Raw genomic sequence first — 288,358 nt, 5'->3', positions numbered from 1 at the left:
ATATACCAACAATAGCACTGTGATGAAAAATGAATGGGACTAGTGGTGTTAGTGGGGTGTGTTGTCTCAGGAACTGGTGAGATGATGAAGGCTTATCAGGCATCAAAACAGCAAAGAGCAATTTTAAGAAGACTGTAAGGAATGGTAAATTGGCTGCACTTATATAGTGTCTTTCTAGTCTTCTGACCACTCAACGCACTTTACACTACATGTCAACATTCACCCATTTACACATTCATGTGCTGTTGGCAGAAGCTGCCATCCAAGGTGTCAACCTGCTCTTCAGGATCTAATGTAATGCATATTCACACACTAAATCACACAATGTAGCGCAGTCATCAGGAGCAATATGGGGTTCAGTATCTTGCTCAACACTTCAATATGCGTACTGAAGAAGCCGGGGATCGAATCGCCAATCTTCTGATTAGTGGACAGCCGCCCCCGTGAGGAAGAAATTTAAAACTCTGGAGCATCTGGAAAATTATCACTGTGGTATAATATTATCTTTCATCATGCTAATCGCCAGGTAACAGACAGTGTTCATGTTACAAAAAAACTACCAGAGATGTGCACGTATTTAACTGGCAAACAAAGTCTCTCAGTGAAAGATGCAGCAGCTTAACTCAGGATTCACTTTTGTGCACAACAGCCATTTATTTTTTGTGGTCTCTGTCTGTGTCTGTCTCATTTAAGTAAAAAAGGGAGCTGTGAGTGTATTTTCAGGCAGTGATATTGTCTGCCTTAGTTTGAATGAGATGCCAAAACAGAGACAAAAAGATAAACACTGAAAAAAGACAGACACTGATATGTGAAAACAAATACACACAACTTGTAGTAAACATCAATTACCTCTGTCTCACAGAAAAGAGATATTGACTGAGGTAATTTCGTCAATGCTGGTTAAGCTTTGATCTCTCTCTCACACACACACACATGCACACTCTCTAATTGACTTTACTTTTGTTCCCATGTCTTCACCTGAACTCGCTTGCCTAGTTTCCGATCTCCATATATTTGAGCTCCTTCATTTACAGGGGAGAGAACACACTCGCTCCCAGGGTCATCAGGTGCCGAGCGGAGGATGGGAAGCCCATCATACCTGTCAGCGCTCAGGGAGAGAGATCACCATCTGGCAGAGATCAAACCAGACTGACTGGTTTGGATGTAATCAGAGGAGAGGAAAAACGGGAGGAAAATAGGAGAAGAGAAATGGAGAGACTAGGAGAAGAAGAGAGATGAGAAGAAGGGGAAACATAGAGGGCAGAGAAAGATAAAAGATGGGGAGAAGAAACAAGTGGAGATGAGAGAAAGAGGAAATATTGAAGGAGAAAAACAAGGGGTTGACAAAGAAAGGAAAGGAAATGAGAAAAGAGAAGTTAATGGAAGGAGTGAAAGTATAGCAGGGAATAGGAGAGGATAAGAAAAGAAAGGAAAGAAGAGAGGAGAGGAGAGGAGGAGACAAGAAAGGAAATGAAAAGGCAAGCTAGGATAGAAGGGAAATGAAAGAAATGAGAAAGAAAAGAAGTGTGAGGAAAAAAGAAAAGGAAAGGGGGAAATGAGAAGAGCAGCAGTTAAGAAAGAAAGGAGAAAAGAGGAGAGGATAAGAAAAGAAAGGAAAGAGATGAGAAGAAAGGCACTGACAAAAAAGGCTAATGAGAAAAGGAAAAGTAAGACTCAGAAAGGGAAGAGCAAAAGAGGAGAGGGACATGAGAGACAGGACATGAAAGACAAAGGAAAGACAAGTGTAGAGTTCAAGGAAAAAAGGAAAGTAAATGAAAAGAAAGGAGAAAGGAAATGGAGAAAACAAAAGGTGTTAAGAAATTAAGTAAAATATACCAAAGGAAATGAGAAAATAGGAGGGAACATGAAAGGCAGGGAGGGGGGGTTGACGAGGAGAGGGTAAGAAATGAAAAGAAAGAAAAGGGATGAAAAGGAGAAGGAAAAGAAAAGAAAGGAAGTGACAAGAAAGGCTGATAAGAAAAGGAAAAGAAAAGGACAGGGTAGGAAAGGAAAGGAAAAGAAAAGAAATAAAAGGGGAACAAGAAGAGGGGACATGAAAGACAAAGGTAAGAAAAAGAAGCGAGAGAAAGGAAATGAAAAGGAGTGGACAAAAAAAGAAAAGGAAAGGAAAGAAGTGATGGAGAGGAGGAAGCTGAGACAGATGCACACTTGGCCACTTCCCTGCAGCAATGACAGGTGAACACGTCCCAGTAGAGAGCTGCACAGTTACCATCCTTTTTATACCTCTAATGTGTGTGTGTGTGTGTGTGTGTGTGTGTGTGTGTGTGTGTGTGTGTGTGTGTGTGTGTGTGTGTGTGTGTGTGTGTGTGTGTGTGTGTGTGTGTGTGTGTGTGTGTGTGTGTGTGTGTGTTGACTTAAGTCACGTTAAGGGACACGAACCAGACTCAAGACCACTTAATTGAACGGATTGTTCATTTGGGGACAAAAGCTGTGTCTCCAATTGGTAAAATTCTTCTTCTTTCTATTTTTTTGGTTGGTGGTAAGGTAGTTTAAGGTAAGTCTCCAGAAAATGAATGTTAGCCTATGTAAATACCCCAAAAGTGACTTACGTAAACCAGTGTGTGTGAGTGTGTGTGTGTGTGTAGGGTTAGTGTAGCTGTGAGTCTGCATCGTCTAATCAGCCACGCTTCATTACTTTCTTTGTGTGTGTTTGAATCTGTTTATGCCTGAATTAGCACCGCCAGTGATCCATGTGCGAGACCCCATCTTAGCCCGCAGAGCCGAGCCAGGACTCCATTCATCTTTACCTGTCTGCTGTCACCTCACGCCATCGACCGCTAACCTGATACAACAACATAGTGATAAGAAGGATGAAACAACAACAGCAGGAGAGGGAGAGGGAGAGAGAGAGAGTTAAGAGGGGAAAAAAGCAGCCAGAGGAGACTGTTTAATGGGTCAAGCGAGGCAGGAGAGAAAAAATGAAGAAACAAACTGGAGACTAAAAGGAAACATTGGAGCAGCTGAGTGAGAACAATACTTCAAATCCAACCAGACAGAACGGCAAGCATTTGTGCAAAGCAAGTTTTAGCAGGATTCATCTGAAATCGCTAATCGTCTGCTGCTGTTCCTCTTGTTAAACAACGCTGGGTCGAAGCAGGAAACCGCTGCTATCGATTAATATCCAGCGAGCAGGCGCTTCCCATCATACACAGGGCCGGGGCATTTCTGTTTGTTTACTTATTTATTCATGCTGATTTCATTTCTGATGAGAGACCCATTCGCCATGCTGCGTTTAAATGAAGCCTGATGTATTCATCTATTACAAACACTCACACAGTAAGGGAGTAATTGCAGCGCAGCATTTAATACTCTTTAATTCACCGTAATCACATTATGCACCGCCGGTTTGTCTGTGTCTGTCTGAGGATGCTTCTTCCTGTTTGTCTCGTATAACTTTCTTTCTTTGGTTGCCAGAAAACCGATCTGATAGTAAGGCAAACACTGTTTCATCTAGAAGTAGGTGCAAGTAATAGCTGAGTATTAAAGGATAATTACCGTTTTTTACAACCTGGACCTTTTTTCTAGCATAAAATACGATCATTTACTCACCCAGACAACTTTGGTCTCATTTGGAGTCGTTCGGACGAAATTAGCTCCAGTGGAGCACCGCGGATATCCGTATAATGCGAGCACCGAAGCGCATCCTCTATATAGCATTATCTGCCGCCAAACTAGTTCATTTCACCAATATTTAGTTATGATACGTTAGTGCTATTCCCCTCCGAGCCCGTGGTGGCATGTGAGGCCAGGAGATACGCGTCTAGATGTGTCAATAAACGTCTGTATCACAACACTGGAGGATTTCTGCTCAATGATAAACCGGGTTGTGTTCAGAAATGACATCATCCAGATCAGAGGTTAGTAGCTCAACCTACAGACCCCGGATGTTGATAACATGCCACCACGGGCTCGGAGGGGAATAGCACTAACGTATCATAACTAAATATTGGTGAAATTAACTAGTTTCACGGCAGATAATGTGTTATATAGAGGCTGCGCTTCGGTGCCCTGTGTACTCGCATTATACGGATATACGCAGCGCAACACTGGAGCTAATTTCGTCCGAACGACTCCAAATGAGACCAAAGTTGTCTGGGTGAGTAAATGATCGTATTTTATGCTAGAAATAAGGCCCAGGTTGTAAAAACGGTAATTGTCCTTTAAACCTCAAAACATGTTTGGTGTCTAGGAAGATATGTCATTTTGTTTACTTATTCTTTGAATTTAAGTCATTTAAATTATAATCGTGTCAGTTCAAGAGTGTTTTATATACATTTTTCTGATTATCACCCAACTGTGCCGTTCCCCTCTTCGCTAACATGTTAGCTTCTTTCAGCTAATTGTTTTGGTTTTATGACCCACAACTTTACCATTTTAGTTCACTCTCAGCAATCTCAACCTTGTATTCAGATACAGCAGGCAGCTGTTTTCAGCTCAAAACCTCTCATAAGGAGGAACCAGAAGACTGCAGGCAAAGCAAGGCTTATTTTAGATTTGTGCAGGGAAAAAAAAAAAAAAAGAAAAGCTGGCTGATCAGAGTGAAACAGAATACAGAACAAGAATGAACAAACAGAAAAGATGATCCAACAAAACTGAGCTGAAAACCAGGACTTAAATACAAACTTAACTAATGAAGCAACAAGGAGCAGGTGGCAAAACAGGCAGGCTGGGAGCTGACTGGAAGAGGAAGGGCTAACGAGACTGAATGCAAGACAGGTGTGGAGAGAAAGGAAGGCTGGGGAAAACAAGAAAAAAGACAACAAAAAGGCAGCTGAGGACAAGAGTTAAATAGGAGTCTACAATATAATCATGTACAGTCCTCTAATATATGAACAGTTATTCTAATATATTACTTTTATATTATTATATTTATATTACTTATTATGTTGCCAATTGAGGAACCTTTAATATAAAGACTAAAAACATAAACTGCTATTGACAAATACAATACAATACTCTATCAAGTGAAGATGTCTGCATATTAAAGCTGCATGTAACAACATGTTGCTTAGCTTCAGTTCACTTCCACACTTAGTTTCTATGGGAGTCAATGTAGCAAGCAAAAGTATCTCCTTCCTATATCCTTGAATATAAAATGCAACCTTTTATCTGTCCTTCCCCACTTGGATGGAGGAGGCCAAAACAGAGCAAAAAGGAGAGTAAATATTGGATTTACATTCACCAGAAACACAACTTTAAATTAATGCTAATAATTCACTGTGACTGCTGGATGTGTAAATGTGTAAATATATTCCAAATCAACTTCATAAGGTGATAATATGCCAGTGTTATGTTTTTATCTTAAGTGACTACTTGTACTAATTTCTCATAGGGAGTATCAAAAGTATTTTGGTATCAGTATTTAAATTCTGGAAACATATCATCACCTAGTTCCAGTAGGAAATGAAACCTCTGTATATGACAAATAAAGATGTACCTACAGAGAATTATCAGTGACTCTGCAGCTGCCCTGGACTTCACAGAGCTTTATAGCCATGGTTCACACTCACTGTTCTCATAGCACTGTTTTTGGCCGCAGCAGGCAGATGTTTTGAGAGAAAAAAAACCTGCTTAGCACCAAATGGCAAACAGACACAGTTAGCGACCAGCTGGGGAACATAGTGGAGCATTTAGCAGCTGAACAGCCAAATATTTCCCTCAGGAGTTGCTAGAGAGCTAAAATAGAGCTAAAGGATATTGGACAATTACAATAATCAGGTGGACAGAAACACATCTGCAAATGAATGATAATGTTTTCCCTAACTGCAGGATTGTTTCTTGTTGTGTTCACGGCTGGTTTTCTCAGCCCCCAAGTGGACAAAAAATTAGTTAATGTAGGTGTTAAGGATTAAACTACAAAGCATATACTGTAAAGAGTGAAAAGGTAAAAGGCTGAAGCAGAGTTCAAAATAAACTTCTGGATATTTTCTCATCTTTCTTTGTTAAAAAAACAAGTTAAAAGTTTTAAAGGTCATCCAAAACCTCATCTTATAAGGACCGAGGCCAGTTGATGTACTGTTGCAACAAGTGTGTCATCAAATGCACTTAACTCCTAATGTTTCAACTTAACTCATTAAACATTTTGTGACTGAATCTGTAAAAGTATAACAGGGAGTGAGTGTGCTGCCATGAGTGTGTAGATGGGAGTAAGAGAGGTAATGATTATTTCTGTGAGGTTTGTAAACTGTCTGTGTGACTCCCAAACCCACTAAATGACTTCACGCTCTACATCCCTCCCCATCTCTTGTGCCCTGCAACCTCAGGAACAAAAAAAAATGGGACTGTGAAATAGCTTGAAAATGAAAGTCAAACTAAAGCCTGCCTGTGGGAGGTTTTCTATGATATACCTGGACATTACAGTTTTTCCCTGTGTGTGTTCCTGTGTGTGTCTCTGTGTGTGTGCGTGTGTGTGTGTGTGTGTGTGTGGTTAAGGAGGGCAATTTGACCAGCTGATTGGGGACAGCATGTCTAATTGAGGACAAAATTTGTGTCCTTTTTTTATTTTTACTGCAGCTGCATTGAGAATGACGTAAAGTAGATTCTTTCTTAATTGGTAGGTTAAGGTTAGTAATTGGGGTTGGGGTCAGGTTAAGCCTCCAGGGATAGAAATTAAGTCAATGCCTTAAAAGTATGTTAAACCAGAATGTGTATGTGTGTGTGTGTGGTTTTGTGGTTTTGTGGGCACTCTCATGGGTTCATGATAGATCTCCTTTAGCTGAACGATCTCTTTTCCAATTCTGTGTCCAATAATCTTTTGACCTTCAGGAACCAAAGAGGTTTTGCTTTACAAGGATATTGTAAATTTCTATTACCTGCTCGGTCTTTTTACTGTATCACCCATTATTGAAGTTACAATGAGATGATATTCTAAAGAATGTTAGTCAAGCAAGTGATGGAAAATCATGCATAAAACACAATGGAATTATGGCATTCATTTTTATTTCATTAATTAGGCCGAGGAGTTTTGTTTCTTCAGTGAAAAGTCTGTTTTCATTGCACACTTTGATTGAAATGATGAAATGTGTTATAAAGATAATCTTCCCTTGCCTTTTGCATTGTGAGTGATTTGAATTTACAAGCAGGTTACAGCTCAAAAGGAAATTACTACAGTACATGCAACTAATAGTGAACAAAGTAAAAGGTCACGCTGTTGTGACTAATATATGTATTACAATTAATCCCTTTCTTTGCCCTGCACATATCTGTCATTAGATTAGATAGTTACGTCACAATTGTCTACATCCTGCGTCATTCACATTAGCTTTATTTGTAAAATGACTAATCAGACATTGTAAATTACCCTTTAGTCTCTTTTTATCATGTCTGAGTGGTTTTTAATTCATGCTTTGACGGGATCATGAAAGTTAACAATTCAACAGATCTACTCACTATAAACGGAGATAAACATATCTGCATAATTGCCTCTAAAAATAATAAGCCATTTGAAGCTGTTTGACCCTGACACATCCTGACACATCCTGCTTTAAAAGCACTGTCTCCTCTGCTGACTGACAGAAAGTACCTTCTATATACTGTTTCATGAAATGCAATCCACACTCAGCTAATATCGGAGCATGTGGCCCTTTAAGAGCCACGTGTCAAGCCAATCAGAGGGTTTGACAGTTTTCTCTCGTATAGTCGTCCTTCAAGTAGCCTTTCATCTACCTCACTTGTCTTTGAGTTCAAAATCAGAGATGTGAGAAAAACGCAATTAATTTTTCACCTGCAGGAGATTTAGATCACACTGATGTTAACAGATTCATTTTATTTAAAAAAAAAAAAAAAAAACTAGTTCACACGCTTGCTTGAATACTGTACATGAAGTATGTGTGAATTGTAATGTTCTTGCTGCTTTCTAGTGTTTCTGTCCTCTAGGCAGACCCAGACTAATAGTACTCAGACTCCTCTCATCTGTCCAGCAATGTACAGTGGTCTATTACAGCTTTCTCCCTCTCTTTTCTTCCCCCCTCCAGGGCTCGAATGAACAGAGCAGTAATGGGAACATCACTCGTCCATCTCTCTCTTCCTCCTCTGTTAACCATCTTTCTCTCGCTTCACTGCGAGGGAAACCGAAAAGCAAGGGGTTAACGAGAAGAAAGGAGAGCTGTGTGGCTGTATTGTTCAATCAACTTACACACATGGTCAGATGCACACACTGGAAAAATGTATTCCCCTATACTGAAGATCTTTGAAGGGAAAAACTGGGAATTTATATATAGATGATTCTTCTACCTTCTTGTTTTTTAAACAAAGATTTAAATTAAGATGCTATTGGATAATATATGAAATGTCTTGACTTCATAAAATTCAACTGAAATCACTTTTAATGATTCCTCTTTGCAGTCAAAATAATGTAACCATGTTTTAATGTACTGTTAGTACTGTCAATGTCCTGTCAATTCTTTGAAATACTGTAAGAAATATTAGTTTTTAACTCAGCATGTCAAAGGCTTGTTTTACTGACATTAGCTGGCAGGATACTGGTGTTACACCATACATATAAAAGCAAAGTGTACACATTTCTGTAGCCAAAAGTCATGAACTGACAGTGTATTGCTAACAGAGATTTTTAAGAATGACCAACCTAGCATCTAACCGTGACCTTTCAATGCTGTTTAATGTGCTGCAGCAGCTAATTAGCTATGTAGCTCGCTAACTGACTTGAGCGAGACACTCCTCTGGTTAAGGTTTGTTTGGTGAGTAAACCAAGGTAAGTAAGTAAGGTTAGTAGATAAAAAGGCAATTTTATTTCAGATGGAAATCAGCAACAGAGAGTATTCAATGTATGTTAAATTGTAAGAATGATGAAAAATATGCAAAACTCTTCCTGTTTCTCAGCAAACTTGTTCAAAGATATCAATAAAAATGGTGAAAAGTATGTGAAACTAACTTTATTGTCTTTAGTCCAGAGTGGCTATTGGACTGAGAATTGCACCTGACATGTCCGGTACTGTAGCAACACGAGTTAATGTAGTCCCAATGACGGCCAAGGTTTAACAACATCGGCTGGTAAGTAGTGTTGATTTTCCATCCTGATTGTATAAACACAGGCAATCATTTTGCTAATGATTATGAGTGACAAAGCTGGAGGAAATATAAGCAATCTCTTACAGAATGACTTTAATTAATTGTTGATACACTGTTTGCCTTGTCTGAATAATACAAGTTTAGAGAGTTTGAAATGAGGTGCAGTGATGGAGAGCCTGTCAAGAAAAAAAAAAGATGTAATTATTTGTGTAAATGATAAAGTGAAATGAAGGACGGAAAAGCAAACAAGGGTGTAAATGTGTTAGTCCACTCTCAGCCTCTCACACATTTCTGATCTCTAGGCCGATGTAACCTTGTAACTAATGCTACACGGTCATCGTACAGTTATGTTGTCTGTGGAGCATGTGGAGAATGTGAGAGGTTCATGCATGTGTGTATTGCTGCCATCTGTACACTGGGATGAGAGGATATGACAGGTCAGTGCAGTTCTGTGCAGAGAGGGGAGAATTGACCTTGGTTGTTTTATTGAATTAAAGTTTTTATTACAGAGTGAGACACAAGGGAGAAGAATAGGTCAGGAACATTTTCATGAACTTCCAGCTCCACTTTACACAGTAACTACTCTTATTATTGTTGTTCCAATAGTAGAAGGTTGTAGCAGTTGTATTGAACCTATTTGCAGAACTACTTGTAGTGTTAGTGTTAGTAGTAATAAGTATAGTAATAGTGATAAAGTAGTGATGAAGAACGTGTCACACTATTCAAGATGAGTAAGAATGATCACTCATTGCCATCACCTTATTTATTTTTGGGAGTTTAATTTGCCAATATCCTCACTCCAATTTAATAGCAACATTTGAGCTTTCTGTTCATTATTTAGAGCAAAACACATCACACTTCTAACATTTGACATCTATAATTGAGTGTAAACCTATTGAAAATATATTATTTTTAAGATACATATTTTTAAGACATATTTGCTAAGACTGTCACTATGTAAAGACAGCATTACATGAAACTAGTAATCAGGCTCATTTAGCCCCACCTACTGCTCTGCAAATTGCCAGAATCCACCGCGACCGGACAAAAAGACCCAATCAGAGCCAGGATTGTGTCTGATGGAGTGTCTGACAGCTGTCAATCACTGCTCATGCACACAGGCCCCTCCCCCTTCCTCATCACAGGCCCCTCCCCCTTCCTCCTCAGCTCAGTCAAGCTCATATCTCTGAGTTTCTAGGTAAGGTATAGCCATGTGAAAGTCACTGTAAAGCGTTTTATATCTAGCTGTGTGGAGTGTAGTTCATATATTACCGATCGTGAGCACATCCATGGTCGCATGCACGTCATCGTCCTCTGGGGGAGGGACTTTGGAGGCAGGGCAGGAGTGCAGCGGAGAGGGAGGGGGAGGGATCTTAAAGTTGTACTTCAAATTTGATGCTAAGTCCTCTCTCTCCCCAAAGTTACCAACTGCAGCTTTAAACTCCCTGCCATGCAGCTTGTCTGCCTGTTTCGTAATGATAAAAACATTGAAAGGAGTGATTACAATTTTAAATGTAATTTTTGTGACAAATCATTTCTGCATATTTGAACATAAAATACCTGATAATTTGGCCATTAAAGTATTTTTACATTTTACTTTCAGAAGTTCCTTTAAACATAACAAAACCAAATCAAAAGGTTTAATATATATCAATGTAAAAAAGTCAGTACATTGTACAATTAAAAAAACAATGGATGGTGTTCAAAAACCGTTGAGTCAGGAGCAAACCTAGGCTTAAGCTTTTGTGTTGAGAAGAAAGCAGCAGGAATACAATGAAGGGTGTTTTTTTTAATGCTCGGTCAAACGCATTTGTAATGTGTGGATGAGCTGCCACTGTGCAGGCAGTGAACAGGCATTGGATGTGTTTGCAGGAACAGGAGTTAAGTGAGATCACAGGCTGGCAAGTGGATGTGAGAGTGGATGAGGGACCAATGATGAAATTGAAATAAACTGTGGGCTGAGGGACTAAAGACAAAGAGCGGTAACAGCTTCATATTGTACAATTATTAAATTCTAAAACCTATACAGATACAAAAACATATATATAACCCTAACCCCATCCTTGCCCCCAGTGTCTGTTCCGCATCTCCCCTGAAATACATGATAGTGTACCAGGAAAATAAATTAAAGCTGCAAGCAGTGATGAATGGGCCCTCACACTCCTCGCATGTCGGGCTGTGACGCAGTTGGAGGGCTTACACAGTGGGCATGTAGAGGTCTGTGCACAACGGCTTTCACTGAACATTGTGTGATAGGGTTAAACAACACCATGTGGCGCTACAGAACAAACCAATTATATGTCATATTGTAGTATATGATGTTGAGAACACACCATGTGAATTTCATGTAAACAAGATGTTTGTCATAGAGGCTGACTTCCTGTGTCCAGTAGGTGGCGCTATGAATATGAGTCAATATTGACACATGGACGTGTTCACCAGGTGTAATGGAGGCAAAAGATTTGGATAAGGGTAAGGGTTCATCTTCAAGGTCTGAAGATGACGTAGGTACATTTGTTTACCTGACACGTGTGCAAATTGTCATGAGTTTTCATGCATGTTTAGGTCAAAAATATGTTTGTTTTGGATGAAAAAAACCCAGAGCTTTTCCTACAGACACACTGTGAAGTGCTCAGACCCTAAATACTGATTACAGAAGTGGCCCAGGACAACATTCATATGCTACAAATACACTTAACAAAACACAAATTGTGTAGAAATGGTGCAGATTCACTAGTTCAGATGATATCAAGGTCCAAGTTTTTCCAGCAATTGCAGTGATGTAATCTTGGTAACACAGGCAGCTGAGATGTGGTGGTGTATTGCCAGCTGTCTGGCTTTAATCTTTGGCAGGTCTGCTTTCTTCAGGTCAGTCACAGCCAACACATTTAAAATGCTGCCAAATATCAGAACACTGAAACCTGATCACACACATGCAAACATGCACAAATATGAATGTGTGAATGTGTGTGCAACAACATTACTGTTGCCTTGAGATGACAGAAGTAGGCTTGTTGCCAGTTGTGATGTGTGCACCAGCTGGGTTGTAGGGGGGGGGGGGGATCAAAAGGATACATTTCTCCACCACTGAGAAACCCACTGGGCTGCTGGGTAACAGTAGATGTGCAATGCAGCCTCTAACTGTGACTTTATGCCGCTGTATGATTATGAAGAGGGACAGCGCTGGCGAGCACCAAGCATGTCTTTCAATGCATTAAAAAATTGTTATTACATCCAAAATTATGACCCTTTGTATTACCCCCTTGGAGTTGCCTTACCTTAAAAAAGAAAGGTGAGAGCGCTGCAACCAGAGAAGCAATTGAATAATTAAAATCAAAATTTAGTCTCTTGGGAACATGACTGAGCCATGTCAAGCTGCCTATTCCCTTGTGTGCAAAATTGCGTCTGTATCATTGACAGAAGAAACCTGGACTCGACTGATTCTCCTGAAGTTTGCTCGATGCGAGAGCCTATCAGCAAAACACCCAGGACTGCAGTGAAGCGTTTACCCTCTACCCCCACTCAAGGAATGATTGCTGATTGTAAATCCAAGTCCTATGAGCTCAACAGGAAAACTAAGCTGTCCTAAATTTTAAGGGGGCTCATCATTTGGGAAACATGAATGTGTGTAGAAAATGTAATGGCAATTTGTGCTTAAGCTTTCTTTTATTGTGTTCAAGTTGGAATTTTGCAGTGATGGTCGTTCTTGAGGAAAATTTCATCTTTCCATTTTATTTAAAATATATGTTGCCCTACAGTACCTCCAGTAAAGATGCCTGTGTTTTGTTCCTTGAATCACTAAAATTGCACTAAAATTAAAAGCAGTCTTTCAAAATTCAGACCTAACTCGTGGAACATTATGCAAGAGCCGGTCAGTAGAGCAGGTCTGACACAGCATCTGAGTAACAAAGCAATTCTGCTTTTTCAATAAAGGCTTTATAGATAAAAAGATACCAGTAAGTATTCCATCTCTCTAGAGAAGAAGACCACTCAATCCTATAATATAAAATACAGTGATGTGTATAATAGATATCATTGGTAATAAATCTTGAGGCAAAGTGATACAGTCCAGAAGTTTAACAGTGTGACTCCACCAGGTGCATCTGCAGCTGTGACGCAGCTGCCGAAGCTACTCATGGCAACTTGCACCATGCTGCAGTGCGTTTTAGAGCATCCAAGAAGTAGCTCCCCACTTTGCTCTGTTAAACTTAAGTGTCTAGTCTATATGTGACGCAACTCAACTTGCAGAGTGGATTGAACCAGGCAGGACGTCAGACACAGGAACGACATAGAGCATCTGGTCAATTTTTGAAATAAAACACCCTTTGCAGACTCTCAGTCGTATATCACATCACATCACAACATCAACATTATGCTATATCTGATGGCACACGGCCAGAAGTCAACTGGTCAGAGAATATTCATTACCATGTACGACATGAGGTTCATTTTGGCACCCTGGCTTCCTCCCCAAGTAGAGGGGTGGCTCTCTTGTCTGTTGCATTATCAGATCTAAACACTTCTGAAATGCTCCCATGTACAATGCTGTGTGTAAGTCTTAGGTCTTCCAGAGAAGTCTGCAGAATGTTAAAGGAATGCCAAAGGCTTTCACTGCTAGATGTACAGAATCAGCAATGAAATACAGCGTTGTGTCATCAACGTACAGATGGATATGACAGTTTGCCAAAGATGAAACAATATTGTTGTATATTGATATTAAATCCAATATTATATAGCATCTATAAGAGCAGACAGTGGTCTACAGTAACACATGCTTTGGATAAATCAACAAAAACAGTCACATAGTGTTTTATATTATCTAAAGCTGATACAATGTCATTTAAGAACATCGTAACAGTACTATGTCGTGCTCTAAAACCAGACTAGAATGGACTCAAGGCTAATTATTTACTAAGGATTCAAGGACCTCTGCCAGGAAAGGCAGTTTTGATATTGGTCTATAGTTGTTAACACTGCTCTTATGTAGCAGTATAATTTGAGCCATTTTCCATACTCTGGAAACTATACTGGAGGAAACAGAAAGATTGGTATGTGTTATTTGCTCTGAGATAATTTGTGCCGAGAGCCTTAGATTGTCCTCTCCAGTGCACTTCTGGTACTCTTCAACTGACTCTTCTACTGGCATTGATAGCAAGGAAAGCATTTTTGACTACACTTGAAGAGACAGGATCTAGGGTAAACAGAGCACTGTGAGAAACAGAGAATACACTGTAATTAATTTGAAGAGGGGTCTAATCCCTATCTTCAAAACGATGACCAGGTGTTTCAAAATGTTTATTAAAAGCTAAACCAGTCTCTTAATTATCAGACAACAAGCAATCTTAGACCTTGACCTGAATAGGCATTGAGCTAAAGTTATTTTTATTAGAATTTACAGCCTTCCATAAATTTGTAGGTGATGAGTAAGAGCTAGAGATTAAATCCAGAAAATACTTGGATTTGGCTTTCCTCAGCATGGATGTGCATCTGTTCATAAATTGTCTGAAAGCAGTCCAATGGGAATTATTCCCAGAGTGTCTAGCAAAGGGACAAAGCTTTGTTTCTTTCCATTAACAAGTCTGATAGATCATTGGTAAACTGAGAATTTGAGCTGTTTTTAATATGTTCAGAGGATGCATGCTTGTTTACGACTGAGAGGATGTTCTTGGTTTCACTTAAAAGATGAAGATCACTATAATAGAAATCATTTAAAAAGACCTGTTCATTAACATTGATACTAATTATTAAAATTTGTGATCTCTTTATTAATTATGATGTATGGGAGATTTAGATTCAAGTAAATGTCATAAGTGTGGCAGGCGAGGTATGAATGCCAGTGGTATCTGACTTGTGAGTGAGTCTCATGTGTAAATTATACCATTGAATCTGACAGGGATGTATCAATAATATAGATATGACATAAATATAACAGTATGAGAACTAGAGCAGAGAAATTATTATTCATCTTTTTCAATTTTTGTATGTTTTTTTAAATTATCTTTTAAAAGTCTGACATTTGAGGAGAGGCCTATTTTTTAATGTTGGATTATAACGTATTTGCCTTGGATGTTAACCCTCATACTGACTGTGAACACATTTGCCTCTTAATTGCTGGAAGTTATTTAAAAATAAGAATAAAGTTATTGATGGACAAAAAGACAACTTGCCCTGAAGCAGTTATTGACGTACAGAGAGAAAGACAAAAAACAAACCAAAAATGATTTAAAAAATAATGAAATATGCTTTTTCTTTTAAATAGTAAATCTTTACCCTTGTGAACCCTGTAGGGTGACAGTCGATAACGTTAACCTGCGTTATTCCTCCCTCTGGAATACAAACTGACCAAAGTGACCCAATACAACACAGTCCTGAGGCAGAACTGAGGAGTCACACACACACACACAAACACAGAGTCATACAGAGCACATTGTTTCCAGTCCTTCCCCACCGTGGCTTCATGCGGGGCGATGGAGTGTCACTCCTGTTTGGATGCTGTGAACAGAGAACAGGTGCAGCAGTCGACAGATGAGTTGGACTGTCTCCCCTGCTTCCTGAATAAAACACCATCTATCTCCATCTCAAACTTTGTATGCGCTCACTCTCCCGTTCCCCCGTCATTCTCTAAACAACTGTCATGTCAAAGTCAACAGCTTTATAACAAGGAGTACAAAATCCTCTCTGATTCAAACTCCTTTGAAGAAGATTGTGTCATTTGTGAACTATTAATCCATCTCCCAATTGAAGACTGTAGCTACTTATATTTGATATGCTTTACTTTACTTTAAGGTACAACATGTTAAATAATGATCAGGTAATAATAACATGAAAGTGCAGTAAGAAGAACATGGTATGATCCATTACTTTACATGGGAGACACAGACATTGTAATGTATATCTGCATTATTGATTATTGATCATGTTCCATTTAGAGTACTGCACAAACTAAAAACTCCCCTCACAGAATTTGAGACCCAAACTTGAATTGAAAACCTGAGCTACATTCTTCTCCTTCAAAGACAAAGTTATATGACTATTAAGTAGCAGCGGTGGCTCAGAGGTAGAGCGGGTCGTCCACTCATCGGAAGGGTTAGGGTCAGTGGTTTGATCCCCAGCTCTTTGAGTCTGCGTGTTGCAGTGGGCAAAATACTGAACCCCAAATTTCTCCCAGTGGCTGTGTGAATGTGTGTGTTAATGATTAGTCTCCTCCTGATGGGTAGGCACTTTGCATGTCAGCCTCTGCCATCAGCGTATGAATATGTGTGAATGGGTGAATGTGGCATGTTGTGTAAAAGCACTTTGAGTGGTTGGCAGACTAGATAGTTGCTATGTATATAAATGCAGTCCATTTACCATTTACAAGACTTTCTCACACACAAAATAATTAATTTGACAAAAGCAATAACCAGCACTAAACATAAAATTTAACATCATTGCTTCTACTAGCCAATTAGCCATGTAGGTTGCTGTCAACTTTCAGTATGTAATATTGCAGGATCTCAAAATATAAAGCTGTCTGCCTTTTCAGTTACTAATTTGCATTTTCTGAATATTTGTTAAATATAAAATATAAAATGAGAAGTCCAAACAGTTATTATCCAGAGCAGAGCTTTGTACAGGTGGTTGTGATGCTCTTTAAGAGTTGTGGAGGAAGGTTGAAGGTTTTTATCTGTTGTCACATCTACTATTGCAATTGTTCAACCATACAAAGGACTTCTCTGAAAGTTTAGGGATTTTTTGGAGCTCTCTTTATGCAAGGCTTTGCTTCTTTTCAACCACTACTGACTACTAGCTTGCCAGGCTAACCCTAATGCACTCTATTGCTCTTCACACATCTGAGTGGGCATTATGCATCTACCTGCAACATATGACATACTGTACATTGACTCATATAATTGGCAGAGAAAAAGAGAGAATTTTCTTGTTGAATTACATTTGAAAATTCTCTGACCCAAGACTGAAAGAAAACCCAAACTCAACCCTACACACAACCTGTTATTGCGTCAGGATGTTTGACTCTAGTTCCACTGAGTCAGTCAGGAATGACTCATTAAGAAAGCAATTCACATGTATCTAAAACAAATTAAGCCTGAACATCTAACAGCTTGTTTTCATATACTTTCTCATTATCAGTTATAATCTTTGATATGACCTGTGATTCAGCAATTAATCATTAATTCATTTAATTATAAATTAGCAGTAATATTTGTTACTTGGACCAGATTAAAAAACCCTATTTTTTACAGGCTTGGATTGCAGATTATGTTTACAGATTATGAGACATTAATTCAATTCCATTGTAAAACAGATGGGAACCCATAAGGGGGGTCTTCCAGAAACAGCATCCCCCCACCTGTCCTGATACATGACCTCAAACCTGGAGCCCACCACAGAGCTGGTGACTGATGGAAGCAGATGGAGTTTTAAACGACCATATGGATGATTTTGCATGTTTTAACCCAATAATCATAAATGGCATCTTGTCTTCCTTCATGCCTTCACTAACGTTGTGCATATATATTATAATTATTCAGCACTGAGGCAATTCCTGATTAGGGTTATAAACCCTAAACCCTATAGATTAGGGTTAGAGAAAAACTCAATTTGTTGAACCCAAAAGTACCTAAATTGCTTCTCTTCTCTGAAACTGACAAAAAATTGCAGTATTACATGTAAGAATTTTTACATTTGAGTACTTTGATATTACTTTTGAGCCATGTTACATATTCTACCATAAAGAAATATTCACTGCAAAAAACACAAAACATTCTCTGCAGTCTTACGAGAAGAACATTTTGGCTGGTTATACCATCTCCCACCTGTAATTTATGTAAATTGAACTTTTTCAAGATGAAGCAACAAAATCTTCTGACTCTTTAAATTTGACCTGAACACACCAGAAAACTTGCAGCTTGTAAAGTGTGATCTGACAATGTTACTGCAATGTCACTGCTTTGATGGCTGTTAAAGTTTGAGTGCTTCCCTTTATAAGTCTACAGTAATTGATCAAATTTTAACCTATTGGCATGATGGTGCCAAACGTAGTCTGCAGCCAAACTCGCAGCTCTGAGAGGCTGTACTTATTCACAGCGGTGCTTTGAACTGAATGTTAATGAAAATATGCTCTCAGCTTTTGTCACATTTGTTTTGTGAAGATTTTAATCATTAAAGCACAAGACAAATTTTACAAAGTTAGATGATCACCAAAGTCGTTACAATTTATCCTGAGGGGGGCATGAATGTCTGCACTAAATGTCAACCTCATGGTGCTCTAGAAGAAGAAATTAAAGGATCAACAAAATATTATCTGTGAGCCATGAAGGATTTTGTGCCACTCAGTCAAATAGATGTTGTTAAATTTCAAAAGATAAGATAACAGTTTGATCTGCTTGATGGCATTACAGGAAAAGTCAGAGGATCACCAAAGTCAGTAGAAATCATCCACAGTGGACCATGAATAGTCTAAACCAAAGTGGTGCACTGACCAACAGATGGATATCTCTTGAGCCATGCTGCTGGAAAGGCTGAAAATAATGTAGTTCTTTCTTTTCATCTTACTCTATCAGTACCTCCTTCCAGTTTCATCCCTCACTCCCTCTCTCACATTCTCTGATCTTGCACCATCCACTAACAAGAATCCTACAGTGCCTACTGAGTGTGACTCAAAAGCAATGGGGTCAAAATGGACAGAGTAAGTCTGTCTGACCCTCCCAGTAACCTCAGAGGGATGGGTATAGACAAAGACAGGGATAAAGTCAATCTCTCACTCTCTCCTCTTTGTCCTTTCACATGACACCATAAAGCGATAAATATCAACCTCAAGATCAGACATCAAATCCAACATTCCCAGTGGCAGAACAACACTGATATGCTAACACACACTCACACACACACACACACACACACACACACACACACACACACACACACACACACACACACACACACACACACACACACACACACACACAAAGACAGACAGACAAAAGTAAGGTGAAAATGATCATAAGAACGTTTCATGTGTAGGTCATGCGGCTGAAAAACAGCAGTAGAGACAATGTCAGATCCCACAGGATGAAACCACATCAATAAAACTATAAAATATTGCCTCATTGACCTGGTTTTCCCCCCATGTACAAGTACACAAATCACAAATGACAAATTGCCACACATACCAACTACACACATTCACATATATTTCGGATAAGTTCCCTATAGTGACATGACAAAGTAAGAAAGGCATTTGTCAGCGCCTTCCAAAATGACTGTTCTAAAAACAACTTTAAAAAATATACTTTTTTGAAAATTATTTTAATTTATTGACAATGTCCACATTCTGTATATACAGAACTGTGTACTTTAAATCACATTTAAAAATGTGTGATTCAAAAGAGAAATTAAGTAAATTAACATAAAATGTATGTCAATCAATACAATGAAGCCCAAAAACCATATGGATCAGGAAAGAGAGGAGAGATACACTACATATTCATACACACACACACACACACACACACACACACACACACACACACACACACACACACACACACACACACACACTGTGTAGGCATGCATATCCAAACATATAATCACATTAATACATATCCACCCATATACCTGTATATATTAATTTCATCCATTGCTTCCATGATTTCATTTTATATAGCTAAGTCATTTAGTGCATTCAGTATTTCCTCAGATTTTGAATGTGATTTTCTCCATATTTTAATTTACTCAACCACTTATTTCTATTTATTTACACTTGTTATGACTCTCAAAAAATGTGTTCTCAATATTATAAGTACATATTTGTTGTTTCGTCATCCAGAAAGATCTTTTTCTTGACTGAATATTTAAAAAGTAAAAGAGTGAAAGAATTAGACAGAATATGAACCTCAGTGTAAAGTTGCTGTATAAGAGGGTTATTTGTAAGAGACAGCATCGCGTGGGTGACATGTCTCCACATTTCCTTGTAATATACCACCTGTGCTTTCATGAATTGTTTAATTTCACAAGCCAACGATGTAAGTGAAGCTGAGTGTTGGGTGTCCACAGTGATGTCTGAAATATTGGATTCAGTCCAACAGGGATCTGTGTCACCGGGACTTCAGCCCCTGAAGGGTTTGGGTTTGTGCCCTGATCCGACTCTTAAGCTCAGTGTTATTTTTGAAAGCGGATGCCCAGAGTGTAGACAAAAAAGCTTTCAGACAATTCAGAGAGCAAAGGGGACTTGATGGCGCTGCTGCTTCATTTGTGACCTCTAATTTCATCAGCGATGTTGGGAGTCTATTTGGATCCTTGTTTGTTGCCAGTAGCTGGAGTAAAATAAGTTCCCACTGCAGTTTAAGAGGAGGAGAGAGAAACATTTGCAGTTTACCTGAGGCTGTGCACCTCAGGAGTGGAAAAACAAAAAGTTCTGGAGGAAAACAAAAAAAAGTTTTGAGAGCAGTCATTTACTTCATGTTAAATCAACAGACTTTCAAATTCTTTGCTGTGACTGAATAACATTAAAAAACCCTATTTTCACCTTTGCTTCTGTCTTCTATGGAACGAACAACAATTATTTGTATGACAGAAAGTGGTCAGAAGAAGAATAAATGGGTTGTTTTGAGCGTTGAAGACCAAAGCTGTCACTTTTACACTTTATTAAAACCATATCCATCCACATGGGTATTACTCCCTGCTCTGTATTCTGCACACACAGATTTTGCACCAGTCAGATCAGTTCAACCCCACTGTTAGACAGATGGGTACCCTAAGAGGGGGGTCTTCTAGAAATCATACCCCCTATTCCCCCCCACCTGTCCTCATACATGACCTCCAACGTGGAGCACACCATAGGGCTGATGAGACCGCTGAGAGAGATTGGAGGAGGGGAAGAAGGCGTGGAAGCCATTAGGGGAGATTTAAAGTACCGTACTGGTGGTTTGCATGTTTCAAATCAGGAAACATAGTGTTTTATAATGGCTTTTTTTTTTAGATTGATATACCCTCCTAGCAGACAGAAGTTTCAGAGGCAGCATAGCATGACAGTCAACTTGAAACATGCTTTCGAGGTCAAACATCACAGATATACAGATGCACACAAGAGCTATTTGAAATCTCTTTATTTTTGTATTCATGGAAGCTCAAACATTTATGATGCAAAACCAGATGATAGATATACAGCCACCACCATATCACAGGATTATGAAGTTATTACAGCAAACATGTCATAAAAAACAAGTGCCCACTTACAGATCTGGCAGACACAGAGTAACATAAGCTTTCATTTGGAGTCATGTTTATGGCGACCTCAACAATGTAAATTAACATTTTCCTTCCTTTTAGCTTTGTTTGGCCTCTACCAACTCCTAAAAATATATGTTTCCATAGTTGCAAGATGTCTGGCTATGTTCACCACCTTCTTTGTAACTTTGTCTGGGTGCCGTTTGATGCTGTGCAGGTAGCGTGCAATGGGTTTATCAGAGCTTGTTTGCAGAAAACAGTTGCCTGCTGCTGCTAGAAACTGGGTTGATGAGAGTTTGATGTTGTTTTGATGCTGGAAAGCATTCAGTTCATGAGCTACAATGTGTAGCTGTGGGGAAATGAAACCTGGAGGACAACAAATGAATATAGACATTATTACAAGGGTAATGCACATTTTGTCGCTTCTTCCATTTACAATTATGATCTCCTTATGAGTCTGTTAGAGATTTCCATTGATATTACATTGTAATTAGTTGGCTACAAAACATGGAAAACTACTGGTATGGTGGTTTAAGGAAAATACAGGCAGGAAATAAGCATATAGGGACATTGTGAGAAGGTGTAAGAAATAATGGGAAAGTATAAAGTATGAGGGCCTTGATGAGAATGTGTGGAGGGTAGTGAGAGAATGGGATAGTGGGAGAAAGGTATATTACCTCCTTCTCCCTTCATCATGATGCTTGTCACACTGGCCATCGAGGGGAATAATAACTGACTGCAACTATTCAGAAAGGTAGAGAAGCCCATGGAGAAGAATCCCAAGGGGTTGAATCAAGTAAAAGTGGACTTTTTTTCTTTTTTTTTTCTTTAAACGTTTCACCTCTCATCCAAAAGACTTTGTCAGTGCTGTCATTACAAGTGTTTATATGAGTCTGAAGTGAGTCCAGTTCCCTTTAACTTAGCCATTCTGGATATAGCATGAAATGGATGACTGAGAATATTCATAGAAAAGGTGAAGAACGTAATTTGTGTAAAACTTTTATAAAGTATCAAATATTGAGTGTGTACTCTGATGAGTTCAGGCTGTCACTTCATATTAAAGCTGAGGAGGAAAATAAGTCTGTTCCATCATCTGTTCTGCATCCCTCATTTGTCCAAATTGTAAAAAACCAAAACAGAGCTAAATGAGTCAAATTTCATATTCATCAGCCGCCCAGAAACCAGACTCCAAAAGAACACCAATCTTGAGATGGATGTGTAAGACAGTTGCTTCCTTAATGGTCACAATTACAACTTTATATGGTGACAATACAATATGTCAGTGTTGCACTTGCAGATAGTTTCACTACCGCCAAGAAAAATAAATGAATACTGCTTCAAGAGATGTGAATACTTCTTTTTAAGGGGAGTTTTAAGGGGACCATTTCACAAACTCTGAAATATCAAACAATTATACCAGAGCTGCTGCAGTAAACTAGCTGATGTTCACAAGCTGCCACTGTGGCGACGGTGCATACCCGCCAGTGTTCTGCATATGTCTATTACATCACCTACGGGCATGATACACTTGCATAATACATGCATATTCTACATCCAGCATATGCTTAAGACTGCACACAGGTATCTGGTTTCACTTTGCCATTAATAATGGGCTGTTTTTGGAGATTTGCACCCGCCTCAGATGAGCTCTGTTGTTTTGTGTTGAACTTCTTTAAAAACAGCTTCTTAGTTATTTTCAAGTTATTTTCAAGTTCTAATTTTCTTTGATACATTTTTGAAAATGTTTTATGTACATGGATATTACTCTTTCTTCAGATAAACTCATTAAATATACATTGAAGACAGGAAACAATAAATTATCTCTAAGTTTGGAGATTTGGTATTGTGAATTAGATTTGTTTTTTTAATATACTTCATGAAAACATATATTTGAAGAATGTGTTTATACACAATCTTTGAAATACATGAGGAACATGATGCACCTCAGACAGAAGATAATAATCCAAGTCTTAATGTGTATTATCAAATCTGTCTGTGGCAGTAATCACTACAATATTTTATTATGCACCATAGACTTTGATTTAGAAAAAAAAGTCATTGTATACTAAATCAAAATCCCAACTCTTGAGTGAGGAAATAAATGTTTGAGCCAGTGCAATGCTTCTGTGTTGATATAATGAGCAAGCTGTGGATATGAATCACTTCCGTCATTGCAGGTTTTACAGTTCTGAGCCTTAGGCAGTACGACATGATTGATAACTCAGATGATTACACTTTGCCAATGGGAGAGGGGGGAAGAGCAGGTGGGTTGAGGAGAGGAAGAGAGGGAAGGAAGGGTCATAATGACACTAATGATAATTACAGAATTGCTAATACCTGAATCTCCAACAAAGTAGCTACGACCTTAGTCCTACGCACAGCAAGGCCTCCTTTAATACCCCCATATCGTCAAGTAATTTATCCATTGTATCGTTTCAATCCAAAGGTAATGAGATATCAGTGGATTTCACTGAGGCTGAGGCTGAGGGAGAAACGTTGTTGTAATTCTCCATCTATGATGTTAGTAGCAGTTGAATTACAAAACAAGTTGGTTATTTGGTCACTTTGTCCTTTCACCAAATAACTGAATAACTGTTGGCTGGCAAAAATTCATCTCTGCTTTCTCATACAGTACATCTTTTTTGTTTTGGGGCCTCCAACTATGTTTTTCTCATGATTGTGTGTGGCCTGTGCACTCAGATGTCAGTTTCATGTCAAGCTTCATTAGAGGGACACATTACCATCATATGTAAAGCATGTACACGCAATGTCACGGAAACATATGGTGGTTTATTTATGGATGATGCCATTTTAATGAAGACAGACCTTTCATCACCTATTACTGGACCTGTGTGTGTATGTGTGTGTGTGTGTGTGTGTGTGTGTGTGTAGAGGATAAGGATGTGACAGGATGTAAATATCTTCAAAACAAAGAGAGAGAGACAACACAGTGTTTACATGTTAATAAATTGTTCTGTCAAATGTAGATCTGGCTGATAAATATTGGCTCTTAAAATGTATCAATTGCATAAAGTGTGTATGTGTAGGGTAAATTGAATCCAGTACAGGACTGGCGGACCCTGCCACTAATAATGATAACTACTGCTGTAGAGAAGACCCAAATTTTCCCATAATTTATAAAAAAACTGTCATCAATTATCTTTCAGGTGTCTTCAGGTGTTTTCTAATCTTCTTTAAAATATTCTGCTTGAGATGAGAGCACTTGTGCCCAGTGCTTCTCCCATTCTTGGAAACAATTTCCTGTAGTCATTATTTGCTTCCTGTGTTTCTTCCTGGATTTCTTACAGTGTGGCAAATCTTTTCCCTTCTAGTCCCAGTTGGATTACAAAAAGGCACGTATGAGGAACACAGAACAACATACCACATTATTTTAATCAGAAAGTGTTTCAGTAGTGATTTTTCAGTAGTGGTTTTAACAAGCAACAAAAAATTTTTGCAGAAACTTTGATCTTTAAAATCTGCCACATCATGGTGATTTGAAGAGAAAAATTACAGCAGTTACGTTGAAGAAAAAACATAACTGCAACATAACCATATGCTCTACTCAATACGATGCCATTTGGCAGACTGACGCACCTGGCAGCAAATCTGATACCTACACATAACAACTTTTGGGTTCCCCCTCCTTTTTGCTCAGCACTCACATACACTGAAAGAAAGTTATCATCTGCATTTGACCCCTCCTATATACTAGGAACCTTAGACAGCCTCAGTGCATCACCCAGGGACCAACTCCACTTCTTCAGCGGCAGTGTGAGGAGTGTTAACCTTAACATACATGTTTTTGATGCTTGGAGGAAACTGGAGCATCAGGCGGACACACACACACACACACACAAATATGGGGAGAGTGTGAACTTCACATAAAAAGGAGCTGAGACCTTCTTTCTGTGAGGCAGCACACTGAGCAACAATGCAGCCTATAGAGACAAAATTACAGAATGCACAGAAAATACACTGAATTTGTTTTTGAAGTAAAAGAAACAAAAAAATTGTAATTATAATAAACATTTTCAGGTTTGTAACTTAAAATGTAACCTGTAGTCAAAAATGTCTTGTTTACTGGCCACAGATATTGAAATAATCCCTAATCTGGTTGCCAGTTTGTGCCAATTCTTACCTCACAAACAATTTTTTTCAGGTGCATTGTCATCTTGATGTAAGTTGTAGAATTTGCAGCTGTGTAAATGTGATGCAACAGCTGCTGTATAAAACTTTTAAGGTACGGAGAGAGAATCTGCAGACAGCATCAACACTACGCTTTGAAAAATTTGTTTTGCTTGAATTTTGCAGCATCACATTGGCAGCCCTGTCCCACTCTGCTGCTATAACAGCTTGCTAATTACCGGACAGGGGCCTCACTTTCCCAAACCAGACCTGACAGCCTTCGGTGGCACACTCATAATGTCACAGCAGCTAAATGAAGAAAGTGGAGTTGGTGAAAAGTCCCTGTGGTTTTCCTGGATGGATAGTCCTCCTAAAAGCAACATGGTTTGTCTATCATGTGTACAGTGGCCCCTGTGGCTGCTGTCAACATGTTCTGTAAAGGTTGAACCTGCTCACCCTCACTAAACTAAGCCCGTGGAAAAACATTGACTTTCAGCATGGTTGAACATGGACAGAGCAGAGCGTAAGTAAGTAAGCAATGTGTTTGTGTGTGAAAACAAATGTATGTACATCCTCATTATTTCCTTTCCTTCCCTCAATTTCTCCATGTGTTTTATCTGTTTTCACATGGATGAGCACCTCTGCATGTGTTTGCTGTTACTATGTGTTTGTGTGCTGTTGTGTGAATGACTCATTGCTACCTGATGAGAAAGTCTGCCAGTCACAGTCCAACAGTGATGGGCTGATAATCACCTCCCAATTAGCCAGTGCAGGGCCAGACAAGTCAACAACCACACAACCACACACACACACACACACACACACACACACACACACACACACACACACACACACACACACACACACACACACACACACACACACACACACACACACACACACACACACACACACACACACACACACATGGTAAGGCTACAGCTCATATTTTAGAGAGCCTTTTTCCAACTCTGGTGTCATCCACCTGCATAACCTTTGACCCTTGACTCTTCTTAATTTGTACTCCAGGAGTCAAACCAGCATGGAGGTGGAGGATAAAGAGAAGGCAGTATAAAGCTGCAGGTATAATGTACAGGCATGTGATTGGCAAAGGACAAAAAAAGCAAGAAAATATACAGAGCACAGAGTACACTAACCCCCCATTGTCATTTATTGATAGATTTAGGTTCATAAATTTGCTGCTTCCCTGTTGTGTTAAATCATTATAAATTATATATATTGAGTTTTCTGTCCATCAGACAAAACAAGCAGGATGAAAAAGTCACCTTGGACAGTTTGCTGACATTTTACAGACCAAATGATTAACTGTCAGATTAATCAATGACGATCATCTTTTGTTGCAGCTCAAATCAGATTAGGATTACATTCTCAATTACATTATTAGTTCTTCAGTCTGTACCATGACAGGAATCAGCTAAAATCCATCTCACTTTACTACTGTAGGAGTCCAAAGTGACATGTTTGAATGTCTTGTTATGTCCAATCAACAATGCAAAACCCCAAAATAATACGTTTATGATATAAAACAGAAAAAAGCATCAAATCCTCAAAATGAAGAAACTCAAACTATTCATTTATATTTAAAATAGTTGCCAAACAATTTTAGCTGACTATTTGTTTCAACTCTAACTCACATGTTCTCAAAATCATGTGTTTGTGAAATGTCCTTGTTGACGTAATTTTTGCACAAAATTTCATTTAAACATGATTTTTTCCCCTGCAACTACAAATCATTTCTGCATGTTCACAAACTTTTTGACAGGTTTAAAAGGTGATTTCTGAGCACACACTTGAAACTATGAGACCATAAATAACTAATTTGAGACATCTAGACAAACTATTTGTACCCAGGTTCACTGTAAACTCTCATTTATTGATCTGTTTAGAAGCAGAAAGTAACTTTATTCTATCACAAATTCTTTCTAAATAAAAACATCTGTTATTCTGTAGGTTTAAACTCATGTTGTCTCGCTTGTTAGTGCATGAAAACTAGACTTTCCAAGAAAACTTTGCTGAGTTCAGACTTACAGCAAAGCTAACCCAGCTCACAGATAACCGAGCCTCCTACCTGCCTGTCAAACAAGCAAACGAACTGTACACCTTCTCTAAACAGTCCTGACCTGAGTGGGGTCCAGTGGAAATCAACAGATGTGAAGTGTGGCGGCTACTTCAGCGGTTAACAAACTAACTGCTAACAGCCACCACTGCAACAAAAAACTTCATAAATCCATTCAGCAGCTCCGCCATCATCCATCAGGCTGGTTATTTACTCCTGAATTACAGCTAAGAACTTGCAGTAACATGTAACGCTACTTGGTGTGAGTGCTTTCCAGGCCAGTGTAACATCCTGGTGCAGATTATTTAATGGTGTTAACATTGGCACTACAAGCTCATAACCCTGCACCCCAAAAAAACCCAACAAATATACATATATATATGTCTTAATTTATTCACGTGGGTCACATTTTCAGGTCAGAAAAATCCGGAATTCTTGATTAATCCGGAAAAATCACATTCCTGAATGTAACACTAACAGGTTTGCACAACACCCACTTCACTCCGCCTTCTCAGTGAGATAAATCAATAGGAATACTGTTAATCCACCCATCTGTTTCCGAGAGGGAGTGGGAGGGATAAAGGGAGTAACTGATGGATATAAGGAGGGATTTAATGCAAAGATAAATAACTGGGATCATTTCACAAGTCAAAAATAGATTTCAGTTAGGAGTGTTTTTTATTTTAAACACAGAGTAGACAGGATCATCTGTTTGCAGTGAGAGGACAAGAAAAGCCAGATAACATGCCTCTCTCCAAAGAAGGAGGATGGTAAATGAGAATTGAGGGTGAGGAGGAACAGCAGAGGGGGGGATAAGGGTAGCGAAGGAGAGTTATAGGTGGGTGAATGCAGAGGAGGATGACTGAAAGAAGGAGAGGCTTATTAAAGGGTGGTGGAGAGGTGAGGTGAGCTGTGTTTGTGCCAGTCTTTGCCAAAGTTGCTCCGACCAGTTCCTCTGTTTTGGATGGCAGATGGGGCCTGTCGTGGTGCCGCCTGAAAGATGGCGGGCCATACCGACGCCTTCTCTGGAAACACACACACACACACAGATGTACACACACAGACACACACAAAATGTTCTCTTGCTATTTCACTTCCTTTCTTGCCAGCGTGGCCACAGCGCTGACAGATTGAGAGCAAACAGGCAGGCAGGCAATCAGCTCAGACACCTGAGAGCGCCCTAAGGACCCCTTCTCTTGCTGGCAAGCAGAAGGGACTGCTGGCTATGCTGCAAAACACCAATTAGGTGCTCAAAAAAAGCTCCATTAAGAGACCAATTAAAGAGCCATTACAGAATAATGGAGAGAGTGTTACCTGCTAGGTCTGAACCAACTTGTGCAAATGGAAATACAGCAGACCCAACACCTGAGTGACGTCTTTTTATTGGACGGCCACATGGTCAGACATCATGTTCAGTCGCTGAGGTTGTGCTGACAATGCACACTGACATGTAATGTACACGGCACACAGTATCATATTCATTTATATTTATTTCCTTTTCTTTAAGGTTGACAGGTGAAGACGAAAAATCAATGAAGCAGAACTGTCAGAAAATAATCCTTTACAGAAAGCTTTCCAAATGAGCCATTTTGACATAAAACGGACCACTTTTGCAATGGAGCACATCCAGGGAATGAAGAAGAACTGTTTCCTGCAGAGCAGATGATGAAGTGAGCTGCCAATGAATTCCCTTTTCAGTCGTTAAAACACGGTGGACTTTACAAGGGCAAGGTAAAGAATGGTTCGCAGACTAAAGACTGAAACTGTCGTATAATCACTTAACTATGTGATTACTTTCTATTTCTATCCACTGATGTGGCCTCTCTAGACATATTTCTGCCTCTGAGTGAGTGTGTGTGTGTGTGTGTGTGTGTGTGTGTCTGAGAGAGGAGGCTAAAGACGGACAGAGACAAGTGTCCTTCTGGTTGATATCTCAGCCTCCATCAGGACCAATCAATACAATCCCTCAGAATTACTGTCATAACAGAATGAATTACTCTGCCACGCACAGAATACACACCCTCTCTCTCTCTCTCTTGCTCTCTCTCTTTCCCTCTCTCTCTCTCTCTCTCTGTCTCTCTCTCTCTCTCTCTCTCTCACACACACACACACACACACACACACACACACACACACACACACACACAAAAACGCACACACACACAGTGAAACTCTGTATGCCACTCATTTCCCAATGCGCACACACATTGACATTTATGTTTATTGAAGCAAGCACCGTGTACACTAGGGGCGACGGATTCATTTCAGAAGTGCATTGACGATCATACACTCTTGGGATCCCCAGGAAAGGAAGCCCATCCAGGACCCTCCAACGCCAACCCTCAAACACTCTGCATCTGGTACCTTACTAGGACATTTTGCAGGGTCATCAGATACTGTCCATGTTCCAATTTCCTCTGAGCCCTTGGTGGTGTGGAGCTGCTGCTGCTGGTATTATCGTGTTGAGGTAGATGATCCTCTCACCCCATATAATCATCCCCTATCAGTGACAAAGTTGTACACACACACACACACACACGCACACACACACACTGCTTTGTAGGACCATGTGAGTGAATTTGTGCATACTTGTAGGGGTCTTATTGTATTATTAACAATATAACAAAGGTAATATGTTTATTTGACATCCCAGTAAAGCTCCATTTGTATTTGAGTAGTGCCATTTTCCCCAAGATGACATGGTGACAACATATAAAGTCAGTTTCTTGGATTCACGTATCTCTGACTGACCACATATGAAATATGAAATGGCCTACCTTCTGTAAGAGTGATGGCATGATGGAGTGGCAGCAGGGTGTCACTCTCATCATGTTCATCTGTATTAACTGTATTCTGTCCATCATCATGGACAGCATATTGTAGTTTAATGGAAGTAAAAGGAAAGGAAGGAAATAATAATGGAATAATAATGGAATAAAAACAATACTTATAACTGCAGAAAGAGATATCAGATGGAAAAATTGGAGGGGGGGGGGGGGTTAAGCCTAGGATGCACTGAACTTACAGTCAGTGTCAGCCTCTATCATGTTCAAATCAGTAAGGACACATTCAATGTGGACGCAAGCTAGTTTTCCTCTGATAATATTAAAATTACCAACAACAAATCTGTGTTGAAATCATAGAAATAAACAAAAGAAACCACGCTGACTCCATATTTTGTGTAGCACACACAGCTCTGATTAAATCTTGACAACATATACACGCTGTTCTGTCTAGCTAGAAATCCTCCCACAGCCTCAATCTACAGGAGCTAAGTGCACGTGTGTATTTTTAACACTGTATCAATCCTATTCAGTTTGTAATAGTTGTGGTACTAATCATGTTAGTGACAGGAGCATAACTCTCATATGATGGGTAACACCTCACTTTAGGGGGGAGTAGTTCAGGATGTTTGCATGAATATAGAGTAAAAATGTATCTATGACAAAGAGGCCTGAAAATATGACTTCTCAACCAGCCTTTAGGGGTTGAAGTACAGTCTTCAACTCATCACTCAGTGGGAACAGTGCCTCCTTAACGGCATATTAATGTTGAATTAAAGGTAGTATTAAGATAATTATAGGTAAAACTATCAGGGTTTATTTATGTGACTATGTAGAGGCATGGGTTGTACTGTTTAGAGAGAGGTGACCCTTAAAATGTGTAATCAGGGTCTATTTTATGTATTATTCTTATCACAGTTCAAGGTTTTATGCTCTTTGAAAGCAGATGAAATAAATCTATTTTCCTCACTTTGCAAGGTGAGGTGTGGTGTGATAGATTTACCTCAGAAGAGATTCCACATTATATCTGGGATGGCTTGGATTGTATTTCTGTTAGGTTCGGGGATGATGGTGAAAATGTTAGTTAAGAGCTTTGAGACACTCACTACATTGAAAACCTATCAATGTCACGGCACTGATCACTAATTGATTGATTGTGCAGAGAATATTCAACATTTTTTATTTTGTTTTGATACAGACCCTCTCTTTCTCCCTGTCCTCTCGCTCTACCTCTCTCTCCATTTGAAAGAGGATCCATCCTCGTTACATGGTGGCAGATTGACTTCGCCTGGAAAATAGATATCATGTATCTTTGGGGTTACATTTGTCTTCATAGATACTATGTTGAAACACAGCATGAAAGGTAGAGAGAGAAAAAGTGACAGCAAGATGGTCAATAAGTAATAAACAGAAGACAAGAAGATGGAGAAGGAGAGTGAAGGACACATGAAGACGAAAACAGACGGAGAAATGAGACACAGAAGGACGAGGAAAAGTGAAAAGACATAAAAAATGATCCTCAGATTTTGGCTGGCTGCTGTGGGCATCTGGGATGGGAGGATGAAACGGGTGATAGGTATGGGATGATTGACGTATTGTGTTGGCCCAGTGAAGGCCGACAGCCATTTTTTCTCCCTTCATATTTTTCTTCACCTAGGAAACGCCGTCCCACCCCTCCTCTGGTCTTAAAGACATGAGACCACGAAGAAAACAGCTGGCTTCAATGTCAGCGCAGGGCTCCTGGTCTGGGATCTTTGTGTGGTGGGGGTGAAGCACCGAGACAGATGTTTATGACTAATGGCTGTCGTTGGTGACACCTTCACACACACACACACACACACACACAGACACACACACACACACACACAAATGCAGATAAACACACAAGTAATTCAATTCTTTCAGACACCAGCCAGAATATGTTTAAACCTGAACCAGAATCACTGTGATGTGTAATTTTAAAAGTGGAGTCTCACAAACCTGGAATAGACAGGACTTCTTTTAGATCATTATTATCATAAGAGACTGTGTGTTACAGTTCTACAAACCTGTGGCGTTGCAGGATCAGAGCTGTAATTGTTCTGACTGAACCTGACTGAAATTAGTTTCTCTTATGGAAATATTCTCACAATGTGTGATTATGAGTGCTGCAACTAATGATTCTTTTCATTATATCCTAATCTTTAGAATATTTGGATTAATCAAAAAGTTCTTTAGTCTGTAAAACGTCAGAAAATGGTAAAACAGTTTTGTCCTGACCTACAGTCCATGACCCAAAAATATTCAGTTCAATAAAATAGACGACTAAAGAAACTACAAAATATTGACATTTAATAGCCTGGAATAAGAAAATTTGATTTTTATCTTTCTTGAAAATGATGACAAATTGAATAGTTGGCAATTAATTGATTAATCAATTCATTTTTGTAGTACTGGTTGAGTATATAATGTATCTATTATAGTTTCATATACAGTAGGCTTAATTAAATGGTTGCCTTATTTGCATATGAGTGTAGCAAGTCATATTTATTATGATTTATTTCACTTTCATATAATAAACATTTATGACAGCTACTAAGATGGGTGTAATGCATTTTTACATCTCATTACATCGCTCATCACCCCTCGCAAATCCAGCTCACCCTTACCTTCCTCACACAGGAAACAAACAGAATAAATGTTCTAAAAGGCACACACACACACACACATACACACACACACACACATACACATACACACACACACACACACTCAAACACACAAACATTGTCAACTGTGAACACACAGACAGCGCAAGGTCACTTTGTGCATCTGTGTGAGCAGCAGTGTTTGGACTGGAAACGGCACTCATTGCCACTCCAAACAACGCAGCGCACCGAACAATGCCGTCATCTGTATTTGGTTGGGTTTGTAGTTATTTTTATTCACTTTATCACTTGTCAGAAGAACAGCTTTTATTGGCTGAGGGCAAACTGGAGTGCTGACCAACAGTGCATTGTCTGTGTTTACATGAGGATGGTGGAAACAATGTGCAACGAGAGACACAGACAGGAAAACAATTTAAGAGAAGAAAACACAGGAGGAGCATTTAGGTTAAAACAGAAATGGCTGAGAACACATAAGGATAATAAGGACAGCATAAAGAAGGAGGACATGCAGAAAAATTCATTCACAATCACTCTGATAATACTGCTTCTCTTTGGCACTCTCTATAAAAGTCTTATGTGTTAGTCGATATCTTTGTCATTGCACAACACAGATAGTGATGCAGTGAGATTGCGCTGATTGTTTGCACTCTGTCTCCCTTTTATGACTTGATTTTATCTCTATGTGCCAATTGTACAAACTCAATAATGGAGGTACAAGACAAGAGCAGTTATATACTTAGGTACACTTTTGAAGAATGTTCCTCCAATAATAATAATAATGATAATAATATACTGTATACATACATACAGTTTTTTTTCACCAGTTTTCTGTTTTTTTACCTACCTATATCTGTCCCTCACCTGTACATTGTTATACAAGCTTTCATATTTAGTTTCTTTTAGAAGAGAGTTTGGGTGTAGGGGTCGGTAATCAAACTTTGGGGTGGGGGCAATAAAAGAGTAGTTTATCCGTTTAAAATATGCAGTGTATAATGTTAGTTATTTTATTCATTGACATGGATGCATTTTATATGTAGCTATATTTGCATTGACTTCACCTTTTTTATATATACAATTTCATACCACCATAACTGCTGTCATATCAGTCTGGGGGAAAAAACATTGATATAAATAAAGATTGAAGAATAAATGATGAAATGGACAATTCTGGTACATTTTTGTCTCCTTGAGGTGCAGAATAGCTTGTCACTGGGGTGATACCCTTAAGTACCCTTTCAATTTATAGTACATTGCTGTACTATAGTTTAAAAGGTACTTTCATGTCTTGCAGGGTACACTTAAACTGGTACAATTTGATAAGGTACAAAAATGGACCAGCACTGAAGGCTACACAAATGTCTCCCAAAAGGGTACCTCCTCCAGTGACAAGCATGGTACTCCTTTAGGTACACACTGGTACTTCTATTTATGAGTGTGTAGGCAGAAGCATTAATATATATCTACATACAGTATATATACAGTATACATTGAAGGAGGGAGAGACTGGGAGAAAAGACAATAATGATAAACAAAGCCATATGGTATGTAGGTACAAACGCTTATATACAAACTAACATGAACACACACATACACACACACACATGAACAAGCCCATCGCATCCCTTTAGCTGACCATCAATCATCACTGACACATTATTAACCATGATAGTTCTGGTGGGTATATCTATATCGAGAATGCCTCTGTGTATTCCCACACACACACACACTTATGCTAATATGCTCACACATGCACACTTCTCTCATGCTATTGTGTTTTTCAAGTGTCGTGGAGCTATCTGTCATGCTTTGAGGGAAAATACATTTATAACTTCTCATCTCCATCTGACTGCCTTAGTCTAAATGGAAGTCGCCTCCGAGGGACACACTGCTGGCGTAACCAACAATGTAATTTGGCAGATTCTAACAGCCTATAATCCCCATAGGCACAAACATGAGTGTCATAACCTACAGACTAAAACAAATATGGTTTCTACAGTGAAAGCTGATACAGGCACATTTTAAAGCAAAGTTCAGCTGCTTTATCAAAAATAGAAACTTTTGTAGCTTTGTTTTTTTCTGTTGCTGGTTTAAAAAAACTTTGATTTATACAGTCTACATTACATTTCAGTGGATGTTGTGCTCCCCTTCCAAAGCAGGTAGGGCAGATTGTCCATTAATCACCAGGTGGTGGCGGTTCAATGTCCTGATCCTCCTGTCCACTGTCAAAGTTTCTTTGGACAAGATACTGAACTCTAAAAGTCAGGCCATCGCCTTGCAATGTAGCTCACGGCCATTAGTGTGTGAGTGTGTGTGCGAATGGGTGAATGACTGGCAATTTGTAAAATGTTTTGGAAAAGAAGGCGATATAAATGCAGCCATTAAGCACAATCACCAGTGTCAAAGCCTAGTCAACAGCCCCATTTTCACTTGTCATATCATGTGTCCCATATCTGGATCAAAATCAACATTTACAATCTGTACAGCATAAAACATTCTGTATCCTTTGACCTTCAATTCACATAAGGTAAAATCAACCCAGCACTCCAAAAAAAACAACAACAAAAAAAACCCCCAACCCATTAGAGCAAGAGACTCTTCACGACAGACAATAGATTGTGTGTGTGTGTGTGTGTTTGTGTGCACAATACACTAAGACAGCAGACGGACAATTTACAGATGGATTAATAACATACGTATATGAAGATTATGATCAGGAGGACATCGAGACACATCCAGGTGCTAGCAAGAGCAACACAACATTCCCTCTCACTTCTTTCTCTGAGCTGCAGTAGAGGGATTGAAACATAAAGCCGATCTGTCAAACATACTTAGCTGGCTAAGTGACTTTTAAACATCAGAATAAACTTGGGTTTGGCTCGTCTGATTGTACTTGAAACAACCTCTTGAACTGTACTGTACCTCTTGAAGGGTTTTTCAGAGGCAGCACATCAGAGCTGCTTTGTACCTTCTTACAACTTCAAGGTAAACTGTTTGGAATGTCAAACTTTTACACGGAGCGCAACCTGTTCTGTCACTTTTGCACCAACCTTTCATCTCTAATTCTGTCAGAAAAACTCACTGCTGAAGGGAAATTTCATGTTTCCATAAAGCAACAGGCAATTCTTGTCTCTGCCACTCATTGACATGTGTCTGCACATTGCTGCTGTGTGTCAGTCAGAATTTCCCTATAGAACTTTTCCCCATTATGTGTTCATTTTGTATATGTGTTGTATTAAGTGATTTGAGTGTTGAAACCGAAATTCTCTTTTTGACTCTAATCAGGCAGCTTCAGAGCTAAAAATGCACGTATTTATCATCTGATTTCAATTTTATTTTAATCTGTGAAACTAGCTCATTGCCATTAACTTTCACTGTTGCTATAAGGTTTTATTTTATTACAATTACTCATGTTTACTTTAAATATCATTCTTCATGTGTTTGGCTATCATAGTTCAAGGGGCAGAGCGTGTTATGCCTGATTAAAGCAGGAATACACTCTCAAACTTCAAGGTCAAATCTAATCCTGACTATTAAAATTCACTTTACAACCACTGATGGCAATGATAATGACCACATGGTTAGAGAGGCTCCTTAATCAGTGGAAATATTCTCCTCATGCTTCCCCTGTTTCAGGAGACAAGGGGCCTCTCTTCATTTCCAGTGTGATGGCTGTGTTGCAGGGGGGTGTCCCTGCCGGCTGCAGAGAGGCAGTGGAGTGACTGACGACTCGGAGATAGTCTGTCTGTCAGACAGAGTGATGGCTGGGAGACACTCACTGACAGATCAGGCGAGACAAGAAGAAATAAGAGGAGAGGAGGACGACGACGTCAGCGAGGGACGGGAAGGGAAGCCTGGCAGCTTTTGTCTTTCAATCTTGGAGATATGGGAGGTGGAGACAGCATGGAAAAAACACCCAGAAGTGCTCAAGTGGTGGCTGTGTTTCTCGTAAGGCTCCTACACTTGTTGATTATGTTTTCAAGAGGGATCAAAGACTAAAAATGCACCCCATTAAGCTCCATTAAGCCTGTATCCATCCGGTGTCGCTCAGTGATATCAAAGATCGTCTGCAGCCGGTGTGAAAGCTCTCACCCTGGGCAGACATAATGAACAGCCTAATCAGACAAATCTGTAATCAGCCAATCATCTTAATTAGGCTTGGGAGAGTTGCTGAAGAGCAGCGCTCCACAAGGCCTTAATCAGTCACATTTTGACTAGAAGGGAAAAAATTTGTTGCAAGGTTGTTGTTTTTTAGTCAAATGCTTTAGTCAAACAGCTTTTGGTTGAATTGTCACAAAAATTGGCACAAAAATTAGCTTCAGACATTCCTTGACTTTACCTCTAGTGCCACCATCAGGTCTCAGATAATGAATGGTAAAGACTCTGGTGATCTGCTGACTTTTCTGGTGCCACGATTAGGAAGACATTTGTGATTTTGAGTGAATCTGAACAAATATTAAATGGGTGTCACATCTTGCCTGGGCTTTCTGTTTGTGTTTTAGCTCCTGTTTTATTTTGAAAAGTTTTCAAAGTGTTTGTTTGTGTCAGTATTTCCTGTGATTTCCCACCTTAGTTCATTTCCTTATGTGCTTCACCTGTGTCGTGTTTGTAATCACCCCTTGTGTATTTAAGTCTTGGGTTTCTGTTCTGTTGCTGTTGGATCCTCTGTTTTGGTTCTGTTTAGTTTGCACTGTGATATTGTTTGCTTCTCAGTCAGTTTTTGTCTTGCCTGCTCAGCCTGAATAAAGTACTTTTTTCAGTTTATATCAGCCTGCAGTCTTTGCATTTAGGTCTACTTGCTCTGCACCCCATGAAAATGGGTTGCCTTGAAAATTGGTGCAGGGATTCATTTTCCCCTTTAGGAGGAACCGTTATTACTTTGGTAATCCATTATTATTTCATCCTGCACCATCAAGGCCCAATTTTGATTTTTTTGAAAACTTGGGGTTAAAAATATCTGCAAAGCCAATGACATCCCCATCAGTTGTACTTTTTGTTTTGTGCTAATTAGTAGGCTAACACTCTTAAGGATAGTAAACATTATACCAGCTGAACATCAGCATGTTGGCAGTCAGCACTGTCATTTGAACATTTTAGCATTTAGCTCAAAGAACTATGCTAAGTACTGTATAGCCTCATGGAGCGCAAGCATGGCTGCATACTGTTAGTGTTGTATTAATGCTTGACAGCAGTAGGCTATGTGTAAGTAAGGTGAAGAGACTGAATAGTATTTATGGGCAATGGGTGTCATATTGACCTACTGGTCAAACCTAACTAATAGCTAATTGCCCAATTTGGTTCAGGTTAAATTTGAACCTTGGACTATGAAAAAGAGAAATAGATTTGCATCTCGTTAGCTGCAGAGCAGTCAATCATCCCAGTGTTAGGCAAAGTGCTTTCCAGGGATTTCACGTGGTTTTAAGCCCCAGGATGGCTTCCTCCAGGCCTAACATCTCCAGGACAAGAAGCAGCACTGAGGCACATATTAGCATAAACTCTTTCCTCTCACAGTTTCTCTCTCTGTCTTCGTCTGCTGTTCTCACACATTCACTGACAAGTCCTGTTTCCTCCACTATGAAACTAATTGGCCCGTTTCAGAACCGAGCTGCTGGATCGCCTGATTTTACAGCTCGTTTGAGTTTCTCTTTCCTGTTTGGGCTCAAGGCAGTTTAATCAAGAGTTTGAGTAGCATTTGTATTCAGCACCATTTTACGTGAGAGATCATGCAGTTTAAAGAAATCACAGAGACTTAATTGTGTGTGTTTAAGAGCCTCTGGCTTGGGCTCTTAACTCCTGGTGAGGTACTAGGAAGTCCTGGATACTTCTAAAACAGACATAGCTGATACAAGATAGCATATTTTTCAAACATTGTAAGTGCATGTGTTTGCTGTTTGAACTCTATAAAGCATATAATGATACCTTTTTGAGCAAATTTTGCGGTAAACTCCTGAGGAAACAAAAGTTGTCCAAGATATTTCCTGTCAAAGGAGTTGAAGTCATTTTGAAAGAAAGTGATAGCCACACTTACTAACACTGTCATCACTATTCAGAAGGATGATAGCAACATATAGTGTACTGTAAAACCTGCAGGCTGAGAGAACCAGAGTCGACACTTTTACTGAAACAGGCAGACAAAGCAGAAAAAGGAGATGAGACGTAAAACTGTAAATGGAGAGAAGACAGAGGAAGTTAAAAAGAAAGTTCTAGGACCGTTTTGATATTTTTGTCAAAGTCAGCTCTCTATTTTCATGTCTGTCGAGCTGCTGCTGCTGCTGCTGCTATCTTTTCTTCTTTTCTGTTTGCTTTGCGAGTGACTCATCTCACATTCTGTCTTTACCTTTGTCTTTTAGTCTCAGTCTGTAACTGTCTCTTTTCTTGTTTTTCTCACGTCAGCCTCCCCCACTATCATCACCACACACAGGCATACACGCACGCTCTTTCTCTGTCATTTTATCATTGATTAAAATAACATCCCAGAGGTCTCGGCCATAATAAGCCTTTAAAACTATTCATTATATCTGCAGCTCATTGAACTCACGGCACACATCTCCACAGGTTTGCCTCCGCTGTAGCCTAATGAACACACACACAAGTATGAATCTCCTCTCTCACACACACACACACACACACACACACACACACACACACACACACACACATTGAGGTGGGATGCGCAATCAAAACTTTCACCAGTATTTCTATGTGTCATTTCTGGAAAATGAACAACAAACATTGGAACACATTAAGCACTTTCATAGTCATTTTTGTTTAACTTTTCACCTTTATGATTCAGTTTTTGGAGGTTGTACTCATTATTTTGGCCAAAGATCATTCGTAAGATTTTCATAATAAGTACATGACTGAGTATGAAGAATTTTGATTGGTCCTCCTACCATCTGCGCGTCACTGTCCCCTCCCCTAATTGGCTTCCTGGTGTTTCCTCCCATGGTGATAATCTCCAATCAACCATCTGCCATGTCATCTCTGTGCGCCACCGCTCTGCCCTTCCCTCTGTCCTGTTGCCATGTTCCCACTTTCCCCCGCTGATAATGTCAAGATACAATATTCCCTCAAAACAGCAATTAAGTAAAACATTGTGGAAAGGCAAAGTCTGCGATTAGCCGCATACTGTCCTTTCTGACACCATCTATGTGCCACAAAATCTATGAAATTGAATTTGCGTGTGCATGTATGTGTGTGTGTGTGTGTGTGTTTGTGTGTGTGTGTGTAGAAAGGCCCTCCTGTGATGGACGTAATAGGCCAGGACAGATGGCCTCGCCTCCCACCAACCCACTAGTACGCACACTCATTTACATGCACACACTCACACACACGCGCCTGAAGCACAGCGTCAGTGTTTCGTCGTGGTTGTTGTTGCCTGTTCCAGTACTAGCCTTATTCTGTCGCTCAGAGCAGCAGGAGAGAGTTACATCTGTGCCACGTTTGCTTGTGATGACGGTACAGAAATAGAAGTGAAGAAGTCGGCGTTTGAACCGACCATTCAGCTCTGTGACATCTCTGGGTAAAAATAAGCTGTCTGGGACGTGGTAGGCTCTTTGGTGTTTGGTGTTGAGTTCAACATCTGCTTACCATAACCTAGTACAGTGTCACATTGTGATGGCGCAGCCACAGGTGTGTGATAGCATTCAGCTAAGACTGGGTGAAAGTTAACGTTGGCAGATAATGCAGTAACAAAATTAAATTACTATCTAGCAGCTTAGTCCTTGGTACTCAGTTGTGAGTAAGCTAAGATAAGATATACTTTATTGTCTCCAAGGGGAAATTTGACTTCAAGTGTTGCATAAAGCTGCATATAGAAAAATACAAAGTACATACAATATACAGTCGTATAGTACAGTAGGGCCTGTCCAAAAACTGCACTGGCTCCCCATCTCACACTGTATACTATTCAAAATCCTCCTGCTCAACCACAAATCACTTAACAACCTGGCCCCCACCTACCTCACAGACCTGCTCCACCATTACACCCCCTCCAGTGCCCTCCGATCCTCAGAGGGAAATCTCCTTGCCCTACCCCCTCGGACCAAGCACCGAACTTGGGGGGACAGAGCCTTCTCCGCTGCCGCGCCCACCCTCTGGAATTCACTCCCCAAACCCATCAGAGACTGTACAGACCCCCATACCTTCAAATCACTCTTAAAAACACACCTTTTTAAACTGGCTTTTAACCTGTAAACTGTTCTTTTATCCTCTTTCCATTGTATGTCTTTTTAACCTTTTACATTGTTTACTCCACTTTGTTCTATATTTTTTGTGTCCTCTGTAAAGCGTCTTTGAGCACTTGTAAAAGTGCCTTATAAATAAAATGTATTAATATTATTATTATTATCATTATTAGTAGCAGTAGTAGTAGTAGTAGTAGTAGTATTATATCCATATAAATGCATGGGTGATTACATGTGTCCATCTACTATCAATAAAGGAACCAAGCTTTTTATGCTGTGCTCCACACTTCAATAACTACTACTGTAGCACTGCACAACTCCACTGTAGAAGAGGCAGAAATACCAGTTTTACTGATGACAGCGAAACAGACAAGAATGAGATGCAGTTAACAGAACATTCTTTCTTTCAGGATTTTTGTGTATCCCTTGTTTGTAAAAACTTTTGTTATTGTTTTTGCTTGTTTCACCCAAAGAAAATCCACAGTTCTAGCAAAAATGCTGATTCTCCATAAAAGGTCCAAAATCATCATCAGTCAAAAATCGTATACTGAGGAAGGTGGGATCAACAAAATGAATCCGTCCAACTTCATCTGACAGATTTACATTTAAAGAAAAGTTTCCGAAATAACTTCGTCTTCTGTGTTTTTGTTAAACACTTCCGACCATGGGCTTGCAATATTTGCTGAATAAAGGAAGGTAATTTCATCATGTCGTCATCTTCATCATAGTAGGACGATGTCAGGCTAATACGTTTCTTTAACTTCTTTATTGCAGACATACAGACCATGAAAATACTGAAATTTTACAGCCCCCTAATTAATTTTTGATATAATTATGTTCTTCTTTATTGCCAGTGTTATGCAAATTTCAGGTCCTTGATCAAATAAAGCACTTATTAAAAATCTGTATGAGGCAGCGTAATTGAATGGAATGAGCAATGTTTGTATCAGCCAATCTACCCAGTGCTTGTATTGGTATGTAGATGACATGAAAGACCACAGATTTCTCCTGAAGTGCTTTGCTCATTGGCCATGAAACTGGTGTCACATTCCTCTCTGAGCTTTGAACTCTTCTGAAAAGTGTTCCTTTCAAAGATCAGGTGGGTCAAGCGGATCTGTCCAAAAACTCACTTGTGCTTGACAGTATCATCGATTGGTTAATGCTAATACTGAATCTCTGCTGATGAGAGTTGTCATCGACCTGTCACAGAGGTCTGTAAGTGAGAATTGGGTCAGCTGCAAAGGTGGTGGGGGTGTCACGGAGGCAGAGAATCAGGGGTCCATCATCCTATTTGCCTGACAGTCAAATCTGTCAATTTAAAGACAAGAAACAAACCCCTGTGGAAGAGTCTATCAATGTGAGTACATTTACTGTCCGGATAAATAAAACCCCTCCTGCATGTTATGTTATAGTGTCCATCTACACGTGTGCAGATGTGTTAAATGATGGCATTACATCCTATCTGTGTCTTTATATTTACTGTTATATTTTGTGTTTTGTTGATATTAAAAATGTTCCTGTTGTCATGACTCAACAAGGTGAGTGATGGTTGTTATTGCTGAAGGATGCTACAGGCTAAGAATAACTAAGGCCACAATAGAGAAATGACGAAAGCAGTAATTAGAATCCCAGCACCATGAAATCCTAATGCAATTACATGGAAGTTGTTTCTGCAGAAAACAACAAGAGGATTAAAGTTTAAATGACTCATTTGCAAAGACAAGTAATAAAACAATCTTCAGCCACATTATCTGGGTTCGAGGGCATATGATGCAAAGTTCATCATGAATAATTAATGAGTCTTATATTAAAAGTAATATATTCACACTTCCTGCATCTTCTATTACAGAGGTTTGGAGCTATTGATTAAACACTTCATGTGTCTACACATCCTGTGTTTGAGCAAAGACTGAGGCAACATCTATAAAAAACAACAACAACAAAAAAAAACCCAATATATTGTTTTTGATACCAGTGTAGCAATGATGGGTTTTATCCTGTAATATCTCTACTGTGCTAAATATTAAATAAATACAAGAGACATTGCAGAATACATAATTGTATATAATATGTAAATGAAGCAATAAACTCTGAAATTGTTTTTAAAAATTAAAACTCAACCTATTTTTTAAAGTCCCACTCCACAAAAAAGGGTTTTGAATGTGAAATATGAATGTTTGAGTTTCACATTGCAGAATGATGTATGTGCACTGTCTATCACTAAAAGTCTCTTTAAACATTCATCTACTGAAGTTTCTTTCTGCTCAGGTTAAATCTGAGTTCAAGGTGTGTACCTGTATGCAACTTCCCCAAGTGTGATGTAGAAACTTGAGATGTTTTTTTTTGTGGAGAAACCTTTTTGCATACAAATTATTATTCCAAACACAGTGCTGTACCATCAATTTCAAAATGACCTTTTTCAAAAACCTGCTTTCAATTCATGGTGGCATTTTTCACTTTTGTCATACCACTTTTTTCATTTCCAATTGTCACTTTTCATGGCATTGAAGTTGTCATCTTACCTTTCAGCTAATCACATGCCTCCAGTCTTTCTTTTTGTGTGTTTTAATAATAGATTTTGATTTGAAAGTTAAATGTGCAGAAAGAAGCAAAAAGCATGGGAGCTGAATTGTGGACATATGTGACAATGTGGTAATAATACTGTAGATGTTCACAACCTCCATCAAATCTGAGTTCATATGAGTTATGTATAATATAATATGCTTTGTATGTTGACTATAATGTCTTGTTTACATGTTTATTTTTATATGGTTTAGTAATTTGTACAATTACTGGCCACAACCCTTAAAAAAGTGTATTCTCAGCATCCCAGTGGTGGAAGCACTGCCGCTGACAGCACATAAACTCTTCTCTGACCCTTTTAGCCCTGTTTTAAGAAGTGTGAGCTTCTCACCTGTGGGTACAGCTCCTGTGCCATTACTCACAGGAAGAAACCTCACCAGACCAGATGTCTTTCCCTCCCAGGACTACATTGCCTTCCCCGACAAAAAATGTTTTTCATTTCAAATGTTTCAAAGACTGTTAGGTTAACAGTATTATTAGGCACTGACACACTAATAAGTTCATGTAATGAGAATGTGTCGACGGCTGTTAGTTTGTTTATGAAACCGTTTTGTTATGTACTTTGGATAAATTTGTTTTTGTACACGGTGACCCACCAGAGGACAATCAAGTTAGTCAAGAATAGGTGTGTGCACCTTTTGTCTACCTGTAAATAATTCCAAAGCCTCATCTCTATCACATCAAATATTTAAGTGACTCCTAGAGTAATAAAGTTAGGATTGATTAGAGGACGTGCCCCCTGCGTTTGGAGGCCTGGAGCAAGATGGAACCAATAAGAAAGGTAATTAGAGGAAGAGAAATGGGAGAAAGCTTGAGAGGGGGATACACTTGTGTCTATCTTTGTGCTAGCATTTGTATTTAACAGATTTACAGTCAAAGGGCAAGCGCTCATTTTAACACTAGACACTATCACAATCCGCTTCCATATCAGCAAGGGGAAAGTAAACCAATTAAATCTATGTAAATATCTGAGAACTTCCACTGAGATACGCAGGCAGTCAGGCAGCTTGTCATTATTAGATTCAGTGTGGAGGCACAAGTACAAAGCCACAAACTGCCTTTCTATTTCTGTAATAATACTGTACAAAAGGCTACTATTCCTACAAAGCACATGCATGCCATCTAGTGTTTACTTCTGGTAATAAAGTTGGTTCAGAGAGGCTCCACACTGCTGCTTCAGACCTCTGAAAAGTCTGAAAAAAGTGTGTGAGAGAAATAGAGTTATGTTTGTTACCTGCAGTAGTTGCCTAGGTGTAATTGGCTCATGGACACTTTAGCAGGACTCATTATGGCTATTATAGATCATCACACCTTCAAGTTGTGGGGCTTTCTTTCAAATTATTATGTCACCTTGCCATTCTGTAAGGTGCAGCAAGCCACATGTTGTGAAGTAAATGTGACATTACAGCCATCAGTCAGTGTCCTAGATGAGTAGCTTTTTGCCTGTGTTCTCACGACTTTCACAGTTGCAGTCAAACCCATTTGAATCAATTACTGAGCCCAGAACAGCACTCAGGCATCCACGGTATAAGCAGAACACGAGGTTCAAGTAGACGTAATTTGTTGCTGCTCAGCTTGTTGTTGCAGCGCTCCTGTAGTTTCAAGGCAAAGGTAGGTTAGAGTACTGTAAGTAAACCATAGTGTAGGCAACCCTCAAATCAATCATTTTTTGCATTTAATATGTCAAAGATAACAAAACTTTTTTTTAATACTTGGAAATCAGATATATACCCATAAATCAGAATTATTCATTTGAGAGAACTAACTATTAATTCCTGCAGTTATTTGTGAGCATAATGCTTTAAAAAACAGTTAGTTTGTTAGCCTGCTGTACAGACACATACACACATTGAATGTCAAGGCATTTTATTATTTAAAGTGCGTGCCACAAATTGAATGAACCATAATCAAAAATGATATTAAACTTGCACTTTAGACAATATATAATACATATATCAATATCGCTTTGTATTGATTTCAAGCACTTGTGAAAATAAATATCAGCATTCTTCTTACCCCTGATATAATTATTGCAAAAGCAATTTTATACTAGTACTACTAATAATATACAGCAGTGTGTGGTATGTATGATAGCTGAATCACCTAATGTGAGTTACTACTGACTTTTTTATTGTATTGTAAGCATGTGGTTGATAAACCAACTTTCAAACTAGACAAATAAATGCCAACAAGAAGCACAAAAATACAACATTAATGAAACAAGAATAGACAAAATTGATTTGGGAGTAGTTGTAGTTTGAACATTTTAAAGTGTGTATGTCCAGGTCTATGGCATGTAAACTTTCCTCTGATGTTTTGGTGCATGTTAATAATTGGTGTGAGTGTTAGAGAAGCAACTCCAAACATCCTCATCAAGAATTGTTGCTTTAGGCTTAATCTCCTCAAACATTTGTAGTCCGGTTGTATTAGGCCACCATGCTTGCTGTCAGAGGAAAGTGTGAAACACCCGAGTCTTCAAGCTCTTGGTTCGAGGAACATTCCTTGTAGAGAACTTGATCACTTTGTAAAAATTTGAACAGCTGCCCAAGCTGGAGAACGGGAACCAACGAGCCGCCTGTTTGTTCCCGTGAAGGTTCCAGAAAGAGGAGGTGCAGCGCTGGAAAACTTCAATGTTGACTGTGTACTGACCTGGTGCCCAATGAGAGACACGCACCAGAGTCACAGTGGAGGCAAAACCACAACTGCGAGGAGAGACGCCATGAAACACAGACTCCCCTGGCCTAACGGATGCTCCCCTCTCCCAGATCATCCCTGCCTCTTCTGCCACTCCCATACCACTAAGGTTGCAGAGGGCCTGAAGACACACTTCCTCCAGGGCCTCTTTACCAGGAAAACGGAACAGGATGGCAACTAGACGAGGCACCGCACCTCGGCGTAGTAACAGTTCCTGCTGCTTAGCTGTAAGACATAAGATGGCAGAGCTTAACATAATTAAAGATGTAGCATTTTGAAACATCTATACTTTCAAATGTATTGTTATACCTTGGTAGGATTAGAATTTGTGATATGAACTTCACTGAATTTGAGACCATGGCCATGATGATCACTAGCCTTTGTCTCAAAACAGTGGCATGACTATATTAACCTACATCACATAAAATAGTTGTTGGCTCCTATTACAAAAAAGAAAAAAATAGTACATGTACATCGATGCATAAAAAATGAATCTGGGTATTCCTAAATGACATGAAGGAGAACATCTAGTCAGGAGATATTTGAGTTTCCTGTACTTACAGCTGTCATAAGACATCCGTGAGATGGCCAGTATAGCATAAAAGAGCAGTTCTTGGTCTGGGCTGGTCAGCACAGACAGCAAAGCCATAATCAAGCCGGCATCTCCAAAACCTTTACGAACAACAGCTGACAGGAAAGAGAGAGGCAGAATAACTGAATGTGAAATTACAAAATAATATAAAAAGACTGTGACCTTTCAAAACTGCTTAAAGGCTGCAGAGACTCATTGCTCTTATACACTTCATTCATAAATAAGAAATAATGTATATGTTATGTACTTAATTCATCAACACATATCAGTATATGTAAATAACATACACTCTTTGGCGAGTTCAGCCACCAGTTTTGCAGTCAGCAGGGTGAGAGCCCCTCTTTTCCTCAGAGCCAGAGCCAGAATTGGCAGGATCCCACTGATCACTACCTGCTCAGGAGCGCCTTTGCCTGGACACAAGTGGAATTACACATGAAAACACAACACTGAAAGCATGCCCTCACAAATATATGAGTAACATAATATATTATATTATCACTTTCTAAAAAAAATCCTGAAAGATGAAGGTGTGTGTACTCGGCTGTAGTTTTTTAGCGGATATGAGAACTGAATCTTTTAGTGTTTTTCAGCTTCTCTTTCTACATGATCTCTCTGACCATTCTTTACCTCCACTGCTCTACTGTTGCTCTCTTGCTAGACGACACAAATACAGCTTAACGTCACCAAAGGACTTACAACTGTCATACACCTGATCCCTTCTCAGCCTCTCAACCTCCCAGCTACCCCATCCCTCATGATGAGGTTTTGCTGCAGGTTTTATAATTCAGAAAGGTATCTGCTATGATATAGCTGCCACTAGGGGTGGGACATATGCTGTCTTCAATGGTTTGGAAACATAAACATATGTAAATTACATGTGGCAGCAGGGTTTTCTAGATTTGCAATTCAAATGAAATCAAATGAAAGTCACTCTGAACCTCATTACACCATTTTATGTATATATTCTGTGTTGTCCAGCTACACAGCCTAAAATAAACTCCATCATATCCAAATGTATAAATATGTGGATGAACTCACTCCGCTCCTTAATGTTGGTCAGCACTGTGTTTAAGTGTGGTTTCAGTTCGTCTTCAATCAGCTCCAAACCAAGGACTCTAATGGCACCCAATGCATTGTTCAGATTGTCTGTGGAGACCAGTGGGAAGATGCAGCCACATTAAAGTCACAATCTGGGAGTATGAATAAAAGACCATCAGCTATAGATGCTGTATGGAAGTGTAAAAATAAGGCCCAAAATATAACATGAAAAAATGCAAATGAGAAAAAACTGGCAGTATAAAGAGTGTAGGAGTGTGCAAAGATACACTCTATTATGTCTTACTTGCATCTAACATTTGCCCTTTGTGGTTTTGGCTGAAAGACCAGAGCTCTTTTGAATCTACTTTAAGCCAGTCTTTGTGGGTTTTGTGAGAAAAACTTTCACTCTTGTGTCATGACACTGTCATTAATACTGTATTTGATTCACTCATCCAAGTGTATGATCCAAATTGAACTCCACTGTATTTTACTCTGGCATTCATGCGATTAAATGAATTTGCTGCTCTAGTGCAAATGAATTAAAAAACTGTTTTAAAGCACCTGCATGGAGAGAAGAGAGATGTCTGTGTGCAGCTGCCTGTGACCATTTCAGACTGCTGATGACCTTTGATCATGAACACTTCACCAGCAAATGGCACTTTCCTGTTTTAATTCTCCCAAAATGTAAAAACCCTCCAGTTCAAGCAGAGTATAGTAGAAGTGATATTGGTGACTGTATTCCCAAACTTTACCTCAGCAAGACTGTTATCTGAGGAGTCAAGCATCAGTGGAGGCATGTCAAAGGGGCTTTGAGGGCCATAACAATGTTTTATTGCATATTTTAGCCCCACAGGTCATTTATACATTACCTCAGGGATCAGATAATCATTTTTATTCACTCTTTATATGAAAAGAATTCTGCAACTAATTCATAGTGAACAGAAGAGATCAAACATGCTGAACAATAAACACAGGGTTAAACACAGGAGTTCAAGCCCTGTAAGGATTCATGGAAAGTAAATAACGCTGGTTTGACCCAATTTAATCTTTGTGTAGTCCTCACGGGTCAAATTGACCCCGTCTGTTTTAACTGTTCCTTCTTTCCTTCCCTCCTTCCTTCCTTCTTTCCTTCCTCCCTCCTTCTTTCCTTCCTTCCGTCCTCCCTCCTTCTTTCCTTCCCTCCTTCCTTCCTTCTTTCCTCCCCATTACCTTCCTTCTTCCCTTCCTTTCTACCTCCCTCCTTCATTTCTTCTTTCCTTTCCTTCCTTCCTTCCCTCCTTTCCTTCCTTCTTCCTCCCTTCCTTCCTTGACTTGAGGACAACAGGAGGGTTAACAATGTGTCAGAGAAAATTGTAACTAAGGTTTCTTTGAACAAAATAGTTAACAGTTGTCTAATGAAGCTGCTCAGTGCCCTACAGTATAAGTTTAGTTGCATTAGACAGCTCCTGGGTGTGAACATATGTATTTTTCTATTAGTGCATACAGGTATCACATCTGCTTTAAATGGTGAAGACCTAGAATCTACTGCTGACACTAAACAGTTTAACATCAGTTGTTGTTTTACTCACCGTTTGGTATGTAGGGCTGCAGCCGGCTGGATTTGTGTTTATCCTTTTGGGAACGCGTGTAAGTGTACGTGAGTGGCACATTAGGGTGCCCCATTCTGCTCCGTCTCTATCTCTGGACAGCTGCTGGTGACACTTTCTCAGGTTCTTCATGAAAAATATACAGCAGCACTCATGTTCTCCGTTAGCTTTTCTCCTCCGACCAGATTTCTCTCTTTAACATCTACTCTACGGAGTCATTAGCTGTAAAATGACTTCAACCATTTCTGCATCTAAATTTGATCACTCTGCTGCACTCTATAACATTTTTGCACTATTTGTTTAAATTACTACTCTATTTGTACTAGTCTGTCCCTTGTAACCCATCTACCCTCTCTGTGCCCTCTCAGGGTTAATACAGAGAAAATCCTCCCAAGCTGTTCTCTCTCCTCCCCTCCCGGAGTGTTTGCATGTGTGTGTACAGTTAAGGTATTAGCACAAAAATATCCCACAATGCCTTTCAGCTTCTAGAAAATCCGAGCGACAACAACACAGACAGTTGGACATCTGTTTGTATACACAAGTGTATTATTAGATGACCTTTTCACTCCCAGAATGCAAAATATAAGAACTGGATTGTAATTTTAGTCAGTCTTTAACTTGACTGAATGTATGTAATCTAACCCTCTCTAAAACATCTCAGGAGCTGTAATTTTAAAAATCTATTTCCTTGATGTCTTTCTCTGCACAGCTCTGTAATTTAACAAATGCTACCGTTTAAGAGCCACTTAAATCTATAAATCTCTCTTTTGACTCATTGAGCATCCAATTTAACCAGAGTTTTCTCCATTTATGACATCTATTACAAGGCAAATGAACAAATTTCAATGTAGTTATGAAAATTAAATCTTTATATTTTACTCCACTCTCGAAGTTCCTGTAAAAGCAGACTATAATTTTCATGATCTAATACAGAAAAAAAGATGTTCAACAGGAAATCTAAACAATAAATACAAATGGGACACAAGACTCTTTATACTGAGAGCTACATGACATGTTTTGATCTGACGCACCGGTGCATAGACAGGTTTTCTCAGTGTATACATACAGCTTTTGTTCTTTAAAAACATTGGATGAAAAAAATGATATATGATCTGATTCAGTTAGATCTCACAATACACTTGACACTTGCTACAAAAGAAGATTCACTATAGACGTGACTTTATATGTGATGCTGAGTTCACCACAACTGTGATCTCCTCCACAGGTAAATCGTGGCATCTCAGCTTGTGCAGCCTGTGTCACATCATCATTGAGCTTTTAATGTGTTGGTTCTCTTAAAAAAAACTTTGATTTTCTGGGCCAGTCCTAAGCAGGAACTAACAATCAGAGGTGTCAAACAGTCCCTGTTGCATTGAGACCACTGGAAACAGTCTCATATCCCACAGAAACCAGAGTAAGGACGTTACTCTCCACATCATCTGGCTTGCACTGCTCTGCTTGAGTTTCCACATGACCCACGGCTCCTGTTTCCTGCCGGATCTTCTTCCTGCCTCTTCCTCGCCCCTTGCCTTTTGAAATGACCTTCCCTTGATCTTTGACCCCTCCAGACACCTTGTGAGGTCTCTCGCTGTCAGCAGGGCGAGTCTTGCGATGGCGCCTGCGGATGCGCCGCATCGGTGGACCAGAGTCGGCCGGGTCTGATGCCGCTGCGCCAGACAGGATGCGAATCTGCTGTTCGATTACCATGACGATCATGTCCAGAGCGACGTCCAACATTCCCAGACCGAGGCCATGAGTGACATTGTCAAAGCCACCACTGTTGACCGGGTCTCTGAAACATTTCCTCATGTCCTCGAGGTGGTTCCTGTAGAAAAAGATCAAGAGTATACCTGTGTTATTACTTTATGTTGTTTTACCATAAATAACACAAGCTTTGAGGATATATATCACAGAATACTGTACGTACTTAGTTTCAATAATTTTGGACCAGTGTTGAACTGTATTTGTCTCTGGAATGAGCTGTTTAGCCATGTTGCTGTAGTCGATGTAGTCATGGGCAAAGTCCTTCATGTCATCACACAAAGCTCTGGTGTCGCCTAAAAGCAAACGCACATCAAAACACAGTTGAGTCTTTGTGCTGTCAAATTCAAACATTCATACATACACACACATGCACACACATTGATGTCTCTGTTACCTTCAGTGAGTTTGGAGAACGAGGAGGATACAGAGGTAGTCGTGCTCGGCGTGAGTCCGAGTACATTCAGTGACTCTAGAAGTGTTTTCTTGCTGGCTGGGCCTCTGCTGACCCGAGTGTATGCCGCCAGGGAGCGCAGGGACATCTTCTCTGGGGCCTGCAGACGCCGTTTAATTTCATCATACGAGATGAGATACTTCCCTAAAATAACATCAAGACGGGAGGAAGTGAATTATTAGGCTCAGCAGGTTTGGGAATCAACATTTTTTTCAACTCTTTATTGAATATTATACTTATACTATAATCTGCATCACTTATCATATTTATTACATTTGTGTCATTTTGAGCAACAAGACTGTATTAAATGATTGAAAAACTGTAATTGTACATTGCTTCCTGCTAATAAAAAGAGGATATAAAAGATTTCATCCTGATATATTATCAACTTATGGTGGATCCAAAACCAGTGGTCATCCCTGGTGCTTCTAGATGCTCTCTTTACATTACAAGTCACTTACGAGCCTTCGATCCTTTCATGTTGGGATCCAGGAGCGACGACACTTCTGCAAACGGCATCTGAGTAACCGACTGTGAATTTGTGCTTGAGTTCGGCGGTGGGTCCTGATGCTGAGGCACCTCCTCAGTCTGGACCGGGGCGGATACCTGCATCTGGGGCTGAATCTGAGGCTGCATGGTGTGCATTTCCATCTGGTTCTGGTCTAGCTGAGCCTGGCCTTGTGCTTGAGGGAGGACCAATGTGTTTTCAGGTAAACCCTGCAGCCCCATGCCCCCTTGTGCTACACTGCTGCCCTGCTCTGAAGCCACCTGAAATATGCCCATAACTGGCTTTACCACAGTGAAAACCATGTTCCCCTGGGCATCCAGACCCACCATCCTAGCAGATGGGTCCATCTCTTCACTGAAATTTTACCTTTCTTGCTGAGGTGGAGGGGGGGGGACTCAAAAGGCTTTAATTATCGGATCAGGTTACCCCACAGGCCCATGTAGTGTTACAGTATACGTCTCTGTTCTGAGGTGAATATGGTTAAAACTGAACTGATAAAAGAGGAAGGTAAATTGAGCCTTTCTCTAGTCCAGTTAAAACACTGAAACTGCAACTCTTCACTTTCTTTTTATAGTTTTGTGGAGCTAATTATCTCTCATGGCAACTAAATGGCAGCAATTTGATTCTGAAAGACAAAAAAGAAAGAAAGAAAAAAATATGGTTAGAGCAAAGGTTTAATTTGAGTTTTTAGCTGTTCAAATTAATAAGATACACAAAGTAAACACATAAACACATTTTTTGCAATGATCCCAACATGTGGTGATTGTGATAAAGACAGATGGAGGCCATGATATTTTACAGTTTACAGTAAACTTTATTGTCAAAATTGATCAGTGCACTAAAACAGTAGTCTTCACTGGGAGTTTAATAATTATAAGTAACTATAAATAAAAAATGACAAATGGAACAATACATAAAACTCGAATTATGAAAAAGGATCAAATATATATCATAACATAGTTTTAATTTTTTTTTAAATATATAATGGACAACACATATGCCAATACTGATATATTACCAATATTTCTGTGATAGGCCAATATATCAGCTGGGCCCTAATGAAAGGCTCACAGCCAATTGAGCAGGTTCATTGCAACAGCCAACGTCGTCACCGCTACTAATCTCTACAGACAGCTGACGCACATTAATGTCCTAAATAGCAATGGTCTTTTTTAACATCAACACCATATTTTTTTTATAATTAATACAAATTCATATTTTCATACAATAAACATGAATTGGAATACAAATATTTCTAATAAATTACCTAAATTTTAGATAATACAATCATGGAATAATGATATCAGGATATGATATCATACTGCAGAACACCACTGGAAATCAAGTATTATTATTACTTTAGTATGCTTTTTATTGTGTAATTTTGCATACTTTCATTTTTTGGTAGTTTAAAACTGCAGGAAATAGATGAGCTACAACAAAACTATCTTCAGACAGACATTTTCTCTGTATTTGGTAGTCTGAAGAATGTCAAATATCTATGTTGGCTCAATTGTTGTCTGTCTATTAGATCAAATAGCATAATCCTGATCTCATTGGCAGCCAGGAATAGAGACACATCTAAGCAGGTACACTGAGGAGGTTCAAAGCTTTGACTGAGGGGAAGCCAAAAAGTCTCAGTCTTTGAAAACCTCAGGTGTAATAGAAAATGGAACCTGTGTACTTTTGATAATATTGAAACTAATTTCTAAATACCCTGGTGCACCATAATGCCATCATACTGCAAAAAGCCTATATTGGAATGAAGTCTAATTTCAATTAGTTACAGAAGACACATTTATAGACAAATAGAAAACAAATCTATTATGCTAATATGGTGAGGAATGCTCATATTTTACCAGACACAATAGATCACCATAGTATTTTTGGCTGGTGAATGGAGCACATCTGCCAACCACTTGCATGTGTTATCAGCATTTGGCTTGTGCTAATGTTGTGCCCTGCATACATATTCCTGCTGGACCTGGTAGTGGACCCCAAAACTAACAACCCCCCCCCCCCCCCCCCCCAAAAAAAAACAACCCACTGTCCCCTGTTTGAACCCTAGACTGTATAAAAGAAAGGGTTGAACCCAAGTGCTGTTAGGTTATTACATAAGACACCAAGGTGATGGCAGCAGCAGGGCACACAGTCCACTTTAGTTTAATCGTGTCTGCCCTCCGTCACAGCTCCGGTGAAGAAATTAACTCTCCACATCAGATTAAAACAGCTGTACTGTGTCTGTCAAAGCCTCCACTAAATAATTACACAACTTTTTATTTTTTTTAAAGAGCGTGAACACGTTTAACAACTTTGGAAATTAACACTAACACCGAAAAAAAGAGCTTTTCTCCTCTCCAAAAATGGTCACTATGGAAACATTTCAGCACCACAGTGGCGCAAGGTTATTATTATTATAAATGACAGCATGTAAAGCGGGTTTGTTACTACACAAATATCATCAACACTGGTGTATTTTCTCGTCAATAACAATCATCATGGCTGCCTGGCGTTGTCGGGGTTTATCTGTGCAGCAGGCCCCGAGTCATTACACAAAAAACCAGTCGGTCCACGTTGAGGTTGCGGTTCTGTACGGGACAGACCCAAATTAAACTCTAACCTTGGGGTGCAACTGGTGACGGCTGTCCCCACTCACCGAACTGCCGTGTGATTTTTTTTTCTCCACCTAAAAGGACACTGATCCAGGAACGGTCCGTGTAGAAGACAGCGACATTTTTACTTCTTCTCTGCTGTTGCTTCGGCGGGTTGCAAATCAGCCGAACGGGCACTACCGCTAGAGAACCGTAATCCTTGCGCTCATTGGTCAACTGACACGTCAATCACGCAAGAAGTGGTTTCTCATTGGATGGGAATGCTGTCAGTTGAACCGAGGGGGCGGTATTTCCGACTCATCTAAATGCAGTGGGATGAACTCTGCTTGTCCTTTTTATCCTGTATTAGAGGGTGTCTGACATAGATATTTTAAATAATAGAGTATTTAAATATGTAAATGCAAGATATTAAGCGTTTTCATAATCTTTATAGTATATCCTAACTTGTTTTGGCTGGTAATTTGACAATTTCCATAAGGACTTCAGGGGTCTGCAGGAAGCAGTTACAACCTGAAACCCACTCAAATCTATAAAATAAACTATAAACTTGTTGGTGATACTCAGAAAATGTATAGCCTACCTTTGTGATAACAATGTTTTAGGCAAAGGTGCATGTCCCTGCCTGACACAAGGGCTTCTTATCCTGTATTAGAGGGTGTCTGTCGTAGATTTTTTAAATAATAGAGTATTAAAGTATGTAAGTGCAAGAAGTTAAGCATTTTCATAATGTTTATAGTGTATACTAGCTTGTTTTGGCTGGTAATTTGACAATTTACACAAGGAGTACAGGGGTCTGCAAGAAGCAGTTACAACCTGAAGCCCACTCAAATCTATGAGATAAAGATATAGACTTGATGTTAGGCTGGAATACTCTGTGAATGATACTCCTTTAACAACTTTACTGTATCTCATTTATCCTGATTTGTATTCTCTGATCATACAGATCCTAGTTATTGCAATCTTGACCAAAACAAATCTTGATGCTATACAATATGTGCATGAGAAGTTCCAACTCTACTATAGAAGTCTGTAAATACCATAAATACCATCCTTAGACTAAATTATCACAGCAAAAATTAAGCAATGTTAGACAAAAACATGTCTTGTTGGATAACTAATAAGTAAAAGTTATCCATTAGGTGTTTGGTAAACTGAACAGTTTAACAAACTGTGGCCACAGTACACCATCTAGTGGACATTTTATACAAGACATATTGCATCAGTGGAACGTGTCCGGAAAGCGTCTCTCTCAAATAACACTAAAAAGTTTTTTTAGTCTTAAGTGTGACTCCCAAACTGTTCTTAAAGTCATGTCAGAGTAAGTATTTCATGCAGCCCTTAATATATTGATTCAACAGCAATAAAAGGCAATCAACAGTAGCAACATCTCACTTGTTTCATTTCAATTTATTTGGGTACAAATAAAAAAATGTACAAAATAAAGCATAGAAAGTAGTAATTATTAAAACAACATCAATGACAACAACATAAAAGAAAAGGCAACAGTTAAATAATTCATTAAAAATACAGCCAACTAATCTGGAAAAGCATCCTCTGGACCTATACATCTACACAAACAAGCATGACATTTGACAGTCAAGTTTAGGTAAGAAAAGGCATAGACATGGGGCATATGGGTATACAATGTTAAGTCTGAATCCAGTAGTGCACAACAATCAAGATGATCAAGTTTTTCTGTTAACTCACATATCAAAGTGTCATTAAATTGAAACAACCTCACTACAAGAAACATTGATGCTGAACATTTTTGACAGTAGACCATTGCTCATTATACATATTTTACATTGCTGTTCGTGTGATATCCTTTTAGCTTTTTTATCCTTTGTCAGATAAAGATAATCTTTTCCTCTGAGACTGGGCCCCATGAACACAATGACGTCAAAGAAGAAATCCACCCTTCATAACAAGCACTGAACATTACCAGGTCGTATATACTCATAATGCACAAACAGTAGTACAGTGTTGCATTCATAATGAGCTTGACACCATCTTGACTTGATGATAACACAAGTATTTCAATACGACAGCAAGATAAAGTGGAAACACTTGACAGAACAGAACACACACTGTACTCAATCTTTGGCGTCTGTAGGTCTCAGAGCCCATCAGCGCCATCTCTCAGTGTTGAATAGAAAAAGCACAGAGGAGACCTGTGTGGCGCTACCGTCCGGTACTGTCTCACAGTCTTGCCTAAAGTCACCGACTGAGGGGGTTAAGTGTTCATTTTAATGGGACTGGGGTGCTATCAGCGCTCCACTTAGGAGACAGCTCCCTTTCAGGATCAGCTGGTTTGAGTGTTAGTGCTGGTGTTGAGAGTAAATACGGGTGAGGACTCAGTGTCTGCGTATGCGCTGGCCCCCAGTGCCTGTGGTGGTGATGTAGAGGAGGGGCTGGGGCTGCCGCAGCTGGGGCCCTCGCTTCAGGTTATTCATGTGGGCCGTGGACTCTGCATTTGAACCTGTGGAAAGACAGCGAATAACAAAACAAAGCTCAGTAAAAAAAAAAAAGAAGGTCATAACAGAGAGGAATGGTGCTTCAGAGGCCATGGCAGTGGTTTACCTGTTTGCTGGCTGTTATAGGGTGCCCTGACTTTGGCAAGAGGAGGGACCCCTCTGTACTGAGGGCGAAGCATGGGGGCCTGGGGCTGACCATTGATGTGGAGGTGGGGGTCAGATGTGCTGTCCAGAGGTCGGAACCTCTGAGCTGTGGTGGTCTTGGTTTGAGGCAGCTGCAAGAGAAAGAAAAATGAAATTATAAAGCTTCAGCCTCACTCAACAACTTTTACTTTTCAAAGTGCTGTTTGGTGCTGTTGTTAAATTGCACTATTGATACATATTTTGTGGGTTTTAGCTCACACAGTATTTTTTATCCCTTTTTTCTCAGATCATTACTGGGAAAAAAGGGCTAAACATAAAGATGATATTGTTCGTATATTATGGCAGGTAACCATTAAAACATTGTACATCATACATCAATCATACATCAATGTGTCATGAAGACATAATAAAATTGTACATCTAGAAATAAGAAAATACTTACTGCTTGACCAGTAACCTCAAAAGAGCGTGAACGCCTCTTCTTGCGGCGAGCCTCAAAGTCAACTTCACGGGGGGTTTGGTTCTTGGTGGCGACCTGACGGTTACGTGGTCGTGTCCAAGTCACCTGCAGACTGGGCCCCTCACCAGTGCTGCTGGACAGGTTATCATCTGAGGTGGCGTGTCTGAGCTCAGGGCTAGGCTGCCTCCCACGCCGCATTGGCAAACCTCTAGGAGGTGCCTCACTTAAAGACAGGCTGCTCTTTTGCTTCTTAGGGTCCAAAGGAGAGGGAGGTGGGGGCAACCGCAAGGCATCCAGCTCTAGGGCTTTGGAGCGCCTTCGGGCTGCCTTCACCACAATGCTCTGGACGCCCTTTAGGATCTGCTGTCTCTCTGTAGAGACACAGGGAGAGGTTTGTTATTTTACTGTATACACTTTCTTTACCAACCAGATAGATGGTAGTGAATACACAGACTGTACAGTTCTTTACACTCATGTTGCTTCATCCACTCATACTACTGTCTCCTGGTTTGGACATCTTACCACTTCGTGACAAGGGGATATCAGCCCCTGCCTCGCTGCTCTCAGGTGATGAGTCCAGGTGGCTGCTGACACTGTGGCTGAGATGGCTGTAACTCAGAGAGCTCTCAGGAGCCAGCTGCTGCAGCTGCAGACATGAGATGCAGAATGCCACATTATGATCAAGCATTCACTGCAGTTCCTGTCTTTGAATTGTGGTCAGGTTGACCACTATGTTAATCAATTCTGCTTCTCTCCAAATGTGTAAATGACATTTTAATAAGGCCCTTTGGATTTTACCACTGATAGCTCTGCTTAATACATATTGTCTTTGGGTCATATGTCTGATAGATTTGCATAGAGACAGAATTTGATGGAGGTAATATTATTTTAAGCCCGGAACAAAAAGCTAATTCTGCTGGTTTGCCATTTACCACAGAGAGCTGAGGCAAAATGTCTGTGTGAGTTTTATTCAAATAGGAACCTTTAACGCTTGAAGTGAAAATCAGCACCCAACTGGACTGAATTATTCCACAGTGCGAGATACCTCACATGGAGAGCTATTGAAATAAAAGGGCAAATTGCATTAAAATTGTCCTCACCTCTCTATTGCCCTTTCCGTTGATGTGGATGGGAGGCGGGGTCATTACAGCTGAGTTTTTCATCTGCCTGGCATGAGGGCTGCTCTTAAAAACTCTGTTACTGTCCCTGAAACATGGAGAGAGAAAGAGAGACAGAGAACCCCAAATTAGCTGATGTAAATGCATGAAGGTGGGTATGAACATATGAACAAGATGTCTTCTTACAGCTCAGGCTCAGGCAGAATGGGGGGCAATGTGTGTCTACGGATTTTGGCTTGGCCTCGTCTGTTGTCGGAGCACATGTTGCGTACGCTCTCTTGGTCTGAGTCCATGTCCTGCATGTTGTCACGACCGTGGCCAGGCAGGGTGATCTTGGGTAGAGAGCCCTCCTGGAATTATAAGATGCACAGAATTTAATAGGGAGCATTTGAATTAGCGTTAATCAACGTGACCTTATTAACATTTCAGTGTCTTAATTTACGTTATTTGTCATGTGGGTGTTACCTTGATGGTATGTCTTGTTGTCACCTTATCCAGGGCCATGGCTCTGTCCAGTTTCCTCTCATCGAGCTCCCTCATGTACATATCATAGAGCTCCTGGAGGTGGGGAGGTACTAGCAGACTGTGGTCTGGAACACACACAGTAAATCATAAATCCAATGTGCCTTAAACAAAAGCTAGGTCTCTTCAAAGCACCTACACAGAAGTTACTGAATAACAGATTTTTTATAGAGGGGTCAAAACAAATTCAATGGCCTCACCATCAATGAACTGCCTCTGCTGCTGTATGATCTCGTCACACAGGTGTCTGTACTGCTCGAAACGCTGCACAACAAAGTTTTTCTGTCGGATGACGTTGTCCTTGAGTAGCGCGTGAGACTGCATCTCAGCATTCTCGATCTCCAGCTCATGGACCTTGCAGAGGAGGCCCAGGACCTCGCGCTGCTCCTCTGAGCTCACCCTCCGAGGCAGCAGCTCCTCCAAGCGCCGGGCCCGATCCTGAAGCTCTAGGAACCTACGCTCAAGCGATGCCTTGGGGGTGAGAAAGAGGAAGAGCTGATCAGATGTAAAAGTGTTCAACCATTTTCCTCTTAGTTTTAAAAAGTATGTAAAATATTCTACCTTCTGTTTGTGGATCTTTTTCTGTTCAGTCATGAGTGTAACCAGGTTTTCTCTGGCCATCGCCACCTCCTGGGTCTCAGTGCTGTCAGGGGGAGACTCCGGGGAGTCAGAGTCCTTCTCGCTTTCGTCCTTATTCACACTTTCCTTTCTCCTTTCTGCCCGCCACTTCCTCCTGCGCCTACTCCGCTCCTGTTCCCAGCTAGGAGAGAAAAAAGAACATTTTAACTGCCAGAAATAGTTTAATAAGTTATCTGTTTTTGAATGATTGTGTCCAGTCAGATAATCAACTATTTATTAGGGCTTTTTCACCAATGAGAATTAACCCAATGTAGCACAAAATCGGAGTACAGTTACCTGCTGGTCAATATACCTTGCACATTGATTAAGATTTCAATGGTGGTAGGACTGCAGATATTGAATGGCAATCCTTAATTTGGCTAGGACTAGATTCCTGAATGTTACACAGGAGATTTTTTGCATAATACATGTTTAACTATCATATATGAGGGGGCAGAAAGCCATAAATCCTGAACACTCACTCTGCAATAGTTAGCAGATGTTTGGAGGTGTCGATCTGGATCTCCATGTTGCTGTTTTCCAGCTCCATCAGGCTCTTCCTGATCTCCATCTGTTTCCGGAACGCATCCAGCAGCTGCTCCCTCAAATGGTCCATCTCTGCTCGACTCTGGTGGCTGGAGTGAGCCTGGACCTCGGCTGCGGGTGGGGATAGAATATAAATACAAATATTACAAAAACATCCTAATTTGACAGATATACTACATGTACTGCAGGAGGCAGTGTAGACAAGGTTTTACCCTGGACGTGGCGGATGTCAGCCTTGTCTGAGTTGGGTTGGCGGCTTGCCTGATCTGCAATCTTCTTTTTGAGCCGCTGGATCTCGCAGCGCAGATCTGAGATTATGTTGGTGTACTGAGCAATGTGGTATGACACATTTATCAGGTTCTTTTTTACCTGAAGCACAAAATGATGAAAAAGACTGAGTGAAAAACTGAGCAAATACATAAATATTTACACAGCTCTCTCACACTGAAAGTTGGATTTTATAACTGAGCAGCTGAATTTAGCTCTTGCAATACTATTACTTGGATCTGCTTGTTTGCCTGTAAATGTCTTATGATGAAGTTATCTTCAACAATCTACTCACCCGTGTTCTAATACTTTTGGCACGGTCAGCGTATGCCAGCGTGTTACGGGACTCCTCAAAAGCCACCGAGGCAGGACTAATATGGGCTATCATGACTGTTCGGCTGTTCCCTCCCAGTGAGTCCTATCAATAAGACACATCAGAGGAAAGACACAAACATACAAAAATCAGCAAAAAAGAAAAAAAACAACGACTGAAATGCTAAAAACAATGGAGGACGTTGGTACCATATACATTTGTTGCTGTACCTTCAATAGGCGTGTCAGCTTGCTGTCTCGATAGTTGACATACTTTGTGCCATTTTTGTCACTCAGGGCGTTGATGCAGTTGCCCAAAGCCAGGAGGGAGCGATTGATGTGGGCCCCTTCTTTCAAGCGCTGACCCCTATTCTGAGTCTGACAGACAGAAAGATAGATATGGGTGAGTGAACCAAAGACAGGTGAAAAGGAAATAGAAATTTGGGGGCTACAAAGGTCTCCACTGGACATTAAGTGGTGACACTGCGATTACATGGTCACATGTCTTGCCTGTTACTTTCAGAGTAGTTGTCATGTTTCAACTTTTGCCCAGGAGATGGCATTATCTTCTACTTTAGGTCCTTCAACACTTGGCTGAACTAGGTCAAGTTCAGCTTTTACTAGCCTGCATGCACTCCTGTTTTGAAGTGGCAGAGAAAATGTTCCCTGTAGCCTGAAGTTACAAACAACTCTCTGGTCCGCTCAACTCCTAATGGAGGCCATATGTGCTGTTCATCAATACTATGGTTGTGAACCTTTTTCAAACAGTCTCCATGGTAAATAAGTGCTTTCACTCACTGGTTGTTTGCATGTTACACTTGTGGTGTACAAGAGCATGTCAGTGTTAACCTAGGAAATGACAAGCCACAAGCCATTCAGCTGTCCAACAAAAGCCGTCAAACACTTTGCAACACTCTCACTTGACTGTTCAAGAAGAGAAGGTCAAAGCAGTGATATATCCAAGAAAGTGAACTGTTTCATAGATAGTCTTCTCTACCTGTCTGATAGCACAGCCTTGCATACAAGTATTGATTGTACTGGTTTGATGTCAAGGACAAGACTCTCAACAAAGTGCCTAACAACACTTAACTGGCTCTGCTATAATGAAAAGGATCACTATCTTATATGTTCCATTTGACTAACTTTTTTGTCCTTTTTGTTATATTGGATATAATGTTTTGTTACTACACCCAGCATGTGTGTTTTTCTTTTTTCTTTTACCACACAATGATCACAATACCACTTTGTCACATTGGCTCTTTCATCACCTTTTTCATTCGACAGATCTTATGATCCTTAGTTGCTTGCCACAGTGCTTTGGAGATGCTTAGTGTCTGTACTTATGTGATAAAATAGCCTATTTGCTGAAAGGTTGGTGTATTACTTTAATAAACTGCATACTGGGCCATAATGGCAGATATAAAGAGGCTTTTATTAAAGTCTCCTAAGGTTTATGGGAACCTCAATCCTCTGGCCTGTTGTGAAAAGTCACTGCCAAGCATCCCTAGTGAGCAGACCACAGTTAGAGGCTACTGGAGTGCAGAAATACTCACAAAGCAGGCCCTTGTAGTTTTGAGGCTACATATGTATCGTGTACATACAAGATTAAAGGCTTCAGAATATACTGTATATTGGTACAGTACAGTCTTTAAAACTTGAGTTTGACAGAAAAGTAATTGACAAAAGTAACACAGATAGATAAACACCAATTACAATCTCCTAAATTTTACTTTACTGACTATACAGTATATGCATCCTGACTATATACTCACACATTCACCCACCTGTGCTGCTCGTTCAGAGCCGGCAAGGTCAATCATGAAGAGGCGTGCAAAGCGGACCTCCTGCAGGACATCTCGGCAGCGGCTCTGCTGTTTGACGGCTACTTGGAGCACAGCATGGGAGCGAGAAGATGTCTGATTGGCAGCTGTTGGCTCCTGGGTACGCTGTTTGTTGCCCTTCATTAGCAACTCCATGATCTTACAACACACAGGTAGAATTCTTTGATGTGTCTGCAGTTGCGCTGGGTGACATCTGTATACTTTAATTAAAATAAATGAGAAGTCATGTAGTGCGGCGTGTGGTAGCTTGTCTCACCTCTTGGGCATTGATGGTAGACACCTCAGTAATGCCAGCAACCTGAATCACTCCCTTAGAGTCTTCTCTTAGGTCCAAAAAGCCTGAGGATGGATTCAGCAGGTCACGGATCATCTCATTGTAGATCTAACAGATGTGGATAAAAACACAAAATCAATAACTAAGTTCACCTGCAATCAAGATAAGAAAAATGATGATGAATGAAGTGCTTGGCATATTTTAAGCTTTTTAGGAAAATGTTTATGTTCATGGACAAGGCCCCAGAAAACATCAAGTGCTACACTTTCAAAAACTTGTCATTTAGAAATCTCAACTTGCTTTTTGGCAGGTTGTCATAAAGTGTTAGTGTTCTTCTTTCACAAAAAGAAAATGCAGCTTACTTCTTCAGTCAATACTAAAAGCCCAGTGCAGGAAGTGACATCCTGGAAAATGACCACTAGATGACAAATTGCTGTTGGATAGAAGTGTGAATATAGTTTTTGTTTGTCAAGCAGACCCCAGTCACAAACTCTTAAAAGTGAGATGCTTTTACTGAAACTTTTTCTACACTTTTACTGCATGTGAAGTTTTAAAAAAAGAGTCTTCAGCCTTGCTAGAAGCTCTGTGAGATTGGACTTAGGCACAATGGTGCTTTGAACTACATGCTAACATCAGCATGCTACAGTAACATGCTTACAATGATAATGCTAACATGCTGATGTTTCAGGGGTAATAAAACACAAAGTATAGTTGACGATGATGGGAATTTCCATTAATTTCATTATTATATTGGACAAATTAAACATTTGACCAGATGATAACGCTACATAAGGGGATTTATTGCAGCTCATGCTGAAGTGAACATGAAATTGGGTGGCAATCTATCCAATAGTGATAGAGACGTTTCACTCAAAACCACATGGCGGCGCTAGAGGAACAGTCAGTCGGTGACCAAAGTCAGGAGCAAATGTCATCTGGTAACCGTGAAAGTTTGTTCAATGTTTTGCGTCCATCCATTAAATAGATTTTGAGTTATTTAAATGGATAAGTAAATATTTTGACTTTTGTTGACCTGATTTTTTCAGCTTAGTTCAATGAGGTGGACTGACCGTTCCGACAGGTTGACATTTTCATCCCTAGCACTTCGTTATTAGTGTAGCTAAAAAGGTTTCCTACACGTGAGGAGAGCGAGGCAACAAAACCAGAATAAACACAAGAACAAAGCGGGAGCAATGTGTGCATGAGTGGTAAAGAATGAACCAAGGCCTATATTTGCATCCGCTGTGCATGTTTCTGTGTGTGTGTGTGTGTGTGTGTGTGTGTGTGTGTGTATTTTCGAGATTGCGCACGTTGAAAGAGAGTGTGATTTGAAGAAGAAAGGGAGCAGATGTGTGCACATCGCTCAGTCAGGCTGTAAAATGGCGTTTAACCTCTTTGTGGTGAGGCAGTAGTGGCAACAGATTGCTCCCTGGAAACAGCAAACACACACGTCACACGCAGTCTTGTCAGGATTCATCCAGAGGAGTTCAATACAGGTCAAAGAACATCCAGACTCCATGATTAGCGTTTTAATAGGCACATTTTAACTTCCACCCATACAGAGTGCTACGAAAGAGCTAAACATCAAAAGCAATGTCAATTATGGAATATAATCATAGTGCTTGTCACTGAAAACACAAAATGTAATTTCAATATCTGATACAAATCCTCCACTCAATACAAAAAAAATTGTACCCAATAAGTGCTTATATTGTGCCAATTCATTTTCTGTTGGAGGTTGAATGTTCTTTTCATATTTGTTCTATTTAAAAGAGGTGATATTCATCATCTATACATTTCTTCCTTTCTGTTTTATCCTGTTCTCTTTCTCTCCCTCTTGTCTCTAACAATCATTTCCTTTTTCTGACAGCCTGGACATTTTTGAATAAATCTGACTCATTCTACTTTATATTCATGCTGCCATCTTCTCCAGAATGTCTTTTGTGGAAAGAAACTACGACTGACAATTTGTTCATTTCAAATCATAAAACGTGGCACATCATTTCCGAGGTTCACATGATACAACACATGATGTATTTTAAAAAAACGTTTTGATTAGATACTTGGAAAGAAGAACACATTATGAACCCATTGTGAGGCTATACTATAATCTCAAACTGACCACAGTAAGAAAAGGCAAAAATGACTTCTGTGAACCCATGAGAATACTAAATCACCCCAGTGAGGCTCAGTTACTGCTATCAGAGTCAAATGAACCAACTCCATTGTATCCACTGCTATTAACGGCTTTGTCATTAAACACACAATCTGAGCTGTAGCTGCTTCTCAGTAATGAGGTGTGGAACTACAGCTGGACAGGCACACAGAGAGACCACCATCACGAGCCTGGCTTCTCATGTGTAGTTCATCATCCAATGACAAAGGCAGAGATAATCCCTCAGCCGACTGGTCCACAGATCACTGCGCACCAAAAACTACTGAGGGCTTCTGTGTAACAAAAGCTATCAGTTACTTACTGTGGTGTCTTACAAAGTTCGTCCTTGGTCTTTAAAACTAATTTTAAGTCATGACCTGGTAACATCATTAGAGTTGTCACCTTATAATCTCCAACAAGTCTTGAGTTGCTCATAATAGGCTGCAATTCATTGTTCTTGGAATAAAAAGTGAGACAGCATATTTCAATAAGGGCTGTAAAGTCTTGCATTGTTGCCATTTTAAGCCTGTGAACTCTTGTCTGTTGAAGAAAAGAAAAGAAATGAGAAAAAAAGATGAGAGAGCCCAGATAAAATGGGTGAAATTACTGTTTTACTTTGCTGAACGGCCTTTTAGACAGCTCTCTGTCACAGGCTGCCTCTGCTGAAAATACACCACACCATAGCACCAAAACCTGTTAAGTGGCCATCAATAAGGAGCAGTTAGAGACACTACTATAAAAACTATAGAAACTGCAGGTTGAATGGCTGATTATCACTTTGAATGAGTCCTGTTTTCAAAATGATATTTTTAAAAGGTGGTATTTTTCTATTTCTTTCTGTATTTTTGAAATAACAGAATGTTATGTTTTCACGGTGACATTTGTAAATGTTAAAAGCAGTATGCCTTCGCTGTTTTAACGAGGAGAGGCATGGCAAGTTTATTCGTGTATGACATTTGAGCAACAATGCAATTCAAAGTGGTTTACATTAGACATAAAAGCATTAAAATAAAATATACAGTACTAGTGAAAAATGTAGGACACACTTTCTCAAATGAATAGGAAGGTGTGTCCAAACCTTTGACTGGTGCTGTAGAAGACACATATAACCGTGTGATCTGTATCTGGGTTCCTCTACAGGGCTGTGGATAAGGATGCCAACTCAGCTCCTTTCAGATGTGAAACAAATGCCAGGCTAAAGTAATGCAACACCAGTAGTATCTGCGTGCGATTGGCATCAGCTAACAACCTCAGATGTTATCAGTGTGAACAGATGACTGCATAAGAAAAAGTTTTAATTGCGACGTTGATGGAAACAAAGACGGATATCTGCAGATCAGATGTGAAGAAATCAGATGGAATCTCTAAACACTGAATGAGCAATCAAGTTAATGGCTTTAACATTTTGAGTCCCCCACAACAGGGCAATTAGGAGATGTGTCAGCACTGCTGCATTAACCAGATGATTCGGTGTGTTGTGAGAATGAATGAATGTCTGGAAGTTCTTGAAACTGACCTCCAGATAGGACATCGAGACGCTATAAAGCATGTCGTCACTGGTCTCCTCAATGGCACGGAACAAGTCGTTCAGGGTTCGGACGTAGATGCCTGGCTCCTTGTCTGTCCCCAACATGGTGTATGTCTTCCCACAACCTGAAAACAGCAAAGAAAATCATAAAAAAAACATTAATACATATTCAATTTACTGTATGTCAGATCAGTTTAGAAGGGAGATACATACAGTTGCTCAGAGGTAGCGTGAAACTTAACATATAATGTGAAAGAGAATTATCACTAACTATCCAGCTCCCCTCAGCTATACACATCATTTTAGTCTTTCACCTCATAGTCTTCATTTTATGGTTTTAATGTCTTAATTCATTCTCACTGCTGTCATCAGTGTCCTTTCCAGCTGTAGCCGGCAGCTGTTATCAGCAAAAAAAAGCTTTGATAAACCCACTTTACACCACCTGGCCACATTTAGTTACTAGCTGGTAAACATAGTGGAGCATTTAGCAGCTAAAGAGCCGAATACTTCCCTCAGGAGTTGGTGGAGACCACAGAGCTAAATAAGAAGAGTGACACTAATATTTGCTGGATGGATAGAAATATGACTTCAAGTAAATACTAATTGTGTAGGCAATATAAGCAAATGTTGGCTAACAAGTTCATCAAGTTTCTAAGGTGATGTCAATTAAAGCAAGTTTCTCACTGACTCCAGTGTTAAAAAAAAGTAAACCAAAGTAAATACCAAACCAGCAAACAAAGCTAAGTGTTTACTACGTCCGTGTCTAGGATGTTCAGGATGTGCTGCCTTAATCTGCCCTTGGCTGGCCTGACCACACTGTTACGCACACATGCAGAAAGACACTTAAACACACACAGGCTCGTGCTAAAATCCCTGTGTTTATTTCCTCACAAGAGATAGAGAGACAGATGGACAGACAGAAGGCAGAAGAAGTCAGTGAGACAGAGAGACAGATGGGGAACTTAGATGGAGAAATAGTGCTTGACTACTCTTTGATGGTGTGGTCCTAATCACTGGAAGTGTGGGAGATATATCATGACTCATTTTCTAATCAGACCTGCTGTAATAATAAAACAAAAAGATATCTCACTCCTGAGAGTGTGCTGACCAGCTGACTCAGACTGAAGCTGACCAGAGATTATGAGCAAGACAGGTAACACATGTAATTGGTATATAATACACACCTCCTGTCAGATAAAGGGCCAAGTTATCTATTTGGGTCTTGTGCAACACAAACACACACACACAAACACACACACACACACACACACACACACACACACACACACACACACACACACACACACACACACAGGATTTATCCTCTGGGGACATTAAGACAAACCTGTGGGTCCATAGGCAAACACAGTGGCATTGTAGCCTGATATGAGGCCCTCAATCAGCCCTTTGGTTGTAGCTCGGTACACCTCATCCTGCAGAAGGAGAAGGAAATAAATTTAAAAGGGTTAAAAGGGTGATAAACAAGTGCACATATATATCATTTAAATGCTGTGCCACATTTGTTTGGACTTCATTTAGTTTACTACTTTTTGACTAACCTGACTGGCTGAGAAGTCGAACGCCACGTCAAACATGTAAGTCTTCTCCCTAGAGCGGTTGGCACGCAGGATGTCGTCCGGATCCTCCATGGGGTCCATCAGAACCACCATCTAATAATGAAGAGGAAAGCATAGAGCCATGGGAATGAAAGAATTGATGTCTGAACAGCTAATTAAGTTGAAGATATGTCTCTTGTCAATCACCACGGAAAGTTTAGCTAATGAGCGTATGTGCCTATTCAGTGAGTCAGGATACAGCAGTGGATGTCAGTTTGAAAATGTGGTGAGAGTAAATGAGCAAAAAGGTCTGTTTGAATGTCAGATATGACTTTCACAATCCCACTGGTACTGGATGGCTCCCAGATGGCAAAGTGATAACGTCACAGGTGTACTTCATTGTTTGTTTATATTATGATTATGTGTGTTAAATCATAGTGGAAAAGGGAAAAGGAATAGAAAGTCTGGTATACTGTGCAGCTGTAACATCAGCTGTCAGGGCTGGCAAAAAAAAAAAGTAATGCAGATGGCTGTGCGTCTGTTGCAGATGGCTGCAGATGTCTGTTTCTGCTGAAACATTTAGTGTAGGTTGTAAGCTTCTGGCAGAGTGATGTAGAGTTGAAACTGAGTCTGGTGCACATCGGATTGTGTGTATTCGGATCACACTTACACAGAAAAAAGGAAAATGACTGACAGTTAGATTGGAAAAAAGCAATGTCATATTCAAAAGCAAGGAAATGGAAAAACATGTTCTTTTCTATCCCCGTAAGAAAAAGAAGTTGAGGAATATGTCCAAATGATCAAGGTAAATGTATGAGTACTTTTTCAGCCAGTATTTCTTCTTCTGCTGCTACTGTTTCATAACAAATAATTGTCCTAAAAAAAGAATGGAAACATCAATGGACGATGTCCGCTCCAATGCATGGCAAAAACAGATGTTGCACAAAACAGCATGTATGTATGCAAATGAGCATCCACTCAAGCCATCTGCTCTACTCCGAATCCTGCTTATAGTGTATAATGACTCAACAAGCAGCCCACATGTCAAGGACATTCATGGCATCTGGAGGATGAGAGACCAGCTCAAGTGAATTCAAGAGGAACATGGGGGCAGTTTGATTTAGTTCAAAATTGCTCCAAATTGTTGCATACAAAAAACATGCATGTGACAGTCTGAGTCGTATTAAGATGAATCATGCTGGTGATTGAACTGCCTTATTGTTCCAATTGTGCTGTTAAGATAAAGTCTAACCCTCTATTATGAGTAAATAACAGCTCCCCGAAAGAACATTTCAGGAAACTATTAACAGAAAATGGTGCAGCACAACGTCAGAAGCAAACATTATGATGCTGTTGACAAATCACTGAATTAGAGTGGGTGCATTTGGCTTGACGGGAAAATTATTCTCTTTACAATCCTGTGGGCTTGAATCTCCTGCTATGCAACTGACAGAAAAGTCCATACAAAACAAAACTAGGTCAAACTCTAGTATATGGCTGAAACGCTAATTTAAAATTACAGATACAGGAAGTGATTACAAATGACGACCAAGACCCCAGGAAGTGCGCCAGGAAGACCTACCCTACTCTGCTTCTGATTGGCTAGTACTTGTTGCCCTAATTGATTAATTGATTAGGTTGGTTAAGTTCAGGTATGATGAGATGGTTAGGGTAACTCAATACTCAACTAACACTTTTGTTGTCATAAAAATAACCTCATTGACAGAGAAATGCAGTAAATTATATTATTCAGTCTCTAATACCTGATATCTGTACATCGAGTCCCAGAGGCAGCACTGTTGTTGATACTGCAGCTACATCTGTGAGACCTACATTTCCTAAAGGAATTATATCATATATCAAAATGCTACAGAGACATTAGAACAAGAAGTTCTTTCTCTTTCTCTCTCTCTGTCTCCCTCTCTCTCTCACTCTCTCTCTCTTTTTTTTCAATACTCCATTGCTGTGTGTAGTACAGAGAGGGAAATCAAAACCTAGGGGAGAAAATGTAATATATAAAATAATAATAAGGGAATTAACTGCTAACACCTGCTGTGCACCAGTGGGCTGCTGCCAGAGAACGACTACTCTGCTTCTCAACTGTCTGTGAAAACCAGGCGGTGCAGTCACGACGCCAACCTTCAGCATAATGACTGGCACTCTTCTGCGTCATTTTGAGCTTTTCGAGTTTTTCCCAAAACAAAAATAGAGCTCCCAGTTAAGACAATTCTGTACACAGTGGGCTACTGCAGGGTGACAGTAATTTAATCTTGAATTTGATTTCAACAACTAATTTTGTATTGCAGAGACTCACATTTCATCAGCTTCAGTGATAAAAATTTCTTCCTTTCCCCTTAAATGTAGTTTGTAGGGTTAGGTTCTGATTTGTTAAAATGTAATACTAGCTCCAGATCAATATTAATCCTAATTCAGATGCTTTTTACCATTTAAAGCAGCGTATGCACCACTAGAAGAGTCATGTGTCATCAGCAGCCCCTCACATCACTGAACACATCAGAGAAAATGTTCAAATAGGTCTATTTGGATAAACTGACCACATATTAGGAATCTAAATAGTTACTTTCTCACATTTTAACAGTCCTACAGCAAACATTACAACAGCTTAATCTCTGCCATCTCTGCTGGTTGGTGCAAAATGCATGCTGGGATACTTCAGTCAGAGGCATACAGCTGGACCCTGCTGTTGTAGTCCAGCCAAAAAAACAAGATATGAAAGAAAAAAACCTGAGTTTATCTCACATACAACCATGGGGCAGCTGGGAGTTTGCTGGGATTCAGTTGATCAGCTCTGTTCAGCAGTGGGCCTGGAGGGTCCTGTGAGGCCTGTAAGGCTGAAACACCCGGCCTGTTTGATGACCCCCTCAACCACTGAGCCGCTCACTTTGAAGCCTCTCAATTGAAATTCAAGAGGGGAGATTTCACTTTTAATAAACTGACAACAACAGATGAAGGCGGGGAGCATGGCAAGCTAGCACAGACTGCAATCAGCAAATACGGGGGAAGGAGAAGGGGATGAAGTAATGAAGAGGGCGAGAGAGGAAAGATGGAGAGGCAGGAGAGATGAAGTAGCACTGGTACTTGTTTGTCCTTCAAGTTTACTTCTTTAATTGATTGTTTAGGATGTGTTTTTTCACACTATTTGTTCTTTGCTATGGCATGCACACAGAGGATAACGACTCACTGTGAACCAAGAGAATAGAGCAGCATCCTATTAACTACTACCTGCTTCTTCTCTAACATTTCTGTGAATGCCGTCCAGCTGCAATGACGTACAAGTTCTGATCACATTTCACAGGAAAGATGTGGTGAACAAGGGACTACTTCTCTCAGTATCCAAGGTCAGAGGCACTTAAGCCACTTACTGTACTATCAGCCAATCTGATGACCATGAGTCATCATCGAGTCTGTCAGAAAATGGCAAACAGAGAGAGTGTTAAGCAGATGAATCCAAATCTTTTGAGTTGCATGAGGATGGGAAAGCCGGCACTATCCGTTCTCACTATCCGTTCTCACCCCGAAGTGGATTAATCTAAAAATGTGTCCCCATTCGGATAAGGATTGGCAGTAGGCTGAGGCTGTCATCTACATTGACCGATCATCCTGTACCACATTAAGCTGAGTCTGAATACATCAGATCAGATCATATATTTAGGAAGCTGGTAGTGGGCTGGTTAAGATTCTGCACACTTCATGAGTACATTTTGATTAAATAAATCATTTGTCTTAAAATTGGCAGAGCACCATTGCATTGCACAGCTGGGGGAAACCGATAATTTACTTCTACTTTCTTCTGTACAACAACTAAATGCTCTACTGTCCTTGTTCACACAAAAATATGAGTGGTGTTTTCAACATGTTTCATTCTGTAGACCAAGGGTGGATGATAGGCTGTAACAGACAAAAAGATGAATTTTCAAGTCGAGCCACCTTAATGTGAACGTGGCCTGTTACTGTATACATGGTGTATTCGTGCGTAATTGTGTTCCTTGAGAAGGCCACAATGCCACAATGCTCTTACATAATTGCATGTATAGTAGGTATCAAATAGTGTGTGCGTCCATGCACACTTTTGTCCCTGTGCATGCACTTGGGAAAATCATTAAGGGTGCCAAGGGTGTTGATAACACCTCTAGTCCCATCTGTCATCTGTGTTTCTTGAGTTACAGTACCTTCCACAGCTCCACCCATGAACATCCACACACAGCAGCTGCTGCTTGGGCAGATTCTATACCCCTAATTTTCTTAAGTCTTCTGATAAGACTATAAGATGCTGGCTCTGATGACAGTACACTGTGTGGCAACATAAGACAGGATGTCTGGACTACAGATAACCTCCAAAAGTTTAGACTTTGCCAGCACAGGTGCCTTTCCCAGCAGACTGTCCTCTGAGTTCAATTAAGAGCCTTCTGAGAAAGAAAAATTTGGGTTGAGATGCAGGTCAGTATAAGCTGTTCAGCATTTACTTCCAGTGTACAGAACAGGTTAAGGAGCATAATTGGAAACATGGCACCCATATCCCCCCTTCTCCCTCTCTCTTTCTCTTGCAGTTGCATGGAAACATATACACACATAGCAACTAAGAAAGCAGCAGTTCGTGTCCACTGCAACAAGCAAGTCTGTGCAAGCAGGGTGGCAAGAAGCATGAGTGACCAAAAGAGCAAGTGTATATGAGTATGTAGGAGGAGAGGATGCGTGATCAGTTGTTTTGGGTTTTTTACACTGAAAACATTGAGGCATATACAGTACTGTATGTGTCTAGACTGACAATAGCAAAAATCCCACAGAGCAAGTTTAAAGGTTAAAAAAATTGTAGATTCAAGAATTAATGTAGGTTTTCACACCTTAAGAATTAAATAACAGAAAAGCTGATTCATCGCTCTCATTTACTGTACATGAATAATGAATCCAACATGCTTGAAACTGGGCTGTGAGTCGGTGGACAGCTGCACAGCAACCACTCGACAAACAATACTGGCACAATACAGCAAACAAATAGAACCCGATAAGATTAATGCAAATGTCTGACTGGTTCTGGCGCCACTGTTGAGAAAGCAGAAATAAGGTAGTGGGCACAGTGTATCTACAGTATGACGCTGATAATTAATTACTGAGATGTTTGCTGTGACTCTGATATAAAGAGCATTAGAGGACATTTGGCTGCCATTTATGTGTCTTTTTACCAATATGTTAGTTTCTATAACTTTCAATTGACAGTTCTCTAACATTCAGATGTTGAAAGCCAGTCTTGCAAAAAAAAAAAAAAAATGGGTTTAGGAAATGAGCTAATTACTTGGATCAGTGATCACTTGACAATTGAAACTATAGCAAATATGTCAGATAGAAGATAAAATCAGTCCTTTGCATGATTTCCACATAAACTCCAACTAAACTTTGCTACCAAATCTTACTGTCTATCAAGATAGAATTAATTGTTTCAGCTTAATCAGGAAAGACCTTGACTATTGAAAAGTTCAATACATTATGAAATTATGATGTCAAGGTCCAATTTTCCACCAGGGACCGAATTAGCTTCTGCTGCTCTTTCTGCTGGGACCGATCACTCATTTTTTTGGCTGACTGCTGACTAATTCATGGTTGTCACTGACAGAGATATCAATTTTGACACAAGTGAGCCAGAAGCTTGAAGGACTGCATGAAAGGGAAATGGAAAGCAATTTCCTGGTTGACAGCCCCTGTAAACGTGGTGTCATTTTTAGCAGTTTCAATCATGCTGTCTTCCATCACAATGGACATCACATGCTACAGCCAATTTTCATTTGGATACTGGGCTTGACTCAATTGAACTTGACCCCGCGTGCTGACAAAACAAATGGCCAGAGCGTGAATTTACACACTGTGGCTATGAAAAAAACGACTCCTAAAATATTCATACCCTCACAAGGATCAGCCAAAGTCAAAACAACAGCTTGCTTATGCAGCGACATGAAACCAATTAGCATGATGGGATAATCTAAATGCCATAAAAAGCAGTGGGGTGTGATGGGGCACCCTTGCCCAGTGCCTCTCTTGGCTGATAGGTTTTCTAATCAACAGGACCTGCTGTTCTGGTCGTTAAAGCAGCGGGGTTGACTTGGTTGGCCATCTTGCTTATTATAGCACTGCTAGCTCCCACCGCGGATCCATAATTCAAAGCCTGGATGTGGTGCGGTTTCACAAGCCCGTCTACCAAGGTTGGTTCTCCCTGACTTGCTCCACTGTCATGTGCCAAGAGGCAAATGCTGCCAAGACGGGCAACAAAAGTCAGCAGTCGTGTAGACATCAACCCCTTTTATAGGCACTGGTTTCATTACACCTAATTGATGGCTTGGATCTCTAATAAAATGAACAAAGACCAATTGGGAATCTCGATCATATAAACGGCTTACAGTGTGCTAGCCGCCACTCATGCAGTATTAATACACAGAATTTGATTTGCAGTAAATTTAATTGTTTTTCTGCCTTGTATCAGTATTAGTATTTATTTAAGTATTTATTCTTAGAGAAAAATTAAAGAAATACCTAGTAGAACATTTTAATAATAATTGTAATTCATAATAAAATAAATAGCCGATAAAAACAACAACAAGATGTATCCTATTTTTAAACCCCAAATAAAACCAGTTACAGCTGATGGAGACAGAAATGTCCTCAAACAAAAACACACAGACAGGATCTAAATCAGAGCGGCCGGTCCAAAGCTGTCAAACCACCTGTACACACTGATGTCACATTTTATTGCTTACATTTGTGTCTTGTCTTTACTGCTCTGGCTTCAAAGGTCCTGTGGTTACATCCTTTTTTATCAAGGTCACTTTGGTTGACCCTACATGTATTGGAGAGATTAGGAAGCCGCCTTTTGTCCGTGTGTCATGTATCTGTGTGTCATATCTAAAGTGCGTGTCCATCTATGTATCTTGTTTTTCCCCAGAGACACCGTTCTCTTTTCACCCTCATGCCCAAGTGACATTGTGGTTACCATGGAAGCCTGTTTCCAACGCAGTTTCTACTGCTTTGTAAATTTCTGTGAAACTGGGGATAATCACTAAGGCTACTCAAAGGCTGCAGTATTTTGATTAGGAAAAATATTTGGAATTTCAAAATCTCTGCAGGATCTGAATGAAAATACGCCTAATTATTTCTAATAGTGAGATGTTTAGATGTGAAAATAACTAAAATAGAATATGTCCTGTCCTGTCACAGTGTAGAAAATGGTTGATCAAAAAAAAAGGCCTAAATCTTGAACAATCCTTGCATCAAATTTCACCAAAAACTTAACAAGTGATGGCATTTGATCAGTCCTCCATGTTGTTCTAAAGTATCTCAATATTGGATGGATGTTATAAAACTGGGTATGACATTAATGTCCCGAGAGGATAAATCCTGTGTGTATCTGTGTGTGTGTGTGTGTGTGTGCGTGTGTGTATGTGAACTGCTCGGCTCTCCCTGCTTGCATTTCACAGTATCCCCTGCCCTTATCTGTAGGTTGCAGAATGACATAACAGCCGAGTCGTTTGACAATGACATCTATGTGCTACGTCAAGAATCCAAAGAACAAAGGATCAAGATCACAAAAAGAAAGCCATCGGGTCTCAGCCGTGACCTTTACGGGGCAACCTTTCAAGCTGCTCTTTCAGAAACGCAACCAAAGCTTTGGAAAGTCCAACAGCCACAATTGCGGTTGGTTATCTGATAGAAAACCTCAGAGCTGCCCTCTCTGCACCCCAACAATGCTACTGTAGATCCCGTTTCAGGGGCTCTTGATAACTGGAGGTGTGTGTTGGATCACAGTGTACCTGATACAGGGTGCTTGGTAGCAAGGGCTGTTCTTCATTTTGAGGTTACATAAGATGTCTGGCTGTGGCCATTTGTCTCTGTCTCTGTTTCTGGCAAATGAATGTCAGATCAGTATTGTCAGATGGAGGTCGTAATTCCAATTCAGACACCCATTAACAAACAAACACACACCAGTCCTTGAAATAGCGTTCCCAGCACCAAAGGCAAGAAGAGATCAACAAGTGGATTAAAAAAAATCATCTTCCTTCCCTCTCTCCCTTCCAGCAGTCCAATTTTTTTCTGTTGCTTAATGCCCTTGTCATTTCTGTTTCGAGGGTATGGAGCACAGATGTATTATTGGGTAGCTCAGGCACAGATGGCTACAGTGGATATGAGGAACAATACAACTCATTGAACCATGGAGTCTCAATTAAGTGTGAAGATGTAAAAGGTGCAGGGTGCCCTAAGGTTGCCATTAATGTCAGCCTCAATATAAAACCCTCCCAGGCAGAGCGAACCCAATCAACAATGAAGTTAAAACCCAAGTGATTCAAAACTGTATTTTAATGTATCTGGTAGATTGTTTTTTTGGATCTTCATCAAAATACACAGCAATTATCTCAAATGCAGTACCTCAAAAAACTAGTAAAAAAGTCTTTGATTATATTAATATCACACGTTTTTGAGATACGCTGCAAATTAAGAGATAACAAGACCAAAAACAACCTCTGTGGTGAGGTAATTAGGCTGATTACCAGCAAAGCTATTACATTTCCACTTGGTACCACAACAAACAACAAACAAGAAAGCTCAGTAGCTTGATGCCATATGCTGGCACCGGCTACTGGCAAATAAAGGTCAGGGGTAGTCTGGAGGCCAGAGGCTGGAGGTCGGCCATAACACACCAAGTAGGACATCACTAATTACCTTGACAACAACAACACTGACATGGACACATACGCATCTTACAATGAATCAGATTACAGTCCTGTGGTGTTTGTGCATCAACATTTATCCACAGACTGACCATTTGAGTACCAGAGGAGGAACTTAAAGAGTATAGGGGATGCTGCACAGCTGTAACTTTGGCAAAAAAGGATGAAGTCAAAGTAGGAAATAGAGTCAATGAAAATGATAAAGAAGTCTGTGTCCTTGTTTGGAATATGGTACAATCTCTGGTGAATAATTTCCTAATGACGTCAGATATGTAACATTCCTCTTATAAATATGTAGTGTTAAGTAAGATATTGTGATGGTTCTTCCTATTGAGAATAATCTCCTTCTAGACACTTTAGTCATTCATCAGTGTTCATGACAAGTCCCAGGAAGTGAAAGCAATAATGAGGGTTTCAATAAATGAAAATCTGAACCAATATAATTACTTCATTTAAATGAAACACAAAGCAGTAGTTTTCATTCTGATTGACGTTCAAGGTGGTTTAAGTTGTGCTAACACTGCTGCTGATCGACTCACAACACAAAGTGAATGTTGGGTTTTTACCATACACTGATTTTTTTTTTTGTTAAATAACCTTGCATGGTCTTTATAAAACATCAGCAGAACAGTATCTCGCTTCCGTGTATATACTGAAGGTGTATGATGGAAGTGACAATAAACGAAACTGAACTGAACTGATTCGTCACACTTCATAAATTTAGTGTTACTGGTCTCTAAGACTCACAAGAGCAGATATTTAGATCCTCTTCTTCCATATTTTTCACTGTAATGATGATGATCAATCATATGGCTCTCCTCTGGTAGATTAAAGGCAGGAAAAATACAACCCAACCTTTCAGCGTGCACAGTAATGCCCTCTGGAGGGTCTTTTCAGAAGGAGGCCGTAGCCCGCTGTGCAAGGATCCATTTAGTACAGAGTCAAGTTAACTTCACGCCCGTACTCACACATAATGACATTGGTAATAGCAGAATGGTGCTCAATAGCATGCTGTTTTTAGGCATTTTAGTCCATTTTATTTCCATCAGACATGACTGAGTAGGAGATGTCGTCTGTGTGAAACACAAAAGCAGCCATTAGTGTTTCCAAGTAGCTTGAAGTCATTTGTGGCCACAGCACGCGGCATGAACAAAATACACTGATACACTGTACTCTGTTTTTAGGAGATGAAAAGACAGAATTCATACTGTATGCTCGAGTGAGTAAAAAACTAAATTATTTGATGGATGAAAAATAGACACATTTAATGCAAGCATATCAATCTGCTGGGTTTTTTGAATGTGTTGTTGATGGACACTTCTTCCATGCAATTCACATAAATACGGCTAAACAGTAATATGGACATAATTTACTATGCAGATAGTGGTGATACATCTTCTGGAAGGTCCAAGAAATCACCATAAAAATGACGTGAGGGTGGCACCAAAGGAAAGTCTACTCTGGCGTTAACTGAAATCAAAAGGGTTTATATGTATGGTGGCTATTTTAGGACATCTAAGACTCATATTTAGATTTTCATCAGTCCAAGATGTTTACCTCAGCTGAACTCATGTTGCATGTGTATGTTGTAAAAGGTATGCTGTTGTATGTTGTATGTTGTATGCCAGTCAAGTGATGGTTCAAAATACTGTGGGCTGACAACCTTAGACTATATTCATTAAATTTGGGTTTAACCACCAAGAATGATGGACTTTGAGCGATGTGAGTTGTCTTATATGGTACATTTACAAGTATTTCCATATTATTTAGTGCCAAGTCAGATACTTCAGCGCTTTCAGAAAAGTCAGTCATACACGTTTCAGTCCTGTTATGAGTCACCAGGGTGCTGCGGCACATTAGCATGGACATTTTTTAGCATAGATTTTTTTGTGAAATTGTGCTCTTGGATTGGAACTAGCAATAACACTTATTTCATATACATTATCTATTGAAGTTGTTGTCTTGATGTGATCCTCAAAACTTAAAAACAACACATATTATGTACCAAAGTGACACATATCAGCACTTAAACAATGACTCATACTGAAGGTAAAGGTAGTATAACGTCACACTAGAGCTGAGAAAGTGTGTATAAACCTCACACTCATTCCCAGTGCTTTTTTATTCCTGTAAAGCCAGTCTCATGGATGAGCCTTACCAGACAAACATGTTGTTATGAGAGGGGTATTACACAGCCACCTCCCCCTTAGAGACTTGCTCCCACCAGTTCCACAGCCCAAGACATATGGGAGATGTTTTCTCTCTAAACGCATTGCAATGACTTATGTCTCTGTCCTCCTCCTCCCCCTCTTTCACTTTATCTGTCCTCGTTTCCCTTCAACCTCTTTTTGATCACATGTTGCTCTTCTACCTCACCACACTTTTTCTTTCAACTGTGACACTATGCTGTTGATCTGTGCACTTTGGTTGTTGTGAGAAGCTACTTCTGAGCATTACGAGATGTAATAACGGACAGATCCCTGCCCGTCTTTCTAGCCAGGAGGCCAATAAAGACGGTACATGAATGACCCTGCAGCTAGCCTGTACTTCCTGCTTGTGTAAGAGGTATTAGGTGGCCACGGAGGAAGTAGGGGAACATTGTGCTCCTGATTCTGTTACAGAACTGGGCACACACACACAGACAAATGCACATACACATCACTCAGTGTGAACACATGGATGTGATTTTCTCACAATTTGATGCCACGCTTACGCAATCTGTGACATAATTAGTTGACAATGTTAAGGCAGAAGCTAGGGCTGGGCAATTAATCGTAAAAAAATTGAAACCGACATTTAGGGTGAAGATAATCGTTCATTAATCATAATCGAAGTTAAAAGTTCAATTAATCGTGATTTTGATTTTTGCCATAATGGTCCAGCCCTAGCAGAAGCTTTTTGGGTACTTCCTATTATAATCAGACCCCTGCGCTCTGAAGAATGACTTGAGGCCCGAGCACACAACATGGTGCTAACTATTTACACCTGGCATATTATGTACAATATTGTAGCGTACAGTACTATGTATAATACTGTTTTTGATGAGAGGGGTTGAGGTTTATTTACCACAAGCTGTTCAGATGGACCAACAGCAGGGCCACTCCAGCTTCTAGTCTCCTTCAACAGCTACTTGTGGCAAGATGCCACGCCCTGCCCTCTCATTGCGATTAAGACTGGAGGAATAAGGATGGCATGGAGAGGGATCACAAACACTACACACTGACATGCACAAACCCTTGTTGTAAAACGTAAAGACATGAGGGAAGGGAAGGAGATCAGGGGAATCTGTAAGACTGTCACTTGGAAGCGAAAGGGAAGATTATCCACTTTACGGGGTCAGACAGTCTATTTGTGTTGACATATTAACCTAGCTTTGCAAAAAGTAGGACTACTGGTCTGTGCAACCCAAAATAAACTCTTCTGTAGCTCTTGTTCATCTCTGCGGCTCTCTCCTCTGCTCTGTTGCAATTTGAGGTTCAGGTCTCATTACTGGCTCTGCCTGTGTGTGTGGAGGTTAAATCTTCACAGCTGAAAAAGGACATGGCTATTTGTAGTTCCTTTCCCTCTCTTGTTCAGTGGCGAAGCTATTCAAACACTCTGCCTCATAAAAAAGACTGTTTGCCCTTTTTTTCTTGTTTTCCCTGATTTCTAACGACCTTATTATGAGGAGACACTATTCTGGAGAGAACATTTTCAACAGCACAGGCAAGGCAGAGGAACATTAAGAGTGTTTAGAGTCAGTTTATGTGAATCACACCTATTTGGAGAACTCTTTGATAATTTAGCTCTGTGTCTAATGTGTGTCTGGTGGTGGGGAGATGATATCTTTTTGGGGGGAAGTGGAAGGGTGGAGTGGGGTGGGAAGGGGAGGACTGTGCTTTCTGGTCATATACTGCCCCCTATTTGTTTGGAGTAGTTGGTCAAAACATACATACTGCACCTTTAAGGATCTGAAACATAATCATGTTTGCCCACTCTTCTGTACTAAACAGCAGCCGCTGCAACTATCCAAGATTTTGTTTGGAGAACAAAACCTCTCATTACATAGTTGTTTATTTCCCAGAGGGAGCTGTTTTTGCTGAATCAGGGTAACTACAGCGCAGCCTCTAAGGTGAAGGCAATTTGAATGTCCTTTCACTGGTAGTCCTGTGTAGAGGGTGGCGGAAACTCTACACGGAGTACTTGAGGTGAGCTGCTTTGTACTCCACAAAGGCAGAAAATGTGCCAATTCATGGCACACTGTAATCAAGTAGACTAGCGCTTGGACCAGGCTGAATGCTGGTAATTGTTTTAAAGGACTTGATCTTTACAAAGGAACCAAGAGACAAAATGGTACATTTCTGCATTCATGATGGATGACAATTTCTCACTTAGGGACCAGAATGAACCACCTGTCCCTGAGTTTTTTTTCTTTCTTTTTTTCAGGTAAACATATGAATGATTTTAAGTCCTTCATTATCCACAACATAATTCTCACCTGGAAAGATGACAAAAAGATGCCATGATTAGTTGTGGGATATATTTATTGCTACCACACTTACACTCAATGCCAGCTAGCATTGTTCAAGTCTGCGAACAATTGAGCCAAACAAATGTTCCATCAAGGAACGTATTTACAGTGTTACAGCCAATTCATCTGTGGATGTGAAGAAGAAAAAAAACAACCTCCAAAAAAAGCCCCCACTACTGTTGTTTAGGGCCTTCTGCCCCTGCTGTTGTTCCTTATTCTCCTATATGGAGGCCTGCACTAGCAAGGAATAGAAAAAAAACAAAAACAAACAATGGCCCTGACCTTGTCTAGGTGTCTCCATGGAGACGAGGCCTCACTATAAAGCATTCCCCACTGTGTGCTACTGACAGGCCAGCCCTGCCAAAGACATGCTTAACAAGTTTGAAAGCTAAGTTAGACACATCCTGCAGCCTTTAAACACTCAATTCTTCAGTACTAACAAGACATTCACATGTGCAAGTGCACGGATGCATTTAACAACATGCTTAATTATTGTACTGACTTGGTGAGAACTCAAGAACAGATTGTTTTTGAATAACAAATCTACATGTTTAAAAATGGGAAATTTGAAAATGTATCAAAGACAAAACATGCTTTTAGGAATGAAGGGTATTCTGTGGTGTATATTTTATTCAACATGTCTATTGTGCCCTACAGTATACAGCGCTAGGACAGTCACCTATGTGTTGAGTGAAATCAGTAGTGAGTTAAATGGATGTTGGGCCACTGTCTTTATCCCTTTGGGCTAAACAAAGCTTTACTGTTAGCCTCTTAGGGAGGGATGATATCACCTCTCTGGTTATATTTGTCCATTGTAAGATGGGAGAAACTGTCTGACTGACTCATTCTTTACTCATTTTTATCTGATGGCTTTTTTTTAAAGTTGTGGCATGTGGCTGTTGTCACCTTGATTGTTTGGTGTAAGTCAGTCTAATCTATCTTAACTCAGCCTTTTTCTGTCTTTCCATTCTGATAAAATCAAACATATTTAACATTATCGTAAGTCTTTAGTCTCAGGCAAATTGTGATGTTCAGTGATGTATTGTGAACAACCAATAGATGCGCTCTCTCCAGCAAACCAAAACTTACTGTAGCAGCCAAAAAGCCTCCTCGAATACCATCTCACACACACACACACACACACACACACACACACACACACACACACACACACACACACACACACACACACACACACACACACACACACAGTGAATTAACAGTGTAACGTGTCACTGTTTAATTCAGTGTGCATCTGATCCACTAACTGGCATGTATTTTAGTGGGAAATGTAATTGTTGTAACAGTTCACCTCTCATTCCCACAGTCTTCACTCATTAAATACCACTGATAACCAGGAGAGGCCTGAAGGGAATTAGTAGTTTGTGCAGAAATACAGTTCATCTTTCTAGATTATATTGCTGTCGAATTGACAAGAAGACTTTCAACGTGTGACGCCAGCTCATCTTGTATTTCTAGAGTTATGTGTTTTTGCGGATGTGTAAGGAACTGTTTATGTGTCATATTTCTTAAATGGAGTTTGGTTTAATATTTTCCCTGGAGACGCATGGAGCCTCAGTTTAATTAAAAATGTATAATTCTTAATGTTTTGTCACCACTACAGAAACACCAAAAGTTCAAAGAGGTTGTCTGACACAGACTAATAATGTGTGTTTCTATAACTGACGGTGGCTGATTGTACACTTTAGCAGCATGCACTAAATGGTTGCCCTTTGTGTACGTGTTTTTAAGCTACTTTCCTAATTAAACATGATGTACTTAATGGTGTTAGTAATGACTCCCGCTGAAACATGAAGCTCATTGCCCTCAGTTATTTATTATATATTAACATTTTGGAGAATTTAAACCTGTTACCTTCTGTCTTTTTATAATTATCCAGGCTGCTGGTGTTTCTACTGTATTTCATGCAGTTTGCAGTATTTCCAAACAGAAATACTCGAGCAGCTGAATGTGCTGTGTTTACATAGTTACTGGTTAATTCGAACATAGGTTAGAGTCGCCAAAAGAAATCACATTATACTTGCTTTTATATTTGATTACTGCCCATCCTAATTTAATATTTAGGTCATCTGTATTAGAATTATAATTTACAACTTACAATATACTGAACTGTAACTTTAAGTAATATCCATTTCAAAACAGCATCTTGTTTCTCTGTGTTCTTTTGTCCCATGAGAATTTAAGCTGTGAGCGTTTTTTAACTGTAAACAGTGTCCCAGACAACACTGGTTGGGCTGGTTTCTTTATTTCTCCAACTTGCGTCTTTCAGAAGCTCATCAAAACATTCGCCTGCCCTCATGAACTCTGACTTGATACCCAAATCATTATTTACCTTTGCTTCAATACTCGATACTGTTTGTAATAAAATGAACTTCTCCAGGCAGGTAACCCTAGTTACAGTTGACTGACTAAAAAAGTGAAAGCTGAGGTATTTTATATCTCATTCATAAATCCACCTTACCACACCTCTGCCCTGGGCACCACTCACTCAAGGGCAGGAAAAGCCCATTGATGATAACAGACAACAGGTGGCCCATGAAAAGCAGTGGCTGAATCTGCTGAAGCTGTCAGTATGGGAAGAATAAGTCAAGAGGGAGAAAGAGAGCAGGTGGCAGAAGGCTTAACCTGAGCTAAAACCCATCCAATGAGCTCATCTTCTCAGGCTTAACCAGCTTCAAGTTGTCTGTTTTCTGCCAGGACAGCCATATCTGGCTACTCCTACTCAGTCAGCCACAAGCAGACTGCTAATCTGTCTGAGCAATACCTGCAGGCCATATGGTCACCGCGTGGCTGCCTGTTTCATAAACAATCTGTACAGAGTTTTGTACTTCCAAAGGGACAGTGTGTAGAGGGGATTGAGAGTGGTATTTGTATGTACGCATATGCAAATATTTGTATTAAGGATGGGAGGATTTAACATTTATTAAATAAATAATAAATATCTTATATTGGGATAAAAACACGCAAGACAATTTAACTGTGGTGAATTTCCATTATCAGAATAATTGTGAATATCCTCAAGAGTGAATAAAATAAATGTTTCTTAACAAAATGTAAGGTGAAATGAATCCAGTATGTTTTAGTGCTGTTTTACGGGTTTTAATTATATTTTGATGATTATTGGAATATCATTTATCACAATTATTTTGTCTGGGATAATCGTACTACTTTGTATGTGACTTTTTGGTGGCTTAGGCAAGAGTGACAACTTGTTCTTGTGATCTACCTCACACCACCCTCTCCATTCACGCCAGGGCAGCCCAGGTAAGCCCGTCTCACGACGCAAGTAAACATCAGACTCCCACAATCCCACTGTCTCAACGACAAGAGTGGATTGTAAGCTTCATTAATCCTGTGCTGCATGCAAACATGGCTGAGTGAACCTGATAAACCCATACAAACCATGCTAAACTGCAAGCCATTACTCAATGGACAAATGATTAATCACCAACTATTTTGATAACTGATTAATTGTCTTGAGTAATTGTTTAAGAAAAAATGCTAAAAAATTCTCTCTCTTTCAGTTTCCTACATGTGATTTATATTTTAAGGATTTTTTGGTCTTCTGTGATGGTAAATGGAATATCTTTGGGTTGTAGACTACTGAGACTAAACAAGGCACTTTTTGCTTGGTATTTGGGAAACAGTGATTGACATTTGTCACCATTTTCTGACATTTCAAAGACTGGGGCTGCAACTAATCAATTTTCAATTAATCACGTCAGAAAATGATGAAAGAACGCTTTTAGTAAGATCCCATGGTAGTATCTTCAAATGTCTTTGTTTATATCCAAGAGATGGTCCAAAATCCAAAGAAAATCAGTTTCCTCACATTTAAGAAGCTGCAACCAGCAAATAACTAATCAGTTAATTGAGAAAATAATCAACATATTGATCAATAATTAAAATAATTGTTAGTTACAGTCCTAGACCATACAGCACATCTAATTGTTGCACTTGTAATTCTTTCCAAAGACATAATACAGCATGAAGTGTGATTATAAAATTAAATAAATGGTTTTAATGAGTCGGTATCTATGAGTAAGATCAACATTTGGCCATGACTTCGTTGAGCTGGAGACAATAACAAAGCCTTGTTGTGGTGGCTGTGTCAGCACTGCATCTACCTCCCAGCCCGCTATGCTCTAATCCCCTGTGGACAAGCCTATTTTAATGATGTCATGGCAGACAGAAGTGCTGATATTGTCCTTCAGACTTGGTGTAATTGAATTACTTCTACATAAACAAGTCAGATCTCAGAGCTGTGGATTATCTGTTCCTAGAAATGTTCTCTAGCAAACAGCCGCTACAAATCACATCCTTTGCGTGATTATAATGTTTGTCTGTCACAGATACACCGAGGCAAATCTCACTATGAGTCACTATGTCAGCTGTTGCTATGTTGTAACTTTTCTTGTTTCATCTCAGTTGATTATGAAAAGCTGCCCACTACCGCTTCAATCAGCCTGGGAAGACACCTCAGCATGTACCCAGTCACGATGCCCATTATCATTTGCAATACCTTCATCGCCATCACACACTCACCAGTGGTGTGGCTAAATAGTCTACTGGGAAATCACACAACAGCCTCATAACATCCTAAGGTTGTACTCTGAGGAGAGAAGCCTCTGAGGAAAAAATACTCCACTTCATTTTGGTTCTGTATCGCTTGAATGAGTAACTCCAAAATGTAATTTATGTAATTTGTGTAAAATGAACATTCTGCTGTTTTGCATAATTGTGGCTCATGATAGCCAGTGAACACTCAGTTCATTCAGAAACATTCCTCTCATAGTTTACTTTAATGGAAAATGCAATTAGCATAATGGCTCCATTCAAAGCGGTTTCCTTGCCAAATGCCGTCTCATATTGAGTAGGGGGAAAAAAATCAAAACAAAACCCAAGCTGGAATGGAGCCGAAATGCTGTTAGTGTCGCCTGCTGTCAGAAGTCAACACATTAGATGACTTAAATATACAACATGTTCAAATGTCTGGTGTATAAGAGAAATAATAATCTAATTCACGTACAAATCAGTTTAAAGGAAAAGGCCACTCATTTAAACATGAAGATCAGTGGACTATTCATTGAGTACAACTCAGCCTCCGCAACCAGTTTAGGGCTTCAAGTAATTATCATTATCATCATGAATCTTATTTCTTCAATAAATTGATTAATGTGGAAAAAAATGTGAAAAATCCTATAGTATAACTGTATGAGTAAAATAACTCCATTGCTAGGATCATTAATCTATTATTGTTAACATTTGACTCAGACAGACACACAAGAAACTGAACTGAGATCAGCATGAATGTTATATGTTGAAAGTGTTGCACCGCTCTGCAGCCGCTGATATCCAATCTTATCTCCAAGCTTTCAGCTGCCTCCGTATGAAAGAATCTGCAGCTTTCTATCAGTCCTTAGAAAGGTCACTCTCTTTGCAAGAGGTCTGAGTCATCCAGCGTTCATTTTCAAACTGAATCGTGACATTTGAGCTTTACAAATGAGTTGTTTTTTGAGAAGAGCTATCGGCTATACAGAGATACCTTATCTGTGCAGCCCATTGACAGGCATGCAGGAAGAGGATTTCTGAGACAGAGACAACAATCTTCTCACATACAAGCACCCTGACCCAAGAGGTGAACAGGATATTGAAACGTGCACACACACACACAGAGCTGTGTTAATAAAGGACACCCGTCTCACCTGGTCGTCCACTCTATGGGCCACGATCGTCGCTGCCTCCTCCTGCTCAGCATCACTGAGGGGTCGGATTCTCAAGGCAACCTGCAGCACAGAAAGTGAATTTAGTCTTCCTCGAATCCAATTAACACAGAGAAATTCAAGTTACTGAAATTAAAGGGTTGAAAATGAATGGACTCAGCCCTAATGGCAGCTCTTGCTACTACAATAAATAAGAGCTGGATCTGGAGAGTTGTAAATACTTATTAGCGGTACCAGTTTAAAGTTCTCATTCAAACACACGTTCTCATTCAAAGGGATGTGAAGATGTGTCCAAACTTTTGACTGGTACTATAGTGTCTAACTAAAAAACTACCAAGTTGCATTATGGGAACCATAGAATCCAGTGTTAGTAAAGTCTGACCAATACAGGGACTGAAAGTAGAGCTGCTACAATCAGTCGATTAATCAATTATTCAGTCGACAGATAATTATTCAGCAATTATTTTGATAATTGAATAATTGTTTTAGTATTTTGTTAAGAAAATATGACAAACATTTGCTGCTTGCATCTTCTCAAATGTCATGATGTGAAGTTTTTTTGTGTCATACATGATTTTAAACTGACTATTTGTTGGATTTTGGACTGTTTATTGGACAAAATGTGAGATTTAAAGACATCACTGTGGCTTTAAGAAATTATAATGGGCATTTTTTACTATTTTCTGACATTTTTAGATAAAACAATTAATAATGAAAATAATTGGTAGTTGTGGAACCTCTTAATATCTGCTATTTGCATAAATTCTGACCATTTTCTTTTTTTAAGCTGTCTCCTCTGAATCACCCAGAATTCATAGAGAGCTCAGCCAGCAAATGACTAAAACTATTACCTCATTATCAAAAAACTTGCCAATTAATTTAAACTAATCCATTAATCGACTAATTATTGCAGCCCAACACATGTCACTAGTAGTCTGGATGTGATAACTGGGCATAGAAAACAGACGGATGAATAGACGTCATTTTCTCCCACAACTAGAAGAATAAAATTAGACTGATGTAATTTTCCCACCACCACCAATCCCCATTTCTAATTAAATACAGACCCCTGTAGTTTTAAAGAGTAAATTAGCCTTCTCTCGTGAATACTGAGTAGTATTTGGGCGATATGGGGCCACTAAATGACTGAAACGTTGTATTGTTATATTGCAATCCACTCATTCATGGCCACGCTTCAGTTAGCCTCTCTCTCCCTGTATAATTTCCTTCCATGAAAACACCCAGAGATTTTTCATTCAGCAGAGAAGCTTTTAATGGAAGTAAAAATGGGATGAAAAACAGACTATAACAATCACAGCACTCACATCTTATACCCAAAGTCTGTCTTTATGGCCCAAAGCAATTAGTAAAAGCAACTCTGATATACTATTTCACACATTGCAGCATATATTTGTTGCCTCTTTGCTGCTTTAAAGGAGTGTAATTCTACAACTGCAGTTAATAATAGTAATAACAATCCTCCCTGTGATTCCACCAAAGCAGCAGAGGGAATAATAAGGACGTCCATATGTCAGCACCCTGTAGAAAGTGCATTACATGCTGGACAAGAGAGGCCAGGCAACTGAAACAGCCACTTCAATAATTCAGATATGGTTTGGAGAACACAGTGCAGGTAATGTAGGGTAGGCATGTGTAGGTAAACATGTTGTTGGGAATTATTTTTTAAAAAGTAAACAACAACATGGATGTTTCTTTTTAAAAAGTTGAATTAGAAGCAGATTTTTGGAGGGAGTTAAAGGAGCATTTAACTAAATAATAATAACAATTTAAAAAAAGATATTAACAGCTTCAGACAAGCCTGTATAGTTTGCACTCACAGTTAGTTGGTGGTCCTTTGATTCTCCCGTGTCCTTCATGGTCACTTTCGGTAGGAGTGAAGGATATTGAACGTCAACAAAAGACAGGACACTGGACCATCTTCACTGTCGGCACCTGCATGTCACCTCACCCCCGTCTGAAAAACACCTGCAGCCCGCCGCCACTACTCTGCACAAGCCGCTCTCTCTTCGGGATAATAAAAGGAGAGACTACCGAGCGTCGTCCCCCTCTCACTTCACGACCTCACTCTTTTCTCACTACGCTATAGTCTTTCTTCCTCTCTCTCTCTCTCTCTCTCTCTCTCTCTCTCTCTCTCTCTCTCTCTCTCTGTCCTTCAGAGTGCGTCGACGGTGCTCCTCTCCTCCCGTGTGTCTCCCGTCAGCAGGTTAGAAACACGAACAATGTTTCATGTGGCTGTAAAGAGACACGCAGGTAACACCAGCAAGAGCAGCAGCCCACCTGCTACACTCACTTCCCTGTCTCTTCTCTCTCCTCTCCCCCGCTGCCCTGCTGCTGCGGGTTTCCGCTCTCTCTCTCTCTCTCTCTCTCTCTCTCCCTCCCTCTCTCTATCCCTGTGTGTATGTGTGTGTGTGTGTGCTTACACGTTTTTGTTACCTCCTGGGGACCGTAGTCTTCATGGGGACCAAAGTTTCTAAGGTCCTGGTTAAGAGTTAGGCATGAGTGGTAAAGGTTATTTGATAGAAAACACCTGTAGAAAACATACAACTGCTTTTATACAAGTAAGCTAATCTTCATGTGTAAAATTGGATCTTAAAAATTATGACATCAACTATAAATTGCAATGTTACTATCACATTAAAATGTAGAGCTGCAATGATAAATAAATTAATCAATTGAAAAAATTAATTGCCAACTGTTTTTATAGTCAATTAATCATTTTTCCAAAATGTCCTTCTTGGTTAGCGTGATGCTCTTTCCTCCATGCAGACACAGTGTCTTGGAGGATTTGGCAGAGATCAGAGCCCAAGAGCGAGCACGCAACAACACCAAGAGGATGGAGATCCTGGAGAGTAGGGAAAGAGGAGGGAGCAGCTGAGCACATTACTGACATTACTATTACTGACCACACTGTTGTACCACAAAATGCTTCTGAGGCTGAATATAATGTAGAGCAGCTCTTCAGACGTGGACACTACATTAGCCTACTTTACAGAACAAAGAAGACCTTGATATAACAACGATTTTAAATACTACTGGTCCTGCTTTCACCAACATTTAATTCATCTTCACACATCAGTTTACAGTAAATAAGAAGACACAGTGTATGGTTTGTTACAGCACCAAAAACCTCTGTTGAACAAGCAGCCAAACTATGTGTCCTCTAATAAATGTAGCATCAGTGTGTGACATCAGGATGACTTGTGTCTGTTTCTAGAGATGATTATTAATGATTAAATAATCAAAGTGTTAAATGTGAGATCAGCTCATTTACTTACATGTTTTTCCAACAAGGGGCGCTGTTGATCACAATTTAAAGGCCTATATTTGTGTATTAGTAAGTTTTTAGCATACATACTTTGTTAAAACCTCCTAAGCTATAAATCATGTTGCTTTACATTTCCAAATACAAGCTGTGTAGTTATATATATATATATATATATATATATATATGTATATATATATATTAAACAAAGTTATATGAAATGAAATAAAAGACTGAGTTTTAAGAAGTGTCTCTGAAAGCCGATTTCCTCAGACACGTCATTCCAAAGCTGAGGGGCCCTGATGGTGAAAGTGCGGTCACTTTAGGTTTCAGATCAGTAAAATCTTAGATTCTAAAATGAATGGGGAGAAGGTGTAGAGAAGCCAGGATTGGGGTGATGTAATGTCGTCTATTCCAGTAAACCAGTAAGAAGCCTAGCTGCTGCGTTCTGAACTAGGTAGCAAGAGAGAGATTTTTGTGATAAACCAGAAAGGCTTAGATTAACCCCACTGCATCACTGATGATGTCATCAAGAGCATTAAAAGTGAAAAGAAAGAGATCCCCAAGTTTTAATAAATAATGAATGGTTATGACTAAAGATGGCTCAATTTTAATATGTGATCTGAGGCCAAATACTTCCTCTAGATGAAATTACAAAATATACTCATTGTTTTTCCAAAGCTAATATAGCCAGATCAAAGTATTAAAACCCTAAGGCACCAGAATAAAGGAAATGGCATCTTCTCTGTTAAAATTTACTGGGAGGACCCCAGACACCCTCATATAAGATTGTCTCACCCACATTGTAATGCTTCCAATGCCCATGCTGTGCTGTACTGCAGTTTCAGCAGCACTTCCTTCAACACTTTGCTGACATCTGCTGGAAGAATTGAAAATGACCTTTTGGACAAATAGAAAATTGAAAAATATAAAATTATGAAGCTTTATTACACTACCAAGAATAATCAAGCCAAAATTAAACTTGGCCTGAAAAGGTAAAGTCTAAATAAAAGAACAATAAAAACAACAAAATGTTAAATGAAAAATTGTTGACTCAAAATTTTAAAAAATACATAAAATAAAGAATATTTGTAATTAAGTGAAATGTATGACGATAAATGTATGAATACAAATGTATGAATCATACATGATCTATTTTAATACCCATTAAAATACATTTTGTAGATCATGTCATAGTTTTCCCATGGGATGTGAAGTATGGATTTAAGTAACATAAAGTGAAAAAATAAGTAGTAAAGAAGGTGATAAAGAGAAGACACTCATTGCGTAAATGTGTATGTGTTAGTATGAAATAAGCATATCAGTCACATTCGTAGATTGAAGTTGCCTGCATTTGGGATCAAACCCAGGACCTACTTGAGCCTAAACTACCATGATTTAGCATCAGTATGATCAAGTTTCATTTGTAGATTTTAAAATAAGTAAATAGGCTTCAAAATTCATAGATAGCTCTGCAGAGGAATGTCCTAAAGAAAACACCAAAACTCACAAACCATAGGTTGAACTGCTGAAATGTATCACATGTGAACATCAGAAGAATTTTCTGTGTGTGTTTAGTTTGTGTTGATCAAGCTATGTCAAAGGTTAAAGGTTAAAAGGTTAAAATTCTCACATTTGTGCTTGGGCTCAAGAGCCTTAATAAAATTGGAGTCAGTTGAAGGGTTCAGTTGTTGCTTTGAGGTTGAAACAGCAAAAACATCGAGTGCTATTGCTTAAAGTAAGAGTCAGAGCAGTGTAGCCAGGAGCACTGCCCTGAGCTGTGGTTGAACTCACAGCCTTGTAATCTGTCAGGGAAAGCAGACCACGAACGAGGCTTAACCACAGAACCACTGGGAAATCCTTCTCATCACAAAATTCACATTTTGTTGATGAGAAATTGATTTGCTGAAATGAATCTTCTAGCTCAGAGAATCTTCTAGCTGCAGACATTATTAGTGGCAGCCGAACTAGCTGAGTAGGATGATATGTTCACATAATGTTTGAGGAGACAGCGAGCCTGCAGATTGTACTGCGGTCAGTGAGAGTGTGACAGTGCTGTCCCTTTCAATTAAGTCTTATTGGTTATATGCTTACATTGTGATAGTGTGGAGGCATGTGGCAATATTTTAAGGTATAATATGTGCTTAGAGAGTTACAACTGTGGAAGTGAGACACATTTAAAATTTGTTTTTTTCTGGTCCCCTCTAATTTGTGACGTCACATGCTGGTGAGACCTGAATAATGCGGTAAAAAACCTCACTTTATAATTAAATTGCTCCAAAAATGCAAAAGGTATCTCAACACAAAATACAAATTTGAGACTTCAAAGACAAAAGTATGTCAGAGCAGTTGAGTTTCAAATTTACAAAGTTACAATTACAACTGAGTTTCTATTCCATTTCTGCCAAGTCTGTTCCACTAGATGGCATTGAATTCTGCACACTGCAACTTTAACTGTACAGACTCAAGTGTTTTTATTAAATAAAGTAAAAGCTCTAACAACACTTGTAGTATAAAGAACAACTTAATTGTTTGTCCAACGTGATTCAGCTTGCGGGCTTCAGTGGGGTCATCAAATGTGGCTGAAAAGACAGGAAGTAATTAGTGATTAAACATGCAAAAAAACAAAACAATATAGAGTTAAAAATGTAGTACTAGTACTGTTTTATTCCAAAATTATTTTAAAAATACAATTAAACCATTAAAAAGTATCAGTGTACTTCTAATATTTTAAAAGAAGTAAACACATTTATGAAAAGAGTGGGTTGATGCTGGTAAATGTGGTGGAAGGATACACTAAGGTGTGTTTGGGGATGTTACCCTAAACTCACCAAAGCAACTTAAACTCACTGTTTGTTTGACTTTTTATATATCAGGGGTGACAGCCAGGTGTCTCTCCTAGCCTTCAAGATTTTGTTATTCAGGTTTCAATTCTCAGTTTATCTCTAAAATACAGCCAAAACAGCAAAACCAAAGAAAGTCATTTCATTTCCAATACACCATTATATGTTTTCTTTTCACATATTTTTCAATCTAGTTCAATTCCATTGACAAAGAAACAGAACATGAAGTTCAGCTCAAATCATACGGGTAAACAAAAGTTCAGTTCAGTTTGTTTTCATTTGAAATAAAAGACCTTCAAATAAATTGATTTACCCACAGAAGTCAGCCCAGTCGACTTAAACTATGGACCGAGTTCAGGGTTTCTGGAGTTTTGCTTCTGGGTGATGGGTGAGACACTTCCATAAACAAACTGAGAAGAGTGGATTAAATGAATGTTGTTCGATTAGATGATGGCAGTCAGTGTGGATGAACACTCCAGTTTATCTCTAGTAACTTCAGATAAGCTTTTGCCATTTTTAGACATTTTGTGATTAATTGATCAGAACATTGGTAACAAATGTATGAATAATTGAAAATACTGAGAAAGCACTTCAAATTAATATTTTTGACACATTCATTACTGGATGTTTGATTCAGCTAATTTCATCCCAGGAAGCTATGCCTCTTATAAGCTACCATATTAGTGCAACTAAGATCTGGACAAAAGTAATATTTGTATTTTTTAAACTCCCAAAATCAGCAATCATTCATCATTATCAAGTCATCATGTTTTTTGCTTATTTTCAATTTTTAAATATCAATGTGAAGCTCACCAAGCAAATGTGCTGTAACTAATGATAGCCTTTAAAAATACAGATTTATTATTTTGGTGGCAAGAAAGTATGTTTTGAGTTTTGAGTTTGAGGTTTGAGTATAGATTACAGGTTAAGATTTCTGTTTTAACAACTCAGCACAACATCCATGGTCCAAACAGTATGTCTGTTCCAGTGGTGGAAAAGTAATTAAGTACACTTACTGAAGTACTTAAGCACAATTTTAAGGTACTTAATTATTTTCTCAACCCTCTTCATGCCCTGTGGGACATTAAGCCACAATGAGCTCACTCCATCATTCCCTATTTTTGGAAACATGTTGGGCCACCACCTAAATTAAGTTAATCTGAGCTAATGCGTACATCACGGTTCTTCACCGGATCATTTTTGGTCTCCACAGCCCGTTACAGAAGCTACATGGTAGTGTATGGTAAAGTATGTGCCAAACATGTGGGTAAAGGATCTAACTAGTTATAGAACCCATCTGTCTGTGCCTTATCTAGAGAGGGCTGCATTGTCTAAAACCAAAAGACATACCCGCTGACCCAAAAATCAGCCTTTTCCCATTTGAGTACACAGCTTTTGTCTCCAACTGGACAAATTATCCCTAATTAACTGGTCGAACTCTGACATTGTACCCAAAAGTAGCCTATGACAGACTAAAGATGCACACAGTTGTATTCAAAACTGGTTTTATTCAACTCACAATTAGACCCTAAAGTCTGGGGTCACACACAAAATTACGCACCACGCCGAGTGCCTGTACAGTGTAACATGCAGAAACAAACAACATAATCTTTAATCAACAAAACTGCATGTATGTAATAAATCCCTACAGAAAATAATTGTTAGTCAATACAAACATTGGATGGTTTGATCTGATGAAAATAATTACCTGAATATTCTCATTAATCATAGTTAGAGCAGCACAGCTTCCCAATGGTAGAAATGACTTTGTATTAGTTGAATTAGATATGCAGACAACATGAATTAATGGCCCTTTATAAAATACAAAAAAAAAATAGTGATTCTATGTGACAGAGCCACAGAAAACTAGAAAAAATATATAAAATGGCACATAGTTTGAAATAAAATAAAACACATCAGAATGAGACAACAGTCTGTTATTATACAACATATTTACAGAAGCCGTAGTCTCAAGGTAGTCTCGTCTCCGGAGATTTCGAAACATAAAGCTTCACTTGCAGGCGTGTATCTCTGTGTGTGTGTGAACGTAAATAAATTATACCTTAACATCACCTTCTGGTGTGTGCTGCCAGTGCTGGGTTTGTGCTTCACAAATATCACGCATGAAGCATAACATATAGAAAATATGGCATGTTTACATCAGCTTTCATGTTCACATTTTTTTTTCTCTTTGGAGATCTGAAAGTATGTAAGTTGTAACAAGTAATAAACACCTCAGCGTCAAAGCTTTGAAGGGTTGGAGAAGGTAAAGTATCTTTGAACAGGAGAGGCAGATGATTTAGAATATTGTAGTCTTTTGGATTAAGAGAGGTTAACATCGACAGCCTGTGAGATGTTTTCCAACAAATGGCTTGGGGCGGAAGAGTGTCATTAATTATTTATGAGCATACAACACATGTAGAACAGTACAGATACAGTTGCGTTGTCCTGAATCCCAGACTAACGAGATGCTGATGCTTTGTATGAGCCACACACTCTTTTATCAGTTGTGTGTGTACGACGCGGTTTCCCTCCTCGGATAGATAAAGAAGTCTATGCTTGGAAGTCGTTCCCAAAGTGTCTACTCTGTTCCTCCGTCATGGACAGATAGGTGGCCCTCATACTGGGGGAGTACTGTGAAGGAAAGACAAACACACACAGACACATAATGAGCATGTTACAAGGGGACTCTGGAAAATAAAGGTGAGGTTTCATAAGTGGGGATTGAAGCCTAAATATCAGTTATAAAGAAAGGAATTGTCATGAGGGGCTTAAAAGAGCAGTCCACTGAAAATCTATCATTAACATAAAATAAAGGGTGAGGTTTCATAAGTGGGGACTGAAGCCTAATCATCAGTTATAAAGACAGGAACTGCCATGAGGAGCTTAAAGGAACAGTCCCTTGAAAATCTATCTTTTGAATATCAGATTCTCTGCTCTGCAGGATTGAAATGTGGCTCTGTAAAGTCTGAAGGTTATCATTGGACAGCAGCTGTAGATTCACAACATCTATTATGAATTCAAGTTATGGTAGCATATCAAATATCTATCATGATCCACTTATCTGCAGTTGATCTGTATGTTGAGATGTTCCTAAATAGTCGTAGCTTCATCAATAAATCGCTCAACTTGCTATTTGAAAAAAACAAACTGTTGTCTGTGTAGTGGCTATCCAAAGTGTAAGTGTAAGTTTCATTCACCTGATCTCCACACCCATCTGCACACTTTTTCCCTGCCTCATCAGCTACTCAGTATATGTGTCCAAAATCATCCCCATACTCCACACTGTAGATCTCACTGAGCTTCTCTCACACAATAGAACATTTGAAAATATACAACCTGTCCTCATTCATCAGGCACTGTGAATGTGTTATTATATGGTTAAATCCATTTGTGCAGTAAGTAAGTAAGTCTCATTATACTCATATTGTAATAAACAACTAAATTCTCAGACATATTAGGCTCTCACAGTAACAGATACTCAATAATGAGCAGTAAATTGAATAATAGTTTTACCCAATTATTAAAATGTGATGCATTTTATTGTGGGATTGTAAGCAGAAGTAGTGGTCATGTCAAGAAATCCATTGTAGCTGCTGTGAATCCAAGCTGACAACAATTGATTTTTTCACAAATGAGCAAGCTAGAAATCTTTTTCAAGTGTTTGACGTTCAAAAGATAGATAGATTGATTTTCAGCTGACAATTCCTTTAATTCCCACTTTTTATAAATTGTCTCAGGGTATAGATAACAGATGTAACCTACAGTTTGTTCACATAAATGAATCCCTTAATCGTTAGCAATATTTACAGTAACTGTGATACCACTCTAAATTGTTCTGTACCCAGATAAATTAATGTCTAGAGCATTACAGAGGACACCTTGTGGAAATACAAGCTGTAGACTTGGATGATTGGAGCATGCACAGGGAGACTAAAACTGTGAGGAAATCCAGGGACGCAACTACAGTACCACCCTGTGAACGCCAGGGGCAGACAAACCCACGCTACAGACCGTCTGGAATGAGAACAACAGGTTGTGAGTAAGAAAGCCATGCCAAACAGGAAAACTGCACAGGAACCAAACAAAGAGATGTGGGGGTGAAGTGAGGCAGAGGTAAAAGACGGAGATGCAACAGAGGAAAAGTGAAGCATGTAGTCCTGAGGAAGAGTTTAAAAGACTTACTCGGTTTCTATACTGCTGAGAGTATATCTCCAAAAAGTTGATAAAAAAAAGAGGAAATATAGAAATGAAAGATACAAACAAACATACACATGACAAACGAACAAACAAAAAATATATAAAAGAAGCTGTTAGCCGAAAACTACTGCATGGTGCTGCACAGTTGTAGTCATGAGGGAGAATTGAATTAGACATTACTTGCTGGTATTCATTAGGAAAAGAAGTCATAAGGCAAAGTGCATCACATTTCCTGGTTAAGTTGGAACTACACCCTAAAGTTAAATGAGAATGATGACAGAAATGAAAGGAAGAACTTGATATTTTTTCATCATCTACAAACTCCACTAAAACTGTAGTGAGACTAACATGAAAAGTAGAATATATATTCATCTTTTTTTTTTGCGCCCGTCTTGGTGCAAATATCAATGTATGCTATTTGCACCCCAGTACAATTAGGAGTGCATGCTGTGGGACTGAGTGTCGGAGCGGGATAAATATATGTTGCTGTTCTCTTGTGTATATCATATAATAATTTCTGTCCGGTGAGATCTATCATTTCTCAGCATGAAAACATGTCAGGTGTGGCGTGTGAGCGTAAGAGCAGCTTGAAATGCATGTGTCTCAGGGCCAATGCCTGACACTTGAGAGGTCTGAAATGTATTTGGTATCCATGGCAACCATAGACGTGTCTGTCAAGATTTGATTTCCATGATATAACAAACTGAAGGTTGTAAATTCAGATATTTTTTGGTTATATGCATTTACTTAACAAAGTTATGAAAATGCAGAGTTTTACGCTAAAAACATTATCAATATATAACTGCTGCTGCAAAGACTTGAAACCTTGTCTCCTGCCCTAATGACGGATATGCTACCCATTACACCACCACTTTGGTCCTATGTAGTGATGTGACACCCAATATGTTTGCTAATACGGAAGATAGATATTGGCGACAAATAATTTCTAACTGAAAAATTGACGCTTGTATGCATTCACTGAGGAAAGATTATGAAAATATAATACAGCTTTATCGCCAGAAATGTCTTTAGAACAGACATTAGAGATGAAACCTTTCTAAATTTGCCCTTTTCTGCTGCGGTGGAAGATGAATATCCTCTGTGTGGCCGAGGCTATTTGTACCAGGGGTGCAAATAGACACTCCGGTAGTAATTTGCAGGTATTTATCAGACCTTCACAGAATGAGTGGTGCAAATTTGTACAAAACACAGAGAAGAATATTGAAGTGGTTTAGTTAGGAAGAACCCACTCATTAAATTTGGGTTCAGATGTAATTGTTAAAGTCCAAAAACTCTTAATAAATTAGACTCTTGACAATTCCTTAACAGAGAGAAAATACACAGTTTACAGTGTCTACTTTTGTGCGTCAGACTACATATCAGCATCTTAAGTTTCTTCTTAAAATCTTTATAATGAGCACATAGCCTGTATGCTACTAAATTACATAACCGTTTTCAAAGAAATGTTCAATAAATTAACAATTACACAGCAGTTTCTTTTAGGACAATATTGAAAAAACCTAATATGATAATACAGTGTTTGACACACAAAACTACACACTAAAACTAATTACTTTCTCCTTGTTAAAAAATTGTTAAGAGCGTAATTTATTAAGATTCTTTGCACATATGAATCCAAATATAATAAGTGGGTTCTTACCAACAACATACCTGCCTAATGCATTTAACTGCTGTATTTCGTCACACACTTATGCTGCATATTATAAAGAGGCAGCGCCTATAAAAAATTTATCAAAAATGTTTCTATTTCTGTCTCCCTACATGACAGGAGACAGAAGGCCCAGTGGGGGGCCGAATTTATTAAATGAGGAAGAAAACCTTCAGTGTCAACAGTGAGTGAGTTTACGGGTTAAAACCTGTGTCACTTTCTCCTGGGAATATGGCCTGAGAAAGGCTAAATGATGTTCGCCTCATGATTAAATATTAACTACATTACTTCTCCTCTTCTTGCTTTGGTGCTTTAAGTCAGCCTCCTATAAGTTATGCAGAAAAGGCACAGTATGCAGCTTTAGAATATCTCATTAAATACCCTTTAAGAATATTTTAAAGAAATGTTAAATATGGCTTAACATTTCAGTGATGTAAAAGTGATATTTAAAGAGGGAAGTGAGTCACTGAATAAAGAAAATGCATAATCAGTAGTTATAATAAAATAGCTTCCTGTGTTTTAAGAGTGAAATCTGGCTGGTTAGCTCAGAGGGAAGTGACATCATAGGAAGGACTTGGCCTCTGGGACCCAACGCACCGAGGGTGGAGGAGAGCCTCGTCCTATCAGAGGCACATTCTCGTACCGCGGATTTCCCCCGAACAAAGCTGTCTGGTTCCTGAGAAAAGAATAAGAGAAGCCACTCAGAAGCTGAAGAGACTCCGAGCACACTTTCCACCACACATTCTTTCCTTTCACTCACATGTACTCAGACATGGGGGCGTTTGAGACGGCCGGGGCGGGCGGATGGAGGCTATTCTGGCTGCCCATGCTGCTGCTGTAGCTGCAGAAGCTGTGCATGTTGGTGTGGTTGGGGTTCTGGGAGCCTATCCTCCTCACCCGCGGGTTGAACGGGTCCTCCTCGTCGATGTCGTCATAATCTCGTTCCCTGGAGGCAGAGTGAAATATCAGCAAGATCAAGAAGTTTGACCTATGTGAGTTTGAACCATTGTTTTGAATGTTAATCGCCCGTATCTGCTGACCATGTCCACAAGTATGTCGTAAAGGTTTTAGCTTAAGTTCCAACCTTCCAGGAAGCCTTTTGTTACTTCGGTAGTATATGAATATCTAACTTTAAACCTACTATAATTGATTTTTTTTGGCTACTTGCGGACAGCAGAAATAAACTGTGAACACAGAAGTGACATACTATCACTTTTTAAGTTGACATGGCTAACTTGTTGCTTGTTGCCACTGTATTCAACCAGCTGATTCAGTATTTTCATGATGATAATGTAAAAGACAAAGAAATAAAGGTGATACATTGTTCACTGTGATGAATTAACTTCCATCTCTAATCTCTGCAAGGTAATGTTCATAGTGCATGAATTGGGACAAAAAAAAAACTCCTGCGTGGAAGACAGCAAAACAATCTAAAACGTTGCAGTATGCTTTGTTAAATGTGGAGCCGTAATAAGGCATAAAACAGCAGTATGGTCCTTTAAGTGGAAAGCAGTAACTAATGTTTCAGATGAAAGGAGCTCTAACATCCTGTGTGTCTCATTACAGTCACACAATTGAATCTGTATTTGTAGGAAAACATCTAGGCTCTTGTAAGTATTCACACACATGCAGCATTTGGCACATAGAGTGCATGTGGTGCTGCATAGAGATGCTTCCAGGATGAGGAAATGAGGGCATTCAAGCAGGCAGATGAGCAGAGAACGAACTGACCTGCAGGCAATTTGTCTCCATGCCCTGGGAATGGCACACAGCATCACAGTGAAGGCACAGGCTGCCAGGATGGAGAAGAGGCAGAGGTAGAGCACACCTTCCACCCCGTCATAGCAAACCCCCACCATCGCATCCAGGTAGTCCTAAAGAGGTCAAACACCGAAAAAGGCAAATGAATGATTACATAAGCCGGCTCTCGCTGCCATATATGACAAAATGAAGCAAAGATGAAAATGCACTTAGAGTGTTGGTGTGTGTTGTATCCAAGATATATACTTAACTGCAGTCACACTAAACATGCAAGAAATTCACATGTTATTACGGAAGAAAAGCTTAGAGAGGTTGATCTCATTAAATTTCAAAATCTGCTCTGTTGCCAGCTCAGATTCAGATTCATGTAGAAATCCTACGTGGCCACTTACTCTCCTGTTGACCTAGTTGGGTTGCTGTGATGCCAATTAATGTGCAATGAACAAACCTTGTTGAGCCCCCTGCAGTCCAGCAGGGCGGTGAGCTGGTGCAGGCTGACCTCAGAGGAGTTGAGCAAACGCTGGATACCCATTAGATCTCTCTGTGGAGAGTTCATCATATCATTGCAAAATACTCCAGCATTTATTTACATGAGAACGTCCTTTTAATGCTACTCCTACAACCATTTTACTGCCTTTTACGACAGTATAAGAGTTGTAGCTCGGTATGTATGTGTGTGATACCTCAGCTGTAGGGAACAGAGGCACGGCAAACTGCAGCAGACCCTGGATCTGGATCTGCATGGTGGTCAGGGACCTCTGGAAGATGGTCAGAGGCTGTAAACCAGAAAGCAAGTGTAAATACATACAGAGTGAAGAGAATGCAAATGAGGAATAAACATTGATCTTAAGAGAAGCATTTTAATGAGTCCAAGTCGTCACACGGAGTAGAAAATAAAGGCTCCCAAGGCTGTTTAATGTAGCTATCGTCAAATGATAAAAGTGAAAAATGCACGTTGTGTGTCCTTCCACAAACTGAAAGCACATGGATGAAAGCAGCACATTATGAATAATGGATTTTACTTTTATATAACTTCATTTGTTAGTTTATTTAATAGAAATGATGCAGATTGATCAATAAAAATAACAGCACGGGGGCCAGATTTAGCCTTGAAGACAAATACGGTACCCTGAAATAAAATAAAAACATTTAAGTAACATAGCAACAAAACAAAAGTACCACTGTAACACAGGACCACAAAAGTGAATAAATAATGTTGTTTTTTTTTTTGTTTGTTTGTTTTCCATGACTGAATAATTCAACACTCACTGATATAAAATATTCTATCATCACATTACAACATGTAGTTTGAATGTCTCATTGTGGGCTTGTAGTTTTCTGTTCTTACCAACAGGGGGCAAAATAAGCATGAAATAACTGGATAATCACATCCCACCTGAAAGACAGCACTTTCTGCATTGCTTCTTTTTTTTTTTTTTTTTTAATTAACATTCAATCATAATCATAAATGAAACAATATGCCACATTTCAAAGGTAAAATTGTATCTTCACAGTCACCCAACCTTACAAGAGGTGCCTGGAAACCCCCTGGCCTGTGGCACAATGTTAAATTGAAAAAGGATATGGTCAATTACGTCAACCATCCATAAACGTAATTGCTTTCCTCTGATCTGACTTTTGGATCTGCATCAGTGGCATGACTGTCCATAATCAAACTCCTCTCTGCTGCACAATCAGAGTTTTTACTTTAGCTTGGGTGAGCTTGTTCTGAGCCAAATAAAGTAAAAAATAGGACAGAACAAGAAGATAGAGGAGGGCGCAGGGGAAAGCAGAAGAAATGATAATAATAAGAACAGAAAAAAAAGGGCTGTGGCAAGAAGCAGAGTTGACGCAGGAGTGACGGCTAGAGCAAAGAAATACAAGGACACAGAGGGTGGAACTGCAGGGTACTGCTGCTGCTCTGGCTGAGAATATAAGACCCAAAACAGAGAGAAAGAGAGAGCTTGTATGTTTGCCAATCAGTGTGAATTCCTGTATCTGCCAGCTTGCTTGTGAACTTTGCACCTGTTGGGTATATGCGTGGCAGAGAAAAGAGTGCTGACTTTGTTTACCAGTCGAGGTGACGGTTGCTTGCCCTCTATAGCTGTGCTCTTGTTATCCTCGGGGCATGTCTATGAGAGCCAGATAACAAGATCTGAACTCCACTGGGTCAGAGCTCACAGAAATTGACTTTACAGCTGCCTTGATGTCAGTGAAGAAGTCAGTGATGTGACCCAAAATCCCTACCCTGCTTCTCTGAAGAGTAACCTCAGAGAAGCTCAGAGGAGACGGAGGAGCCTTTGTCTTGGCAGCTTTGTATCACTTTGGCATGTTTTGCCTTGTTTGCTTGATACATGCCAAAGACTGAAGAAAAGTAGGCACAGGGAGAGAGAGAGATAGGAAAATAATGCTGAAAGGCCTGGAGATGGTGTAGTGCTGGATGCTTTGCAAATTTGTAACTGTTCTACAAGAGTTGTGAGGCAAAGTTAGGATATAAGTCAAACAGACAGGGGCTGCACTAAGGGCAGACATCTGAACGTCCCATTGAGCACTGATTTAGTAAATTGCAGGTCAAAATATAAGTTTACGTTTAAAAACTTGACTGTCGACTCAACTGCATTTAAATGACTATATTTAAAAAGGCACTGATGACCTAACCCTAACCCTTAATACAGACATATTAATGCAGTGAGAGAATGGTTTTATGTAACCTAGATGCAAGACTGCAGCCGGGATTTTAAAAATACTGAGGTCAAGTCCCTCAAATGCAGCCAAAATGGATTTTTCAGATTTTTTGTTCAGTTAACAATTTCATTTCTAGTTTCAAAATGTCCAACAAACCCTATTAATCATATTATTTCTTCTTCAATGCCAGGTATAAAACTCTGGAGGAAAAATTCTCTTTGATGGGGCTTGGTATTGAAATGTATACTGTGTGTGTGTGTGTGTGTGTGTGTGTGTGTGTGTGTGTGTGTGTGTGTGTGTAGCGTCAAAGTTTGTATTGATTGCTTGGTTGAATTTATGTAATTAGATATTTCTTCATTTAAAACAGGACACTTTCTACCTTAAAACTAACTTAAGTAACTAACTTATGTAGGAAAATGTCTTAAATGTAACACTGATGTATTCAGTGTTTAATATATTATTGATAATTGAAAAAAAGAAGTATTGTATAGGCTCCAATATCTATATTTATTTATTTGGATGCCATAAAAGAAATCAAATTAATGTGTATCCCCCCAAACTGTTAACCCCCCCAATGTCCCAGATGAAATACAGATGAAGTGACCTCAACCAAACTTTCCCCTGCAAATCACCATCTCATTGTTCACTAAGTACCAACGCTGATTCAACAGGAATTTAGGAGCATCCAAAAGTTTGACACATTTCATACCTGCTGGAAGGGGTTGGAGAGAGTCTGGTTGCAGTAAAGGTAGTAGTGAACAATATCTGTGAAAAAGCAAAGAGAAGACGAGGTTAATTAAAAGCACTCGGAGCAATCATTTTTTTAAACTCAACTACAACACAATTCTTGTCATGGCCACAGCTTAATGCTCTAATAATTACAACTCCACTCGAGCAGGATTATTAACGCTGAGGCTTACCAGCACTGATGATACCCTTTGTCTGGCTCATGAGGTACTTGTCAGGGGCAATGCAGAAATCACTTGTGCCCTGAAATACAACAGGAGATGTATGAGAGCGGCGAACAGAAAACAAAGACATAGTTGAAAAGAATGAACGGTTCTCGAACTGCAAATGAAAAAAGAAATCCATTAGGAACAGAGTGTCAAAAAGCAAATACTCTATGTGGCATTAATATTTCATTAACACTTCAGAAACTCTTTTTGACAATGCTGAATAATAATAATGACCGTCATCTCTATCACATTTTGACACAAAAAGGAAAATAAAGAGGACGGGCTGTGTGTTCTAATCCACTTTAACACGTCTAGACAGGAATACTTTTCAATTCTGTCACTCACAACCACTTCTACCCCCCCCCCCCCCCCCCTCACATGGCGCTAACAAGAAACCTGCCTTTGCAAAATAACCACAGTGAGGAGCGGCAGTGTCCTCCAAACGGTGCCGTCTGAATGCTAAATGTCCCCCAGGCTCTGGACAAACACACTGCATGTAGCTTAACCCTCTCCAGGGGCTACGCTAATGAGCCTCACACACACAGACGAGATAAAGTGAACCAAGCCAGTTTATTAAAAAACGTGGGATACCAAGTAGCTCTGCAGTTCAGGGGCAAGTTTAAAGAATTCCTGAAGGGAAAACAGCGATTCTCTGAGACTACCTGCTGCCTGTAATTAAGAGTTCTGTGAAGGGGTGCATTCATTAAGCCTTCATTTATTGTGTACTCACTGATCTAACACACACACACACACACATTTCGAAGATTCCCATGCACACACAAGATCATCTGCAGTCAGTCAAACCCAAATAACATCTGACATACACACTTGTAAGCACAATGATCCCTTAGAAAGCACTACAAATATGCTGTCTGCACTCTCAAAGACCACATTGGCATGCAGATTTGTCGCTCCCCTGGTTGTGGTGAATGTCTGACATCATTATAGCACAGGAGCAAAACTTCATTTTAAATGGGGCGCAGCGCTCTGGCTGCAGTGGCAAATATATTTTCGTGAGTTCACCCTCAGTTAGGGTGAAGGATGTCGGTGACAGGTTGAAGGCAGTGCTATGAGCTCTCTGTTTACATGTGGGTTACCTACTGAACAGGGACCCCACTTCCCTTCAACACTGTCAAACCATCTCAGCAAGTTAAAGAAGAGATTTTATTTGGACCCTGCAAATGATGTTGACCTGTCTGATGACTGCCGCACCTGCAATGGATGAATAGTATTTATATTATACATTGAATTTATACTGAAATAATAGGAAATAAAGTCAAATGATTAAAGAAATTCCAGCTAAAGCTAAATCTTTCAAAAAAAAATCCATTCTTTCTTTCTTTCTTTCTTCCTTCCTTCCTTCCTTCCTTCAGTCCTTTCTTTCTTTCTTTCTTTCTTTCTTTCTTTCTTTCTTACTGTCTCTCTCTGTGTCTGCTTTTCTTCAGTATTTGGCATGTATGAAGCAAACAAGCCAATTCATGCCAAAGTGATACAAAGCTGCCAAGTAAAAAGGCTCCCCCGTCTCCTCTGAGCTTCTCTGAGGTTACTCTTCAGAGGAGCAGGGTTGCAACTGACAATTATTCTCATCATTGATTCATATTTCGATTATTTTCTCAGTTAGTCGATCAGTTGTTTGGTCCATAAGATGTCTGTCATAAGAATGGCAAAAACAAGTCAATCACTGTTTTCCACAGCCTAATTAAACATCCTGAAATGTCTTTTGTCACGACCAGCAGTCCACAAACCAAAGATATTCAGTTTACTATCATTAAAGACTAAAGGAACCAGAAATATTCACATTTGAATGGCTGAAATCAGATCATTTGGATAGTTTTCTGTTAAAATGACTCAAAACGATTAATCAACTATTAAAATATTTGTCGATTAATTTAATAGTTGGCAACTAATCGATTAAGGGCTCATTCACTCATCCATGTAAGATGTGGTAGTAGACTCTAACAAGGGGCCAGTACAACAAACTTATAGCAGAAGCACCTGGTTGAGTACGAGGAGAGCCAAAAATCCCTTCGTCATATCTTCAAGAATATCATTATCATAGAAATACCTTGAAATATTGTGATACTATTTTGGGGGCACATCACCCACCAAGATAAATGATGTCTGTGTAGTTGATTCCCGTAATTGCTTTCTTCACACTTGTAATGTTCCTGCCTGAGCAATTATCAGGCCCTTGTAAGCTGTGGAGAAGAAGATGTTTGCTCTCAGGTAGAGACAAGGCTCATACAGTTCAGTCAGGGTGACCCTCTGCCACACACCACGTAATTGATTAGGTTACGTCGGCCTGTTGCGTACAAATTGGGTTTTGTTCTCTTAAACATGATTAGGGCCTGTTACGTAAGAGGCTGATGTAAATGACACACAGACAAAATGTACAGGACGAAATGTAAGAAGGATTTTAGCTACACTTCATTCATCAAGTAGAGATGCAGAATAAGGAGAGAGTTAAAGAACGACTTTTAAGCTAAACCATAACTAACTCTGCTCCGTTAGTTTGCCATGAAATGTAGTATGGATATTTTTGGTCTCCAGATGATCATTTCCATTAACTGTTGACCCCCTGACCTTTCATCAAGCACCACTTTCAAGTTAAAGTTGCCCTCGACCAATATGACATGACAAGGCATCTACAAAACTCCCATTTCCATTAACTTTGCTTTAAATATTTGATTTTGTGGATCCAACAGCCTTTGCCCAAGTGCCACTTTTGCACACAACAAATATTACACATACTGTCATTGTGCAAAATACCCTGTGACAATCAGGGGGTCTCAGTGCTCTGGGCGATACTTCCAAAACAGAATAGTCAGCTATTACATCTAAGTAGCTCTACTTGGATCTAAGAATAACTAAGAACAAGCCTGGTTGTGTTTTTTCATTGGTCTATTTATTGATTTGTTCTGTGATAAAATGACATTGCTCAAGATATATAAAGGACTTTTGTTTTGTTTTTGAATTAATTCGTATTCACACATTTGTACTGGATGTTTCAAAAATGTAGAGGCAACATGCAAATTGCAGTAAATGTTTTGCTAGCAATATATTTTTAGGCACATTGTTCAGACTGTAGAATTTCATTTTGAGATTTTCAAGGGGTCAGAGCTGTCAATTAATGGGTCCCAGACCATCCAAGACCCTTTTATTTTTCACACTGCGTACTGCTATACAAAGACTGAACTGTCACCTAGCCTGTATCTTGTTCACTCTGTCCAACATCTTTGTATTGTGGATGTTTATCGAACAGCGTCTACACCGGCTGCTTGCACAGTCTTGGTTTTCCTGTCTATCATGGAACTGCTATCAAAGGAATCTACCAGGATTTCAACCATCGATCCACCAAAAATAGACCACAGAGGCCGGAGAAAACTGGTAAATGTAAAGGAAGATGAAACCAGAGACTAATATGTTGTAACTGATCGCACCTCCTGCTGCTTTCTACCCGATGCTCATTATCTCCAGCTCTAATTCACACATGTTAACAATCCTCTATGGCCCCCCCGAGTCAAAACAGGAGATCCGACAACAAACCTGAGAAAAATAGCACACATGCCTGAGGCAGGTGAGTCAAACGCCAGCGCTCATCCATCTAACATGAATTCTTTTTAATGTATCTCTCTATTTTCACATATCACTCCCCTCTAGGTCATTCAAACATTTGTATGGTTTCTTTTGCCGTGGGACCTTAACAGAGAAAAACACTGAAATGATGAACTTCTTCATTCTGATGTTAAAGCTGCAATTGGATTGCACTTGTCATAATCTTTGACTTTGTATAACGATGCCTGCAAGGTGTGGGTTTGGGATTTTGTCTTTTGTCTTTTGTTAGGCTATTTTTAGCGATGGTTTGACGGCAGAGATCAAAAGCTCATGAGCTGACAGGTAGACAAACTATTATGAGGAGAACTTGAGATTGGGCAGTGAGGAGGTGTTAAATCCTTTTCAGATGACACTGCATAGCTTTAAGGACACTTTCTAGCTCAGTCACATTTTACAGAGAATGATTTAAACTTGGGTTCAAATATTATGTTTTGCAAAAAAAGGCTCCATTACCTTGCAATGTTTGCATGCACTATTTATGAAAAGGGTGCGTATTTGTACATAAGATATAGCATGTGTAAAAACCTTTAGCTAATGACAGTTACCCCTCCTCGTTTTGACACTCGTTTTGCAGAATTTTAATTAATGCACAGAAAATGTGGCACTGCATGTACACAGTGCGTTATCATCTCTTCTCCTAAACCCACACACATTAAAAGACTATTTTTCAAGTGCAGTGTATGTGTAGTTTAAGCAATTTATCACAACTGTCAGGTGTGATAAGAATTGATTGCAGACTAGTATGCCAGTGTATATTGGGGCAAGCCGGTCAGTCAGAGGAGAGGAAGTGAAGCAGCTCACCACAGCAGCGGCCAGGTCAGCTCCCAGAGAGGTCCAGCTCAGGATCAGCGTCAGCACTCCGAACACCATCATCCTGCAGGGACACAAAACCACACCAAGGTCACAGAGCAACTCAGTACAAAAAAAGTTTATTTGTTTAAACAAATATAGATTAACTGAAACCTCAACAGCCAGTTTGTTCCCAAGAGGAACAGACACAGCCTGCTGTAGCATTTCACAAAGATGGCTTGGTAAAGCTTGCTATTTATCCAAATTAAGAAAAGCTTGCAGGTTGTCCAATCGAAACACAATGGTGAATGTTTTACAACACTACCACCCGTTTTGTATTGATTGCATCCGGATACTATTCCGTTCTTAAATCACACCATTAGAAAACTGGTAGAGTACCAAGGATTTTTTGTATTCAAACCTGCATACAAATATAACAGACAAGTTAAAATGCAGCACAGCTGCTTATCTATAAATCCAGCAGACATTGAGTAATGTCAGCATTCATTCAAGGTCATGTTTGTGTCCACCTACTACGTGTAAGGCAAATATTCACTCTTATTTTGGCTGTTTTCAGCTGTCAGTTGCTAACTCTGTGTTTTGGTGCTGGGTAGGTAGTGTACAATGCATTTTTTTAAAGCTTTTTTCGCTCAAAAAAGATGCCTGCTGTGGTCAAACAAGATGCTGATAAAGGCAGCAAGAAACTGAACCAAATCTGGAAAGTTGCCGGCCAGAAAACCATAACAGTGAGTAAAAGAAGCTTTAAAGGTCCATAGAGATATGGGGAACTTTTGAATTGGGTGATAACTAGTAATGTGACCCAGTGTTAATATAAAAATAATGATTATATTTGCTTTAAGTTGGTGTGTTCAGAAGACATGAAAAAGAAATGGCTTTTTGTGGGACACATGATGAAATCTATAGAATATACAAATGTATAATGTATAAATGTATAAAATAGACAAATGTGTGGACAAACCAAAAAAAAACCCAAACTAAATTTAGCAAGGTTTATTATGTTATCAGTACCCTACAGAGGGAGTACAGTGACGCAAATGGAACTATTTTCATAAAGGCTTTTGCTATTGAAAGGAAACAGTATGAGCCCCGAGGGGCAGGAGTGGTGATCTCACTGGCCTGTCATCCACAGAAAAAGTCAGAGGTCATGTTTATTTCTGTGGGAATAGAATTTTGTGGCGTCAAAATAATCTACAGCTGCAGTGACGTGGCTTTATGAACAGAGGAGAAAGCATCACGGCATATCCGCTCTGTTGGCCTACATTCAATTAAAGCCCCCTGGGTGGATGGCTGTTCCCCGCACCCATGAGGACTGAAATGTGGTTTTGTTTTACAGAGGGCTCCCTCCCTGATGATCTCATAGTATCAGAACATGACATCAGAGACATGTGACCAAAGGCCGGTACAGATTGAGGTCGGTATTTCTACATGTGGGGGCAATGATGTGCATGTCTGTGTGTATACAATAAAATACAATAAGATCAATGCCCATTAAAAGATGAACATTTGTCCTATTATAGATCAGCTTTCATTAGACGAGATAATCTCCAGAAAATCCAATTAAGCTCCTGTTTTCTTTGACCACTGTGGCACGTTCCCAATATTCCCCTTTCAGCATATCACCAGTGTGTAAATTTCATTTGGGTATGCATGTCAAGGCCTGGTAGCAGTCTGTTCATCTTTCAACAACTCCCCAGCTAATTCAATTTACAATGTGCTGAGAAAATATTGGATGTTGAACTTACAAGCCACCAGTTAAGTCCTTACTCCTTTCCTTTATCTTTTTTTCTATTTCTTACTCTCTCAATTCCCATAGTCCTCTCTCTCCTTTCATATCTCTGCCTTCTGCCTCTTTGCTTTATCAGTTTTTCTCTTGTAGCCTGTCTCCCTCCTTCTCTCTGATACATAGCCCTCACCCAGCCCTGACACTTAACAAGATAGCAAAGAGAGCAAGGCTTCACAGAGTCCTCTTGATTTCCAATCTCTTTACTGTCTTGTCTACAGTAATGTGTAATCAAGGCTCCCCTGTCAATTTATCCTGATTACTGCTTGTCTGCATGTGTCTGTTGCCTGGGTCCATATCTTTGAATCTGTCCACTCACTGAGTTAACCGATTCTAGTCTGGCATGATGACATGAAACAGCAGTTTCTTGGTTGAAAAAGCAATCGATCCAATGAGCGCCACAGGGGAGACTAACAATGAGCCAATCAGCACCACGTTGTCAAGCTGTTGTCAAAAGCTGTGTCCGGAAACCAAGGGACTCGGCCAAAGTAGGCAGTGCTGATCAAATATGAATCAAGATTCTGTTTCTGCATTGCCTCAAATGTTCTCAGCAACATGTTTTAGTGTACTGTTTATCTGTGATATGAGAAAGTTGGAAATGGTCGAGTCAAACCAAGCACCGCCAAACTTGCAGTACGTCAACCACCACATCACCACCAGCCGGAGCGTTTAATGGAGACTGAATCAAATCTCCAGAGTTAGAGTGGAAATGGAAACAGAGTGTAAGTACTTGACAATTCTGTCTGATATCTGGCAAACGTCTGCACACATACATATAGTATTGGTATGGCAGTGGATACCAAGCAGTGTTGCCAGATCCTCAAACCGCCTCAACTGACATAAAAGATGGTTTGTCTTTTCCTTCCGATGTATGAAATAATGATCAATGATGATTTTTAAAGTCTGAAGTGGGACGTGGTGATAATTTGCTAAATAAATAGTGACCTGATATATTTTGTGGCTTAATATGAATGAGAATCCAAAGTAAATTAGTCAGAAAACATCACTAATATGAACAGGTGAAAGCTTTTGTATGGCTATCACAGAGCTATAACCTTAAAACAAAAAAACTTTGAGCCAAGTTGTTATAAATTGAAATGATTTTTGGTTTCATTGGTCATCTGCCCTTTTGTCCGTGTCAATCTCAATACCAACTGGAAGACAAGATGGTCTGATTTTATAGAATGTAAAGAGAAATCATCCCAATGGTACAAAAAGTGTCCCAAATGATCAAAATCATTTTTAACAAGTATAAAAACTAAGCCCAATCTGAGGTATACACATTTCTTTTTTGACATTTTTTTCCTGACATTTCTGAAATGTTTCAAATCACAGCAATTTCGGATTGTGACAAGGCCAAGACCACTGTGTCAGGTCAATCCGAAACCCGTCCGCCTCATAATTAAGTTGTTGTTGTTGCCTTTTTCTTCCTCATTGGTTGAACTGATTGCAATGACTGCCCTAATGCTTTGATGAGCTGGACAATTAGATTTTTCTTTGGTTTAAAGGGTCCCGAGCCAAAAAGGTTGTGAACCATTGGCCTATGTGTCTGCCAACCCATGCCTGTTTGACAGTTTGTTGTTGGGTTTGTGTGATACTACAATCTGTTTGCTTCTTTATACAACTTTGACACTTGTTGATGGGCAAACAAGAATGCCCCCTGATTACCTCCTCAGTGCTGGCAGGTCGCATCCCAATCAAGCAAGCCTGTATTCAGTTATGTGCTCTGGTGAGCAAAGGGGATTCACTGAGCTACACAGAATAGCAGGAAATCAGGCGTAAACCAGACGCAAAGCACATCAAGTTGCAGGGAAGATGATGCTAGTAAATGCATTCACCAGAGATGAGGTCAAGTCACTCTGAATTGAATCATTGTGGGAAATAGATTTTCCTATTAAGTGAACATTGTGATAGTTATAAAATGCTGCATAAACATGTGGTATGGAATTATACAAACTATCATTATGATGTATGTGTCAATTAAAACAGAGAAATGAAAATATGATAATAAAAGTTTAAATGCAGGGAACACACAGAGAGATACCAAGCTCTGCCAATAAACTTGTCATAATAATCACATCGTTCTCTCAAGTTCTAATTTTGGTTTCTGCTTTGTGACCACGATCTAAGAGACCATTAGTGACTAACTGAAAACACACCTCATTATATTGTGTTTATGTGTCAAGAGCAATTTTTTTCATAGGTTGTGACTTTGACATGAAGGATTTCTTAACGGTCAAGATTACATTGGACTTTTGGCCCTGACTGAATTAATGAGTAGTTGGCTCTTGTCCCAGTATGATATTCTATCTTCACGGGAGAAAAAGATTCACAAGGTTAGACAAGACTCAGATGAAGAAAAAATGAAAAAAGAGCATTTTGTTATCCAATGGCCTGCATTTATGTACAGATATATGTGCTCATTTTATTTATGTGTGTCAACATGCTCAAAAAAAAAAGAATCAGAGGAATCTGGAATGAACCAACGCTGTATTTACATTGTGAAATTAAACATGGCTATTTTGCTGAAGGTTATCTTCTTTGCAATCTATCAAAAAGGTCTATCTGTGCTCAGACTGGAGCTGGTGTACCGCCTCTTCATTTTTAAAGGGGTCGGTAAACTGCTTTGGAAGACATCTATTAGTATGTTTTGAATCAGAGTAACATACTTAAGTGCTTTCAGTCACCAGTGAGAGGAGCTCCACTGCTGAAAACAGTGACGACGATTCAGTATAGTCAATTTAGTGTGAAAATACAGTGTTGAAGACTTGATCGTAAGTAACTGTGTAAGTGCTATCTTTTTGAAATGCACAATTTCAGAAGGTGTTTACCTAAAAACATATTTGCTGTTGAAAATCAGCAGTATAGAAAAAAATCATCTTAAGGAGACATGGTTGCCTGGTTGGGATACTAATCTTAATCAGTTCATTTAACACTGCTGTGTGTATATCTAGTTTCACACTCAAGGTACACATACATAAATGCGTTTTTTGAGGAAGCCGATATTTAATCAGCAAGCTTGGCTGCACAGGTGAAGAACTAGTTGCTGAATTCAGTTGGCATTTCCTCAGGCTAATAGAGTCAATTGGTACTTTGGACATTTGAGGTTACCTGAACAGCTCTGGCTTTCCCTGCAAAACAGTTTATGTCTCCCCACAAAGAGCTTCAGTTGTCACTTACTTCCTCCAGGCAGTAAATATATCTTTTTTTTCTTCTCCTTCTTTATAAATGCTCTGATTTTTTTCCGATGTAATTTGAGTGCATCTCAGTGATATACCTTGCAATTCTTCTTGCTTTATGTCATTGGCCCATGATAAACTAGATGATTTCTGTCATCTAGGGACCTGCTTTTCCTCCTTTACTTTGTTCTTCACAATGGGCCACATGACCACTTGTAATCCATTAAATTGAGCTTTTAAATGGGCTTATGCTGTATTTACATCATGAAATTTGAAGGTTCAGTTCACCAGATAGCTTCTGTCATTTTTCCAGTGTTTGAATTTTCTGCCCCCCCCCCCCCCCCATTATAATAGAGGTGGATGAAAATTTGTCTGCACTGCACAAAGTATAAAAAAAGAAATGACATGAAAAACTGAACAGCAACATGACTCCAGTAATAGTAATAGCTCCAGAAAGAAATCCAAATAAAAAACTGCTGACAGTGAGATCTGTGGATGTCTCACATGTGGGCGTATCTTCATGTCTAAGCTGTAACTGTGTGTCATGGTACCACAGAGCCAGCAGCTGGTTATGGGAACCAGGAGGAATCAGTAGGCCCCCAGACTGTAATCTGCTCCCGAATGCCTCCAACTACTTCCACTCTGCTGGAAGAGAGCATCCCTTGGGAAGGCAGACACTCTTGACACTAACTTATCTTGTGTGTGCAAAGGGGTTGGAGGGCGAAGTGGGGGGTGGTCTGTGGTTAGTAGGGCAAGTTTAGCGCAGTTCACACCCCGAGCTGACTGATTGAGAGAGACAGGGTGACGCTCGGCTGAATGAATGGAGGCCCGGATGGATTTCATGCCCTGTGAAAGCTTTTACAGCAGAGAGAAAAAAGTAAAAAAAAAAAAAATTCACATTCCAGTGGAGATGGATACAGTTGAGCTATATATATATACTGTAAGGAGATTAAATGAAAGCAGAGGCTCTGCCTGTGAATATATGCCATACATACAGTATTTGTGTGTATGTATAATCACCTTTGGAATCATCTTTCAGTGTAACATGTATTGTTGTATGTGTGGGAGTATTTATATGTCATAATTCTGTGATTCAAACATCCTTTTTTCATTGAAATTTCTTCCTTCATCCAAAAGAAACATGTTAATTAAATAACTGTTTCCTATCTTGAAAACACTGATGTAATAGAATGATTATCATATTTAAGATCTTTCTTATACTAGGTGAATCTGTTCTTAATTATTTAAGTCTTCTCATGTTTGCTTGTCACTTATAAATGGAAAATTTAATAAACAAAAAAGAAGGGCTAAAAATACAAACATAAATAATTGATGGCATGCCATAAAAGCCTCTGGAAATAGTGTGTTTCAAACACGTCAAGCTGCAATAACAATCTTCGGGAAGTTATATTGTTGATAACAATCAAATGGCTTCACTCCCTCCTCTCCACAGCTTTCCAATCCAATTTGTAGAGCAAAGCCATTGAGACGGAAACACTCTGAGCGAGTTCAGGCTACTGCTGGCAATGCTAAAAGGCAAATGGTGAAATGCAAGAGGCTTGCAGGGCAGTGTTTGCACAAGGACATGATCCAGTAGTTAGTTGCCTCGTTCACAGGCAATGTCTCAAGGGACTGAAGCAACTCCTTGTAGGGAATAAAGCAGGGATGTCTGCACCCTGCTAAGCTCCCAATAAATATTTCTAGAATGTTTCGATCTGTTTCGATCTTGGTGCCACTAATGAAGCAACTCCTGCCTCCAGCTCCTTCCACATGTCTACACAAACTCTTACTGTAGGCTATTAATCACCTCACTTTAATGTAGTATAATTGTCCTTCCTGTTCTGTGTATTTAGATGACTGCCAGGCAGGGTGTGGGTTATTGGGTGCTTTTGAAAAGATAAGATATTCCTTTATGTCCCACAATGGGGACATTTGCAGTAATAAATATCATCATTTGGAGATGAGGATATGATTATGGTATTTAACAGCTGCAGTAGTGGCACTGGTAGAATGCAATTTTAAATTTCTTCTTCTTTTCAATTTTCAGCCTCATAGATGCAGATAGTCCTCTATGTTGTAAGAAAAAAAAATAATGGAATTTTTAGTATCTATTGCAGCACTTAGACTGTTTATCTCCCAGTACACCGCTTCTTTCAAACAAGCTGCCCCTTTCTCTTTACAACCTCCTGTTCCTTCCGGTTGTGCAGGATAGGAAAATCACACACAGAACACATAAAATGGAACAGACTGTCTCTCTTGTAAACCAAAAAAAATAAATAGTTCAGTTTTACGGGATGTAATAGACTCACGTGGTGAGCAGCCAGCGAGACTGCTTGGCCAGCCCCAGACAGGCCAGCAGGCAGATGATCAGGTCCAAGATGAGGAGCAGCAGGTAGGTGAGCCACCTGTAGAGACAAACAGAGACAGAAAATTAAACTGCTGCTGGTGAAGGCCTGTAGGCAGTGGGCAGTGGTAAAGGGAGCTTTGTTGAAGGGGAATCTTGGTTTTAAGCAACTTGGGTATCATTTTTGGCCTTTATTCCCATCAATAATAACAAAATAGAACTCAACTAGTTAATTTAAGGGTTGCTAAATTGCTTAATGAAATAGTGAGTGCAACTAGACATGGCAGGCCTGTCTACCTTTGAATTTCTCTACATGCTGAAATTGTGTGCATACGTAGGTCTGTAGTAAGAGTGTTAGAGTTAGTCTGTCTAGAGTTTGGAGCATCGTGCCTTTTGTTTTTAGCCTAATCAAAACCAAAAACATATAGGCAAAATTGTAAGTAGTGGATGTGTAAATATCTGTCTCAACGTAAGCATGTAAACAGCAAATGTTGGCGTGTCCATTTAACTAGCTTAACTACAGTAGTAATCATTTGTCAAAGTCTACATTGCTATCAAAGTTTAGGCTAACCTTAGCAGCTCTGACATGCTCTCCATCTGGTTTGGGGAGGTTTACGATAGACTAGCCACAGTCATCGTTTCAACTGACAAAATCAAGAGAAGCCGACCATTGTTTACTTTGTGTGAAATCAACTCCCTGGTTCAACAAGAGAGTACAACAGACTATATACCAGTAAAGCTTTGAGCTAAATGCTAACAATGACAACACTACATGCTAATGCTAAGAATAATGTTTACCGTGTTCACCATCTTAGTTCATCAACAATGGCTTAAAAGTCTTGATGGCCATGGCAATCCACCCAGTAGTTGTTTAGATATTTCAGTCTATCATTGCCAACCATGGTCAATTGGGTTTGGGTCAATTACTCTAGTGAGTATAATGGTCTAATATCTGATAGAAATGATGTCCAATACTACAAAAATAAGACTGAAGTTGTGAGAAACGAGGAAAATGATTTGAAGCAAACAGAGGAGGGGAGTGTCCCACTTATTTTCACCTCAGAAAACACAGGCAATAGCTGTCATCTGAGGTGTGTGAGTGTGTGTGTGTGTGTGTGTTCACTCCTGTCCTGTATTGCCCTCCTCAGTGTATCCATCTGTTACGAGACCAGTGGTCAGCTGGTGACCGGATGCGTCGAGCCTGTACAGATGGTTAATAATTAATGGACTTAAATCCATATGGCTGAATGTTTTCTGCTGTGAAAACCTGAGGGGAGGAGCAGTCATGTCACCTCTCCAATGTGATCTCTCAATCTAAATATCTTATCAAAGTGACCTACATTTTTTTCTCGTCTCCTCCAGTTCCTCTCTTCATTTTTTAATCTACATCAGTGTTCATCTACTTCCCCTTTTCCATCATTCTTCCTGCACTCATCACTCCTTCAACATGCTCGCTTTGTGACGCCTTGTCATTATTTAATCTCTTCTTTTATTCTCTATCAATCTATGTTTCTATCAGTCTACAGCATCCTTCCTATGTCTGCCCCATGTCTCCTCTATCTTTCCCTTTTTTCCTCCTCCTCCTCTCTCCCACTCCCCTTTCATCTCTCTTTTCCTCTCAGCCCCTTTTCTCTCCCTTGCCCTTGTCTCCCTTGCCACCACCTCATTTCTATTTCTTCCTCGTTTCATCTTTTCCCCTCTCGGCAGCGTACAGTACAAGAGGCTGGGACATCAACATGCACACGGAGGCTCTCGGGTGTCACCGCCACCGTGTTTGTCTATGTTATCTTAATCCAATTAGAGTCAAACTGAGTACTGCGTAGAGGCAGGTCGGGATGGAGGGTTACATGTAGGTATAATAGAAAACTACATTTCAAAAAAAGGAAGTGAGATGGCTGAGAAAAAGATATATGCGCAAGCTTCAGATTGAAGGTTTATCGTGATAATTAGACACAGTGGTCAGAGATCACTTAAAGGTACAAATTAGCTCGGTGTAAACCTTGGAGGAGGTAATGATGAAATTTAGATAAAATCTCAGACTCAAAGATGAGATAGGTTGAAGGATTCTCTCTTAGGGAAAAAAGGTGAAGGTTCTCACAAGGAAGGGATATGATAAACTTGACCAAATAATTTCTCTTTTTAGGTATGGATACTACCAAAAACTGAAACTTAAAACTTAAGACCAAATTCCAGGTTGGCTGTACAGCTTGGTTTATGCACAGCTTTCATGTGCCTAATAAATTAATCTTCTGGTACTTTCATTCACTTAATCTTTTTATATGTCTAAATCTCTCTCCCAGATGTTATTTTTCATACACTGCCAAAAAATTGAGAGGATTATTAAGAATGAATGTGTTTGTATTGCACCTCTTGGCATAGTTGCATTATTAATATAATTATACAGTGAAAAGTAAAACCAAATAAAACATTTTAAATGGTAATTGATAACATAGTCTACAGGATATAAAATCAAATAAGTAGACATTTCAAAAAGGTGTTTTTTTAGATGACATTCACAGAAAACTAGTTTAAGTACCATAACAGCAAATGCACCCTTAGTAGCACTCTTAGTAGCATGGATATTTACAAGAGCATATATCTAATATATGTGTAACAGTGAGAGAGCGACTTGTCCAAAGCTGAGAGGGCATTAAATAATTAGAGTAAAGAGTGAGTCGGAATAGAGCTTGTTAGCTTTGGGGCACAATTAAATAATTAAATTAAATGTTGGATGACTCCCGGAGTGAATGTTGGTCTGTATCACTGCTCGTACAGTATGAGAAACACTGTGAGTATTCGAGCTTGAAGAGTAAACTAAATATGTCTGGATTTGTATGTTGAGGATAAACAGGCAACACTGAGACAAGAACACATAAACTTTGATAAGTCTAATCAAAGACACACACACACACACGCCTCATAACTCACTAACTATTTGTTGGCGTGAGGCAGTGATAATGAGTCCATTAACAGCTCGAAATGTCTGGCGGGCTGCATACTCTATTAGTGTGGAGCAATGTGAGGTATTGAATTATTGGTGGTGCAGAGGAGTCACGTTACGGATCAATACAAAGAACACCAGCCTGTCTGTTATTGCAGACTTCAAGGAAATACCACCGGGCCCTACACAAGGACTAATAATTGCCCATGGACCTGTTTCTGCTGTAAAATGATAAGAGTTTAAAGTTAATGAGTCATGGTCGTGGATGATAGTTTTTTACATACTTGACCGTAGTTGTTTAGACTGCTGCTTAATCTTTGTATGTTGGATTGGTAATGGTCTCATGTTCTTCTAATAAACCCATGTCTGTAAGGGTCTTTATATTCACATCAGAGGGAGATACACACACATGCAGTATCATTATTTCATCCCATCCTCTAAATATCATGTGATATATTTAGGTCATAATGTGCAGAATGTAACTACCTACACATGAATTATCTATTAAACTTGCATGTTCAGCTGACACATTGCTCAGTGATTTCTGCCACAAAAAAAGACATGGTGTTATAAGTCTAAGTATTTATCATCTCTGCGAAGTAAATATATTTATTATTTACTTTAACTTGTAGTATTTATAAATAATGATCATAAATATGTGATATATCATTTCTGGTTAATCAGCCTCCATCTTTACTTAGTCTCAGAGGTCTTCTATCAAATAAACAGCAGCCACTGATTTGCATTTCAGAGATGCGTGTGAACATTTTTACCTCCAAAAATTTTGTGTGCTTTATTCCCTTTAATATATCCAACTTTCTATAGCTACAGTAAATAAAGTTTTGGAGGAAAATCTACTTCCTGAATTTTATCCATTCAGTCCTGAAAGCACCATTTTTGGCTGGTTTGTCTTTGTATTTCACAAGATACCTGTACAATAGCATCACAAGGATTATGAGTAAACAGATCCCCTGGCCACTCTGTACTGTACAAGCCTGACACGTGTATTACTCTGTTCCTCACCTGTAGTACTCAATGTTTGCTGTTTGATCAGCAATGGATGCCAGATCCACTTTAGCCTCCTCCCAGTCAGGCAAGCCCAGCAGCTGCTTGATCACATTGTCAGCCATCTGCTGCATGAACTGCAGGGTCTGCACATAGTCGCCCCGTGTGGCGAAGATCTCGTCAAGCCTTGCGAGGTGCTGGTGCAGCCCGCTCCTCATGCTGCCCATGGTGCCAGTCACCTGGAGGACACAAGAGAAGAGGATATAAGGTATTCTGTAGCAGTGCTGCAGATGGGAGTGAAAATAAAAAATATATATGCAGCATGATGCCCACTAGGTTGAGATTGGTGAATTTGGACATTTTAAGGTCACCTGGTTAAATCCTGACTGAACAAAAAAGTTTCCTTATTTTCTTTCCAAAACAAATAGTATTTACCTGGAAACTAAAAATCTTAAATGTCCCACTGAATAGGTATCAACTGGGTTGGTGGTCTCTCAATCATCTCCAAGAAATGTCAACAGCAACTGTTCAGTTTCTTGTCATGAACTTTACTATCTTTTCTCCTGGTTCAAATACACAGTTGTGAAAAAGATCTTTAAATATATACCAGCCAGCCGACCGCTGCATGTGTGGATCTGTTCCGTGGCTACTGAGTCCTGAGGAAACAGCTATGTGTTTGTGTCTCTCCAAGCCTCTTTTTACAGGCTGTAGTTGTACAATGTGGTCTTAAGGGAAATTACAGTAACATCCTCCCTGTAAAAATCTGCAGAAAAATCTAACTGGATCTTTAATGTACAGTTTATTGTTGTACACAGTAAGAAGTACATTTCAGCACGTGACATCCCAAAAGTGGTTCAGATGTTAGCATGCTAGCGCTTTAAGCTAAGATGATGAACATGGTAAACATTATACCTACTGCACACACTAATCAGCATGTTAATATTTTCATTGTAAGCATATTAGCATGCTGATGTTAGCATTCAACTCAAACCACTACCGTGCCTCGGGATAACCTCATAGAGCTGCGAGCATGACTGTAGACTCTTGTTAATTGAAAATCTAATTAACATTTTATGAAGCATAATAATTAAGTGACAATTTTTTTGGTGATTGAGGACCATTCTCAACAGTAAGGCAAATGTTTCCCAAAGCTGCCAGCAGTATAACATACCAGTTTGGGGGGGGATGATAATGTTTTTATATCCCCCACCTTTCTACAAGAATAATGATGCACTGACAGACCTTTCTTAGTGCAGAGCGCAGCACAGAATGCTGATCATGTGTGGGGAACCTTTGGTCAACTTTCTTTGCCTGAGAAAGTTTCAAAAATAAGTGGCCAAAGGTGAGAAGAGCTTAAACATGAGGCTGGTCTGCACTGTCAATCAACTGCAGAGGACATGGAGGGAACGGTGGGGGGGGGAGCTGGAGAGTGGACGGTGAAGAGGTCCATTGTGAGTAAACAGTTCAGCTTGGAAAAAAGCCAAAACTAGAAAGCCCAGAGGTGAAATCTTAGGTTTGATGGTGCTGGAGTTTTGTATTCCACGATGCTGTTGTTTGTCAGACTTGTCCCAAATTGATACCTCGCTAGAGGTGATATTCACTCAAGTTGATACTCACCTTACTGAGATCAATATTTTGTTTACCTGTTTAGGCCATGTAATCACACTGCAGCTAATTCATTCCTCTAAGGGAAGGTGTAATCCTGTAAGGCAAACAACAAACAAAAGCAACAAACAAAACTAAAATAGACTTGTTTAACACATCAGACTTTTACCTCTTGGACCAAACAAGCATAAGACCAAGTTATATATGTGGAGCAAGCATCTCCTGTACAAGCGCTATGCATTTCCTTGGGTTTAATTACGCCTCGCTTTGCTTGAAGGGAGAAGTTGTTTACAAGGAAATGGCATTCACAGAGACATCCTGCTATTTGATAATTAAAAAGGGTAATAAATGCTCTCATTCAGCTCTGGGTACTTGGCATTCACTAAGAGAGACAACTCATATTGTTGTTGTGTTTGTCAGGGATGGAGTTTGCTGGAGCGGGAGGTGAGGTTGGGTGGAAGTAATTAGTTGGGTTTATATTCAATGTGTAGCCCACACTAGATAGCCGATGGCAAAACTGAAAGAGGGAAGGAGAACAGATTAAAAAAGAAAGAGGAGAAAAAGAGAGTGTCTGCCACAGTTCCCAAAATACTGTATGAAGTTATTCATTGTAGAACTCAATCTTAAAAGGGTTATTTTTCTTTCAATAAGTGAAAAATATCAAAGTTATTTTCAACTAGAAATTAAGTTTTCACCAAAAAATTGAGTTTTTTTTTTTTGCTTTTAAGGTGAATTAGACACTACACAAAACACTACACACTACAATAGCCTCACACAGCCAGTATTTCAATACAAATTAAAATATAACTTGTATTCAGTATTTTAAAGTGCTTAAATCATTTATATTTCATATTTAAAGCCACTATGTGTGACATTTGAAAGTTCCCTCTGGATGAATTAAAGCAAAGCATCTACACATTTTTATCCCAACAAACAAATTCAGACAGATTTGATGGTTTTCATACAAGTCCTACACATTGTGGCTTTAACATCTGAAGTGAACCGTTACAGAGGCAACCACTGAAAGTTACAGGCACATACACAAGCTTGTGGCACTCTGCAGTTTGTCTGATCACTCATCCTCCTCAGACTGAGCAGATGAAATCACAGATGAAAAATGAAGCATGTATCTGATCCTTGCCTCCTGTGTGAGAATCTTATCTAAAACGCCCGAGGAGACAGCCAATCCAGCTAATCTCTCCTTCGTCTTGGTCTGATCCTCACTGTGTAAGGGATCCGCAACGATCAAGAAGATATTATTTTCAGTCCCAGTCTTCTCGGGTCTTTATCTCAAGTCTTGTGTTTTGAGGGCATGGCAAAGCATTCTCTGCCTCACAACTTTCTAAACTGACAATTTGCTGCAGAGTGCGTTTGGTGAAAAAGCTATTTAACTGTGGGGATCTTCCATTTCTACAAGTCCTAAGCTAAACAAAACAACACAAGGAGCCATGATAAATGACATAACTGTGACAAATGACAAGTGGCTTTGGGCTGAAAAAATGACAATGTGTTGTCAAATATCAAATGTAGGTCCTGCTTGAGGAAAAAGAAAGAAAATATATCAATGAGCATTATGCAAAGGTTCTCGTTTACATGAGCTCGTATTTATTTTGAAGACTCTAGGCGATGTTGGGAGGGGTAGTATGGTCATTTAGTCCAAAATCCTTTTCCTTTGCTCATTGATTGATTTTATCAAATTATAAAAATCTGATCATTCTTATGCAGAAAACCTTGATTTTTTTCATGAATTCTGTCTTTCTCCTGGGTTTAAAATCAATCTCATGCCTACTTGGGGAATGTGTATGCTAATATTAAAAACTAAATACTTGCATGATACATAGAAAACTATTACTACTGTATTATTACTAAGTAGTGATTCATATCAGGCAATTTATTTTCATTTGAGTTTTATAGCAGGATCAGGACTAGAAAGAGACTCCCTGTTGAATTACTTGTGCGTGTCATGCCCTCAAGATTGCAATACTGACTCTCAGGCTCAAAAGAATATGATTCTCACTTTCTTCAAAAGGATTCAATCTCCAAGTTTAAGCCTGTTGGGGCTGGTACCCAGCCCTAGAGAAAGTGATGCTTCTGAGATGACTCTGGGAGCACGAAACAGAGAGCGGCTGCACAGGAGCATTTTTAATTTAAGACACAATCCTCCCAGAGAGTGTCCGCTCAGTTGAAATAGAAAATTGCTTGGCAAAGTTTGTTTTTATGTTGTTTTTTAAAGGTTTAGAGAATGAATCAGATGAAGACTGACAAAGGCTTCTTTCTGCTTCCTGATTTTTATGTTGTGCTGTGTTTCAAGTTCGAGAGAGATTTGTGAGACTGCATGTTGGTTCTAAAATCGGAAATGATCTACCAGTTCTAGTTCTAATTATTCTGTGCTCATTTTAGCTGCTGAGTCGTTTGCACTATATATTCCACACTCTCTGTCATAATTACTTGAGAAACTGAGGCCAATGAGAATGTAAAACAAAGGCTAAGATATGAGATTTTACCATTTTTCTTGCTCTCATTTCACTGTCTTAACTTGATCGTGGAGAGACTTTCTTCAATTAAAATTGAATGTGGCAGCTAGAGCGTGAAATAGAACATAGGTCTGAAGTGCCTCGGCAGCTCGGTCACCCCAAAGATAGAGACCATCCACGGCTGGGTAACGAAGCTCAGCAGAACATCTCTTTAAAAATATAGTCTTTCTATATACTCATTCCTGCCTCCTTTTTCATTCTCAGATTCTTGATGACCACAGAGCTTTGGAGATGCTGTCCTGCAGAGGGAATTACAGGCATTTATGGGCTTGTTGATGAAACACTGACCAGGCATTAAATCATGGCTTTTGGAAATCCGATGGTCCATGCAGCAAAGATTGTTGACCAAAGGAAGGAAGTGGGTTTGCACCATGATATACAACAAGAGGAGAGCAATTCAGCAGAGTCTTCAACTTTCCAAATGTCTGTAGTTTAGTTCTTAGGAGAGCAAGAGTTCACACTGGGGTTGAGTGGAGCGGAAAGTGGTTTGGCCACATAGAGGACCTCTGGCCCAGCATCAGTGCTTTCAGTTCAACTTTACAAGGCTGCCCATCCAGCCATGCTATAGTAAGAAAGTCAGTAAAAGTGTCCATTAGTCATATCTCAAATGGATTGCACCGACCAGCACATTTGCACTCAAGGATGGCAGGTGTTAGTTGGAGTATTCATCCTACAATTTAGGAAAAGATTGTATCTCTTCTACTGAAATTGAACAAATTTTGGCCTTTTAAAAAAGCTAAAGCTAAAACCTAAACTAAAAACAAATTGTGTGGTAGGGGAGAGATGATAGTGTCCTGGCCTGCTCTCTGTATTCAAGTTGCAGTTACTCTTGTGGCATCACATCCATTTATTTTTGCAGTTTTATGTTGCTTATCCTCGTCTGGTTCATTGTAGCAGCAAAGTGGCCCAGATGTCATTTTCCTTCAGCTCTCTCTGGGGGGATCGCAAGGTGTTGCAACACAGTCATCTGCTCCAGTTATAACTTCTTCATTACATTAAAGAAGTAAAATGTTTTGAGGCCAAATTGGCTCCTGTCAGATACAGAAGAATCAATTGCCAAGATAATCCCAGATGATACTGAGTACGTAATCTATTCCCATCTCGTTTTTCTCCCAGTTGCAGGTGCCCAGAACATCTTCATGTCCAGGAGCCATCCTAAACAAATGTCTCATCCACCTCATTGCAAAGGAACAGTAGTTCTGCTTTAGGCTACTTCAGGATGTTCAGGATAGTCCCTATTAGTAATAAACCAAAACATACCGTGAGTTAAATAAGTTTCAGCCATTCATATCGACAATCTCATTCTTTTGGTCACCAAGCTTGTGAGCATGTGTGAGTTGGAACATAAATCATCGAAACTGAGAGCATATGTGTGGGGTTCTTCTCTGGCTTTCCTCCCACCGCAAAGACTAGCAGGAGTATTGGGGATCTTTATACCCACTCTAAATAATTATTGTTCAGCCCCCCCAAGACTGTGACAAAAACCCCCACCGGTTTTTATATTCATAAACCTCTCCCTCATAGTATGAATGGCTTATTATTTTGTATTATTACAAAAAGCGTATAATGAGAATGATGTGGAAATATGCATGTTTGTAATTATGTAGTGGGATAACTTCCAAACTGTGTTTGAGCTCTGGCCAAATGCTCAGTGAAAGACCCAAACATCGACCACGTCCATTGGCTGCCAAAACCTCTCATAACACCCATCTCCAAACAATAGAGTTATTATTAGTGCAGCTAAACACTTCAAATGTCATATCAGTCCCATTACAGCATAGATAAAGCATCCCGGTTATTGGCCGCTCTCCAGATTTGCAGCCCCGTTTTTCTGTTTGTTTTTTTTTTGCATTACTGTTTGAAGAAACGTCTCTAAATTACAGCTCTCAGTCTGCAAGTGCTTTGTTTAATTTAGGTTTTCACATAGAGAAAAGGTGTGTGTTTATGTGTGAATGTGTGTGTGTGTGTGTTCATAGACACACATCATAAGCATAAATTCCAGACCGTAACTAATCAAGGTTTCAACAGTAGCTGAGAAAAAAAGCCTCTACAAATAATGACTCTAACTTCCTTCCTTTTCCCTCTTTAAAAGGAGCTAACTCACTTATAAACTCTCCCAGAGCTGGGCTAAAAGGCATTTGTGTGGGCAAGAGTGCAGTGAGGCCTTCATTGTCAATGAGTTCAATACCGATTTCAATCCCGACTCTGCCAATCAGATGGGCTAGCATTGGTCCTTGTTCTTCCCCATCAAAAGGCTTTGTCTCCTAGGCTCATGGTTGATTAGGTGGGGGGAGACTGGGAACCGTGTGTGGCACACTGGGCTCTTTGTCCTGCTCAAGAATCAGACTCCTTAATAGTCTATAGCTGCATGCAATGAACTCAGTCAGGCACACACGGACAGGCGTGCATGCGAGGAAACTCACACACATAAGATGCTAAAATAAAGGCCACCATGTCCAATTATGTGTTTGCATGAGTTCACAGATCCCAGAGGCGCACACTGACAAACTGCCAGACAAGCTACAGTATATGTTAATGATCTCTCTCCTCTTGCTAATGTGACTTTGAGAAATGAACTTCAAAGTACTCCACGAGATTAATAGGCGAGACAATCAGTGAACAATTCATTCAATCTAGAAATGACAAAGAGATGTATCTGTTCCACTGTAGTAAAAGGGGCATATCATCCTTTTAGTGATTTTGTGTCATCTATATATTGCTATGATGTCGGATGTCTATGTAAAATATGATCAAAGTTCCAAAACTTGAGGTGAACTTGAGGCACGCCCACAAACGGCCATATATTATACAGCCTTTGTTGCTGAGATTGCTGTAAGGGTTCTGCTGGGGTTTTTTTTTGTCCATTCATATTTTGGGTCAGATTTCAGCTAGAGATATATTTGAAAAGTTGAAAAGAGAGTAAAGAGTGAGAAAAGGGTAGTGAATTCCTGCTACGACTCTTTACGTTATGAATATATCATAAGAACTGGTCACAGGACTCAAACATTGGCATTCGGTCATTCCTATGAAAGCTGTTCAGTGGCACATGAAACAAAAAAATTGGCTTCCTGCTGCTACCTTATGGGCCCATAGAGCACATGCACATGCTAACTTGAATGGGGATAAAATCATTTAATCGTGCCGCTTCCAAATACTGTCAGACCAAAAGGATAGAGACGCTCAAAATATATATTATTGGCCATTTTACAACTGTTCCTATTCCTCTGATTTGATATGATAAATATGCTTTTTGGACCAGTGTGCATCACGTGACAGACCCCAAAGTTGTAATATATACAGTTTGGTCACTATGTCAAATTGGCTTCACAGCCCAGTGCACTTCCTGGGGGTTTGGTTTACGTAACTTCCAAAGCTGCAGCCCAAGTCTGCTGAGGGGGAGCTAACCAATTTAGTTTAGTTTATTTGCACAGAGGTTACGATAAAATGTTACACAGTAAAAAAAAAAAAAGTTCTATTAATTGTGCAAAGGAAAGAAACCCAGAAACCCAGAGGGCTTATACAAAGTCTTCCCTTTCATTTCAACAAGTCAAAACAGAGTGGGCTTATTGGGAGGGGGCTTTATAAACAGGAGCTAAAAAGGCCTACTTCAGACAGATGCTAAACTGAGGGGCTGCATAAAGAGCCAGTATAAGATAAATAAGTTTGACATTTTTTCAACTGTAAATCATGCAAGATAATCCACTGGCATCCCAAAATAAAAATATGGCCCTAAAATGTAAATGATTCCTTCCCCTTTTAGGCAATACAAGCATAACATGATATATTGATATTATATATTGATGAAATGCATTAAATCAAAAAGGCTTAGGTTCAGGTTTATGTACGACACATGACAACTTATCCAACTGACAGACTGTGTACAGCAGCGCTACTGATCTTCCAACATCAGTAGTCACAGTAGTTCTTACAGGTTTCCAGTTTAAATTATTTATAAAGCACATCAATCAGAGTCAGACAGCTCTATGAACCACTCTCCATTAAAACCTAAGTCATCACCATCATCAGTATAAACCTTTAAGAAGTCCTCACTTAATGCTGCAGCGGGTGAGAGAGTCTGGTGTGGGCATTACACTCTCTCAGCAAAGTGTTTATTACTAAGGCCATATTGAGTCACCGTGCTGAGTGGCTCAGATACCACTACATTAATATCCATTAACACAGATAAAGAATTAATCCCTACTCTTCGACAGCAGGTCATCCAGGGTCTCTGTCTACACCGACATCACCATAGCATCACGAAGGACTTCTGCTGGCCATGCATCAGGCGACAATGCACAGCTAATGTTCAGCTAATGCTAACATTTGGACATATGTTCTAATTCACTTCAATGAGAAAATGTGTCCAAACTTTTGACTGATGTACATTAAAAATACATATTACTACATAGTTGGGCATAAACTACCAGACTTACTTTCATGTATTAAATGTCTATATTGTTAAAATTGAGTTATTACAATGTACAATGTGCACAAATAAGTTTTTGTATTTTTAATTTCAGGCAGAAAGTAATGTAGATGACAACTGGCTACGACAAACATCTGGAGTAAAAGCAGTCCTGTAAAATGTGACATGAATATTTACAGTATTTATATTTACAGTATTTTTGTGCACCTGCCACAGTTTGTAGAGTTGTGTAGAGACTCTAGATTGTTAGCTGGCTCTGGCTAGTCTATGTCAAAATGAATCAAACACTTAGATAATGAAAAAAAGGTTGTGCACACTCTCTTTGTACTCTTGGTTTGTGTAAACTGATGAGGTGATCGAGGTTTTGTTACGACAGTTGAATCAACAGTGTGTGGATTCAACTCTAGTCCTGGACCTGTCTTCTGCTCAAACACAAACAGCAGGAGCAGATAAATAGTTGCGCTGACTTTTTTTGTGCCATCTATGTTGAAACAGAAGGATCTTGATAGGTTATGGCTGGATAAACTGTATTTTTCATAATATGACAGCCTGAAAAAATATTTTTTCAAAAACAATGCTGGGGGAAAAAAAAGCAACCCAGAGGGAACTTAATGTCCACAGTTTTAACTTCTCAAAGTTTGACTCTCAACTGAGAGCTTGAACACTGCTTTGTCACGAGTACACAATTTGCCACAGAGAGCTACATTTAGGTGTCTGTGTGATCAGTGTCTCTAAGATGGAAAGAAAGTGAGGCAGATAAAAATAGAGAAGGATCACGCACAAGCACTGAGCTAAAGTGAGCACAAGAAAGACACAGGACGATTCTTTGTTTCTGCTGAGGCCACAGCAACTGGGAGAAGGTGGAGCAGGGAGGGTGAGAGTGTGTGTGTGTGGATGTGTGTGTGTTTGTGTGTGTGTATCGTCTGTCTGGGAGGAAAGAGTTTCTGTGTGTAGTGGTAAAAAGCCATAAAAGACTGTAAAAACATTTAAAGGTAAACTAAATTGAGTCCCCTGGGCTTTCTGTCTCTCTTGGGTGTTTGTGTGTGTAGCTGCAGCTGGAGGAGTCTCTCATCTATATACTCCGTTTGTTTTTACAAGCAAAAAACATGATGCCACTTAATTTATACAAGCACATTGTGAGGTATGTGTGTGTTTATGTGTGTGAAACATTTAACAGTCATTTAACAATGTCTCATCATGTGACACTAATGTGAGGAGCTCTGTGTTTTACCTACCAGACTGTCTACACCGCCCAGCGTATGATTGGCATTGTACAGGCAGTAGGTCAACTGGTACACGCCGTCATTGGTCTCGCTGTTGCCATAGAAACCCACACCCACTGCGACGCTGCGGAGAGAGGAGGCATGGAGGGACAGGTAAGGCTTTGATAAATTAATGAGAGGAGCACAGTACAACTGCAGCACTGTTTGGAGTGTAAATCCTGTATGTTTGAGATGATGTCCTTCTCAGTCAGAGGTTTCTCATTGATTAAGTAAAAAAAAAAAAAAAGGGTGAAAAAGTAAAAATAAGGATGTTGGTTCAATTCTGAAATGCTAAACATCCTGTGGTAGAAATACACCTACAAGAAACAACAAAAAACAGTACCTAAACAACATTTTATGAATATTTCATGGCTTCGTTTTCACATATTCATTATACAGGTAATCAATTTCTCCATCAACCCAAGGAAAAACATCACCAAAAACAAGGAAAAATGTACAAATGTACAGTAATGAGGCTCATTGGGACGATCACTGTACGGAGATGAAAATGTTACATCCACTCAAACAGCATGAATGACGTGCATTCATTGGAAAGGCAGGGTTGCTGAGTGTGTCTGGGGGGATATATCTTGGAGACTTCACACACAATTAAGGTTGTGGGAGAGATAATATCAGATTCATTCAGAAGTAATTTTGTTTGAAGTGGTTCCCTGTAAAAGTTTGAGAAGGGCTTTTGTGCTGCACATTTAACCACAAGGTCCAGCACACAGCGTTATGTCCTGACTTGTTTCTTTTACTTACTGTTAATTTGAATTTGTACTGTGTGCAGCAAGCCTAAAAACAAGATGGTTTACTACAGCAGGAAGAAATAACACATATGAGATGCACATATATTTGGATTTTCTGTGTGCATTTATGTAAACAACACTATTTAAACCAGAAATCTGACAATAAAGGGTTTTTGGAGTGTGAATGTATAATTTGGAAAAAATACTTTTCGCATTTTCAGTCATTCAAGGATTTCATTTGTTCAGCAGGAGCATCAGCACGAACACAACATCCAGCAACGTAAATGTATTCGCTTAAGTAGTCTCTCGGAGCGTCGTTTTTTTTTCTCAAAGCGCTGTGGCATTGTGCTGCCAATAATATCGGATTTAAAAGCAGCAACAGAATCTCTCAATATGAACCCCCGCAAGAAGAGCATTATTCCTCACAACATACTCTGAAGACATGTTGACAATAATTCCCCATGTTACATTCAAAACTTGAGGTCAAAGGTCATAGTGTTTTATAGCAGCCTGAAATAAATATCACCTCTGCTTACATCACATGATATTATTGTTCTTTTTTATGAGATGAAAGATTGAAGAGCTACAAAATGATGCAGCAGATACTATCATGTGTGATACGTTTGTTACTTTTGACCATCACATAGTGTTAACCCTCCTGTCGTCCACCCGGGTCAAATTGACCCCATCTCTTTTTAACTGTTCCTTCTTTCCTTCCTTCCTCCCTCTTTCTTTCATTTTTCCTTTGTTCTTCCCCTCCTCCTTCCATACTTCTTTCCTCAATTCCTTCCGTCCATCCTTCCTTGCTTCCTCTCTCCTTTCCTTCCTTCCTTCCTCTCTTCTTTCTCTCCTTACTTTCTTCCTCTTTTCCTACATCCCTACCTCCTTACTCCTTTCCTTCCCTTCCTCCCTCTCTCCTTACTCCATTCATTCCTTCCTTCCTGTTTTCCTCCTTATTCATTTCTGTCCTTCCTTACTCATTTCCTTCCTTCCTGTTTTCCTCCTTACTCATTTTCTTCCTTCCTTCCTTCCTTCCTCCCTCCCTCTCTCCCTGCCTCCCTCCTTTTCTCCCTTCCTTCCTCCTTTCCTCCCTCCCTCCCTCCTCCTTTCCTTCCTTCCTTCCTTCCTCCTTACTCATTTCCTTCCCTTCCTCCTTTCCTCCCTCTCTCCTTACTCCATTAATTCCTTCCGTCCTCTTTTCCTCCTTACTCATGTCCTTCCTTCCTCTTTTCCTTCTTACACATTTCCTTCCTTCCTTCCCTCCTTCCTTCCTTCCTTACTTCTCTCCCTGCCTCCCTCCTTTTCTTCCTTCCTTCCTCCTTTCCTCCCTCCCTCCTTCCTTACTCCTTTCCTTCCTTCCTTCCTTCCTCTTTTCCTCCTTACTCCTTTATTTCCTTCCTTCCTTCCTCATCCCTTCCTCCTGTCCTTCATTGACCTGAGCACAACAGGAGGGTTAACAATTCAGCAGCATCTGTCACACTCTGTCAGTACAATCCAATACAACTGTCTTCAAACTAGTCCTACTGCTATGAAGCCTTTAATGATCCTTTTAATGATCACATTAAGTGAACATCAGTGAAATGCTGTTTCAGCTCAGTGGTTATTTTGGAAGCTGTAGTATGACGTGCTGTTGAATTATATTACACTTTATTGAAAACTGGACCTAATAAAATGGCTCAGTTTTGATTTGCACTGGCACTGACTACATTACCTTCTAACTAAGTCAAGTTTATTTGGAGAGTACAGTTCTTGTGATCAGCTAGAGAGTTCTGCATGATCAGGCACCTGCCTACATTAGAGACTTGCTGCAGCCCTATGTCACCAGCAGATCAGGGTTTGCTGGTTACTCCTTGATGTAGGCTTAAATCTAAAGGAGACTGTGCTTTTGAGGTTGTGGTACCTACATTTTAGAAGTCTCTCCCTTTGGACTAAAGATCTGTGGACACTTTTAAAAATAAAAAGCAGCTCAAGACCCATTTGTTCAGATTTGCCTTTATTCTATTTATTCTATTTAAACCCTTTTATTGTGTTTTATGTTCATGCTTTATTTCTTCAGAATCATACAGAAGCAATTAAAAATGCTTTCTGATAAAAAATTAAAAGAGCACAAATTTAGTTTGGACATAGATACACACACATTATACACACACTCACACACACAGAAAAATGCAAACAGAGCTACTTAAAAGAGAAAAGAACGATAATGTCTTCAGTTATTACAAACTGTAAATCAGCTGGAAGACTGTCTCATACTTTAGGAGCAGAAGCACTAAACGCTCTGCGCCTGGTTTAGAATTAGAAAGCTGTCCTGGGGCCTGAGAGATCTGCCTGCTTGATAAAATGGAAGCTTGTCTGATGTATTGTATATTCAGGGGACAGGCCTTTTAGTACTTTGCAGGGCAAGAAGCAAAAATTTTAAATCAATCTTATAAAGGACAGGCAGACAGTGGAAGCTGTTTAAGAATTGGTGTGACATGGTCAAACTTTTTGGTTCTATACTCGAGATACGGATGGCTGCATTTTGAAGAAGCTGATACCGTTAAATGGATTTACCAGCAAGACCAGTAAAAAGAGCATTACAGTAATCTAGTCTGCTGCTGACAAAAGCACAGACAAGAGTTTCTGACTGAGAGGTGAAGCTATGGATTTTCAAGATAACCAACATCAATTAATATAAAACAGACAAGGAATAATGCTCACTGGGACCAATTTCTCTCTCCAGAGTTGAGCAGATACAGTATATGGCTGATTGGCTTGATTATTTATTACAGATCAATATTTTATGACCTCATTAATTCTACAAGCTTTTATGAGTATGGGTGTCTCTTCTCTTACTTATCTAATAAACCATAAAATATCAATCCAGCTTTCTCTGATCTATTTCTATAATCTCTGTACCCTAGATGATGGCCGGGGGGGGCAGGTAATGTCAGAACCAAGGGGAAGGCAAGGAGAGGTAAACCTGATTGAGACATTGAAAAGTCTCCATAACTTGCTATAGCCTCCCCATGGACTCCTCCCTTAAGCAGAAAATAGACTGTAAATCTCATGCAGGTCTATGATGCAACAATTGAAGCTAGCTGAATGCAGGTGGGGCTGAACAACAGGGGCTATTTCCTAATTAGCAAACAATGGATAGACTAACAGTAATCCACACAGGCATTACATACTGTACACAGACAGAGAGTTTACTATAATTAATGTCATGGGATGGGACAAAGACAACAAATTCCTCCTTACTCATTTCCTTCCTTCCTTACTCATTTCCTTCCTTCCTCTTTTCCTCCTTACTCATTTCCTTCCTTCCTTCCTCCTTTCCTCCCTCCCTTCCTTCCTCCCTCTCTCCCTGCCTCCCTCCTTTTCTTCCTTCCTTCCTTCCTTCCTTCCTTCCTTCCTTCTTTCCTTCCTTCCTCCTTACTCATGTCCTTCATTCCTTCCTTCCTTCCTCTTTTTGTCTTGCTTCATTCACCCACAGTTAAAATAATACACAAATAATGATGCATACACGGTACATGGTACATTTTATTCATTGGATGTGGGTTTTTTCTTTTTTTTTTTTTTTGTTTCCCACAAAAAGACATCACCAAAAGAAAACATGCAACAGGATTTGCTCTTCTTTCATCTCAGTGTGTCTAAACAGATCCTCTAATGCCACAGACGCAGAAAAATGAATTGGGTAAAAGTAGCCGGGAGAAACTTGAACTTCTTTTGAAGCATGAAAATATTTTAAGGGGTAGAATCTAATGAATATAAGAGAACTGGGAGGACAGAGAGGCATGTACAGATAAATAGAAAAAGAAGGAGGAATATATCTTTTTTTTCTATCCCTCTCTCTCTGTCCTTTCGGTCCTTTTAGTGCTGCGCCTTAAAATATCTATGGTCTAATTCAAAGAGAAAGAATATTATAGATTTGAGTAGGCATGCACTGAGCAAACGTCCAAACTGTCATGTTGATAAATGACAAAGTGGATAAAAGACAGTGAAGGGAATTCAGTAAAAGCAAACCAAAGCTTCAGCCTGCAGCAAGGAAAAAAAGGTCTTGGTTACTATGAATAGACGAGTATTTGTGATTTGCACCAAAACTGCAGCAAAGACTCCCTTAAGAGGACAAATATAAATAGATGATTTTATACTTTTCCCCGCCCTCAAGTAAGCCACTCCCCTCCAAAAAATCCCCTTAATATGCAGTAGGCCTGTAATATAAAACACAAATAACTCCTCTCTGAATTTTTCATGTGTCTATTTTCAGAGCTAGAACATTTCTAAAATAGCCAATTTGAGACACAAGATGCAGTAAAAACAAAGTTGTAAATTCAGTTACTGGAAATAGATGACACCAAAAAAGTGAATGAGGGATTTAAAACTACTACTGGTGGCACACTGATAGTTAGGTATTCGGTTACAAGATGCTTGTGTGCCAAAGAAACTCTGTATTGGATCCAAAGGAGCAATACACAGATATAATGTAAACAGACAGTTCATCCCTCTTCCTGCTTCTCAGTTACGCTCTATGATTATCAACCCATACAATAAAAAAAAATTATATTTTTTTAGTCCTAAAAAGGCAATATCTTCTGATGCTCCATTTTTGCCGGACACTCATTCATCTTTACCAATATTAGGTACACTAAAAGGAGATATTTAAAGATGATGGATGTCTGGTATATGGCAATAGAGGTCACTATTAACAACTTACTGTACTCTCTAAAGAAAGAGAAGCATTATCATACACAAAATCCAACTTGGATAAAACAATCAGTGGATTTGTAAGAGTCCAGATGTCCTCAGCATGAGAAGCTCAGTCAGTTACACTACAGTATAATTACACAGCTAATCTGCTACACCACAAGCCGAGCTACAACCACAGCCACTGAGTGACATCTGCTCTGGCTTCAGCAGTGTTAATTAGAATGGACATCATGGCATATCAGCTCCAGCCACTGTCAAACATAATTAGAGTGGAGGAAGGCACGGCTTTAAGCAGAAACAGAAGGAAGAGTGGAGGATGGACAAGGCTGAGCGCAGAGGGAAAGGAAGCAAAAAGAAGACGGGAGTAAAGTGAGGGTGAAAAGAGGTAAAGGAGTTGGACTGAAGAGATTCATATGAAGCCAGTTTTCCTGTTCTCTAGTCCAACATGAAATCTATTGGGCAATCACATCCATCCTTTGGCATATCCAGTAGACTGACATAATCAAAGTTGGGAATCAGATGAAGGGGAGCTGATTTCCCGCAGGATGTTTCCTCCAACTTCATTCATCTCACAATATTAAAGTCTTACAACTTATCGAGTCGCGCCACGTAAGCTCTTTAAATCTACTCCAGACCAAAAACGTGCAGTCTAATGGGATTAACCGTAGAGCACTATTTGAGATAAAAAATAATAATATATGAAGACATTTCATATTTTATAGCAGTGATATTATTTTTTACAGTGTATAACGTTACAAAGCATGGGCTACTTCACAGAAACAGAACATGCTTTAGTTTGGAGGGTAGAAATCTTGCAGAAGAGTTTACATCATCAACAATTTGAAACTTTATTTATTTAAAATCCAAAACAGAAAACTCATCTCTTGAACCAGATTGTACTGGAGAAGGAAAAAAGAGAGAGAACTTTTATTTTGGTGAGACTTGGTGAGTATGCCTTTAGGAGAATCTCCCAAGAAAAAAATGAAACAACACTGGTTTACCTTCAAGTGACAAAGCCCTCTAGTGGCTGTAGGACTTGGGAGGAAGTAGTGTGACATTATTATAAAGGCATAAAGTGTGCAGAGGGAGGAGGTCGGAGGGGGGGACGGATGGCTCAACAAAACGATGGACTTTAACACGGGAATGTCAACAGTGGTTTCTTTCAACCATGACCACAGCTGTTTCCTAACCATTGCCAAGTGGTTATTGTTGTAACCATGACGATGAAAGTCCTCCAACCTTAACAAAGAAGCAAAATCTAACCCAAACCTCAATGTTTTCCTAAACTTCACCAGATAGCTTTTGTGCTTAAACCTATGACTAAACCTTTACCACGGCAGTGTAAGATGAGAAAACTGTGTGTGTCGTTCTGGAGGAGGGGAGGAGGGGAGGAGGGGAGGAGGGGAGAGTACCAACGACATATTTTTGGCATTCAATTTGGAGGACTCCTCTTGCTAGTTGCTGCTTGCATTTTTTACGCTTCTAATTTTGGTTTTGCAACATACATTTTTAAAGTGCGGAAGTCTGCCACTTTTTAAGTCATTCTATGTTTTTAAAAACTGCCCATGAATGATTAAATACCACATAATGAAGACTGCTTGAGTGGATGGGAACAGAAGCCATTTGCAACCCCTGACTGAGGAAATCCACTGAATAAATGTGTGCAGCATCAAGCTGAGTGTCGTATAGTTATTGCTTCAGTGCCTCAAAGGTATTCTGACATACAAAATATTTGTCAACATGCTTTTAGCGACCAGCATTTGGATGTGAATTAGTGTAAAATCAATATTTTTAAGAATTCTTGGATGAGGCATTTTTTGTGAAGAGCATTTATTTTCCATCTTTTTTTCTCTTGCACTTCAGTAAATTACTTCCAGTGGATATGGACAGTGCCTCCAAAATATGACAAAGTGGAAAGGGGATGTAAATCATTAGTGTGATTTGAACCTACAATTGTTCCAGGAGTTTTTTCCACAACCATGAAAACCCAGCGTATTTCTATCTAACAGTGAACTTTGTCTTTTTTTAAAAAAAAGACATACAAAAAATGCTTGAGGCACAACTAATTTAATAATGCCCACTGGCTGCTAAACATGACTGTCACATGGCTGAGAGAGACATCCACTCATCTAGCACAAGATTCAATTAGCGACTTTGTGGGAAGAGCACATCTCATTGAATGACTTAATAGCTACCATTTGGTGATGTAAGTGATGACTGTGCTGTATTACTGCCTATGTTTTTCATGTAACTTTATTACAGATGAATGAACTGACCTTTGCCCCCTATAGTTTGAGAGTTGTAATGGTTAATGTTTACCAGTGGCAGGTGTTGCTTTGTAAGTCTGACACAGCTGCAGAATGAGCTGATTTTAACAGCTTGTTCTAAATAAAAACAATGAAGTGCTCCAGGTTGTGTATGTATTAGCTATAGGCCACAATACTAATGTCATTAATCTTTACTGCAGCTAAACATTATGTCATTTCACATCAGAAAAGTTTTCAGCTCGACATATGATGAGATTCAGCTGCCTCCAGCCAAAACAAAGCAAATTTACTGCGCCGCTCCTCTAATGTAAAATCTTCAGGGAAACACCCAGCCAGATATGATCTAATAAACAAGGAAAACATCTCTCCTGCTCTCACATAAACCTCATGCTAAACAAAGTCCATTTCCTCATGCATACGATGTGATAATTACGATTGAAATTCATCACAGATTTGCTGCGGTGTGACGGTGACGCACGATGTGGACTAATGAGACTAATGAAAAATGTTATTAGTAACCTGTAACCTGCTCTCCATTATTAAGGTTGCATTACCCACCCAGCTACGTAAACACAGGGTCTTTTTTATAGAAGCATAATAAATGGGCTGCAATTCATAAACTTTACAGTCTGCTAGTTTAGGCAAGCATCAAACTGGTGGAAATGTGATTTACAATTGTTGGAAGAGTTTGAAAAGCCTATTATTTTTCCTGAGCAATACACAATTACTTATATGTATTTTATATATTACTTATATATATTTTGATAATATTCCTATCAAAACTTGGAAAGTGTGAGGTGGAATATGATCAAAATATACAATAAATCAAATGCATACAAACGGTATCATATTGCAAAGCTTCTCTGCCTGTTAGTCCACACCTACAGTAACACAGAATCCTTAAAGCTACTCAAAAGATAAATTATTGCATTTTTGTCACATTAGTTGATTTAACATAGCAACCTATCCTCCTACATGCCATTTGTTTGCAGAGTCAGTTGCTGCACCCTATCCAGAGGTTCAAGGTTTTAAGGTCAAGAGACTTGTTTGCCGGTTGTCACAGGCAATAATGCTGTGTATTGTCAGCAGAATATTTATAATACACCCACTTTAGGATGGGTTGCCTGATAGCAATGGTATGGTACTCGAGAGTCAGAATATAAACAGGATAGTTAGTTTACACCGTTGTGAACTCATGGCTTCTGAGTTATCAGCCAAATTGTGCCAAAATCACCTAAAACCACCAGGTATAGCTTCCTATGGAGCTGTTTTGAAAAACACATGTCCAGACTGAGAAGACCACTCCCTGGAAAAATAGTAAAAATATTCACTCTTTTGGGTTCATTTTATGTTTTTTTTTTTTTTTTTTTTTTTTTTTAAAGCAGATATCATACAAAAATGATGCAAAGGTAAGATGGTATCAGAGAGATTTCATCCACATCAATGTCTCACAGATGGAAAAGAGACTTTGCAGAAATAGATCAAAGACTGATCTCATCAAAAGGGGGGAAATAAAGAAGGCTGGCTGTGGCACTGTGAACCTAAACCACTCATACTTGCAGAACTGCAAATAGGAGCTGGACTATTTCAAAAGAGAAGTGGATTGACAGGCATGTAGACCAGAAAGAGAGTCCCTGAATGTCTTGAGAATACAAATGGGAAAACAGAGACAGGCAGACAAATAGACTAGCAAACACAGTAGACAGGGGTGGGGGGTTGGGGGGCAAACACACATACAGTATGAACTAATATCCATGGAGTCTCTTGGATATAAGTTATGGATCTTGTGTGAAAATAGGCAGAGTGAAAGTCTGTGCAGTGAAAGCCACTTACAGCTCTCCTGTTAGGAATACAGAGTGACCAATAAAGAAAACTGAGAAACATATAGAATGGCAGGCATCGGCTGTGAGTGTGTGTGTGAGAGCACTATCATCAGCAATTAGTCATAACAGCTTGTCTATGTGTTGACTTTCTCACCATGTGATGAGGCCAGCAGCAACAGCAGACCAGGTTACACAACAAGAGTTTGGCTTCTTACTCTCCTCCTCCTCGTCTTTGCGGCAGCAGCACAGGCAGCTCAGGTAGATGGCCAGGCATAGCAGGTTGAGGCCAAGCCCTGCAGCTGCCACACAGCCCAGGAATATGAGAGACTGCAGAGGGAGAGAAGAAGAGGAAAATGACATGATGCATTTGAATTAGAGACATAAAGTTGTATTAGATCTCATGTTTTGCCTCGTGCAGTGAACAACTATTTTGACCTGGAAAGTAGGGTGAATTAGAAATAACTCTTCCTGGCATAAAGCTATGTAATTTTTTAAAGATGGAAATATTGAGCCAAATCAAAATAAATCATTCCAAATTAGAAGTTGTAGAATATTTGAGTTTTTGGGACTTTGGCCTAGTTCACTTTGCCTGTTAAGGAAAATCAAGAGCAGGTATAATTTTAAGACAGTGGCGGCAAGCAGGTAGCTCCCAGTCTGCAAAGTGAAGCCTGAGTGCTAATGTTGCTCTATGTTAGATGCTAAATAGCTGACAGCTGGGTTGCTAACAACTTACCTACGTCAGTCACCTGTGTTTGTTAGATTTTTGTTGCTTTTCTGTTCTCAACTAGGCAAAAAGTGCTCCAACTTTCCATTAGGTTTATTACTATCAATAAACTGTTTTCAAAGCGTTGTCAGGTAACGTCGTCAAGGGCTCTAATGATATGACAACACTGTCTTTACTTTGAGCTAAAGCCTTAGCATGGAGCACTGAACCACATAGTTACCAAGGTTAAAGATTATGTTGCAATGACTGACCAAGTCATTTTACCATTTGGCCATTTTCACAAATTTCCCAATGAAAGGATTTCATCACATAAAATGCTGTCAAAAGCTTTCCTTTTCAACTCTGCAAAATGTGTCTCTATCTATGGCTTCATGATGTCAATGGCAATGTTTTGTGACTAACAAATCATTTCAAACTGAGGTTAACAGCTACTGTGCAGCAATAAAGACATAAAAAAAAACTAATGAATATCTCGGCATCAGCCCCAGAAACAAGGCCAGCTGCACTCTGGGAGCCTGTTATCCTCCTTCCAAGCGTCCCCTGCCTCCAGTTGGAGAGCAGACACCTCCTCACACATCTCTGCAACTACGTCTCTCCCTCTCATTTTCCTCCTTTAGCCTCCATCCCACCTTCTGCGATAGATGGAGTGTCGTGACAAAAATAGCAACAAGACTGTCCTAACAGCCTCAAATGAATTCTGCATCCATCTGTGAGCAGATGGGTTTATTCAAGCTCTGCACCCTCCCTCCCCCTTGCTCTTCCTTTCTAGTTTTCTGAAATCTTTTTGGTACTGAGCCATCTGTTCCCATGCTGTGATGTCATGTGTCCCACAAGATGAGTAGTGGGATTAAAATCCAAAAATTAAAGAATATGCAAGAGTATGCCAACGTTAGCCATAAAAATCACAAGTAAATTGAAAAATCCTCAAGGAACCTGAAAACAGCACTTTAAGTCTTTTACTTGCCAATTTACTTTTTTACTTTAATTTTATAAAAGACAAAAATGCAACTGCAAGACATAGACTTATTTTCATTACAATTTTTTGTTTTACTTATTGTTTGTGCCAAGTATCTTCCCTTTTATAATTTTCTCCCCTCCCCTAAAAACAATCTTTTTCCTCTCCCCAGCTCCATCTGTTGGGGTGCAGTGCCTCATCTTGTACCATTTCACAGCTACATGCCTTTCATGTAAAAGGCCACGCATCTGCTGGCAAAAAAAAGAAAAAAGAAAATGAAATGCTGAAGTGTCAAGGGAAGGACAGGGCAATCAAAGAAACAACAGAAGGTTGAGAGTTAGAGACTTCAGTCATTGACCCCTCAGCTTTCTCATATTCTCCGGTGGTGGATAAAAAAGGTATGGAAATTAGTGGAAATTTGGCACTGCAGTTTAAGAGATGGGATCGCAAATGTGTTAATGGGTGTGCTCAGACAGATGGATGGATGCACACACCAAGGTGAGACAAAGAGCAAGAGAGAGAGAGAGAGGGAGAGCTCCTTGTTTCAACTGAAGGCGGGGAGGGGTTTGGAGTCACGAGCGTCGATGTAAACTGGGTGTAATTGAGGTGAAAACAGTAATGAGATGGAGAAGCGGGGCGCAGGTGGATATCATGAATATGGGGGATGGGTGGGAGACACCATAGGCAGAGAATGTTAGACAGAAAAGAAAGGGGTTGGAAAACTCCTGCTGAACGCTCAAACGATGGGCCACCCAGCCGCTCGAATCGTCATGGTAACGCGCAGGTTAGTTAGTGCCCTTGCGATGGGGAGGGAGGACGAGTGAAAAGGCGAATTATCATAGCCTATTTGAATTAAGCAGCATGTGACAGGCCTGCTTAAATTGCCATGCCTCTGTCTTGTGATTCCCCCGCAGCCTGGCAATGCTTGGAAAGGAGAGAATGTGGCACAAGGGGGAAAACCAGTGAGCAAAATGGTAGACAGTAAGAGGCTTGACTGGGGCTGCTTTGGTCTATATGATCTTTTTGTGGTAGGTCATCATGTTTTGGCCTCTAAACCCCCTCAAAATCCATTGTGTAATTTAAAAATTGCATGGGTCTTATGAAGAAGCTCATAAATGTATACTTTTTGCAGAAGCATTCATTCCAAGACTGCTTTTAAAACTCTTATGGACAACAGTGCTTACTTTCTTTCTCTCTACCTTCTCTTCTCTGTAGTAGGGCACAAAAATAATGGCTTCTGAATTATGTAGCATCTATTCAGTGGAAGGATGCACACAGAGACTGTACATACACAAAGACACAAAGATGCACACACCACCAACCCATTCTGGAGCCATCACTTCCCAAGTGCTCCAACCTTCCATTAGGTTTAAAAACACTATTTATCTTTTACCAATGTGTGCTCACATTCGCTCTTTGGTAAAATCAAATTGGCAGGTCTGACCACTTAATAGCTACCTAAATTAGGTCTGAGTAGTTTCCCATAAAAGCAGACTCGATATGTTAACACCCTTCTCCTTACTTACTCATTCTTAACTCCAGAGGCCTACTCCAGTGTCTTCTCTTTTTTGTTTCCCTCCAATTGTCCCTATAGACGGGGGGTGGGGTGAGCAGGAGGCTGCAGGCAGTGACATAGGAAAAGAAAGGAAGGAAGATCTAGCTGAGCGGAAAGGCAACCCCAGAGTCGGGAGGGAGTAGAATGGGAAAAGATTTTTTTTTTTAAAAGGGGAAAAGACAGTATGACAGAGTGATTGAGAGAATTCTGTAGGTAATGAAAACAGTGAGACAGCAGGGTGTGGATCAGAGAGAGTGAAGACTGAGGAAAGAGAAAAAGAGGGGTGGTGGAGGCATGAATGATAAGGTATGTGTTTGCACGTGCCTAAGACCATAATGGGAGCACATAGACAAACACAGAGCTACCTCATCCCCATGGCTACCTCAGACAGACTCTTCATTACTCATTGCACAGCCCAGTTTCTCTCCCATTACAAGCCCATTGTAAACGGCTTCGCCCTGAGGCTGGAACATTGCATAATGTTACGACTTTCCCAAAATAGAGAGCAAACCTAAGAATCTGATTGTTGAGTGTACAAAAATGAACACACACGTTTGTGACCTGACAAATCAGCCGTACTGTAAGCTCTGAACCAAAGGATGACTAATGGACTAATTTAAAGGTCGACAGTGCGGTGAACTCAAAGATAATACTGTGATATTAAGCTGAATATTTTTGTAGAGAGCCATCTGTTACTCACAAATACTCTCATGTAGCCTCTGTATGAACTTCACAAAATGCAAAGTCAATGCTGTAGTAGATCCAATGATATGAGTGCTTAATTATTTTTTTTAAAGACAATCCAAATGATTGATTGATCATTGTAGTCATCTTTAAAGCAAAAGTGGCAAACATTTATGGGTGCCAGCTTCTCAAATGTGAGGATTTGATGCTTTTATTTATGATAAACTGTGGAATCATTTTGAAGCATACCAAATAAACTAGCAAGTAAGTGCATGTTTTGAATATACAAAGAAAAAAATGCATTTGTATACTAAAGAAGGATAGAATAAACAGTAAGTGGCACACACACACACACACACACACACACACACACACACACACACACACACACACACACATAACCACACTTCTTTAAGACCAAGGGAGTGACATAATGAGGCAGTAGTAGCCTGGAGCAGAAATGATCCACAGGGCATTGGGTGAGTCATTTACACCCCTCGACTCCCATCAGAGGTACAATGAAAGCCAATGGGAGGATGAGAATACAGATGGAACGGGCAGATAAATGGTTGGTGGTGCTGTAATGGATCTATTAGAGCTTTCAGAAAAATATAACAAATACTTTTAAAGAGAACATTTCATACAAGTGGTCTCAACAGACTAGCTGCATTAGTTTTTATTATTAGTGAATGCTCTTGTGACGACTAGGATACAAAAATCAATATTGAGTAGAATCTGTGCAGCTCCAGAGCACTTTTGTGGTGCGTCTTTTGCAAGAAGGAAAATGTGGGAGGCATAATTCAGGGGTAAGATGTGAAAGTCCATATTAAAATTTCCACAGTCACACAACTTCAGCTTCATTTTGTCAGAGCGACTCTGAACAATAATTCCTTGCAGAAAATCTTCCCAGATGCTGTACATCTTAGTGACGTTAAACAAATTTCCCCCAGAAAATCTGACCTGAATACACACATCTTGATGAGCACTCCACTGGTAAAAACAATGCTTTACTGGAGCAGAATGGAAAAGGATGTTAAGGAAACAGGATGGAGGATGAGCTGCACGTCAAGACAGATGCAAACTCACAGCAGTGTAAGTCGTATATAGTTTGTGCCTTATGCCGAGCACCCATTAAAAATCAATTTTTAATACACAAGTAGTGGCCATAATTAATACATGGAGACGGAAAGTACCTCCATCTGTTACACTGCATCTGCTAAGCAGGACTAACTCATCTAACAGTGGAATTCCACAAGCTTGGAGCGGTCTTAATGCACACTAAGCGGTATGAAGTGTCTTCCGCAAGCATGCCTGCTCCACAGCAGGTGGCAGACAGCTGTGTGTAGGTGGAGAAGGTCTCCAGGCACAGTGTGCATTAATGTACGATATGTGTGTGTGTGCATGTGTGTGGCCTGAATGGACAGTGACATTCCTTCAACTTGATAGGGGTTAAACGGGTGTCAGGTCAGTTAGAGGAAGAAGAAGACAAGGATGAAGAAGGAAATTCCACCTTAAAAGTCAAAGCCTAGCGGGCAGCAGGAGCCTGATATTGCTGGTGTATTACAAATGGTTTTTACTCTTTTACTAATCTTTAAATTATTGTAATTTCCACCTCTTTTTTTAAGGGGTATTGCAGCAATTTAGTATTGCATATCCATAAAGTCGGGGGACAGGTTTTATGATGTCCTTAAGAGAGTTTTATTCCCAATTATTATTATGAGTCAAGCTGCAATTATGCTAAATGGTAAAAGCTCAAACCCTTCACCCCTAGTTTGTAAGACATTGTGTATGACATCATCGGGGGTTATTTTCTCAATTTAGCAAAGCTCCCCCAGAGTCTAGAAGCCATTATAAAAATGTTTTCACAAGCTCAGACTAGAAACCAAGAGAAATCTAGAAATCTTATTGAGTAGGAGCCACAAATGATTTCTTTCTTTGATACGTTTACCACATTGCACAGTATAATACAGCACTTTATATAATTAATTCGTATCACCGTGAAGCGTTGCATGAGGGCTGCCAAGTGCCTTGAGAAATACAGGCCAAAATGGCATTACTATGAGGTACAGCCCCCATCCCCACAGATCAATGGAGCTGTTCGACTCACTGTCTCCACACCACTGCCTGCTCCACTCTTGACACTTGGCTGAATTCCCCCAGGGTCCAGGGGTCTTTCCGGCACAGTGCACTCGGCTGGGCCTGCCCATGTTCACAGCTGGGACGCCATTAAGTCCCAGTAAGGCGACCCATGGGTTACGGATGAGAGGAGGGAGGAATAGGGAGTAAGAAGGGGTTTCACTGCTAAAAGATCCTTCGGATCTGTTATGCTGCACTGCTTTGTTTTCTTCAAGAATTTACCATGACCAATTGGAGGTCTCTGGAGGTTTGTGATGTGTAGTCTTTGCTAATTTCCCCCAAAAACAATTTTCATCTTTTGGAAAAGAGAAATGTTTAGCTTATTCCTGTTGTTTCACAGGTCTCTTTCTAGTAACTGCTTCTCCATGCAGGCCATGATTACCAAGACTTCTTTGGAGTGCAGTGAAGCATATTATCTTCCTATTTCTTTAACACCCTCAGTGAACCCAAAGCTCAAACCCTTCCCTGAGGGGAGTCAGGAGTCATCATTTTGATGCTACAACTCCACAACAAAGGAAACCCTACCTCACCCCCGCCTGCCTCGATGGAGGAGCAGACTTTCATTGTTGTTTCTGCTGGAGGGGAAGTTGGCTGCGTGAATCTGCTTGCCCCAGTTCATGCAGCTTTGGTGAGGGGGCACATCCATTTGATCTGACCTGCTCAAGAGTCTTATTGTGCTCTTAATCATAGAATTATGTAACCAAGGAAATCCAGAGACATATCAATGATAATAAACTCACCATGCACAGCACCATGCTGTCATATCCTCTTTATGTGTTGTTAGATCAGCATGAGGGATGTTCATGCTGTCTTATCAGTACAGACTTCAGCAATACCATCTAGCCAATCAGGTGATGCTAATCACTGGCTTCAAGCACTACAGAGACAGATTGAGGTTAATGACCTTCTGGAGAGCCAGAGGGGGCATTGTGAGTGAATGTTTCTGTATGAATGCATGAAGGAGGAATAAGTAGATTGTTGCATAGGAAAAAAGAGACATCACTGCTGCTACAGAGGCTATGCTGAGGTGAATCACTGTTTTAACAATAAGGATACGCAATTGTTCACACAAACAGGGAGCAGCTGATGTGGGACGACAAGCTTGGGAATCAAGAACGACAGATTTGAGATTGATTTTTTCGAGGAGGCAGCAATAGGAGTTGGTAAATTTCCAATGCAATCAGAGTGGTTGTGATAGCTCAACAGATAATGGATTTCAGCCCTTGGCATGTATAATTTTCCATTTTCTATCACACAAACTAGAAACAGCCAATACAGCGCAGCATATGCAGTCAGTTGCAAATCATCTGTAATCAGTAAAATGTAATAACCTGTAACAGCAAGGGCTCAGATGTGAAGATGCAATCAAATAGTTTAGAAAATTAACAAATGAAAAACAGTATATTCGTAGTTTAATTAGTGCAGTGCAATCGACATTATGCTTTTAAAGGATATTATCCTTTTATGATTTTATTCTTGTGACTTTACACAAATCCTCAGTCTTCCGCATGTTAGCAGCTCTGACACAATGGCACTTAAAACTGGTATAGAGAGGTCTAAAATCAATGAACAAAGAGGTGAAAGTTAAGGAAATGCTGATAAGGGAAAAAAAAGAAGAAACAGGGAAAACAAAGACAACAGAAAAAACCCATAGAAAGGTCTGGAGGAGGAGACTGTTTAGATGCGCTCGGGTGGAACATTTGTTCCCTGGGAATCTCGGTATGAAAAGCCACTGAAGCAGAAAGATCTGAGTGTGTTAAGTGTGTGTGTGTGTGTTTGCTCCTGTAATTGAATAGTATGTCTATGGCTTGTTCATTTAATCCCATATCATTCCAGGCTGCAGTAATAGCTAGATGAAGTGCTTTCAGTGGGAGCAAGTCTGACCTGAACATTAAAGTGATCAGTGGTAAGACATGAAAAGTGGATGTTGTGTTGTCAAGGACCAATGATACAAAACATCTGTTCTTATGTATAGAGTGAGATCACCTACAGTAGACGTCCATGTTGTTTAAAGATAAAGAAGCTTTATTGTCATTGCACACAAGATACAATGAAATTTTGTTTGGCAGCTGCAGCTACAATCAGTATAAATAAATATGTATTAAAATAAATAACAACGTACTTAAAAATATGTATAAAAAGCAAGTAACATGTTTAACAAGTTTATGCTAATGAAATCAATTTCTTTTTTAATTAAACTGTGCAAAGTGGGGGTTACCTGAAGTCGAAAACATTCAACAAATGATACATTTCCTGACTTGAAATAAAAAAGCTTTTTCTTTTTTCATTGTTTCTAATCTTCAGCTCATAATGTATACTTAAAAACAAAAGCTCCTAGGATTGGGTTTAAGAAAATTGATTTGATTCAAATTGATCTTTGTTCAAATTTCCCGATATCGATTCATAAAATCCACGATCAATCTTTTTTAAATCTGTCTTTTCCTGTGGATTATAAATCCGAAATGCCTTCTGTGGAGCAGGTCCTGTCGTGTTCAACAAGATCTGGCCATGAGATCTCGCTGTGCATGAGATTTTGTTGTGCAAGATTGTGTGTCCAGATCTTGTTGAACACGACAGGACCTGCTCCACAGAAGGCAACACCAAGATTGTGGCACTAAATTTTTGTGAGACATCCACTGCACAGCATATGTTTTCCTGAGGTATCTGTGATGTTTACAGTACAGTAGGTATGTTTGTAGCTACCTTATTTACACTGGCTGCCTGTTGATTTAATTTAAAGTCTAAAGCTGTTGTTTATATACTGCACTACAGGAGGAAGGAAGAAGGAAAGCACATATCTGGTCATGCAATACTCACTGACAGTAGAGTGCGTTGACTTCTGTAGTGTGTTGATCATGTTAAATAAAAAACACATTCATTTAACTGCTTTAGGGTCAATTCTTAATGTATACATTAATATTTTAAGAATGTATCAGGTATCGGTTCCTTGTACAATTAACACACACATTCTCTGAGAATCTCTTTCACATCCAAGCAAAATGAACATTGTAAGTGAATATCCCAAACCGAATCGATATTAAATCAAATTAGGACCTTGCGAATTAGACTCAAATAGATTTGTGAAATCCAAATCAGAAAATCTGAATTGATACCAAGCCTTAGTAGATCCTGTTGTTTATGACTGTTGTTGACAGCCTAACTACTAATTTTATGGTGTTTTCTGTGTTTAGCTGAGCATTCACTAAGCACTGACAGATATTCATCAAAAATTGCTGTCAGAAATGCATCATCTGTAGTTACATCTCTCTGATACAGTGGCTATTATGAGATCAATCAATGACCAGCCAAATAAAATGGAAATATATTTCACATTTAACATTCTTCTCGAAAATAAAGCTTTCACATGGACTTGCTTTTAACATAAAACAGAAGTACATAATGTTAAAAATGTGTATGCAGGAGACCTTTCAGCACAATTTCTTAGAAGTTCTTTTGAAGAAGCACCTCAGTTAATTATTTTAGAACAGAAGCAATTATATTCCTCTTTTTTGTAAGAGATATAATTGGCCCCGCTAATTACAATAATGAAGACCAAAAGACTGAAACACACAAAAGCACATAGTGTTCACTTTAATCTAGTCTTTTTTCTTCCACACTTGTTCTCTCTGCATTACATTGAAGATCTAGCATTATCTTAATCAAAAATGTAATAAAGGCATTATTATGATCACAAATTCACCCATAAGATTTTGTGAAATGATACTGTTTGGATAATGTCTCCTGATTTTCTGAATGGGTGTGGAGAACAGCGGAAGGGAACCAGAAAGCACTTGACACAAACTTGCTTGGGTCACAAAGCAGGAAATGGTAGGGAAGTCAGATGGATTAGGGCCTGCTGACCTACACGTGACGTCTGATTCAACATGCACGCACACACACACACACACACACAAAGAAAATCTAAGCCCCCGTCCTATTTTCGGGTGAGCTTTTTCAGTTTGCAGTTTTTGCCCTCCTTCCATCCTCAAGCCCTCGAGACAGGGAGATGAGAAGCAGAGAAACACACTTCCCACATCACACAGACCTGTACGCTGTGGAAGACCGACTGATTGCTGAGGAGATCAGAAGATTGTCTCAGGAGCATGTGCATCCCAAAAGGAATCATTGACATGGGGAACTTTCCACAAGACTGATGTGTCACTTTCTCACTGAGAGGCCAGTAAAGACCTCACGCTTGTTGGATCGTCAAGCCCCTTTCCAACTATGAAACTTCAACAATCAACAATCATGCCCACTTCACACAGCAACAGTAACAGTAAGAAGACCAAGCTCTGTTTTTCATTTTTCATCACTTTTTCCATCACTTTTCTTGTGTACAACTGAGTGCAACACCATGAACATCTTCAAAGAGTGACTGTCTAAAGTTACCTGTTTGTCCAGAGTTCTTGGAAAGAGATCATCATGGAGGTAGACAGAGGCTATTGGCGCTTTTCCACGACACAGTTCCAGCACGACTCGGCTCGCCTCAGGTTTTTTTGCGTTTCCACTATTCATAGTACCTGGTACTTTTTTAGTACCTGCTCTGCTGAGGTTCCAAGCGAGCCGAGCCGATACTAAATGTGACGTCGACAGACTGCTGGCCGCTGATTGGTCAGAAGAGTTGTCGCTGGAAGAGTCATGAGCCGTCCCACACAAGAATCAAACCCGCCATTTTTAAATACCGGCAACAGCATAACAGTCATACGGCTCAGTTTTCTTGCTTTGTGTGTGACAGAAAGCCTCATACAGCAGCAAGTACACCATCGCCTCCATGTCCTCCATTGTTTATGTGTTTGTGTCGCATATAAAACGAAGTCACTGCAGTTTCGTGGAGCCGTGCTATGACGATGGAACCATGTCGAGTCAAGGTGAGCCGAGGCGAGTCGAGTCGTGCTGGAACTGTGTAGTGGAAAAGCACCATATGATGGCAGGTTTTTAATTGTGCCTTCGTATGACCATTCAAAACAGGTATACTGGGACAGCACATTGATCTAATTAATTTCAAGCATACTGAATGCAGCACTGGGTGAGATTTTCCGAAATATGTGACCGTAACATTAAGAAGAATTGCTTGTTTATTGTCAGAAGACAGAAATTAGAGAAGAGCTCTGGTCAGGTGAATCAGCTTACAGACATTCCAGTACTGACAACACCAGTGTCCAACAGAGGGTGGGAAACTGGGAAACCGACACACACACACACACACACACACACACACACACACACACACACACACACACACACACACACACACACACACAGAACAAAGTGAAAGATTGCGACCCCTTACATTCCATCACATTTGATGGCCCGAAGCCAACAGAGGAATTCAACCAGGATTGCCCACACCACAACTAGCCAATTACAATTCCTCTGACAAGGCCTGTGGCCTGGGTTTTAAAGGCTTCTCAATATTTTCCACTAAACATTGATTCAGCAACTCCTTTACAAAGAAGCAGACTCAACATTACATTACACAGTTTGATTGAGAGGCTTAATTTTTATCCACTTAAACTGAATTCTTTACTATTAAACACTGCACAAGAGCAATGCAGTTAATCATCTTATAGTAGAAATAAAAAGGACTATATATAATTGTTATAAATTACCAGTATGACACGTACATGCTTTCTCAGCTTTACAGTATGACTAGTAGCACTTAGAATATACAGCCAACCGCATTTAATCGATTGAGTCACCTCATTTGCAACACTAACACTAGTCCTTAATAATTCACATATAATTCACACATACTACAGCAACTTCACAGCCATGCATGTACACCTAGGGGCAAAAGATCACTTTTTCTTTAGTTCTTCATTCCCTTTACTGGATATACAGGATATTGTCACCGCTGCTAATGCAGTTAAAACAGGAGGTGGTGATCAAAATTAAACCTGACAGCTCACAAAGAACAGGAAATGTAATGGCCTAAATAGCCTTACATCGACTTGCAGTTGTGTCATTAGCTCTGGTGCTTTACAGAAAATTGTTCTCCAAAGTGGAAGCATGAGGGGTTTGTGTCTGTGAAAGAAAGACAAACCAGAGCAGGAGCGTGCCTTCATCAGACTTGAGACAATAAGAGGAACAAACAGATAAAAGTCATTGAGAAAAAGAGTGGCTGATGGTTGCAGCGTGGGTTGTGCTATAGGACCAAAACCTTAAAAGTAACTTAACATCCAGATTTATCTCAATATAGCACATTTTCTGATAATATAATGAATAAATAGTTTACATAAAGTAACCACATGGAAAAGCCTGTTTTTATTACATTTTGAAATATATCTCATACATCTTCGTGATTCTTTGCCACATAGTGTGCCGTGAGCAAAAGCTTCTCACAACGTCTGAGTCTGGGGTTTGTTTTGAGCACTCGACTGTACATTTGTGGCTCTTATCCCTGCTTGCGTAGGGGGTAAAAGAGATTAGTAGTGTTTAAGTCTGTTGTGGGAACCAGTCTGCAGCATAATTAGCAAAGTATGGTTTTCCGACTATTCATCTCCAAACCAGGTCCATGCGACAGAAGTAGCCCCTTTTTTTAGGTATAAACTCCTCATTATGTCTTGGCTGGTTAGAGTCTTCTATTCTATCAAAATTACTCTGTCCCTTCTGTGCCATGCAGAAGAACGCAAAGCTGTCCAAATGACAAAAGATATTGCCATAAAGAGTACGACACGACAAAATAAACAATACAGAAATGGGTCACTTCAGGCAATGATGCAGCACTGCTGGCCTTCTTCTGACCTGAACAAAATGGATGCGAGTTTGAAATGGCCCACATGTAAAATAGCAAATATGGTCCAAATATCCCAAGTCAAATGTGGGCCCATTTTGGTAAAGACGCAGTGCTCTGGGGTATGTGTATTCAGGATGTGGGCCAGTTCTGGTTTATCTGTTTTTTCTTGGTTGACACAGAGCATTGCTATGGCTTGCTTGTAGCCCAAATTTGGGAAACAGTAGCAGACCGCCCAAGTGCCATCATTCCACGCAGCATGTGGCAAATTTGGATAGAGCATAAAATGAAATGATAGTTGTTATTCTATTGTCACATGATATATATTCTTATACTGCATAGCCCTATTGTGGTGTTGGGGAATTTCCCATCCTTGGCTGACTGACTGCTTGTGGTTAATGGTTAGGAGGGAGTACTGCTCTCCTGCTGAGACTCAGCACCCTCCCCTTGCACACCCCGTGGCCCTGACTCCATACTTCCACTGTGCCACGGAGAATCGAAGCTGGCAGTACAAGAAGAAAAAAAAAATCCTTCAGTTTGCTTTTGTCTGTCTCTTCTCTGATACCTGCAACATGAATCTAGTTCTGTTGTACCCAAGTTAAAAGCAAAGGGCAGCATCACAGCTGAATGTTTAAGTGCCTTAAGATGCAACTGGGCCATAGAAGCTGGCACTGATTTAAAAAAAAAAAAAAACTCAAAATTCTGTGTAAAAATAAAGAGTGAATCATATTTTTTTTGAGACAGTCTGGACTCTCTGTAGTTAATGTTGCAATGATTTCATACTGACAAAGTATCTCATGAAAAGAATGATGTGTAAAAGGTTACTCATTGTGATGAATCCTCTGCAAATGATCTTCTGACTTAGTTCCCCTCAGCTCTACACAAGCTTTTTAGTGTCTTTCAGATCATTATTTTGATTTTCAGTCACGCAACATAAAGGCCATTTCATGATGGCATCTGAGTGTCCGCAAGCCTGGAGCGTTGTTCATGCTGACTCACTAAGTGTATTTTCATCCACCTGTTTTCATGTGCATTTTCAATCACCGAATAAAAACCATCATAAATTTGAAAAAAAGTCAAAATGCTGCAGGTTTTTATTCCTTGCTGATGTTGAAAAGTTGAAACAGACTTCACAAATAAATCATGACGTATATGAAGCATTTTAATTAGATGCTTCTGCTCCACTTGAGAGATGAAAAATGCCGGCAGACAAAAACATGAGGTCTGTCTGGAGAGATGAGACAACTTTAAAGTTCCTTGATCCATGAAAGAGACATAAATGTCATATTTCTATCATTTGGGCTTCATTTGGTGATCTTTTAGTTACGTCACCTTGTTGAGCCCAGTAACACCAACTGCTTATGTAATTGAGACCAACTGCTATAGTTGTATAACAGTAGTGATAGTTCACACCTTCATTAGCATTTTCTTTTAACAATACTATGGAAATTCTTTTAAAACTTGGCGACCGTTTGAATGAATGAACTTGACTTCTGTCACACTCTCTTGGGGGACCAATCATGTTTTCTGTGATTTTCTGTTATTTTTATACTGCTGTGATGTTGGATGTCTATGTTAAACATAATCAAAGTCAAAAACCAGCTCTGAATGCTTTGTTCATAACACCACCTCTACTTCCTCCTCTTGATGAAGTCAAATTGTTCCTGCATGCCCACAAACCAACGTCCATTCCACAATGTTCACGCTGTCCACATGCATATTTCGGATTCTGGCTCAAACATGTACAGATGTATTTGAGAGGTTCCCATTTTGTATATAAAACAAGAACAATAACTGAATTCTTACCACTACCATTTGATTACATAGCATCCCAAGCCGCTGGAAGTCAACCAACGGGCAGCTTCCAGGAGTTAACCAATCAGAACAGAGTGGTCTCATCATGAGGGGGGGCCTTAAAGAGACAGGAGCTAAAATGGCTTGTTTCATACAGAGGCTGAACTGAGGGGCTTGATAAAGGGCCAGTAAAATGTAAATAACAAGCTGTTGTTTTTTTCACTGTAAATCATGCAAAGATATTCCACAAGAGCCCCAGAATATAAATAAAGACTTACAAATGTGCATGATATGTCCTATTTAATGGAAGGGAGCCTGTAGCTCTGCTGTGAAAAAGGTCTAAGGTTTAAAAAATATTTAGGAAAAGTTTCTTTGCCTGGCTCGTCATTCGGCCAATCGGAAGAAGACGCTGTTAGCTTGCCGCACCTCAGCTCCACCCTGTTTTCCATGTTTTTCTATTGATGACGGAAACTGTTTTATCTATACTATTAAGCAACATATTACACTGTCATAATTTGAGGCACAGCAGTATCCCTCCTTTACTTCAAGCATTTCAAGTATAAAGTGATCTGATTTCTGGAAGTTTAATCTTTTGTTACTTCATATTTCTTTACATGAGGCACCTGTCTTACTCCATAGGATATCTGAAGGTTCTTTCTGAATTAATGAACATAAATGTCACTTGTTCTCGATGTGATGTAACCTTGAAAAATTAAACAGTGTAATAATAAAACATTTATAGTACTTGATGTGTTCACAAGCAGGTTATTAGTCATCCAACAGTTGATCCCAACCCACTTAAAAGCTGTGTGAAACTGCCCTGCCACCATCTCTGGAATAAGATGGGAACCGCTTTGACTCCCATGGGTGGAATCCTTGCCAGCATTCACCCACGACTGCACTCCTTGATCCTTGACCCTCTCTCGGACTCTCTCAAAGACAACCTATTTGCCCCACTAAAATATGTATGAAAAATGTTCCCAAGTCCAGCTGAAGGCAGTATTTAAAATATGTGCCTGTCTACTACTGTACATTTCATTGACAAAACATCAAAACCTACAAACAAACAAAGGAATATGCCTCAATGGTGTATTACCCTTTTTTGCAAAGAGGAGTTCTACCTGCTTTTAGACAAACCTCTAAAATGACACCTTGTACATACAGCACCAATAACCCCAGCACTGCTGATTTGGTTCACTGATCCATAGAACTATGTAGATTATTATAAATGTGCTTGAGACTACCACTTAAGTGGCGTGGATGACACTCAATACTGATTTTGGGCCACTTTTGCCATCAATAATACTAAATGGAATAAGAATCTGAAAGCAATATAAAGCATAATGATTATAAACCTCAAATAAGTGATACTACAGGAGTGCAATTAGAGTTATAATGAGAATTATTAACATTAGCTTACAAGTAAATTAAAGGAATATTAAAGAATATGTTTCCATTATGAATTCTCTATTGAGCAACACACATTACACAACCCCATAGGCATACTGTGTCCCAGTTTTTCTTGTGTGCATGATAACTGGGCTTCTGGTATGTCCCATCTTCCTCCACTGACCTGCTGGTAGTTCTCCTCCTCAGGCTGGAAGCTGTTGTCAATGGGCTGAAACCTCAGGTTGATATGAGGAAAATTGTGAAGCCAGTAAGTCCACCAGGGCGCAATGTAATCCACCCGAGCCGAAGACATCCCTGCCCCGAGAAAAAGTTAGGCTGCAGCCTAAATTAGCCTGTCTTTACTAAAACGGGCAGTTTGGTCTTAATCCCGTCTCATATCAAACAAAGGCAGTGATAAAAGCATGCTCGTGTGTAGAAACACACTCACGGCCACATAAGAGACAAAACGTACAGGAAGTCCTGTAGAAACAGCAGTGTTGTTGCAAAGTGAAATCCGACAAGGTTTTTTTTCATGAAAGAAAGAATAATCACGCTGCGCCCATATCTCCTTGTGTGTGGACTCGCAGCTATCCGACAGACAGCTGCTCCAAGCGCACACAGCACAGTCGCCAGCGGGAGCGCGCACTGATAGTAGGCACGGGACACGAGGAGTTACAGGAGCGCGCAAAGACGCCCCTCTGATTAGTTTAGAAAAATCAGGCTGATCGTATGTTAGAGGTAAAACTGTTACTATGAACTTTTGTTGTGTAGTGAAACGATTTTCATTTTGTCAAAATGTTTCATTGTTAAGGTTTTATCAGCCGTTTATCTAAATGAGTTGCTGCACTGCCACCCAGTGGTCAACTAAGGCAATTACAAAGACCTTTTAACCACAGCCGGACGATCATTGACCTCGCAGGAGACATCCCAGTCAAACACCAGCTACTCCATCTTCTTCAATAGAAAAAATCAAGGTAGCGAGTCTTAATATACTTTATAAGTCTTTACACCCGTAGTTCATCAGTAAGTATGAGAGGCATTAAACTACAAGGCATTGTTTTTCGTCCAATTAACACGTTTCACAACTTTCCACCCATTCAATACTTTGCCTCACTGATGATACACATAAAATGTGTTTATATAGCATGTCATTGTGATATTATTTAATATTTAATATATCCACATTGGCTCGTGTCCTTGTGGGATCACCTTGGTGTAGAATATTTTATACATGCAGGACATTTTTGAGGGATTTACTTGAAGACCATATCTTGTCTATAGGAAGTGTTTGACAAATTAGCTTCCTTTTACACGTGCTATACACACCTAAATTACGTGTAGTGAATTGAAAAGTGTCTGTAGAGTTTATAAGAATTTAACACAAGTAATAGAGGCAAGTATGAAATGCCTCAGAAAGTGAGGTGCAGGACATTAATACACCTACAGAATAGAAGACTTAACACATCCTGATTGTTTAACATTTAAGGTACTACTCCTTTAGGTCTGTGTATATCTCAAGTCTGACATCTTGTGGCGAGACATCAAAACAACATGCTAAAAACAAATTAAACTTGAAATGCTGGTTAATATGACTGAATGCAATCTAGTTTCTCCAAATGTATCATGTTATCACGCCATGACAAACTTAACAAAACCACAGACAAATCATTTAGTTTTCCAATTTTTATTACAATTATCTGTACATCACGGATTTACTTGAGCTCCTTAACAGCCAGACCTGTAAAACAGAAAAAGAAACACATTAAAATACAAACACCAGCAAAGAGTGGCTCTCGTTTTCTGCACTCTACCTTTCATTCAATTGTGAATGGAAATGTTAATCATTTGAAGCACTGAACCAATATTAGCACAGAGTAATGAACACATTCAAGAATGCTTCGTTTACAAAGGAGACAATTATTACTAATAGTGTATATTTGCAACCACTGGAACATCTGACAATCCTAGACTGGCTTCATTAACTGTCAGCCTGAACAATAGTTGTCAATCGTTCAACAAAAGAGCCTTTTACTGAGGCTCGCAAACCACGTTTAAAAAAAAAAGAAGAAAAAAGTCAAACCAATTATAAATAGATTACTTCAGATCAACAGGATGCACACAATCCTAAATAATACAACCTCATCAATGCAGCCATTGAAGACTAATTATATTTGTATTAGCTTGGCGCGTATCCAATGAAGACAAATGCAACAGTGTTTCATTTATAGATTCACGTTTATGCTAAACTAGGACTACACCATTACCAGAAGAACCATCCATGAGCATTTCTTTTCAAACAAGTGTTAATGCTGTTTTTGCTTTTAATTCTATCGATTTGCCAAGAGCTTTCAAAATAATGAAAACTGCTTTGAAATAACAACTGATAAGACAGACCACATTAGATTCACATTGTTACATGATGAATCATACTAGGCTGCACATTAATGAGCTTTTGTCTATAATGTATACATCCATCATAGATCTGTTGGGTGATTTTTAGGTTAAGTTTTTTGTTCCCCTTTACCAACAAATTTTACTGTTTAGCATGCGATAAGACGACCAGACAATTCTCATTTTTACAGGCTGAAAATTACTGTGCTGGAAACTTTTTTGAAGACTATATTCTATGTGTATAGGAAGTGTTTGACAAATTAGCTTCCTTTTATACATGCTATAAACCTCATCCACGTATATATACCTAAATTACATGTAGTGAACTGAAAACTGTTGGTGCAGTTTGTAAGAAAAACACCAGAAGTGATAAAAGTAACCCTAACCCTCAGAAAGTGGGGTGCAGGATATTAATACACCTACAGAATATAAAGACTTGTAACACATCTTGATTAGTTTAACATTTTTAATTTAGGGTACTTCTGTTAGTTCAGAATAGTTCATTAACAGCAAACTGATGTTAGTGGACCGGTGGAACTGGCGTTTCTGTGAGAGACCGAAACTCAGCACTTGGTCCATCATTATTCTAGCAAGTTTGTGAAATGCATCAGCGGCACGACAGCCAGCGATGTTTGGACTTCTTGCCGGCAGCATTAACACACTCAGTCAAGGTTTAGTTGTGATTAAACAGACAAATATCACAATGCAAGTAAAACCTCAACATAGCTACAATTGTACTCTTTAATGTTACGTTTCGGAGTATTTGGCGACATTATTAAAATGTAAAAGGTGGAAAACAGACTGTAGGCAGGTGGCATAAAGAAGCAACTTAAATTATGCTCACAAAAAAAAGTATGCCGGTCAGCAAGTCTCTTCAGTACTAAACTGTACAAATAAGTAATCCTTACCATGCTGCTGTTTCACATTTGTTGTGAGGGGATTATGTTCCTTAAAACATTCTAACCAATAAACGGGTTGAATCCTTTTCCTACATCATAAAAACATCTATACTACCTATTTTTTAACACTTCTCTTGTTCAAAATAGTTTAAATTCTTAAATTTTTATACATTGCTTTCTCTTCGCATTACTATACTCTAACTATCCACTGCAGTCAGATGGATCAAGTCATCCATGTGCTTGAGGCATACACATACATCCAACCAAGCATGCTAGTACGCTCTAAGCCGCAAGTGATCCAAACCGGCACAGAGTTTCTTTAATTAGACCCAGGAAAGATCAGAGCATCTTAGACTATGTTTTACATGTAGTTATGCAGAAACCCTTCCACGTTTCATTAGATGAGATTTCGTTCTTTAAACTATGGGACCATTAACCCGACTGGCGAGTCAAACTAATATTCAACTTCTTGGTAATACTGACCTGGGGGCAGGGACTGCTTGAGCTTCTCAGCCTTTTCCTTGTCTGTGATGACCAGGGTGTACAGGTACCTGCTGCAGCGCACCTTGAATTTAACGTTGTCCTTGTTCTTCTTGATCTTTACGGCTATAGGAAGACAAAAAAGAGGCTGTTTAGATCCAAGAGAAATAACTACTGGTATTAATATCATGACTCAAACTTTAAAGTAACACTAATGAATGAGTATTAGTACAGTTTCCCAAAAAGGTTGTGTAAATGCTTTTTTAAACCTGTGTAATTTCCAAACACAATTTCCTGGATAAAAAGCTGTATCGTTTTATAGCAATTATAAGAAAAAAGTATTCTTGAAAGATGAGCGTGATTTCAATGCAAGCACAATGTAATTTCTCATATATTCATAATATTTGTATGTCCTGCTGTGTGTTGACTAAAATACTCACTACACTGAAGTTATTTGGTCTTAATTGTTACTGTGTCAACTTCATGCTTTACATCTTTATTTTTAACACGTGTGAAAAACTTGTAATCCAAGCTGTTATTTAGGACAGCTTTGATACTTGTGCGTACCTCTCAGGGGCAGAAATCGCATGCAATTTGTCTACCAGAGCCACCTTTCATCCTGATGCTGACAAACGTGCATATTCTCTTTTAACCCTTTTATACTGTTCCTATTCAGCCATTTCACAGTACCCCTCATAATGAGTCTCGTAATACTTCAGTCATTAGTAAATTGGTGATTAATCCTTAATGAAGCTTTCAGGGAGCACAGAGAGTTTATTCTTTGGTTTTGATACTTGTTAATATAGAAAATTTACAATCACACAATATATTGGTCCAACTTAACATAACACTGGAGAACATATGCTTTCAATGAATGATATTAAATGTGATGAACAGTATTTTAGTTTTTTTTTAAATAAATAACTTCAAACACTCAACAAAAATGTATCAGCTGCAAAAAGACATGTTTTTTCTTCTGTCAAATTAGACCCTGAACAGTATATAAAAAGGTTAAATGTACTTTTGTAGCAGGAAACAAACAGTCATCCAATACACACAGTGTAAGAGTGTTAAAGAGTTTAACTTACACTTGGCATCCTTCCTCCTGGCTGTCAGCAGGAAATCTTTGATTTCTTCGATCTTGCGAGGCTACAGACAAATAAAGAACAAGGCAAACAATTAACCCCCTGCCCTATCATCATTTATTTCAGAGTAAGACTGAGCAGCAAACTGATGTTAGTGGACCGGTGGAACCAGAGTTTCTGAAAGAGCAAAACTCAGCACTAAGCCCAATCTTATTCTAGCAAGTTTGTGAAATGCATCACCAGCACAGCAGCCTGGGATGTTTGGACATCTTGCAGACAGCAACACTACACTTTAGTTATTAAAAACATGTATAACTCGTTAATATCAAAAGATAAGTACAACTTAAGCAAACTCACAGCTGCAGTTTACTCAATGTGTTAGGGTCAGAGTCATTTAAGTACATTAATACAAGTAAACGCTGGAAAACATTGAATTCCTTTGCATCAGACTGTAGCCTGATGGCCCAATGAGCCCAAGAGCGCCACTATGCTAATGCTAACCAGCTAGCGGCTAACCGCCTAAAACATTAAGTTACACAAAAACTACTCACTCAGCGCTCACATAAAAACAACCTTTAGTTACAACTCCTGTCGCTCATGTTAACTCTTGTCTACATATACGTTTAAATGAGAGGTAATGCTCACCATGTTGCCGTATCTGCGGACTGAATGCTGTGGACAGAAAACATGGAGTCAGTGTCAAACAGTTTAAAACAAACAGGAAGAAATATATTATAAAAAACAAATCATCATCTCTCCATTTAGATAACAGTGTAAAGAATTATTATTTAGTCAAACCGGGGATGTAATTATTAGCGTGAAAGAGGATGGATAACGATTAAATTTGTGATTTTGTTAAACGTGAGATGGTGAAACTCACTCAGTCTGCCAGAGAGGGGATGAAAAGGGGTGGAACTTCCGGTTTGAAAAGCTTTTATACTGGGCTACGGCAACTACAGAGGACCAATACTCATGAGGAAAAAGCGATTGTCCCGTTTTAGGAAGGTTTACACCGGTAGAAATAAAATATTAACAATAATAATTATAATAATGATAACAATAAAAATAAGGATAAACTCTAAAATATCAGTAAATAATTAAAAGACAAAAGATCTATTAAAAAATGTTTTAAATCCTTTTAAAAATAAGTCTCAATAGACTGTGTTGCCCTCAGCTGTTCAGGAAAGGCATTCCACAGACGAGGGGCAGCTGAACAAAAGGTCCGATCGGATCACCCATGGTGCTGAGTCTAATCTTGGGGAGGAGGAGGTGAGTTATATGGTATAGCGTTATTATGTAATTCAATTATAAAATATATGTAACTGTAATCTGTTACAGTTACTGAAAAAAGTGTCATTAAATTACAGTTACTTATGAAATTGACTTGTTGATGATTACAAAGTCGGTTACATCTGAAGTCAGATCTTTAAGATTTTCCTCAATATTTAACATGTTACTGAATATATGCTAAATATATGATACTTTAAAAAAAAAAATTGTAAATAAACATGATGTGGTATGGCAAATAATAATAAATGATAATACTCAAACTTTGAGTATACTATGTAATAAATAATCAAATAAAAGTCCAGGTAAGCAGTCTGTCTTCACTGAAATGTGAGATGAATTTCATTTAATTTATGTCAACATTTTATGATTTAACTAAATTAAATCAAAATTATATCAAAAATAATTGTATCACCATTACTTTGTAAAACTATTTATTTTGTTTTTTTTCACCATTGATCTCATATTGGAAAATGCTAAATGCCAGAAAGACAAAAAAAAAAGAAGAAAAGTTTAATGGATGGTTGGTACCGACGCTCTGTACGAAGCACTGTTTTTACTTTTTGTGGGTGTGTTGTTTTTGTTTGTTTGTTTGTTTGTTTACGGCCTGGAGGAGGGGGATGATGAAAAGTGCATAGTATCTACAGATGATGAAATGGAAAGTAACAAAAAGTATACTTCAAAAAATAAAACAAAGGAGCCTTTGAAGGGATATAAAAGTGAAATATTTTTTGTGTGTGCATATTATATTCAGTACAACTATACACACCCTTTCACTAACATATGTTGAGGTACAACCAAAGGAAACTAATGACAGCTGTTAAGAGGACTTATGACTGCACAGAAGCATTATCTACTCAGGACCCCTTGTATATGTCAATGAGATGTGAAAAGCTCCACCAGTGATTTTCAGATTTAAAATCATTTTCAGAGGTCAGAATAGGTAAAACCATCCAGAAAGTGAAAAAAAATGTCTGTGTTGCAGATGTTTTGTCATATTTTCTATATTTCTGCCTTTGTGGTTCAAGGTGATCTAAATGCTTTTCAAAATGCAGGAACAGTCTAATTACAAACCCAAGACAGCAGCAGATTTACATTTTGAAGAATCATAATAATACCACCGAATTAATACAAAGTAAAATCTAATATAAAGTACACATACAGAGTGAAATATTGAGTATAAGATCGTTTGATCTTCCTGCTGCACTGCACATTGCCCAAGTATATGCTCTTTAAAAACATGCAATAAAAAGATGAACCACTGAGCTGGTTCAAAAATCAATTATGGCTCCTCTTGTATGAACAATGAAACATCCATTGGATCTTGCCAGAAAAATAAATGATTTTACAGCAAGGAGGGCAAGGGTGACAATAAACTTCATAATTCAATTAAATGCCTTTAAATGTTTGAAAAAACTATTATATTCACACAGCATGTTATCAGTATTCAAGGTTTATAATCTACAGTCAGGGTGTCTATAGGTGAGGCAGCACTCCAGTCTACAGAGAAAGATAAGCAGTCAAATTAAGCTGTATTTAATTCACTTGTAAGTGTTTTGCTACATACATTTATAAATGTATGTGTTGTATGGGAAAAATTACTCACCTCAAAAGAACTCTCAAATTCATTTACTGTGAGTTCTGGTGGACTTGTTTTCTTTGTGATAGGCTGTGTGATTAGCTGACCTTGGCATCAATTCCTTGCCATGTTCTTTTGGATCCCACTGCTTCAAAGGAGGCCCAAACAAAGAAAATGAACATCACTGCTGAGACCTTGTTGATTTGTAGTTGTGTCCGTGGTGGCGTTATTATGTTGTTCATTTCAAAGAATCCTCTTTCACAGTCAGCACTGCAAACTGCAAGAGATTTTATTACTTGTTGCAGTTTCACCAACTCGTCAGTCACAGGAATTTCTGGATGCTCTTTGAAATGTCTGTATCTCCGTCTGACAGAAGAAAAGGTGGAGTCGTAAAGGTCACAGGGCTGTCTTATATCCTCCTCCCCATAAAACATTGGTGAAGGTGCTGGCCATGCTTTTGGCATAAGAACGCTGATTTGGTCGAAAGGTGATATTTGTTGTTGGTGAGGGGGTTGATTGATTTCTCTCTTGAGTGATTTTGCACTGTTACCCCATGAAAGTTTCCATGTTCAGCAGCTTCAGCAGCCTGTCATATGGTCCAGGATTGTGTTGAGAAAACCCCTTAAGGAGAGAGGAGATGAGGAAATATGTTTTTAGAGAAATGACATGTCGTTCTCTCCAAAGCGTCACATGAAGCGACGTCTGTTTCTGATGACGGTGGCAGCTGATCACAGCTGGATTAGCTGTCAGTCAGCTTGGACTGCTGTCACGGCATTTGATGGAGTTTGTGTCTCCACATGTTCACTGTGCTGATAAAGCTAAAGCAGCACAGTTATCACTGACAGAACAGCAGCGTTTTTTCTCTGTAGCCTGTTATATTATACCTGTTTGACAAACACCTGCACATGGATAAAAACCTGCATTCCTGCTGTGTAGTCCACTGTGTCCTGCTCAGAGACATGAACCACTCCTGGCAGAAGGCGTTTATATTATTTATTAATTAATTATGTCTGTGTTTATTGGTATTCTGATTACGAATGTATTATTTAATAACCCAGAATATGACCAGGTGTGTGTTTTGTGTTGTGTACTGTCAGGCTAAATGTTTCAGGAAAAATTGATACGGATGTATCATGTAACTCACCTGACACTCAAGATTTTCCAGCCTCACATGGAAATGATCAAAATTATGTACAATATAAATGTGTTTAAAATGTTTCTCTTGCTGACAGACTCTCCCTTATGTTAATTTTATCCATTAAAGATCTCATCAACTATAATAGTAGCTCTTTGGACAATCACTGGGCACCAATAGACTGGTGTACCAGTTTTCTGACTAGAGTATGAGTCAGCGTCAGCGGGCTGGGGGCGGGGCTAACGTTTATTAGTTGACTAGCGTGGCTAACTGTCATTTACAGAGGGTTAAAGATTTGTTGATTAAAAGTACTATTTTTCATCATTTTTTGACAAAGCTGTCGTCTTCTTCTTCTTGTGGTTCAAAAAGACTTCCGGCTCTATACAAGTCAATGGAGAATTCACCAACTTCTCACTTGATTTCTAACCTCAGTAAACGTTTTCAAAATGTGTTTATGGTCTCAATCGCTAGTTTAAAGCATAGGTTTAAAGCCTTCTTCAATGCAGTCTGGTGTTCATTTGTGAAATTTTGGCCTCTCTGATTTTATATTTGACGATAAAGCCGGCTCCGTGGCTACGTCGTGATTGACAGGTTGATTGACCAATGTCCTTGAGATCCAGCCCTCGCAACCAATCGCAGCCTCCCCGCTCCGCTGTTGGTCCCGTCCATACGTCCGTCCATGACTCCGCCTCATGCCCATATAAGTAGAATCCGTGTTTTTATTTTTCCCGGCATGCACCTGAAATTTTCAAGATGGCGCTGCCTTGATTCGATACTATTGGCTGTGTCTCAATTTGGACCCAACTGCGAGGCTGCATCCTCGAAGGACGCGGCCTTTGCGGCCTTCGAAGGATGCATCCTTGAGGAACCTCCGAAGGACGCATCAACCGTTGTGAAATGAGACGGTCTAGCCTTCGAGGCATTTCCTGGTTGCGTCACCAGCTGTTCCCGCCCATAAGACGAGAAAGACGTCTCGACCGAAAGGACGGAGAAAAAGCTGACAAAATTATAAGAGAGAAGAAAGGAGAAGAATAAAGGAAAGGAGAAGAAAGAAGGAAAACACACAAGAAAGAAAGAAAGAAAGAAAGAAAGAAAGAAGGAAAACACACAAGAGAAAGAATAATAAAATAATAATAATCTCTAAATAGTTATTTCTGATGTAATTTTTGTAAATAGTGAAATGTTTCATCGCTTGATAATAAAAGAAAATATTTAATCCCTTGTTCTTCCTGAACAGTAGCACTTTATGCAACCCTGTTATAAATTGTACTGAAGTTGTAAATACTAAATGGAATAGACGTGTAACAATGAACAATATTTTTTATTTAATAACAACATAAAACATCAAAATCTTCACAATCAAATAAAAAATAAAGAAAAATCGTAAATAACCACAGTTCATAAATAAAATAAAATTAAACACATCTATATAGATGTATATTTATTTTTCTATTACTTTTCCAGGAGAGAGAAGAGCCTCTCCATCCTGTCTTTCCCCTCCTGCTCCCTCCTCTCCTCTGCCTCATTTTGCCTTCTCATGTCCTCCTTTATGAGGTCAAGGAGGTCATCCTCCCTCCTCCTCTTCCTCCTGGGCCCTGGCTGGTCCTCCTCCTCCTCCTCCTCCTCCTCTTCACTCTCCTGCTCACCCACTGCGGCACTTGGCCCTGGTGTGTCCTCACGGATGGAGGCAATGAGGACAGGGGGGGCAATAGATGGCCTCTGCCCCAGTACCTCATCCATGAGGACAAACCAGGGCCAAGTGCCAGCAGTGGGCTTGCCGCTGGCCCCCTTCCCTGTCCCTGGATATTTGCAATCCTAAGGCAGTGGAAATCAATCATGTCAGCAATTTTCAGCAAAAGTATTTAGTAACAGTAAAACTAATCCAAACCTGTAGGCTACTTTATATATATTTTTTTTAAATTGTCCCATTTTTTTTTGGCCTGGTAGGGCTGGACCTTCCCCTCCAGCCCAGTCTTTCCCAGTATTGCTCTAAACACAGAGGGAAGCAAGAGAAAAGGTAAACACAAGATCACATCAACACAGGGATGCAGAGATGTACAAAAATGGACATCAGCCTTGCCTCCATCCCGCCGTGGCGGAGTTTTTGCCCCCCGTGAATAGATGGTCATTTTCCCCTCTTTGTTTAATCAGGAGCTCGGTTTGCTCCTTGCTCCCTAAAACAAAAATAAAACAAAATGTAATGTAAAACATGTTTTTTTTTACTATGTCAACAGACAAAAGGGTTCTAATATAGCAAAAAATTATCATAATAATGATAATAATGAAGTATAACATATAATAGTGATAATCCCAAACGTAGCTCTTTATTAAAATCTAAATTTGTTCATCTTAGTCCATTTATATATGTGTATGTAAAGATATAAGTCAAGTAATAAAATATAAGTAATTAGTAAAAGTATAAAAGTATTAGTAGTAATAAGTACAAATAATTAAATAAAACAAACCAATACATACACTTGAATGAAAAGTCTTCACCTGTTGGTGTCGCCATTGTTGTGTTTTCGCGGCACTGAACAGCGCCGCGCAAAGGATCTTGGGATTTGGGAGGCCGCGAAGGATAGTAGCGATGCATCCTCGAAAAAGAGGGAAAAGAAGGCCGCATTTCAAGGCTGCATTTGAAGGACTCTTCGAATTGGGACAGCCTTCGCGCGGCGTTGTGACGTAATCGGCCTCGAAATGCGCACTTCGAGGATGCAGCCTCGCAATTTGGACCAAATTGGGACACAGCCATTGGCTTCCGAGCAGCAGTCCACAAACCAATGGGTGACGTCACGGATGTTACGTCCATTTCTTTTATACAGTCTATGGTGGAAAAGCAACAGGTTCAAAAAAAGAAAAAAGAAAAAAGCAACAGGTTCGTAAGAGGTGCTCGGGTTAGCACCAACTGAGCACCGGCTCCAGCTCGGTGGAAAAGGACACACCACTCATACATGCTAAATATGCTTCCACATGTCACAGCAACTCCTTTGACTACACCTGAGTCAGACAGGAACATTTACATCTTGAAAAGGACAAACACGTTGACTTGTGATATCATGGGACAGCCTCAACTCAAACTATCAGACGTCAGCCATTACAGCAACTGCCGGACTTCATCCACAAAGTCACAGAAAAGTTTGCCCTGAGGAAAAGCCGCCATGCCACCTTTCTCTTCAAGTGAGCCATCAGCTTTGGTGAGTGAAAGCATGTTTTAAGCAAAGCATATGATGAATGTCACTATGTCCATGCTGATATATTGACGTTGTTGTCACAGGTTTCAATGGTGTTGTTGTGGTCCTCAGTGGTGTAGAAGTCTTTGCTGTTCACTTGTGGTCTGTATGCTTGTTTCTTCTGAGCTTGGTTGCGTCGGCTTATGATGATGGAATATTTCATTCTCATTCTCAATTGTTCTTTATCTCTCTCGCTCACTCTCTCTTCCTGTGTATGTGTGAAGAACTGCTAGAAGCAAGCCACTGTGTAGTTAAAAGTGTTTTGTGGAGCCATGCATGAATTCATGATGTGTTTTTAAAAAAATCACTCTCATCAGAATGGAGAGAAGTACAGAGTCAGATGCCATCAGGAGGTCATTTGTGATTTTCACTAGGGCTGTCTCAGTGCTGTGGAGGGGACAGAAGCCTGACTGAAATTGTTCATAGAGATTGTTGTCAGACAGATGGGTGTGGACCTGAGCTGCAACAGTTCTTTCTAGTATTTTGGAGAGAAATGGCAAGTTTGAGAAGGGAAGTTTCTGTTGGTGTTATTGCAGCAGTCTTGAGTGATGATGGAACAACACCAGATGTCAGTAAGGATTGAATGATGTCAGTTATTAATGCGGACACAGGGCAGGTAGGCAGATTTTTACCAGGTGGGTAGGTAGGGGGTCTAACTGACAGGTAGATGACTTGGAGTTATGAATGAGACCAGTTATTTCAGAGACAGTTGGCAGTATGAAGCTGGCGAGCGGAGAGCTGAAGGAAGATGTAGGCCAAGAGTGCAGAGAGGATGCAGAGTTATTTGTAGCAGTCAGTGTCTGGTGGATATTTTCAATTTTGGCATTGAAGAAGGTCATGAAGGTATCACACTGTGCAACTGTGAGTAAGTCAGGTGGTAGAGCAATATCGTTGAGACTGTCCTGATTAAGGTTGAGTAGTTTGTGGTCTTGGCTGCAGAAAGAGCATCCTTGTATTGAAGTATGTGATTATAATAAATTTCTTTGTGAACTGCTAGGCCGGTTTTTACATAAAGGCGCTCCAAACGACAGCCTTTAGTTTTGAGATGGCGTAGTGCTGGTGTAAACCAAGGAGCAGAGTGGGTAAAAGACCTTTCAGCAATGAGAATTGTGAGCTTTGGCCTTGTAGACTTTATGTTTGCCATTAATTCATCTCTCATTTCTTTTTAAATAAACTATCATATCTGCCCATGTGACACTGGAGTGCATTACTCTGTCAATCTTGAGCCCATTTGACTTTTGCAATGAAGAAGTTCTGGATGGTCTGTGAAGGGTCTCTTAAGCTTTTCTATATAATAAGCTGTTCTGAATACATATTTTACTCAGAAGGTTAACTCCTCTTGTGCCTCAAGTAAACTTGAATCTAATTCTTCTCAAGTAGGCTATTACAACTGCCTTTTTGTGATTATATGAAGACTTGCGTTCATGTGTGTTTTTCTACAATGATGTCATTTTGCAGATTGACTTTGTGATGGTACTTTTGCACACCCCAACTTCTTGTTCGAGACACAAATTAGTGTTTGAAATAGTGATAAATTCTCCAACAATCTGGTCTGTACTACTGCTACTACTCTGGACTGTGATGCTGCTACTTCTCTGTGCTGTGCTTTGCTGCTGCGACTGTTTGCTGTGATGCTGCTGCTGCTACTGTTTGCTGTGATGCTGCTGCTGCTACTGTTTGGTGTGATGCTGCTGCTACTGTTTGCTGTGATGATGCTGCTGCTGCTACTCTTGGCTGTGATGTTGCTGCTACTGTTTGCTGTGATGCTGCTGCTACTGTTTGTTGTGATGCTGTTGCTACTGTTTGCTGTGATGCTGTTGCTACTGTTTGGTGTGATGCTGTTGCTGCTACTGTTTGCTGTGATGCTGCTGCTACTGTTTGTTGTGATGCTGCTGCTACTGTTTGGTGTGATGCTGCTGCTGCTACTGTTTGTTGTGATGTTGCTGCTACTCTTGGCTGTGATGCTTTCAGGGAAACTGTCTAACAACCTGTCACATTTAGCTCAGCGTCTGTACTGCTGCTGTGCTCTTGGTTGTGCTACCAGTGCTGGGCTATGTGTGAATTAACCAGATAACTTCAAAAACACATCATGTACATATCCACTGTCTAATTTCTAAAAAAAATGGCATTCCTTATGCAAACTTTCTTCCAGTTCATCAAATGACATTTGGTGAGTAATCCTTATTCTTGAATATAAGCTGTCATCTACTTCTGTCCTGTCTTTCCTCCATATTTGACAGTGAAGCTATCACACATAAAACATTAATAATCCATCTTTGTAAATACTCAAGGCAAGGCAAGCTATATAATTCTAGTACAGCACATTTCAACAACAAGGCAATTCAAAGTGCTTTACATAAAGCATTAAGACCAAATACAAAAGCAATATATGGTCATTTTAAAAAGGCATTTGAATACATTTAGAAAGAGTTAAATAGAAAATCAGCTAATACAGAATAAGACGGGACATAAAACAGGAGAGTAAAAGTTACAGTGCAGTATAAGATATTAATCAAAAGCCTAAAATGTATTTAATAAAAGGCAGCAGCAAACATAAAAGTCTTGAGCCTTGAAAAACACTGAGAGTAGCAGCAGACATGTGGTTTTCTCTGAGTTTCTTCCAGATACAGTATGTAGTATATAAAAACTAAAAGCTGCCTCTCCATTTTTAGTTTTGAGAAAGCAGACCTGTCCCAGATGATCTGAGAGGTCTGCATGGTTCATAATGTAGCAGAAGATCATACATGTATTTTGGCAGTAAACCATTCAGTGTTTGATAAACCAGCGGCAGTGTTTTAAAATCAATTTTCTGACAGACAGGAAGCCACTGTAAAGATCTCAGAAGTAGATCCACTTTTTTGGTCTTGAGCTGCAGCGTTCTGAATCTGATTGATTTTTTTTCTTTTTCTTTTTTTTAACAGAGACCTGTAAAGACAATGTTATAGTCATTGAGTCAAATACAGCATGGACACATTTTTCCAAATCCTGCTGACAGATAAGTCCCTTTTTAATTCTTGATATATTCTTCTGGTGATAGTAGGCTTACTTTGTAATTATCTTAGGCTTACTTTGTAATTATCTAAATGTGGCTGTTGAAATTCAGGTCTTAGTCCATGACTACACCAAGATTTCTGGCTTAATTTGTGTTTTTTAACATGATCGACAGAAGCTGAGACTTTTAATTCTTCCTTTGCTTGATTACTTCAGTTTTATCTTTGTTTGATTGTGGAAAATTCTGGCACATCCAATCGTTTATTTGTTCAATAATTACTCAGTGCTTGTGTTGGACTGTAGTCCCCTGGTGATATTGTTATGTAAATGTGTGTGTTTGCATAATTATGGTAACATATTTTGTTGTTTTCCATAAGCATGTAGATGTTGAACAGAAGAGGCCCTAAAATCGTGCCTTGTGGAACTCCATGGGTCATTTTTTTATGTATTCAGATGTTTAATTACCTAAAGGCACAAAGTAGCCCCTGTCCTTTTAAGTAGGATTCAAACCAGAAAGTCCCACACAGTCAGTTTTCCAGTTGGTCTAGTATATATGAGGACATTGTCAGATTATATATAATACATTATCTTGTGAAAGGATGATTCTATCATCAGAACAATGTAAGCACAATAGTCACGTCATAATGTGTGTACAATCAAGACAATGGTTAGTCAGTAGATTATAACATACATGATGTTCACTCAATGTTCAATGATGTTCACTCAATCAGCATTTCATGTAACATAAGTGGTGTCATGGTCAGCAGATTATGACACACACATACACTAATCATATGACATAGTTGCTCATTTGTGTCAGAGAAGATGAATAATAACAATTCCCATTACAATTTCCACCTCCTTTCTTATAAACTCTATCTCCACTCATAAAACTGAAGTTGGGAGGGGTTGACTTGATAACTACAGCTACACTTTTACCTTGGGCTAACCAAGTTTCAGTTACAAACATAAAATTAATCTTATGCTTCATGATAAAATCAATGATGAAACAATTTCCATGCCCAGGACCTGATATTTAAACATGCTAAATTCAGTGTGTTAAAAGTATTATCTGCCTTTTATTTTATTTGACTGTGGCTGAAGAGAAATGGACTTTATATTTGATACATTTGCAGAATTGGTTGAATGTTAGTTATTTCTTAGTAGATTCACAATTCTTTTCCTAGCACCCATCAAGACAGGAACTGGCACACTGGGCCTCGGCTTGTCCTGGGAATATTCATGAGTGCTATCAGCCTCGTAGCCTGCACCAAACATAGATCAACTAGAGCTCGCTGTATTTTGTACGCAAATAACTGGACGTGCTGTTCGTTTATCAGGCTTGGGAGACAGACGATGATTCTGATGCTGTCGTTGAGGGAGGGTTTGTGGTTGGGGGGTGGTGCCGTAACTGTGATGAATGTGTCAAAACTGGCTGGAAGTAGATGCTGAGGAGGTTTAGATGAGACAAAATGGAGTGACAAGAAGTGAAGTGACAAGCTCTTTCATCTGGTCGGTGAACTCCAAGAGGGAGAAAAGCTGACTGGAGAGAAGAATGATTATATTACTATACTCATTACTCAGCAGGGAAACTAATGCATTACATTACTTGTTACTTTACTTTAGTTACTCAGCTGTCGGCTCTGTCAGAATTGCTTTTAAACAACACCAAATCCTCCACTGGTACGCTGCACCTTTTGTATTTGACATGTAGAAGTAGAAAATTAGATGTTTGTGGTTTAACAGGAACACACACATTCACACATCATCTAATTCTGAACTAGCATCAGGTGACTAAATATAGGCACACCTCTGGCTAATGTTAGCAAGCCATCAAAGCTACAATACAACTTTGGAAATACTGTGAGTTGCATTTCTCCTCCTCTGGAGCAGTCTGTCAACCCACATCAACTTCCTTTAATCCCAGCAAGACAGTGAGCATGTCGACCCTCATGTTTAGAAGGAACAGGGCATTACTGGGATTAGTAACTGTTATATAATTACTGAATTTCGAACTGTAATTCCTTACTCTACTTGTAAGTGAAAAAAGTAACAGAGTTGCTGTTACCCGCTGTTACTGCCCAACACTGGTCCTCTTCTGGTTTTGATTCTTCTTGTGTCTTGTCTTGGAAGTATAGACAAGAGACAGGAAGTAAAATAGCTTAGAGATAGATATTTTTCTCCTTGTTAAGGCAAAGTCCATCCACCTTAAAAATATGTCTGCGGTCAAGGAAAAATTTGAAATAAAGTGCACTGAATGGACAGAACATGCAGTCCTACATGTATAAGTGCCCTCATACCAATTTGAGGGCACTTTATGCTCCTTTTATATTACCAGTGGTGGAGCTAAAACTACCTCACTACATGCACTCTTGTTGTCAACAGAAATCTTATGCAAAGTTGAGATGTTAGATCAGTAAATGTTCAATAAATGTTTCAGGGGCAAGCGTTGCACTGTGGGAGACATCTAACTGCTTTACCTTTTTCATGATTGTTGCCTTGGAGATCATGGGGAAATTGGAAAAATTACATCCTGTATCCTGCAATTTGTTCCCTGAAAGACTGCTGTGCTGTATTTAGCTGTTTTTGGGCAGTTATTTCTTGAGTTTCAGACTAGCTGTATATTATGAGTGCTCATTTAAAAATAAAAAAGAGAAAAAGGATTTGCTTGAGATACCAACTACAGACTATATCACATTACAACCTACCTGCTGACTTATGAGTTCAATTATCTTTTACAGTCTTGACAGATAAGCCCAAAGGGTGCCAGCATAATAAGCCTTTAAATTTATAAACACTTCACTTGGAAGAAGTTCTCATCTATTATCCCCACAACTTGAAAAAATAATTTCAGATATTTCCACATCAGCAGCAGAGCACAGTTAATGGGCCAATCATGCTATAGTCAAAGTTGTGAAACACATTCGGGCCCAATGGGTGTCAATTTACTTTACTTTTCCTCAGTGCTACTTTGCGTTTGGCCATGTAATTCATAGTACATGTAATTAAACTCACATTTTAGTTTCCTACTGAATACAGACTCCCTACAGGTGTCTTACTTTGAGTTCATTAATGAGCTCCATCAGCTGAATATTATTGTTTTAGTATTCCACTTTCGAACACGATGGATATGCTTTGTCAATAATTCACACCAGAAGCTCCGTCCAAGCCGAGCATATTCGGTCATTAAAGCTTGAGTGACACCTTTTGTCGGTTTCTATTGAGATCCACTTTGACATGGCATTAATTCATAAAGACAGGAAACACCAGACTAGTCGTTTTTTAATTAACCTACTATCTACATGCCTGCCCGTGTCTATAGGCCATCTCCCCATAGATACTCAATCAGCGCTTGTACAATTGGACACGTTTCACTCTGGATTTAAAAATTTCAGCAGTCTCGCGTCAATCAAGGCAACAGATGTGGTGCGGGTTTGTTTCAATAATGGCTCAGGGTTTCAGGGAACCTCATCTCAGTGAGTGTGGAGTAATATACAGACTAGAACACCATGCTGCAGACTGTTGTATGCTTTTTGTTCATCACTTCTCGTCGTTTTGTGTACTTGTTTACAGTCTAATCATTTTTCTCACCACAGGGGCTAAAATGCACAGTTTATCTCAGCATGACTTTCTACTTTGTGCTGCTGAGAAGATTGTACTCTATTTTTCCAACTGACATTCAGTCACTCCGCTCCTTGGTTTTTAGATGGTGCACAATTTCTTGGGATGTCTTAATTCTATTTTTGATCACCGTGTGGTAAGATGGAACCGCTGATTTCCATTCATTCATTCATTCATTCATTCATTATATGACTGGAATCTTAAGTGGATAGAGAGGAGCTTATTCTATACATACAATACGTACAATCTTAAATAAACAAGGTGAATATTTCATTATTCAAGTGTTGCACGAGTATATTCTGTGGATGTATGATTTCATGACTGTGTGTGTGTGTGGGTGTGTGTTTTTTTTCTATTTCAATTTTTTCAATTTTCATTATATCCTTTTTCTGGTAAAATCATTACTGAGTGTCCATATCTGTGAAGGGTGGAGGTATAACAGTAAGGATGCGTGGGGAGGATCAGCTCAGCCTCATAGATTACAACAAATGACCATGCTCGGTTTCACTAAAGCTCTTTTTCGCACCAGGATGATCTTTATTCCATTTGTGTGCACAGCAACAAATGTGATCCTCTGTGTCAAGCTGGTTGTGGAAACCATAAAAAAATCTATGACCATGCTCTGTTTCACAAAAGCATGGCAATTCTACGTTTCTGACAATAGAGGGCAGTGAGTAAATGTTCATATGAAGCTGAACAGTGTCTCATCCTCACAGATGACAATGGGAGACGCTGTGTATCAAGGAATGGACTCCACCAGTCACCACTTCTGTATAATTTAAAGGGAGTGATTGCAAGGCTGAATTTTTTTTTCTCCTGTTTACGCCTGTTTTGCAAGTATTAAAACAAACACATTTGATTGTCTAATGAGTAGAATTAACCACTAAACCCCATATCATCAGGCTTATGCCCCCAAATCTTTTTAGAAAATAGGATTTCTTTTGCCCAAAACACCACGCTTATCAATACATCTAAGCTTTGTTTCTGCTTCAAGATATACTTGTATCTTTCTGCATGAATCTTTAAAGATATGGACTGTCTCTGTGCCTTTTTTAAAAAGTAATTTGTTCCAATAAATAACTATCTCTCGTCCAAAAATAAAGATGGATTCAATGAGCCTGCCTAGGGCAAGTGTTAATTTGTTTACACAGCAGTGTTCGTTTGTGAATTCATTCTGCACTGAAAACTCATTTAAAGTCCTTTTTTTTTGGACACACCTGGTATTAAAATAGTACCCTGAAACTATAATTCCTCTTTTTTGTGTAAAGGTGGTAATTGGAATAAAAATATGTACCCTCAGGCTGAGGGATGATGATACTTTGTAACCATGCACTGGCTTATTAAAAAGGCATAGCAGGGTTACAGGAAAAAAATTCTCTTAGCTCCGAGATCCTTTTTAACTGTAACAGACATGTAAAGCATGGATGATGGAATTTCAGGAGCTGCACCAGAGACGTCGTAGGTAATGATACACATCATTCCTTCCTGCAGGCCTGTATTGGGCAGCTCTACCCGGGAGCTAATGAGTAATGCAGCATCAGACTCTGTTATTAATCAAAATTTGATCTACGGGTGAGAAGCAACAAAAGATCACCTGAAATAGTTTACTGAACCGTCATCATCAGATTTACTTTGGTTATGAAGTTAGTAGAGAGTTTTAAATACGTGTCTCGCATGAATGCATGGTAAAATAGATCAGAGGTGATAGGGTGTGTTTTTTGATTTAAGGGATCAATTGTATTCGAGAAAGGTTGTTATTAACTGCCGGAAACCATCTCCAGAGATAACGTGGAATGAAATATGAACGCTTAAAAGTTAATGTGAAATTAAAATGAATGTCTGTGTCATTGAAGTTATGTTGAAGTGCGCCCATCGTTATGAATGCAAGAAGAGGGTACTTCACAATCCTCTCTACAGCACTGCTTCTCTAATCTCCCTGATTATTGATCAGATTGATTTGTCAAGTATTGATCCCATTTCCGGCAGTCTTATCAGAGGCAAACTTAAAGTACATCTGCAGATGAGGGGAGATTATTAGAGAGTGTGAGGGTTTTACCCTGACAGAATCTCAATGTGAATATGCTTAGCCTTGTCACAGTAGCCACTAAATGTTGAGAAAGTTAACTGTGAAGCTCTCTGTGATCACTTCTAAACTGCTGTGTGAGAAATCAGTGTGGCTTGTGTCGCGACTCATTGGCTTCCAGTCCTGCTCTGCAAAAATAAAAAAAAAGAAGAAAAAAGGGCAATAAATAAAATAAAGAGGAAGAAGAAGAGTTTAGTCCAGAGGTCCAAGTTCTTTACAGAATTCTGCATTGAAAAGGCAGAAGTGACCAGAGGGGTTACAGTCCGAAGGGTGACCCTGAAGTCATTGAAATCTTGAAGGTTGACGGACAGATGAAATTGAAATTGATGGAAACCTTGTGATAGAAGGATTCAAAGATGTATCATCTATTCCATTGCTCCCTCAATTTTCACACCAGTCATCAATCCCACTTTTTACCATTATCCTACTTTCCCTTGAGATCAGATGTATGTGCAAAGCTGGTGGCCGGTAACTCCAAAAACATCCAAAGCCAAGGACTGCTGACTAATTCTGATTATTTAGCCAACAAACAGTATAAACACTGTTGTTTGGAGAACATACATCATATCGCAGCTGAAGGCACTTCTTTAAGTCTGAACACACTTTTTCGATTTTATGAAGAAGAGTAAAGCGAGAAAATAGAATGAAAGAATAGTTTTACACATTGAAAATGAATGAAAATACCAGAATAATAATAATAAGAGAGAACTCAAGCTGACTTTTATCTCTCCACGTTCTGCTTTGTAATATAAATTATTAGGTGTTGGGTTTTTGAACTTAGAGTGTATTGAAATGGTTTATAAGTATACAGTGTATTTTAGCCACTGCCTCAACTTATGTACTTTTTATCATTAAAACATAAATAAACTTTAATGAATTTTAAACATTGAAGTTGTATTTACAGACTGATGAATATAATTCAAGTATATTCATAATCGCCATCCAGCATACTGGACAACAGCTGCTGCATTTGGGGAATCCGTAAATAGAGAGATAAGATAAGATAAGATATTCCTTTATTACTCCCACAATGGGGAAATTTGCATTATAACAGCAGCAAGTGGACAGTAAAATAGAATAGAAGAGCAGCAATGGGTAAGTAATCGTGACATTATTCACAAGTGCAATATTGGTATAGAGTGATAATATACCAGAGATGATATTGTTATTGCACAGATTACTGATTACAGACTACTTGTGGATCAGGCCAGTTGGGAGTAGCTGTAGTGAAGCAAGGCTCTAAGATGTAGACTTTGTACTATTGGACTAATCTCCTCTTCCTCCGTCTACTTTTGATTAGAATCTTTTACTATTTCTTATCAGCAGGCTAATCATTGCACATTAGAATAAAGGCTTTAATGTGCATGTACCGATGTTCCCTGCGAGGCAATACAATGACGGCCTTTCAGTGTAACTGTTGCTCATGGTAACACTTTGTTCAGGCAGCTTTGTTCTGACTCGGGTCTGACTGTACAGCAGAGTCTTGTATGTCATAAACAGGTAGTTCTCTCTGACTGTCCTCTGGACCATGTCGGAGACCTGCCCATCTGCCAATCGGTGTCTGTACACCTATAAATTTCCTCTTGCTCCCCTTCAGCCAACATACACACACACACACACACACACACACACACACACACACAGACCTGCCAGCGTGCAGTGCCAGGATGTCTATTGTCCCACATGCCCTCAGTCAGATTGCCCTTGCCCACACCACCCTGCATTCACAGTGCCAGTCTTGGCTGACAGCAGGTCTGCATTAGCCAGCTAACATTTCCTGGCCTCTGTGTGCTCGCACGGGCAAAGCTGTCAGCTGTACATCGGGCTGATAGTTCTGAGTACCATCTTTAATACTGTATATTTCATTGGTTTCCACAGCCCACAGTGAAATCCACAGTTCTCACTTTGGGCTAAAACGTATTGAAAACCTCATTTGAAGATAATATGAAGCTACAGCCTTCTGAGTTAAGTGGATATCGTCCAAAGTTAGTGTTTTTAGTATAAAATTCCGTCTTTGTGTCTCAATGGACAGTGTTGTCCTTTCTAGCTGCAGCAGAAAAAGAGGGAAGTATGCACTAAAAAGACAGCATCTTTGCAAGATATTGATTTGATTAGACAAAGTTGGACAACTGAAGTCTCACATTGTCTAAGTACATGGAAGGAGGGTTGTTGATTTTGTCCACCATCACTGACTGAAAGTGCATGATGAGGGGATCTCTTAATGGCCAATATGGACAGGAAGAACAGAAAGAAAAATGTGTCAGCTTTCATTTGGGCACCTGACTGTTGTTCTAGACAGACTGCAAAAAATGGAAACCCTATTCTTCAAGAGAAAACCTTATTCTATTATCTATTATCTATTCCTGCCTTTCAGTAAAACACAAAGACATCACTACACACCTCCTGCTCAAGGCAAAATAACGGCAGAAGGTATGTGGAGGAAACCAGTTTTTTAAGTCGGCTACATACAGTATATGGCTGAGAAATGGGGGGAAGCTGGCAAGTATAATTAAGCATAAAACAGCCGGATCATGTACAACACAACTGTATGAGTATAGCGTTGCAGTGGTGTTATCGGGGGGTGAAATCCAATACCCAATTTTGTATGACACTTCCATAAGGTTAGGGGACTTGCAAGAGACAGATCGGTCAAATGAATGCAGCAAAGGCCAGGGTCAATTAACTTTCAGTCTCTAGCCCCCAAAACACTGCATCGTACATTTCCTATAATGCAACTCAATAGTATCTGTCATTAGGTCCTCTCTGCCTGCTAAATGGTCAATTGGTACATTTCTTTCAAAACCCATACCCACAGTTTAGAAACATATGCTTTCTGTTAATACTTGAAGTTTGAACAAGTATTAAAAGAATAGCAAGACTATTTTATTTTATACTGTGATGCTCTGACTGTTATGTTTATTTATTGTAATTGCCTCGTGTATTTATATTATGTGTAATGTAGTTACTTTTTTTTTTAGATGTTGAGCCGGTAACATCTGGCAGGGGGGACTGCCAATGGAAATCAACCCTTGGCTGCAGTTGGGTGCATTTACGTTTTTAGCACTCTGAAAGTGTTTAATGATGTGCATTCATTGTCCCTGTGGAGAAATAAATACAATTTGATACCACATTCAAAGTAAATACAGTAATAATCTCATTTTGGAAAGCTTCAGAGTCACAGAAGTCATTAGGCTAACAAATGTTTTCACTGGCTTATCAGTGCTCATTGTGACAAGTACATCAATCTTCATGTGTAAATATAATGGAATAGCAGCTTTGTTTATCATTTAGATACTATTTTCATGCTACCTCAAGCTACCTGCAAGGTGCAATTGTGGTAAAACATAGAGGGGTGAGGGGTCGCTATGACTACCATATACAAATCACCCAGCATAGCATATACTGTTCAGTAAAACAAAACACCACACTCCTCCTTCATTGGTGAGATTTTTTTGTGTGCAAAATTTGAAACTAGTATGGCCATAACATTTGATTCCATTAGGTTAATCAGTATGTTTCATATCTACATAATGTCTATCTCACTTGCCGTTCTCATTACCATTGGATCATTACTTCCTCTAATATCATGTACCTTCCAGCTGCTCTTTGTCAGTGGTAATTAGGTGATGATCTGTACCAAAAGATATTAAGATGAATTCTAAGGGCAATGAGTGGTATCATAGAATGAGATAAGTCCTTTGAATACCCTGATTAAGCTCAAAAATGGCCGTGGGGCACTTTGGGAAAGTGGTGCTGAGAATCTATTTTCAAATGGCGAAAACAGCTCCCCAGCACTTGCCATTTTGTGCATAGAGACTATTGCTGCTGCATTCTATTGCTTTATGGAGGTATATTGAAACCTCTCACTTTCCACCTACTCCCTTTGCGTCATTGAATTTTTATCCAATCTCTCTGCCGCCATACCGTTTATAGTTGGATGAGATATTTATGATCTCCAAAGCAAAATAGATCTATTTATCCACTCTGTAACTTTGCATTTACTGACTGCCAGTGGAGACATGTAAACACATTTCTTTCTTTGGACGAAAGAGAAATTACGCGCTTAAAAATGAGACACGTGCCACTTTTGACAGCCTTTGAAGTTTTTTACGTCAATATAGTTTCAGCTTCTGTAATCACATACAGCCTTAATATCAAATATTAGGTGAGCATTTAGAGAAAGCGTATCACCTTGACAGGCCAAGGCAATGTCTTTCAAGAGTGATAACTACCTTCTTTTTTTTCCATTACTGACCCAGTCTTGACCTCGAAGTATTGAACAATTTTTTCTATGGCAACACAGATGAAGATTGACTCACATACTCTCCTGTATGCCATACCACATGTGTTTATAGTGGCAAGTATATTGACAGCATGTAACTTCATTTTGAAAAGAAAAAAGTAAAGACATATGGGCTTATAGGTGTTTATGAATGAGCAAAAACATTATTCATCAAGCAATATTTCAGTTAATGTGGTTTATTTGTGCGTTACTCTATACATTCCTCACTGATTCATTATCTGTGAAGACACCATTGCTGAGCTATAGAGTCCAACAGAGGAAATAGTGTAAGTAAAAGGAGAGTCAAGGAGTATATTGTGCCCACAGAGTCAGAATCCCATTCATGAGTCATCCCATTTCCGCATCCCAGCATCACAGCTGTATTGGTCCTCTGGTCTAGTTTTGTAAGAGAGCCGCATTTTACAAATATAAAATTGTACATTTACAGATCACGAGAAGAAAGACGCCTTTTTGGAATATGCCGTACATGTGTTTAAAATTCAGTGTGACTCCCCCCGTTAAAGTGCAAGACGGCGATGGCTATAACTTATCAGCGAGAGAAGCGGTTTTGTATGAGAATAGCAACTCCGGCAGAAGAGATCAAAGAGAATAATATTAAAAAGAAATATTACTGGTCTCTGTGGGGAAATTAGGCCAGTCTACTAACATTTTATTGGAATTCAATGGAAGGGAAAAGCAGTTCAAAAAAGAGCACTGATATTTAAAAATTCATGTTAAAATTGAAGCATTAAAAGAACATTTAAATGAGACTGTAGCAATAATTAGGTTATATAAACAGTTTCATTGAATATTAAGGGTTAAATTATACAATAGTTTTCATCAGACTACCATCTGTCAATCCAAACAGATTTCAGTCAGAGACACCTATTGACCTTTTTATACCATAGATTTGGCGTACTGACTTTTTCTAAATGAACCAAAATATGTAAAGACTACTCCTCATAGGTCACTTTGGTGTTTATCTCCTTCATTTTCCTCTTTTGTTAACAAAAAAAAAAATCACTGGACACAGTTTAGGTTTGCTGCAAGCCAAATTTCAGACAGAATATATATAAATATGTAATATAAATATAAGATGCGATGTAAGGGCCGAGCATAACCTGTTATTTGATGTATTTTAATCCCTCCTCACTGACTCACTCTCTGTTTTAATGGAGCTGTGTAAACTGTGCTCAGCATGTGGTCATGTCAGGAGTCTCACTGAACGTCATGTCTTCCTTTTTATAAAGTCACTGAGGTTGAAACAAGTAATGAGCTTGTTTTGACAATGTAAGGAGTAGTATGTCCAGATAATTGTAGGGAGGAGAAGTAAAAAGTCGTCGGAAAATGAAATACTCAAGTAAAGTACAAATACCCGGAAAATCTACTTAGTACAGTAACGAAGTACAAGTACATACTTTGTTATTTCCCACCTCTGCTCATTTGTTTTGCAAATATAACAGTTTGAAAATGAGGTGCAGCTGTGACTGGAAAATAATCTGATGATATAAATGAAATATAAAACATATGGAATGAAATAGTCATGGGCCGGTATGAGATTCTGGCGGTATGATAACCATAAGCAAAAATATCACGGTTTCACGGTATGGCGGTATTGTGATTACAGCTCTAAAATGTTCCTAAAAGGAAGAAAAATAAAGACATACGTGTTCATTTAATCTGAATCTGTAATGACAGTGTGAGGGGTCGCGATACTCTACAGCTGCACCACCTGAGGGATTTCTGACCAACACTTTCTGTCTTTGACCAGACAATAAACAACTCATACCTTAAGAACGGTATGACAGAAAATTTGGCGGTTTCAGTTATCGTGGCTTTTTCATATCACGGTATACCTTGAACACGGTTACCTATTTGTTTCAGGTTGCTTTCACCAGAGTTCAGCAGTTGGTCTCGGAGCAGTTCATTTGGTGCAGACCTTAGTGTGATTCTGACCGACGTAAATGAACCGAAATAAGGGATCAAACGAGCTACGGTTTGATTAAAGCTCACTAAATGCTGTTGGTGTGAAAACGCCCTATAAGACTCTCAATGCTTCTGAGGAGCAATGAGGATTTTGCTGAGAGAACTAATTCACCCCTAAGATACAAACATTAAATCTTGGTTAATCTTATTTGGTGAATAAGCCACTGATGGTGACGCATGAAGCAGTTGACGCCATTCAGTTAATGCAGGTGCCGTATAAAGTGGAGGAATCAATTGGTGTATTGGTCTGGCACAGTCAGAAACGTCTTCATCTAAAGAGGAAAAAGCACTAGTTGTCATTACTAGTCTATAGTTCTCCATTAGCCACAATTTTCTTTGAGAAGCTCACAGTTTCACAATGGTTAATGCAAACCAAGCTGTTAACTTCAATTATCTACTTTGGCAAACCACCCACTGTCAGTGCCACTATCAGAAATATAACTGAATGACACTTTAGATTTCATTTAATAGCAATACTGAACCAAAAAATATGAATAAAAACATACAGAAAAGCAACTTTTGTTTACATATTACATGTATCATTACAGCTGCTGTTGGTAAGTCTTATAAAAGTAATTTTTTCTCATATTTGCTAAGACTGTCACTATGTAAAGACAGCATTACATGAAACTAGTAATCAGGCTCATTAGCCCCACCTACTGCTCCTACTGCAAATTGCCAGAATCCACAGCGACCGGACAAAAAGAACCAATCAGAACCAGGATTGTGTCTGATGGAGTGTCTGACAGCTGTCAATCACTGCTCACGCACACAGGCCCCTCCCCCTTCCTCCTCAGCTCGGTCAAGCTCATATCTCTGAGTTTCTAGGTAAGGTATAGCCATGTGAAAGTCACTGTATAGTGTGTGGAGTGTAGTTCATGATTACCGATTGTGTGCACATCCGTGGCCATGTGCCGTCGCGCACATGTCATCGTTCTCTGGGGGAGGGACTTTGGAGGCAGGGGAGGAGTGCAGCAGAGAGGGAGGGGGAGGGATCTGAAAGTTGTACTTCTTCAAATTTGATGCTAAGTCCTCTCCCTCCTCAAAGTAACCAACTGCAGCTTTAAGGCTAATTAAACAATATTTCTAATGCTATTTGATCTCAAATATTTGCGGGGTACCTTCCCCCTCAAGTTGAATGGGCACAACTTTTTGTGGAGGATGATGAAGGTTGTAACACCTGCTTTAACTGATGGTTTGAGTGTGCATACTGGCATTGTCTAATGTAGTTGTTGACTGTAAATAATATTTAGATACATACATACATACATAAAATGTGATTGAAGGATTGAAAATGTGTAGTGTGTTTTTCCACAACTAAGACTGCATAATTCAGTCAAATATCCCCTTTTTGTGTGTGTGTGTGTGTGTGTGTGTGTATTTGCACGTGTTTGTGTGTGTGTGTGTTTGTTTGAGTGACAGTTATCAACAGTCATATGTTAAACCTGCATGCACACAACAAGGTCACCGTAGCGCTCACCTCCAGTTCAACATTACTATGCAGACAAGTGAAGGAACTGAACTGTGCATGGCTGCTGCACAGGGTGATGCTGGAAGATGCATTATAATTGTGTTTGCCATTCATCCACACTACTACTTTTTTTTTTAAAGGCACTATATAGAGCCACTGTGACAAGTGCATGACTCCCACATGAATTATGGATCATCCCCCATGGGGCAAATACAGGGCCAAAAAGCTGTTAGGCCCTCCAGCTCTCTATGTGTGACATCCTTCACTCCATACAAATTCAATTCCAGTCAAAAGTGACAATGGGTTGTCCTTCATAATGTGAAAACAAGGTCAAAGTCTTTATGGCGTGATATCAGTGAGATGCTTGAACTTGGTACCCACCTGATCTGATCACGTCTTGACACCAAAACATGGGGCCTATAGGTTTTAACTTAGGGACACACACACACATATAAAGAGCTTGACTCTTACTTACTGTAATGACCATGTGTTTTTATTTAAACCAACTATCTGCTGTAGTTTCTGTAGCTCTGGCCTCCTTAAAGTTTGTTGACTTTGGCCACAAATCAAGTTTCCTGAAACTCATAAAATAGCTAAACTCGGCTGTTACTTAGAGTTTGTCACTTTATTAACACCTTTATTAACAGTAGAGAGAAGGGAGAGAAGGGGGTGTGTGACATCCAGAAAGGGTCCTCTGGCCTGGATTTGACCCGGGGTCCGCCGCGTATGTGCCATGTGCCCTAACTACTCGACCACCTGCTCGCCAACTTTGTCACTCCTTTTAAAATGACTCTTTATCTTAATTCACTTTTTTTGGACATTTTTTCATTGTTTGCTAAAATTGCATCATTTTTAGGCAATTATCACAAATTAGCCACTTTACATGCCACAACTTTACTTTAAATAAAATAAAAACTGGCTAATCTTAGCTTTGTCCAGCAAATAACTTTTAAACTGAAATCTAACCACTTCAGATGTGCACAATGCGTATATAGTTGCCAGACCGTCAAATAGGGTAACCTCCATAGCCATATTTTTCACTTTTTATCATAATAGCTCATTGGTTTTGCAGAAAAACACACAAACCTGGCAACTCTGCATCTAGATCTGATTGGTAATATTAGGTGGAGTTAAAATGGGACAATAAGGACATTTCAGCAGCACCTTGAAATTGGGAAGGACATGTCCTTGGCGTCCACACTCAAAATCTATGCCCAGTTTTAACAGTTTCCCTTAAATTGTCCTCACATTGTCTCTACTATTTAGTGTATTTTCATTATCCTCACATCGGTCTCTAGGAGCCTCCATAAATTGGATCGCTCCTATTTTCTGCTAATGCTGCTCTGCTGCTGCATTCTTATGTCTAAAGAGCATTTTTAAATTCCCTTGCTGCTGCCTTTAGCTGATGCCTAAGCAGTCTCTTTTATTTTCAGAGAATGTAATAAAGGATACCATTGAACCGGTTAAATGTTTTCTGCGTGCTTAGACGACACTGTGGATCGAGGCTTCTGGCCTTTTCCCAAACCATTACGTTATCACTTTAATGGTTTGTGCGGAATTGGCAAATACTCAAAGGAAAATGTGACTTGCCTTCAGCTGCCCCCTCACACAGAATGCCAAGTCTGTGCAAGCTGCGTTTAAAGATACACTGGTTTTACACTAACAAGAGTTGACACCTAAACTGGTGGCATTTTCATGCTTTTGCGTTTACACCATTATATCCACAATGACATGAGTGAATGAGCATAGTATTTGTTTGTAAGAGGAGGAAATGATAGCTTAGGAAAGCAGGATGAGGCAGGGGGAAGCCTGTGAGCCGTAGCAGTAGGATTAATTCCCTTATTAGTTACTCTCCGCAGTGATGCTACACCATGAAAGTCTAATACCATCTTTTTATGGATTTGACTCACTTTAGATTACCTCCTCCTACATTCAGCAAAGGAATCACAGTGTCTCCTTCTGTTTCTCCATCCTCCTTTTAAAATTCCAGTGGCTTCTCCTTGCTGTGTCAGAGATGATGTAGGAGAACCCGTGAATGAATTGGAGATTGGCGAAGGAAGACGCTATTAAGTATGAACCAACATCACCCCAAAACAGAAACACACACACACACACACACACTAACAGAAAAACAATAACAATCTCTGCTTGAAAGGATCATTAAGGCAAAATGAGAAGTTTCTGTACAAGAAAAAGAGAGCAGGTTTTGCCGTGGATATAGTGATTTTCAAGGTGATTAAAAAGCCATTAGTGAAACGACTCTCGCAGGTAATTCGCAAGGTAGTCATTCAAAGCCCAGTTAGAAACCAGGAAGGGCTCCGACTGAAGAAATGACTGTTATTAGATGAAGATATTATATCAAATTGCCCAAGTGAAAAAGCTCCTCCACAATCTCCTGTCTATGAGCTAAATCGCTGTCATTTGGAAAGATGGGCTTTCATTTCTAATGGCATTTTCTCATCAAATAGAAGAATCGCAAGAAGAGCTCAAACTTATTTGCCAGAGAATCCAAAGAAAGGGTGAATAAAAATGACTACATTTAATTATGTTGTCTGTCAGCGTCTAGAACTATAACATTAAACAAATAAAATAGGGCTAACAAGGCCTTTGAACATTTTTGAAGAGGGCTGTTCTCTAAATGAGTTCCTTCAACTAGAAACTTATACCTTATCTTTTTTTTTTTTTTTTTTTTTAAGAAGCAGCCATAAAAAAAAAAAAACCCAAATTCTCACCCAGCCAGCAGAAGCTATTACTGAACTCCATGCCATTATTTTAGTGTCATTCAGGGGTGCTTATTGAATTGTACACAGAGTGTGCTTTTCTAATGTATATTTGTACTCTACATTGACCACAAACTCTCTGCCTCTACTTCAAATTACAATCATGGTGTAAATCTATTTCTATTCATGGCTTATTGGCTTCTATCTTTCATTCCAAGCTCCATTATTTTTTGAAGATTGGTTCTTGGTATTTGATGATACACATTCAGCAGACAATCTGTGTCCCAAATTCAACATAGAGATGAAGGAAGTTGGTCCCACAAATTAGGTAAAGCACAACCTTCTTCTGTAGTGATACTGTAATAATGTATATTTCCCCCTCACTTGTTATTTTTGTCTGACCGGCTGTATTCAAAATGTAAATGTATTACTTTACCTGAAATGGGATTCAGGATCTGGCTAATTGCCGAGACAAATTAAAAGTATACACCCTCGACAGCCGAGAAGTAAGCTATATGCCTAATCTAAAAACAACATTTCGAGATCAGTCACGCTGTCGAGGTGTTTCATCTAGGCTCTGTTGGCCCAGCTAATTGGGAATTTACAGAGCAATTGGCAAAATATATTTTTGATATCTTTGTCAAACCTCAAAGGCTGAACATTGTTTTTCTCAGTTTTGTTTCACTCAGGCGAATTGGAAGGGGAGAGCTGTTAAGATTCATAAGCATTTCTAGACATCCATCTTGGTACTTTTCAGGAGCGTTGAAGGTTTACTCTGCCAAGCCTTAACTCAGAGGCCATCTTTTTAAGTTTGTCTTATCCTTGTGTCGTGGCGTGTGGAATATTACATTTCCTTTAACATCTAGGTTTTCCCTTTCATTCAATTTGGAGTTGGTAAAATCATCCTTTTTCCACTCTGTCTGCCAATATTACATGTGTCATACTGTGCATTACTTTGTTCCAGCTCTTGATTGAAGCCCTATGTTGCCCAAAGTCTCATTTTTTTGACTGCATCATTCCATCCAATGGTGATATTCCTTATATCTTGTGCATAATTTTAGACACATTCTCCCAGTATTCAGCTTGACATACCTTTTGTATCTATGGAAAATGTGGGATTTCCACTAGATCAGAGGTGTCAAACTCATTTTCATTCAAGGGCCACATTCAGCTTAATTTAATCTGATGTGGGCCGGATCATTAACAAGATGGAAAGAAGGAAGGAAAGAAAGATGGATGGAAAAAAGAGAAGAAGAGAAGGAAGGAAGGAAGGAAGGAAGGAAGGAAGGAAGGAAGGAAGGAAGGAAGGAAGGAAGGAAGGAAGGAAGGAAAAAAGACAGGAAGAAAGGAAGGAAATATGGAAGGAAGCAAGCAAAAAAGACAGGAAGAAAGGAAGGAAATATGGAAGGAAGCAAGCAAAAAAGACAGGAAGAAAGGAAGGAAGGAAGGAAGGAAGGAAGGAAATATGGAAGGAGGCAAGCAAAAAAGACAGGAAGAAAGGAAGGAAGGAAGGAAGGAAATATGGAAGGAAGCAAGCAAAAAAGACAGGAAGAAAGGAAGGAAGGAAGGAAGGAAGGAAATATGGAAGGAAGGAAGGAAGGAAGGAAATATGGAAGGAAATATGGAAGGAAGCAAGCAAAAAAGACAGGAAGAAAGGAAGGAAAAAAGACAGGAAGAAAGGAAGGAAAAAAGACAGGAAGAAAGGAAGGAAAAATGGAAGGAAAGTGGGCCGTATTGGACCCCTTGGCGGACCGGTTCTGGCCCACGGGCCGCATGTTTGACACCCCTGCACTAGATCGTAAAACTGAGTTCTGTGGACTTTCACAGAGCTTGCCCAGTATGAGTTTGTAATGACTGATCCAATTAAAATCTGCGTATCATTCTGTGACATTCATGTGTCTGAGTGGTTAAACATGCAGAGCCAGAGAATATGTTCATTGATCCAGTAATGTGGAAGTCTCCAACTTTCACTGGACCACATGGCTCCAAATGGAAACACAACAGTGAATCTTTTGTCCATGTTTTCATTTGTTGAATTTTAAATAAGATTTTTAGCATTTTTTAAAACATGCAACTTATTCTCTAACCACTTCAGGTTTGGAAAGCATGGACTCTGGCAAAACAGCATGTATAAAAAATAAGCAGACAATCCTCCAAAAGCTTTCTAAAGAAAAAAAACTTCAATTTTTTATTTCATGTCTTTATTTTCAAATGTTTGTCTGAGAATCCGCCTGAAAGTAAACTAGAGAAAGGTTAAATTCTTCTGAAGACTTCATTTTCTGAAAATATGTGCTTGCTGCTGAAATGTTGGTGAAAGAATTGAAAAAAGTTGTTATATTGGAACAGTTGAGGTTGTGGTTCAAGTGACAGCTGAAATATATATACTGAAGTTTCAAATGAGTGCTGAAAGAAGTCAAAAGGTTTAACTTCAAGTGTAAGCACCCAATGAGATGTTAAACAATGAGTAAAGCTGAAATGAAAAGTACTGAAAGGAGTTGAGGATTCAGTTCGGAGTTAGCATGGACATTAGTTCCTTAGATTAGCATCGTAGCTAACTGCATAGCTACGTTCCTGAAGGGCAACTTACCATCTAACTAAACTAGCTGCTTTTAAAACCTATTAAGTCCTCCACTGGCTCCAATTCCAACATTGGACTTCCATGTTTTGCAATCATATATTCCTCTTTTATCACCGGACTGAATGTATGACCCATTTAGCTTATACATTACTTTTCATTTTGATAATAGTAGCACACTCTGGTAACATATTGCATATTTACCCTTTTCTTTCAGCAAGGTCTCAGTTTTTCTCTTAATTAGAAGTCTCTTTGGTGCTTTAGGACAAGTAAGATATGATATGCTATGATATTGTAATGGTAAAGCCAACCGGAACTCCCTCACAGTTAAATGGTATACTACATTATTTCGGTCTCGGTCTCTAGGGCTTTGAGGAATTTAACCCCCTTTCTGTTTTGAGGCGACAGCTCTTGTTTGAATTCGGGGGTTGGTGTGAGACGGCGGTTTTTGTGGAAATGGGAAAAGAAAGAAGTGGAAACTGTGGCTTATGTGAATAGCCCTCCTTAGAAATTACTCGTTTTCAGCCCGTAAGAGATAGAACCAAAGTGATTCCCTTCAGACTTTAGGCCTTTATTAATGTCCCAGTCCAGGTTTTCTCTAAGGGACACATGACCGAAGACAAGCTCCCACTTTCATCTCCCAGTTAATGAGAAAAGGCCAGATAACCATTGAACCCCTCTAGGCTTGAGTAGAGATATGGAGGGAGACTTCGTTCTCGTAATCTCCTAACATAAAGCTTCATGCTTCACTGCCCTGGGATCCAGAACCACTTCAATAAGTCAATATATACGCATTTAAACATCATGTACAAGACATGTATTTGCTCTCTGACTGTATATCAGATGTTGCTCTGAAACAAACTCTCTGTTATAGCTAGATAGGTTTTCTAATGCTACCCACTATGTTATCTCTTGTAGATCCACTAAGAGTCCCTACTTGTCTCTCTGGATGTGAGCCCTCACCGCGGCCTTTAATCAGTCATCAACCAGCCCTGCTCAATCAGCTCGTCAGTCTGTGGGTGTATACTTAATGGACTCACTTCATCAGCCAATGCTTGGCAAAAAGACTATGCAACGGAGTTTCCAGCCAGTGTTTTATGTATTGAGTCTCACCTTCTGTTGAGACTTTTTGCTTTTGCTGCCTGAAACTTTCAGTAAATCCCTTAGAAGATAAAGTGCAGTATCCTGTCTGCTTGATGCATTCAGGTCCTCATTCTCTGCCATCATCCCACTCTCTTTTTATGATCTGGTCCCTGCTCAAAGTCTTCAGATTTGCCTTCAGTAGCTCTTGTGTTTTTCTCAAGATTCATCAGAAGTACTCCTGGTGAAGGACTGATGGTAATTTTTACCTGCAATCGAACAAATTAGAAAAATCAAGCTCAAGCTTAGCTTCTCTTAAGAAATCATTAACAGTGAGTCAAGTGTTGTGTAATGGGAGAGGGGTTATTTTGGTTTATGTAAACATACTGTTATGGTTCAGTCTCATCACTGCTCTGGTTATCTTTTATTTGGTTTCAGCACAACCCCCCCCCCCCCCCCCCCCCCCCAAAAAAAAAAACCTGTCTAATTTGCAAACTGTATGTTATATGTTATCTTGCCAGCACCAAACAGCCAACAGACACATTTAATGACTAGCTGGTGAACATACAGAGCATTTAGCAGCTAAAAAGACATATTTTTCTCTAAAGAGTTGGTGGAAACTAAATTAGACGAGTGAATATTGGACATTCATTCATTAGGTGGACAGAAAAATGACTGTACTGTAATAACTATTATGTAAATGTATTTTCAGCCTTGTCAGCAATTAAAGGCTTAAAGGAAAGTCCTGGTTTATTTCAAATTGGATCTTCAGATGAGGCAAGAAACACAAGCATATCATCAGTCATACAGTCTTATACAAACTTGAAGATTTTATCCAAACTGTCTGTTGAAAAACATCAATCACACTATCCAGAGTAACTTTGACTTCTTTTACACATTTCATTTGTGCACAAATAGTGTTCCTGTGCAATAAAAGATAATTACTGACATTTCGCTTTGCGTTCTACCTCTAACAAGTCATTCAGATAATCTGGCTTGTTTACGACCTTGTCTGACAGCTCATGGTTTTGGCTCTGCGATGTGGCAAGCAATTAACTTTGCACGCATTGGTTTCATAACCAGTAGAAAATTGGTTAAAACTGCAAAAACAACTCAAATAGAAGGATTTTTTTTTTTTTTTTTTTACATCAGTGCAGGTTGTCTTTGCTTTGTTTACAGATATCACAGATTTACTGTAGAATGAATCAGTATATTTAAGAGAAGACTCTCAGTGATTGCTCCTCTGAGTTGTCAGTAATGTACCGAAGAGCCCTTTAGCAATTTGGTATAAAATCTAAAAGAAACACTTTGCTTGTATTTAATTCCCAGGACAAATTCATGAATGTCAAAACTATTTATAATTTTTCACCAAAACAAGCTAGAGGAAAGAAATATTAAGAATTTTTTCAAAACTTGTGATAATTTAAACCTCATGACAGTGTTGCATCACTTACCAGCTGCTCCTCAGGCACCCAGTGGAGCATGTGGCATTATCATTGAACCGCAGACATCAATATCAATTATCAGTTTTCTGACTCATGCCTTCTCATCCTTCCACTCCCTCCTGCTAAACTGCTCTATTTTCAATCTTCACTCCTATTAACGCTTTTCTGTAATTACGTTAGGAGTGACAAAGTGGAAATAGATGTGCAAAACGTATGTTCCAGAAGCAAAGTAATTTCTCCACATCTGAAGGTAATTGAATTGTAATTGTCATGTAGAAAGTGCATTTGCAGTCTTATTATTATACCGAGAATCATGTTAACCTCTCTCTATGACCACACAACCTGTTTGAAACCATATTTATTCCACAGGCTAAGGATGTGCTAACACAAAATGTGCCCTTGCGGTACACGCTAATATAGTCTTTAATAATAACACAGGCCTGACTCAGCATGCTTGCCCTTGAAATGACTCAGAGCTCATTTACCATTTTGTCCTGTAATGGAAAACTCCACAAAATAGATTTAACTGCGAGATTATTATGTGGCAGCGGACCCCTGCTGAAAGAGAGCTAGTAAACATATGTGTATTGCTTGATAATAGGAATTATGGTGGGGGGGGTCAGAGCCTGTGGCAGAGAGCTGGTACACACACGCCGTCGTTTTGATTAGATTTTGGACTATTTGAATTTTATAGTCTATAAGGTGATTTGGTATTGTGCTAAAATGCAGAATATAAGGAGGGAACCAAGAGGTATAGGGAGCTTGAAATACTTTCATTGAGTTGAATTTTGCCCTCAAGGATGTGACACTTGACTTGAGACTTAATTATATACGACCTAAGCCTCGACTTGCCCCAAAAGACTGGCTGTAAAACATACATTAACATGTACTGAATTACTTGCAGTAATTACTCTGCACTCCCCCCTTCTCTTTCCCTCCTGTCCTTCTGCTCATCTACAACCTTACATTCTTCTCTTTTATACAAAATAATGATCAATATCAAATTTTCAGTGAGATTTCTTGAACTGTGTTATGTACTTAGAGCAAAATGTGTGAATCAAGAGACAAGATTTTAATGAGTAGTTCTACTAAATCATGTTTTCAGTTTTCTTATTTCACTCTAAGGACAGAGCTACTGACCATACATTTAGGCTTAGAGTTATTTTAAGGACAGCACTAGTAGGTCACAGTCAGGGGAGGCTTGTGATTAGGGGGAGATCCACATCCTTTTTGGGGGCATATACTTGAGACCAATCTTTGCTCCCAGTGAAGATAATAAGTGGCTTTTTTCCTTATCACCAAAAGAATGGCAGTCTTATTTGAGTGGGTGAGGCAATTTCCCTAATAACTCTTCTCTCCTTTGTTATCTTCACATAATTAATCTCCATTAGCGTTAGAGAAGGGACCATGTATAACCAACGAAGACCCGAACCAGGAGGATGTAAGATCTGCCGTCTTCCAAGCAGCGAGCAGTGAGGTCAGTGGCAGTGAACCTAGCTTTCACTTAGCGCCATTTATTCTAATCTCTCAGTCAAACCACTTTGCAAAGGACACAAAATAATTTTCTAAATGAAAAATGGAAAAAACGTAGCTTAATTTATAGACACCATTTAATCTTCAACATGGCTTTACCCCTTAAAATTTCACCTAAATTGAAAGAGAATTTGGTGAATGTCAATTATTTGATTCAGGTAAAATGATACAGACCGGGAAATAGGAGCATAATTAATGAAGGGTTCACTTGAGGCCAAGTTATGACTGCTCTCTGAATTTTTAAATCTACATACCCTCAATTACCCATGAGTCATTTTCTATATATACTATTTTACACAGTTCATTCTTTAGAGCAGGGGTGTCAAACTTATTTTCATTCAAGGGCCACATACAGCTCAATTTGATCTCATGTGGGCCAGACCACTAAAAGGAAGGAAGGACGGAAGGAAAAGTAGAAGGAAGAAAATACAGGAAGGAAAGATGGAAGGAAGAAAGGGAGGAAGAAAAGATGGAAGGAAGGAAGGAAGAAAGGGAGCAAGGACAGATGGAAGAAAGGAAGAAAGGGAGCAAGGACAGATGGAAGGAAGAGAAGAGGAGACGAGAAGGAAGATCGGAAGGAAGGAAGGAAGGGAAGATCGGAAGGAAGGAAGGAAGGGAAGATCGGAAGGAAGGAAGGAAGGGAAGATCGGAAGGAAGGAAGGAAGGGAAGATCGGAAGGAAGGAAGGAAGGGAAGATCGGAAGGAAGGAAGGAGGGGAAGATCGGAATGAAGGAAGGAAGGGAAGATCGGAAGGAAGGAAGGAAGGAAAAGAAGATCGGAAGGAAGGAATGAAGGAAGAAAGATAGGAAAGACAGATGGAAGGAAGGAAGGAAGGAAAAGAGGAAGAAGGAAACTGGGCCGGATTGGATCTCTCGGCGGGCCGGTTCTGGCACACGGGCCGCATGTTTGACACCCCTGCTTTAGAGGATAAAATCAAATAGAAACTTTTTTAATTAAGCAAAAGACATCAAACAGCCAATAAAGCATTTTCCCCCACATGCTGCGATTCCCCACACCTGTTTACTTCACAGTCATTGTTTTCCATGCAGTCACTCTGACATTTCAGTTGATGTACATGTGCAATGATTCACCTCAGCTGTAGACAAGTACGATGCCAGGTGTTTACTCCAGCCCGCAATCAACTGTCTAGTTTGACACTGAGTCTCCATGAGCTTGTCAACAGGCGCACATATTGCACGCTACATCAATCTATGGAAGCCCTAAGAGGCAAGTAAGGGGGGAAAAAAAAATCAGATGATCCATTTTTTAAGTCTGAGTTAAATAGTTTTTGCTCTTGTGTTTATGGCTTGTTTTTTTTCTTCATCATCTGTGAAAACAGGCGAAAAAGAAAATTGGTCAGGATAATTTGTTTTGAAGTGTCTGTACTTCTAATATTAATTTTTGGCCACAAGAGGTTAAAGTGCACCATTACCACATGTTCTAAAAAGGACTACAAGGATTCATGTTTTCTTCAAAGTGAGGTGTAATTTCTCCATATTTTAAAGCAGGGGTCTTCAATGTTTTCCAGGCCAAGGACCCCCAAAATGATGGAGAGATGGAGCTGGGACCCCCTACTTTTTATTGTTTAAAATTGTGTTTTATATTGAACTGGTCCTATAGTGCCATGTATCCATGTACCTTGTTATTGTGCATTCAATACTGAGATATTCAAATAATACCAGACATCCCAACCTGCAAAAAGTCATTTCAGGGAGGTCACTTCGGGGTGGGGGGTGGGGGTGTGGGGGGGGGGGGGTGGATCGGTCTAATAAGCGGCAACACAGAGCTAAGGACACTTTGTTGTCACACGCGCTGTATTTATATTTAAAGACATTTCAATTTGTGGAAAAAATTGCGAGGGTGAATCTAAAAAAAATGTCTAATCAACCAAAACTTTCGCGACCCCCCTGCAGTACCTCCACGGACCCCCTGTTGAAGACCTCTGCTTTAAAGGATAATTACAGTTTTTTACAACCTGGGCCTTATTTCTAGCATAAAATACGATCATTTACTCACCCAGACAACTTTGGTCTCATTTGGAGTCGTTCGGACGAAATTAGCTCCAGTGTTGCGCTGCGTATATCCGTATAATGCGAGTACACAGGGCACCGAAGCGCAGCCTCTATATAACACATTATCTGCCGTGAAACTAGTTAATTTCACCAATATTTAGTTATGATACGTTAGTGCTATTCCCCTCCGAGCCCGTGGTGGCATGTTATCAACATCCGGGGTCTGTAGGTTGACCTACTAACCTCTGATCTGGATGATGTCATTTCAGATGATGTCAGATCAGAGGCAATCTATGAGAGGTTAGTAGGTTATATAGAGGCTGAGCTTCGGTGCCCCGTTTACTCGTATATACGAAGCGCAACACTGGAGCTAATTTTGTCCGAACGACTCCAAATGAGACCAAAGTTGTCTGGGTGAGTAAATTATCGTATTTTATGCTAGAAAAAGGTTCAGGTTGTAAAAAACGGTAATTATCCTTTAAACACAAAAAAGGTACTGCTTATTGTGTTAGCAATTTGTGTAACTACTACTACTACTACTACTACTACTACTACTACTACTACTATTACTACTGTAATTACTGTCATGTCTCTTTTGGCTAGAAATGTATTTTAATTGATGGCACTTAATATTATAGGAGGAGAGTTCAGTGATTCAGTTCAATGAAAAATAGTGATTTTCAATCTTGTTGCATTTTTTTTACAGTGGATATGTTGATGTAAAATTGCCCAACATTTTAGAACTGTTGCTATGACAATAATGAAATCCCTATGATCTATATTTCTCCCCAAAAATCACCTGCCAAATCTTTTTCCCCCCACTTGTTTTACAGATGAAGGAACTTTTTTTCTTAACCTTCGTGTCGTCCTCCCGGGTCACATTGACCCCGTCTGTTTTGACTGTTCCTTCTTTCCTCCTTTCCTTCCTTCATTCTTTCCTTCCTTCCTCCCTTCCGCCTTCTTTCTCTCCTCCCCCCTACCTTCCTCCCTTCCTTCTTTCCTCTGTCCTTCTTTCCTTCCTTCCTCCCTTCCTCTTTTCCTTTCTCCTTCCTTTCTTCCTTCCTTCCTTCCTTCCTTCCTTCCTTCCTTCCTTCCTTCCTTCCTTCCTTCCTCCCACCCTCCCTCCCTCCCTCCCTCCCTTTCTCTTTCTTTCCTCCCCCCACCTTCCTCCCTTCCTTCTTTCCTTCCTTCCTCTCGTCCTCTTTTCCTTTCTCCCTTCTTCTTTCCTTCCTTCCTTCCTTCTTTCCTTCCTCCTTTCCTTCCTTCTTCCTCCCTCCTTTCCTTCCTTCTTCCTCCCTCCCTTCCTTCATTCCTCCTTTCCTTCTTTCTTCCTCCCTTCCTTCCTTGACTCGAGGACAACAGGAGGGTTAACCTTGTCTTAAGTCATAAACACATGAGGAAAAAAAAACACTATTTAGATCAGACTTAGAAAATGGATCGCTCATTTTTTTTTCTCAGTTGCCTCTCAGGGCATCCATATAAAAACACACACACATATGCACAAACTCAGACACACACACACACACACACACATCACACAGAGATACAGCCTACATTGGTTGTTAAGCTTGCAGCCTGCATCAGTGGGACAGATCTGTTTGGCATCTAGCCTTGTCATCGCTGTCATCTTAATTTTGGGGCTTGGCACATCCCCAAATCACCCCCCTGCCACCATCACCACCACCAATAGCCTCCCCTCTATTTTCCCACTCTTCATCAGAGTGAAAAATGGATGGGACACCAACCACAGAGTGTTCCACTTCTACATGGGGCAAACTTCTTATGACTCCCTGGCAAAAAAAAAAAAAAAAAACGTCTGCAAAAAAAGACAGTTTTATCTCACTTTTGCAAATGCTCGCCCCTCATTTCATCAAGCTCTCCCCCTGTGAAATATATCCCTTTTTACTAAAGCCAAAGCCCACAGGGGACAAAAGCCAGTGAAGCCTCTTATTGAAATTGCCATCTTATCACGACGAAATATCGCCAAGACATCGCTTCACAAATAGAGTGGTAATAAGTCTCGGTCAAGTGAGGTGCCTTTTTATGTCAGCCCCTTTAGCGTACAATGAAGCAGTTTTTCTATTACTCAGATGTTTGTGAGATAAAATGGTATCGCAGCGGTGGGCGACTCTCTGTGCTGCTGCAGGGAACAGCTGTCAGAAACGGCACTCGATGAGGGAGAGAGAACAAACACACTCACACACACACACACATACTGCAACTACAGTCTGTCATAAATTATGCTATTACAGAGTACACTGAATTTTTTTTTTTCCTATTCTCTCAAATTGAATAGGGTGTAACAGTCACAAGAATAGAGGCGGAAATTAGTCCAGATGGAAAATTAGTGTCCATGTGAAGTGAAAAACAAGTCATACTCCTGTCAAAAAATTCATCTAATTTCACAGAGAGCTGAAGAAGAGAAGCATGATGTAACCCATTTTTAGCATAATCTTTATTGAATTCCAGTCAGTTCTCGAGAACATCTCTGCTTCAAGCCCTTGACGTCTGCGCCGATCAATATCTAAACAGGTCTATACACATTTTCTGCTATGTACTTTGAAACAGCTGCATTAATATTTTTTTTGCCTTTACCTTATCTGTTATTCTGTCTATTACCAACATACTTGCAGTTCAGCTCCTCTCAATGCTCCATGATTCGGGATATGCTCTAATCTCAAACCACTATCTTCAAAAGGCCATATGCCATGCCAGTCTTTTGGGGTTGCCTAAGATTGCCTCCCGGTAAGCACTTTCTGGGGAGCTCTGCGGGGATTGCTCTGTTTGATCTATGCTACCTGGACTACAATGGAGCTGCAGAGGAGGATCCCCTCTCTCTGATCTCTTCCACACGCCGGCAGCATACTCCGTCTCCCTGTGGGCTGGGTTAATGCCTTCTGAGAAATACAACCTATTTCATAGCTGCTCAATTCCAACTATTTCAATTCCAATAGCTCAATGTCTCTAATCCAATTGGAGCTTTGAGATATCTGTGGTCACAGCTAAAGCCAAGCAGTGGTTCTCCAGGGTCAGTACACTGACGATAAGAAAAACCACCCCTCATGATGAAATACCGGTCGTATGCTTGCTATTCTTCAGCAAAAACTAGAAACTTTATTTTAATGAGTCAGTGGTGTAAAGTCTAGAAAACTTACTTGTGGCCATTTTATGGTTGGATTTGCCTGTGAAAGCTGCATGTAGCTGAAAATGAGATGATATTAAAGGCTTCAGTCTGTCAGAAGAATAAAAGAATTATTTATCATCTCACCAAAAGTCCAGAGTTGGGTTGGGGCTCAGTCAGGACCAATATAATGTACCTCTCTTTAAAAAAAGTAGTTATGAAGCTCTGACAGACTGTTGACAGAGAGATATGGAGATGACAGATTTGATTATTCTAGTTCTGCTGCTGAGGGAACTTTTGTCAAATGTAGCATATTTTTCACTGATAATAGTGTGAAACAGAACTATTTGGCTTTAGGAAAGGTTTCATCACTTTATTATACACTGGAGGCTTTTTCACTACGGGAACTTTATGACACACAATGTGAAACTTCCCATAACCTGAACTTTAAAGAAATGATTAGAATTTGGTTTTAGGATCAGTCTTGCTAAATAATGTAAATCCTACCTTTGCTCTACATTGTATTATTATGCAAAATACTGGAGAGCAGGGGTGTCAAACATGCGGCCCGTGGGCCAGAACCGGCCCGTCAAGAGGTCGAATCCGGCCCAGTTTCCTTCCTTCCTTCCTTCCTTCCTTCCTTCCTTCCTTCCTTCCTTCCTTCCTTCCAGTCTTCTCTTCTCTACCTTCCATCTTTCTTTCTTTCTTTCTTTCTTTCTTTCTTTCTTTCTTTCTTTCCTTCTTTCCTTCCTTCCTTCCTTCCTTCCTTCCTTCCTTCTCTTCTCTTTCTTCCATCTGTCTTCTCTTCCCTTCCTTCCTTCCTTCCTTCCTTCCGTCCGGTCTCTACCTTCCATCTGTCTTCTCTTCCTTTCTTTCCTTTCTTCTTTCCTTCCTTTCCGGTCTTCCCTTCCTTCCATCTTTCCTTCCTGTATTCTCTTCCTTCTCATCCCTCTTTTCCTTCTGTCCTTCCATCTTTTTAATGATCCGGCCCACATGAGATCAAATTGGTCTGTATGTAGCCCTTGAATGAAAATGAGTTTGACACCCCTGCTGTAGAGTAACATCCTGAATATATGTCATTAACAAATAAACATCAGGACATCATTGTATGCAGTGTTTGATCGGTAAGAGCACTTATGGGACAGAAAACAATGCAATAAGAGAGGCTAACACAGATATTGTATCTGACACCAATCAGCAGTAGGAGTTTAACAGCAGAGTAGACACACCAGACCAGCTCCCACACTACACTGCAGGGTGTATCCCCCCCCGAGAGAGGCCTGGGGGCACTGACCAGTCAGATCACTGGAAATAAAGAGTCATCATTCCTACAGGATGCTGACATGGACAAAAATTCTGACTTTACAATGAAGTGACAATATTATATAAGTATATAAGTATATAAGTAACATTAATATATATGTTTTTATAAGTCAGTCGAAACTATTCAGGACAATTTCCTCTTCTGTCAAACAGGGAGACACTAATCACATACAAATGAGTTTAGTTGCTTTTTAATTGTGCAAAGTTGATTTTATCCCTAGGGTGACAGCTGACAGTGTGGATGATTTTACACCTTTACCTTCACTCAGAATAATGTATGATGATAACTGATGATAATTAGAAATACAAACCAAAGATTGTAGGAAAAAAATGAACAGACTGTTAATTGGCTCTAGTGATTTATAAATGCAACGTTTGGGTTGGATAGACCTCATCATTAGAAGATAGAGAAAATAAAATATATTGATGTGGTGTCATGGAAACCTTTTTTGTAAGCTTTTGGTCATGTCGTCCCACCACTTAGACGAGGATGATACTACTACTACTACTACTACTACTACTACTACTACTACTACTACTACTACTACTACTACTACTACTACTACTACTACTACTACTACTACTACTAATAATAATAATAATAATAATAATAATAATAATATTCACACACAATAATACTAATGTAAAGTATAGATAGAAAGTATAATCTGTTTTTGAAAGTCAAATTGGCTGATATTTTTATTTCCTTCTGAATAAAAATACCCAGAAACATATTGGAGTGACACTGAATTACATGTTGCATATTACGGTGTGATTAATGAGTCCTACACAATTTCAATCCTAGCTGTGATTTTCAATATTAATTTTTCTTTAATAATAAAACTCACCATCATTTGATTACTGTTGACACTCACTGCATCTCTGCTTTTACTGTGGGGCAGTGCACGTGCAATGAATCATACAATACTAAACAGATAGCTGAAAATATTAAATAGGTTTTTTGCCTACAAGTTACTTCTGATAATAGACTTCCAGATTTATGTTAGCAGGACAAAAGTAAAACTACTTGTTACCTCTACTACAATGTCTTGGAAAAGTGCAATATTTAGAGAAGGAATACAATAGCCCTCGACCTATAAGGTAATAAGGCCAGATAAAATTCAATATTCACCACTTCATTGCCCCAGAATCGCAACAAAAACATTCAGCTAAACAAAATTTAGGAACAGAAACTTACAAAAGTAACATAATCAGATTGGATTAGTACTTTCAGTGCCAGATGAAGTGAGACTGCAATAATTAGCTAAGTATAAAATATGCAGAGATGAGCCTCTCATTAACATTTTCTTTCAAAGCTGTGTTATGATTTAAACATCAATGAGAAACTGTCCTTTCAATGCATGGTCCTAATCATCAAATGTTTAAGTACTCTCTTGTTCATCTTTGTTCTTTGATTTGAACTTGAATGCTTTTTGCTTTTAAAACTGGTTTAAGTTACCAAGATGTTTGAGATGTTATAGTTTGGGTGAGATGAAAATAGTGAATACCTTGAGACAAATGTTTTTATACAGAGGAAGCTCTTGATATCTCTGGCTGTTGGCAGATCACTGAGCAGAGCTGCTTTTTGGCAGCATTAGGGAGACAGGATTGCTGCATCAATGTGATAAAAATACCTTAATTTGGCAGGTATTTAATTCATAGGACCAGCCAAAATCCAGACATTACTGTCTGTTAAATGCTTTTTAATATTTCCAAAAATATTCCTGTATCACAGTATATAGTGATAATGTGATCAGACTGTCCTCAAATGACACAAAGGTGGCAGTAGTTTGACAATGTTATCGAGGCTAAAACCTTATTTGGAGAAGGTGTATAGATATCATAATCATCTTTTAAATCTAGATCGACTTAACTTTGCTAACTTTAAAGCTTCTATAACCATAATGTTCATATCAACAGTGGAACAGTGAAAAGGGTCCTGCAGTTCCCCTGGTCCTCATAGATCATTGGTTTACTCTCATCAGCATCACTTCAAGATGAACTTAGCAACTAGTTCATGAACACACAGCTCAGTATTTCAAGAGCTCAGCACGTTCAAACCAGAGAACAGAAATGTGAATATTAGACTTAGTGTGTCCAGATACATGATTCCAAATGAATGCTAATTCTGCTCCTTATCTATTTGATGTCTAAATAGGCAACTGTTTGGAAGCACATTCGCGTAACAACTTTACAGAGTGTTAATATGCCCATATTGAGGTTATAGCTTGTTGTGCTGCCTCCAAGTAGCCAAAAACATACGAGTTCATGCAGCTTTAAAGCTGCAGAAGGTAACTTTGAGGAGAGAGAGGACTTAGCATCAAATTTGAAGAAGTACAACTTTCGGGTCCCGTGGAGGTTGTTGCTGCGCCATTACTTTCTCTACGCTCCTGAAGCTGCTCTTGGAGATATGAGCTTGACCGAGCTGAGGAGGAAGGGGGAGGGGCCTGTTTGCGTGAGCAGTGATCGACAGCTGTCAGACACTCCATCAGACACAATCCTGGCTCTGATTGGGTCTTTTTGTCTTGTCGTGGTGGATTCTGGCAATTAGCAGTAGGAGCAGTAGGCGGGGCTAAATGAGCCTGTGTTTTTTACAGATTACTAGTTTCATGTAATGCTGTCTTTACATGGTGACAGTCTTAGCAAATATGACAAAAAGTTACTTTTATAAGTCTGCAGCAAGCAGTGTTTGTGCCCAATTCTGACAAAACCACAAGTAACATATTTGTAGATGCTGACAAACTGTGTCTTCTGGCCAATAAGGGTGTCAAATCAGAAAATGTGTGTGTCAGTTTGGTGGGTAATGAGAAACCACTTATTTACTTGTTTAGGTTGAAAATGATCTGTAGGCCTAAAGAATGGAGAGAAAAGTGAAGCATATTTTAACTATAGGAAGACAGGGGACAGTGTCTTGTTGTAAGTGTTGGCTCGAACAACAAATCAATGTTGTTTTCTCGCAAAATCAGCAGACAGAGAAGCCGCCGTCTTGACACTTGTGAGAGTTAATTATTCCCTGGTTCTAAAACAGCAGTTGCAACAGCGAGTGTGATGTTTTACTTGGCTTAATAGCAATTATTTGCTAAAATAACAGCAGTGAAATGCTTGGTTTGTCATCTTGGCTGGACTCTTAAATGAAGGCTTTTGCATATAGAAATTAATAAGAAAGTTAGGAACAGTGGTTTCATGTAACTAAAGGGAATCTGGAGTCCCCTGACAAATCTCAAACTAGTACACAACTTCAAGGGAGCATACATTCAGAGCTTCTCTTATTGCTCTGGTTTTACTTTCACAACTGGAAAAACAGGAGCATGTAATAAACCCCAATTTAGACTAATCTACTTTTGGACTCTTTGACCAACTGCTGTATACCACTGACTTAAAAACACTCTCACCCACACACCATAGCACAGGAATAAAAGAAAGTTGGAAATGGAAAGAAATTTACCAGAGCGAAAACTTGCGGCGTAAGTGAGGAGAAGGTCATGGCTGAGGGCAAGCAGTGCCTCAGAGGAGATTGGGAGTTCAGAGACAATGAAAATAAACCCAATAGATCTTATCGCCTATGCATTGTCTTGTCTTCTCCATAGTGATAGGGCAAAAATCACGTCAGGGATAAACACAGTATGAATTTTTAAGAGGCACCTCTCCTTATTTCTATTCCATCTTATTTTGCTTCCTCGTACAATGACCTTCGGTAATCTTCAGAGGTGAAAATCGGCATTTTTCCTGGAACCTGGAATATGAAAAGAGATTGCGGGAGACCTACCAGGGGAGTTTGAAGCACAGGTGTTGAATATTACAGTATGTGTATTTCATTAGTGTTTGGCAGTTTGAATGATGCGGCTAGAAATATTAAAAGCAGTACAGGTCTGTGTGCATTGATCTGAATAGTAAAGGCCACCTTGGCTGTGAACAGAATGCAACAAAGGAAAATGGACATAACACATCTACATATTGTGAAACTGATCAATGAATATTTGATCAGGGAAAAGATAGCACCCTTATGGAGGATTTTCTGCTGAAATCAGCAATTTCTTTCAAGCGAAAAGTGAGGAAACAGCATTTGTATGTGGCCCAAACACATGCACAATGAGTGGAATGTATGAAATTATATTATGTGTATACTGTATGTATAATGAATCTAATATATGCAGGCACGGGCTTTCCTGGGAGTACAATGCTGCACACATTTTCATCGAACAAATGAGAAAGAAAGTTGCATCAGACAACTGTGAAAGATCATAATACAGTATACAGAAACGCTGAAATGGGATTCAGACCAGGCTATACAAGATCTTCATGAAGATAGCTATTGATCTGCATTTAGACATCTAGCTCACACATGCACGGAGCATCTTTCGCTGCGTGTGAAGTAGGTTTCTTATTATCATTCCTCTCAGAAATGAAGATTCTCTACGGTTCCAGTTTTGATCTCAGCCTCCTGCTACATATTTGTTCTGCGTTTTCTACTCGCAGGGAATTAATGATATAAGCAAAAGGGTTAGGTGTTTACTTTTATAAAGCTATTTAATTATTGTTTGATTGTTGTAAGCAGCAATTTCATGTGATGTTATTGCTACATATATTATACTGCCAAAATAACCCATTTTATAACTTTTTCTTCATAAAAATGAAATAATTTACCAATATAATAGGAATACTGTACTTCAAGGTATTTCAGAAATGTGTTCCTGGATAAAAGAAGAAAGAAAGGATGAAGCAGGTGGCTGCACTAGAATCAAAAAGTAAAACTTGATTTTAGAAAATGTTTTATTTAAATGTTTGTTTTGGACACAACATGCAATAATAATGTTACTACACTGGTATAATTCTTAACTTGGTTGAAGTGAAGATAACCTTGTTGCAACATTAAAAAAAAAATCTATCATTGTTATTTTATTTTGAGTCAAATCCATTCAAATGTCTAAATGCTTATTACTGCACACATGTCATGTACAGTATGTCAGTATGATGATGACTTGTACTGATTATTAGTTATTATGAATTATATAATGCTCTAAATGCTGTGGAGACCAGTTCATTCCCATTATATTAAACTGTGTATGAATTATGAGCTGTATAATGTATTAAACCTCAATAACATATAAGGTCAATGAGTTCATTTTACACACTGGAAGAAAAGCTGATCAGCAATATTTACAGCACTCATGCATGTTTTTTTGCTAAATGTGAATAAATAGTACCTAGCATTAGTAGCATTATGGTCACACATCTCTGAGCAGATAATAAACTTCTTGTCAGCTTATAACTTAATGTAAGAACTTACATAAATCATTCCTCAAATGAGAGTTTGTGAAATTCTTTGGCAGTGTTACAGGTCTGTGACCTGGTCTGAGTTTGATGGGACCGACAGGCTTGACAGTTTTGATTTATTAAGCAATTACTCGCTGGTTTATTGTTATGATGGTTTGGGGGTGTGCTCTATCAGTTCTTTGTCAGATTTGTCACTGATCTTTGCTTTTGTCTTGGTGAAATCCTGGAGGTTTGTACCTCTTCAAGAAATGTATTCAGACAAAAAACAATCTCAGAAGTGAAAATCACTCCATGGTTGATCTGCTCACAACTCAGACATATTCATGGGAACAGTGAGGACGGGTTGCAAGTAAATACTGCTTTGTTTTAAGGTACTATCACAAGCCAAAAAGGATATGCTGAATGAATCTCTTTCCCCTCATTCAGACATTTAGCAGGGACCATCAAACAAGATATATTTGACTGAATAGAATGCATTTTTCTAAAGATACCATGCAACATAGTCAAATTATAGAACAAGGAAATGGGGAAAAAATATTAGAAATGATAAAACAGATATCTCTCAATATGGTCGTGGTATAGTAAGTGTATAGTACAACTATGACATTTAACATCATTTTACAGTTCTATTTTTAATTATCACTCTGTGGCTACCAATAAATGTTGCCTGAACACGGTCTCCACAGCATGATGGTGCAAAGGTTTTGAAGGTTTTGCCTTAAAGTAAGAGAGATAACGTCCATATGCACAAATGTGAGAGCTCTCCACAGAATTATCCTCACCACACATTGACCACTTGAGATACTGTTACTCATTGCATTGAACCTTTGCCCAGATATGTGACTGCCTAGTTCGTAATATATGTGCTTAATTGGAAAATCATGCAGAACTGAAGTGAAATCTCACATTCTTTAATCTCCACCTGGTTAAGAAAAAGTGTTTCTCTGAGCTGCCAGGTTTAATGCTTTTCATGCAATTTACACTCCAAGATGCAAGATGGACTTTAAGAGTCTTATCTTGCGACACACTTACTTCTGTAGCACACAGTGGTTTTGTTTGCATTTGGGATTCTGGCATTGAAGACTTTCTTGAGCCTGCTTGTGTCTTCTGTGTTTTTTGGTTGTGTGTTCGCTCTGTTTACCTCCTGGTGTTTCTCTGCTCCTCTTCAGCCTGTTTTTCTTTCACACTTTTCTCCACACCTGCCCTGCATTCAGCATCGTTAGACCTGCCCTTTTCCAAGTGTTTTCCCCAGCTTCTTTCACCTTCTTCTGTTTCATCTCTTCATTTCCTTCACTGGAGTTTCTTGGACTTTGTTACCGTATATTTCAGTTAGTATTTCAGTCCAGGCTTGTAGGATTCTTTATGTGTTAGTCAGTCTTATTCTGTATAGTTACGCTTCTGGATTGTTCTACCAGCTTTGCTTTGCTTGCTCAAGCCTAAAACAAAGAAGTCATTATTCAGACTTTTTTGTCTACTTTCTCCTGCATTTGGGTCCACCTGCTCTGCTGCTCTCTACAGTTGTGGACCCACTGGACCCTTTCCTTGCAGACCTTGATTTGCCAAATGAGCCTTCAAACCTGTTGGTGAGCAGCCCTGCATTTCCATGGGCTGTGTTGCCACTATGCCCACCAGATCCGGAGCATGTCCAGCTGGCTCTTGTTAATCTCCAGTCTTGGCACATGGGCCCCTTGTTTTGGCTCCATCCAGGCCAGCCCAAGCTCTGGGGACCTGCCTCCAGGGCCTTCAGCATCCCTGGCGGTTTTCCTGCTTCCTGCATGCTTCCCACTGCTTAGCTGCAACAATCTCCTGCCCCTTGTTGAGCTGCAGCAATTTCCTGTTCCTGTGGAGGTGCAGCAATCACCTGTTCCTGAATTAATTCCCAGCTCTCACACTGCAGCAGCGGTCATCTGTTTCTGTGCTGCAGCAGTTTCCTGTGGTTCTGTTTTAGTAGCCTCCTGTTTCCCTGGCTCCTCCAGCTCACCTGCTGGTCTCCCAGATGACACAATCTGCTCTGTTGCTGGACACTCAATTATTGACCATAACTGCTGATGCTCTGCTAGACCTCCTGTTGAGTGTCTTCACTGAACTACTGCCAGCCAGATCATCAGTCAGCCTTCTTTGCCAGCACCCAGCCAGACTTCCAGCTCCCCAACTTCTGATCTGCACTCCAGCAGTCCTGCAGCAGTCCTGCACCCTGTTGCAATCTGAAGTTGTATCTTCTGGTGCTGGCTGCTGTTTTTGGCCTCAGACTCCATTGCCAACCTCCAGAGTGGCCCAGTTTTCATCACCAATCTCCAGAGTGAACCAATCATCATCACCGACCACCAGAGTGGTTCCGCATGTCTGGTTGTACACCTGGCTAGCCTTCAGATCCACTCCCCATGTCTGGACTGACTCTGGCCATCTGTCCTGCATTCCGGTTGCCTTTGAGTATGTCACCAGCCATCTTTCCTGCCTCCTGGTTGCTCCCCTTGGCGACTACATCTATCTATCCAGCCCCCAGGCCACCCGCCTGAGGTTTCCTGCTCCACCCTTGTTCTGCCCCCAGGCCATTTCCCCCTGAATGCCAATTTTAATGCTTTTAATACAATTCACAATCCAAGCAATGATGTTCAGATGATCAGTTTTTGGCTAATGAAAGAGTTCTGTGAGTGTGGGCTTTGGACTTGTTTACATTTGGCCTGCTGGCATTTAAGGCTTTCTTGAGCCTACTTGTGTTTTCTGTGTTTTTGTCTGTTTGCACTGTTTCCCTCCTGGTGTTTCTGTGCTCCTCTCCAGTCTGCTTTTCTCTAACATTTTCCCTCCACATCTGCCCTGCATTCAGCCTTGTTAGCCCTGCCCTTTTCCCAGTCTTTTCCCCTGCCTATCAGCCTCTTTCCCATTCTTCTATTTCATCTCCCCTCATTTGATTTTTTTTCCTGCCCATCTCCCCAACTGCACCTCATCTCCTTGTTAGTTCAGGTAGTATTTCAGCACTATATTCAGTCTTGTTGGATATTTTTGCTGTGCTTCATTTAATTTTGTTCTGACAGCTTTGCTTTGCCTATAGTCTCCTACATTTGAGTTCACCTGCTCAGCTCCACACAGCAGGCTCTTGTAATGTAATTGTTATTTTATACAACAGGTTTTATTGGATTACATATATGATTTCTCTATTGTAATATTTGGTAACCATTTTATAAAAGCAATATCTCATTGTGAACATATCACAGCTACCATGGCCAGTCATGAGATATTGCTCAGATCTATATAATTAGTCGTCAGTTGCTAGATTCGGAAATTATATAACCAAAGAAAAAAAAGACAACAATGCTGAGGCATGTACAGTATGTGAGATTGCTTACTTACATGTAAGCCTCAAGATGCCTCACATCTTTAAAGTTGGAAATATTTTGGATCAATTCTTCTATCATTGAAAGGGATCTAGTTAGAACTGTAGCCTTCCGTGAGTAAAATGGCCAGAAAGAAAGTGAAAATGTGGATATTGGCTCAGTTTTAGGGTCAAAGTTAAATGACACTTTGAGAAATGTGTTTTTTTTCAACCTGGTGACATATCCTAACGTCCACATTCGAGATAAATCACTTACGAAAAAACATTTTTACATGATTGATTATCATTTGGCAGATTTGATTCAAAATGACCAAAATGTGAGGCAAGGCAATAAAGCACAGATTCAGTTTTAAGAGTACAGATGAATTTATCTTTTTAAGAATATTCCCTAAACTTTTGTAAAGATGGCCCCTTTCTCTTTGTGTCAGTTACTCTGATTTCTGTGCCTCCTGAAACCCACTGGGGGACAGATCAATCGGTAACTAAAATAAGCGTTCAATATGAAACAGTAGACACTAATTAAAATGACAGTTTGACTCTGTATTGGCTTGCTGTCTTCAGGTGAAGCACCGAAGTGATGACCCCTCCTCACAGTGGAAATGTAATTTCATGGCCTGTTAGACACTGAACTCCAGCAGTAAACAGAGAAGTGTGAGTGCCCACGTCTGATGGGGTCATGCTCGGACCACAACAGCACTCAGGTGGTGGCCCTTCTAGTCCTTCATAGCGAATCCTCTCTGGCTCAATGGCTTTTGGCGTTGAGAGTGTAAACACTGACAGAGTGGATTGAACTTCTCCCAACAAGCACACTTACTATACACTTACTAATAATTATACTCATAATTATACTCATGGAGATACGGAGCATGTGCAAGTTGTTTGTGCATGAGTGTTCATTGGGTGGGATGGGTGAGTTAAGAGGGGAAACTTGAGACCATCGAAGACTATATTTATTCAAGCAACTAATGAGATGTTCCATGCTACTTATTTGTATAATAATAAATGTGGAAATAAATATGTTTACAGCAATCTGAGTCAAGGCAATAAGGACTAACATTAATCCCTTCCAACTAGGGTACCTGCAGATCCCACTGGTATACTTTTTGTCAGATTTAATTTGTGCTTTATTTATCTTTTTCATGACTTGGGCAATTAGTTTTTTCCTAATGACTTCTTATTATTGGGTTCTTCTTTTTGTATTTAAGTGAGTGCATTTAAAATTAAATTAATTGTGCGGGACCCCAGTCAAAAGCACCCAGTATTGCTTTGCCTCCAGTGGGGCGGCTGGAGGTCAGGATAGGACTCTTACTATTAGGGGGACTATTGGGGGGGGGGGGGGGGGGGGGGGGGGGGGGGGGTAGTGGCACTCTGTCGGTCATCTTGAAGGCTTTGTGGAAAGATTGTGTTTGGAATAAAAGCTGCAATTTGTATTATACTTTCATTTTACACTATATGCAAATTAACTGTAACTTTCCTAAAATAATAATATATTTTTCAGAAGACATTAGATATATAATCAATAATGTTTTGAGAAGGAATAAGATGTGATGGTTGTTTCTTACAATAGTTTATTCTTGTGGGCTCCAGGGACCCCAGATGGTAGTCTTTGTTGGTAGGATGAGGGTGAAATAAAAGTCAATAAAAACACAACTACAAAATCTTCTACAAAATTCACTTACTTCACCAAAAGAAGTCAAAAAATATAAGAATGAAATGGCAGTTTGATACAGGATACTACTGCTGCTTTAGGCTACAGCACGTCACTCTCGGTCTCACTCCATTTATTATGTATAGATATACCACAGATACAGACCAATGCATACTCAATGGATTCTAAGACGATGGTGCCACCTGAAGATCTGCTGGCCTTGTTAAAAATTCAGTGAGTCTCTGAAAGCAGAATGTGAGCAAAGACAAATTCAGAGTCTGCAATGAGTCCCTGAAGACATCAGAAGTGAGAGAAAACTGAAAAACATAAAAACGATTGAGTCAGGTTTCGTCCCACTGGCTTTCCATCAAAATTGGCAAATTAATCCTGTAGTAGGTTGCACAACCCTCATCTCTCAAATGATGGACTATGTTACCATGCTGAAATAAAGAGATTAAATAATTCACAGAGTTGACCCCTGATGAACCTTTTTACTCAGTCTCTCAGGAAAGGCCCACTTTCATTCCGTATTCACTCCGACAGAGTTCAAGACAATTTCTATCAGAGCACAAAAAGACAAAACCGTCACAATCAAATGGGTCTGGCAAATAAACTCTGAATGTAACATGCTATCTCCGAAACTCTGATAGGCGACTCATACAGATATGGATTATTGCATTGATTTTTATTCTCTTTTTAAATGGAAAAACAAGGAAAGGAGATTAAAATTGATTTAATAATAATAAAAAAAGAAGAAACTGTTCCTCCAAAACCAAATTTCTTCAACTGTACCTTTCTGACTTAAACATGAAAGGAGAAAAACAAATGTGCTGCAGCATGTACATGTTCCCCCCCTGTGTTGCTTTTTGACAAATAATGCAGCACCCTGAGCACACTGGAGAAAACAGACACAAAAGAAACGAGACTCAGTCATGAAGTCCAGACAGGTAGCCTCATTTTTATTTTATAGCCACAATAGAGGGAATGGAAAAAATAACATCAGCACTGCATGAAAAGGGACTTTGAAATAAATAAATCACTATAACACACAATACTACAAAGCTGGTTACATTGTATTCTGGATTCATATTTGTTTGCTCATTATATCTCTACAGGTAAATTATCAGCAAATAGAGAGTAGACAGGAGTCCAGGATGTCTTGTATTGAAAAGGTTTATTTACTTGTACAAGGAGAAGTGAATGAATGATCAGTACACGTTATGTTCTGATGCTCCCTTCAATTCTGAAGTTTCTCTCCTCCGGGGATAGACTTTAAACCACACAGATAATGCCCAAGGTTGAGCCATGCCCAAATATGGGCAGATCCAACAAATCTACAATATACAGAATTTAGTCTACTGGTCTATAGACAAAGCATTGCTTAGACCTCACTCAGGACCTTTGTCCTACATCCAACATTATATCAAACCTCTGACTTCAGTTGCCTCTACCCCATTCAGGGAAAACAGTCAAAGACATATCTGACCTCGGCTGCTATAGCAACACTATCAGAATACCTTTTGTTTTGCCCAAAAGGAGCAGACTCACTGCTTACCACTATCTCAAGGGGAGACAGTGTCTAAACCTCAAATCATTTGGTGAGCCTAGTTTAACCCGGTGCATATTAAAGATGGAAAATTCCCTAACACCAGGTTATACTTTCTGTTCTTTGCTAAGTTGAGCACACAAACAATCTGAAAATGTCAAACCTAAATCCTAACATAAACACAGCTTGTATTTATGTGACATGGAGCACCACATTTCCTTCATCGATTAGGCCTTTAAATGACAATATGTCTCCAGTGTATAATACTGTCTGCAACAACCCATTATTGAGGTCCATGTCTAGTGCTGGCACCACCTAATGCAGCGCTGTTCCAGCCCACAAATATTTAAAAGGTTACTTTTTATGACCCAAACATCAATCATGACCCTAACCTTGCCTGCAAGAGGGGGGATAATTGGGATAATTCTGGCATGGTTTCTAGTCCGTTACCAATAATGTCTAAAGCCAATTATAGCAGCCATCTGTAAGAGCAACACCAATGTTGTAGAGATTTTTTTTTTTGCCCAGTTCATGCCACAACCCCAACATTCATCCCATGATTTTTAATATAGAAAGTAAAATGGAAATGTGATTGTCGACCAATCGTGTGCACAAAGCCAAACCAACAATGAACTCACCCTACTTCCTGGTATTATGCTTGCATCCAAAATCTGATATATGATATTCCTCTTTGCCACAGACCTCTGTCGTTGTCCAAAAACTATTAAAAACATGTCAGTGAGCAACACCGCTGCACTGGGTGACATGTTCCATCATCCCTGAAGACCATGGTTACCGTAGCTTGTTTAGAAACCGCTCCGAAGAGTAAAAAGTAGCAATAAAATATGAACCCACCACCATGAACCCACCACTGCACACACACACGGAAATGTAGAACTTTATGACACAATACAATTTCTGGAGTTTGTTCTGAAGTTCTTTGAGAAATGTATAATGTAACACAAGGTCAAGAGGTCATGTTATGTAGTACAGCAAGCTAGCAACGCTGTGCAAATGGAAGTACTTTACAATGCATGTGTAGTGGCATCTGGAACCTCACTCCTTAGGTTTGATATCATATCGTTGCTTTTTACTTTTAGAGTAACTGCTGTCTTTTTTAAATAGTTTATTCTTGTTTTGTTGGAAAGAGTCTGTTGTCAAGACAAACTTCTGTGAGCTGCTCTGATTAGAAATAGAAAAACATTGTAAATTAGAGTTTGTTTTTCTGGTTCACATGTATTTACTCTGCTAATCTAATTTTGTGTCATTAAAATAAACCTATGAGGGCATAAATTACTCATGAACATCAACATCTCCCAGCAACAGTCATTTTTGTGGTTTTTAAACCTTGAATATGACAAAAGTCCCTTAACCTTAACAATTTATACATTTTCCCCAAACCATGATATTTCCCTTAACCTTCAATATTAAATTAAACTCAATCAACTCATGGCAAACTTGTTATCCATACTATTGAGACTCATTCATTCAGACATAGTCACAGAGTAGCAGAGCATCAATATGAAGTCCTCTGTTTCAGCACTTAAGTGTAATACTCCTATCACCTCTCATCCTTCTTTAAAAAATGTGGGTCACTTTGGCTCATTAAAGGTTTAACTCTTTTCAAAAGACGCTTTTGTACTTCTATATATTTCTTCCATTTTATGGCAGACATGCCAGCAAACCAATATTTAGCTCTCAGACCACATGAAAAATGAACCCTTTGAGACATGGCATGGGAAGACATCTTGAGGCTTAACAAAATGCTGCTCATGTAGCTGCTGTACATTCAACTGCTATTAATATGTCACAGAGTGGAAACCAGGGGATAATAGAGAGCATGGAGGCTTACTTTTCTTTTCAACGTTCGTATGTGTGCCCCCGTCTCACCCTTCTCCTGCCTCTGGCTCACTGGCCCCATTACCTTTCTCTCTGCCCTTCATATCACTCCTCTGGACACTCAGGCACCCATGACCCCTTGTGTGGGAAGAGGTGGGAGAGATCAGGGAGCACAAAAGGACTGGCTGCTATTAATTTTGCCCAGGCAACCTTCACAATAATCCAATGAGACAGCCGTTTAATTGCACTAACCCCGAGCCTGCGGCAAGCCTGCCTGTCCCAGCGTTCTTCTTTCTCAGAGAATACCAAGGAGCCGTCTCACTTCGCCTTCATTAGAGAAGGAGAAAGAGAGAGTTGGAGGGAGAATACGAACAGCTGGATTGTAATTCTTTCCTTCGCTCATTTTTTACTATTCTTAGCACTGTTATCTCAATCCTCTATTGGAGAATAAAACATGTCAGGGAAGGTTATCGATGGCCATTGTGATGAAGGTTTATGTTTGAAAAGAAACATGTAAGTAATTTTCCACTTTCAACAGTGAGTTACCGCGAGCTGTAGAAAGAAGAGCAGAGAACGAATTGTTGTGTTCTTCAAAGACGGAAATAGCTGCAGAGGTCATAGTCAAGCATGAAGGCTGCTGGGTCAAAAAAACATCTTTATAACCTCAAGGAAAATTAACAGCCTGATTCACTGTTAAAAAGAAAATTGAAAATTATGACCCAGCAGTAGAGGCTGTCTTCATATAATTCAGCAGTGTTTCCTCTAGGAGTTTTTTTTCAGCAGTCGGGGCTTTTTGGTGCCAGGGTGTTGCAGTATGAGAGCAGTCGTAACAGTATTTTAAAAAAAAAAAAGAAATAGAGTGCACTTTCTTACAAAACAAACTTTAGAATATATGTATTTACATTTACATATACATTATATATTACCACAAATTATAATATTTTAGTTTAAAATGTTTAAAAAATGAACTAAAATGACTTTGTAGGCTATAATTGTATAATTCTTTCTCAATGTTAATTAGGCTTGAATATAACACATTGTAATAAATCATTGTAATAATAACACACAGTTAAAGATTGTTTAACTGTTAAATTCATCATCGCTGGCTAGCTAAGTCTACTCTTTCCTCTCTTCTTTTTCCTTTTCTTCTTTTTTCCCTCTCTGTCTGTGTCACCACATACCAGCTGTGCTCTGAAGGTCAGACTGAAGACCTCTCAAGTAAAAGATGGGTGATTACTTTTTTGTACCATTTATAAATGTTTTATATTGTGATGTTTGTAGTTTCTTTACTGGAAAGGATGAGTATGTATAATCAACAGCAGCTTAATCATGAACCTCCAGCTCCCTGGCTATCTCTCTCTATCCAGCTGCTACCTCATTTATGTTTTTGGAGTGAAATGAGGGGATATCTTAGAGACAAACTCTTCATTTGAACTAAATGAATCAGCTCTTTCTCGTCCATGATACACATTCTACGCGAGCAACAGGAGGTAAATAGACAGGGGACGGCCGACTAAAGTCCATCTCGAAACAGCGTGATGCTCAGTTCTGCACACTGCTGCGTGGCTTGTGTCCAGTTAATACTCTCCTATAGAAAACAAAGCAATCAAACTGATTTTGTTGCAGACACTCACTCATGTTGCATACACAGAGCTTCATGGAGCTCTGATGCACCTTACTGCCACTTGTCTACATCTTGTTTCAATTGTTCAAAATAAAAGTACTTCGCAAAGTCGTGTAACTTCACACAAAAAAATCTGAAGCGGCTGCAACCCATCGCTACTGAATTAATGTAGTGGAAACTCTGTATAATCACATTTCTATTGTAATAACTCTATATACTGCATACACCAAAAGTTTAGACAGAGTAAAAGAACTTCTCTCTGGATGGGTTGAACCAGGTCGGAGCATCATGACAGATTGCAAAAAGCTGACAAGGTTAGAGTGGTGATGTCAAAAGAATGTGTAATTTGGGGGCAAAAAAAGGAAGTTACCCAGTAAGGGCCCCTTGACATGTAACTCTTTTCCCATCTTCATATAAATAATCCAAAGGGTCGTAAACCCATATCGGATGAATCAGGCCATTAAGAACTCCTCCTGCAGGTGAGAGTGACAAGTGGTCCTCCATCCCGTCAGTCTTTACTCATTTTCTCTCTATCTGCTCTTTTGCTGGCCCCTCTCTCAATAGCTATCCCTTCACCGCAGGTAATTACAGTGCAGCAGCACCATGGTCAGTAAAAGGTGAGGTCGACCACTCCAGGGGAAGGCACATGATCCATTAGCTGAGCACTGGGCTCGACGGCCCATTCTTCATTCCCATTTGTCTTTCCCCCAAAAACCCCATCGCCACAGCCATCCCGTCTACCTTTTTCTCCTCCTCCATCAAAGATACAGAATTGAGCACAGGCCGAAAAAAAAAAAAAAAAAAACTCTTTAAAAAACGAATTTCAGCTTGAGAGCTCGAGAGTGTTTTTACATAGCTGAATAAAAAACGGCACCCTGATAGCCAGGCAGCCAGCCAGCAAGCCGGTGTGCACTCTAACTGAATCATTCACCATGGGAGAATTTTGACAAAACAGAGCTCAGCTGCCTTGAATTCAATAAAGGCAAATGTAATATATTTTTCATATGCTGATACTGCTTGAGTCCAAATAATATAACTGACCTAGTGAGAGGTGCAGTCTAATGGCTTCAGATAGTTCTCACACTCACGTCTTTTTTCACTTGGCTCGCAATGTCACGATGACAAAAGCAGAGTCAAACACAGTAACAATCAACATTCACAATACTCATCAAAAAGAGCAGACTTACTGGTGTTCACACTGAAATAGATATAAAAAGTCTTTTTGTGCTGACCTCAGCCCCAAATGAGGGCAACAAGCACCAATCACCCATGTAGCGATGTATCACTCCCATAGCAATCGTGGAAACAATTACACTCATTTTTCTCAACTGACTGCTCCTGAGCGACTCGTGCTGCCTTTTGTGCTGACATGAGTCTCGCAGGTCTAATTCATGTAGGCTCCTTTTTTCTTTAAAACAGTGAAGGGGGAAAAAAAGTTAATTCCTGTAATGACCTTCTCCACAACTAATAGGTGAATCCATTATCAGAGCAAAGACACAGAGGAACAAAGCCTGTAGGGCTGCAGATTCCTGTCGCGTCCCAGAGTTAACTCCTCGTGTCTTGTTTAATCAGGTGCAAAGTCTGCACTGATCAATAAACCATCCTGAGGGTAAAGGACCACAGGACCACATGTTAAATCCCTCTCAAACTGCTGTCCCTGATTAGCTGCCTTGTTGTCCTTCTGAAAACTCACTGGGGTTCCAGTTAGAGCTGATCCAACATTTTTGTATATTTATCTGTTATATATACTATTACATCTATATTTCTCTCTTCTCTTCTCTCTGGTCATTTCACACCAGGAGTCTGAAAGGTCCAATATCATAATAATAAGAATACTGTACACGTTGATAGAGAACATGAAATGAAATTAAAATAAACACATGTAGCATTTGTAATGAAGCTAATTGAAAGTATCGTTGTACTGTTGCTTGTGATATTTTTAGCCATGCTAAAAGCATGCCTCTAGAGGTGCCTCTGGTCCAGGCTGAAATCTCTCATTAAGGACAATCCTATTATTATATTATGGATATCCATGATGCCCAAAGGCTGAATTGTAATGACTTTGCTGATCCCCTGACTTTTCCTCCAGAGCCACCATCAGGATTTATGGTTGTGAGTGAAATGTGGTTTTGACATGAAATTTGGTATGTCCCTCACATAATGAATTGTGATAACTTTGACAAAAAAAGCCTTTAGTGATCCCCCTGACTATCCACTCAGTGCCATCATAGCACTGTCAAAATTTAAATGAGTCAAATAAAACATGTATGATTAAATATTTGAAAAAAACCCCCATATGAATCCCCATCAGAGCTTTACTTGGTGTTCAGCACCAATTAGCAAGCATGCTAACATGCTAAACTAAGTTGGTGGGCATGGTAAAGATTTTATTTTTTTGTGCAACATCAACATGTCAGCATTGTTACTGTGAGCCTGCTGACATTAACATTCAGCTCCAAACACTGCGGTGCAGGGTGTAGACTCTAAAGCTTCCCTTTGTGCCACTGTGAATTCAGATCTGCACCTTTTTCATTATATAAAAAGTTATGGAGTAGCTATTATGTGATGACATATGAACCTCGACAATTTATAGCAGCCCTCTGCACTGCAATGTTATAAAGAAAATCCACAAGTGTCTCCACTCATGTGTCTACATGAATTATGGACAAAGGCAAAGGCAGAAACAATTGTATCAAATTCTCTTTTATCCAGAGGACAAAGAACATATGTTAGAAACAGCAGGAAAAATTAGAACCCCGCTGATATGGCTCTCATATAGCCAATAATTGTTTTTCATGTAAGTGATGACCTCATTGCATATATTCATACACTATATGCATAAATGCATGTGTATGAATATATGTATATGTATGATATTCCTACATATGTGACTGTGAGAAATTACGACTCTTGGTTGAGCCAGTGCTTTCATCTTTTCTCTCGCTTTTTTTCTGTTTCTTCTCTCTCTTGCTAACCTGCACAGAAGAAATCAATTCTGCTGACCCTAATCTAAAAGCATGACATGAGGATTAATAACTTGCCTGATATGGAATATGCAAAACCTTCTGTCAACCAGATGAATAGGCTGCAGTCCAATTGAAATAACACACGAGGAGCTTTTTAATCATTTGGTCAAGGAAAAAAAAAAGAGAAAAAAAAGAAAGGCCAATCACACAAGGAAAAAAAAATGGCTTGGCTCATGTTTACAGGTAATATCAGTGTCCACATAAAATGAGAGAATACAAGACAAATATGTCACCATAATTAAACATTTGATGCAATCGTTGTAATGATAAATGAAGGGAAGCTGACTCCAGTTCCTATGATTACAATATAAAGACAGATTCACAAGGCAGACTGGTGTAATTGATTTTTTTGGCAAGCAGAACAATCTGAAAACAAAACACTGACAAATGATTATCTTATGAAGTTGTTGAGCATGTAGACAGGTTCCTACTTACTCTGTTTTCTCTATTTTCTAGCTGGCTGACAAATGTGAGCCCAATATTCATTTTTTAGCTTTATTTTGGTGTGTAATGACTGTTTACCAGTAGAAGTAGAAGTAGTTGGGCAGGGAGTGTGCAGTCTGTTGAAAACATCTACCGTACTGCTGCTGTTAGACATGAATATTTCTCAAATGATCCATTGATTAATTGATTAGTGGATCCTTATAAAATCATTCTTCAGTCTTTTTTTAATCAATTATGCAAAATGTTCACCCCCTCACATGAGGATCTTTCTGGTTTTCTTAGTCTTCTGTCAGAGTAAGATATAACCACACTTCTAACAGTTTATAGACTTAATTAATCAATTAATCAAGAAAATAATCCTCACTTGCAGACACTGAAATGAGGCTGAAATGAGAATGGAGTTGCTGATCAGAATATTAAAACAATGAACCAAAGTAAACCTAAAGGATAGACTTACAATTGTCTATGTCTACCTTTTAAAATAATAGTCAGGTGAACATTGTATAATTGAAACAGATTCATTCTTGCTGTGATCATTCCTCCTGATCTTTCTGACCATTAGAAGATCCCCTCCAAATCCCCCTACAATATAAGTGACAAAATCCAGAGTCTAAAAATGTATTTAAAAGTTAATCTGAGGGCAATGAGCTTCAACTGTCTGAGTTAGTCAAATAAATCCACAGTTAAAGGCTTTTTAGTAAAAATAAATTGGCTCTTTATGTCTCAGTGGACAGTGTTTTCCTGTTCAGCTGCAGTGAAAGCATCCTAACAAAAAGAGGGAATTTAGCACAGTAACTATATTGACTTGATTTGATTAAAATAGATGGCTGAAGACTCATATTAGCTTCAAGTAAACTTTTAAACACAGCTTGGACTGAAGGAGGGCTGTGGATTTTGTCCCCCTACACCAGGGATGTCAAACATGCGGCCCGTGGGCCAGAACCGGCCCACCGAGGGGTCCTTCCTTCCTTCCTTCCTTCCTTCCTTCCTTCCTTCCTTCCTTCCTTCCTTCCTTCCTTCCTTCCATATTTCCTTCCTTCCTTCCTTTCTTTCCTTCCTGTCTTCTTTTCATTCCTTTTATCCTTCCTTCGATCTTTCCTTCCTTCCTTTCTTCTGCCCTTCCTCCCTTTCTTCCTTCCATCATTCTGTCCGTCCATCATATCTTTCTTCCCTCCCTCCCTCCTTCTTTCCATCTTTCTTTCCTGTCTCCTTTTCGTTCCTTCCTTCCTTCCTTTTTTTCTTCCCTCCTTCCTTCCATCTTTTTAATGATCTGGCCCACACAAGATCAAATTGGGCTGTATGTGGCCCTTAAATGAAAATGAGTTTGAGACGCCTGCCCTACACTGTATATGCAAAATGAAGGGATCTCTGGATGGCTAGTATGAACAGGAGGAATGATTACAGCAAAAACAACATATGTCAACGTCTGTCATAGCACTTATATTTATTGATTTAGGACAAACTTGAAAAAATGATGAATCTATCCTTTAAAGGCTCTGATGTGCCAGGTGTGACTGCAGTGGGTTGATTCTAAGAGCAACCCCTGTCATTTTTCCCCACATAGTCATTTGATCTATAGTTAATATAAAAATATGAATGAGTACAACTTTAACTTGCTCAGCTGCCCAATTTTTGATGGTTTGTATTTAAAGTGTATTATTGTACAGGAAGTGACAGAAAAAGCCATTTGCTGCTGCTTTCTCTGTCGCAGTTCAGCACCATCTGTAGCGGACAGCTCCCATTGAACCACAGTCACTGGTGTTCATTCAGATGCTCAGTTCTTTAGAAGGTTGCCGGCTACATTTCTCAAAGACACAACTGTGTCTTACATATAGCTGTCCTTCAGGCACCGCTGGGGACAAAAAAAAGTTAACTTATCCAAAGATTAAAGTTAGGGTTTTACAGCCAGCAAAGCATTTCCATTCAAAATAACTCTACTAGAGAAATTACAATGCCTGAAGGTCAGCCGTCTTAGAGCCCTAATACATTTTCCACCAACTCCATATATCACATCCAAAATGTATTGTTGCTATTACTTTCATTTTGTGGTAAATTGAATGTAATAGAATTTTCAGAAAAATGTACAGAGGCCATTCAGTTGACTTGTATATGCTGTAGTAAGAGCAGCAAGTATTATTGTCATTTAGTAGGAATGCTGCCTAAATGCCAGGTATGAAACTAGCAGGACTAAAGGAAACAATTAAGATTTTTTAACAGCTATCTCAGAAAACTTGTCAAACATTGTATCTTTAAGTGAAATATAAACTTTGAATCAGTTGAAATTATATAAATTGATTTAAAAGAAACAAAACAACAAGGCTATAGACCGGGAGTGTCAAACATACAGCCTGTGGGCCAGAACCGGCCCGCCGAGGGGTCCATTTGGGCCCACTTTCCTTCCTGTCTTTTTTCCTTCCTTCCTTCCTTCCTTCCTTCCATTTGTCCTTCCTCCCTTCCTTCCATCTTTCCTTCCTGTCCTTTTTTCCAACCTTTCCATTCTTTTCTTTCTTCCCTCCTCACTTTTATTCTTTCCTTCCTTCCACCTGTCTTTCCTTTCTTCTCCTTCTCTTTCCTTCCCACCTTCCTTCCATTTGTCCTTCCTCTCTTCCTTCCTTCCTTCTTTTTAATGATCCGACCCACATGTGATCAAATTGCGCTGTATGTGGCCCTTGAATGAAAATGAGTTTGACACCCCTGCTATAGACTATAGCTACTACATTTTTAACACTTTTTATACATGGATTGTAGATCCATGAAGTATTGCAATCATTTTCCACTTGTGTGTCATACTGATATAAGTATAAATCCCTCTTTCACTCTGAAACCTTGAAAGTAATTGTATAATAACAGATACTTTTCTTTATCGCCCACTTCACCATGCAGGTACATGGTGTACATAACTTTCTTATCATTGCAATCTTGATATACTTACAGAGATCTGTGTGCGGACATGAATTTAAAATGCTGATTGAAAGTAAAGACTATTATTTATGAGTTTTGTGAATTTCGATGCAGCTAATAAGTGCTAGGCTTCAGATTGTAAAAGACATAAGATTACCTATAAACTGCTCTGGGGAGGGTTTAGGTTAAGTCTCCAATTGTGGACAAGGTTATGCTAATCTCAGATTTTCATTTCATAATGAAAAGACATAAGGAGTTTTTCTTTATCGACATCCTGTTTTCTCTTAAATGTACTTTGTGTTTGTTAGTGGTTTACTGCTTTCCTTTACTGTATTTGTTGGATTATTCTGAGATGGGTGTGGGCTCCTATTTCACACTGACATTAATGATAATTGGGAGCAAGCATTTTTCCTCTCTCCACTTTTCAAGGAAATGTCAGTCAGCATTAGCATACTCATTTATAGAGTACTACAGCTGTCCCTGGCTGCTACTACCTCGCCGACCCTCGCTCTCCATGCACCCAGCCGCCCCTTTCAAAGAGGGTTATCACAACGATTATGAAAAATGACTTCTAAAAAAACCCGATGTGACACATTATCTCAATATTAAGGGAGTTTGAGTGAATAATAAGTTTGGCTTATTAATCAAGGTATGAAAAGGTAAGGAGCTGCCAAGTGAAGTTAAATGCCACTGTCAATCTTGCCATGAGTCACTGTTGACTTCAAAGGACATTTCACCTGAGTCGTGCCACAGTATTTATAGAAACAGCGGTGTCCCAAAGGGACTTATAACCTTCATGTGAGTCAGGCAGAGATTTTCTTCAGGAAATCGGAAGATAGTGCATGAAAACCTCAACACCTGCTGATCATAATAGACAAATTAAGTCTGGATGAATTAGGTTCTATGTGTGAGTATTCACGTGTGGTACAATTTGCATATTAGATCATAATGGCTTACCTGTGAATCTGAATGTGCGTGTGTGTGTGTGGTGGCATAAGTGCTTATTAATGGTCTTGTGAGCACATGCACACACACATTTCTGTTAGCACATTCTGGTTTTACCTGTCAGCCCATTATGGCTCTCAAATGAGGAGATAGATAAATCACAATCGCCCAGTGAGAAATATATTATTCTATATAAGGCTTCTTTAAAGAAAAGAAAGGAAGCTTTGAATTCCCTCCTCACTTTTCATGAATAAATGATGAGATGTGAATGAATCCATGTCCTTTCTTGGTGTCCTTTCTAAAGTTCGCTAAATGGCAGACACGGTGGTACATTCCTTTTCTACGAGCTAGGTAGTGCTAATCTGATGGTGGGACGTTATCTGGGCAGAGCTATTCACTGTAGCCCCCTTGTTACAAAGGCTTCCTTGGTGGAGGCTGTCGATAGCCTAAAAGGTCCAGTATCACACAGAGCGAGGATGTGTAGCAGTACGTAAAGCCTATAGTGCTAGCTACTGTAGTGGCCATTATTCCTTGTTTTCTGCTTGTTGGGCTTTGATTTGTGGCTATCTTTCTTTTCTGCTGTGAAATAAACTAAAGAAATGCCACCGTACTGTACATCACCACCCCATAATATGAAAGAATGATGCGGCCCTCTCTACAAAACAAAGGTCACCCTCTCACATTTCTCACCAAGTGGTAAATAACTTCATGTTATTGTGAACTAAGTTTTATATTTACATACATTGTACCCGTTTATGGATGTATGACAGGCATGCACTTTATACATCTAATTGAATTGGTCGCTGTCATTAAATACTTAAGCAGCTCAAAGGGAGGGAGGGAGGGGGGAGAATTAGCTTGCAGACGTCTTTCAGAGAAGGAAATGAGGACATATGGGACATGTCTCTGAGCTCTACAGAACACACTCATGGGAAAGGCTACCAAAGGATAGTGCCAGTCACAGCTCACACATCCAAGCCTCGTCCCACAAAGTCAGAGCCACGAGCGAGTAAGAAACAGAGCCGAGGAGAGAAAGGCGACTCACTCAATGAAAGTCTGGGGCAAAGATAAGAGAAGAATTAGCAGTTAATTTGTGGAGAAATTAATCCGTTTTCAGCATGAATCAGAGCCTAACTCTGTGGCATTGTTCGAGGCAGTGAGCGCTCCTATCTCATGTCCCCAGATATTTGCAGGTCACTACAGAGGAGAGGATTTCAATTTGGTCACTGATGTTGGATCAAGAGAGGAAAGACACAAAAGGAGTCTTTGTTCCAGCAAGGAGTTCACTGGAAATGGCACATATCATCTTGGGAGAATTTGGCAACTGCCAATGTGTGCCACCGTGACGTGTGTCTTTATAAGTTGCTTTTCAAAAAAGGGGAAACCGAAGGCCACACAACAGCAAAACTGAACAAATTGTAATTGGAGCAGCCTCTATTTGATATTGAGAATTTAATCGCAGATCATTAATGCAGTGCCATTTAAAAAGCCTCAGCATCCCCAGAATATAGAGAAGGTGACATTTAAAAAGCCCCCAGTTCTCCGCCGACACCAAATATTTTCCCGGTTACTGAAATTAATTCGCTGATGACTCGCCTTTGGATACGAGCTGCACAACATAACAATACAAGAGAACTCTCTGAAATGATTATACACTAGGCAAGGTTATAAGAAAGCACCGTCGGCCTCTGTTTTCCTTTGCTGAGACTAAAGACTTATAAATGGCACTGCAGTAGCCCTGCTTAATTGGAGTGTGTGTGTGTACAGTATGTGTGTGTGTGAGCGAGTGTTTGCCCTTGTGAAGTGGCTCTGCTCCCCCGATTGACATTCTCTATACAGTGTCACATCACTGAGTTTCGACCTCTCACCTACATCAAACAATATATTCAGTAATACCTCATACATTGTAAGCGTGTCTTATGTCTTCATATGGGAAAGAAAGCATATATAGAGATTGCAATTTCATTTGGAGGCATACTCTCACCTGAACTGCTGACCTCTGCTTCTCAGCGTCAACGCTCACAGCTGCTCCTGCTCTGACTCTCACAGACAGAATCAAGAAGACAACACATCTACGTTTTTTTTGTGCCGCAATCGTACACGCCAAGGCACCTTAACAAAAATGGCATGAGCCGTTGTTTTTATGAGTTTTCTACTGTTTGAACATTGCCGTGACTATTTCATTTCTGTGAGTTACAGCGGTGACAGCTGTTGACAGTACAAGGCATCAGGAAGGAGAAAGAGCCATCATTTCCAATAGGGAGGGAAGCGAGCTCTCCCTCTAAACCTTTTCATCATCCTCGCACCGGCGAATGGATTTGAAAGACAAAGTGTTTCTCGCTGTCTGAGGTTGTGGGTATTAGAGACAGCATTTCATTAGGGGGGCTCCACAGACCATGCATTTCGTGGGAGTAAATTGTACAAGAAATATATTAATAGGGATAGAAGATGGGTGATAGTCAGAAAGACTCAAGCAGGGCCATGTGCAGATATTTTGATGGGCAGTGCTAAGTTTAAAAAAATAAATAAAAATGTCTGCATATATACTGTTTTCTTCCCTTGGTTCCTCCTAGTGTTGATACATACAGACACGCACACAGGCTTGTTCGCACAAGGATGAAATTTTTTGATGTACATCGAATATCAGCAGAGTAACCATGTCCAACTTAACTGTTAAAAATTCACCTTTCAATTCATAACTTCCAACTTTAACTTAAAGGTCATCAATCAATCAATCTTTATTTGTATAGCGCCAAACCACAACAAAGTTATCTCAAGGCACTTTACACATAGAGCAGGTTCTAAACCGAACTCTTCAGGTTTTAACTTTAAAGAGACCCAACATTCCCACATGAGCAACAGTGGCAAGAAAAAACAGGAAGAAACCTCAGCGGCCATCTGCCTCGACCGGTTGGGGTTGAGAGAAGAGAAAGGAAGGATAGAAGAGAGAAGCACAATGAAAATCAACAATGAAGCTAGAATGTCCTGGACTGGAATCTGTCATCCGGACGTCTCCAGGCCCAGATTACCTGTGAGACCAGAAAGCACAGACAACTCCGGGGAAGAAGTTTAGGTTATTGAATGCATTAATAGAACATGAATGTTAATGGATATAAATGGATGGATAGAGAGAGAGAGGGAGGAGGAGAGAGGAGCTCAGTGCATCATGGGGGCCCCCCGGCAGTCTAAGTCTATAGCAGCATGGCTATAGACTTAGACTGGTATGGAGACAAACACTGTTTAGTGGAGATAAAATATAGTACATAACTGGATCGTTTCCAAAAAACATTTCCTTTTTGCAACCTTCATTAGCTCTTTCCTCCTCTGTGTCTGTCGTCTCTTTGAAGAAGACATCACTGACTTGATTCCAGGTAAATATCATATAAGCAAGCCTACACTGTAAACATCATAAAACTGTACATAAGAAGGGAAGCAGGAGGAAATGACTGACATTTATAATCCAGTTTATTACACTTGAAGCTATATAGCGCTAGAGATGATTCTTTTTGAGGTACATTTATATGAAGCCATGTGTCTCATCATTACCAGCACTGCAGCTACAAAAAAGCAAAAAGCTGCTGTTTAATTTAATGCCAGTGTCATGATTGCTACTGATGCCACAAGATGAGAACGCACTTTCCTGAAGATGTGTGTGTGTGTGTGTGTGTGTTTTCAGGGTTATAATGAAGGTATAGGATGAAGAAAGGTCCCAGCTGGATAGGTAGTTACAAATAAATCTAGCTTTAACTTAACTTCCATCTCCATTGTCTGCCCTGCCTTTAAAACTTTGGTTCGATGAAGTGTTTATTGGGGGTACTACTCTGTCAAATACATAAGGAGACAGATTGCTTTGATAGTGTGGTGTTAGTGGTGCTCTCTGCATTGAGAGATCTGGGAGAAACATGGGAAAGGAACACATTACACACATAGATGAGAAATCCAGACAATTTGTAAAAAGGGGTCAAGTATAATCACAAGCTCCACTGCAATGTTTTAGCAACAGTATGTCAGCTTAATGAAAATCCTCTATCTAAACACACACACACACACACACACACTAGTAACATTTAATGCTTTAAAAGTTACAATGTGGTATACTAATAAGTAGAATCAGTGCAGCAGCAAGAAGTGATTAACCTCATAATGAGACATTTTAGTCATATGTGTTTATGTCCCTGCTCTCTTTAACCTTTACATACTGTTCAGTGTCAAATGTGATCCATTTTTACATTTGACAGCTGTAAAAACACCCTATACACATTTCTTTTAGCCTGACTTTTCCTAATGTGACCCACAATATACAAAACTGGAAATAAAATGCATCATTTTTTCATTTTTGTGCAGTTGATTCACATTGTTATATATACAAATGTACAAATTTGACCTGTGTTTATTATAAAGATCAACATTCAGACATGTTGTTGTATTAATTATATTCTTTAAATGTTCACCTGGACCATAAAATAATGATTGTGAATGTGTTTTTTCTACAAGGTTAATCAAACATATAGAGAATTTATGACTGTGAATTGGTGTAGAGACTAATTATGAGTCGGTATATGAACAGTATGTAAGGATTAAGTATTTGAGGGATGGGTGCCTTCATTTTTTATTTTTCTTACTGTCATAAAATGAAACATTAATACAATGAATCTGGTTTCAGTTTGGTTCTGTCATGCTTCTGTCCCTGTCTGCCTCTGTCACCTCCATTATTCTACTAGCGAGACCTTTTCTCTGTTTATTTGGACTGGACTGAGTGGGAGAAGGACAGATGAGATATAGTTCAGACTACATTAAAGACCACTTGAGACACTGTTGTACATTACATTGAACTCTAGTCCAGACATTTAATTGCCTTGCTCATAATATAATACATGTGCTCTGTTGGGGAAGTATAACTGAACTGAGGTGAAATCTTAAATGCTTTCACCTTCACCTGATTAAAAATGAGCGTGTTTGTTTTATGACCTGATTGTTTTGAGTATGTGTTTCAGGCTAGTTTCTCTGAGCTGCCAGGTTTAATGCTTTTTCATGCAATCCACGCTCCAAGTGGTGATGTATCCATTTTGGGTAATGGAAGAGACAGACTATAAGAGTTGTGCATTATCTTGAAACCCACTTTGCTCTGTAGCAGAGTGTTTTTTTTTTGTCTGACTCATGCCTGCTGGCATTTAGGCCTTTTTTTTGTTTTTTTTTTAGTCAACTTGTGTTTTTTGTGTTTTTGTCTGTTTGCACTGTTTCCCTCCTGGTGTTGCTGTGTTCCTCTCCAGCCTGCTCTCCTCTTACACTTTCCCCTCCACACCTGCCCTGCATTCAGCCTCATTAGCCCTGCCCTTTTCCTACTGTTTTCCCCTGCCTATCAGCTTCTTTCCCATTCTCTTGTTTCATCACCTCATTCCCTTTTACCTGGGTTTCTCCGCCCATCTTCCCACCTGCACCTCATCTAATTAGTTCAGTTAGTATTTCAGTCCTACGTTTCCATTCAGTCTTGTTGGAGCCTTTGTTCTGTGTTATTCAGTCTTGTTGTGCGTTGTTCAGTCTCGGTCTGTGTACTTCTGTGTCTGGTTTGTTGTGCCAGGTGTGAGCTGTGCTTTGCCTGTAGAAGCCTAGAAAAAAAACTAACTAACTCCCACTGTCTGCATGGCCCACACATGCCACTGATCCTATAACACTGCTAGTATTAAAGCAGAGAACATTTGTTACATTCACAATATTAGTGATGTGCATGGCAGCTACAATGATCTATGTCAGAAAGATATTGGGGAGGAAATCAATAAGCAACACAAAGGATTGGCATAGAATGTACCAAGAGCCATTAACATTAAATTACCTAACAGAAACCACCTAATGGAACCAAAGGCTAAATACAGACCAGAATAAAACAGAAATAAAGCAAAAACAAAACCACTGTATCAACAACAAAATGAAGCAGCAGTAGCTGATTAAATGAATTAACACGCTGCCAAACAAATGCATAATAACAAGAAGTGTTGGCTTTCACTTCACCTGTCTGATTATTGCACAATACCCATATGGCTCAACACGTAGAAGCGGGGAGGAGGGGTTGCTATGCAGCGGGATTAGAGCATGGCATGTAACCATCACAACTCGTTTCACAAAGAACCACACAGGAATAACAGTGTGCTTAGGGTTTATCAAAATAGCTTATATATTAAACCAAACAAATGGGAAACGCGGAAATCGGAGGCCCCAAGGTGGAGTCGTCCCTATGTTCCCATAGCTATATTTTCCCCCATTTCTAAGAATTTCCCATCAAAATTAGGCCCCTTGTTCCCTCAAGGATTTTCCACCAATTTCCCTATCCCATCTATGAAAATGCTTGAAAGATAGGTGAAATTCTTTATCTTATCATTGAACTGAGGGAATATAAGGCTGGGTGAAGATAGTGCTGTGGGAACATAGACACGCTCCCGCTAAGGCTTGTCTAGCTCTATGGAAGCCTAGAGGTGACATTTCATTACTGGCTATAGTTAGGAGAAGGAATAACATTATGGAAAGTCTACATGTATGTGGAAACAAAGCCGCTTCTACAACAAAATAAAGGCTGTGAATCCATTAATTTCTATTATCAGATAACTTTTCCAACCATCAATTCTCCTTCTACGTGGATGTTTGATGAGACTGAGCCGCATTCTCCCTGTTCGCTTCTTCTCATTATGACACAGAACAAAAACAAAACGCACAAAAGCCGTAGCAAGCAAAGGCATTAAATTAATTCATGGCACCTGCTTTCGAAAGACATCGAGTCTCTGTCGGCTCACTGCTGAGGATTAAGGAGAATTGATGGCAGCACATGGAAGAAAAGGGGAAGAAAATACAATGAAACATACATGTAGATACTACTTGCATGCACAGAGTCCACACCAACCCATTTGCTTGATTTACAGAGCCCCGGCAGAAACCCTTTTGACAAGGTTTAATTAGCGTACGTTTTACACCGTTTTTCATGTTTAAAAGGTGATGAATTGTATAATTAAAGGGCTCACAATGTAAATCAATGGGGCAGAAAGAGAGAAGGTAATTAAACAGAGCTCTGTCTGGCATCATAATGTTCCAACCTTCATGGGAGGCAAGACGAGCCCCGCCGTGCCCAAACACTTGTTGACTGTATTAATGAAGGAATGCTGATACAAAAAGACACCTAGTGAAAAATTGAAATCTAATGAAGAGCATTTCATCAGGGTGATACAAAAAGAAAGCTATAGGCCATGCAATCACAGAGCCATTCTGTAAGGTGGTAAAGGGTTTATGGTCTCTGTTGGCAGAAAGGGTGTGAATTAGCCCAGCAACATGGCATAAACTTGTTAATGACAGCATTACATATTTGCTTTCTCTGCAGCCCATAGAGAGAGAGGCGAGGCATTGCTCCAAAACAAGTAAAGGTTAGTATTTTACACAGCACTTTGCTCATTCCTCATCCAGCATGATAAAATGTCAGGATGCTGAACTGTCCTGCTGGGCTTACGTTTCCATCCTTAAACTCCATCTACCGAATCAAGCTTGCATTTTCTTTCCCACAGGATTTATGACATTTTAGAGCTATGAAAAGCTGTGAATGCTGATGTGACAGACCTCATTTGCAGTCTCAGTCCCAGTGCTCAACAGACTCAAAGCCTTAGGCGTTCAGTTACTTGAGCAGCAAAAGATAAAGCTCGTTCTTTTTTTTTTCATTGCTCTCCCTTTTTTTTTTTTTTTTTTTTTTTTTTGGCCAACCATCCCAGAGTTTCCTGGGATTGCCAGGGCTGGCGGCGGGGGTGCAGATGTGTGGTAATTGAGTTTGGAATGGGCTGTTTGAGGTGGAGCTGCCGCTATGCAGCTCAGTCATAGCTATCCTCCCAATTTTCTCTCTCTAAGGAGTTATTGCCCCAGGGAGTGTGCGAGTGGACTATGGCTGACTGTTACTGTTGCATGGAGTTACAGATGACACAGGCTCTACTCTCATTGAGACACTCTCGCCCACATCCTGTTCTCACATACAGTATTGTAGCCTACTGTTCTAACAAGATTAACCACTGACTTAGGCTCAGACATCCTTATAGTTCCCTCTTTCTTAGCTCTTTAATTTACACCATAGTATGAATGATAAGTTCTCCCTTTTGGCTCTTTTAATTTGCAGCAGAGTATGGGTGATAATTTCTCTTGTTGGAATTTAAAAACTAAATGAAAAAAGGAGAACATTCTGTTTTATTAAAACTTGGATCCTGTTTCCGTAGTTTTGGCCAAACTTTTCTGTGTGTGTGTGATTGTATTCACCAACAAAATAAAACTCCGACAGTGCAGGAAAACCATGTTGACATTCTCATTCTGTAAGACTAACCTGATGAAGTGATGTTGCCATTTTCCCAGATCTTAGCAATTGCTTAGTTGTTTTTGATAGTGGTAGAAATGATGGCCAAAGCTACGAAAATCCACTGTAACACTATGGTTAGTCAAAAGCAATGCTACCATCAAAGAAATACCATGGGAAAAATTAACCAGTTGCTGGAAACCCAGTGGAGAGTGCTGGTTGGGAAATTTTGTTTCCACTCTTTTTGCTAAGCTAAGCTAACTGGCTTGTTTTACCCCTTTTATGACTGATTGGACTGTTATGAAAACATATTGCCCAAAAGGTGGAAAACCAGCCAAAAGAGGGTTTTTTTTCCAGCTTTGACCCATAGACTGTATAAAAGAAATAGACGTTACATCTGTGACGTCACCCATTGGTTTGTGGACTGCTGCTCAGAAGCCAATAGTTTCGAAATTAGGCAGGCCATCTTGAAAATTTCATGTGCATTCTGGGAAAAATAAAAACACGGATTCTACTTATATGGGCAGAGCCAACGGCAGAGCGGGGAGGTTGCGATAGGTTGCGAGGGCTGGATCTCGAGGACATCGGTCAATCAACCTGTCAATCAGGACGTAGCCACACCCTAATGCATACCCTGCTTTATCGTCAAATATAAAATCAGGGAGGCCAAAATTTCACAAATGAACATCATACTGCATTGAAGAAGGCTTTAAACTAGCGATTGAGACCATAAACACATTTTGAAAACGTTTACTGAGGTTAGAAATCAAGTGAGAAGTTGGTGAATTCTCCATTGACTTGTATAGAGCCGGAAGTCTTTTTGAACACAAAACGATCGCCCCCTGGTGGCCTTTTGATAGAATGCAGCTCTAAGTTACTTCCGCGTTGCCCTCATTTTAGAGGACTAGAACTCCCCGCCTGCTTTGACCATACAAGTGTCCAGTGGGTGACCTCCATTGTGCCAGATCAGACAAATTCTGGCATGTGATCCAGTTGACACAGTTGTATTCAAAAGTATAAATACTAAGAGATGTAATAGTTAACTGGAAACATATTTCAGTCACACATGACTTATCATGAGTCAACATAAACGCATAAAACATAAATGTGCCATTTTTTGTGGAACTGTGATGTAGATTTAGAGACAATTTATTTCTCTATGATTGTGTTATTTGCTCTTCCTGGTTGAACTTACATGTTCTTGAATGGCTTTAAAGATGCAAGATTCAATCGCACTGCCCACAGAATATTAATCATACAAGAATATAATGTACGTGTCATGCATGCCTTGACTGTAGAGGCACAGAGTGGGTGGCTGTCACCTAATATGCACATTAGGTGGAGCCCATGTGACCACCTGATATGTGACGCACAAAACCATGCATTTATAAATTCAGGACAAAGAGACTGACAAATGCTTATAGTTGCAGCTACTATGTAGGAGAGGACTGTCTTGAAATTACTTGGCTTTTTAAGGTATGACACATCAAGCATTATCAGTCATTTCTCTCTGATTCATGTCAATTTAGCTTTGAGCTGTGTAAATCTTGTTTTTATCTCTTGCTCCTTCATTTCAAAAAGCCATAACTTTGTCTTTGTGAGACACAGGCAGCCAAAAACCAAGTCAATTACCAAGCAATACGAAGACACACAAATTGAAGCTTTTACCCAGCACAAACCTCACATGAGGTTACTTTTTCCTTGTTTAGTATTATTATTGTTACATTGCATGTGTATGAAAGTGTGATTGATAATTACTAGAGATCTTACTAGAGGAGAAGATAAAGCCTTCTTTTTTAGTAAAGATGAGTGTTATGTTACCTGTAAATATCTGCATGATGACTCAGAAAAACACAGAAATCACATTTCCCCAACTCGTGTTTCATGTTCGATGAAAACCTCAGCTTTGAATTTCTTAAACCACCAGGAGCGGCGGGTAATGTAGGCTAGAGAATGCTAAGCCTTCCCTGAATTCACAGTCGGACTTACCATTGGGAACACTGATATCCCCAGTTGCTATGTGGGCCGCTTGAGAAGCCCATTATTATAACACCAAGAGAGGAATGTGCTGCTTGAGCAGCCCATCATGGCCATGGGAACATGATTTCAGTTGGGGGTGCAGGGATGCTGACTGTTACCGACCCCTCCTTACCTCCTAAATTACCTGCAGTGATCCCCCTGCAGCAGAAACGTGTCTCCCTACTAAGAGAGATGCTATATACACATTCACACACGAGGCACAGCAGCATCCTTCTTCTGCATCTAACTTTAGTATTTAAATCTCCAGACACAGTAATTAATGTTTTGTGTTTTTCTACACATCCAAAAGGTCAGCTGTACACATACATATACATACACACACACACACACACACACACACACACACACACACACACACACACACACACACACACACACACAGTCCAGATTCATACAGTGAAAATGTTTGGAGTAAAGCAGCCATCCTCCTGAACCTGAGCTTCATCAGAGCTGTCTAAATTGTTTTATTAAAGTTTAAATTGGTTTCCCCGGGAGCTTTTCTTCTGTCCTGTCAAGTTTATAACTACAGTTTTTAGTTTGCTACTTAAATGTCCCATGATATTTGCTGCAGTGACATGGCGGTGCACATAGAAACATTTACAATTACTGTAAGCAGCCTTTTCTAAGCTTTAAGGTAAATTGTTAAAGAAAACAGTCATACATCAATACAACTCACAATAAAAGAAAAATCACCTGCAAAGCTTGTGTTGCTCGACACAATTTAAAAAGCAATATAGCCTACAGGGACTGGTTGAGGTAAGTGGCTGCGTCGTGTTCTGGCTCGGTTGGGCTGCTAGAGATTCTAACTGACATGTGTCACCCACCACCATGGTAAAATTAGCCTTCTGCAGCCTCACCTGCCGCGTACATACACCACCCACCTTGTTATGTCTTTATACTCCACAAGCCTTTAACCAGACACATACTGTATATCAGCTGGAAAAAAATAGCACATTGCAGACAATGACAGTAAATACAAGGCATCAAATGAGTTTTGAGAAACTGTTGATTGTAACCAAACAAGCAACTATTTTAAATCAGAAAAAGAAAAGTCTCTTTTTTTCCAATCATTCAGAAGCACAAAAAAGTAATTGGGTTCAGAAAAGCAGACACAATTTGTCCTACACTAGAAATCAACAGGGGCAATGCTCAGAACTGTGTGGAATTTGATTTCATGTCCTTCAAGGGGAATTGAATAAGGCTATTGATGGAAGTGGCGCATAATGGGACAAGGATGTGAGAGCAACCAGCCACCATTTCTTGGAGGGGTTACAATTTAAAGGGCGGAGCAGATGGACAGCCAACAATCAAACAGCTGCTGTAATCAATTGAGCAACAGAGTTCATCATGAGTCTGTCTGAGAGGGAGAGTGGAGAGAGCCACACTGAAGGCTGGCTGGATACAGTTCAGCATTTCTGTTATTTAAATTCATGTGTTCAGAATACCGATGCATGAGAATAAAATCACATGTAATCATCCCACTTTGCAGTAAAAAATAATGTTTTTTTTTCATATATTGATAATACTTTGGAATTATTGAAATAAAGAAAATATCAAATGTTCCTTTTTGTCTAAGCTGACTGAAGGTTTGTTTGATAGACATTAGCTGGCAGGCTGCCAAAGTGCTACCACATGGTGCCAGCATCATCATACCCAAGAATTTAAATCATTCATTTCTCCCTTTTTGTTTTCTGTATTTTATTTTTATGATTTTAAGGAGAACACAGGGCAAGAGACGCACAGAGCAGCTGTGTGTGCTCTAGTAGACAAAGAAAGGAATTTAATTTCAGTTGGATATTTATGTTATAAAATATCAAAATGCCATTAGAAAACTATATTGTACATTAAATACATCGGAGAACAGGATGATATATAGTGGTATTATTTATAGCCATGATACGGCCCCAAGGATGGCAGCCTGTTGGTTAGTCTCCCTCTTTCACACTGTAATATGAGGATGGAGACAACTGACTTTGGTGATCCTCTGACATTTCCTCTGGCGCCAACTTTGACATATTTAGTTTTTAGTGACATGTCTTGACAACTTGTTGGATGGTTTGTCATGAAATTTTACACGGACACTCATACCCCCCCCCCCCCTCCCCCCAGACATTTTTTAACATTTTGGTGAGCCCTGATAATGTAATAACTCCCAAAAACCCCTCATACAGTAACTCAATAAAAAATGTCATAACTTCCTGATAATGTAATAAAGTGCATTTCTCAATAATGTGACAATCTCTGTACCAATGATGTATTAATTATTGGGTTAATCTTATTTTGGCAGAATCTAATAATGTAATCATTTCCCAATATTGTTACATTTTGTATTGAGTTATGAGTTGTTTTATTACATTATTGGGATATTATTACATTATACAAGTCCTACAAGCTAGAACTCATCTTGCAAAATCAATCAAAATAAGAAGTATTTTAGCTGAAAGTTCAGAAATGTTAATCTATTGAAATGCCAGTAAAGCTAAAATCATGGCCAGGTTGGTCATCATAGTGTGGATAGTACACTTCATGGTGCCTCTCTTTCTTCCAGTATAACCTCTCCAGCTACAGCCGGCCTGCTGCAAATGTCCTTTGCTGCAGTTTTTAACCTCCACTGTTGTCCAATTGTCACTCATATCAGAAATGTTTCGTTTTTTTATTAGCAGGCTGCATGATCTCGGACTAAGCGTTGAACTTTCTCCCCTTTTATACACACAGTTCTGACATTCTGAAAAAAATAAGGAAAAAACACAGTGAATGTCTCGTACCCTTGACAAACATTCCTGTTTGCAAAGCTCAACTCTCAATAAAAAAGGCACACAGAAGTCCCAAATGAGTTTGCCAAGGAAGATCACTTGGTTAAATAGGCTTGAAGAATCATCTTTACAGGGGCTGTGTAATTTAAATCTTCCATTTACTCTCATATCTCTACCTGATATCTGTTTTACACCCCACTGTAACTTAAACTGAACACCTGATGAGGAATAAAATGCTGGCTGCTGTGTGTTTGGCTAATCCCTCTTTGTAAAGGCTTTGCTCTTTCAGTGTCTTTCCTATCTCTTGCTCTTTATATCTCTTCTGTGGAGTTCACCAAGTCTGTGCTCATGGACGTTTATTCACTGACTAAACCATTGTTCTGCAAGTCGACATTGGCGCTGGAGGCGAGAGCGCTATCACACTTCTATCTGGACAGAATTCTAGTGGCCTTTCTTTGAATGCACTCGAGTGGTGGAGACATAAAATACTGTATGACTATTACTAAGAAAGTTTTTTTTTATATCACTGGTCAGACAAAGAAGTTAGCTGCACAGATTTCACCATGTAACACATTGTTCTGCAGTCTTCAGGGCGCCACTGACCTTTAGGCAGGAAGAGTTAAACAGACCAACAAAACAATTCCATTACTCTGATTAATTGATTTTGAATGCTTTCAGGGAATTGGCTAGAGGGGTAAATGGGGCTTCATGCTAGCAAAAAGCACTCAGATGATTGGAGGTAAAGCTAAGACATAAATGGTTTCTTGTACATTAATGAAACAAATGCCATTTATCCATATCAGAACTCTTGGAAAGCTACATACATATTTTAAAATGTGTTAAATTTGAGTGTAGTAATGAGATAGAAATGAGATATGAATTCCTAATATATAGTGACCAGGAAAAAAAGTGTTTAAATATGACTCATTTATGAATGTTAAACAAGTATCACATGCTAAATATATCTGGGGTGTATAACCCTGTAAATTAGCCCAATCATGCAACTTTTTATTAGGTACACACAAAGCAGTACGGCGGTATGGTATGAGTAGATGTAAAATATAGAGCATGACTTTTTGTGGAGATTGTAAGGGCTCATTAAATCAGACTTCACCCTTTAAGAAAGACATCAGTGCTGCTCATTAAGATGGAGTCTAGCCTGGCCAACTTTAAAGGAGACCCATAAAGAATTGCAAGGCGACAGCAAAGAGAACAAGCAGATTCAACATGATGACAGAGGAGCAAGTGTGAAACAGATAGGAGGGGAGGAAGAGAGAGAGAGAAAAGGAGACTCCACCGGCGCACCAGCAAAGGAATGAACAAATAAGAAGACTGATGTGTTCAGTTAGCATGCTTTATAGATGATATTCAAAGCATGGCCCTGCATTAATCACACCACTGATGCTGTTCTACCGTCACTGCCACACATCAGGTAATGACGGAGGGTTGCATAAGGAGATGTGGGGTGTCAACTGGGAATAGATAAAAAAATAGGGGCGGGGGTGGTAGTGGTGGATGAATGAGCAACGGTGTGTTCATTTGCTGGCAAATGACAAACAATGAATTGTGAAGAAGGAGTGGTGTCTGCAGTAAGAAGAAATGAGTCTCAGGTCTCCTTTACCTCACTCCTCTTCCCATCTCCTGTCCTTTCTTGCAGCAGAGCAGTGGTATACTGGCCGTCGGCATACCAGTATAAATCCCAGGGGGCTTTCTGGTGGGCTGCAATGCATTTCCCAGTACATGCCTGCAGCAGAGAATTATAGGGGCATGCCAACTCACTGATTTATATGAGAATGCATTAATCAACACTTCTGACTACCGTAACTCAGCCTGTTGTTTTTTTTTTCTGGTTGTCGAGAGGATTCGAGCAGGAGCCTTAGAGACAAGACGTCAGAAGAGGGAATTAAATGGGCACCTGTTGGAAAAGGTGAAAAGCAGCTAGGTGACACAGGTGCAACAGCTCTGAACAACTTTGTGTAAATATCACAATGTTGGAATCAGAGCCAGCACCGGTAAAAGTCATGCATAGACGCTCTCATTATGGTATGGCAATGAGTCATGCTGTTCAAATGGGCTGTCACTTGCACTAAAGCTCAGGGACTGGGAGACAACGAACAAACACTGGTGATTAGCATTAAAGATGTAGCTGTTTCAGAACTGTCTAGACTTGCAGTGGAAAGCTAACAGTCTCATGCTGGGCTGGCAGACTTTACTGTCATACAAGTGAAAAGACTGTTGAGCTAATAAACCTGCTGTGTGTTTTTTTTTCTTTCTCATTTTTGAGAAGAAAATAAATAAATAAGTGATAAAGGAAATGTAGATCACTTTGAGATGTGTTACTATGGTATGAATAAAAAATGTTGTAAACCCCCCCTGCTTTTACAGCAGCCAGCTTGCCATACAACTCTCATTAAACAGTCACTTGATTTTATGAGGAGTTTTATCTGTACCTCTGAGGCATAACTGAGGAGCCATTAATGTGGCATATATTGCTGTCCCATAAGATGTTAATGTGCCTTCCAGCTTTAGTTTCCTCCTAGATATACTGTATGTTTGCTTAACTGATCCAATCAACAAGGCAAGCTGCCATCAGAAGACCTCTGCAGGGACTCCTGACAGTTTAGATTTGATTGACTGAACCTCCTTCTTCTATTGACTATAACAGAAGCAAAGGCAGCTCACATGGAAAGTCTCGCTGGATTTACAGCTGCAGTCAGACATGTTCGGCAAACATGAGATCGTCGTATGCTGTCACTCAGCTAAGAACCAATATGCCTCCATGCCATGCTCAAATCAAACAGCAGAGGGGTTCACAGACAAGAAATACTTTCCTCTCTGCTGCTTTGCATTAAGCAGGTTGCAGACCCCATTTGATTATCCTCTCTGTGATGCCATGATTGGCACTAAACTCTACCATACATGACCTACAGCAATTACCATTCGCTACAGCTTTTGCACATTCCTCACGGTTAAGCCCCCCCAAGACACAACATATCATTTTCACACTCAGAACAACACAGCATAAACAGCATACATCAATTTTGCAGAAGCAGCTGCCACATGGTTATTTCAGCTGTGACTGTTTGGATATCCGTGCGGTTTAGTTTGAATAATATTGTCTTATTTAGTGTCTTCCTCCTTTAGTTAATTGATACTTGAAATGGTTTACATACATCCTGCTGATGCTTTATGTCTGATAATGTGTGAACAGTGTGCCCCATCATCTACTGCAGCTGTCCAGACCAGTTATCACAGTGAGGACAGCAGTGGCTTATCATTGCACTGTGGTGTCACTGGTGGCAGCAAGAACGTTAAACAATGATTATTCATTCTCATTCTTAGCTCGCTAGTTTGTTAATGATGGCCAGTCAATAAAGCAGATAACATGAGTTGGACTGTAGCTACTGGGAAACCAACACAAGGTAACTAAGCATAGATGTATTACAGAGAACGTGATACTGCATTGAAAGATGGCATCCTATTCATTCCAATCAATGTTGCTCAGTGCATGAAGCCACATGAAGAATTGGCTTCAAACTGAAAAGTAATTACCTGGATGTTGCTCATGTTTCCTGATTTTTGGGCTCATAAAGCATGTATACTAGTGACTTCTGCTGACCGAGCCAGCTAATTTCCAGTTGGCTCTTTGGTAACTTGAATGGGATAAGATCATTTAATCATGTGATTCTAATGTTGTATTATGCTTTTTTTTTATCAAACCAGCTCTAGCCAACTACATTGTGCATTATGCTCCCTTCTCCTCTCCAGCTGGCACATCTTCTTCGCGTAACGTGAAGCAACACATTATTCTTTGAACATTGAAGTGTGTTGCAATGTGTATTTCTGCTCACACATTTGCATGCTTGTGCTTTGCCTCTTGGATTTATTTGCAAGTTATCGCTTCCTAAACCGCAATTCATAGGTTGTTAATACTTTATTTATTCAATTTTGATATGGTTAATCCCACCCAGTGAAGATCAAGTTTGCAGCCTTTCTAGTGAACAGCCACAGTGTCTAGTCTATTTGCTGTGATGGTTGGTTGTACTCTCCTCTCTGGACATACTTTGGCTCGAGTGGAGCTACCAACAGTACACAAGGTACAATCGATGTACTGTTGCTGTCTTAATGTTATTCATGCTTGGTCAAATAACATTTTGAATGGAGTTTTATAGTAAGCTTGAGCAGATGTTTTGGCGTTTCATAATTATGGTGATGAGTATTACATTTTCCCACTGATTAACATGCTAGTCACATAAAACATAATGTGCCCTCTGAGCCTCAGTCATTTTGGGATTATTGCTACCTCCCCAAATGCCGGTTTCAATTATTGCCATTTAATTTGCCCAGTGACCAGTATTACTCTTTCTTCACCTCACAAAAATCCAATCCCAAAAATGCCTCTGGATGACGATGTCATCAAATCTGTAAAGGAATAACCAGTTGATTACAGAATTTGAATGTATTTTCTTCATCATTCCTCACCAGAAATGGAAGTGAATCTCCTGTGCCTCGCGTTAGACATGCAGCATTCAGTTAATGCATAGAGGGACCAGACCTGCTGGCTGAATTATGAATGTCGAATGTTTCTGAATTCAGCCCGTTTATTCACAGTGCTTACCTTTTGCATAATATGCATTTCTAATGAAGATGTACCAAGGCACAGTTCTGGCTGTGATCAGAGACTATACCCTCAGGGAACAACAGCTGACAGCAAGACAACAGAAATAATGTTTGAGTTTGGAGTCACATTCAGACTCAGTGAAAATGCACATCACAGCTGAGAGATATGAAAAAACATGGGCTTACACACACACATACACACACACACACACACACACACACATACACACACACACGCTTGGACTATTCTCCTTATTCTATCTAATCTGTTCAGTTGTCTGTAGTTACGTTTCACGCTTACGAAGCACAAATACCTGGCCAGCATCCATCTCAATATGGCTGCAGGGTATCTTAAACTGTGACCAAGGGAGCAGGAAGAACGATTGCCATCTCCCTCCCTTTCACAATGCCACCTGTGTATCTTGCGAGCATGCAGGTGGTCTCAGGTGCTCTCGGTGCCTGACGGTGTGGTAACAGACAGATGCAGTGAGTGTGTGAGGGTTACATAAATATGCTCCCTCATCGGACCAGTTGCTGCCACCTCCCCCCTATCCTGACAGCTCCATAGATTAAGCCTCGAGAGGTAGTATTTAGTATTCCACATGACCCATCTTTGCTGCCTGGGCCACATTTAATGGAGACAGTTGCTCAGGTGTTGCCACCAAATGGAGAAAAATGTGTTGAAACTGTAGTAACTTCTGTGGGCAATTAAAGTAATAAAAATGTACCTCGCATCTTCATGACAAATTTAAAGTTTTCTAAGTGGTATGAAAAAGATTTGAAAAAATATTTATTACAGCAGCAGAATGCAAAAATGGAATCGCCCCAAGCAGTGGATTCGGCAATGAGGTTTAGTGGGAATGTTTCACGTTGAGTTCACTTTTGGTGAAGTTAGGTGAAGACGTGCACATTTTTGACTGTTGGCCAATAGCAAGCCATCTTGACAGTGCTGATATCTGTGGGAACAAATTTGTCCCAAATGGAGGAAGCTACTTATAAGCTGTACTGCACCATCCACTTTTATATAACCCTCCATTGTTTGAGTATAAACTTAGCTTTTAAGGAGACATGCAGGCAGTACTGTAAGACACAATGCACACAGATGTCCTCATTGGTTAGCAGCTATATAATGCCTGTTCCTCCATAATGAAGTATCATTGGATATTTTTTTCTGTTGAAATCAAGATAAACTCATCTGTAGACTTTTTTTCTCTTCCAATCTTCTCATTATTAGCCCACATCAGAGGTCTACAACCTCTTAATCACAAGAGCTACTTCAAATGTTTCGAGAGCTGCTCCCTCTTTTCCCTTTTAATTTTAGGGACAGATTTTAATGACATTACATATTCACCCTTTAAAATCACAAATTTATTCTGTGTGAAAGAAAGTCGCAAAGAAAAGGTTCAAAATAAAGCATTTGTTCATGACCAAATTGAATTTTATATATAATATCTCCTGATATGAACATGAGACATGTATATTTAGCTTGTGAATTAGTTCATCCTGTATGCTGCCTACCCACTCTCACCTTGTAAGTGGCAATTGTATTTATGAGATTGTAGCTCAACCTATAAATAACTTTATTATTACTAATAGTTGAAGTAAAGCAATATATTTCAGGCCTATTTAAGAGCTAAATTCAAGCAAAGCTGCAAAGATATCTTTTTGATACAGTACACCAGTACATGAAGAGAAGAGAAAGTTTGAGGATTAAAGGCCATGAGCCTTATGAGCTTGATCTACCTGGTTAGTAAAGTAGTTTAACCACTGTGCTCTTTTTGGTTTGCATTTGAAAGTATATTTATAGCATGCTGATTCTCACTTGAATGGAACTGAACTTTTAGTCTCAATTGTAAATCACAATGTTATAAATGCATGCAGAGGCTGAAAGAGAATTTATGTGATTTGAAGAATGAAATACCACATCCTTTTAATCTCAGGGATTTAGGCTGGAACTGGGATACATTCAGCAGAGGATGTGTTGTTTTCTTGCATAAATACTGTGAAAGAGCGTCAAGGAAAGTTTTATCCATTTAAACTGTTGCCTAGATTTTCAGTGTCTCAATTTGACCACTGATCAGTCCTGACCTGATGTAGTTTTCACCCCACCAGACAGGTTTTGGAGCAGTATAAGATGTTTTTTCTGCCTTTTGATCATCCAGGTCACTATCTGCATGAGATCTGTGTAGTCTGGGGTTTGCGTTATTACTGCTGCTATAGCTGCTGATTGTTCACTGGAATTCCATGTGTCATGATAGTTAGCTAGAGCAGAGGGAATATGAATACTATACTGTAGATAGATTATATTGATTCATCTCTTGTGTTTTGGGGTATTGTAGTGCTTTAAAAAAAAGGTCACCCTGATGTAAAAAATAATCCAGGCAGAATGCATAAAAGTAATCAATTGAAACATTTTGAAATATGGTTTATGATTTTTAAGGTACCTCCATATTTTATATTTCGAGAAATCCTCAGTCCAATACTTTACTAGAGAGACATGGCCAGCTGGCCTAGAATATGTTTTGGCACATTAGTATCTAAGAGTAGAGTCCAGGATGCATGCTGCATCAAATACACTGGTTATTTACTAGTTTGGATTTATGGTGAGGAGGTGTAAGAGAGGATGGACTCCATCATCCCAGAGAGGGTTATGTTTCAAAGCACAGAGAGAGTAAAAAACAAAACAACGTGCCTATATTGAAAATGCCTCGACATGCAACTGCATCACCTTCTTATCTGTTTCCTTTTCTGTCTGTATCTCTTTAAGTTTGGGGTTGAGTGTGGTATACGTTACATATTGCCCACGCCCTCTCCTGTTGCAGAATGTTGGAAAAAAACAAAAAAAAAGTCTGGAGTCTCATCTAGCATGAGCAATGAGGCCTAGGACAAAGAATAGCAATGTAAGCAGGTGGCTTTGTATGTGTGGCTGCATGTGTACAGTAAGTGTGTGTGTGGGGTTGTGTGTGTGTGTGTGTGTGTGTCTGTGTGTGGTTGTGTGCATATAACAATGTGAATGTTCAGGTTCTGTGTAGATGTGCATGCATGTATATGTGAGATGGTAAATTGTAATTCAAGTTTTTTTTTTCTTTTTAGAATGGCAGAGCCACAGCAGCAGCCCTCATCACAGGGTTGTATATATGTGGCAGCGTAATGGGGTCACAGTCGATGTGCAGGACAGGCAGGGGCTCTATTTCACAGGCTGAGAGATGGAATGTGCAAGGTGGTAGCTGGAGCTAGGCCGCAGAAGGGTCTGACTAATGAATTCTCTCTCTCTCTCTCTAGCCTGTCTGCTTTGTCCCAGCCCCCCCCCCCCCTCCCCTCCTTTTACAAAACTCCTCTTGGATATTAAAAGGTGTCATAGGCCCTGCACAGCATAGTGCCTGGTAATGATGCAGGGACAGGATATAGGAGAGGTGTGCAGCAGTGAAAGGGTACAAGCAGAGGAAGAGTGACAGAATGATACGATATAAGTCAAGTATTACAGTTTGCCAAACACAGCGAGTTCTGATTTGTGCAATTATGGTAGGTTTTTTTTTCCCCCGGACAAGGAATGACAGGATGGGCTTTGTTTGTAGAGGACTTGAGGGAAGAGACTCCTGAGAGGAGGCTGGGCTGAGAGAGAGGGCGAATGGCCTATTGTGTCTACCAGCTGAGTCTACAAGATGACAAATTCTGCTCTCCTCCTTTCAGGTGACAACTGAGGAGTATTACTAAGCAGATTAGACACAGAAACACTGTTCGCCAACCTTGAGTTTTACCTGAGGGGGATCTGTTCAACAGTTTTCCCTACATAAGCACAAAAATAACACTACTCAGTGTTTTGCCTAAAATGTGAGTGCTGGATTTGTGTTAGGAGGTGACATTGCCATGACAAATGTATTTGTTGTTAAGTGGGCATGAATTAATAATTCCACACCAGCTTTGGAGCATAACAACAAATTAGGTCTTGAAAGCAAACATACAGAGGCACATTATTTTAATTAAAGTGTTTGCCTAACAATGATAAGAACATCCACAGTTATTTTAGCCTGAAGGTTCTGCAGAGTCTGAGAAGAAGATATGAAGGTCCGTTTGCGCTTTCTGTTTCATAATCCTATTTCATTAGAATTTAGATAATTGCTGTGAGTGTGTGAGTGAGTACAAGTGTGTATCAGGTTTGTGTCTGTGTGATAAGGAGAGGGGCAAGGTGGATGGGGACATGCAGGAAAGTGACTTTAAGGCATGCGCCACATCATTAGTCTAGCAGCTTCACTAGGTAGTGCATGCCTGGCATCCTACATTATTTACTGACACACTGAGACACTAGTTGAGATTTGGTGTTTGCAGGACAGACACTACATCGCTTTCTATCACAGTGCTACAAGGTGAGTAGAGGCAACACAGTCTGATTACCTATTCAAAGCATCACCAACTCAGCCAATCAACCGAGACGCTGCAGAGACTCGACTGATACAGACATGGTGGCTTGTGAGTACACAGTGGCCCTCAGTTCAGCTAGCTGTCGTGTTTGGACTTTTTTTTTTTCTTCTCCTTGTTTTTCTTTAGCAGTTTTGATATAGCAGCAGTCCCTGTAGATGGCACACAGCCATGGTATGAGTACTCCTCTTCTCTGACAGAGAGAATTAAGCTGAAATGACAGACGAAAGGCCAAATGGCTCCAGAACGGCAGAATGGAAAGTGCTGTTAATGAAAGTCCCTTGTTGTGAAAATGGGGTTTCACAGGAACCTCAGTGGCAATGAAACCTGTCATGAATATGCAGTGCCTCAGTCAGCTGAGCTTATTTAGCATACTAACAGGATGAAAGCTTTTTGGAAGCACTCGCTGCCATGCTCGATAAGGGCAAATGTTTTGTGGAAGTTGCGAACTGTACAAATATGCCGTGGTCTCGTAAGTTAGAAAGACGAGGTGTAATATGGATTTGCTGCTTCATCCATGAACTGATGGTGAGAGTATAGTTTTCTATGGAGTATATTAACCAGGCACTTAAAATGAGTGGTAATTAAAAGGATGACAGCTTTATTAACACATGCAGAGAAGTGGTGTACTTGATTATTAGAGAGCAGCTGATTTACACTCTTGTATACACGTGTACTGTATGTAGCCCACCCTGCTCTTTACAATGTCACACACTGTAACTACTGTCAACAACTGTTTTCTGCCTGTCCTCAAAAAAAAAAAAAAAAAAAAAAGATTCCTACAGATTTGCAGTGAGTGGATGGCCAGAATGATTATTACACCGGTGCTTGAAAAATGTGTGAGAGGGAGCGTTTATAAGACCTTGTTTACACCTTCCTAGACGTTTCCTGTATGGAGCTATCTGCCTACTGAGAAATGCTCTATTTTCCCTTTTTTTTCAGCATCCCATAACAAGGCAGACAGCATCTGGCACAAAGAAAAACTCAAAACCTAGTTTTCCCTTCAACAGCGATGGGTTTAAACCATGTAATTCCCTGTGAAATCTGATTTGTGGTGACAATACCAAACTGAGATAAGATGGTTTTGTAATTGTCTTGTGCTGCCAGTCAGGGCAGGTGGAGACTGAAACATACAACATAACACAACACACACACACACACACACACACACACACACACACACACACACACACACACACCTAAAGAAAAGTATAGTCGTTGCATGCAAGTGACATTAGATTGATTTTGGGGTATTGACCATTTTGTCATCAAAGCAACAGTGAACTGATTTTTTTATGTGTGTAAGAATGCAGTAACAGCTGCTTTTACACATCAAAAAATGATGAAACTTTATTTGCTCTAGGAGTGAGTAACAAAGAGAAACAAAGCACTCAAAAGCACTGAGACATTAAGTGCTCTTGTAGAACACTGCAAGGATCAATACATGCAAATAAACATTGTTACTCTGAGTTTTCCAGGGTAGGGTTTTATTCTGGCTTGCCAGCCTCCATCAACACGTCTTTGTAAGATTTGAAGATGCAGAACCGAACACGCAAAGGAGTCCGACAGCTACTTTGAATTCCCTCCTCTCATTAATGTCTAAATTGTCTAGCTGATGGGCTGGTGTGTGCAGAGCTTGGCAGGGCCCTGCTCTCTGAGACTCACCAGCATCACTTGGACAGATGGCGGGAGGAAGCAGCTGTGACTAAGGGATATACAGAGGAGCCAGAGAGCCAAATATACTGTGGCAATGACACAACCTCACGGTTGAGGTTGAGAGCAAAGGAAGTTACATGGAAAACAATTGAGAGTAAGCCCTGGAACTCCATCGTGTTACGTACGCCACTGAGGGACAAGCCTCCATTCCTCACATGGAGCGAAACTCACATGCTCCTACATCCCACACTAGCAGCACAGAGCTTCAGTCGCTCATCCCCCCTTTCTTCCCATTTCATTTAGTCCTTCAGAGGGCCAGAACCAATCCAATAACTTTCTCTGAAAAACTACCTTAACTAGCTGCCTCTGATATCTTCCAGCACCAAAAAATACAGTCCAGGCAAACTTCAGGCTCTTTCCTCATCCCAGTTGATGTGCTATTTGGCAAGAGGGATGCATAAGAATGAGCAGTTAGAAGCGTTTGGAGTCCAACTGGGGGGGCCTAGCACAAGAAATGAGCTGGCATTTGCAGATAGGCAGGCACAGACTGATGGAGTCACTCTGAGGGGTTCTGAGGGAAATTTTCATTGCTTTTCTTGGGGGGTAAATCATGCTGTATGGTAAAGGGACGAGAACATTGAGGCTCTGTGGGCTGATGCACAACACAGCTGTCTGAGTCTGGGACTTCTGTGCCAAGATATCTGCACTGGCATGTGATTTTGTTATCTGCTGCCCTCACTTTACCTCTCACTTGACTGTGGAGCATATTGAGGCTAAAGAGTTTTTTTTTTTGTCTGTAAATGCTGTGAATTTTACTCAGCTCCTTGGAGAAGAAAAACACATATTGCATATGTCTGTTTATCTTCAGGTATTCTGTTTGGTTCAAAGATAAGATGCATTTCCTGCTATTACTGCCTAAACAGAAGGATAAACAGAATTGAACCACATGTCCTCCAATGTTTTCCCATCTCCCCCAACAACTCCTTTTTATTGTATTCCATTTTCTTTTTCAGGAGCATAGCAGATGTTCCCGACCAAACTATTTGAAGTTCTTCAGGGGCCTGTTAGGACGACAGCATGAGTTGTTCTGCTTGAAAAACAGCCATTTCTAATTAAGCATGATTTCCAAATGAAGGGGCAAAGAGAAAAGGCTCCAAATGGTTGTCATTAGAGGCTTGTGTCAGAGCACACAGGTTAGGCCCCCACTCTCATTAAACAGGGTCTGTTCTTCACACACACACACATGCACAAAAAGAACCTGCCTGTGTGCATATGCCTGAGCATTTATGTATGCATGCATGTGTTTTTTGTGTTTGTATGTGGCTGCCTGAGAGAACAGGCTGAATCTCATTTACAGTCCAAGGGGTCACTTATTGACTGAATCAAACCCCCCTGACAGGGCCCAGACAGAATGGAAGCTTAACAAGATTACTGTTATATATAGCAGCGGTAATGGGAACCTCTCTGGAGATTCTGGTGCTGCTGATTTGTGCCCTGCTGCCCAGATTTGAACAGAAATGCCTAACATTCTCCACACAGCAGCCTTTCTCCACCGGGAAACTCCTGATGCATTACAGCTGCAACGGATCAATCAATCTACCTACTCCCATCTCTCCACCTGCTGCCTGCCTGGACACTGATTCCTCAAAGGACTGTGACGGGGGCTACACTCTGAGTCTAGACTGCCCAAGCATGTCTCTCCACCACCATCACTAGTTAGGGAAATAACTGGCTGAATGGACACTTCTCCACCACAGTCTTGTGTCCCTTCTGTGCATACATAAATCCAATTGTGCAAGAGATTGTTGCTATCAAGCTCAGGCCTAGTCAAGTCAGTTTAAGGCGAAGGAGCTAAGTATCGAAGGAGGTAGTAGAATGCAGGTTTGTATTAGAAAATGTGGCGCCGCCACACTTGTTTTGATTAATGGACCTCTCTCTGCCTGTGAGTGACAAATTATCAGAAGGCTGGATGGCTCGTTCATCACTGTCAGCCAAGGCCTGTTAGTGTGGCGTCTCCAGTCCACCAGCCAGTCGCGCTACCATCTCGTCCTTATCGCTTCCACCTGGTCCTGGAGATTTGCAGCATCGCTGCAGGAGAAGAAGAGGCTGGAAGAGGAGGGGAAAGGCCCGAGGTAGTGCAGCTGTGACTTCGAGGTATGGTGGCGACAGTGTTCAGTCACCGTCCTGGCAGCCATTGCAGGAATTGACGCCACACTTCTCCTGAAATTTACTGCATGCTTACTCAGATAACCTGACTGGTAAATGCCTACAAACACGCATGATCATCCACCAAACCATTATCACATGATTGAAGTTAATTTGGAGAAAGGAAAGGCGGGGGACGATAAGAGTCTTCGTGTTGAACAACTGAATCGCAGATAATGGAATTTTGTTTGGTATCTCAGCCCAAGGCTCTGCCTGGCCTCTAATTAAGCAGGTAGAGAGAGCTTTAGTGACGGGAATCTTATCTTTGCTTTTGCCAGGCGACAGAGATAGTGTTCAGCAGCATAAACACTAATTAATTACCAAGAGTGTACTTTATTGTGAGAAGGCCTCTCTGCTGGTGTCTGTTGTGATGGACATGACAGAGATACAGATGGAGACAGAAGCTACACACACACACACACACACACACACACACACACACACACACACACACACACACACTCACACACTCACACTCACACTCACACCATGAAATAAGCAAAAATCTCATTTCCATTTTTACGGTCTGTCTCTTTTTTCATGTTCGCTCTTTCTCTTTCTGGCTCATGCACCCACTCCCACACAGGAGGGAAGGTAAAGTAGTTGTTTTTCAAGAGAGGTACTATCCTTTGACACAGACAACAGACCAAGCTGAGCCGGTGATGGATGGGAAGTGGACAGCTGTCGACAGGCAGGAGGACGGCAGGGCCACAAGCACCCGATGGGGACACGCCTAATTCCCAGGTCTTATTTTGTCAATAAACAGCAGCCAGTGGCACTCAATTAGAGGGCTTTATTGACTATGCTGCCTGGCCTGTGTCAGATGTCAGCTGGCGACACAGCGTGATGTCCGACACTGACACTTTCTCTGAGATTACAGAAAATAGAAAAATCAAAAGAAGATTGCAGAAGCAGAGAAAATAAATAAAGGAAGGAAAGCAAGGGGAAGGATTTGGTGGAAAAATACATGAGGGATAGAGAGACAGGGTGCGATTAGGAGAGATAAAAAAGTGGGCGGGTGAGGGCTACCCTCGTCCTCCAAAGCATTTTTCTAAAGTGCTCAGGTTATTATGTCTAGTTGGACCCACTGAATGTAAGCTTAAGCCAAATGTAAAAAAATCTGATATGACAAATGGTGGCAGTAATTGGCAGGTTTCACTTTGTTGTCTCTCATGTTTATTCTTGCCTCTAGACAAGTCAGCATAAGAAAATTATCCTCTTCCCCATCTATTTCTTGAGAGTGAACAAATCCTCTCACCAAAGTTTGTTTTCAGTTCTCTCTCTCCTTGCAGTATGTTGTCTTTTGTTTCACTTCAAACACCATTGCATCATCTGTTTTTTCTCCTGGAGAGGAGGAAACAAACAGAACCACCAGCTTAGCCTGCTTTCCAAATTAATTGGTTTGGAGTCATTCCTTGAAGTGGTTTCTTTTTTTTTTTTTTTGAAACTATGATACCTTTTTTCCAGCTGTCTATTTACAGTATTTTAAATATTCTTAAGGACACCTGCAGATTAACGTATTGGTGGCACTGGGAAGTGAATCCAAACAAGAACGCCCGTTAAAGACACTGACATGGTTGTTTAGAATAGTTTGGATTTCGAAAAACTTTTTTACATTTTGGTACATTAATTGCCATCCACAATAATAAAATGGGCTAAATACATTACATGTGCTAAGGACAATAAAATACCTTTTGTAATTGGTTCATCATTGCAAGTGGGTCTTTCTGTGAACTCAGTATCTACATGACACTGCACAATGTCTAAAGTATTTAGGTGTAAGATGGTTGGTTAGGGTTGGAGGAGGGGAGGTGGGAGTGTTGTGTAGCATGACGTTACAGTGTGTGTCGTGTAGTAAAGTGGGTGTCTTGTAAACCCTTCCCCATCATTCTCTACTGTACTTATCCACATTATTTTAATTTTATGACAATATTAGCACTTACAGTAAGAGCATGTTCCTATACCTTTAACAGTATAGGAATTAGAGAGCTGAGTCTGTCTTTTATTTTTCAAGTGGAAAGGGAAAGCTGTGGGTAAACACATATCTGTAGCACTAAGAGGTGCCAGTGTTAGATATAGCCAATGAAAAAAGAACATGTTTTATATAACCAAAGTGAACCTGAAACTTTTCTCTGTATGGCAGCCTTGTGACTTTACAAAAGATAACAAGACATCAGACATGATGCTAATGAAGTTGACATTTCAAACTTACTTCTCATGTAAAAAACAACAACAACGCAGATATACACAGAAACTCTCACAAGAACACGTGTTATGTATAGGGTGAAACTTTAGATTGATGATGATGATGATGATGATATATATAGATTGTTTTCATTACTTTATGTTAAAGCATACTAAATGGGTACAGGATGCTAGAACAAAGCAGTCCTCATCAACTTTCTTGTTCTCCTCTCAGTTTAGAAATACGTAACATACAAGAGTGTGATGAAGTTTAGATTTATGTTTAATGTCTAATAACGCTGCATATTCCCAAACAAATATCATGAAATTACCTCAAACTAGTTCACACCAGAGCATTTTGGGCCATTTTGCCCAGTAATCGAGGTCTGACTTTAAAAGTACCAAAGAGATAAATAAACTGACAATACCAGTAAAAAAGTATCATTATTATATTGCACTATGTGGTTTAAAGAGGCCACATGACACACTCCAATGATCTATGACAATGATGCCACAAAACTTAAGCGAGTCCCATACTTTGCATTCTTTCTTTAAAGTAACAATTGTATTGTTTTATTAATTATTGGAATTAAAAATGCATCAATCATGATGAATGATGTGTGAGGGATACATAATGCTGTGGAGGTGGAGCAACTCCACTTAATCATCCCCTCTACTGAGTTTATTATATCTCAGTGTCAGGACTTGGGACATTGTACGTCTTGTGTGGTACCACTTAAATATCTACAGACTGGTACAGGAAGCACTGTTCTTGAACTAAGATTAAACTGTTGTCTGAAACTTGCTGCTTTTAAAGTACATCTGTTAGAAATAAGCATGTTCTGTTAAGGCTTGTCTAACACCGCTGGAAAACACTTTACACAAATACCACTACGGTGCTGCATGTCAAGAGAACTTAAACTTCTCCCGTTTGACCTTTGTATACAGCCAAAGGACTATCCAGTGAAAGTCCAGCGCATCCCTTTATACCATCATCATCTTGTTAAACCATTTCCAGAAAGTTATTGCGGGGATTGTTCTCATATCAGATGAGTCTATAAAAACTGTGACCGTAGCAGAGGAGAATAAAACTCTGTAACAATCTGACCCTGTATTTTGCAGGCCAGCTGAATTGATGGATAAATTGATTGATGCAAAAAATGTATCACTGGATTTTTTTTTTTTAAAAGGGTGAGATTGTTCATTGTCCTCATGATAGTCATTAATTAAGGCATCAATCCACACCTTAGAGAGCAAAAAACCCTTATCATTACATTATTAATTCACTACTTTTACTTTCCCTCTCTTTGCCAACTGTTGCTCTTTCTGTAAACATGCTGTCGTTTATGAGTTAAGCCATACAGAACATTAATGTTGAAGACACCTATGTCTAAATACGGCAATGGTGTTAACGAATTGATTGAAACCAGCATTATCATGTTTACCATGAAAAGAGCTTTACATAGACCTTGACACCCATCCGTTTTTCCTTCTTTTTTTAACCTACAATAATCACTCACAAGTGATCAGATGTTCTTCAGGGAACACTACAGGGATCTAGTTTCTTCCACAATCTAATTATGATCATTAGCACACAGTGTGATACTAAGCTGCACCTATCTTGACACCCAACAGATGGTTGTGCTCTGGATGCCAAACCTGGCAAGTGGTTCTTCATCCCCATAGGTGGCCTCTCAACCTCAGTGTACAAACTCTGACTCACCTGTCTGATACATGAAACACACAATACAATAACATGTAATAACTGCCCTCCATACACATTCTTTTGAAATCTCAAACCAAGTAAAGTTTTTACACTTTGACTTCCCTTGTGGCTATTCTCTCAAATCGTCATCTGTGTTGTGATGTAAAAATTACAGTATGGTTTTTAAGCCGATATATTTGGCCTGAAACCATGAGAAGATTCTGTTTAAGTTTAATGACAAGTATCTCTGGAAATCCATAACTCCTGGGTTTTATAGAATATTGTTAAGTATTAAAGCTGCATTAAAGGATTTTGGCCATTTCCACAACGAGCTGAAAAACATTAATTCTGTGCAACCAAATCAATGAGCTAAAAGAGGCCAAAATGCTCTGTAGAGTTTTAGGAACCTTTTCACATTACCTGCAATCATTTAATCAACTGTTTGCATGCTGATAATAGAGCTCCAAACCTTGAGGTAAATGTATGGCCACCTTCGCGCCAGAAACGAGGTCTTCATCCTGCTTTTAATGCTCTGTTTCTTCTGTAGCCTTTGTTGTTAGAGTTCACAAGACTGTTCATGTGATCCACTCTCCTATTTCAGATTGGATTCAGGTTCGAACATATGCAAGTATAAGAATTTGAGAAATGTGTATTTTGTGTTAAGAATGGGGAAAAATAAGTGAAATTCAAATACTATTGTTTGCTTAAGTAGCCTCTGGGGTCTGGAAAGTGGCACCTTCTGTGACTAAACCATTCAGCACAGAGTAGGCTCATTGGGATAGGGGACAGGAGCTTCAATGGCTTATTTCAGGTAGAGGCTACTAAAAGTATAAAATAAATGGTGACTTTTTAGAATGGTAATCCTGCCAGTGCCCCAGAATAAAAATAGTCTTTCAAGGAAAAAAACGACTGAAGTGGCCCTAGTCTTGAAAAATATATGCTACCCCAGTGTAGACCCGAATTAAATAATTAAAAATACATCTGTAAGACATAAGTATGTGATGATGCACACAGTTAAAAGTGTTAAGTAGATTGGAGATTGTCTCACACTAGCAAAGGAAAGATATGCTATTTATATTAGGGCTAGGGTTTGAAGTTTTTTTTATAGCTGCCGATAGTCTGACATTTTATTCATTTTATTGGGGATCGAATTTATGATCATATTGAGGTAGTAATTACAGTCACTGGACTTTCTCTGGAAACACTGATGCTCACAGAAGGCTTGACAGCCAATATTTTATGCCCAAACATTGTCACTGCATCTAAGCAAAGTTAGAACAAAGCCTTCTGGCTTTCAGACTGGGTTCCAAGTTGGGAACAGTCCAGACGTACAGGTTGCACTTACATGGGGAGTAATTCTTTGAGAGTATTAGGCAAACAATTTAACTGCGAGCCATGTGCCAGAGTCACAAATGAGCATCCTCTTCAGCCAAGTGGACATTCGCTTGCCAACCACAACTAATTATAGGGTGGGTTTAGCCAACATGTTCAAATGATTTATGATAATGAGAATGACAATAAACCTGCTACTGTCAAACGGTGGGTCTGACCATGGCATGTCAATTTCATCTGCCCTTTCTGTAACACAGTTGAAGAGAGAGGAGTGGATATGGGAGGGTACAGGTAAATTTGCTCTGGCCCTAAAATTCCCACCATGAACACATGCTAACAACAATACAACAGTATGTGAGTCATGAGTGGTCATGTAGTCTTTTCAAGAGTTTGCTCATATTCTTCAATAACCCTCTGCTAATGCCTGGCTGCCATTCACACTAGAGGCACTGACAAAATACGTGCCATGTTACTGTTGCCAATTAACCATCAGCTGAATAGCAAATGCCTGTTATTAACCATTTAACACTGGACCCCAGGAAGAATAGCCTGTTTTATGAAGCTTATAGGTATCCTTAGAAACAAAACAAAATACAGTACATCTCCTATCAGTATCCTTTATGAAAGCAACTGATCATCATCATGTAGGTAACATTCAAATAATAGTTTAGCATCAGTATATTATTGCAGGTTTCTATAAAATGTACTCACTTATAATAATAATAATAATGAACTGTATTAGTGTCACTTTAACATAGAACCGGCAGTGTAACATGACATTGTGGCCAAACAATAGTTCTGCAAAATCAATCAAGTAGGAAATGAGAGTGAGGGAAACAGAAGAAAAGGCTTTCAAAAGAATTTCTTACATAACCCATGCAGTCATAATGTTTATTTTAAAGCTATTTACTCTTAAGCATAATGGGTTTGGATTTATACATGTTGCCACTGTTTCTTGCCATACTTTCTTCGACAATTATTTGCCATTGAGTTGCTGTGAGCACATTGTCCCTTAACCAGCATACTCTACTGTATGTGGACTGTTATACAACATGTGTACAGCACTTAAGATTTCTTTGTTGTGTGCTTGTGAGATATGCTGGAGAGTGGACAGTACTCCTGCCTCTGTTGATTAACCTATATGCTCAATAAATACAAGTGGTTTGAGAACCATAAATGAGCAATGAAAGCTTTCATCAACCCCCAGCTGTTATGTTATGTGTGGTACATTGTGCTCATTATAGTTATGCTTTCTTTAGTTTCATTATTTTAGGAGTCTTGTTTAGACATAATTTGAATGCGATAACATTTTATTGTGCTATGCTGGTCATTTGAGTCATTGAGAGGCTGCTTTTATTAGGAGGCTACTTCTTTCTGGGAATCTGGGGCTTTCTCAAAGTAACACAAGAAAAGGACATGAAACTACAAGGGGATGACATTTTTATTTTTGTATAACCATCAAACCTCTAACCTTTGAGGCACATTCATTCTAAGGGTGCGACATCCCAGAAATAATTTTCAGTGTTTCCCCATGTGGCTGTTAGTGCACCAAGCTGGAACAAAGAAGGCACAAGAGAGAGAGACACAGAGCATCTGTATTTGGATATAATGGCTCTGGGTCATTTGAGGTAGCTATTTTGGATTTAAGGATCACATTTGATTCATTGACTGTTATTAATTTTCATTGCAGTTCACACATTCTGCATCTTTTTTAAATCTTTTATCTATCATCTTTTACCTTATCTTACAAATAGACAATTAATTACTCTCCCATTTGTCTCTCGTGACTGCAATGTTATTGCCTTGGTGTCTAGAAGTAGTTTACTCAGCTTTAACCTTGTGACATGGCCGCTTGTCTCACTGCACAGCAATTGAAGCACATTTGCCATGCTTTTCATTCAGCTGGTGCTGCTTGTTTCCACTTCATTGTCAAGCCAATGGGTCAAAGCTGTGTTGCAGATTAACTGTGCAAATAAATAAGAAAAGACGAGTGAGCAGGAGCTTGACTTGGGGCAAATCAATAGGGTCAAATGAGAATGGAAACCAATGAGAGTGGGAGAGAGTGGAAGGAAACAGCAAGGCGGAAGTGGAGAGAGCTATGGGTAATCAAGTGAGCCATCAGCTGCATGTTAAACCCACAGGAACCTTTTTCCCTTGAGGAAATGATTGTTCAGGAGCACAGTGAGCGCTCATCTCCTCCGACTGAAGTCTGCATTAGGAGTCCCCACTGGCCCTGCACACAAGGCCTGAGGGGAGAAGAAGAAGCTTGGAAGTTGTGGTGATTGATTCAGCTGCTCTGATTATTAGGGCCCGAGTGCTAACAGCGCGAAGGCCCTGTTGAGTCTGTAGGAAAAGCTCTGCATTATTGTTCTCCGAAAACAACAATATTTTTGGCGGCCTAAAGATGCACGAAAATTCATGAAAATGTGCACATGCATCAGAGCTCATGACCATAACCAAACACTGTTGCCATGGCAACACATTCTACATCATTAAATATGATGCTGTTTTTGACAGGCAAAGGGTACTTTTACAGTAACAAAACTCAAAACTTGACAACTTTTTTAATATCCTATATGGGTGTGGCAAAATGACTCTACAACCACCTTGAAAATTGCAAATTTAAGGCCCTGCCTTCCAGATTAATGTAGACAAATGAAATTCGGTATGCATATCTCACATGTCCAGACACACAAAAAATCGTCTTGGAGCCATGCTGTAAGTCCAACAGGAAGTCAGCCATTTTGATTCAAAGTTCCGATTTGGACGCCATTTTTCCCATTTCCATGCCTCGTATTGAATGAACTCCTCCTACAGATTTGACTCCACATACATCAGATTCACTTTGTATCATCCTGAGACCTAGAAGATGAAAAGTTATCAAAATCTTTTGCCTCTGTTACGCCTGGTGGGGCAAATTTTGATGTTTTGTCATAAAACAAGAAGTCTTTATAACTCCAACATTCATTGGGACAGAGGCAAACCTGAAGGCCAAAGGAACTGCCCACCAGAACAGCAGCCCAATGCCGGCTGGGGGGGGCCCACCGATGGTGGGTCACGGATGCCAGATGATCAGTGGGACGAAAGTGGAAGAAAACCCTAGTTTGAAAGGCCAAACTCCTGCTTATGCAACCCAGAGAGAACCCCACGAAGGTCAGCCCCAAGTCCGGTGAGTTGTCGGGGGCTGCTGTTACAGAGAAATGAATCCTTTCCAAATGAGATTAAAATTAAATTAAATGAAAACAAATTGCATGAAATAAATTCCTCATGTTTTCTTCTGAAGCCCCAGTTGTTGTCTTCATCTCTGTTTATTTGTTTTTGCTTGAAGTACCACACACATAAGACAAACTATGCCATGAGAAGAGCGATAGAACAAGAAGGTTGCCGTTTCTGCAAAGCCCATAGCAGTGTCATAAATTCAATTGAGGCTGAATTTTGTTTGTGGCCTAAAACAATGAGATGGGGTTTATTAAGTGAAAATGGGGAAACAGTGAGAGTGGAAAAGCTCTTCCAATTGCATTAGGACCGGATCTGGGAGAGCTGGTGCAATAATGGCATAGAGGACCAGGTCAGATTACAAGAGAATGGTAAAGGGTTTAGTGGACAAGGAGGGCCCAGAGAGAGGAAGGCAGACTGACTGATAGGCTAAACAAAAATAATGGAGGATATTGGAAGTATAGAAAATGGAGTGAATGAGAAATGGAGGAAGAAACACAGAAAATTAGAAAAGTTGTGCCAATGTGAGAAACAGTCATGTGGAAAAGGGGCTTTCTGGTGGCCTAGTGATTTATGTTGCACACCATAGTACAACAGCACTGCTTTGATTCCAACCAGCGACCAATTTTTGCATACCATCCTCCTTTCTTTCTACCCAAAGCAAAAAACCCAAGTACCCCCCAAAAATGACTAAATGTACAGTTGCTATAATGATATGAAAAGCCTCAGACAGTAAAATATTCTAAATTTGATATTGGGGACAGTTTGCATCGTAATTGCTCTCTGACCCTCTAAATATGTACTAATTAGTGAAAGTTAATGACAGGAGTGACATAGGAATGGTCATCAGGATCCTTTTGGAAGGTGCTGACAAATGTCCTATTTTGTGGTTTTGGTCTGAGGATTTGTTTTATGAAAGCTGACATTTAACACCTGCAGATGACAGACTTAAAGGTCTCAATAAATGGCATATTACGGCCTGAATGCATTTAAATTTTTGTTGAAATGGTAATCGTGTATGGAGAGAAAGGTTGTTTAAATTGTGACAACACTGTTAAATGTTACTGGTGCAACAGAACATACTTCTGACTATATAACCACACCAATTTGTGATGCTGGGTGTTGATAGTTGTGCAGCAATCATGAAACTTTAAACTAGGGAGAGGTAGTGAAAAACTGCTTATCTGCCTTGAATGAGTTTACACTTTAAATGTCATTTAATGTGGTCTTTTAAGCCAAAAATAAACGGTATGATGCAAAGTGTTTGGACCCTAATCACTGGTTTTTCAGGGACTGAGGAAATGTGATACTTCCAGCAAAAGGTTCAAAGAAAAGCCATCACAAGGTTAACATAATTCAATGAACTGTATTTATTTAATCTTAAAGATACTGACAGGTAGAGAAAGTTTGAAGCAGCTGCTCCAGGCTGATCCAAGGAGAGTGCAGTCTCATTAAGCTGTACTGTACAAGGACCTTGAAAGCACAAAATGGCTCTGACAATGAAGTGAATCAGCCTCAACGATGTATCCCTCTAGGATGACTCTGCCTTCTCAGTGGCATTCTGATATCTGGCCTTGCTGCCTGGCTGTCTGCTCTCTGACCGTCTCTGACAGTGGAAGTGTCTGACACTCAGTCAGTGTCCTTGCATCTACCGGGGCGTGATACACACTCATCGATACGTGGAAAGATACACTCTGTAACGGTGGGGGATAAAATTGAACTGATTTAATCAAGGCGTTCGATACTCACCTCACCTTCTGCCAAATGACAATGTGATTGAGGACATTAAATAGCAATAAGAGAGTACCACAGTGTGAAGATGAACTCCCAGGCTGCTATTTTCAAATTGCCATGCTCATCTCTTAGGATTTTTACTTTGTTGTTGATCTAAAGAGAGGAAATATTTCCATAGTGTATGTACAAAGCTGAAAGAATAATGATCTGTTTGTATGTCTTGCTTTCTTAAAACATCCTGTCCTTACAGTTCCTGCTTTGGGAGTTGGTTGTTTTTTTCCAGACATGACAAATTCAATTGTCCTTCAGGAAAGCAATCTTTATAATTAGACTGTCATTGCAATTAATGACAATGTTTACCATCACAGCTATCGAGACAGTTCTCTCAAGGTTGTTGGTGTTTTGTTTCTATTGTTGGTGATAGAAAAGTTCCCAAATGAGAACCATCTCAAAATATTTCCAGCCTGTTTACTTGTTCCACCTTACCCACCTAGGCCTTTACCCACTTTGAGGATCTAGACATAATTCTGTTCTCAACAACACTGATGCAGCAACAACTTCCTCTCACACAGGATGTTGTTTTCTGGGTGGCGACTATTATAGGTTGTTTGTTGCTGACCCACAGGGTTGTGTGGTCTCTTATACTCCCAGCTCTTAGCTAAAGTGATTCCGACAGGCACATTAAAATGCAAATTCTTGCCCGTGCACTCCTTGCCATTTTGTCACTTCCTTTCTCCTTGTGTGGCATGTTGAGGGGAAAGGAATTAGAGCGCTGGCCCTGGGGTTGAATATTCAAATGGCCACCTGATTTCCCAACAGAGCAGCACCAGCCAGGTTTCCATTTACATAGTTCTCTTTCCCCATTTACTGCCCATCAATGCAGACTGACTGAACCACAACTATCCACCACTAGACCATTCATAGTCATAACTTTCAGCCTGGGCTATGTGATGAACAGTCAAACACTGAACTACTAACTTCCATCAACCACACCTTTGATTCATGAAAAAGAACCATCAAGAACGTTTTAGAAAGCCAAAAGGGCATAAAGAAGTAATCATTAGAATAATACTGTGGACAGTTCATTACCACTACTGTGTCTATATGCTGGTTGGTAAAGTCAGTGTTTTCATGTAGCACTTGAATTTGAATGTCCAATTGGACATAATTAGTATATAATGCAGTATTTGAGTTTATAATAATACAGGTAATCAAGCCTATAACAAAGTGGAGTTGACTGTGTTCATTAGGAGAAATAATGTAATTGTATTAGGTACAAAAAGCATGATTTGCAGAACAGGAAAATTGTCTTATACTGTGTATATATATCTGACATTATGTTATAAAAGCAGTTGTAGAAATAATACTTTGGTCGGGGAAATAGTAGTTGCAAAGGGATTGACAGAGAGAAAAGACAAAGCAAAAATAGCACAATCACCTTTAGTTTTCAGTCTTGACCCTGCTCTGTGCACTTAAGGCGGTAGTAAAGGGCATGACAACTCTTTTAAGAAATATCTGACCATGTATGACCCCATATGTCAAAAGTACAATTTTGAAATCAATCAGGTGATGTACAGCCAGACTAGAGAAAGCTTGCTGCAGAGTTCAGGAGATGAACAAAGTGTTACAGTAGTTGAAAGGTGGTAAAAAAGATGACCTCTTCTTTTGGGTTGAAAGAAAAGTCTGATGTTTAGCTGAATATAATTGGACTGAAACTGTCATATGGAGCTCAAAAATTTCATTGGAGCCAAACATATTGCAATTTTGAGAAAAACATACAGTAAGCTACACAATTAACTTGTCTGTAATCTAAGTGAAGCCAGCATCAATATGGAATTCAGATTTTCACACCAACATACTGCCACCATGAAACAGTCTACTCTACTAAGACATACTCAGAAATCTAACAATAAGAAGTGTACAAAAATAATGTGTCCACAGCAAGCCTGTCTTCATTATACCTGTCTCTGTCAATGACTGCCCTCCGCTCCAGCGTGCCCAAGCTGAATGGCTAATTACCTGGATAAGGTGCATGGGGAGCAGTCGACCAAAGCAGCCACCTGTCGGCTGGAGTGCCTCCAAATGACAAACGCCCGCGGGGCTGTGCAGCCTAGGTTCAGTCTATGTTTTCCACTCTGTCGCCTTGCACCACACCTCAGCATGGCAGCATCAACCTGGGGAGCAACTGTTGTCTTTACTAATTTACCCAAAATAGCTACCTGCCTCAGGCTCTTCGATGCTGCCAGTGCTGGTGAAGAGCATCTGTTTTGAACTGCAGGGGCAAGCGTAATCACACTGCGTGGTGGCTCTGGGCGTTTGTCGGGCTCCCAGCTAATAATGCCCCACGTCTGGCTGATCCTGACATGTAACACTTCCCGAGCAGACTCCTCATAACACGTAGGGAACCAGGAGGTAAAAAGCCTAAATGGACAAAATATGTTTTTACTGAGTGCCTCCCTACAAAAAAACCCCAACAACTTCAGCCTCTCAATTTTTACAGTGGCCAGGGTATTTATGGTCATTCATAAATAATGATGTGGTTAAGGTATTGATTTCCCAGAGGTCAGGAAATATGAAACATCATGAAACATTTTTAAAGCCCTGAATTAAACTTTAGTTGGAGTACAACTGCTCTAAATGTGAGGCGGTCTATTACATGTATGAATGTGCAGTGAGCATAAGTATCAAAGTGCATTTATTTTTGTTTTGTTGGTGTGCTTGTGTGTACCTGTCAGGCAAAATAAACTATACAAAGGATTGGGAGAGCATCTGAGACATCGAACAGGGAGTAAATAAAAACTTCTGGAGCAACTGTTCAGGTTGATGTGTGACTGTCTGGCAAACCGGAGGCAATCAATATCATTCCTCAGTTTGTGTGAGGTTTTTCTCATGCCTATTGCTTGAGGCAGTCAAGAGTATGACTCAAATACAATAATTAGCATCCTCAGAGAAAAAATCTTCTCTTATCTTATTTCAGTTTTCAGCAGCTCTCCTTTCTTCTTCATTTCTAAGGGAGAAGTATAGAGCTGTCCAAGAATACTCCTGTCTCTACAGGTTCAGCTCCAAAGCTTGCAGGCTCAGTGCTGGATGTTTTCAGAGTATTTGGTCAGGTGTCACAGCTATGGTTGCAAACAAAGTATATTCCCTTCTCTACTTAAATAACCTAATGGTTACAAGCATGGCAATTATGGAATGTGTATGAAAGTATTGCACAGAAAATTCAGCTTTAGTCAGCCAAGAGAGGGAAAAAAAAGGTTTAAATATGTCTCTTGAACATTCTATGATGCTCCAAAAATATGGCTTTATTGTTTTGCAATAAAACTTAATTGTATAATGTGAGGTAGCTCTCAGATGAAACGTAACAGCACTGAAACAAAATTACCCCACCACTATTTCTAAAGCGAGCATGGATAATTTCAGTCTATATCGTATGAGGAAAAACACATCAGTGGGAGAGAATTGTTGGGAGAGTCGTTGCAAGTGTTTAAGTGTAAACATGAGCACACACGTCCAATATAACTCTGACGGCCTCAGCCTTTGAAATTCCTACCTCACTGGTTAATGCACACACACACACGCACAGACACACATAGACACAAAAACGGTCCAGTAGGTGTCCAGCTGAGAGGCCATTGCGAAGTGACAGTGGGGGGATTTTGGAAGCAGGTTGATGGCAGGGGGAGTGTTGCTTAATGTGGCATCTGTCGCACAACAGTGTGTTCCAGCTGGAACAGAGGGCTCCGGGCCACTGGGGTCTGATGTGAAATATACTGTGGAGAAGGTCACTTTCCACAGCTCCGCTGAAACAAACCACAATCCAGACTGCTGTGAGTGCTTGCTTCTAGCAATGTGCCTACAAACACAAATAACAACATGCTAAGTCTCAGAGGTAATAAACCACACCAGGCAACAAGAGGAACGATGCCACAAATGATAGAGAGATGTTTATGAAGACATAAAAACACACTGAGAGGTAACGTACAGTGTATAATCTTAAATAAAATTAAATTAGTCAGACTGCAGGCAAAGAATGCTTTAAGGTGTGTTCACACTGGACACACATTTTGGTGGCTTTCAAAGTCAATGGGCCATGTCAAAGTAGGAAAAGCACAGGTGTTAATTTCATTTAAATGTGTCAGTTCAAGGGTGCAGGTGTTGTGCATGCTCACTCACTGGCCTGACTTACTGGAGTACTTAAATGGAAAACAGCCATCGTTAACAGCATTAGTTCCACCTGAGTTTCTCCTGCTATGACAGGTGAAAACGTCTGTTGTGAAAAGATGTGACATGAATATGGACCTGAACAAATTAGTAATGGATGGTTGAAGTGAACTTGTGTGAGATTGTCTCAACATGGACAGAAATGTGTGCTGTCCTGAGGTGACAGAACTTCACTTTATAAACACAGACAGAGATAAAAAGGAGAGAGACTGGCATAAAAAAGAGAAGAAAGTGTTGTTCAGTCTTTGAGATTGGGTTGTGACAAATACAGACACACATACACATATATAGTGCATACATTTCAAATAGGCTACAGCCAACAACAGCTAACATTTGCCTTGTCAATAAATAATCTGATTACTGGTTTAAAAAAAAATTCACATCACAGGCTACCGTAGCACAGTTTGTGACCTAAACACTCCAAATATTTCTCCATGATTTGGTCAAATAGCATTGCCTATGCAAACCTAAAATCACTTTCCTGTTATCAAGCACTGTGTTGCATTTTTTAAAGTATTTTCATTTATAGCAGATGTCTGCTGTCTGTCTAGAGGGATAAAATGTTTCCACTGTCTGTCTCTCTTTGTACAGTGGCGAAGTCTGTAGACATACTGGATCAAACCACTGATTTTCACATCAGGCAAACATTTTTCTCGTGCTGGGCAGACAGTAGATATCTCTGGGATCACAAAAATACCTTTGAAGATGCTACCTGCTGTTGTACTACAGGTCAAAAAAGTTACTTTTTTTTCTTTTCTGTGCAGGGAACACTATGGGTCTGTTCCAAACCGCATACTTTCCTACTACTCGTACTAACTCTAACATCATTGGAAGTATATAGTGTGTTTCAACTGCGTAGTATGTGATTTAGAGAGTATGTTAGAAGTTCCCGGATAACATACTAGATTCGCCAGAAATGCAGAGTATGCATCAAGAGCTGACTACTCACACTCAAATTACCCAAGATGCAACGTAGCTACAGCGAGGGTATGTTCGCTTCCTGTTTTCAAAATAAAAGCACCAATTCTATCGTTATGGTTTTCTTAATAATAAAAGGCAACAGGTGTTTTATTTTGTGAAAATGACCGGAAGTGCGTTACTCGCTACGGCTAACTTGAATGGCTCCGAATTCGCAGGAACAAAAGACAGTGTAAAGTGAATTCAGACTTTTTCTTCTAAACACATTAAATAGGTCATAAATGGATTTTCTGAAAAAGGTGTAAAAAGCATTTCAACCATTTAGATTTGAATTGTGGAGCTAGGCTTCACAAACTGTGTTTCAAGATTTGTGTGTTCAGGATTTAGTGGGCGGGTCTGAAAAATCACTGCTGCGTTACCCGCCCCTGCTGCTGTAGAGGTATAAATACATTCAGCACATACTACTACTACTACAGTCTACAGTTAGCCAGTTAGCTGAGTTAGCCGCCGAACTAACAGCCGAGTTAGCCACCGAGCTAGCAGCTGAGTTAGCAGCAGAAAGCTCTCAGACATAGCGTCCATGTTTCTGTTAGAAGTGGTGACTTTGATTGACAGGTGACACTTGGTAGGGGGCGGGGTTTCAGCGAACTCGGAGGGCACTCCCACAGCGTTTGGGAGTAGAGAAAGAGGCTGAGTTTTACACAACTTTGATGCCTAATTTCATATATTTGGCGATTTTTTTTTAATCATTCAAATTTGGCAGGGTGGTTAACAACACACTTTTCTGTGTTATGTCAAATTCAGAAGACATATTTATTCTTACTTTACACAGACTTTAAACAGGTGTTATTTGGACAAATTAGCATCACATTGTGGATCTAAAGGGCTACTCTTTTGCCTAAAAAAGGTTAGAAATGTCGCTAAAGTGGTATATTTACAGAGCTAGAGCTAAAATAAAATCAGCTTCAGGCTGCTGATTTCAGCTCAGGTAGGAATGAAATGCATTGTGGGTTATCGTGTAGTTTACTACAGTGTATACGGTCTGCTTACTATCTGGTGTGTAGGATGGAAGTATGTAGTATTGGCATTTTATTGATATTCAAATTACATGATCATCATCATCATCACACAGAGCAGGCACCTAACAGCTCAGGGCCATATCTCCACAGAGAATTAGTTGCTCAAAAGTAATTTTCTTCATATTTTGAGAAGTGCTCAGTTGCTGGCATCCCATCTTTCTTTATCAGTGATTTTATAACCGCAGCACTGTTTTACTTTTCTGTGTTTTGGCAGAATATACACACCCCTTGATCTCTCATATTTAATACATCTTCCCTATTGGATTCATCTGCTTATTACTACTTCCATGTGTATAATATCAGCTGTGAACACATTTTTGAGTAGCTTGACTAATGCTAAGAGGATGTCTATTCTTCCACTATTAAAGGGGATCTATTATGGTTTCCTTATTTTCAGTCATACATATAATGTTACAATATTGGATGTTAATATTATACATGGCCAAAGTGTCAAATAATGAGGTAAATGTGTGTTAAAGTAATCCCTGCGAGCAAACATCATTGGTTTCAGACTGCTCTGAACGTACCATTCCAAATGTTTTCAACTAGCCCAAGCATATGTTGGCTCTATTACACTGACACAGCACTACAAAATAAAAGCACACGGTTTAAATATCCCGTTGTCTAGTCATTTAAAAGCTTTTTCATATGGAGCACAAAAGCACAAAATGTCAGGCTTTCACCAGCATCTGTCTCTTAACAGGCAATCTGAACTCTTAAAGTGGCAGAAGCTCAGACTGCCTGTTAAGAGACAGAGGCTGAACTGAAGGACTGCTTAAAGGGTCATTATAAGATATATATGGATTTAAAAAAAAAATGAATATGCAAAGCTACTCTAGTTGAGTCCCAAAATAAAGTTTAGAGCTGGAAATGAGCACCAAAGGTTAATGTACCAGCAACTGAATTTGTGTTCGCTATCTTCCTACCCTTGTCATTGTAGAGCACTGTTGTCTCTCTCTCTGTGTATTTCTAAGTTGACGATATATCATCGCTTAGTTACTGGTCTGATTTTTTTATTTTTTGTATCATAAAATCCTTGGCAGCAACATATATTCACAACATATTTCAACTATTACAGAAAAAGAGCTGATGACTGATTATTGAATCAATGGCATCAAGACCATATTACAGCTCAATTACAACATTTTTATCGAAACATTCATCCATCCATCTTCTAAACCACTTATCCTGTTCAGGGTCGCAGCAAGAATATAGAGAAAAAAAAACATTAAATACTGTATGAGACCATCACAAAATCATAGAATCATATGTTTTCATACAGCATTCAGAAATGAACTAACGAGGAACGTTGTGTGGTAGCTCCATAAAAGCTATTAAATGGGCCTTGAACTGAGACTGTTTTATCCATTTACATTACATACCTCTGTACTACTCTTAAAACCTAAGTTAATCATTTATAGATGTGATGCATTCAAGGTTCATATTTTTTTCCCCCCAGTCGTTTCAAAGTTCTGACACTTTAGTCACAAATAATCTAAGTAGCTTCTAAAGTGACAATAAAAAGGTGTTTGAAGAACATGGAAGTCTTGTAATTGGTATAAAGCTTTTAGTGTGTCATGACATGTAATTTAATGGACCATAATGGTTCCACATAATTGAGGAATTTCCCTCCCCCCCTCACTATTAGATAATGCTATTATATTGTCATACAAGGCATTTCACAATACCAAATAACAAATGATGCTCTTATGAAGGCAATAACCTTGACTGCCATTATAATTATTCCCCAATAATGTCATTCTGCTAACAGACTGGGACCATCAAGGAAATGGGGAAACAGAGAACACTTCATAATCACTTTTACCGTTTTTAAGATCCTTTTCTCCGAACATATTAAAGAACATGCTGTGTTAAATATCAGGTACTTCTTCTCATGTTTCATGTCAAAGAGAAACCATCTTGCACTGAAAAATGCATGACAGAAACTGCATTTGCAATTACAATTTCTCATCTCATGTTTGCTTTGAATTAGAAGAGACATCAAACAGCCAAAGAGCTTGGATGGTGCAAATATTTCTGTTTTTGACTAACTGGATGCATAAATGTTGGGCTTCACAGGCAAACCAATTTAAAAGGAGAAAAAAAAAATACAAATAAGCAATATTTAGTATGTTCTTATGGCCTGAGCCTCTCACTGAAGCTGAATTTAATCAGATTTTACCTCAAGTGGAATTCATTTTCAATTCAAAGGGTGTTGGACACACATACATACAGACTTCTGATGGGAATCACTGTGATTTTACTTGGCAATTTCATCTGGAACAGCCAGCCTTTATATCAAAAGAACAAGTGATCTTGGAAGGGGAGGTTGTGCAACCACCATGTTGGTGCAATCTAAATAGCTTTTTGATTTACTCAATATTTATAAGACATGGTTTGCTTTTGATGCTTCCTGTAGTCTTTTAAAGGTGATAAATTCCATAGCCCGGTGAAAGCTTGTTGGCTCATCCCAGAAGATACTGACTGAATACAGAAAGGACCTGGATCTGTGGTCTTCAGTGAGTTATATTGTTTTCTATGTAACCTGGTCTGTGTCATGATCTAACTTGAGCATTGACAGTGATATCTATTGTTTTGGCTCTGTACTTATGCACATTGTGTTTAAAATTTTAAAAAATCCAGGAGGAAATGTCTACAGTGTAAAACAAAGAAGGTTATTTGAGACTTTGTGGTTTTTCCTCTTCTCTTAAGGAAAAATATTTGGTTAAAAGCACTTCTTGTCCTCAAGAATTATCCCCAGGTGAATCATCCCCCTGATTTCTAGGTGCCCTTTTATACCACCTGCTCTAATGGCAGTGAATTATACTGTCAAAGAAAGTGGTATAAAGGCCGTCAGCCAAGAGACAAGACTTGTTGAATTTCTCATAAAATTTCAGGACAACAGAAGAGAGTACATTGAATTCTCGTTTCACATCCCTTGGTTGAGGAGGAAAGCTGGGTGTTAAAGTTGGTCTTGGCTGTGAAAATGCAGTGAAAGCATCCTGACTAATCCTGCAGAGAGCCATTGTGACCCTAATGATACGCCATGTGTATTCCTTCCGTCTGGTCCTACTGACCCTGGCTTGCTCTGATCAGGCTTTAAGGAAGCTGAGGATTACATCAGCCCTTGTTTGTTTGCTGGAAAGGGAGAATGTGAGACACTGAGACCTTGTTCTTGGAGAGAAGCAGCCAAGGTCATCTTTTAGAGCTACCTGCCAAACAGAGCGCTAGCTATTCTCCCCTTCTTTAGCAGCCAGTACAGATCTTTTTTTAATCATTAGTCCATGTTGTTGGTGTTCCCATATTGAAGCAACATTTGAATCTACACGCCGAACTTTAACATAATTCAAGATAATTAAACACAATTGTACTGATGCTATATTGTGTCATTCCTCTTACTTATAGGGTTACACACTCTCATATTATTACCATTATAATTCCTATACTCAGCTACAAATTATAAATGTATTATCCAGCAGGAAATGTAATTTGTTTAGAACCATTATGGACTAATTTTTACTTTTTTAAGACCTAACTGATATGGCATGATGAAATAATATTTGCCCTACTTTTCACAGTGAGTCCACTCAACCATTTTCATTTCAATCTTCTCATTTAATCTAATTAGAAAGTGAATTCATGCTGCCGTTTTATAAAATCTCACAGTGCACAAGCTTTGAATTACAGGACATTAAGTTGGGACATTCTTTTCATTCCTATTAGCTCACACGGTGTGTGTAAAGAGATATGCTGGATATGATGGTTTTAATCATCTGTGCACTTGGCATGAATTGAAACTAAAAATGTGTCTAGTCAAATTATTATTGTGGGGTTTTTTTTAGGGGTAAAACGTTTTTTTATAGTTTGATCTGATATCAGAAGAATCTACACAATAAATCTGGCTCTTTCACTGCGTTTCATGGTTTATTAAACAGATATGATTTTATTTGTGCTAATGAGATTAAGATTGAGATAATACACTTATTACTGTGATCTTAGAAGGCAGAACAAGACATGATGCACATTCCTCTCACGCGCTCATGCTGCTGTTGTTTATGTTAATCCGGGATTCATTTCAGATTTGTGTTGTGTTGAAAATGTCTTATCAAAATCTTGTTGGGTCCAATTTAGTAGGAATGCAGATGTGATTTATATTTAAAGGAAAAAAAAAAGGAATTTGGGTGCTCATTCAGACATGAGACCAATATAATAAGATTAATATAAAGCAGTGCATGACTGAAAGAAAAAAATGGTGGTTTTTTACAGCAGTTTATTTGCCCAGCCAATAAATAATCTGGCACATAATCCACTTTAAAATAGAATTCCTTTACTTGCCTACCATGTTGCAGGGGAGATAAACCCAATGTTAGAAAACAAATAAGTGCATTCTCCTAAATGTTCAAGTATTCCTTTAATGTAAAACCTGCGATTCAGCCCTTACTTGTAATCAAACAGGCTCAGTTTATGTTAAAGGATACCTTGATACTGGGGTACTGTACAATAGCCCAAGAAATGAGTGAATTAAAGACATAAACACAACAGTACAGTGATAATGTGCAGATTGAGGATAAATGCATAAGCAGCCACAATGTTTTCAATGGATTATGTTCACTTGCATTACCGCCTGCTCAGACCAACTGCTTGGCAGAGGCCCACACTCAGACCACTGTGAAATTGTGCATTCTTTACTGAGAGCTTGCAGTGTACGAGTGTGAATACCTTCAGTAATTATTTAAAATCTCACGACACAGCTGCATGATTTACTGCCAGACAATTTTTTTCCTCACTGACGCCGAGGATTGAAAAAAATGACTCTGTTGAGGATTAATATAAAAACACTGCACGTTAATTTAATTTCTTTTTCTCTTTTCTCTGGTTTATTCCCTGAAGGCCCATTCATATTGAATACATTTTTACATCTTCTTGTAAATTATGAGTTCAGGTGTGGCGCTTTTTCCAATATTGCTTACAATGGTTTGATTTTGCAATAACTGGTTAGGATAGGTTCTGTTACCTTGGAACTGTAATCAAACTTGACAAGGTGCATGGCGTCCATCCACAATCTTGCTCTAAGTGTATTTACAGGCATGTTTGAAATGCATCAGAGCTTCCCATCTATCTGAGTTTTAAGATGTCTCCATGGAGATGATTGACGACAGTAAAAGGCCGCTCTTGAGAGAGACCCAGGGTGAGCAGATGAGATCACAAATCTCATCTCTTTTTCTGTCCCAGTCTTTCTCATCTCTCCCTCTCACTTTCTCGCTACAAAATACACATAAGCACTGCATCTGTGCAACTCACACAAACAGTGTGTCTGAACTTTTTTTGATCACTGTCACTCCCATTTCATCTACATGGGGATGGTGTAGAGGGGGAAAAAGTCCCAGACAGAGTCAGAGCAAGTTTTTAAAGTCCTAAGGAAGATGTGAATTGTGACTCTGTGGGCAGTCAGAGTGGACAACCAGGATCCTGTGGCCTTTGCTTTACTCTCCCTCTTATGACGGACCTTTTATTTCCTATAATGTGTATTCGATCCCTGAGAGCTGGACCTAATCGATAAGTACTAAGTGATTTGGTATTTCTCAACTGTGAAAGCTGATGTAAATACGGGTTTTAATGGGATGGTGAATTAGGAAACAGTCCAAAAACAGTTGGGTTGGTTGTTGTGTTGAAGTGAGGAGAGACATACACACATCATTAGACAGAGGAATTGTCATGGGCTGGATTCAAGGCCATTTCAGCATCAATTTTAAGGAATTTAAGGAATTTAACATTTCTACATCATTTCAGAATCTTGGCACCCAACCATAGCCAGAAGATATGAAGAAGCTTGATTTTACTATCATGTCCCTCCTTCATGTCATTTCATTAGTGTAATGACCCACTGATTCAGCATTTATGCAACAAATTGCATGGAAGCTGGTTGTGGGCCAAGTCAATCACAGGCAGGGCCGGCTGTGCATCTTGGCAAAAGAAGGTGATTAAACTGACTTGGAAGAGTGAGGAGCATTTCTGTTTCCCCACCCTGACAAACAGGATGCAGCCTGCTAGCAGCACACTTGACTAGGTTTACTCCATTCTTACTTTTCTCCCTCAGGTGGGGGAGAGAAGGCAGGTTGGTGCGCTTCAACCGGATTTGGCACGGTTAGCCCTACAAGCTATGTGGCGGATAGATGTGGATGGCTGAAAGCGGGGGCAACAGATGGACTTGGCAACATGGGTGACGACCGGGATGTGTACAAAACGAATCACTATTTGACAGGAACAGCTTGAAATCCTGCTCGACCTCAACGTGTGTTTGCTTTTGTTGAAGTTGGTTTGGTTCTCCTTTGACATCGTCCATGCTCCCCCACAGAGGGTCACCTATGGACAAAATCATCCCAATATGCCCACAAAGACCAAACTTCCTTTGCCTCTTTCCTTTCCTCCTCTCCCTCAACACATGTACAGCTTGCTTTCTCTTGCCAATGTGATATTTATATTTAGCAAATTGGCAGGGCCAACTGATTTGCATATTTGAGCATGTCTGTCACTGTTTACCCTTCAAACACATACTGCTGGCCATTTGACCTGCAGCAATTTGAGAAAATTAGTTTGCACTGAACTGGGCAGTAATGATTTACTGAATAAAGCCTCACAGTAATGTGATGGGCAAGGAATATTTTCTTATTTAAATGAATCCAGTAATGCTTTATTATTGTGATATTTAGAAGTGGCGTGGAGTGGAGTGGAGTGGTTTATTTGTTGTCTTAACAAAAGATGGATGGGAGGTTTTTTTTTTTCCTTTATTAGACGTTAGTTTAATTGGAAGACAGAAAATAATGGGAGAGAGTTGTGTAAGGCATGCAACAATAATCCGGAGACATTATGTGGCATGCACACTAACCATTCGGCTACCACTTCACCCCAGATCTGAGGCTTTGCATCAATTTTGACATGTTAATTGTTAGTGACATGTGTGCTGATGATGTGGAAAAGCGGCTAGTGTTCCAGTAACTCCATCTTATTTACATGCTTTATATTTACATGCTTTCTTTGTTACACCACAGTGTCTAATGTTCTTGTTTTTTGACAAGTGGGTGTCATGGAAATTGTCTGAAAACACTAAACATAAAGACAAAATAATACACAAACCACTGCTATGTTGAAGATTAAATAAATCTAACATCAACTCATTTCAACAAGCAAAACACAAACCTAAGCAATTATTGTTTCTGAAGGAACACATAAATCATATGTGATTGTCAACCTAAATGACTACAGCCAATTGCAAAGGGCCACAAAGACGTACATTTGCATTAATGCATATTTATTACCCATGTCATACAAAGGTCACATATCCTTAAACATGTCCTGCCATTTCCAAGACCCTAAACCTTTACCTTATTAACACAGGTCAGGCATCTGATGACCACCAGATCTTAATGAGCATTCCCCAGGACACACAGATCTATAGACAGTGGGCATACATCCCCTCAGAACTTGTATCTTATATTGATATGGACCAAGGCAAGGAAGTAGCAATACCTTCTTCTCACAACAGCAAAGATCGAATTCCATAAGAGAGCATAGTTATGAGGCCAAAACAGTGCACAATCATGAATTGAAATGATGAACTCAACACTTTCACATGGGTGGTTTTTGGAAGGAGCTGGATAGAGTTACAGAAAATGCCACAAGGAGTAACTGCTGTTAAGAGATCAGTGCTTATATTGTTGAAGTAAAAAATCTATTTCATTATAAAACATTATTTCTCTTCCTTTACCTTCCTGCAATATTATGAGTTAAAGATGATAATATGAGGTTTATTGGATATAATCTATCCAATATCCTTACCCTTGAAGGACATTTGACCTTTCCTTCAATGTGTTGTGTGTGTCATTACATTTGATTACAATAGCGCAAACCACAGACATCCTCGTTTCAGTGCCGCTGCAGCAAGACTCCTCAAAGATCGCCGTTTGTCCCCATTCATCTCACACACTGCTCCCACTTTAACATATTGGCATTTCTGAGGTGCTTGGCGGTAATTGTCAGCCACATGGCGACTCCTTGTTTGTTTCACTGACATTTTGCCTTTGGTTGATTGTGTATTTAGCAGGGGAAGGGAAGCAAAATTAATTGGAGTGAAGCCCTAATCTGTCTGCTCGAAATGTCACCCCTGTATTGTGATGCCTGCACTGACACAGCGGGACACAAGAGGCAGTGACAGAAGGGGAGAGAATTAGAGAAATGAAAAAGGAAGAGAGAAAGAGAAAAGAAAAGGAAGTAATGAAACACAAATAAAGCATGAGATGAAGATAGACAACCTACACATCATTATCTAAAATCACTGCTGCTTAAAGACTCTGTACTTGTCCCCTCTGGTTTTTGACCTCAACATAACCTTCAGTAATTGCAAATTACATCCATGGTGTGCACTCTCAGTTGTGTCCCTGAGCTCTGATATCTATTGCAGAGGATTTTGAAGCTTCACCGCAATTTCAAACATAGGAAGGGTAACAAGGGATTTATCGTTCTACTCTGGTTGGTCGGTAATACTGTATGTCTAGAACAGAGTGTAAGTTTGCATGAGCTGATCAAAGGGTGATTATCCGGCGTTCTGGAGGCTCTATCTACCAAGTCAGGTTTGAAATGTCACTGCTACCCCCAGGGAGTCCCTGAAGAACACAGACAGCGACCGAGACAGGCCTAGAAAGCTACCCACTAATGTCATTGACATAATATTTTTTTTTTCGCTCTCACTTTCCTGTTTGCCAGTCAGTGACCATTTTTTGTAAGATTCTGACTGGTTCAACTGTCAACTGGAAACGGTAAGCACAGCTAACCTAAAAGTCAAAGTTTCTACAAATATGCAAAACAGTTTGACATGTATTAAACAAAATGCTATAGCCTACAGTATACATTTTTCAGGGTGCTAGCTTGAGTGTGGTAGCTTTAAACAACATATTACATTTGCATGTCCAACAAGTGACCTAAAAACCATGCAAAACTACTTTGTTAGCCTCTACAACCTTGGCACTACTTTGTTAGCCTCTACAACCTTAGCACTGCTTTGTTAGCCTCTACAACCTTAGCACTGCTTTGTTAGCCTCTACAACCTTAGCACTGCTTTGTTAGCCTCTACAACCTTAGCACCACTTTGTTAGCCTCTACAACGTTAGCACTATTTTGTTAGCCTCTTCACAATATTACTTATGGTCACATGTTATAATAAAGCCAGTGTTTTAGAGTGTAACTTCGTCATTTCATCATTTACCATGTCATTTCCTAGAACTTTCTTGTATGAATCAGTACAAAATACTTGCATGTTTGTACTGGTTCTTAGATGTAAGTACAGCAGAAGAAAACAAGGCAATGAGAAACACAGGAGTAACAATTGAAGATTTAGACTGTAACTTCCTAACATTTAGGCCTACTGTGTATTGTCCTGGAACTTATGGTGTAAATTCCTCCATTGAATCAATATATATGTATATGGATGAAGTGCAATAAAAACAAATGCTTTTGCCCTTTGCTCATGGCAGTTGTGATAATCATTTTTCATCCATGAGAGTTCAGCAGAGCTTCATCCACACCTCAGGGATTTATTATGCTTATGTCTTTATGGGACCTTTTTCCTATCTTTATTCAGTAGCACGGTCTTTCAATTTCAGAGAATGATTCATTGATTTCATGTTCAGATTTTGTAATTCTTTGCCTCAAATCCCTGCCCTCATACTCAAATAGCTCTTGTTTGCACTTAGATTTGCTCTGCTTCTGCTCAAGCAGTATTCTGCCTCGCATATATAGTTGTCCAGCACTCAGGCTGCTTCTATGAAACACACACACACACACACACACACACACATATATATATATATATATAGATTAACTGACCTTATATTACAAAAGTAGTTAACAAGTGGAGCACATTTATTAAAGCTCTGGAGATTGGGAGTAGATGAACCCAGTTAAAGAGTAACTGTGCATGCGGGATGCTCCAAAAAAATTTAAGCGAAACTGCCCGCAAGGAGGCAGGGATCATTTCACTGGTCACTACAATACTACAATAGGTATTCCATTTGTTGGGGAATTTTGACGGAGTTGTTACACAAACAACCCAACAGCAGCACAGAAATCTGAGAGCAGAAGTTTCACAAGTGTACAGAAGCAGCCTGGGTGCATGGGAAAAAAGCTGTTGCATGAAGTCTGTGCAAGCCACAATATATCTGAGTGCAGGCGTACATTCTGAGCAGAAGCAAAGCAAATCTAAGTGCAAGCAAGGGCTATTTGAGTGTGACGGCAGGGTTTTGAGGGCAAGAATTACAAAATTTGAATATGAAATCAATAAATCATGCTTTCAAATTGAAAAACCATGCTCTTGAATAAAGATAGGAGAAAGACCCCAAAGTTCCTTTACTTCACTGTATGAATTTGAATAAGGAAAAGTGGAGAAATGGGTCCATAACTTTGAAAATGAGCTCCTAGCAGGAATGTTTGTCCAGGTCTGCAGCAAATTATAATGGGCAGTGTGGAGTAGAAAGCAAACTTACCTCTCTCAAGTGCACAGCTAAGGAAGGCTTGTATCGTTTGCCCGAGGACGAAAAACTAACAATACAGTAATGTAATAATATACACATGCACATTTTTAATTATGCAATAAGGAATGCAAGGAGTTAGAAATGTTTTTCTTCCATTCATTACAGAGAGACAACAAGGTGTATGCTCCTCTCCTCTTCTTAAAGTATAATTACTTAGTAGAAACAAATGAAGGGACCCAAAGAGTAACTGTTGGCTTCTGTTACCTTTAACGTCACAAACTAATATCATATCACTAACAACAGATCGAAACCACATTTTGAACAGACAATGAGAAAACATTATTGGGGCGGCTGTGGTTCAGGAGGTAGAGCGAGTCGAGATTAGTTTGATATGTTTTCAGGACCAAATGTACCTGTGTATCACCTGCTCAGGTATAGTCACTGCACAACAAATACCAATTCATATTTTATATCTCTCCCATATTTGCTAGAAGGCTTCAGCAATGTAGCAACAGTATGTCAAAATTGATTTTTAGTAGAGGCTTACCTTGGCATAATATTAAACATTGCTACAGGCCACTATTCTGTACGTGTTTCAAGCCAACGCGTCTTTAGAAATCGAATGAGAAGTCTAGGAGTGCATTGATTGCAGAATAATTTTAAAGTTGACATGTAAATATACACAAGTGAAACTATCAAAAGGACAACATTTTCTAATTACCACAGCATGTCTATTATTCACAACATTTTAATTGAATATGTCAGGTTAAATAGCATTGCTGTTACGGTACAAGGAAATTCTTCAGTGTTTCCTTCTTCTTCTTCTTCCTCTTGCTTAAGTTCCAAGTGCTCCCCTGCCTCTCTCTGTGTTTATTCACAGTTTACTTTAGCATTTCATTTAGTTTATGTTTTGTTTTTATTTGTGTTGGGTGTAGTTCCCTTTCCTCGTTCTCCTGGCTCCCAGTTTGCACACTTGCCTCTCATCACTTCATCAGCTTGCATATCTAACGTGTCTCTTCACTAGATTATTGTTTCAACCACAGTGGTAGCTACCATTCAAGGCCAACTTACTTTATATTCCTAGTGATGCAGTTTCCTTGTGTCTGGCATGCTAACTTGTTTCTCGTGTCCCAGGATCGTTACTCGCCTGCCTGTCCTCCTGCTTGTCCGTCTGCCTGTCAACAACTTCCAAGCCTCCAAGATATCCCTGCCGGCTTCGCTGCCCCTCATTCCCTCCCGCTCATGCCAGCCACACTCCTCCATTTACTTCATTTAATCCTGTTGTCGCCAGATCCCAATTCTCTGCCATCAGCCTCTCATCCAGATGCTCCCCTACAATTAAACTCTTTTCTTACCACACGTCCCTCTCTGTGTCCTGCATTTGGGTCCCACCTCTGTGTTTATAACAGAACTATCTGGCCAACATGAACCCAGCAGACACTGACAATCTCCATTGTGTGCCAGAAAAGCTCTGCCATGCTCATGCCAGCCAAGAAGGCGCCCTTGCGGGCCAACATGATCAGCTCTTCTGTGAAGTTGTAGAAACCCTCGGGAACCTTTCAGCCAGTGTTCACCGAATCAGAACCCAGGCTGACCTCATCTCTACTCAGTCCTCCCCTCCGCTGCCTTGAGCTCAGCCCAACCTCCCCATTTCAGCATCTTCTCCAGCTCTGTTCATCCTGCACACCTGTCTGTAATCGGCTCATCGCCTCTCCCGGTCAGCTCAGCTGCCTCTCATCACTTCATCAGCTTGCAGTATATCTACTCCGGCTCTTCACCCACTATTTGCCAGATTGTTGTTTCAACCACAGTGGTAGTTACGATTCAAGGCTGACTTATTTTATATTCCTAGTGATGCAGTTTCCTCGTGTCTCGCATGCTAACTTGTGTCCCAGGATCATTACTCGCCTGCCTGTCCTCCTGCTTGTCCGTCTGCCTGTCAACAACTTCCAAGCCTCTAAGATATCCCTGCCTGCAATACTGCCCCTCATTCCCTTCCACTCATGCCAACTACACTCCTTTATGTAACCCTGCTTTCACCTGATCCCCATCCTCTGCCATCAGCCTTTCATTAGGTGCTCCCCTACAATTTAAATCTTTCTCACTCTAGCAGAGTTAATTATATAGGAACAGAATATATGTATTGAGTTAAATATTTATTAGTTATGTATTTATAATTACACAAAATCTCTGCAGATATGATATGTTACTCCTCCAGGCAACTGAAACGTATGAGTGTTTGTCTCTTCCTTGGGTCCCCTGTCAGAGTTGGGAAAGTTCACTTTCCATATGAACTAGTTCAAAGTTTAGTTCACAGTTCCAAAAATGAACTAGCTCATAGTTTGTTTTTTGTTTTATATATGTTGCTACAAGCTATTTTTCAAAACTATTGCCACAGCTTATATAGAACCACAGACAGCAATTATTTTATCAGTTTTAACACTGAAACTATGCATCAGCTTTCAAAATTGTTTTAAGTAATCATATGAAGATGCCGTATTAATGGTGGAGGCATAGTCTGAGGTAGTGCTGCTGCCTTCATTTGTTTTTGCCTCCATGCTTTGCATTTTGATGACGCATCCGGCAGTGCGACTCTGAGGTGGCTGCTGTTGTCAGATTGGGTGTTTTTTCGTCTACATATTAAGGCCTGTTTACAGTGTCTTTTCGTCTGGAAAGCTCTATAGAGATCTGGCACTCTCTTGAATGAAGTTAAACTGTGAGAGAGTGCCGTTCACAAACGCCAGAATGAACGTGTTCACAATAACGTTCATCAGGCAGAAATACAGTACGTTCAGTTCACGTTCGCCCAAAATATGAACGAGTTCATGAACAATCCTCCTTTATCTCCTACCTCTGCCTCTCCCCCTTTGTCACTGTACTCCATGGGAGAGGTAAGCATATTGTGTTTGTTTGTTAGCTTACAATTTTGGTGCAGTATGCTAACATGTTGTTTGTGTCATTTGATCTGTGTAGAGGCTCGAACGTTTCATGTTAATTTACCAGAGGATTGTGTAACTTATTTTCAGAGTAAACGGAGGTCACCTCCAAATATATCTTGGTCTGAGTCTCTGCATCTAACACAACGCACACAACAACAACACATCCCTCTCTGTTTAATCATGGGCTTTGATTGCTAAACATGCACCAGGTTTGATTAACATTTAATTTCTAGGCCCCCATATTACACTGAATGATATTACAGGTATCTATTCAGGTCACTGTCATTGATGTCATGTGGTGTCATCACACCAGATTGACCACAGTACTACTTAGATTTAATATGATACATAGAAGTACTATAGTTATAGTTGACTGATGTAGCATAAGGGAATTATGTGTCACAGAAGCAGTTAATCAATGCCTGGTTTATTTGTTTACTTTAATCAGATACACTGCATTAGTTCAAATGTATAATACAATTATAATTTTCTTTTTTCCTTTTTTATCATCATTCAATCCAATACACCAACACAATCTGCAGCCTCTAAAATAAATAATAGAAATGGACTGACAGGTATTTATTCAACTCCTCTCTGACACTGTTATTTTGTAGAGATTGAAAATATTTTGTTAACATGTAAGTATTACATTCAGTCCATTGTGTCAGCTGTGAAAACCCATAACTATTACTCATGGTTACCAATAACTGAGTATGACTCACCGCTTTACTTGTGGGGGCACAAAAAAGCAAAATAATACTAAAGTAATCATGAAGTAGGGTTAGGGTTAGGGCTACTTACTAACTACTAAGTATGCTACGTGACTTTTTTCGAGGTGCCACAGAAAGAGTAACAACATTTAAGTATTAGTACTTAATGATGAGGTGCTATGATAGTGCTGCTCAGCAGGTGTCTGAACAATCAAAAACAATTAATGAAGAAGTGGCCAGTGTTGATTCACATATATTTGAGATAATTATGACTTAATGATTCATTAATATAGTATCTCCCAGTCTGTTCTAACTCATAATTAACTACTGAAATAGTCCTCCATTTGAACATAATTGAGGACCTAAAATATGTCTGGATTTTCTATGACTGTCACTTACAAAGTCTAAAACTACACTCAACCATTCTAAACATTGTCAGAACAAAAAATAACTTTATTTCAATAATTAAACCAAATTAAAGCCAGATTGAAGATTTATTGAAGTATAAGAAATGGGTTAGTGATTATCAATAGTGTCAGTGGTGTACGGTGTACATGGGTGTAAGATGTTTTGCGTGTGAGTGTACAGTGCAAGAAAGTAAAACAAAACTAAGGAAAGAAAACCAAACCAAACCAAACCAAAATAAGTAACTACAGAGAGCTGCAGACAGGAGCAGCCAACAGCAGTCCGAGAAGGATGAGAGAGAGAGACCGTCACAACTGCAGCCTGGACTTTACATAGCCTAGGAACACCCTCAGGTGTTCTCAGTTGCACTAACAATCAGCTCCAAAACCAAGCAGACAACCAGTTTACTTGCATATCAAACACAACATCCGACAGCTTACACCACAGGGGTCATCACAACTTGCCAGGTGTGGGTATATTTACCAATTCCTCTGGCTGACTACAAGAAATATTGTAAGCGCTAACTTGGAAATTTAAGGTTGTTTATAGCTTGCAGTTATTGGTTTTGGTTCTGTTTGGAGAATTAAGGGAAAGCTGAAGGATTTCTTTGTTAACTATCTCTCATGTTACAGCACTTAAAAGGTATGAAGGGTAGTAGACATCTTGGTGAACGCCTTAATGCTGTTTCAAACTCATTTCAAATTTTACCCCGTCACACTTTCTGTCTAAACCACATAAGACGACTATCTAGTTCCTTATAACACTGTAGGCATATGTACAACTTATATGGCATTAAAATGTAATCATATTTGATACTTAATTCTATTTGGGAAAGCAGGGAAAGGGTGGGTTCACTTTTTTGTCCATCCAAATCACAACAGACCTAACTCATTAACGATGTGTTGAATCAGGACTCAGTTCGAGAATCATAGGTTAATTATTGTTTGAAGAATCAATAAAAATTAAAAATGGTGCATATCTGGAATACCGAACACAAAGAAAATGACCATCTGTAACATTGATATTGTATGTGCTTCAACTACTGAAATCTTTCCAGTCTCTTAAATGAGCTCGGTTGTTTTACCTGCTCTATGCATCCAAATTTGTGCCCCTATCTGCACCTGGACCACTGTGTCTTTCTTGGAGCCTGGCTTCTTGGAGTCACACATGTACATGTTTGCTTTGCCATCGTTAATATAGTCCAACACACAACACAGAGCCCGACTCCCTGTATTTTCAGTCGTGTCAGCAAGCTAATGATGTTCCTGCTGGGTGACATTGCCACATACATTTGTTTTCCATTTTTTGATGTGATCATTACACAATGTCAAATCATCCAGCAGGGAAACAGAAAAACTTGTACAGTGTAGTTTGAATTATACCCACAGTCAGTTTGTAGTCTTTCTATTTGATCTGTAACATTATCATCTGCAATGTCCTGAAAGTTTTTATTGCACTGAGCTTTGTTACCTAAGAAATATATTCTAAGTTTTGTCACCAATAAATATTGAGAACAAGAAAAGACGGTTGCACACTGTGGCTCCATATATTTTTCTGTTTTATTCAGGCCTTCTTCGAGATCAACAATTGAAAACATACAGATACAAAAGGCCTTTTGAAAATGTAAAAGCAGAATCCAAAAATGTATCAAAGCTTTATAACACTTAGGTTTAAACACACAGGATGTGCTATAGTTTGTGATTGTTGCGTTCTAATGACAGGTGCCTTTCTTATGTTTTCCCCATGTATTTGTATATAAGCAATCAAACAGACAGAAATTAATTGCAGTATCTACAATGCTGTACTTATAAAGTGACAACATTTAGATTAGCAAATAAACCTCGACAGTGAGGTTGAAATGATGACTTCTAGATCACATCTTTCATTGATCATGTGCTACCTGTCAGTTTCTGGCTAACCGTCTAGGTATCTGTAATGTATTATTCTTGATAAAATACAAGTTTTCTCCCTGGAATGCATATGGTATGTAGTAATGCTCACAAGGCAAAAGTGATTCTTAACCCCCAAATGTCAGTGAAGAGACTACCCTTACTGTATGTCTTCAGACCAGGCTCCGGTCCTCTGAAATGAGGCCAACGTGGAAGTAACTTAGAACTGCATTCTATCAAAAGGCCACCAGGGGGCGACGGTTTTGGTGTCAAAAGGACGTCTCTATACAAGTCAATGGAGAATTCACCAACTTCTCACTTGATTTCTAACCTCAGTAAATGTTTTCAAAATGTGTTTATGGTCTCAATCACTAGTTTAAAGCCTTCTTCAATGCAGTATGATGTTTATTTGTGACATTTTGTCCTCCCTGATTTTATATTTGATGATAAAGCAGGGTATGCATTAGGGCGTGGCTACGTTGTGATTGACAGGTTGATTGACCAATGTCCTCGAGATCCAGCCCTCGCAACCATAGCAACCTCCCCCGCTCCGCCCCATGGCTCCGCCCATTGTCCCGCCTCATGCCCATATAAGTAGAATCCGTGTCCCCCCCCCCCCCCAGCATGCACCTGAAATTTTCAAGATGGCGCTGCCCAGATTCCAAACTATTGGCTTCCGAGCAGCAGTCCACAAACCAATGGGTGACGTCACAGATGTTACGTCCATTTCTTTTATACAGTCTGTGCTTCAGACAAGCTTATCACAATTAGTTATTGATTTTCTCATTGAGGAATAATTTGATGTATTACACAACAAGTGTTAAAAGGAAATGATATTGCTTTCTGACAAACATTTTAATATTAAAGCCAGTCAGGGTACAAAAAGGCTTTTATAGACAACAGCACGTACATTGTTTAAGTTAACAACATGTCAAAGCAATATTTATACAAACATGTAGTGTCTCTGGATTACATCTTGTACACCTTTCAAATGTCATGTAGTAAACAGCCATTTGGTCCATGTCTATGTTGTTTTCCAAGTGAGTAGCTCCACTCAATAAAATGCAGAGTCCTCCGTGGTGAGTACTCTGAAAGGTTACCCATGTATCTGTACACAATGTCTTTGTAGGTGTACCATGCATGCTTAGGGTGCTGTGTGAGCATTCTCTAGTCTGTGGATGGACAAAAAAGCGCCGGAGGTTCATTTGGTAGTGAATGTAGCTTCTCAGATGCAAGTTTTGGTATGCCCTCAAGCACTCACTGATTATTTCACTTCCAGGCTTCACATTCTGTATTTCTCCAAAATACGTTCCAGGCGGACGCCTTCTGGAACGTCACTTCACCAATTTCTGTCTTGGCCTTCGACGTTCCCTTGCCACTTCCATCATTCCAAATACCCGCAAATGGTTTCTTCTCCATGTTGTGCTCAATCTTCCACAAATGCACTGAATTAAATGAAAACTCATTAGTACAGTTGTTTCATGTATGTGACAAACAAGTGCCATTCTAAGTCTGCATGCTGTCAGTACTCCCCAAAACTAATTGCACACACCTGCACACAAACAACCACCAATTTAAAACCAAGACCATTTATTGTATGAATAATGAATAGTATACACCTTTCTTTTGTGGAAGAATTCGGTCTCATCGACGACCACAAAAGCATTTATTCCACCAATCCTCATCTCTCTCCTCCTTTTGAGACATTTTACTGATGTGATGCCATCACCCTGGTGTTTTAAGTGCTACTCCCACAAACACTATCCTCAGTCCAGTCCACATGTCTCCCCATGAGACCTCGAGTCAGACTGGAGAGACATAAGAATAATAATAATAATAATAATAATAATGATTATAATAAATCAGTATGGGTGACACTCACACTATGTCTCAACAATAATGAAGGCAGTTATTATAAAGACACAGTTTCTGAAGATTGCCAATTTGCACAGAGCTGCAGCTATATATGAAGTGATGATAAGAAATGTTGAAATGTGGTTAATGTTTGAAAGAGTTGACAAATACATTTATTAACAGCAAGTGTTCATTCTGGAGCTGTCACACTTATATATAAAAAACTATTAAAATTACAATAACCAACCAATACTTCCCCTATACCATGACTTAAACATAAATTCCACCTTTGTGTAGGTTGTCCAAGTATGTTTCCAAGTGTGGCTGACAGTCGGGTTTTTTTCAATCATTACATTTTATTTCATTCTGTAAGTGTTTGTTACTTGACAGATGACAAATGGTCACTTTCTGCAGTAAAAACTTCAGGCAAAGGTTTCCATTTGTTTTTACTCATCTCAAATTTTATTTTCTCTGTGACAGCAAAGCATTTTACACAAGTGATCTACACTGCTGACTTTCTATGGATTTGTAAGCTTGGTTAAGGCTAAAAGCAACCCAATAATTACCCCGAGTACCTCTGCTATATATTAAAAAACGCATATATTAAAAATGCCAGTTGTTATCACAGAACTATCTTTTAAGAAAAAATAAAGATTTTAAGAGAACTACAGAACTAGAAGAATAGTCGAAGGAGCTTCAAAGCATTTGCAAAGTAAAGTACATTCTCACTGGACTGATTTGTGACTCGTGTAATTAACCATATTTTTGAGAAGGATACTTAATTCCTGCTGTGAATTGTAGTCACCCATACTGGAATCAAAGCTCACCACAGCCACCACTCTCCATTAAGAAGCAATTGCACATTTTATACAGCTAACGTTTAAATCTCCAGCATGTGATGATGTAATACTAAAAACATATTTGGGGGCATATGATGTCAATGATTCACTTCACTTAATCATGCAGAATGCTATAATAATGACTTTGAAGTAGTGCTTTGAAAATCACATCTGAGAAATAAAATTATCCATGTTGTGTTTGTTTTTTTTGTTAATGGACAAAAGCAGAAATGAGAAGGGCAGCAGCTTCTTCCTTGTTTTCGGCATCTTCATCAGAGGAGGAAAAAAGAAGAAAAAGAACAACAATAGCAAAAGAGTCACAAAACTAAAAAAGAATCAAAGAATTTGTAGATAATAGAAGTACATACTTAATAAGAAATAGATAAAAGTTTGTCAAGTTTTTTTTTTTTTGTTAGTTTCCCCAGATGCAGTTGTCATTTTCTCTTCCTGCGCCCGCGTTGTCTAAATAGCAAATGCACTTGCACCTTCCTGTGTGCCTATGGGTGTGTTGGTCTCAAAATGAGGTGTGGTCAGGCGCATTGGTGGCGCGTTGCTATTTTGAGCCAGAGGAAAGTGATTGCGCTACTGACCAGTCCAAACTAAGAATCCGCCAAGGTGACAGCGCGCCTGATTGGTTTAGCGCGTGCCCAAAACACACCTATGATTAATGAGGGGACTTAAGTCCGACCCTTTTAGACCATGGGCCTGGTGCAGTGACCATTTTTCCGGCGTTAAAATAGAAAAAGTGGATTTGGACACGCCCCAAAGGCACTTGCGCCACGCGCTTCACGCCATGCGCTATAGATCGTTAAAGTAAGGCCCCAAGTATCTTGCCCAAGGACACTTAGAAATGCAGACTGGAGGAGCCGGAGATCGAACTGCTAATCTTCTAATTAGTGGATGACCCACTCTACCTCTGAGCCACATCTGCCCCAGTGTAATGTCTGACAGTGTTTAGTGTGATCACTTTTTTTAATTGGGTAATTATACAGTATGAACGGATGAACAGAACGTACATTGCTGGTTCTGTGTACTTAGAGAGTAAGAAAGTGTAAACAGTACGAATTTCTTAATAATCATTTCATAAGAACGGGAGAACAGCAACTCCCTGCATACCTTACTATTGTGTAATTAAAGATATACATCTATACACGTACGTATATTATTACATTACTGTTTTGTTTTTCATCCTTGAATGACAATACAAGCCTTATGTGCCTTAGAGAGGTATGCTTGCTTTCTACTCTGGCCTGCCCGATATGAGCTGTGGCAGTGCTGGATCAACATGCCTACGAGGAGCTAATTTTCAAAAGTATAGACCCATTTCTCCACTCGTTGTTATTCAAATTCATACAATGAGGTGGAAGACATAAGCATAATAAATCCCTGGAGTGCGGGTGAAGCCTGCCTGCCAAGCTCACATGCATAAAAAATGTCACAATTGCCACAAGCAAAAGCATTTGTTTTTATTGCACTTCATCCATATACATATATACCGATTCATATGAGGAAGTTGCACTGTAATTTAAGGGAAATTGCACCATAAATGTCAGGACACTCTTAAATCCTCGATTGTTACTCCCTAATGCCTTGTTTTGTTTCGTTCCACTGAACCTATACTTAATTACCAGTTAGAATTGGTAAGTATGTCTATATTTATAGGATTTACACGGTACATTTTGGGAAATTATACAGTAAAAACCAAACCTGTCTCCACCTAATAATAAGGCAAAAATCATCTCATCAAGTCACTTTATATTGATACCATCTGAACTGTGTCATAATTACTATGCTGATATAATATTTTTGCCAGCCTGTATTGTAGACCAACAGTATACAGTCTTTTTTCTGATGAGGATGGGCTGGCCTATTCAGGTAAATACACCAGTTTGTTTAAAGGTGTGAGGCCAAGGGGTCTCTGTTGATTCAGTGTGTGGGCATGCTGGGGATGATGGAGTAGAGGCTTGGTGAATTATGTCTAGTTAGTCATGACAAATGACAGTTTTAACAGCCTAAATCTAAAAACAGGGGTAATTTTTTCTTTAACCATGTTTTGGTTTATTTTTCATTTTATTTCAATCAATAAGCAGTTTCAAAGTTTTAACTCAAAGCCATTACTACCACTGCAAATCATCCATTCCTCACGTGTCTACTGCTAGGTTTCCTGCACATGCCTTCCATCTGTACCAGTTCCTACAAACCCTATTATATATACAGTACTCACTCTTTTCAAGATCATCTTTTTGAATTCCAGTGCCAAGGACCCCCTTTTGGCCACCACCTGCTTGGTGCCTTAGCTTTTTGCTTTGTTTGCTGAATTTGGCTGTCTGCAAGCCTGACCTACAAACAGCCTTACTTAAAGAAGAAATACTAAGTCTCCTTTTGAGTCCCCCTTTTCTCTGTTAAGCTCTACACCTTTAACATTTCTGTTTCTGATGTACATTGTTCTCCACATCTTACCTTGATCTGAATTTTTTTTTTTTTTTAGCATTCTCAATTGCTTCATGAGTCATATCCACTCATCCATCCGGCAGCACTCGGTGAAAATGGTCTTTTTTTCCAAATGCTTGTACATCACTCTTGCATGGAAACAAAATGGTGACTACTGCAGTCATCCAAGTTGAGGTTTCAAGGTCAGCAATAGAAGCAGCTCTCTCATTATCGTGTAATGGTGTAGAACAGGCCTATTCAATTACATATTCAATTGGGCCAGATTTTAAAACCAGGAAATGTGGGCCAGGCATTTTCAGCAGCTTATTTAAACCCATTTTGTAGCTTTGGTAATGACACATATTAAACAAATGGAAATGAATGTAGTAAAAAATACCAATGTTTATTATTTCACTTTGGAATAAAAAAATTGTTTTATAATCATATCTGACCCAGACACATTGCTAAGTGCAGAGACAGGTCCAAACTGTTATTATAAGTGTCAACATGACAACATAATGGAAGGGACTCCACAAATAAATAAAACATTTGAGTTTATCTCTTGCATGATCCGGTCTGTTTGTTATTGTGTCTAACCAAGTCTCACTGGAGGAGAAGTCTCACTTGGAAATCTTGTAAGAGTTTTCTATGTAGTTATAGTATTTTATTCAAGCTCACCGGGCCGCTCAGAAGTTGCTTCTGGGCCAGATGTGGCCCATGTGCCGCCAGTTGAATAGGCTGGGAGTAGAATTTATGCCTTCATTAATGCATCCTCACATTCAAAGGAAGTTTTGTTTTGTTTAGTTTTTTTTCCACAGGGTCACACAAAGTCACAGATTGCTCTCTAATGTTTCTGCTTAGAAAGGTACTGAGCGTAGTGAGCTTATACTTATTTAGTTAAATCTGTGAATATACTGTATTTCCCTGCATCGGATACATAACAAAGCTTTTATAACAAACATACTTAGCACACATATATCTACACAGCTTTCTGTGTGCACCAAAGATCTCAGTAGTGATTTGAGCAGTGACTTTTATTCAAGTTTCCAGGCAAACAATCTATCTTTACTTTATGTTCTATGCCGTCCTGCTGTGCCTTGGCCTGTGAGCTCCATCCACACCTCATTTCACTGAACAACATGTGAGACTTGTTCTTGTTTAAAAGGCTCAACACCTTGGATCCAATGCCGTCACTCACACATAAGATGACTAAATGTCTCCTTTGAAATGGGTCAGTCCTGAATTTCAAGCATTTTTTCCACACCAGACCCAGGTATAGAATATAACATACATTTTCTTCTGATCAAATTAAATAATAGTTGAATACATTCTTTCTTTTCTTGCTTACTTTGAGTGTA

At 39.5% G+C, this 288,358-nt stretch overlaps 5 protein-coding genes and 1 long non-coding RNA gene across 7 annotated transcripts; 1 reads left to right on the top strand and 5 right to left on the bottom strand.

Moving 5' to 3' along the window:
- Nucleotides 1–46,124: 46,124 nt before the first annotated feature.
- si:dkey-21e13.3 (uncharacterized protein LOC100150043 homolog) lies at nucleotides 46,125–49,664 on the bottom strand. The gene is made up of 5 exons (XM_053341035.1): nucleotides 49,571–49,664; nucleotides 48,003–48,110; nucleotides 47,252–47,374; nucleotides 46,934–47,059; nucleotides 46,125–46,597 (listed from the first exon to the last, which is right to left on the bottom strand). The coding sequence occupies exons 1-5, from the start codon at nucleotides 49,662–49,664 to the stop codon at nucleotides 46,125–46,127; spliced, it is 924 nt and encodes a 307-aa protein (XP_053197010.1).
- Nucleotides 49,665–50,479: 815 nt separating this feature from the next.
- Nucleotides 50,480–55,051, bottom strand: si:ch73-127m5.2 (uncharacterized protein LOC561202 homolog). Of its 2 annotated transcripts, none has more exons than XM_053341430.1 (5): nucleotides 54,932–55,051; nucleotides 52,265–52,936; nucleotides 51,747–51,947; nucleotides 51,516–51,645; nucleotides 50,480–51,413 (listed from the first exon to the last, which is right to left on the bottom strand). In XM_053341430.1, exons 2-5 carry the CDS (start codon nucleotides 52,656–52,658, stop codon nucleotides 50,942–50,944), a joined length of 1,197 nt encoding a protein of 398 aa, XP_053197405.1. In that variant the 5' UTR covers nucleotides 52,659–52,936; nucleotides 54,932–55,051; the 3' UTR covers nucleotides 50,480–50,941. The 2 variants fall into 2 exon arrangements, with proteins under 2 accessions (XP_053197405.1, XP_053197406.1); XM_053341431.1 differs by having other exon boundaries at nucleotides 54,968–55,051.
- A 2,226-nt stretch (nucleotides 55,052–57,277) lies between these two features.
- Nucleotides 57,278–89,598, bottom strand: kif19 (kinesin family member 19). The gene is made up of 20 exons (XM_053341548.1): nucleotides 89,560–89,598; nucleotides 87,704–87,784; nucleotides 68,742–68,852; nucleotides 68,528–68,615; nucleotides 67,171–67,307; nucleotides 63,482–63,607; nucleotides 63,169–63,363; nucleotides 61,616–61,762; nucleotides 61,368–61,490; nucleotides 61,018–61,174; nucleotides 60,742–60,916; nucleotides 60,203–60,401; nucleotides 59,842–60,112; nucleotides 59,585–59,709; nucleotides 59,306–59,469; nucleotides 59,102–59,207; nucleotides 58,524–58,647; nucleotides 57,984–58,372; nucleotides 57,504–57,672; nucleotides 57,278–57,402 (listed from the first exon to the last, which is right to left on the bottom strand). Exons 1-20 carry the CDS (start codon nucleotides 89,596–89,598, stop codon nucleotides 57,278–57,280), a joined length of 3,051 nt encoding a protein of 1,016 aa, XP_053197523.1.
- Nucleotides 89,599–95,341: 5,743 nt separating this feature from the next.
- On the bottom strand, nucleotides 95,342–156,726 carry ttyh2 (tweety family member 2). The gene is made up of 14 exons (XM_053340854.1): nucleotides 156,302–156,726; nucleotides 140,302–140,474; nucleotides 130,593–130,704; nucleotides 120,811–121,031; nucleotides 116,812–116,907; nucleotides 109,535–109,607; nucleotides 105,083–105,152; nucleotides 104,872–104,927; nucleotides 102,161–102,253; nucleotides 101,926–102,018; nucleotides 101,448–101,590; nucleotides 100,477–100,662; nucleotides 100,314–100,392; nucleotides 95,342–96,481 (listed from the first exon to the last, which is right to left on the bottom strand). Exons 1-14 carry the CDS (start codon nucleotides 156,428–156,430, stop codon nucleotides 96,401–96,403), a joined length of 1,605 nt encoding a protein of 534 aa, XP_053196829.1. The 5' UTR covers nucleotides 156,431–156,726; the 3' UTR covers nucleotides 95,342–96,400.
- Nucleotides 109,708–130,610, top strand: LOC128380954 (uncharacterized). The gene is made up of 4 exons (XR_008323517.1): nucleotides 109,708–110,268; nucleotides 110,877–110,954; nucleotides 130,407–130,498; nucleotides 130,596–130,610. It is a non-coding gene; the product is annotated as an uncharacterized LOC128380954 (long non-coding RNA).
- Nucleotides 156,727–157,798: 1,072 nt separating the features above from the next.
- On the bottom strand, nucleotides 157,799–161,898 carry rpl38 (ribosomal protein L38). Its single transcript, XM_053340856.1, has 5 exons — nucleotides 161,853–161,898; nucleotides 161,618–161,644; nucleotides 160,976–161,036; nucleotides 159,891–160,013; nucleotides 157,799–157,855 (listed from the first exon to the last, which is right to left on the bottom strand). Exons 2-5 carry the CDS (start codon nucleotides 161,618–161,620, stop codon nucleotides 157,830–157,832), a joined length of 213 nt encoding a protein of 70 aa, XP_053196831.1. The 5' UTR covers nucleotides 161,621–161,644; nucleotides 161,853–161,898; the 3' UTR covers nucleotides 157,799–157,829.
- Nucleotides 161,899–288,358: the final 126,460 nt, after the last annotated feature.

The sequence above is a fragment of the Scomber japonicus genome, chromosome 20 (assembly GCF_027409825.1).
Source record: "Scomber japonicus isolate fScoJap1 chromosome 20, fScoJap1.pri, whole genome shotgun sequence".
NCBI lineage: Eukaryota > Metazoa > Chordata > Actinopteri > Scombriformes > Scombridae > Scomber > Scomber japonicus.
The sequence above is the reverse complement of the archived record's forward strand: the minus strand, read 5'-3'. Positions and strand labels throughout refer to the sequence as shown.

Bases quoted from the DNA above. Each gene is read 5' to 3' on its own strand.
- si:dkey-21e13.3 (XM_053341035.1), bottom strand. From the start codon at position 49,664: ATGGGGCACCCTAATGTGCCACTCACGTACACTTACACGCGTTCCCAA. The intron at 48,111-49,570 runs GTGAGTAAAACA...TGGTCTCCACAG, and splicing joins GCAGCCCTACATACCAAACG to ACAATCTGAACAATGCATTG. The intron at 47,375-48,002 runs GTGAGTTCATCC...ACTTGTGTCCAG, and splicing joins GACCAACATTAAGGAGCGGA to GCAAAGGCGCTCCTGAGCAG.
- si:ch73-127m5.2 (XM_053341430.1), bottom strand. From the start codon at position 52,658: ATGGACCCATCTGCTAGGATGGTGGGTCTGGATGCCCAGGGGAACATG. The intron at 51,948-52,264 runs GTAAGTGACTTG...ATGTTATTTTAG, and splicing joins CATGAAAGGATCGAAGGCTC to GGAAGTATCTCATCTCGTAT. The intron at 51,414-51,515 runs GTACGTACAGTA...CTTTTTCTACAG, and splicing joins TCCAAAATTATTGAAACTAA to GAACCACCTCGAGGACATGA.
- kif19 (XM_053341548.1), bottom strand. From the start codon at position 89,598: ATGAAGGACACGGGAGAATCAAAGGACCACCAACTAACT. The intron at 59,208-59,305 runs GTAAGAAGACAT...TCCATGTTTCAG, and splicing joins ATTCTGCCTGAGCCTGAGCT to GGACAGTAACAGAGTTTTTA. The intron at 57,403-57,503 runs GTAAACCACTGC...GTCTTTCCACAG, and splicing joins CTATAACAGCCAGCAAACAG to GTTCAAATGCAGAGTCCACG.
- ttyh2 (XM_053340854.1), bottom strand. From the start codon at position 156,430: ATGTCTTCGGCTCGGGTGGATTACATTGCGCCCTGGTGGACTTACTGG. The intron at 102,254-104,871 runs GTATGAAATGTG...TCTGGTTTACAG, and splicing joins TCTCCAACCCCTTCCAGCAG to CCTCTGACCATCTTCCAGAG. The intron at 101,591-101,925 runs GTTTGTTCATTG...TGACCTCTTTAG, and splicing joins ACTGCAGGGGGCTCAACAAG to GACTACCTGGATGCGATGGT.
- rpl38 (XM_053340856.1), bottom strand. The intron at 160,014-160,975 runs GTAAGTTAAACT...GTCTTCCTATAG, and splicing joins CAGGAGGAAGGATGCCAAGT to CCGTAAAGATCAAGAAGAAC. The intron at 157,856-159,890 runs GTCAGTATTACC...TCTGTTTTACAG, and splicing joins CAAGCAGTCCCTGCCCCCAG to GTCTGGCTGTTAAGGAGCTC.